The sequence below is a fragment of the Phasianus colchicus genome, chromosome Z (assembly GCF_987193195.1).
Source record: "Phasianus colchicus chromosome Z, bPhaCol1.hap1.1, whole genome shotgun sequence".
In the NCBI taxonomy this organism is placed as follows: domain Eukaryota; kingdom Metazoa; phylum Chordata; class Aves; order Galliformes; family Phasianidae; genus Phasianus; species Phasianus colchicus.
In genome coordinates this window covers 46,829,110-47,117,467 of record NC_143476.1, presented here as the reverse complement: position 1 = coordinate 47,117,467, position 288,358 = coordinate 46,829,110, and the positions used below count along the sequence as shown (strand labels likewise).

General features: G+C 39.6%; 4 protein-coding genes across 13 annotated transcripts; 3 read left to right on the top strand and 1 right to left on the bottom strand.

Moving 5' to 3' along the window:
• The first annotated feature begins 48,993 nt into the window (after positions 1 to 48,993).
• Positions 48,994 to 82,815, top strand: SNX2 (sorting nexin 2). 3 transcript variants are annotated; one of them, XM_031607165.2, is made up of 15 exons: positions 48,994 to 49,150; positions 56,570 to 56,684; positions 67,022 to 67,185; positions 68,338 to 68,404; positions 68,599 to 68,642; positions 68,739 to 68,880; positions 71,137 to 71,215; positions 74,105 to 74,180; positions 75,358 to 75,471; positions 75,698 to 75,791; positions 77,568 to 77,773; positions 78,542 to 78,685; positions 81,304 to 81,384; positions 81,492 to 81,563; positions 82,329 to 82,815. In XM_031607165.2, exons 1-15 carry the CDS (start codon positions 49,043 to 49,045, stop codon positions 82,377 to 82,379), a joined length of 1,557 nt encoding a protein of 518 aa, XP_031463025.1. In that variant the 5' UTR covers positions 48,994 to 49,042; the 3' UTR covers positions 82,380 to 82,815. The 3 variants fall into 3 exon arrangements, with proteins under 3 accessions (XP_031463025.1, XP_089987049.1, XP_031463026.1); XM_031607166.2 differs by lacking the exon at positions 56,570 to 56,684 and having other exon boundaries at positions 49,002 to 49,150; XM_090130923.1 differs by lacking the exons at positions 56,570 to 56,684; positions 67,022 to 67,185 and having other exon boundaries at positions 49,001 to 49,150.
• Positions 82,816 to 87,744: 4,929 nt separating this feature from the next.
• Positions 87,745 to 167,997, top strand: SNX24 (sorting nexin 24). 5 transcript variants are annotated; one of them, XM_031607162.2, is made up of 7 exons: positions 87,745 to 88,214; positions 127,829 to 127,912; positions 133,119 to 133,223; positions 161,021 to 161,115; positions 162,769 to 162,801; positions 163,248 to 163,312; positions 167,051 to 167,997. In XM_031607162.2, the coding sequence occupies exons 1-7, from the start codon at positions 88,155 to 88,157 to the stop codon at positions 167,119 to 167,121; spliced, it is 513 nt and encodes a 170-aa protein (XP_031463022.1). In that variant the 5' UTR covers positions 87,745 to 88,154; the 3' UTR covers positions 167,122 to 167,997. The 5 variants fall into 5 exon arrangements, with proteins under 5 accessions (XP_031463022.1, XP_089988804.1, XP_089988805.1 ...); XM_090132678.1 differs by lacking the exon at positions 87,745 to 88,214 and adding an exon at positions 110,308 to 110,781; XM_090132679.1 differs by lacking the exon at positions 87,745 to 88,214 and adding an exon at positions 111,317 to 112,560.
• An 896-nt stretch (positions 167,998 to 168,893) lies between these two features.
• Positions 168,894 to 174,615, bottom strand: PPIC (peptidylprolyl isomerase C). Of its 2 annotated transcripts, none has more exons than XM_031607160.2 (5): positions 174,439 to 174,615; positions 172,604 to 172,717; positions 172,084 to 172,177; positions 170,388 to 170,572; positions 168,894 to 169,462 (listed from the first exon to the last, which is right to left on the bottom strand). In XM_031607160.2, the coding sequence occupies exons 1-5, from the start codon at positions 174,538 to 174,540 to the stop codon at positions 169,334 to 169,336; spliced, it is 624 nt and encodes a 207-aa protein (XP_031463020.1). In that variant the 5' UTR covers positions 174,541 to 174,615; the 3' UTR covers positions 168,894 to 169,333. The 2 variants fall into 2 exon arrangements, with proteins under 2 accessions (XP_031463020.1, XP_089987695.1); XM_090131569.1 differs by lacking the exon at positions 174,439 to 174,615 and adding an exon at positions 173,603 to 174,362.
• Positions 174,616 to 200,820: 26,205 nt separating this feature from the next.
• Positions 200,821 to 274,568, top strand: PRDM6 (PR/SET domain 6). Of its 3 annotated transcripts, XM_090131685.1 has the most exons (8): positions 200,821 to 201,158; positions 201,592 to 202,122; positions 210,176 to 210,483; positions 248,136 to 248,263; positions 251,878 to 252,002; positions 254,994 to 255,336; positions 264,718 to 264,894; positions 271,710 to 274,568. In XM_090131685.1, exons 2-8 carry the CDS (start codon positions 201,600 to 201,602, stop codon positions 271,822 to 271,824), a joined length of 1,719 nt encoding a protein of 572 aa, XP_089987811.1. In that variant the 5' UTR covers positions 200,821 to 201,158; positions 201,592 to 201,599; the 3' UTR covers positions 271,825 to 274,568. The 3 variants fall into 3 exon arrangements, with proteins under 3 accessions (XP_089987811.1, XP_089987813.1, XP_089987812.1); XM_090131686.1 differs by lacking the exon at positions 200,821 to 201,158 and having other exon boundaries at positions 201,566 to 202,122; XM_090131687.1 differs by lacking the exons at positions 264,718 to 264,894; positions 271,710 to 274,568 and having other exon boundaries at positions 254,994 to 257,359.
• The last annotated feature ends 13,790 nt before the right edge of the window (positions 274,569 to 288,358 follow it).

Here is a 288,358-nt window from a genome sequence, read left to right as displayed (position 1 = left end):
AAAGCCTCTCTCAACTTTAAACAGCATGTTTCATCTTAAACAGTAGCACTGTGTGGATTTGGCATTCTCCATTAAAACTCAAGATTTCAGAGTTAGTAAGAAAACGCAGGATATCACTGTTAGGATTCTGGTAGTGCTCTACTTGTTATATGGTCCAGTGGAAACTTACTAAGCCGTCCTTTAGGATATCAGGACTCTATACAATGCAGGAATGCTCAGAATTATAACTAGGAAGCATCTCAATTCATAAAAACCAAACTGCAAAAGAAAAAGAAGATTTATCTGGATGAAGTCCAAAGGTGATTTTTTTGCTTCTAAAATGTATCAGACTGAATAAACAAGCTACATTTCTGCTACAGAAGGGAAATTTGCCTGCTGATCAGAAAATGTCATTAAAAAGAAAATGACTGCCTGTAAAAGTCTTACCCTGACAAAATGTGTTGACCTAAATGATATTCCTCAAAGGTAAGTCAGAGTGTTATGTGCTGTTCTTTTATCGATTGTTGATTCTGTACTTACTCTTGGGAACAAAACCCACAAAGAAATGTTTTGAAAGAAAAAAGAGTGACCTTTTCGATGGAGGCATTTTAATACTGTGTAATGCTGAAATAACTAATCGAAAGTATAACAGAGGTGGAGGGGGGGGGAATCTTTGTGTAAAAGTAGGCATTTCTATGTGTTTGGGATAAAATCAGAGTTATAATACAACAACTGCTATCTACTCTGAAAGCTATAACTTAAAACCAGCCCTTGAAAATGATATACTCAGTATTGGAGAGATAAGGTAAAGTGGGAATCTTTCTCTTTTTTAGCATGTAAAGCATAAAGTCACTCTCTTGGATGAGTGCCATATTGTTGTCAGTGTTAAGAACAGAAATTTCTACAGTTAAGTCTTTGTAATCCTCTATATAGCATGGAAAGAGTATTTTCCATGGCTTCTCATTTGTTTGATATTTCAGTCAGAGCTAGTGATATTTTTTTATTAGACAAGGTTGTGCATTTTCATGCTCTTGAAAGAAGAGGCATGGCAGATACTGTAACAGTAGAAAGAAATTAAACTGCTTTTATGTTACTGAAATAACTCAAAGATCATGATTATTTTTAGTGCAATATTTGAATCTTGTTACTGAAAAGCTTATTTCTGGCCATCTATCAGGCTAACTTATATACGCCAGGTTATATACAAGCCTTGCAGGGAATGCCATGTGAATTATTCTTCAGCAGTTTCTTTATTGTCTAAAAAGAACTAAACAATCTATCCTAAGCATAATGTATTACAAATACCAAGAGGAGGAAGGAAAGTAAGTATGGATCTATAGAGGGTTATGACCTTTAAGAGAACTCCAATTACAGGTACTGCGGGTAATTTCTCTTGTATCTCCACATCCTTTCAGACTAAGTAGTTATTATTCTTGTGTTCAAGATATAGCTGTTTAAACTAACATATATCATGGAAGTATTCCTAAACATTTTATCTGGAATATATGATGGATGTGGTACTCATGGGTCACTGAACAGTTAATACTGAGAATCAAACAAAACAGAATGAAACAACAAGGCACTTTTAATAGAGAGAGTTTTTGTATAATAACACAAATATAAATATAACTTTTTAGACAGAATATTCCATCTGTTTTTTGCACCTCATTACAGTTAAGTTATAGTAGTCATAAAACTGAGTAAACTGATGAGTAGCTAGAATTAAGAACTAGATCTAGAGCTGGGATACCAGGCATCGGAAACCAGTAGCTTAAATCTTTGCCTTTCCTTCCAAGAAAACCAAAATTCCACTGCCACCACACCTTCCTTTTCTTTTCTTTTCTTTTCCTTTTCTTTTTTTCTTTTTCTTTTTCTTTTTTTCTTTTTCTTTTTCTTTTTTCCTTTTTCTTTTTCTTTTTCTTTTTTCCTTTCCCTTTCCCTTTCCCTTTCCCTTTCCCTTTCCCTTTCCCTTTCCCTTTCCCTTTCCCTTTCCCTTTCCCTTTCCCTTTCCCTTTCCCTTTCCCTTTCCCTTTCCTTTCCTTTCCTTTCCTTTCCTTTCCTTTCCTTTCCTTTCCTTTCCTTTCCTTTCCTTTCCTTTCCTTTCCTTTCCTTTCCTTTCCTTTTCTTTTCCCCCCTGATGTTAGAGTGTTGATTAAATTGTTTCCAGGTAGTTAACTTGCTCTGCTGACAATGGCTCTCTCCTCTCTGTCCTGTAGTCCCCTTTAGGTACTGGATGGCCACTGTAAGGGCTCCCCAGATCCCTCTCTCTCAAGGCTAGACAACTACCAATTATTCAAATTATTGATTGGGCAAATATGCATTTATCAGAGCTTGCTAAAACCATCTCCTGGCCTGAGCTTCTGTGTGGTATATTGTCTGAAGCAGTAAAGTGAACAAAGAAAAGCACAGGAAAATTGTTACTGCTTTATACATGTTTGGGTTTGTTTTTTTTTTGTCTTTTGCTTTTTCCAACATATTATGTGTATTTGTTGCTGTTATTTTTCTTCAATGGTTGCTCTCAGTTTTTACTATCACTGGCTGCATTTTTCCTAACTGATAAAGGAACACTGCTTTCATTCACTGATGCAAAGTGCAAAGGCTTAGCTCAGAAGGAAGCCCTGTGAAAAGCAACACTTTCTCATGACTCTTCTACTATTGTAGTCTGAACAGCAGTCATCACCCACATCTCTCCTTCCTACATGCAGCTCAGCAGTCAAGGTCTGGAGAGGTACTCACAGAATCCAAAGGCGGGGATCAGGAAATTGAAGAACTGCCCATTGTCAGAGATCAAGTTTGAGACCATCTAAGGAGCCTGAATGTACTCAAGTCCACAAGACCTGCTCAGAAGCATCTGAGAGTTCTGAGGAGATGGATGGATGAAGTTCCCAAGTCACTATCCATCATATTTGAGAAGTTGTGGCAATCTGCTGAAGTTTCCACTAACTGGAAAAGGGGAAACTTCATCTCCCATTTTTAAAAAAGGAAAAAATCAAGACCTGAGAAACTACAGGCCAGTCAGTCTAATCTCTGTGACCTGTAAGATTATGGAACAGATCCTCCTTAGTGGTGACTGGTGACAGCCAACATGGGTTCACTAACGGCAAATCATGCCTGTCAAATTTGGTGACCTTTTACAATGAGGTTACAGCAGTGACAGATTAGGGAAGAGCAACTGGCATCATCTATCTGGACCTGGACCCAGCATCTGATACTGTCCCACACAGCATCCTTGTCTCTAAAAGGGTGAGACATGGATTTGATAGGTGGACCACTCAGTGAAAGAGAAATTTGCTAGATGGTCGAATTTAAAGAGTTAAAAGCCCAATGTTCAAGTGGAGATCAGTGGCAAATTGTGTTCTTTGGTGTTCAGTATTGGAACCAGTATTATTTCATATCTTTGTTCTTGACCCCATCTGGAGTACTGCATCCAGATCTGGTTCCCCAGCACACAATGGTCATGGATCTATTAGAGAAGGTCCAGAGTATACCCATGAAAATGATTAGCAAGCTAGAGCCTTCCTGTGAAGACAGAGTGGAAGAGATGGATTTGTTCAGCCTGGAAAAGAGAAGGCTGTGGGAAGGCCTCGTAATGACCTTCCAGCACATAAAGTGGAAAGGGGAGAGAGTTTCTTTACTAGGGATTGTAGTGTTAGAACAAGAGGTAGTAGTTTTAAACTAAAAGGAGGTATATTTAGACCAAATACTAGGAAGAAATTCTTTGCTGTGATGGTAACAAGGCTCTGGCATGGACTGCCCAGAGAAGCTGTGGATGACCCACCCCTGGAGATGCTCAGTGTCAGGTTGGATGGGACCCTGGGCAGCTTGATCTAGTGGAAGGTGTCCCTGCCAGGCAGTTGGATGATTTTTGAGTTCCTTTCCAACACTAACCATTCTATGATTCAGTGGTTTTCTTTTCATATTATTTCCAGAGTGTCAGAAGTCTTCCAGTCTTCCATGCCAGTTGCTGCATGACAGCCATCTATCCCCAAGTAGTTTTCTAAATGAGAAGCATTCACTGATCCAAACACCGTAAGTCATGATGGAAACACACAATCAGAGATGAAAAAACTCTTTTCCCTCTTCATGATAGTTCTTGCTGAGCCAAAAGCTTGTTTTACCCACTCTGTCTAGTGAGCAGTGCAGTATTGAAGTAGTTTCACAGTTGTTTCTATTTATCTGAAAGAATCTCCAGCCCCTACCTGGAAATACTCAGGATAAAACTAAGTCATGCCAACTTCTCCTAACAAAGGAATGGTATGATACATTTTGGGGAAGGCAGAACAAAACTGTAACCTTATTTAGCATTTATATCAGTTGTGTCTACATGGACACAGTGAAATAAGTGTGTGTGACTGGTAAGATTATGGAACAGATCCTCCTTGGTGGTGACTGGTGACAGCCAACATGGCTTCACCAATGGCAAATCATGCCTGTCAAATTTGGTGACGTTTTACAGTGAGGTCACCATTATGTGGAAATAAGGTCTTGAAAATCGTCTTGGCAGTTTTGTAAACAAATAAAATATAAGATCTTATCTATTGTATAATTTTATCTGTTCAGGTGATAGATTTATTGTGCTAATACCAAACACGACTTCAAAAAATTGTGATTGTTTGTAATCTAGCCAGTCTTGATTGTATCAACATTTGTGACTCTGAAAAATATCCTGATCTTGTGCAATCTTCAGCTTACATGGGAGAGATATTATCAAGATGTATCCAAACATTACAACTCAAGGAAAAATAATAGAGAGAGATCTGTATGGCAACAGTAAACTAGATTTGTCTTCTTCAAGGCATTGTCTCTAGTCCATTTACTGCTACGGACTGCTTTGTAGGTTAAAAAAAATAATACCTTTGTAGGTTAAAAAAAATAATACCTGGTATGAGATTGCACTCTTTGCTTTGACTGAAAATGACAAAACACACGCCTGATTTTTTCCTCCTGATCTATTTCTCTGCCTCTTCATGCCAAAACAATGTCATTCATATTAATCTGAAGTTAAACTTCCAGCCATCTGCAGATAGATTCCTCAATACTGAACACTGTTGTAACTCCCTCAGCTTCAGAACAGTGACTCAGTTTAATTTTGTGCAAGGTAACTGCAAAGTTCTTTTACAAATCAGACAAAATCTCAGAAGAGAGTGGTAGTGGAGTACTTATGATTAGAAGGGTTCGTAGCTTCACAGACTGTGAAAAACACTGGTAGATATTTGAAGACAGAATGATAAAATCATAGAATCATAGAATCAGAATTGCTTGGCTTGGAAAGGACCTTAAAGCCCCATCCAGCCTGGCCTTGGGCACCTCCAGAGATGAGGCATCCACGCTTCTCGGTGCAGTCAGTGCCAGGGTCTACCCACCTACTGAGCAAAGAATTTCCTTCTAACACCTGATCTAAATCTCTACTCTTTTAGTTAAAAATCATTCTTCCTTAGCTCATCAGTATCAGACCACATGAAAAGCCAGTCTCTATCTTTTTTATAAACTCCCTTTTTGTTCTGGAAGGCTCCCTGGAGTCTTCTCATCTCCAGGCTGAATAAAAACATTTCCCTCAGCCTTCCTCTGTAGGAGAAGTGCTCAGCCCTCTGATCATCTTCGTGGCCCTCCTCTGGGCCCACTCCAGCAGCTCCACATCCTCCTTGTGCTGGGGGCCCCAGATCTGGATGCAGTGCTCCAGCTGGGGCTCCATGAGGGCAGAGCAGAGGGGGACAGTCCCCTCCCTCAGCCTCCTAGCTATGTTTCTCTTGATGAAGCCCAGGATAAAATTGCCTCTCTCATTACCAGATCTTTTTTAGTTTTTCACCCATAAATAACCCTAAAGTCCTTTTCTGTTTGTCTGATCTCTACCCATTCATCTCCAAGTCTGTATCTGTGCTTGGAATTGCCTTGAATCAAGTGCACAACCTTGTACTTGGCTCTGTTGAATTTAACGAGATTTGCATGGACGCACCTCTCAAGCCTGTCCAGGTCATTCTGGAAAGTGTCTCTTCTTTCTGAATTGTCAACTGCTCCACTCTGCAAATTTGCCAAGGGTATGCTCAATCCTATTGTTGACGGCTCTGACAAAGATAGCAACTGCTGAGGAACACCACACATCACTGGTCTCCATCTGGACATCAAGCTATTGATCCCACATAGCAGTCAGTGCCCAGCCATTCCTTTCCCCTTGGTGGCTCGTCCCGTAGGCAAGCACATTAGCCTAGTGGGCAGAGGGCTAATATTGCTATTCTACTGCCTGTTCTCTCTTGTAAAGTAACTCATCTGAGAACAACAGAAAAAGGTTGCTCGTGGCTCTGGGTGACCATAAAGGGTATGTCCTACATGGAAATGTCCCTTAGATCGCTGCAGGCAAGGCTTCGAGGTTAGAACACAACCATGGCATCTTCAGGAAGAAATCCCACTGCAAGCACTTTGTATACCTGAGCAAATATAGGGGCTGTGACAGTGCAAGTGTTGGTCATCTGGCCAATAAGTATGTGGTGAAGTTCTTGGACACATTTTTTTCTTCGGAAAAGAAATGACAGAGAAGAATTTTTAAAAAGCTTTAAAGATAAGAAGGCCTGTATTGCTTTACTGTATGTTGAACTTTTGATATTTTAAACCAACACAAACATATTTGCCACAAAGGCCTGTGGCTGACACACTGATCATTACCAGGAATAGTCTTCAGTAAATGATCATTACAAGTCAAATGGCTTTTAGGTTTTGCTGTCTTTGTAGATTCTCATGAAATATGTATTTAGGATTTTTAATTGAATATGTTACCGGATGAACCATTTTGCAGTTGTTCAGTACAATAATGGAAAGAAGAGTTTGTGATTAGATTTCTACTCTTCTGCCCTTATTCTTTACACATTTCCTATTGATTCAACTAATGCATCCATCAGGGAAATAAAAATGTTGGGTCTCATTTAATTAAACCAAATTACTTTAGTGGCTTTTACATACTTTTGCTTATTTTTCCCCTTCTGGGAGCCCTGGTAACTTGTGTTGAGCTTTGCATTTTATTTGTAAAAAAAAAAAAAATAAGAGCAGGAGTCTGAGCTGCAGTGGTATGACAAGTATCAGACAGCCTAAATCAAAAAGCATTAAGGGAATGTTCTTTGGAGCAACATTTAGCTTTAGAAAAGAATTGGAAAAGTAGCAAATTTCATTTTATTTGACTTGAATCTTTGTTGCCATGTCCTTTATCTACAAACTCTCTTGTACACTCAGAATGGAAAAGCAAGTTCCAACTACAAATGGCTTTCATCTCGAGGCCACTAACAGGTAAGTATCTACAGGAAAATGCCTACAGAATACAACTGCCAGTAACTGTCATTTCAGTGAACATATCATACACAATCTGCAGAGTTGGAAACTGGATTTCAGATTGTGCATTTCGAAGGGTCCAGCTTGAGCTTTGTTAAAGTAATTCAAAACCATATAGTTATAAAATTACTGTGTACACTTTTCAACTCTAGTTATTGCAAATTTGTTAGCTATTCTGTGAAACGTACTTGCTGCAATGCACAAATCTCTATGCAACCATGTGATTGTAAAATAGGTGAACATAAATGTAAAACCACCATGTTTCCAAAATAACCCCTTTCTGACATGATCTCTGTTATAGAATTTGATCTTGGGTGAGTGTGGGGAAAATCTCAAATAGTCAAATAAGCAAATGTCCTCTCATTTCTGCTCATTTTTTTCCATAGCAGCTCATAATGGGTGTGCACATCTGATGCTCAGAACAGTAATCACATTGCTTGTAGATACCTCTGCTTTTCAGTAAATCAGACAATTAAAGAAAAAACAGTATTAGATACTTTAACAGCTGAAATATATTCTGTCAAAATGTCCCCCATTAGCACTACCAGAACAAGGAGAGTTTTCCCATGGATCTTCAGAAAAAGTGGTAACAGTAGCACCACTGGATGGAAACATATGTGCCTTGCAGAATGATTAATGCTATTAATGCTCCTCATGAGTGAGAGAGCCTATTCTTTCTGCCTGGATACCTGTTAAGACTGTCTTAAGTGTTGGCACATGTATGCAAGATCTGCAGGTGCTTGGGACAGGACAGATTAGCCACAGGATAGGGGTTCCATACACTGTGCTGGGAATGTGCCGGCTCTACAGCTAACCCAAACAGATTGCAGTCCCAATTAGGCAGAGCTCAGTAATGGAAAAGCTCTGACTCATTCAGTATTCAGGGTGGGCAGCTGTATAACAATTTGTTTCACAACAAAAAGTTGACAGAACAAATCCAAAACAACTCTGTGTGCATGTTTACATGGGAAACTATTGGCATTAGCAGTGCATTTGAAGGTGTGCTTTAAGTCCCTTATGCTTTTTGTAACATTTTCAAATTCATTGCTGTCTTCAAGATGACAGGAAATTCAGGTCTGCCTTCCTCCAGGGGGATCTTTATTCACAGACAAGTCAAAAACCCTTGACAAAAGGCAACCAAGGGAACTTGCTGACCTTTTAGCTGCCTGTCTAACATCAGAGCAAGTATTGCTTCCTGATAAAATGAGAAATTCAATTTAAGGGAAAATGTAGCAGGTACTTGAGTAGACTCTCATTTTATTTTACTTCTTGGGCTGTCTTTCAAACTCTCGCAAACAAATGTAAATAAACAGAACTGTATCCTTCATTCCCCAGTTACAAGATCTCACAATGCACACAAAGGTAATATTATTCTTGCATTGCTGTCCATCCCACTGTCTGCTGATTTTTATCTCCTCAAAATAAAATTGTCATTTAAAAATCCTGTACTCTTATAGCATTCTAGTATTTTTTGTCATTAATTTTAGGAGGAGTGGTCTCTTTCGTATTGCGGACCTGTTAGTACTACATCAATTCTTTGGGAATTAGGTGAATCCCTAATCATGATAACTTCACTGTACATTGCATAATGGCAATATTGCTGGGGAAGCAAGATTCCAGATAGGTGTCCCAGTGTATTCAACAGTCTTTCAGCTCGAACACCTTTTTCATCTACATCACTCACCTGTCATAAACTACCTGCTCCTTATCTGAAGAGAGCAAAAACCCAGAGACAGCAACATCAAAAGGCTTGGCCAAGTAATGCATCAGGGACTGCAGCATCCATCCTGTGAGGAGAGGCTGAGAGCTGGGACTGTTCACCTGGAGAAGTGGAGGCTCAGATGGATCTTATCAGTTTGTACAAATACCCAAAGTGAGGCTGCAGGGCGGACAGAGCCAGGCTCCTTTCAGGGATGGGATGAGAGGCAGTGGGCACAAAGGGGAGCACAGAGATTCCCTCTGACCACCAGGCAGCAGTTCTGTGCTGTAGGGGTGACCGAGCCCTGGCACAGGCTGCTCAGAGGCTGCGCGGTCTCCTTCTTGTGCAGGTGTTCAGAAGCTGCCTGGAGTGGTGCTGGGGACCCTGCTTTGCATGTCCCTGCTTCAGCATGGATTGGGCCACATGGACACATTTGATGCATACAAGATATTCAGAGTCTATAGTTAGACTGAGTTCTTCAGAAGAGAATAATTTGGCATTTTATATGTATGAAGAAAATGTGAATTGCACGTATTCCCAGTTTTGAGAAAAAAGACAGAGATGACATTAAAGACTCTTGCATTAATATGTTATCATTTGCAAATGTCACTCTGATGTACTGTCAGGCTTTATTTTTTTTTCACTTTGATTTGTGAACAATTAAAAATATTTCTCATGTAAAGTTACTTGATTTACATTGGAGTTTACATAAGTATGCATTGCAAATAGAAATTCACTAGTGCTTCTACAAACTAATACACCAGCCTAACAGTAGGTCACAGTCTGTTATGAAAAGTGACACCTAAGTGTAGAAATCCGTAAGTACAAATCTGATATTACAGCTTTAATAATCTTGTCTTGACTTGTATGCATTTATTGTATATCTTTGGCCTCATTAGGTGAAATTTGCTAAGCTGGTCATCACAAGTGGATTCAGATCCTGTATCTTAGAAGTTTATACCCATCCTAAACATACAATAGAAAAAACACCTGTTGTGTAGAGGCAGATGCAGAAGGGTAGGTCAGAACAAAACAATACATAGTTTTGTTCCATAATCCTTTGGTTATTTGTTATTTGCCATTAGTATCTGCATTGTAGTTGGTACTTTTGGGAACAGTAGCTCTCCAGTAATGTAGTATAAATGACCCCTGGAGCTTTTTGTGCTTTCAGTTTGTGACAAAAGTAGATAAAATACACTTGGTATCTCACCACCTCCCTTCAAGCAATCTGCAAGATTTGTATCTAACAAGAGAGCAAGGCAGATTCCTGTTTGCTGCATTAAATATAAAAAGGAATAAATAAAAGTCTTGAGAACAATTTGCTTTCTTAACACATTATGGTTACATACCAAAGTATTCAAGCACATGGGAAACATCTTCTGGCATCAGAGCACAATTATCTGTCACAGTAAGCTACTAAAATTGTTTGGCACCATGCAGGTCAGTCAGCCAGCAGGTAGAGCACTGCTGGGACCAATCCCAACAGGCAGATCACATTAAGCCAACTGTTTTGGACATTAAGGAGAGGTTATTTCAACAGCGTGGGCTGTTCTTTGTAACTTGGTCTAAGCTGAGCCTACTTAATATATTAGCAGAGATTCAACCAATTAAGTGTACTCATGCATGACTGCTGGTAAGCTATGGAAAGAGCAGAGTTAGTAGAACCTTTGCCTAGGTTCTACTATTTTTTCATAGAATCATTGAATCCACAGGCTTAGGTCAAAAGGCACCTTAAAGCCCATCCGGTTCCAGCCCCCCCTGCCCTGAGAAAGGTTGCCATTCACCAGATGAGGCTGCCCATCTGCCCATGAGGGCCCATCCAACCTGGCTTGAATGTCTCCAGGAACAGATCATCCACAATTTCTCTGAGCAGCAGAGCCAGTGCCTCACCACTCTCTGGACAAAATATTGGCCTCTAACATCTAATCTAAATCTCCCTTCTTTTAGTTTAAAACTATTATCACTACCACTATTAAAACATGTAGATTAGAACATGGCCTCCCCCTCTTTATAAGCTCCCTTTAAGTAATGGAGGGTTGCTTTTAGGTCCTCCTGGAACCTTCTCTTCTCCACGCTGAACAAGCCTAGCTCCATCAGACCTTCTTCATAGTAGAAGTGCTATGAGCATCTTTGTGGCCCTTCTCTGGGTCTGTTCCAGCAGCTACACATCCTTCTTGTTCTGAGGGCCCCAGGATTGGAAACAGTACTGCAGTTCATAGAATCATAGAATCATAGAATTACAAGGTTGGAAACAACCTGCAAGATCATCTAGTCCAACCACCTTCCCATTCCTATTAGTACCACAAGCTATTACAACATATCTCGCAGCTCCTCATCCAGGTGCCTCTTGAACACTGCCAGGGACGGCGACTCCACCACCTCCCTAGGCAGGCCATTCCAGTGCCTGACCACCCTGTAAGAGAAAAAGTTTCTCCTAATGTCCAACCTAAACCTCCTCTGGTACAACTTCTGGCCATTTCCTCAGGTCCTACTATTTGCCTGGGAGAAGAGGCCAGACCCTTTTTCATCACAACCTCCCTTCAGGAAGTTGTAGAGTGCAATGAGGTCTCCCCTGAGCCTCCTCTTCTCCAAACTAAACAATCCCAGCTCCCTCAGCTGCTCCTCATAGAACTTGTGCTCCAGACCCCTCACCAGTTTCGTTGCCCTTCTCTGGACACGCTCCAGGGCCTCAATGTCTTTCCTGTAGTGAGGGGCCCAAAACTGAACACAGTACTCGAGGTGTGGCCTCACCAGTGCTGAGTACAGGGGGGACGATTACCTCCCTGCTCCTGCTGGCCACACTATTTCTAATGCAGGCCAGGATGCCATTGGCCCTCTTGGCCACCTGGGCACACTGTCGGCTCATGTTCAGTTGGATCTTATGAGGGCAGAGCAGAGAGGAATAGTCCCCTCCCTGCCCTGCTGCCACACCCCTGTCAATGCAGCTCAGGAGACGCTGGCCATCTGTAGGCATCCCTCCCTTCTGTTGTGTCAGCTGCACCACTCAGCTCAGTGTCATCCATGAGCTAGCTGAGGGTACACTCAATCCCACTGTCTGGGTTGTTGAAGAGCACCAGCCCCTAGATGGAACGCTGGGGACCATTGCTTGCAACAGCCTCCTTTACCCTGTGTTCTGCTGCTGTTCTATATTGAAGAATCTCACTACAGTTGAACAAAAAGCACAATCCAGATATATTTTTCTGAGAAATAATATTTACGACTTTTGTAAAGGTACATTCAAAGCAGTAGCAACCATCATTGAGTTATCAAAAATGAGAAAACTGAAGTCTCTAATCTTCTTCACTTGAATTCTCCCCCTCAGCAAAGCTGCGGTACAGTGAATGTGGATGCAGGAGTCTTAGAAATGCTATCTTTGTGACACCACCAGCAAAATTAAAACTATCAGGAGCTATTTTTCCTTCTTTCATGTCCATGGTAACAAACTTAACCATCAGCTCTGCGGTGCTTCTGAGCTGTTAAGATAACTTCTCAATAGTGTTTTTGGTCTATACTTACTGCCTTCTCTGCTTGAGCGGTGGGAAATAAGGTGCTCATTGAAGGTGCTATATACAAAGCATATAAATACAAAAAATACGAGGAATTTTGAAGAAACGGATGGAAATGTAGAGCTGTCTTATTTCCCCTGAGTTTTCCAAAGATCCTCATTAATGCTGCAGGGATACCACAGGAATGGTATTTCAGATTGACACCACAGAGCTCTCTAGTATCCCTCCTAATTTACATATAACTTGGTTATATTTAAACAGACAACATTTTTCTGTATGCCATCATCTTGAATTTGGATTACTCATGACTGATAACTAGAAACTGATGATTGAAAGACTGTCTGCATGCTCCATCAAAGTATCAAAAGGCTTCTAGATGGAAGAGAAAACTCACTTCCTTACGTAATACTGCATGTCCTATGTTGCTTCAGCAATGTATGCATTGAATGTAATGAGTGTCAATATGTGATGAATGTATTCAGTATACTGATGGTATAAAAAAGACATACAATGATCAGATCCTACCAGCTGTTTCATATTCAATACAAACATCCTGCTAGGAGTAGGATGGGGCCCTGGGCAGCCTAATCTAGTATTAAATGTGGAGATTGGTGGCCCTGCCTGAGACAGGGAGGTTGGAAATTCTTGATCCTTGATGTCCCTTCCAACCCTGGCCATTCTGTGATTCTGTGATTCTGTGAGTTGTGGCCACCCTTTCACAATGGCCTTAGCTTCTATGAGGTCAAAGAAGCTAAGACAAATTGTCATCATTGAGTCAGAACTCTTTCCAGGGCAAGCTGCATCCTCAAATTTGCATTTGTTAAAACAATCCACTTTTTGCACTGTAGCAAGGCATCCACATACATGTACGTTCTGGTCAGGACCGTTGGTGTGTGTAAACTTCAACTCAGTTTTGTCTATGCAGAACAAAGATTAGCAGGTGACATTGTGGAATGTTTTATAAAGCTCAATTATCTGCCATACGCCACTTGTTCCTAGAAACCAAGCTTCTGAAACATTCAGAGAAATTAGTTCCTCAAAATATCAAGCTGAAAACAGAAATACAAGTAATTAGGTTTTATGATACCTCATCAAGATTTCTGCACTTCTGCTCTCTGGTCTGAATGAAAGTTTGTTGCTTCAGGAAGCTCTAATAGTTCAAGTTTCATTAAACACAGATGAGCATATGAATTAAAATGTGGAACTCCTGATTGATGTCTGTCTACCTATCACATTCCTTCCACATACTGTCTTCCTTAAGGAGCACAGGCCAAAGCAGCATAGAATCCCACAGCAAGTTTTGAGACACTTAGATAATTGTTTCCTTGATGCTCATTGGTGTTTCAGTTGGGCTAAAAAAGGGGGTCATCTTTAGTAAACATTCTTAAGTAAACATATCTTAATATCTTAAGTAAACATTCCTTCTATTTGAATTCTATTATTTTGCTCTACCGTAACATTACAATACATTAGGACTTCATGCTGACAAAAGTAGTGTCAATCTGAAAAAAAAGAAGTGAAAGAGTCTTGCATATAGCAGGACTGGGTCTTTTTTCTTATTTGGGGGGGAAGGAGAGCGTGTCATATTTTCATAGATTCATATGTGCAGATTGTTCTTTCAAGTGCTGAACACCAAGATTTTAGCTAAGCAGCATACATTCCCACCTAACATTATCTTAAGCTGTTTATGATTACACTGTTTATGGCAGTTCCATGCAAATTCTGGAAGAAATCCTTCCACAAGGGTGAGCTGATGGATCCTCCTCAAAGCTGTAGCAACTGCAGTTCCTGCAGTCTTTCTGAGTCACAGATCACTGACATGGGAACCATTCACTGGCTATTGAAAAGAGATTTTTGTGTTCTGTGTAGGTGCAGCAAGTCACAGAATTGCCATCATTCTGCGAAGAGGAAGTGTTGTTCCACAAAAAGAATAGAAAGGAAAAGGAAAAGGGAAAGAGAAAGGGAAAGGGGAAAGGGGAAAGGGAAAGGGAAAGGGAAAGGGAAAGGGAAAGGGAAAGGGAAAGGGAAAGGGAAAGGGAAAGGGAAAGGGAAAGGGAAAGGGAAAGGGAAAGGGAAAGGGAAAGGGAAAGGAACAGATACCTCTGTGTGGAACAAAGATGCACTGAGTGGTAAAGTCCCCTTGATGTTTTCCAGTTAGACATGAAAAGGAAGGTAGTCATACTTTGTCTTACTCCTGCCATTCTGCAGTTGTTCCAATTTTTAAGATAGGGTAATGGTATCATTGTACATTTTGAATGATGTTTAGCTAACTTGTTTGCTAAGTCTGGTTGCAGCATGCACAGGCTACAAGAAAACAGATGCACTACATAAAATGTGACTTCAAGAAGAGATGTCATAAAGTGTGTCAGTTCACTCTTGGTGAAGTTAAGCAATAAGAATAAAAAACTATGGCGTTCAGGCTGAGATAAGGAGGGAATAGGAAGGACTGAAAAAAGAGGGCAGTTGTAGTGGTCGCACAACACAGTTTGTATTCACTGGCGTAAAAGTAGCAAACATCCAAATATGATAGAATATTTCACAGTATTTCATAAAATAGAAGGAACTTTGGTAAAGTTATCTTCCTTGTCATGCCACAAGAACCAGGTTGTGAATAACAGATAAGGAGAGAGGCATTACTTGTTACTTTAAAACAAAGAACATTGTTCTATGACACAAAAAAAGAATGAAACCCTGTTTCACACAGCTCCCTACCCCATGGTACTCATAGCAAGGGGAAAACCCACCCTAGCACCACCATAGAGCACAGCTTCTTGCTGCAACCAGCAGATGCAATGCAGCTGATGGCTGTTCTGCTGTAAAGGACGTGTTGGACTGAGGAGAAACTGATACAAAAGTCCATCCAGCAAGCAGCTGGTACCCAGTATCCACTCTATCTTCTGGGCCCATGCTGAAGGATACTACATCTTCAGGAAAGGAAAAAGATGTAGATCTCTCAGCACTCAGTTCTTCCGCTAACTCTCCCATCCTCTGCAGTATGCAGAAAGGGTGATGGAATATGCTGGAGATGATTTACAATTCAGTGATCCATGCAACCTACAGGATTCACACTCAATTTAGAGATAAATAGGGGTAATCCAGTGGATTTTTCACTATTTATCCTTGCAAAGCTTATTGTTCCCTCAATATATGTATTGCTCTCGACTCTGTTTCTTGACTAGAGATATTGATAAAGCAGGCAGATTTATTAAGGTTAAATCATGTTTGACAGAATGTACTGGTTCATGTACTGGTTTCATATTCATCCAGAAATGATATTTTGCCCTAATTTTGTCAGACATGACTATAGTCATATGAACTATGCACATGGCATAAAGAAAATGCATTGTCCATGTTCTGCATGAAACTCTGCCATTTTCCCCACAGAACTTCAGGTTCTCAGGAGACCATGGAGGAGACCGAGAGTGCTGCACGGTATTGATCACAGATGAACAGGCTCTAGTAACAAATCCTAGAGATAGCTCACCAGTTTTTTTCTGAAGACCTTTTCAAACCTTTTTCCAATCACTGGGTGGAAAGCAGTGAGTTACAGCAGCAAGTTCAGCCTGTAGAAATGCTTAGCAGGCAGAATGCACCAGAAGAACATACAAGACTTTGAATTATTGTAAGCTGAAACCTTCCATGCTTACATCTAAGTTATAAGTTGTGGAAAGTGATTGTAAAGAAAAATTGCATATTTGTGAAGTCTTTTTTCTTCCATTCCTTGATTACAGCATTACTTTATTTATGATTCCCAAAAGAGAGCCAAACTTCTACTACGTGACATTTCTTCTGTAAATTGTTAAAGAATCACAAAAATGAATGACTTCACAGCAGGTTTTTCCTCTGCTGCTACCTGCCTGTGGCATAGGCTTTATCCCAGTCCAGACCCTCACTTTAGTGGGTGATGTTTTTCTCCAGGAGTGAAACATCTTGTTATGGGTAGTGTACCTTTCCTGTGATTTCTCTAATGCCAGACAGTTTGGGTGCACAAGCCATTTGATGCTTCTGACACATTCTAGGTTGTACTCTTTTCATTGTCAGTAGAAGAGTGGGAGGGAGGAAGAAAGAGAGAGAAGAAGGAACGGAGGGTGGAAGTCATTGTATGAGCAGATGCCAGGTTGTGCACTGAACAAAGTTAGATGTGATAAAGATTTTCATTCAGGTGTTCAAAATCAGCTTTTTTTTTTTTTTTCTTCCAGTTGCATCACTGGGCCATTGATATGAAATATCCCCTCACCAATTGAAATACCTGACTTTCAGTCTTGGTTTAATTATTATCAGGTCATCTTTATTTCCTCTTGTATCAATATTGTCCTTAGATAGTTCTTTTCCCTCACAAGTATTCATCTGTGTACATACATATTTGGTATGTGTACAGCTAAGTATAAATACACCTAGTTGTATTTATTGAATTGCCTTTATTGTCCTCAGCTTTCACTTAGCTAAACTGTCCTAAAGATAAGAGTGCCATGAAGAATATAGATCGGAAAATACCATTTCTAAAACATTATAGTCTTCTGCCTCCTGCAGCCCTTATCTTCAGTGATTTAATTCTGCCCTAAGCAGAATGATATACCTTCTACAATATTGCAGGCAGCCTGTTTCTGTTATTTCTATAGTATTCAGTTTCTTCTCTTGTATTGGTAATGGGTTCTTCCAGAATGCTAGGAGCTTCTAGCACAAATATAAAGATATTTTGGTTATTTCTCTCTGACTGCACTCAAATTCTTCTCTGAATTATATGCAGCCTTTTCAGTGATGTTTTTACCTGCTAGAGTTCTGCTGTATTACTTCTCATGTTTCATATTATCTTCTGCTCCCTTTTGGCCTGCTGTTTTGCCCTTCTGTACTTCAGTTTCCTGTGTGAAAGTTAGTATTGGAAGTTACACAATATTCCCTGATTATTCCCCCTTGATTGGAAGTTCTTATCACTCATGGCAGCTTCTATTCTCAAAGTACAGTGCCTGAGGTCCCAGGGGAATGCCATCTGCCAGGCAGGGCTGCTTCTCCTGTGTAGCTGACCTTTCTCATCCTGCTGTCCTTTCACTGCACCTCTCTTTAAGACAAGATGCTGCTTTTGAGCATACTCCCTTTTCATCTCTTCCCATACTATTTTTTGTCCTGGTGGAAAACCTAGACATGAATCCCATTAGGACTGTTCCCTTCCCTGATGCATGCTGCAATATCCCATCCTTGTTCCTGATGGTCATCAACTCTTTCTTGGTACTGCTCTGGTGTTCGCCCAATCCACCTATCTGCTTGAGGAGACCTAAAAACCCTGCAGAAGTCCACTGTTCCCTGGTAGTGTAAGTGCTCTTTGATGTCACAGCATTAAACCGTGGGCCATTAGTGACCTCCTTTGTCCTGCACTTCTCAGCACTAACAAGAAGTTAATACCTCTCCACAACTCTTTTCCAAGAGTGGGAGTGCAGGCACAGAAGGACTTCTCAAGAAGATGACAAGATTCTGCACATGATTCCCACCACGATGCAGTTTCTGCACACCAGTGCTGGTGGGAAAGGAAGGGAAGGAAAGGGAAGGGAAGGGAAGGGAAGGGAAGAGAAGAAAAAGTTTATGATAGTCAGTAGGCAAAATGCTTTTTGAATATTTAGCTGAATCTGTTCATTCCTCTTTTGTGATAAACCATGTATAGTGCTATGCAGGAAACCAGTACTTAATAATAGATGCGTATTCAGACACACACTCTGTAAAGTATTGCTGTCTTCACCATATGGTATTGACATGAGATGACAGAGATGATAACTTGCCATCTGACACCTTATATCCTCGCTCTCAGTCCATTATCCTTTAATGCTGCAAGAGACTGGACTGAGACCTCCTTGCCATCTGGCTGTCTTTCAGTGTTTGTTCCTGCATCACCTATCTCCACGCTATTTCTAGACTGAAGGGCACACATGGAGAATGCTCGCTGCCCCCCAAGCCATTTGAATATCTGTGTTAGCAGACTGTGTATGCACACCACCACTACTCCTAGCAGCACTTTTAATACGGATTTTCAAAGAAAGGTGAAGTCCAAAGAGATCCCTTCAATTTGTTGCTGTTTCCTGATTCCCATTTGCAGAAAACAATCTTTAGTAGAAAATGACACACCCTAGCTGCTCAAAAGTAAAAGTAGAATAATCCTGGTATATAGAGTTTGAATTAAGCGGCACACAATGGAGTCATTTCTACTTTTTTTCATTAGCAGTATGTTTCCAGTACACTAACAAATGAAAGTATATCACTCTGTCATCAGCCTTTTCTTAATGTACTTTAAAAATATTCGTCATCTAAATCTGTTTCTCTCTCAAGCCCAGTTCTGTAAGAGAATCAAAATGATCAAGCATAGCTCTACTGGCTTGGGCTTTATCATACCAGACTGACAGCAATGTTCCCTCCTATTCCTGCCTTCTGCTGTCAGATGTTTTCATAAATGAATTTATTGTTATTATTTCTCATTAGCCTTGCCAATTTGGAGAAGCACATCACTTTTCTTAACATGCGAGGTATTCACATGTTCCTTTTTGGGACCACTGTAACAGGTTTCCACAAGACATAGAATGTCAGGATTCTTGGCCAAGAAATTTCCCCATCATTTCTAAAGTAGGTAATCAGACAAAAGTTGCCATCTCACAATGGCTATCCTGTGATTTCTGTGCTTAGACCTTAAATCAGCTTCATCTTATATCACACAGTTGCCTTCTGAGCGTCAGCAGTCTGCAAGCACACCCTACATTTTCCTTCTTATTTGTATTGGATTGCTAGGAAATAGCACTTGCCTGTATATTGCCTGCTCAAAATATTCTTCTGTCTGTAAAATACTTTGGGTTCAAATAATTTTTAAGTCATCACTTGCTCTAAACTAGTGTTTGCTAGTATTTCTAGTAATGCTCTTGTGCATTTTCTGTCTTCTCCTAAGAAAAGTCTTTATTCCACAGTGGTTTGTTAGTATTCTTGATGTTTGTACTTTTCAGCATCATGTCACAAAAATCACCCAGTATTACTATATACCACTGTTCTGGCTCAATCGGCATGTGTTCTCTCACTTAAAAATTAATTGATAATAAATAGCTACATCTTTTCCTTATCTCAAAATGCAATTTTTTGCTTTTTTTTTTTTTTTTTTTTTTTTAAATCTTTGAATACTTACATAAAAAATTAATTAATCCAATAACACTCAGAAATTAAACTCTGTTTCTTACAGATAATCATATTGGAGCACTGGTTTATTAATTGAACTTTTCTGTCACTGTTAGACATGCTGGTCATCAAATGCAATGAGGATGAAGAAATTCCAATTTTTAGAAGACTATTATGAAAAAAAGATTTAAGAATACTGAGGGCTATAGAACTTTTTTGGAAGGCACAGAAATTTTCAAAGAAGCAAAAGAAGCAAATATTCTTTATTTCTACAGGCTCATCAGCCTTTAAGCAATCCTCAGCCTAAATGGTAAGGTCAATTACTCTTTATACATGTTTTAAATCCAACACCTGTCTTCTCTCCTGGTCAAGCTGAAATGCCTTGCTCCTGTCCCAGAGGGGCGAATGCACACTTCTCCACTGATCAGTGCTTTGTTGCTTTGTGGCTCCATGGGCTTCTGCATAAGCTCTCCTTCCCTATTCCTTGTTCATGGTAACCCAATTGGACATTTCATCACCAAACCTTTTTCTGCTTTCACATAATCTAAAAGCTGTGCTTGCACAGATTTACTCCATGCTCAAGGAGAAGATTATAGGTTTGTATCTGAAATCTGAAGAAGCACGTTCTCTTTCTAGGTTTTTCTCCCCATTTGGGCACATCAGGAACATTTTCACCCTGCAGCTCTGATGGATGTTATGAAATGGTATCTGAAGAGCAACCTTGTCCATCTTCAGTGCTGCAGTAAAAATCTTCTGCATAGATGTTGCAGTATCAGAGCCTGAAGGCCCTGAGAAGGCCAGCTACATCACAAGCACCTAGCTGCTGGGGAAAATGTGCAGACATCCTGGGAGATTAGATATGCCCATTTGAGCATCACAGAAATGGAAACTAAAACTGACTGAAACACGTTACTAAAGGCTTCAGGCTCCATCCCCTCATGGGGGTCTCATCCCAAATCCAGGTGAGGAGCAGCTCCCTTCTCTTCCCCCAGTGCCCCAGGACAGCTTGCCCAGGCAGAAGGCAGTGCTGGATCCATGGGGAGATAAGGCTGATGGATGGCATGGATAGTTAGCAGGATGTGATAACACCGAGGACAACGGAGCCAGCATGCAGCAGAGGAGCAGCAACCAGAGCCTATCTCCCACCTCTACCTGGGGAAAAGGCCAGGGCCAGACCCTGCTAACTGTAGTGAGAGCCTTCCATCTTCTTTAATGGAAACTCTTACCTGAGAAACTGGAAAATAGCTTCATATCTTCAAAATTTACGTGCCCTTCCATCACATCCTTTGGTCTGTGGTTCCACTCCTTTAAGAACAGGGTCCCAGTAGTCCCCAGGGTGCCTGGTGTGGCACGTCCTGTCTCACTGCTGCTTCTCAGCCCTCTCATTTCACTGCATCTCTGCACTGGGATGCAGGAGAGTCTTCCACATCTTGGAGGTGTTGTCTTCAAGAGCAGATGTTGATTCTCACTATTTACAACATGAGAGACAACTTGAAACTGGCAACATCTTGGTAACACAGAAAAAAAGGTTTTCCTGTTCTCTTTAGGAAATAAAAAAGAGAGATTTCCAGAGTTGTGCTTCTGCCTTTATGAACTCCACAGTTCTACTTGGCAGTTTAAAAAAAAATCTTCCTAAAACTCAAAGGAATCCTTTGAGTCTTAAAAATGCATTGTTAATATCACTGCTGCCACAAAGATATCTGTGAGGATGAGGACTGTTTTTAAATGAGGATTAAACAAACAGGTGTTTTTAAAAACACAAGATGTGGAGGTGAACAAACCAAATTTATTCTGCTTTGAAAAAGACTTTTAACATTATCAAGGAAATTTGGCTGCTGGTCTCTTTTCAGGAGTGAACTCTCTTCAACAAATGAGTGTTTAATAATCCTCATGTTCTCATTTTTGCAGTCACTTCAGTCTGATATTAAATACGACGTGTTCAGATGCCTCTCAGATACAAGGTATGTGTGCCAGTGTTTGGACAGAGACAGAGAATAATTGGATTTATATCTCTGTTATGCTTTCAAATTGCTGGGTCAGATTTGGGTCTCTGGCAGTAAATTCTTCAATTCTATTCTAAGTCAAAGGAATGTGACAGATTTAATACCTAGCATAAGTTATTAACTGCAATGGTGCATAAACCAGTGGCACTCTTATAAATAGTACGTCCATAGTGCTCCTGTTTTCTAAAGGGAAATAAATAAATACATCTTATCTGTTTGTTTTTTGCAGTTCTTGTAAAGTTTTTCTTGATTAAAACGTGAAGAACTTGAAGGTGTGCCCAAAAGAACAACCTCCTTTTACTTTTTTATTGCAGTAATAATTTGTGTTGGAATTAGTTTTACTTTCAACATTAGTACTTAATTTATAAGAGCAAGAGGAATTTGTCCGCATACATGGCACTAAAGCATCACTAGCTATAAACAGAAAGTGCCTGTTCATAGCATGAATTGTTTACAAAAGACTAACACAGAGTTACGTGCTGCGTGGAAAGAAATCAAGGAAGACTGTGCAAGCAGGAAACCTGGCCAACCTGTGCGTGTGCTCAGCTGAAAAATAGATGGAGTGACCCGTTGACTTCATGCAGCTGAAAATAGTTGGCTTTCTTCTGTGCTTCTCCCACAGACTGTGTGCTCTGTGCCTGTCATGCCAGCCTGCTTTATCCCAGAAGTGCTGGCCAGGGCTGCTGAGATGACAGCTGGGATTCCTGCACGCCATTTTGCCAATAGCACAGTTGTCCCTTCCCATCTCTCAGGATTTCCTTTGCCTTGCTCCGCCCCAGTGCTGTTTGTGAGGCTTACACTTCTCCCTTCAGTAAATAGATGACAGCTGTTGAAGATTACTGGGGCTTTGGAGATGGAAACCTACTTGCCAATGATTTAGTTTCCATTTTTTATCTTCAGAAATTTGTCCCTACTTAACAGTCTTAGGGGTCACCGGGCTACTCTGTATTTAGAGAAAGTCCATGAGAAATGTAATAGTTTTTCAATACTTAAGCTGATACAACCAGAAAATAGAAAACAGATCAGATCTCCAGCACTCTATTTTGCTCCAGGGAATTTTGAGACATGAAATGTAGCCGTATCTTGCAATATTTAATATTTGCTTAATATAAGCTAAAAAACAACTGCTATATTTCATTTTGCAGATCCTGATATCCTCCAAAATTGGCTAAAACACAGTGTATACAATTTTTGCCAGATATCTGTGGGTTTTTTTGCAGCTGTTTGGATGGATATTTTCAGAAACATGCCTGTTTCTTTTTCTTTTTTTCTTTCTTTTTTGAACAAATAAGGTCTTTTCTTTGTTTCGTTTGTTTGTTTGCTTTTAACCAGTTCTTTTTAACCAGAATAATATAATCATCTTTCATTGCCCACATGGTGGAACTAACCTCCTCATTTACTATAGGAAAAGTGATATAAAGCAGGGACTTGAACTTAGGGCTTCAATGTCTCAGAAAAACAGCATAATTTCAGAATAATATCTCTCATTTTCACTGCAAGATTTATCCTAGATCTGAGAAAACAATGTTTTTGTAAAAAGTTCACATCTCAATACATTTTCAGAAAACATTTTTGCTGAAATGTTGCCAATTATCCTTAACAAGAATACAGAATATAATGCACAACACAGAGCGACTCTAGAAGAGATAGACTTCAATGAGTCTTACATCCTTTCTACTACAACTGAGGTGTTTTGGGAAAACTGCCTGCTATGCTAGAGCCAAGAGAATTTATGAAGCTGTCATGAAAACCTACGAGAATCAGTCTCCCGTTTACCTAAAAAGGACACTTTTGGTTATTAAGTAGCATAATAATCACAAGACATGATGACAGTGTATTGTCCTTTCAGGAATGCTCTCATGAGGCTCTTCATCCTTTCCACTCAGAAGCCATGTTTAATAAGTATTAAATATTTTCCGTGAGGTAGTCAGCATCAGGTCTAACAGCTCTTGGCTACTAAGGAGCTAAGCACTAGCAATAAGGAAAAATGATTGAGAAATACTGATTTTTATTTTCATGATCTTGATAATGGTCTTACTAAAGCTTTACTACTGCCTTTTGCTTTATACAAATACAGAGTAATTTAATATATATACAACGTCGTCATGGATAAGTGTTTGGGCTTTTGTGATAAATTCTAGGAAATCACAAAGCTGAGACTGCTGTGCTATCCTCAATTCACTGTGTTTTGTCTAGTTATGGATGGGACTCTGAAGAAGCCGGGAAATATCTGTACCTATAGATCAGGATCAGTCATGTGTATGTTTGTGACCTCAGTCCTATTTTGATGTGAGAATCACTTCCCGATGTTTTAAGTACTCTGGGCATCTCTTTTGCTTTATGAATAGTTACTTTTATATCAAATTATGTGTTATGCTTTGACAGCACGATCAGAGACATTTTCTGTTTTACATGTTAGGCATAGGGCACCACTTACTAGTGGCATAAACAGTGCCTGGCCATGGATATCCAGTGTGGTAGCAGGAAGGTGCAACCAACAGCAAACAAGTTTGTCAGAACTGCTTTAGTGTTTTGTGTAACCCAAACTTGTGACTGCCATAGGAGGCCACTGCCACACTGGAGTCCATACAGAATGACAGAAATCTGTGTTGGTTTTGATGTAAAAGTCCACAGAATGCTGGAATTAGGATCATCAGGAAGGAAGAAAGTGTGAAGTGTGTTTCAGAAGATTGCTACTGGGATCCCTCGTATGCTACTCTGTACTGTCTACAGAGCTACTGTGGTGGATCTCCCAATTGAAGATTGTTTGCTTTTTCTTTTTAAGAGTGGTAAAAATCCCAGTAATTTGAGAGATATGGTCAACTAAATTTAAATTAATTCAGAGAGAGTACAGGTTCCAATCTTTATCTTTTAGAAATAAGTAGTAAAGCCCAAATTATATCTTAGAAAATGAAATGGGCTTTCATTTCATAGTCTTTTTGATGCATTGAAGGTAGTTTTTATGATGTCATCCAGGTAGTTTAAATAAACTGTTTGCATATAAGGTTAACAAGCTGCAGTGGTAACAGTCTGTGTGGGATTATATTAGAATTAATTTGATCAATTACTTTTAGTTCTAGAGGTCTCCAGATGAGACAGAAGCCAGCATACGCAGTTTGGCAGATGAAGAATCAGTGCAGTCAACACATGCCATGAAGGTAATGAACATTCTTTTAAACTTCATTTTTCATCCTGAGTAGAGAAGCCAACTAAGCCCAGACATTGCTGCTCAGAGCGGCCAAAATGATAACCATAAATTATCATAATAGAGAGTACATGGCTTAAATGCAGTTGTGAAGGATAAAATAAGTATTCTGCCATTAAGATGATATTGTTAAACCCAGAATTTTCATTACAGATTGCCCTGGAGCACATGAAAATTCCTCTACCTTCAGATGCACGTTCTAAATTAAAAGATTGCAGAGCATTTTCATTTGATAAACTGCTCAAAATAAGAAGCTGGGAAAAACATCATATAGTCAAATCAAGGAAAACCTCTCTGACACTGCATTTCACTTCCACAACTGCACTGAAATTGTGAAGCATCAAGTCTGAAGGCCAGTTCTTGCAAGAGGCAGTGGGAGGCACATCCATGAAGGGCTGCCATGGGCTCAGCACTGCCCAGCCTTTATAGCACTGATTCATACAAAGACCTCCTGCTGATTCAATAGCATCTTCTGACTGTGCTAGAACCTGTAAAGCAGGACCACAGATTTTCAGCATTCAACAGCTGCAGCAATCACTCAAGCAGAAGATGAACATCTCATGATAATGACGAAAAATTCTTATTGGCCAGAACTAAATGGTAGCTTAGCAGAAATTGGAATAAAATTTGACAACGAATGCAAAAATGTTTTGCACCATGCACATACACCCTACTTTCTGCCAAATGTATTTCCTTTTCTTTCCTTCTCTCTTTAAGCAAGCCTCATGATCTCATGGCAAATGTGAAATTTCAGGATTCTTGTTTTATACAACGTAGAATTAAGCTAACAAATCGTCTTCACTGTAAATCTGATTTATCAGTTGACAAAGGGTAACAGTCCTTGTTACTATTTCATGTAATTGCAGGGGTTGTAAGGGACACTGAGAGATCATCAAGTCCAACCCCACTGATAACACAGGTTCCCTACAATAGGTCAGACAGGTAGGCATTCAGACAGGTCATGACAATCTCCATAGAAGGAGACTCCACAACCGCTTCAGGCAGCCTGTTCCAGTGCTCCATTACCCTTACTGTGAAGAAGTTCTTATGCATGTTTGTACAGAAAATCCTGTGTTCAAGTTTTAGGTCTTTATTCCCTGTTCTTTAACTACACAGCACCAGCAAGAGCTTGGCCTCATCCATTTGTCTCCCAGCTCCCTTCACATATTTATAAATGCTTTCTGTGATTCTGTGGTAAACATTTATCAGATCCTCCCCTCAGTCTTATTTCCCCCAGGCTGAACAGTCCCAAGTCACTCAGCTTTTCCTTATATAGGAGACGCTCCAGGCCCTTAATCATCTTTGTAGCTCTCCACTGGACTCCCTGTCTTTTGTGAACTGGGGAGTTCAGAACTGGGCACAGTATTCTAAATGTGGCCTCACCAAGGCAGAGTAGACTGAGAGGATCACCACGCTTGGCCAACTGCCCACATCCTTTCCAGGGATGGAGGTAAGACTGTCCGGCCTGTAATTCCTTGCAACTGTAAAAAATTTTGAAGTAAGATTATGCAGAATTAAAGCACAATTCTCCTCTCCTCTCCTCTCCTCTCCTCTCCTCTCCTCTCCTCTCCTCTCCTCTCCTCTCCTCTCCTCTCCTCTCCTCTCCTCTCCTCTCCTCTCCTCTCCTCTCCTCTCCTCTCCTCTCCTCTCCTCTCCTCTCCTCTCCTCTCCTCTCCTCTCCTCTCCTCTCCTCCCCTCCCCTCCCCTCCCCTCCCCTCCCCTCCCCTCCCCTCCCCTCCCCTCCCCTCCCCTCCCCTCCCCTCCCCTCCCCTCCCCTCCCCTCCCCTCCCCTCCCCTCCCCTCCCCTCCCCTCCCCTCCCCTCCCCTCCCCTCCCCTCCCCTCCCCTCCCCTCCCCTCCCCTCCCCTCCCCTCCCCTCCCCTCCCCTCCCCTCCCCCTCCCCTCCCCCCTCCCCTCCCCCCTCCCCTCCCCTCCCTTCCCGTCTGCTGACCTGCTGGAAAGGAACTCTTCAGGGAAGGACCTAGTGGTCAAGATGGACAGCAAGTTGTCCATATGCCAGCAAAGTGCCCATGTAGCCAAGAAAGTCAGTGATATCCTGGAATGCATTAAAAAGAATGTGGTCAGCAGGGCGATGTGATCCTTTCCCTCTACTCTGCCCTGGTGAGGCCACATCTGAAGCACTGTATTCAGTTCTGGGCTCCCCGGCTCAAGAAAGAGAGACGTTGGAGGGCTACAGAGATGTCTGAAGGCCTGGAAAAACTCTCTGATGAGAAGAGGAAAAGAGAGCAGGGCCTGTGTGACCTGTGTGAGAAGGCAAAGAGAGATCTTCAGTGCATACAAATATCTTAAGGGAGGATATCAAAAGAGTAAAGCCAGGCTTTTTGTGATGCTGCGCAACAGGTCAGGGGCAACAGGAACGACATAGAACAGAGAAGTTCTATCTGAACATGAGAAAAAATTTATTTACTGTGGGGGTGAAAGAGCCCTTGGAACAGGCTGCCCAGAGAGCTTATGGAGTCTCCCTCTCCAAAGATATTCCAGCCCACCTGGATGCTTACTCACATTACAGCCTGTTGTAGGGAATCTGCTTTAGCGTGAGGCTGGACTCAACCATCTCCAGAGTTCCCCTCCAACCTCAGCCATTCAGTGTGTGATTCTCTGTGTGATATAACTAGATTTACTTGCAAGTAAATTAGTACATTCTAAATGAGAGTTGGCTATGCAGACACTTAATGTGGTTTAGCCAATCCATTTTAAAAGTTAATTCAGATTGATTTTTCTGCGTGCTCTGGACAAAACCATCAGTTCTTAAAACAGCTAACTCTGAAATGGAAAGTGAAATACTATTTATTCCAGGGATGTAGTTTAAAATCTTACTTGCTAGCTCCTCTAAAAGTTATCTTGCTTGTCTGTAGTGTATGTACTATACTTAGACTTTTTTTTTTTTAAGAATCAAAAAGTCTTTTTTTTTCCTTCCTTGTTTTCTCATTTGAAGAGCTTCTGTGTTACATTTAGTTGGCAATAGAGGATTCCTACAGGAATGCTACTCAACATCTTGGGACCTTAGACCAGAAGTAACTCTGAGTTTTATAATACATATTTTCATGTCATGCTTTCAGAGCTGTTGCAAATGTTCAGAACAAGAAAAAATTAACAAACTACTGTTACATTGCAAAAGTGCAGAATAAAGGTTACGGCTATTGCTAATTATATGTGCAAGTCAAAATGGACTGCCTCGGAGAAGTTATTCAAGAATTAATACTGCAAAATAAACCATACAGCTTCAGTCTTCCAACAAGTTAAAAAGTAATGACAGTAGACTGGAATGTGGCACAACAATGATTCATATTAGCTGCTGTCAGTCCTTGGTGACTGAACAAAGTGTAACAAGAAAGATGACTGTGAAATGGTGCTTGCTACCAATTTCCCTAGTCACAATGAGGTAGTTAGGATATTTTCTTAGAGTATGGCATTACTTTATATGTTTTAACTATTTATCAAATTCAGAGCAGGAGAGAAACCATTACTTTTAACAAAGCTGAAGCATGCTTTGTTCTGCTGGAAAGCACTGTTAGTATATCATTAGTTTGGCAATAGCACAAGCAGCCCCACTTGTTGACTGATTGATAGATAGACAGATAGAAGGGCAATATTTATTACATGTATGTGCTGTAGAGATAAGTTAGAGGAAGACTTATGAAGTGCCTCCCTGAGTTAGTACAACAAATTTTACTGGCAGTCAATAAAGATTTGTGTTTCTAACCTTCTTAGTGATGAGAAATTAAAGATATGTCTGCCTAAGAAAGTGCAGTTGTATAACATCCTAATATAATGCTCCTAAATTAATTAAGTGTCCCTGGAGAGTTTCTTTTCTGATAGCACACACTAAAATTGCTGCTACAGTGGCTGTTATTACTATCAGTGCTATGAGGTTAGCCTAGATAAACTGGGATGTCATTGTGTTGTGCAGATGAGTCTGAAGAGGACAACATATCTGACAAATAGATACTGAAAAACATTCAGAGAAAAAGGAGGTATTAATTTAGGCTAACATCTAGGAACATTTAGGAATAGGAAGAACCTTAGGATTTTTATATTTTAAGTTAAAAATCATAAGATAGACCTGTTTTCTGGTATGTCACTCCTATGAGTACTTGACTTCACTTAAAACTGTAATAACGAAATGGTTATATTATGTTTACAGGTATTCAGTAGGTCATGCATAAGGTTTTCACAGCTTTCACATTTGGTCTTAACAGTTTATCTTTTTCTTTCAGATTAGTTGGTACTTCAAAGATCTAAGTGTAGTAAATCTTCCAAAATAAAATCTAGAAATTCCCAGCAAACTGTCACATGTTTCAATCTTAAGCAACCTAAATCTTGTTACACAGCATATTGCCTAGGAACCATACAAAAATTTAAACTTTCAATGTGTATGCAAAGCACACTCAGAAATCAAAGCCTTTATCTGTGGTTCCAGCACTGTATTTTGTACTTATAGAAGAGATACTCTATCTTTACTGTACTTTCTACCTTCCCTTTCAAACTAGCAGTTAGGCTCATGGGAATAGTAAAAGTCAAATTTTCTATGAAAAAGATATTCCTCTTACTCGCCTTTGTGTCATACTTCATGTCCTACCCCAAAGCAGGACCCTTACAGCATACACGCCATTGCAAGACTTCATTCTTACGCTGCTAATATAAGGATATTTTGAGAAACAATAAACTACACTGAAGAAAAGGAAAAGCTTTAATTAACTGTGGAGCAAATTGATTCAATTTTCTATTTGGTAAAGGCTATTTAATATTCCTTCTTGAATGTACAAAGATTTCTCTGGGACTGCTGAAGCAAAATAGAAGTAGAGCACACTCACTGAAATGTCTAAGCTACACTACGAGTTCCATGACATAGAAGATTTTTTTAAAGTACTGTTGGCTACTTGATCGCCTAGGGGTATGGCTATATGAGCAAGTAGAATGCTCTGGTACAAATACATTTGCAAGCCTTTTCATGTGTGAAAGCTATACTTAAGCTTGTATAAAGCTGTACCAAAAAAAAAAAAAAAAAAAAAAAAAAAAGGTTAACATTTGAGCTCACATGTGAAGCTGAGCCTGCATTTCTCACAGTGAGTGAGCAAAGCAGTCAGGGCTGGCAGAGCTCTGCAAGTGCAGCTGCTTGCATAGGCAGCTGGTAGCCCTGATGGGACAAAAAGGATTCTTAAATTCTTCCCTAGAAATGTTTTAGATCCTGCCTCAGTACAAGGGTGTCTGTTTAAACCACGGCCAAACACAGCAGTTTGTCAGATTAGTGTGTACCATGGGGCTGAGGTCAAGTTTATGTTGCCCAGAGGGGCAGGACAGAACAGAAACACCTCCACATTGGTAGTGGCTTGTGGTAGCATTACCTTATGTGACATGAGATCTAACTTCAGAACCAGTCATTAGTAGTGGGAAAATTAAGATTGAGGAGTCCATCCCTGTTAAAATAAATGAAGAAAAGATATAGATAGCGATATATAAAAGACAAAAGCTTTGAAGCTTTTCTAGATTTTGCTGCTTGATATATTGCAATAAAAGACATGTATTAGGATGTATTAGTTCCTCATATCTCTCAAATCTATGAATAAAATTTAGGGCTAGTTACTATTTACAGAGAGAATTAACAAGTGGGATGTGGCCTGTTTACATCTCATCACATTGAAAATAATGCTTTGGTTATAGATAACAGGAGTCAAAATTCTTTTGGCAATGGAGAATTACATACAGAACAGAAAGCTACAGAACAGAAAGCTGTCTACTGCACTTAAACATTTATAGTTAAGACAATAATAAGTAATTGAAAAAATAGAAAAGACTAATGAAAAGTACAGTAAAACTGGTGAGTATGAACTGACAGAAACATTAAAAACCTGTTTTTCTTAGGGGTCTTCACAACATCAGTAAGAAACTCAGATGATATCAAGGATTAAGTTCTTTACAGAGAGAGTGGTGAGGTGCTGAAACAGGCTGCCCAGAGAGTTTGTGGATGCCCTGTCCCTGGAGGTGCTCATGGCCAGATTGGATGGGGCCCTGGGCAGCCTGGTCTAATATTAAAAGGGGAGGTTGGTGGTCTTGCCTGTGGCAGGGGGACTAGAGATTCATGATCCTTGAGGTCCCTTCCAACCCTGGTCATTCTGTGATTCTGTGATTTTTTGAGTAGTGTTGCAGTATGCATTAATTCCTGGATAAAGAATTGGTAAAGAGTCAGCTCTGAGGTAGAGCTAACTTCATTAACCCTGGGGCTTCATTTAGGGTATGATAGCTCTCTAGCTTTCCTTCTGTTAGGAAACTGTTCCCTATATACATTCAGTCACACACGCACAAACACTAAGTCTTGTCCAACTAGAATAAAAATTTCCCTATGCTATTTTAGAGATTCAAAACTCAGTGTGTACTTATACGAACTCACACAGAACTGTTGGGAAATCAGAATTTAATAACAGTCCATAACAGCTGTGTTCCAAATACACAATATTTTTTTAAATACAAAGGCTTTACTATTCAAAATAGGATTTTATCTTCCTGGTGAAAGAGTCTGCAGAAGTCTTAAGGGTTATTTATTCCTGATGGCACCATTAAAGAGGTCTCTCTGCCTTCCTGCTTTGGGCCAGCCATTCAACAGTCTTCTCTTCTTGTATTTCTTGAAGCTAAGTCAATCATTCATAAGCTTAGGAATCAAGACAGTTGACAAAGATTGTGTCCACAAACAGCTGCTGTCCTTGTGTGCTATGAGCCAGCCAGAGGCTGACACCAATGTTATCTCCTCTGGCTGTGTGCCTGCAGCTGGTGCTCATGCTGGAGCCATCCCCTCATGGATGGACAAGTCTGCCTTTGGGAATCCATCTGCATTGGCAGTGGAGCAACAAAGACACCTACTGTAAAGGAGAAATGAAATGTTGTTGCCTTAAATGCTGCTTGTGTTCCGGAACACAGTTGTGCAGCAAGTCTCAGAAGGTGTAAATTTGTGTGGGAAGTTAAATTGGCTCAAAAAAAAAAAAACCCTGTCTAACTCAGCAGTGATCAATTAGACTGTAAGACCTTTTTGATTGGGCCAAAACATACAACGCTTGTAAGCACCTAACACAGTGGGCTCCCAGTTGATGACATGGGCTCAAGCGTGCAATTGCATTGCAAAATACTAATAAGTTATTTGATTATATTATTATTATTCAGTGAATGCCGTAAAGTGCAGTACGCTAGTTTAGCTCTGTGGTGTTGAAGCATTACAAGTAAACAGTCTCTAGCTTGCCAGAAGTCTAATTACAACTCACTGCAAGCAGACAAATGAGTGTATCTGTGATCTCAGTTTGCAGGGCAGGCACATCAAAGTGCTTGATGAATGATGATGAATCCATGATCCCCTACTATATATTTTTTTCAAAGCATAGGATTTAATATCTGTTCAAAGTACAAAAGAGGGGATAAACAAGCATCAGTCATTTTTAACAAGAGAGGTTCAGTAGAGGGAAGGAACAAAATCTGTCTTCTATTTATGCTACACATAAAAGAAACAAATTCAAATGCAGTTTCTGTAGGAAAGCAATGAGAAGCAATACAACTCCTACATATAAAAAATAAAATCCACATCATAACAGAGACATTTTGGAAAGCGAAAAAGAGAAAAATAGAGGTGACAATCACTTTGCTGTGTCCTGCACAAACAGACCTAGATAAAATAGTCTGCTAGCTCCAAAAAAAAATCTCTGGTATGGAGAGGAAACTCCCACTGATATCAGGATAGTCCTTGTGGATGTCAGGGGCCATGGCCTCTGCCCAGCGACTTTGCTACTGCAAGACACGGTCCAGACACAGCTGTGTAACACAAGGTTTACTCCACAGTCAGTAGCAGTCAGTGCTTTCAGACTGAAGTATTTTGACAGGTAGGAGGATAGAAGGATACCATGGCAGAAAGCCATGGTACCAGCATTGAGGAAAGAGGGGAGAGGCCCTGCCAAAATACACTCCCTAAAAGCTAGCTGCTTACTATAATCGCACATCATTTATTGAACATGAAAGACAGTCTGAGACAAGCAGAGTGCAGTGACCTTGCAATTTATTTCACTTTTCTTTGTCACAGACGAGATGGAGTCAGATGGAGGTTCTTATCCACCAATACATGCTTTCCCCCCCCCCCTTATATTAGCTTTCTTTACAGAGACCAATTAGGAGAAATTCCTCCTCAGAAGTCAGCAGCTCAAATACAGTGCAGTTGTTTATACTGATCTGTCTCAAATGCTTGCTGTGAAACACAGTCCAGTATCTTGGTGATTTCCAGATAGCACACACAGACCCTATGTTACTGACCTTGGCTGTGCCTGCCAGAGCAGAAAGGGTGACCAGGTGTCCTCCTGTAGCAGCTGGAAATAGCACTTGTCCTTGCCCGGTGCGCCCTGACACCAACAACTTGGACAGCCAGAAAAGTAATTCAGAGGTTTGTTTTTCAGGTATTACTTTGGGAGCACGTTCAGTTATCAGAGATTCTCACTACTGAAATGTTGTGCTCATATTAAACATGTCTGGGCAATTTAAGGCAACAGATGGATTTACTGAGTTTTAACAGGTTATTTTCTTTCACAGCAAACATCAGCAGGTATAGCATAACTGTGCAGAGTAGGGTGCATGAGTATGCATGAACATAATAATATTTGGATGCTCCCGAGTGTCCATTGGATACTCCCTGGAAACTTGGCATGCTTCACTTACCTGTAGACAACCAGGATTAATATATTACTGACACATAAGCAGATAAAAAGTTGTGGGCAACTTTTGGCAGGTGACCATCTATTGACATGACAAATGTGTTGCTTTCATGCCAAGTGCCATAAGCAACCATTTATGTTCTGCCTTTTTTGTAATCCACAGTGTAGCTTACACAGACAGGGGAGTTCAAAGATCTGTTCTTATGAAATATATATTTTGTATGTGTAAACATAATTTATTTACTTAATGAGCTTGCCTGCAGAAAGTCATGCTGCTCAGAATAAGAAAGCACTGCCAGCGTACTAATCAGCAGGTCCAGCAGCAGTCCTGTGGCAAATATCCCCTTGTTTCATACAGAATGTAAAACTTATGCTTTAGTTCCACTAGTTAATATTCAGAGAGTGCTTGCTATTATTCTCCCAGGAAATAACTGAACTATTTCATTTTGCCTGAAGAGTTCTTCCTCATTTGTTAATGAACTCTTCTCTCTTTCTGTTCCACACTGCATTAATATGACTTACATTTGCTTGCCTTTTTCTCTTAGTTTGAGGACAAAGAATTTGACAGTGCAATATGCAGTCCAAGTCTTTTTCCTCAAAAATGAAATAGAAGCAAAGCATTCAGCTCTGTAGTGCTTTTATAATCAATGAAGAAGAATTTAGGTTTTAGCATTCTTTTCGATTACAAAACACTTTACAGAATGCTCTAAGAGTCGAGGTTAATGTCACATAAGACAAAAACAGGCAAGATAAGAAGTAAGATGTGCATGCCCTCAGCCTTAACAACCTTTACACAGCCTTAAGCCTAGACACATAGGATGCCATTAAACAATAATAAGCAGCACCAGATTCTTTTCCCTTGCAGTGGTCTTGCAAAAAACGAAGTTTCAGTACCATTAGGGTCACCAAGAAACTTCTGAATTTCCTAGTGAGCTAGAATGCCACACAGTGGATGTAGCACAGCATCATTGAGAGGTCCCTCCAGAGTCCCTTCTCTGTTTTGTAATACTTAAAGCCATGCAAACAAGTGTCATGCTCAAAGAGTTGGAGAAAAAAACACGGTCTAGTGTGAGAATGTGGCTGGGGAAAATCAGCTCATGAAAGCCAAACATTACATTACTTTTGGACTTCATTAGATTTATTTTTTTGCACAATCATAACCTCAGCTCTGAGGAAAATAATGTAATATTTTACTTCTCAGCCTTTAGGGCATCAGTTAGCAAATTCTTTGAGATAGTCACTATTTGTGTAACATAAAATATATTCACTTTATCTACTTTCCCATGGTGTCCAATGAGAGGACAATGCAGTCATCTTCCTTCCTGAACTTTGATTCAAGGAATTGAGCTAAATCTTAATACATGTGCACTATTAACACCGCAACTACACTTCATTTCAACTCAGTGCATTTTACAGAAAAACTCCTTAAAAACTGTATTTCACCCAAATCACAGAATCACAGAATGGCCAAGGTTGGAAGGGACCTCAAGGATCATGAATCTCCAAACCCCCTGCCACATGCAGAGGGCCACCAACCTCCCCCTTTAATACTAGACCAGGCTGCCCAGGGCCCCATCCAATCTGGCCTTGAACACCTCTAGGGATGGGGAATCCATAACCTCTCTGGCAGCCTGTTTCAGCACCTCACCACTCTTTCTGTAAAGAACTTCCCCCTGACATCCAACCTAAATCTTCCCTCCCTCAACTTAAAACTATTTCCCCTTGTCCTGCTGTTATCAATCCTTTCAAAGTGTTGATATTTCAAGCTGCTTTATGATGGACTAGTTCATTACTCTCTTCAGTGGAGCCTTAGGTCCTGTCTTCTTCATCATCACCTCTGCTTTAGCACATCCTTTGGAGATGGATGCTGTGGAGTATCTCTCCTAGCATCAAAGATGGCTAGTAACTGCAAATCAGATACATCTCCAAGGAGTTATGGAAGCCCCTGCACATTATCAGAATTATAATGATATTTATAGTAAGGATATACTTAGGTTACTTTCAATTCCTCTTTTCCTATTGTTTCCATGCTTTCTTACTTGTAATTCTTGGAGTCCCTGTTACCAAAGCTCACCATTCTGGCCTACATCAAAAAAAGGCTGCCTGGGTAGACCCCAGTACTCCATGGGGTTTCCCAAGGTTCTCTCTGAAATGTGTGGGTATCATCCAGACAACTGGATGTTACCATACATGCTCGAAGCGGAAATAGGGAAGAAGAATCCAAGCAAAACAAATCTTTGCTGTTAGACATTGAGAAATACAGCATGCTTCTTAGTTACTTTATTATTATTATTATTGTTATTGTTGTTGTAAATAGGTTATAAAATTAAATATAAATATCCAAGCTTAATGATTTATAAATGACCCAGAATTTTATATCCCCCCATTGAGCATGGTGATTCCTTTTATTTCATTTTAGATCATGATGTATAAACCTAGATCTTCAAAACCCAGCTGCTAATCTTGAGGTCTCCTTCTGGAACACAGCTGAAAGGAATGTCAGAACATCTGATGCAAAGGTTGCCCCCATGTTGTCATTTCTTCCAGATGACAATAGCATTAGATGTAGAACTATGCAGATGTAATGACAATGACTGAAAGAGAGAGGGAAAAAAATCTTACAGAGAGGATATTGATTTAGACAAGAGGAGGAAATTTGATGCTCAGAGGAAAAAACAAGGTGTTGCCAGAACACAAGAGTAGGAAAGAGCAGCTAGGATGCAATGTGGAATAATCATTGTGTTGTTATGTGTTGTGTCCAGACCACAATATAAATACAATCAAAGTAGGGAAATATCAATTAGATATGTCCTGAGATGATTATCAACATTACCAGCATTTTTTCTGTGCTTATTGCATTTCCATTTGCTCTAGCTGTGTTGCAGATGGCTCTTCTATAGAAAGTTGTTTCATTCAGTTCTCTTTGTAGCAGCATCTGTGAAGGTTACAGAGCAAATAAGGACAAATGAAATGCAGAAGCTAGAAAAGAACAATTCTAGAAAGAAAAAAAAAATAGTTGAAAAATACCACAAGAAAGAAAAGGAAAATAAAAACAAATAGTCAACCTAGCAACATACTGAAAAATGGGCAGGACAGTTCACCATCTTTTACCAGATTTTATTTAGACATGAAATACTATTTTTTCTAACATGAAATTTTCATCTCAATTTTTTCCCAAAATCAGAATGAGAAGAAAAATAGTTCATGTTCTAAAAATGGATCTATGCATTTTGTCAGATAGGAGACAGATGAGCATTAGGCAGTGGGATGAACTAGAGATTTCTTGAGATCCATTCCAACTCCACCTCCTACAATCCCATGATAAAACAAAAAGTTATCACAGGCAGATACACAGCTGACAAAAATAACTGATCAGGTTGAACAAATATGAGACACAAGATCTGTTTTTTTTTTTTTTTTCAAAGAACTCTGAAGAAAATACTATATACAGGATTTATATTGTGACAGAATGATTTCAGTGGTTTTGGTTCATGTTTTAGGATTACTATCTTGCTACACATGAATTGGAACACTTGTTTGTGTTGGATGCTTCCCTTTTAAAAATTCCCCTGTGGCTTCTTTTTCAGATATAAATAAAGTTGGAAAAAATATGTGAAGTGTGGATGAAGATGAAAAACAACACATCCAGACTCCCTGGTACCATTCAGTGGTAGCAGATGCCAAAAATAACAAGTTTTACAAACTTAATGCACTAGTCACCTTTTTCAAGGAAACTGTGAGGCAAGAAAAAATGAGTTGCATTCTGCACCTCTCAGTAGTTTACACATATCCATAAAACACAGCTATCTTTGATGCAGTGAATGAACTCTGTGCTTTTTGTTCATTTATGGCTACAGTCTTAAACTGAGCAAAAGTAGTTAGCTTATAGGAGCTGTGTAGATCCAAACTGAGAGGTCCCATCCTGCAATCTAGAAATAAGGGGCCCATCTATCTCCCTGTTCTATGAAGGCCACTTTACAAAGACACTGTTCAGACTATTGTGTACTAAAGACACAAAGTTATTGATCTGTGGTCTGAGCATTGAGCTATGTAAAAACAAATGAACAAAAAACCACTATTTTTTCATTGATATATAAAATGCTTCTGTTAATAGTCCAGAAAAATAATTGCCTGCTTTTGATATGGCTTTTTGATTCCTCATGATGAGATGTATGTGGCAGCAACTAGTAGCCATGTCCCAGTGGTTTCAGATAGCTTTGTAAATGCAGATTACAATAATTACTCAAAACTATGAAGTCGAATGTTTTTTCCTAAACACAGCAAACTTTGTAGGGCCACCAGGCAGCCAACTTTGATTCAGTTGACTACCATTTTTCAATATTGCAAGTAACTTCTTATTTCTTTGTTCTTTAGTGTTTTCCTTATCCTTTTGGATGAACAACACGTGGAGCATGTTTTATTTGCCTAATGAGATTTTATGATACTTTTTTGGTGCTTTTTTGTGATTGAATTCGACCACTTTATGAAGGAGTGTGAAGGCAGACTCCAGTGAAATTAATTTTATGGTAAGTTTCACATGTACATTTCTTCACTAGTATAGCTACTTTATCAACCTAGAAATGGAACGATCACTAAGTTTGCAGTTAACCACCAGAGGGAGTTTACCTAGCTCCACATCTAGCACAAAATACTCTGCCATCTCAAGAAGGAAGGAGGGAAGGAAGGGAGAGAAAGAGAGAGAAGATATTTCTGACTATAAATTTTAAGACAAAGTCTGATAAAGCATCTATGAAATAGAAAAACATGACTGGAAACCCTACAGTATGTTCTAGGTATAATCTGTGTTTCCAAGTGTGTTTTAAGCACTTAAGTTAGAAAAGAAAGTCTTTTAGTTTATTGATTTAAGCAAGTATCATGCTGCTTTTGCCAGCTTTGACATGTCTGGGAAAAGAAAAACATCTAATGCATTGTTTTTCTTTGAGGAAAAAAAAAATACAAAATCCTTTGACTGAAACTGATGAAATTTTCCAGAAATAACATGCTCATCTAAAATAATAGGTTCCATATCAGCATGCTGACTTAGTGGACAAAAATATGTTTTTGACGATAGCTTAGAACAAAAAGCTCACTGGTACAAAATAGCATTTGCTTTGGTTTTTTTATACTTCTGATTAAATAACAGCATGAGAATTTTCTAAGTTGATGTTTTATGCTTACAATTTTTTAACAGAAATGGCTTCTTAGTAACATTTGTTCTCCAAATCAGAAAACTCACAATGCATTCCTGTCATACTGACGTCATCATTACAAATTCACTAATGTTTTCAATTTGATTTCATTTTGATGTTCTAGTGCTTGGATCTAGAAAACAGTACTTAGGGTCTAGAAAGCAGGACTTAGTTGGTATTTAAGTTTTTGTCAGAGAAGACTTTTATTTCTTCTAAGTTTTAAGTTGCTTAAGTCAAAATATATAAGTCCTGGAAAAAAACAGTATCAAAGAAATGTATCCCATGTAGTATTCAAAGGAGTTATATTAATTGCGGTCTTCTCTTGGTATGCAGAACTGCTTATATCACACAGAAAAATGAAGATATATCATACGCCCATAATTCAACCCTGAACCCCACACTGTCTTAGGGAATGTGGAAAATCAAATAAATGGCCACACGTTTATTTACCTGCCCATGTCATCTCTGTCAGCTTTCCAGACATCTCCTGGAGGCTCCAGCTGTATCCAGAGCACGTCGCTCTGCACCTGTGCACAGAGGTTAGGATGTGCTAACACAGTCTTTCGGTCCTCCCAGAACCATGATGATAGGGAAGTCCATCTGGTACATGGCCTACCCTCAGTCTGCTCCTGTCTGGGCAGAACAAAGTGAGCAGTCACTCCTCCTCCTTAGCTGCCAGCTGTACGCTTCTGTCCAGATGCTGCTGCATCTCCTTGCAAGGAATGGCAGTAGAGGCCAGGATTCATGCAGAGCACCCTTGGGTGCAATTCTGGCCCAGGTCCTTGCAGGCACCATCAGCTTTTCTGTCGGGCAGAATCTGCCCTGTCACTAAATGGCAGTTCTTCATCCCCTCCTGCATGGAGGCAGTGCTTCTCTAACCCAAGGAGATGCTGGGTTTTCTGTGCTCTAGGCAGCTAATGGCTCCAGTAGTGGCTCCTACTGTGCCAAAAGCCCCAAGTGGATTTTTTCCTCGACAGAAGCAGGCATTTTCCCAGCAGGTGCCTGTTGATAGTACAGCAGCTTTTAGACAGTCCTGAATGGTCGGCTGCGAGGTAAGAATTTGTAATCACCCATCTTGCTACACACCTGTGCAAAGCAGAGATTTGTATGCATAGCATTCCTGTCTATAGTGCTGACAAACCTGAGAGAAATGTAGGAATAACAAAGGAGAACAGAGATCCTATTGCAACCACTAAATAAAAATGATCCTCCCACATAATAAAATAAAGAGAGGGTAAGGAGAATCAACTTTTTACAAGGATAGACAGTGATAGGACAAGGAGGAATGGTATAAGCTCAAGGAGGGAAGGTTTAAATTAGATGTCAGTGAGAAGTTCCTCACAGAAGGAGTGGTGAGGTGCTGGAACGGGCTGCTCAGAGAGGCTGTGGAGAGGCTCTGGAGGTGCTCAAGGCCAGGTTGGATGGGGCCCCTGGGCAGCCTGGTCTAGTACCAGATCTGGAGGCTGATGGCTCTGCTTGTGACAGAGGGGCTGGAACTTGATGATCCTTGAGATCCTTTTCAACCCAAGCCATTCTATGATTCTGTGATTCCACATCTCATCAAGCAGAACATTTCAGTTCTAAAACATGAAGGTTAATTACACTTATAAATATTAACTTGGATTTAGTGTGGGTAAAATTAAATGTTATGAATGTCCAAGCCCTTTTCATCATTTCATCATTTTATAGATCAAAATGTAGTACACCTGAATAATAGTTTAATCACTGTATGTAACAAAGTACACATTCTCTAAGCATGGATATTAATTCAGAGCTATTGTTCCAAAACCACCATGCTTTCTTCACCGTATTCTCACGTTCTGCTCATAACTTATTTGTCACACAAAATTCTTTTTTTTTTTTACAATATGCTTCTGTCAGTTGGTATGCAGAGGTGGCTTCCAGATCACCCAGCCACTTCATTTTAGGTGGAACTGACCATGGCTCAGTTCTGCCAAGGCTCCAAAGCCAACACCTGACTGCTCTTCTTGGCTGCTCAGCTGAAGGATGAGTGAAGCAGTAGGAAAGAGGATGAAAGAAACACAGCAATCTCTTCTGCTGCCTCAGATGGAACACAACTGCATGCTTGGCAGAGTGACCTGTTCTGCACAATGTTCTGCTCACTTCGGCTCCCAACCAATCGTGGCCAGCACATCCACCTGGCCTACCAGGTCACTGCCAGCTGCTCCCATAGCTCTGAACTCCTCCTGAATGAGTGCTTCTGCATGACACACTGAATGCATTGATTTATGCAGAGGAACCTGGGCATGTTTGTTGGATTAGATTCTTCAAAATAATTCAGAGAGCTATATCTTGAAATACTTAATTCCACAGAATGGCTGTTGTTCTGGATAGGTCAGTTTGTCAGCTACGAATGGCCTATTTACTTATCACCAGGCAGGAACTGGGAGATTACTTTTCCTTCTTCCATGTTAATCTACAAATCTGCAAACAAGAAGTGGAGATGTCAGTCCATTATCTTTATACTAATGTATCAGTACACTAGCAGACACAGGAAGAATGCTCAGCGATCTCTAGGAAAAACAAAAGCTTTTATTATTTGCTAAGAAATTGTACACAATTGTAAAACATAATACTTGGACATTCTCAGATAGAACTCTATTAATAACACTTTAATTTCTTATTCATTTTTTCCTGAACAGGTTAAGTGATTGTACTATTTAACCTGCTGGCAGAATAGTACTGTATCATCTATTCTATTGAAATGAGGTGCTTGAAACCCTGTTTTTTGACATGCATAGCACTACTTCAATCAAGAAAATAAATTACACTCTAGAATACAGCATATAAGCCACATAAAAGAAGATTAAAAAAACAACATGCACAAAGCTTTTAGCTAAATTTCTAACTTGTGCGGATTAAGTTCTTATAAACATCCTCTGAAGACATCAAGTGAATCTCAAAAACTCGCTTCTGAAGCTCCCGTCTCTGTGTCAGTGGATTCCTCTCTATCTTAGGACTGCTGTGTTCCTCTATAAATTTCTCTGAGCTCATGAAGCAGCTTTCTTACAAAAATAAATAAATAAATAAATAAAAATAAATTAATTTTTTAAATAATTCAACAGTTATAATTTATCTAGACAGTATACTTTTTACTTTCTTGAGAGATGCATTTCTTTTCTCTTTAATTGTGTTTACCATTTGTTATCTTTTCAAGCACAAACTTGAAAGAAAAAGCTTTTCTAAGCCCAAACTTACTCCTTCTCAGGATAAATTTAGTTGGAGCATACTGAAATAAAATTTGTTAAAGAAGGACATTGCTATAAAACCAGATTTTTACTTAATAAGCATGAAAAACAACTTAAAGAAAATATATGTATCAATGCTCATGTGGCTACAGTGCCAGGTTATTCTTTTGTGTTGCTACCCTGTTACTTACAGGTCAAAGCATAATCAACATTAAATTGATAAACTAATTGTTATAACAGTCAGAGACAGTGCTATTTGGTGGAAATCAATTATGTTAGAAGTTTTTCATTTTTCCTACTTATCTTTCACCTGGTCTGGCCATAATGTAGACAGATGCCCCAAGTCAGTTTACAGCAAAATTGTAAACGATGCAAATTACAGCTGCATTTGGGCTGTGGAACTTTGAAATAAAGCAAATACTGTTTCATGCACACTCGATATGTGATGAGAAATTGTTCTCACATGCTCTTATGTTACATACTTCCGAAGACGAAAAAAATTCAGAGGACTAGAGATTGTGCTCCGAAGAAGATGGCTAGAGACATTTGAAACAATCTTTTCTAGCACCTTCCTCTCTTAACCCACACAAAAGCAAATATTTTGATAGATATTGTAAAGTTTGAGTATGCTTTTTATTTTCTTTAATTCTAAGGATCTGGGATTTTGTCTTATTTTGTTTGATTTGTACTGTTTTGAGGGTTTTTTTAAGCAGCAGGAGCACACAAGCTTCTGTATGCCTGAAAAGGAGGAAAGTCCATTTTTGCCAGACTGATTTTGGACAGAGTATTATCAATAATATTCTGAGTCCAGTTAATTTAATCACTTTATAATTTTTATGATGATAGATACCATAATTAGCCATCAAACTCTGTTTAAGATTAAGGCTCCATTCTAAAGAGGGTTTGCAGCTTAGGATATGCATGTATGCTTTGCTGAATGAGATTTTCTCACCTAACTGCAATTGTCCTAAAGTTAAGCATCTATGTATGCATTTGTGTAATCATCCTCTATACAGTGGAAATAGGCAGTCATCACACAATTCATCCTAATACAGCAGTTTAAGACACATAGGATTGCAGAGGAATTACCTTTTATTTTGATTCCCTCTTTCTATTCCCTATAAATTGAGATAAATATGTTACAGTACATTTCTGCCTTTTAGAAAGCTAAAGACAGCTAAAACCTATATATATATCTGGAAATGCTGATGAGGAACTGAAATGCAGGTTTTCGGAGCCATGAATTGGATATGAGCATTCTTAAAATTCAAGCAGTCGTGTCAGAAAACAGAACTGTTTTCTCAGTTTCTGCTTTTAAATCAAACTGAAATTCTTCAGTTCACCCCACACCACACAAGCTGAGAGGGGCAAAGTCTTTTCAAGTACTCAAAAGGGCAGATGCAGCCCCTCCTTCATTCTGCATATGTGTAATCACAACAGAGGAACTGCTGGGATCTACAAACCTAGTCCTCCCCAGAGCTCTCTGAAGACTCTCTTGGCAGCTGCCCTGGCAATGGTTTCAAAGACTTTTCATTCCTGAGAACATACCAAATACTTTCTCTTAAAAATAGCATAATTCCTTATCTGTCCAAAAGTACTGGTTGCAATTTTTGGCCTTGCTTCTTGTGCACATTTGATCAATGGATGAATTAGCAAGTAGCTTAGTTTAATGTTATAATAGCACAGACTATCCTTACAAAAGAAATCCTGTAAAACTTAAAACCTGGGTTGTTTGGTTCTACAGCAGCAACTGAAAATCATCTGGCTCCTTAGGATATAGCAAGGCCACCAGTGCTGTAATGGAACTGGCGGATGTATCTATGTATTGCAGCCAATGTTTTGTGCCAAGTAAGAGGAAAATAAACTTCCTTCCCAAAGGCTCATGCTGCCAGAGTTTATGTCTATGGTTGTGGACTGGGAGGTGACCTATTTTTCTTGCATGTCACTCATTTTCTTCCTCGCTGACATATTCTCTGCCTTCAGCCTTGTGCCATGAAGGCCCATGAGGTTCTCACACAAAAAGCTTCCTCTTAATATGGGTTATTTCCTATCTACCTTTTGCAAAACTTCCAAACTGAGATTGGCCACAAAAGCCTATCATTTTGGAACCTTCTTCAGCTACCAAGTGATAACATATAACCTTTGAGCTTTAATCCAAGTCCTACACTAGATGGGGATAGTACCACCGGCTGAAAAACTTATACTGAGATGCAGCTCTGACTGCATTAATTTTTTAATGAAGTATGCATTTTTCAGCAGATTATTTTTCTCCCAAAAACCTGGCACTTGCAAATGGATTGTTGTTGTTTTTCTGAAATTGTTTTCACTATGGTTCTGACTCTGATGTTCTCACATAATTACTTTTTAATTTTACTGGGCTGTGGGTGAACAAATAATTACTCAGCATTTAGGCTGCACTACTGTGAACTCCTCACTTTCTTTAATTTGATTAAGACTATGCTTGTCCCTACTAAAGGGGCCATAAGCAGAGGGCTGGAGAACTGTAAGCTTCAGGCAAGTGGCTATGACACTTCTCCTAAATACTGATCTACCTTCAACTATTCTAGAGCTTTGAGACATGTTTCTTCTACACTGGCAAGGAATGCCTCAGGTCAACTACTTGCTAACCACATATTTACATTTGAATGATTCAAATACAAACCTTGACTAGCTTTGAGAAGCACTGACCAATGAAGACCAAAGCAAATCAAGTTATCTCAGAAGCTTCTGTGTATTTCTCATCATGCTGATCAGGTTTGGATTTAAGGCTATTAGTGTTAAATAAAAACAAATATTTGCTAGAAGGCTTTCTGTCTCTTGTAAAGCATTAACAGTGGAGGACAGTCATGACAGCAGATAAATGACAAATGTGTTTCCCTTGCCATGAATGTTTTTGAAGATGGGAAATAAAATTGCTGTCCTGCATAATTTTACTGGTTTAGTAAGGAAACCAGTGATAGTGAATTAAACATCTGAGTTGTTATAAAACCTGATCACTTGCATAACAACTGTTTGTTTCTTATACATGAAGAACACAGGCTACTCAGTAGCAAAGAATGAGACCAAGGTGCCAGAACAACTTTTTTTTTTTAAATATGCAATTAAATACTCCGATGGAAAGATGGCATATGCTTCACGGAAGAACAGTCATCATGACCAGAAGTGTAATTAATGCTCATCTGGCTAACTGGATAAGTGGGTACATGTGTCACACACACAGATTCTGTAAATATCTGTGTTTTAATTTTTCTTAGTAAGGGTGACTCATTGCAGTGCTTTATCACTGCGAGCAAGTACAGGATCTGTAATAGCATTATTACTTTTAAAATATTTTCTAAATGGAAAAAAAATCAAAACTCTGAAATTCACGAACTCTAATTCTGAGTACTCTGGTGGTTATTGTTCCCTTACTGCGCTTAGCCATTTCCTTACAATACCATTTAGTGAGGAAATAGTCTTTAAGCATTTCTTGAGCATTTATCTATGGTGACTTTCTCATAAGGATATATAGAACAGTATTTGCAACCTAATACAGCGTTGGTACAAAGCTGGTGAGAAAACAGTTACAGAAGAATGCAGTGAATGAAAAACAACAGTGGTCTATTGCAGGCCTGATAAAATTTAATATTGTCTTCAATGATGGAACAGGCACAGTGCTCATTATATTTGCATTATATTTCCAAACAGGTGAAGCATACAAAAATGATTCAGAATTGTCAAAACAGATTGGAGTAAATGTCAGTAAAAGGAAAGACAAAACTCAGCAAGGAATGTGAGGTTTTACTCCATAGTCTGAGTAAACCATGTTATGGATAAAAAATGAGGCTGAGTATCAGTTCTGAATAAGATCACAACAAAAGACATCTCATCAGTGTCATATGGTTACCAAAAAATACTTCAACACCAGAGTGCATCACTAGCATGAAAGCCATTGAATTTTAGGTTAGCATGAGGAAAATGTTCTCTGGCACTAGGTAGCAAAGCAACAAAACAGCATTCTTGGTGTAGGTTTTGTGTCTTCATCATTGGAGGTGATTAAAAATAGGTCTGACGAACATTTACCAACTGACCGGATGACCATTTGGGACTCACTCCTTCAACTTCCTCCAAAATCTTTGTTGTGAGATTCTTTCAGTTCTTTGATATGTAAGTCATTAAAAAGTCATGATGGCACTGCAGTGGCTGTTCCACTGGCACAGTACTTAGGTGAAACTGATAAAGAGTCTCACATGTGAGAAGTTACATGAATCTAATACATTTCACTGTAAAACCTTGATTCGTATAGCTTAGAACTCTGTTAACTTTATTGTCTCATGTAGTTATTTTGGGACAAATGAATTGCAGTATAAGCAGAGTAGAATAATAAATAGTATTTTACTTATACCTGAACATAGCTATTTGAGTGACTGAGCCCACAGGAGCTGTAGTAGAGGCAGGAAAGGTGCCGTGAAGAGGCTGTGCTGAGGTGTTACTGTCTTGAAAGAACCACTGGCTTGTAGGGCAAAAAGCAGAAATCACTTTTTTTGAAGGGTTCTTAGCTTCCTCAAGGCTAATCCAGAAAACATGGGAGCTGACAAAGACATGCAAAATGATAGGGAGGGACAGAAGAGAGATGAAAAGAGCAAAGGTCCATCCCTAAATAGCAATGTGGTAGGGCTACTACTGGCATAATCAATATGCTCACTGCCCAGGCTAAGAAACCATTGAAATGTCAAGGACTCTAGAAAAACTCAAATCCCAGCTATCTCAAGCTAGGGATCCAAATGAGCAAGCACTTGTGTTTTACATGTATTTTTCATCCTCTGCTCACTGCCTTAAAATGGGCAACAAAATGTCATGGGAATTCTCTACAGAAAACATTCATCAGAATCTGTGAAATTTAGATTCTGCAGCAAGGAGCCTGTCCCATCCTGTTCCCTGATTTTATTTTGCCCAGTGAGAAGACTATGACTATGACACAGTTTACTGAGACAGATCAGGTGCACCAGACAATTCATTAAATGCACTTTTAGCAAGCTGCTGGACATATGATCTATAATCACATGGATTCTAAGTAAACAATATTAGCTTATGACTAACCAGTATTCTGGGGAGGGGAGAGGGAAGTAAACTAAGGCAGAAAAGGTGTTATGACCTGTCTTGCCAACATGTTTGTCATGGGAAGGGGGTCCAAGGGAAGGGGGTCTTCCAAGCTGGAGGTCTCAGGCTGAGGTTAACTCTGAAAGCTCTCCTCCGGCATTCTGATTTCATTCTCTTTCTATGTGTGGTTTGCAAGGGGGGCAAACTGTTACAAGGAATGAAAATCAAGATGTAAGCAGGGGTTTGAAAAACACATGACTTTGCAAAAAAAGCAAAGAAACTTCCATTGGTTCCTTAAGATATGGTTTTAGTTTCCTAACAAGGTGAGGGATTGTTCCTAGGTTAATCATCACACGGTTTTATGGCCTCCATGTTTTTGCCAAAGGTGGCACTTCCTTTTTTCCTTGACAACTTCTAGTCGTAGCTCAGGCCCCTGACATGAGTACTAGGATCCACACTGTGAGGCACAGATAAAATGAGAGGAGTGACAGTGGTATGGCTATGGCCTTATACAGCCTGAATGGCCAGGGGCAGTTCTCATTGGCCAGAGGATGGTTACCAGACTGACATGCTATCGCATTCTCCAGTTTTTGCACAGCCTCTCCCCTTCTTCAGCAGGCTATGGTTGGGCCATGAGCACAGAGCCTTGCAGAAAAAGCTCCAAGGAGGCAAATGATTTTGTCTTTAAAGCAGGCTTGGAACTGCATATAATAGTTGAAGTATGCAGGTAACTGTGGCACTGTAAAGAAAACCAGAGGCAGTGGTAGTGCAGTCAATGCTCCCTGAGAACAAGGCTCCTATGGAGGTGGTCACAAGTAACCACACAATTAAAGCAGGCACAGTACATACACACAGCGGGTTGAATCAAATTCCACAGGTAACCTTTGTCTCGGTGTTTCTACTGATCAGGTTCTTGACTTTCCAGCCTTAATAGCTCTGTCAGTTAGTGTTAGGGAGGTGGATTTACTGGCTGCAAAGGAAAGGGCTGGCTGCAGTTCCCATTAACATACATGGATAGCTTTCTCTCCTTCCCTTTGCATTCTGGTTTTGTAGCATGAGTTTGAGCTGACCACTGTTATGTGTTGGTTGAACAATAAACTGACTAGAACCGGTGTCAAGTAGGATGAGGCCTTCCTTTAAATCCAGCTTAGTTTTTTGTTCAGTGATGCATCACTGTCTCTTTGTCTATCGTATGTTTTGCAACCATCATAAGTTTCCCCGTAGCATTAGTGGTTTTCAAAGGTACTGTTTCTTGCTGGCAAAAATGCACAGCTAATGGCTGTGCCTATGTTGGAAAACATCACTTTATAGCTGACAATTTGGTCTGTTAAATGGTACTATAACGCTCCTTGCATCTGCTGTAGTTCTCATGGAAGTAAACAGCAGGCATTACTTCCATGTAACATCACTTCAAAATGAGAGTGCTAAAACCTTAACGTGTCCTTGTTAACTGGACTGTGTGAAACTGACATCCTGTCTCCTTTTTATTTTATTCTGCTTCCGCACCATACTCCATTGGTGTGATAGATGACCACCACCGAGAGAGAGAGAGCTTTCAGAGAGAGATTTGTAGCCCTGCCACACCAGCATTAAAGCCATGGGTGAGTCCCGATGAAGTTAGAAAAGCAGCCAGTTCCGGCAGAAAGCCACTCAGAATCTAAGCACGACTAACTCTCACAGAGCACACGGGATGGAAGTCTCAAAGATTACAGTCCTGCACTGGGGAGGAATAACTGTGTGCACCAGTACACGCTGGGGGCTGACCTGCAGGAAGGGATTTCTGAGGAAAAAGACCTGGGGAGTCTTGGCGGGCGACGAGCCAGCACCGCTCTGCTAAAGGCAGGGCTGACCGCTGACAGCGCGCATCACGACCGCCGCGCTCCAGCACAGGGCAGCACAGGGCAACCCGCTGCCACAGCACCCGCCGCTCGCTCCCGCCTCGGCGCGCGCCCGTTCCCCCATCACGTGCCGAGGGGCGGGGCGGGAGTCACGTGAGCGCGGACGGCCGGGTCGGAGGGAAGATGGCGGCGGAGCGGGAGCCCCCGCCGATGGGGGAGGCGCGGCCGGCCGAGCTGGAGGAGCTGGAGGACGGCGAGGACCTCTTCACCAGCACCGTGTCCACGCTGGAGGTGAGAGCCCGGCCCTCGCCCGCCCGGCGCCGCCTGTCACTGCGCTGCGCGGCCCTGCCGCGGGAGCGGCTCCTCCTCCCGGCCCTGACCTGTCCTCCCGCGGGCAGCCCGGCTCCCCGATACACCTCTGGTGCCGAGATACCGATCATAAGGAAAACGACAGACGGAGCCGCTTCTGCGGGCGCTGCAGCGCCGGGGGCCGCTTCTTCCGCCCCGCCGCCCGGTTGCTGCGTGCCGCTCTGCCGCGCGCTGCTCGCAGCCCGCCCCGGGCGCTGCCTGCCCCGTTGCCGCACCGACGCTCGTTTCGCTCGCGCGGCTCCGCGCTCCGCCCGGCCCCGGGGCGGCTGGCGGGCGAGGGGCGCGAAACCTGTGAGAGGGTGGGCCCTGCGCGGTGCCAGAGCTGTGTCAGACGATAAACGGGGAAAAAACAGCCTGCCAGAAGGCACTTCCTCATTCTGAAAGCAGCCAGTGTGCCTCTTCGTTGAGGCAGGTGCTTTTCTTGCTGTGTCGTTGTCGTGTTCCCCCTTGCCAGTGTCTTCTTCCAAACCTTATTCTTGTAGATAGTGAGCCTTTCGTAAATAAAAGTGTTGCTGTGCCTCTCTCCCTGAAGTTCCCTGTCCTTGACCTTTGCAGTAATAGGATCAGTGTGTATTTCTTTGTTCTTCTGTGGCTGTTGCCTGTCTTAACAAAAATGGGTCAATACAAAGCGACTCTTCAGTGTGTTTCAAAGATAATGCCTTCCTTCAGGTTGCTTGTCTTTTTGTAGATGCATCATCTGGGCAGTGGCAGAAAAAAGATGTGTGGAATCATGCCATGAAGGAATAATGAGTTGTGTCAACCTGCAGTTGATGTCATTATATCAACAGACTTCTGTGCATCCGTGTGCGACACTGTGTTACTGGAGTCTTTTCTATCCATTTAGAAAGACTACACTAGAACATAAGTATTGTTTTTAGTGATAAATCTACTGCGGCTTAAATTCTACACCATTATAGAATTAATGCCTAAATCACAGTTACGATGAGAAGTCTTCATCTTAATGATTTAAATGTAGTTACTGAAAACTTTTCTACCTTGAACTAGGCAAAAAAATGCAGTTTCCACTGAGTGGCCTGATTGACATTTTTGTTTTGCCACTTGGCTTTCATATGCTGTTTATTAGGAGAAAAATAGCTAAGTAGAAAAGAGGAGGCCTCTTTGCTTTTTTTGATGTCTGATCGGCTACAGAATTTAGGGGGAAGATCATTGTTCTTGTGATTTTATAGCGGATTTGGAAGGATGAAATCATGATTCATGAAGGAACAGAAGTAGCATGACTCTAAGTCATGATGTTTTAGTCCATAATAAATATTCTTGGAGTAGCTATTTGAAAATGGTAGTGGAAGTTTGATAAAATAACAAAATGCCATTGCACTTTTCCTTGCGGATTACATACTTATTTGCAGATACTTCACGTGAGCATCACAAGGGATGATGAGGCCTGGTGCCAATTTATATGAAGATGGCGCTGTGTTGAAAGGGCTCTTAGTAGGTTTGTATTGGAGCTCTGCATTTGGTATTAATAATTTTTGTTCTTGTTCCCATGAGCTTTTTTCTTAGTTTCATTCTCTTTGAAGAGCACAGAAAGCGTCCCGCTCTTTCTTTATCTACAGTTCGACTGTGCGCTGGAAAAGCTGTAAAATTGCTAATAAGTTTTCCAAATAGCTTCCACGTTAAAAAGTCTCTTAGAAAACATTCAGGTTAGTTCAGACAAAATATAAATTTAATGTACGTTATGAACAGTAAATATCAAATACTTAAATGCAATTTATAAGGAAGGCTCTAACTAACGTGGTTGACTAATCAAATGGAGACTGATTTAATCCAAGCTGATTTGTCTGACTGTAAGGAGAAAAAAGCTGAGCTTTAGCCTTCTTTGTGCACATACTGAAAGTTCATGTCTTGCATTAAACCCTCTTAATTCCAGAATGTAAAATGTTAAGACATTACACTGAGCTGTAACATCTGGCAATTCTGGGGCGTAGCAGGAGAATGTTCTAGGGCTTGAAAAGTTGCTGTGTTGAAGTTAATGAGAACACTTCCCTTCCTGTGAAAACAGGACTTAATAACTCTGGGCAGCTGTCTGAGCAGCAGCTTGTGTAAGCTGGTCCAGTTCTCATTTCCTGGTCAGATATCCTCAGTGTCCCTGAGCAGTACAATGATTCTTGAGTTTTCATTGTGTCAACGCTGTTGTAATGCCTCATGGAATATCTGCCATTAAATTTATGGTCACAGGGTGGTCTGTCTTTAGCTGCCACAGTTGCGCTCATCAATGAAAACAGCCACACTAAATTGGGCAAATGATCCATCTGAGCCAAGACTCAGTAGTCAGTGGTGTGTGTTATGTGAAGAATGTTACTGATGATTATTTCTGCTAGTGCTTATCTGCAGTACAGTCCCAGCTACTGTTTTTCGTAGCTGAAGGACCAAGGTGCCCTAGGTAGCATTGTAATATTAATAATCCTCCATGGATTTACTTAGCTTCCAAGTTTTCAGCAACCCTCTCTCTCTTCTGTAAAGCAGGTGCTATATGAACGCGTAACTAACCTGCCACCTATTCATTTCAATTCATGTTTATATTTCACTTTTTTCTATTATTGGACAAACACATCGAGACACTTTAAAACAATGAGTGTGCAGTAGATATGGTAATCTGTCAAGTACTGTTGTTTAGGTCAGGGTGTGTATGTAATCTCATCGACAGTTTAACAGTTTATGTCTAAGACCTGCAGTGTGTGCTTTTTTTTTTTTTTTTTTTTTTTGGACAGGAGGCAAGGTATTAAATACACATGTATCCAGATATCTTTATGGTTGTGGGTTTAACAGAGATGGTTACGGTTTAAATTGTAATGACCTTGGTGAAATATCTGGCAGTGAAATGTTAAGTCCTTGAACACTGCACTGTATCTTCAGAGAAGTAAGTCTGCATTCAGAATTAAGTGGTGTAATTTTACTGAAAGTATGTCTTGCTCCTTGGTGTTAAATCCCGTCTGTGATGGAAGCATCTATTAGTTTATTCTGGTATGACTGTGTGCATCCTCTTTCTTTCTACTAAACGCCTCACTCTCCTACCTCTGTCTTGGTTCTTTTTAACCATGTTGTGATTTGTGAACTTCTGTCCGTGCTGTTCTGGTGAAAATGATCCAGGTTGCCTCAAATAACTGGAACAGTATGGCAGTCTGCTGTTATCAACCTGCTATGTTTGGGCCAAAGGAGGCTTGGCAGAGTTCAGGTAGCTGTTTAATTTGATCTGTGGGAGACCCTATGATTGAGAAAATGGATGATGACCAAACATTTAGGGCTGTAACTTCAGCCAACAGAAAATGTGAGAACTTGTGCTTTCCTACATCAGAGCTATAGAGTTACTCATTTATTGACATGCCAGTATAACTCACAATGAAAGTGAAGAAATTTGACCTTGTTACTGTTTGTAAGTTCAGAACAACCTGCCATTGTAGGTTGGAATGGACCCATAGTCAGAAAACTGCAGTGGCTGGAAGGGACTTCTGGAGATCATCTAGTGTTCAATCCCCCTACTTACTACAGCAGGTTCCCTAGTTAATTTGTAAATCTTCTCATCAGTAATCTGTTTGTTAGAGAACGAGTAAAGTGGGATCTTGAGTGTCCTGCATACCCAGTGTCCTGATGTTTTGGCTGTTAGATGCTGCCCCTGTATTTCTTTCTGCTTAGGAGCCGGACAGCAGCTTTACGGTCATATATATTTCAGGAGAAAAACAGGTGTTTGAATCATTGGCATAAGGCGGGTTTAAAACTTGTGAACAGCTATGCTGTCTGCGTGTGTCTTGTCAGTGAATTGTTGTTAGTCTTCAGTTTCTTTTCTGGTACTTGGTTATGTACATAATGGATTCTCTGTCAGCCTTTTTTAGACATTTTAGCTCTATATAATAGTCATTAAAGGATGAAGTTGAGCTGGAGGATTTGGAATAAGCTCTTAACTTTCAGCTGTAGCTTGATATTGGAATTGGGTGTTGTTGTGTAGTGCTGGAAAGGCTGAACAGAATAGTTAGATGATTAGGCATTACAGATTGTAGTTCTGACAGGTTCAGCGCAGTGGCTTTCTGTGTCTTTGTAGTTCACTGAGAACAGCTGTCCTGTTGAAGATGGCTTTTGAGGATGACAAACAAAATTTTGTTGCAAAACTGAGAAACAAGATGGTGCTGTATCCAACTTAATGTTCAGACAAGGAATCATCTTTAAGAAGCTTGTATACAGTCTGATTCAAGTTCTCTCTGTTCCTAGATCTTTTTTCTTTTTTTAATATTAAGAACGTATTTGAGCCCATCCTTCATTTATCACATCTGAGGATGACAACTGTTGAAAAATTCCAGAGAGCCACTGAAAGATTAATCAACTGGGAAATATCAGCAAACATTGTTTGGAAGGAAAGAAGCTTTACCCAGAAAACATCTTCAAAGTTAAACTTTAATATTTTCTATTCTTAAAAACAGAACTTGAGATTATGCAACACATACAAATTTTATGTTATGTTCATATAGTGAATAATTAATAGAATGTCTTTTTCACTGGAAATCTTTCTGAGAAGAGTCACTTCTAGATATTGTAACCTTTTAACAGTTTTAACAGCTGCATGAATAAGCTTTGTTTCTTGAGCTTTTTGTGGTGCCTCTAGGATTTGTCTGAGGGACCTCATTTAGGTAATATTCTCCACCTGTGCTTCATGGACAGTTCCCCCCTGCCATCTTTCCATCCGTTTATGTCTATTCCTACAAAGACTGTTTCCTTCAAAGTTGGAAGGCCTGGGTTAAGTCCTCTGGTTGTCTTGCTGATTTGGGCACGTAAGCATTTTCATGTTATGCCATGTGTGGATCAGGTTCAAGAGTTCAAGGTGTAATTTTTTTTTTCCGCTGCTAGGGTTCCTTTTTGTAATTAGGAGCCAGATATAATGAAAAATAACAATAAGCAAAATAGCCACCTCAGATAATATGAGGTAGATTAGGGGATGGCTTGAAGATGTAAATAATCTTCAGTGATTTTTTTTTTCTTCCATTCCTTAATCAGCAGCACAATTAAGGGACAAAGCTGGATACAACCTGCTGCATGCACTAAGTGTTCAGGGAGGCTTGGCGTTTTACAGCTGTTTCTCATGGAGATGAGTTGGCAGAAATGAACTACACGTGACTCTGCATCTGTGCTAGGGTGGAGTACCCACTTCAAGCTGCACTTCAGGTCTGCAAATATACAGTGGGGCTTTACTTGAAGCTGAGCATCAGCAAAACTATTTTGAAATGAGTAATCTGTAAGTTTGTTTTTTGTGCAGAGTTGCTTTTGTTGATATAACTTTGAATTGCTTGATTCTCACAGGGAAATCAAGCTTTTCCTTGCTCTGCTGTCGTAGATGAGGTGCACAGTCCTGAACTTGTGGCCATACACAGCCATACACAGAGATCGGCTGTTTCTTCTGGAACACGTTATTTGCAAAGTCAACCCTTAAGTAATTTGAGAACACCCATGCAGTGCAAACTATCTGTACTATCATTTGTAATGTAATGAAATGTGTCAAAAGGTGAAGTTATTTTAAAATTTTGTAGTTCATTTCCTCTAAATTAGTTATATCTTGTAATATAACTTAGGATTATGCTTTAAAGTATGAAGAAATATAACTTTATTATCTCGTAGTACTGTATTTCCTGTGGGATTTATTTGGGCATGGATGTAGTATGAGGTGAGAAATATACGTGTGTCCAGTGAACTGCTTGCTTGTAAGCTCACCCTCATGTGTAGTTCCCCACTGCTTCTGCACTAATTTTCCTTGTAGGCTCAAGGGAGTCCAGCAAGCACTTTGAAAGGCTACTCCTTTTGTTGCATTTAACTTTGGGTTTTTGTGTTTGCTTCCCTGTATTTGGGTTTCTCAGGGAGTGGCAACCAATGACAAAGGAATATAATCTATTGTTTGAATGAAACTATTTTTCATTGCAGCAGTAGTTGGATTTACATTTAAATGAATGCAGTTTTTCTAGTATTCTTGTGTTTTCTTTCACCTTCTTCCTACTTCAGTAGGTAAAAGCTTAACACCTTTCCAAGTCAAGAGAGATTTCATATGCCTTGTGAAGAGCAATTTTGTGCTATTTTTGCATTTTTTTCTGTCAGGACCTCTGCTGCTCCTTCCTTATTTGCTCTGACCAGAATTTCAGGATGTCTGTGATTTGGATTGATTTAGGGGCCAGAGGCTTATTCCGTGCTGCTTGAAGTGTCAGAACATCTACTTTCTGTAGAGAACCAGCTTTGAGGAATACCTCTCCCGTAGTCCTGATGGCTGTGCTACTGTATAATATGTAATCTGGACAGATTATTTCAGTGTTTTTGTATTGTTTTTCGGGGTTGTTGTTGGTTTTAAGATCTTCTGGCATTTATTGAAATGTAACCTGAAACTTTTCATATCTGCTTTGAATTGTGATCCTCAGCAAAAGCTAGTAAGCAAGCAGTGGCACAGTTTACAGACAACCCTTGTGAAATGAGCAGATAAGCTGCTGCTGAAAATTCCTTAAGTAGGTATCTTTGATAAAACTGCAGGAAGTGAATTTTTCAAATTTTCTAGTACTGTTGGAATAATTATGGTTGATACTTACTGAGTAGGATTTGGTAACTGAAGTGCTGATTTTCAGTTGAAAGTAATTTGTTTTCTGAGTAAGCTGTACATTTGGTACCCCTGCTTCAGTATTGATTCTTTTCCTGAGTGTCTTCCTTTTCACAAGGAAAATTCTAGGCTTCAGTGATTAAAAATAAAGCAAATAAAAAAGCACAAACTTACAACTGTGGCAGGCATAGTTTACATGTCAGTACAATGTTATCCTCTGCAGCAATAATCCCCTAATTCAATCTGTTGTAAAGATATAAAAACTGCCTATGCCTACAAGCGAGGTTCAGTTCTTGTAGTGGCACCAAGTTCTTCTAAAAATCTCTGAAAAATTGATATAGAGAACTTGAAGATATGGTTATTAGTTTTTTTTCTGCGTACACATCCAAATCTAAAAAATATAAGCCTTATGTTATAAACCTATAAAGGAGCTCAGTAATCAAATTACATTCTGCAGTACTAGTAATTTTATTCTCGATACTTCTGTAGCAGCTTTTGTTTCATGTTACTTAAGTTTGAGGAAATGAGTAACTTTTTTCTCCCCCAACAAAGAAATGGAGAGCTGTTGACCAGCTCATATCCTTTGTTCATTATTATTACAATAGGAGTAGGAAATGGAAATAGCTGACATGGTTTCCCTTCTGTTACATCTTCCTTTGTTTCTTTGCAATGAAAGAATGTTGCAGTAATTCCTACATGCTGACACATGGGAACTAGTAGTGTGCCAATTATTTCACTTTGTTATTGTTGTTGTTTTTTAACAGTCAAGTCCTTCATCTCCAGAGCCAGCAAGTCTTCCAACAGAAGATCTCAGCACAAACTCCAATGGTCCAAAGCCAGCAGAAATGATAGATGATGATAGAGAAGATCTTTTTGCTGGTAATTGCCTTTTTCTTCTAGTGTGTCAATGTAAACTCTTGCTCTTGGACTTTAAGGAGTGTGCTTTTCTGAGAAGGAGAGTTAATGCTTTCTTGTTCTATTTAAAATCGTTGCCTGGCTGCAAGGAATTTTGTAGCAATTCCCTTTTAATGAAAACTTCAATTTTAACTTAATACAATTTGATATTGTAGCCAATTGTAACCATTGCTTGTTGTTTCAAAGGTACACTTCCTGGAAAGTTCATTGAGTAATGAATTAGTGCATTTTAGTATTAGCCGTGTTGCTAGCTTTCATCAACATTCTTTACTGGATTCACCGGTCGTATTTATTTCGAGTCCTGTGATCTTCTGAAATATGCTGTTGTATTTGTGAATTTGAAATTTCGCATGAGTAACAAGGAAGGAGAGACAAGTTTCTTTTTTCTTCAGATTTGTTTGTTCTGTAATTGCTAACATTGATACTGACAATATACTGATAGTACATTGTGAAACTGTTTTGGAGTGTAGCCTTTGAGTTGAGAAGGTTTTTACCTTGCTTTTTTAGTTAAAACAAAGTGATACATGACTGACTTGGATTAGATGAGTTTTAATTTCATTGATAAATTAGATCTGGGACTTTTTTCAATCAAATTTGTATGTGTTGTCTCAAAAGTAAACACTTCTGTTACTCTGTTAGCAATATATATATTTGTGGGGTAACAGACAAGAATTACTCTCATACTGAATAAGTGGCGTCTTGGAAACCTTATTAAATAGAAAAATTAAATTTTCTTAATTTGACAATGATTTACAGTTTTTTTTTTTTTCATGTAGGACTCCATAGCATTTGTTAAATCTCTTTACTAGGTGTTAGTTTGTTGGTAGTGTGTACTGAGACTGTATAGTTCTCAGTAGTAACACTTTCCCTACTACTACTTGTTGCTGAGTCAGCTCACAGTCTATTTTGAATACAGTCCTAATCTAATATCATAAATTCCTTGATACAACCATTTGAAAATAAGCTCCTGTCTTATTTTTTATAGATAGCTATATACACAAGTCCATTATCTTTATTCTGAACTTATCAAATTTCCATATATTTGAACTTTTATTTACTTAGGGCACTTTAGAATATATTGACCAGTTTGTTGACTCTCTGAAACTATTTTAAGATAAGAGTGTGAAAAAACAGAAGAGCTTTCCTGGTTCTTTTGTATTTATGTTATGTAATTTTATGACTTGAAGAGACAGTGCTAGTAGTTTGTACAGTATATAAAGGCAATCTTTTGTAGACACAGAGCCGTCTGGAATGGATATATTTTAGAACAGCCAATTCTCATCTGGCTATAAGAGAAGGTGGCTGGATTAAATATTGATGAGAACGTGACAGAAGGAACAAGAGTTAGCAGCCAGATTGTTTCAACTAAAGTGAGAGCTGTGAGAAAGTGAATGAAACTGATTTAATGAGTTTGAGTTTCTCCGTGGAAGACGTTCTTTTAAATGCATATGGCAATGAACTGAAAGCTTCTGACGTACTGCATGTTAAACAAAGTAAAACTGGTTTGTGAATGGCGGTTTGTGTACTGACTGAGGCTCTGCAGAGTTTCAAACAGGGAAGGAGAGGAATTTATGGAGTGTAAGATAGATTTGCAGTATCTTGTTCTGATCAGAAATTTTGCATAATACAGTTGTATCCCAGTAAGAACTTCCAGCTTTGTATCATCACTGGCAGCATGGGAGTTCTAAAAAAAAAAAAAAAAAAAAAAAAGCCACTTTATGTTCAGGTGTAACACTCTCACAAATATAATTACTTTTTTCTTTCTTAGGACCATTTTGCTGGACAATGATGTTAATCCAGCTCTTCAGTAGAAACAATATATGATAAGGATACACAGGAGATTTGCTTTAGGCTTGATTGCATAAGCCTTAATTTCTGTCGAAGAAAGGTCTCATTAAAATACGAATGTAACTGTGTGGTGTTTTCTTCTATGTGTTGAAAAACACATCTGCCTAGCCTACAGGAGTAGAGGCTAACTGGAGAGGAAAGTAATGAGATTCTACACTTCATAACTTATGTTGTTCCTTGAATTGAATTATTATTGAATTATTAGATATTATAAAATCCAGGTAAAGGAAATGCTATGAATGGCTTCTGAAAGGAGAGACTGGCTCTTTGGGATTATAAACAATCACAATTTTGCAGCCGAATTTGTAAAAAAAAAAAAATAAAAAAATAAAAAAAAATATGGGGATGTTCTTCCCTAGCTCCCGTAGGCTTGAATGTATTTTTTTCATTATTCATCAAATAATGAAATCTTAAAAAAAAGGTGACAGATTAAATTATGATTTCCTAATCTGTGTTGACGTCAGTCTGGATCTGGGATATTTTTTTCAGACTTCTTTGACTGTACTTAGAGCTGCTTTGCTGTAGTTTTCCTGGGGCAGACGTAGGAAAATATCTAAAAAAAATATTACAGATATTCCTTACCTCATCTCTGCTGACCTATAAGTTCTTTGACAGAACAAAATAAAACTGGACTGTAAAGGTAGAAGAAAATGAGTTTTCCATCTGCTGTTGGAAGCTAATAAACTTTGCTGCTGCATTCATGAGTATTGTAGTTCGTGGCTCTGTAAGTAAACAAACTGCCTTGCTAAACTCATTTAAACATTTTCACTTTTAGTGTAAAAGTCACTTCGTTGTTTATTTGGCCAAAAATGAATTACTTTATGTTGGCCTGTAGACCACATTGTGATCAGTGCTTCATTTTGTATCAGCAGTATTTTTAAGAGCTTTGAGACATGTATTTAAATACTGTCCATCCATCAGTTTCTACTGTATGGTAAGTAATTAGATCATGAATTGATGTTTGAAATATTAGCCTTCAGCTCCATGTGTAGCTGCTGGACATAGTTGCCTGTGCCTTCTGCCTCCAGTGTTCATAGAGGAGCAAGGCTGTTAAGTTACTCCCATACTCTTTCATTACTTACAGGAAAAAAAGAAAATTACAATTTTTCCACTCTTTCACCTGGGAAGAATAACTGCAAGTATCAATAGAGGCTGGGACATGATCTGCTGGAGAGGAGCTCTGTAGAGAAGGACCTGGGGGTCCTGGTGGATGGCAGGTTAGCCACAAGCCAGCAGTGTGCCCTGGTGGCCAAGAAGGCCAGTGGAATCCTGGGGTGCATTAAAAGGACTGTGGCCAGTGGGGCAAGGGAGGTGATCCTCCCCCTCTACTCTGCCCTGGTCAGGCCTCACCTGGTGTACTGCATCCAGTTCTGGGCTGCCTGGTACAAAACAGACCTGGAGAGAGTCCAGCAGAAGGTCACGAAGATGATAAAGGGCCTAGAGCACCTCCCCTGTGAGGAAAGGCTGTGTGACCTTTGTCTGTTCAGCCTTGAGGAAAGAAGACTTAGAGGTGATCTTATTAATGCTTCTAAATATCTTAAGTGTGTGAGTCAAAAGGATGTGGCCAATCTCTGATCAGCGGCCGGTGGGGAAAGGACAAGGGGAAATGGCCATAGATTTGAGCATAGGAAGTGTGCACCAATACGAGAAGGAACTTCTTCACAGTGAGGTGACAGAGCACTAGAACAGGCTGCCCAGGGAAACTGTGGATTCTCTGGTGATAATCTAGACCTGCCTGGATGCCCACCTGTGCAGCCTGCTGTAAGGAGCCCATTTTGCAGGGGGTTGGACTCAGTGATCTCTGGAGGTCCCTTCCAACTCCTGCAATTCTTTGATTCTGTGAAGGCTGGGAATGGATCCTGTTAGTATCTAACTGCTCTGTCCTGGGGAAAAGTTGGTGCATTTTGGTGGGAATTTTTTCTTAGTGAGTGTGTGTTCTTCAGGTTCTTTTAAATTTATTTCCTTGAGGTACTTTTTAATATTTTTTTTTCTACTCACTTGAAAGTTTGTATAGAAAAGCATACGCCAATTCCATGAACCAGAAAAGACAAAGTTCAAGATGCCAGCAAGAACATAAAGAACAGCAAGAATTTCTAGCAGTAGTGTCTATCAGTCAAGAATTAGGTGCAGATGCATGGCTGGTTAGAAACTGGTTGTTGACTTTCGATCTGTTCTGTGAGAACCAAACACAAAAGTGTTTGAACCAACTAGTGGCTGTTCTGTTAGCAGTGTTAGTTTTCTCACTAAAACTAAGTTTTAGTCCTTCTGTCATATTAGTAAGGGTCATGGCCTGTGACTTACGCATTTTAGAACTGTCTGTTCTGTGAGTTTGTCTGTCTTCAAAATATGCTAAATATGCAGCAGCAGTTTTTTCCTCAATGATTTCTCCTTTGTTCCTACTGCAGCAGTTCCTACTGAAGTTTATTTCCAAATTTGTGTGATCAACTGAGTAAACTTTCAAGAATAATAAGCTAATTTGAGCACTCTGGTGATGTCTGGATGTTAGAGATCATGACATTTGGATGTGTGATAGGTAAAAATAACTTAGCTCAGAAGTGAGCTGCTTGTAAGGGTTGCAAAACTTGCACTTCCTCATATGATGCTTGACAAATACTGGTGGTGAAAGGTAAAGAAACAGGAGCTGCCTAATGCTGAGACTGAGCTTGCTGCTTAAGTGCCTCATGTACCAGATCTCTTTCTTTAACAAACTGATATATTTTCTTGTTCTTTGAGAGTTTAACATCTTGAGAATGATTTTGATAAAAGACTTCTTTGTAAAGCAGGTATTCATGTGTATATATCTTGCAGTATTAAATTGGTGAGAGCTCTTAATATGTGCTGATAGCTGCCACAACTGATGTGAGCATTGGATGTCAATGTTTTCCTCCTTGGAGCTGAGCATAAAAAGAACTTATGCCTTTGAAAACTACACAGGAAAGCAAGTCGTCCAGATCTCATTTTTCATGCAAATATTAATACAGAGTAAAAAAATATATATACCCGGCCCCCTTACACAGCCACATATATTAATTTTCTGTGGATCACCTAAAATGAATAAGTAAAGTAGGTGTTTCTGAATGCACTGTAGTTTTTCCTGTGAAACCTACCAAATTCACCCCTCAGTGAAAAAAGAAACATCATTTACATTTTAATCCACACTGTATCATCTAATTTCTCATATCGAAATGATGAATATAAGAAGTGTAACTGGCAGAGGTCATCCAAACTAATCTGTTTCTTAATAAGTAATCCTACGCACTTGTCAAAAAACATGTTTCTAAGCAGGAAAAAAAGGTAGGAAGCACAATAGCCTGCTATTCTTACTGTAGAAATAATAATTCTTTTTCCCTTTGCAGTGTGTCCTGAAAGTCAGTAATCTACTTCTGAAATTTTAAAACTTCTAAACGAAGAAAATGTCATCTTTGTTTGCTGCTGTCTTCCCTCAACACCCTTCCACCAAGTTTTTCATTTATCTCTTCTAGATACATGTTGTATGCTGGATGCATGCAGATTTGGAGTGAGAGATAGCAGGAGGGAGAGTAGCATGAACTATAATTTCTTCTTTAAAATAACTGACTTGATGTCGATTAAACATACCTTTTTTTCCTCTAAGTTCTTCCAGGAAAATGGGAAAGAAGGGCTCATAGGCAACAGCTTAAATTTGTTCACGCTCAGCCAAACTGGACTCTCACAGGATCAGAAATACTGGTATGAGTAAAGTCTGCTCTTATGCCAGTTGTGATCATAAAGCTGCAAGATGGTGGTCTTGCATTTCCAGCCACATCCTCTCTTACAGAAATAGTGCAGCAGCGTCACTTCAGCCATTGCTGAACAGGGGTAGGGGGCTGGTCCAGGTTGAATTTCAGGTGGTTAGCCTAGATTCATTAGTAGTAACGTGTGTGAATAACAGACTGAGAAAGAGAAGTGGTAGGGAAGAAGTGTGCTATTGTTTCATCTTAAAGCAGTGCTGGTTTGGTGAAAATTCACTCTGTCTTCATGAAGTCTCATTTTCATGATAACAGGAATGTTTTCCCAAATGATGAGAGCGTGAAATGAATTACTTCATGTTTTGTATTATAAGCCTATCTAAAATTTGAAGGTACAGAAAAGTGTTTACTGGTGGTTAATGTTTTTTTTCCCAAATGTACGCTGGTATATAGCTGGTAACTGGAAAAGGGAAAATTGGAATTTGGTGGCTTGATTTGTATTTGTGTGTGTGCACAAGTGCATACAACTATGTAATAGAAGTGTATACATTTATATAAATTCTTATGTATGTTGAATGCTGCTAGACAACAAATGGCCTCTCTCTCTTCCACACTGAAATGTTGTTGTTCTTCCACTTTAAAAGGTTCTTATTTTCCAGCTGTGTCAGCATGACTTCTCATCTCATGCATGTTTTGAATCAAACTTCTTTGTTGTACCAAGATGCAATATCTTTCCTGTGGCATTTGAGGGTAGGAACCATAGGTAGGATTCTTCTACAATTCCTGAAGATTTAACTAGAAAAATGAAGCAGTGGTAGGAAAACAGCCTTTTTCAAAGAAATATCTTAGATAATCTTTCTGATATTAAAATATGAGAAGATTCTTGTGCTTAATATTAGTTTGAAAATAACAAATAACCTGAAATTAGAATAGTGGTGCCAGGAGGTCAAGAAAGGTAGTCCTTCACCTCTGCTCAATGCCAGTGAGCCCACACCAGTGGGCCCAGTTCTGAGCATCCTGTTACAAGGGATACACGGAGATACATGGAGAGAGCTCATGAAACAGCCATTAGTGTGATCAGGAGCATTAAGTGTTTAATACAGGAGCAGAAGCTGAGAGAGATGGAACTGTGCTGACCAGAGAGGAGAATAATAGAATCACTTAGGCTGGGAAGATCAAGTCCAGCCATCACCTGACACTACCAGTCCACTGACCTGTGGCCCTAAGCACCACGCCCACACACCTCTTAAATATTTCTGGTATTTAAGATAGTGACTCTACTGCTTCTCTGGGCAGCCTGTTCCAATGTCTGACCACCCTCTAAGTGAGGAAATTCTTCCTGATATACAGTTTAAACCTTCCCTTCTGCAACTTGATGCAGTTTCCTTTCATCCTATCGCTTGTCACCTGAGAAGAGAGACTGGTGCCCACCTTGCTACAACCACCTTTCAGGCCTCTTTTTCTTCCATTTCCCTCAGCTGTTAGTTAAAACTCATTTTGTAGTCCATTTACCAGTTTGTTTTTCTTCCTTGAATGCATTCCAGCACCTCCATATCCCTCTTATAGTGAAAAGCCTTAAACCAAACACAGTACTCAAGGTGCAATTTCATGAGGACAGTACATGGGGACAGTCACATTGTAGCCCTGCTGATGGCACTATTTCTGGTACAAGCCAGGATGCTACTGGCCTTCTTTGCTGCCTGGGCACACTGCTGGTTCATGTTCAGCCAGGTGTCATCTAGCACCCCCGCATCCTTTTCCTCTATCCTCAGCTTTCTAGCCCCAAACCTGTAGCAGTATATGGGGTTGCTGTGACTAAAGTGTAGGACCTGGCAGATTGCCTTATTCAATGTCATGTGACTGGACTCAGACCATCCAACCATTCTATCTAGATCCCTCTGTAGAGTCTTCCCACCCTCAAGCAGGTCAATATTGCCAACCAACTTGGATCTTCTGCAAACTTACTGAGGACGCATTGATCAAGATCACTGATAAAAACATTAAACAAAACTAGCCCTATCACTGAATTGTTGGGAGCACCGCTAGTGACTGGTGTCAACTGGATTTAACTCTGTTTGCAGTGACCCTTTGCTCCCACCCATCCAGCTTCTTACCCAGTGAACACTAAAATCCATCCAAGCCACGAGCAGCCAGTTTCTCCAGGGTAATGCTGTGGGAAAAAGTATCAAATGCTTTACTGAAGTTCAAGTAAACAGCATCTACAACCTTTCCCTCATCACTAAGAGTGTCATCACAAAAAATCAGGTTAGTCAGATGTGACCTACCTTTCATAAAACTGTACTGAAATATGTCTGGTTGTCCTTAACATTCTGTATGGTGGCACTCAAGATGCCCTGCTCCATGAACTTTCCTGGCACTGAAGTCAGATTGAAAGGCTTATAGTACCCCAGATCCTCCTTTCTGCCCTCCTTATAGATGAGTATTGCATTTGCCAGCCTTCAGTTGCCTGTGAACTCCCTAAAACTACTGGTAAATTATTGAAAGAAGCTTGATGATCAAACTCAGAGGAACTCATCCAGGTGTACAAATACCTGATAGGAGGAATTAAAGAAGGAAGAATCAGACTTAGCAGTGGTGCCCTCTGAGAAGACGAGATAGTAGGTATAAATGGAAGTATGGGGGATACTATTTAAACATAAGGGGAAGCATTTTTATTTTTTATTTTTTAATTTAATGGTGAATTTTTTAAAGCACTGGTTTGGGTTGTCCAGAGAGAAAATGGAATCTCCATCAGAACCCAACTGGATGTGGTCCAAAGCAGTCTACTATTGCTGACACTGCTTGAGAAGTTGGGTTAGGCTAGACAATGTCCAGAGATCCTTTCTAACTTCAGCAGTTCTGTGGTATATTCTGAAACAAAGTGATGACAGCAAATTTTGTTTGCCTCAAGCCAGAATGAGCATCTACTTCAAACAGGCTAAGGCACAATGACCTTAAGTTTGTTTTTAATTTGAGTTCTGGTATCAAGCAAAAATTTAGGTATTCAGCTATTTTCATCCCAGAAGTGTGGCTTTGAACTTTCATGAAAAAGTGTTGTAGAAGAATGGGAAAATGGACTGACTAGCAGAAATGGCAGCAAGAATAAAGCTGGGTGGCTTTGATATATTGATTATGAGAGACCATAATATTACTTATTTCGCTAATAACTGTTATGCTTCATTTCATGCTGTTTCCAGTTTTGCCAACATCGCTAGTAGATTAAAGGCTCTTCTGGAGAATCAAGTGATGCTGTGGGGGGACAAAAACGAGACCGTATTTTTAAACATAATATAACAATTTCACAAATTGTAGGGTAGACCTGATCGTTAAACTGTTTTTTGTTTTTTGTTTTTTTTTTCTTAATCCTTGAATAAGAACTTGTAATACAAATAGGAATTGATGATGATCAAGATTTTTCAGTGGCACGTGGTGATTGGACAAGGGGAAATGGCTATAAACTGGAGCACAGGAAGTTCCGCACCAATATGAGAAGGAACTTCTTCACAGTGAGGTGACAGAGCACTGGCACAGGCTGCCCAAGGGAAGTTGTGGTTTCTCCTTCTCTGGAGATATTTCAGACCCTCCTGGACGCCCACCTGTGCAGCCTGCTGTAGGAAGTCTGTTTTGCAGAGGGTTGGACTCGATGATCTCTAGGAGTCCCTTCCAACCCCTGCAGTTCTGTGATTCCATAATGCTCAGGCTTTAAAAAGTGGAAGGAACATGACTTAGTTTCTTTTGAAAATTGAGCTGTTACATAGACAAAAAAAAAAAAAAGTGAGAACAGCTCTTTTCAAATTTGCATAATAATCTGTTTTGGGAGCTTTGCAGGACTTAGAGTAGATCTGCATTAATGCCTGAAGCTATGCTTGGTAAAGTGGTTGGAACTAGCTGTGGGAAGTCTAGTTAGTAATACATTCTGACAACAGTGGTGGAGTCAGTCTCTGTACCAAATGTTGTTTTGTGGTCAGTGTTATCTTCAGAGGAACTGAATTTCTTGCAAATGCACATTTAGCAAGAACCACAGCATTAATCACTTAAACTAGAAGGGGAACTTCTCGGTAGACAGAAAGAGGATAGCTTGCCAGTGGTCAAAACCAACTAATCAAGGAACACATGCAGAATTTGTAGCACAGAGATTCAGATCCTCCTTAAATGTAGATGAACTGTATATGTTCTGAAACAAGTATTCAGCTTCATTTGAGTTATTGTAAGCCCAAAGGAGATTGTTGAAAATAAAAATGATTTTAAAAGTCAGAATGCCTCATATGCTAAAAATATTTGTTTGTTAGGTTATGGGCTTTGGGATGGAAGGCTGCATTATGGTTGTGTAACTTCCCTTAAAGCATACTGCTCTGTTGAATATGCTTGATTATCAGTCTGTATGATTAAATTAGTTGTTCAGGGTACAAAACCGAAAAAGAATAGTCTTAAGGATAGAAAAAACTTAATTCTCTTTCTGTAGTATCTCTTACAGAAATAAATGACTAAAAATTCCATGGATGCTCTAGAAGACTATTTACCTGACTGTATAAAAAAAGAATTACAATATTAATCATACTGTAGCCTAATATAAATGATGCATGTCGTTTTACTGCTTATTTAAAGAAATTACCAGCACAAGCAGGTGCTTCTTACAGATGCTTTTACTAGACTTGTACATTGTCACTTTCTTTTGTGTGTGTTTGTTATCTTTGTAATGGCCAACCGTCTCAGCTACACAAAAACTAAATCAAATTCTTTATCTAGAAGCCACAGAAGAAGTTTCATTGGACAGTCCAGAGCGGGATCCAATACTTTCACCAGAACCAACTCCTGCAATCACTCCTGTAACACCTACTACATTAGTAGCTCCTAGAATGGAATCAAAAAGTGGAACAGCCCCTGCAGGTTTTGATAAATCAAGAGAAGAGGTATACCTCAAGTTCGGAACTATCTTGTTTGGACTTGGAAGTTGTGGGTTATTTTGTTGTTGTTTTGTGTATTTTGTTTTTCATTACAGTTCCTAAGTATAATTTCACAGGATTATCCTTTGGTTAGGAGAAATGTGTATATATATGTTTATATTTTTGGCACTTAAAGTTTGGTATGCATTTGACTCTTTAGAAAATACCATGATAATTCATTATATAACTGTATTGGAATCTGTAAATCAAGTAACATTGCATTCCTGCAGGTTAGACATTGTAAAAGTGGGTGTAGGAGCAAACCTTGAGCTTGACATGGGAGAAATGTTAATGATGTTATATTGCAACTCGATCAAGTTACTGATTTTAACTTGAATTTATGAAGTAGTTGTTAATGGGTAAATGAAAGGGGCAGTTGTTAGAATTATCCTGTGTACTAACAAACAGCTAAGAATGATGATGATTTATATATTGCTGTTTACATTTGATGTTCCATTCAAAGTCAGAACATTGGCAAATGGCAGTCATTCTACACTGTCCTCTGACTAGACAGTGTCAGTGTTAAACGAGTTTGTAAAAGTAAAAGACTTGTTTGTGTCTCAGAAACGACTTCTTCCCCAGAATTTCTAAGACGGCATTTTATTCTTATTTTCTTCCTCTTCTGTCCCAACATACTGTCCTGTCTGCCACAGTTTCCTTAGATCTCTGTTTATCAAACTTTTGTACAATTGCATGTAAATTCTGCATGATTAGAGCCTAAGCAAGTATCAGAAATTATCTGCCTTTGACTTCTTCCTTCCCAAATATCTGTATTTTGATTTAAAGATTATAGAAACCCTGCTAACAAGAGCATTGTTTTGGAACTTATCTGCTGAGAGTGGAGGCAGTAAAATAAGTTACCCACAGGATGAATATTTACTAAAAATTCTGAGGCCTACTTGATGTGAAAAGAAGCTGCCATAGTAAAAGGTTTTGCAGGAAGGCTTAAAATTAAGAGCCCTATGAGAAATGACATTCGCATAATGTTGGATGATGGGTCTGGAAGGGATTTTAATTACACAAGCATACTGACTCATACTCCTACTTCCACTGTTTTCTTATTTTTGTACCTGCAAATAATATGAGTGCATATTAATGTGCTAACTATTCATTTCCTAGATTGAAGAGGAAGCAAATGGAGATTTGTTTGATATAGAAATCAATGTGTCAGACCCAGAGAAAGTTGGTAAGTTTCTACAGACTAGTAAATCAGATGATGGACTGTTTGGCCATTCTGAGATTTTAGCATTATTTCTTACTCAGTAATCTTTTGGGTGCTTTCAGTATCTAAGTGGAAATACATGTAACATATATTTTGAATCAAAAAGTATCTGGAAGGATTAAACTAATTCTAGCATAAGTGTTTTGATTTTCTTTCAGGGGATGGCATGAACGCTTATATGGCATACAGAGTAACAACAAAGGTAACTAGTTCAACAAGTATTTACAGGTACCTTTGTGTCATAACTAAGTAAATGCATCAGCAAGTCATCACTAAAATTGTTGTTGTTCTCTTCAAGACATCCATTTCTATGTTTCACCAAAGTGAGTTCTCTGTTAAAAGAAGATTCAGTGATTTTCTGGGCTTGCACAGCAAGTTAGCAACAAAGTACATGCATATTGGTTACATTGTGCCTCCAGCTCCAGAAAAAAGTATTGTAGGTAAGTCTAGTTCCTGTGCAGTTAATTATACGTTTGCATGTCATTTAATTACTGTAGTACAAATTAAACATTTTAATACCCACTGTGCTTCTATAAAGTAATCACTGTTTTGCACAGATATTTCTTCCTTCTTATCATGTGTTCAAAATTACCATATATTCCTCCTGTCTCAATTTTTAAAGTTAGGGTTAAGCTGAAGAGATGTGTTGTGGCCTCTTCCTAGCTCAGATCAGTGTTGGTAATAAGAAAAACATTAATCGTAATGCATGGTGTTCTGTTTCTTATCTACTAGTCTTTCTTCACTGTTGCCCCTCAAGAGCTGATTAGTCTGTCAAAACAAAATGTTAAAGGAAGGTTTATTTTTAACTTGTGTTGTTATCAGTTGCTCACAATACACAGAGCTTCATACATACTTCACCTCTCTGATACGTCAGTTGGTTTCTTCTAATCATTGTAAACGATGAAATGCTTAGTTAATTCTTCAAAGTTCTAACTTTAAAAATATTTTTGAGTGACATTGGTCTTATTGAATGCCTTGAAAGATAAGATTTTTGTTTCATCTGTAGGGAATGTTGTTTATGTAATGAAGCAAGTTAAGTTTTGTAGCTCAAAGTAGGAGAAGATCTTTGAAGATAATTAAACATTTAAAGTAAGAAACCTGTGGAAGTCTAGTGGCTGGACATTAGAATGCTACTTGGTCTGTAGGGAATGACAGGACTTTTTTTTTTTTCCATTGTTTCATCTGTAAAGCTGATTAGAGCAGCAGCTTTTCATTAAAGTAGGGAGTGATTTTCTTAAGATACAGATAAGTTGGGAAGTCTGTAGGTTGTTTTTAGGAGGGCATGAAAGTCATACTGCAAACCTGAACTGCTTGCCATTCAGTGCAAGTTTGCTGTTTAGTTCTATCAAAAAATATGTGGTTTAATTCTGGAGGAGTGAAAGGATGCCAGTTTAAGGTGCAACTGAGAGCTGGTAAAGCAGCTGAAAGATGGCAAATGAGTTTACATCACATGTTTATTTTAAGATTTAATATGAAACATTCTACATCCAGTTTTATGTGATGTGTGTTGTACAAAATTCTTAGTCTTTTCATTCTGTTACACTAGTTATAGGGCTTGGAGTTCTAAGTTAAAATCAATTATTATTATTTTGTTTTATCATTTATTTATTTGGTGAGAGCTGGGAGGGACCTGTGTTTGGGACAGTTCACAAATGCAAGTGGTGAATTATCAAATATCCTGTGAAACAACAGAATAGAACTGAGTCATTGGTGAACCAGAGTTCACTGTTCACCTAAACTGCCTCATTTTCACATCTATTTCGAAAAGTCATAGATTCTGTTTTTAAGAAAAACAACTGGGAGAGAAATAGTTTTGGATCTGCTGAACTGACTGGCCACAGAGTACTTTTTCAAATTTTCAGAGCTTTCTACTCAGAACGTATAGTTTGAAAAGCACAGAAGTAATTGGAACAGAAATAGTCTACATGTAGAAATGACATGTCTGGATTATAATATAGCTCTCCCATGCTTTAGAAAATGAGTGATTTTGAATTTTCAGTGTATCTTGTTTTTTATAGCACTTGGGTTTCTAAGTCCTCTGAATATAGGTCTTAAGTATGAAAAATACTGACATCAACCACAGTTTGAGTTCTTTCTTGCTGAAGCTGAACATATTTCACATACCACAAGACATCAAGAACTCAATGGTTGTGGTTCTTTGGCCACTCTTAACTTCAGCAGAGGAAGTGGTATAAAATTGTCTGTTTTCTCCATTCAGTTTGTAGCTTTTCAGGATTTTCAAAAATGCTGTGTGGTTTCCATTAGTTAATTAAAAGCTTCTTAGTTTTGAAGCTTAGACTATAGCAGAATAAAAATATTGGCTATTAAAAAATAGTAAGTCTCACTTTACAAGCCTGTTTTCTTAGTCTGCTTTATTGGCATGTTTTCTTCTTTTGAACATGACTGACCAGTAAGACTGATCACCATTTTTTGTTGCTCTCAGAAACCCAAATTCAGTTCTTCATTTGTTAACTTCTTAACCACAATAATACAGTACAGGAAATTCTGTATTTCACAGGACTGTTCGGAAAAGACAATGCAGCCTGCAGTATTTGTTCTTTCTGTTCCTGTGTAGTAATTTTTATTGTAATTTTACTTAACTGAACATAGATGAGCTTTATCTTCTAATCGTGTCAGCTATACTAATGATATCTGTGTAATAAAGTAAAATCCATCTGATGCCGTTTTCTTCAAAGGCATGACCAAGGTTAAAGTAGGAAAGGAAGATTCTTCATCTACTGAATTTGTAGAAAAAAGAAGAGCAGCTCTTGAAAGGTAATGTGTATATACAAAACTTGTTAGCCTCTTTAACAGGCATCTGAACCATCTGTGCTTAGGTGTGTTCTGAAGACTGTATGCAGCTGTCTCTTTTATGTGTAAAAAAAAGTTGCATAATTGCCATTAATAACTGAAAATGTAGATATATTCATATGGCGAATTACAGCTACCACCTCTCTAGCTGGTCAGTGCTTAGTTTTGAGATTGCAGAGAACCAGTAGTCTGAACTTTCTTCATTAGCTTGCATTAGCAAAACTTGTGCAGGTATCTGAGCTGATACCTGATTCACTAAACTCAGTGAATATGATTTTTTAATATGCTATTGCTGTGATATGATTGCATCATTTGAGAAGAATATTCCATACAACGGTTTCAGTTAAACTGGAAAATAAACAGAAGTCAAAGCTTTTAGTTTGTCTCTGGAACTCCAAGGCCTCAAGAACTTCATACATCATCTGCTAGATCCGTCTTTGGTGTAGTCTTAACCAAAAAATATTACTTTAGATTCCTGTTGCTAATATCTTTCTATTTTCTTAATAATATAAAAACACCTGAACAGATACTGAACGTCCAAATACTGATAGGTTGTACTGTCTTACAGTTACCTGTCACTGGAATTTGGTATATGACTTAACATTTGCTACTTGAAATTGCACCCAGAAGTTACCAAAGTAGTTCTGTCACCTGGAGTAGAACTGTGAAACATCATGTATGCTTAAACAAGTCTATTGCTGAAGGAATGCTGCCACGAGATATAAAGACTTGGGGTAACAGTTGGGTTTGGAGGAATTGGATTTAGATAAATGAGTAGACATTTTCTCACAACTTGAAGTCTCTGTCAGTAACAGAGATTACTATTTTTCCCCTTTGTTTTCTCATGTGATCAATAGAACTGTGATTGGGACAAGTTTAACTCATGAACTTGAATACGTGCTTTAAATGCTGTGGGTTTTTTTTTCCATTTATTTGTTAAAGGACTTTTGCTGTTTTACTAGTTCTGGTGGATGTTGAATGTACCTCTTATACTGAGGAATGGACTCATTAGGATATTTGATGTTTTTCAGAAAGATTGTGAAAACATTACCTGTCAGAAAGCAACTTTTTCGTCGTGCCAATTTTAGCTGGCATTTGCTTTCAGAATCTTAAAGTTACATCCCTGTCACAGTGTTCAAATGCCATTTAAAAGCAGTGGTTCTGTTGTTCATTATGTAACCAAAGGGAAACATATTAATATGCTCCAGAAATCTAAACCAAATAAATGTGCTTCAGTTTGTTCTTTCATGATCCCAGAGCTGTAGGGAAAGTGGGAGGAAAGCCTTGTTGAGATCGCTAAAATTTATCTGCTAGAGTATTGAACGTATTGAACGTAAGTACTGCAAGTCTACCAGATGTCCTCAGGCAACACAGTCACTGGTGTCCAGAGAAAAAGCTAGTAATTCCCTTTGGGCTGAACTGTTGTCGTAGCAGATTTCTAAAGAAAAATATCTTTGCTTGACATGGCAACTTTAACGTACTAATTATCAGAACACACAAGGAAAAGTTGAGCAGTCTAATTTATGAAATAGTTTCACTGCGGTGAGTTTCTTTAGGAAGCACTAAGGATCCAATGACCATATCTAATGGCAGATGCAGAAAATACCTCATCAGTGAATTCAGACTTTGAATTGAGTGTTCCATTCCACAGCACTTTGTAGGAGATTCTAAGCAATCTGTGAGTGTCCTGGATCTCATGTGGTATTTCATAGCTGAGACTTAGGCAAAACTAATCTTAAAAATGTACGAAAGGCTGTTGATAGTATTCTGTCAGCAGATTTTAACTGGCAGTATCTATATTCTTATGCTCTTCTGGTCTTTTGAAATACTATATTCCTACAAAGCACTCTATATAAACATTTAACACTTTTTGTTAGTGTATAATATAGCAAACATTTATGATAAACTTACAGTGCTTTTCATTGGAATAATACTGTTGAAATTTCACTCTTCAACCCATACTTGTTCAATCAGTAGTTTTTAGATTAACAAAAAAAAAAAAAAAAAAAAAGGAAGAAAAAGAAAACAGTAAGAGTTGCATTAATTTAACTTCTGTGTGTATGTCAGAAGTAATGTGGATTGAAGATCTAGCCTAGTTACCAAATAAAGAGCTCATGCCTGGAACATAATTAGCTCACTTTTTCAAGACTGTCTTTTATTCTGAAACAAGTGAGTCAGAATAAGCCACAACAAACAAAAAATAAACAAACTATATATGTGTGTACATACACATATATATCCTATGTACTCTATTATGTAAAAATGTTTAAAGCATTTAATCTTTTTTCTTTTTTTTTTTTCTCTTAAATTGTTTTCCTGGCCTAAAATTGACTGTTATTAGAGCAGGAGGATTTCATTTTGTCAATGAAAATATAAAGTATAATATTTTGACACTGTGAAATGAACAATTATAGTTAGTCCCACCTAAGCTAGGTTAGAAACCAGCTACTTTGGTGTGTTATGGTATGATATACAGTGTGTGTGGCTGCATTTTAGTCAGAATTTTCAGGTTTTGTGTCTACCTTACTAGACTTAAGACTTCACTGAATGTTTAAACTGCTTAGTGGTGTTAGCCTGTGTAGCTCTTAACCTACATATATGTTGAAGGAAAGTGACAGAATACAGAAATATGATATGAACATTCAGCAGGGAGGCAAAGGATTGAAGTGGTATGGAGCCTGGACTATTCCCTGACCCTTTAGTCATGACTTTACAAGTGTTGAAGTCCCATTAGGTAATATGGGACATTGGGTTATTCCTGCACTGTAACAGCTTTTTAGATGGAATTTTTCATTGCTGTCAGACACATTAAATCTGTTATATTATCTAATATTTTAATTTTTAAAATCACAGGTATCTACAACGAACAGTAAAACACCCGACCTTGTTACAGGATCCAGATTTAAGGCAGTTCTTGGAAAATTCTGAGGTATTTTAAGTTCTTTTATGTTCTCCAATTTATTTTTGGATACTGTGATATACTATGACATAATATATTCTCTTTCTGCTGAGACCTAATTTCCTAAATTAATCTAATGTAGAATTGGATTGCACCCTTAATCGTAGAGTGGTACATGGTACAGAATAGTAGAAGGATACTTAGGAAATGGTGTGTGTGTTCATCTGAGAGAATTTAGGCTTATAGCGACTGCTGCACAGTTTCTTCTTGAGTTAGTTGGTCTCTTCATTTCTAGTTAATGCTTGTGCACACAGTCACTATCTGTGATTGATGTTGCTAATAGTTAAATAAGGTTAGGAATTTAATTGCCTTGGTAACAGATTTCTTGCCTCTATGAGTCCTTCTTGACATTTGTCGGTGTGATAATGTGAACCTGCTTGCAGTGCTACTGAACAAGCTAGATGTTTTGTGAATAGAGAATTCAGCCACCAGTGCTATCAGTCTGACACCTACAAAATCAAATACATTGCTAAAGACATATGGTATCTCTTTATACATGTGCAAAGTGGATTTGCTGTAACACCGAATTGTTTTTTGGTTAATCTTAGTATTTTAGTTATGCGTACAGTGGATTTGCCAACCGTACTAGCAGATAAAATGTTAGATGTGAAAGCTCTGATGTGGAGTCCACTTTGTACATATTTAGACTAACTTGAGTAATGCTAATATTTGTTAGTTTACCCTCTGAATATCTAAACAAATGCACAGTTCTCCCAATAATCATCAGTTAGGTGCAAAAATATGTCCATCTTTCATGGTTACTGTACAGTGCAATTCTTGCATTATGATGAAGTGTTTGACATAATTTCTTTCTTCTAATTGTAAGCTTTGCTCTTCCTGTAGTGGCAACTTACTCTCTGTTACATATGGGTGGCTAGTTAGGACCTTTAGCTAGTTCATAATAACTTCGGACAAGTTGGCTGATTGTTCCATTTAAATGTAAAGATGTAGAAGAAAAGTAAATAGTCTATATTTTTAACTTTTCCTCTGAGAATGTAAAAGTAGTAAATCCAAGAAATTAGATTCCACTATATTGAAACACATAGGACTAAAGAAAGCACTATATCCTTTTCTTTCCCTCTTGTGCCCCGTTAAACCTCCATCCTTTTAACCAGTCTGTTTGCTCTTATTTGTCATTCAATTCCAGCTGCCGAGAGCGGTTAACACCCAAGCTCTGAGTGGAGCAGGAATATTGAGGATGGTGAACAAGGCTGCCGACGCTGTCAACAAAATGACAATCAAGATGAATGAATCGGATGCAGTAAGAGCTGAATTTTCGACTTGAATAATGAGACGAATTAATGAGGCTCAACAATTGCATTTTAAGGCTGTAGAAGTAGAAAATGGGTTATTAATTTGCTTATTGGCTTGGATTCTTAGCTGTATCAGTTGACCACCCTGGCAGTACATGGATAATTTGCTTCTTTAAACAAGAAATGTTGTTGGTAATCTAATTTGTAATGCTTGGTTCTTTCATCTTTTGTCAGTGGTTTGAAGAAAAACAGCAGCAATTTGAGAATCTGGATCAGCAACTTAGAAAACTTCATGCCAGTGTTGAAGCATTAGTCTGCCACAGAAAAGGTAGCTTCTCTTTCATGTGTCTACATGAATTTAAGTTTAGGAAACGGTGATGAAAGGAGAACTTATTGTGTCAGAACTCTTGACTAATGAGTAGAGTTATACAGCAAATTGTAATGCAAAAATCTTGTAATTGTATCTTTTCCCGTAAACTGCTGTAGCAATTTGATATACCTGCTATTAATTTTAATTTTCTCTAGAGTATCAACCATCCCTTCTGTTGAACTTGAAAGTTACTATATTGATCTGGTATAGTTTTTTTTTTCTTTTCTTGCAAGGATCTAATACCATACTTAGTAAGGATTCTAATGCATTTATAGTAGGCATCTATAAATGTATCTCTAGATCTCATGACAAGAGTAATTTCTTTCTGAGCAAAAAATTACTGCATAAATCCATTCAAACATCTTGCAGTTCTGTACTGCTTTGCTAAATGAGTTTAAGCTCTTAAATAGGCATTTTCTCTTATACATTTGATCCACGTAATGATACATCATCAAGCTGCTGTTAAGGTAAACTGTACTGAAAAGATATTTTAACAATATCAACTTTGGATTTATTTGTATTAGAAGGAGGTAGTGCCTACAAGTTTATGTTTTAATCACCTACATAGATGTTTTGTCAAAGACTGTTTTCCATTACATTGAAACAAAAAAACCACTTCTATTTGCAGTGCAATGCCATAAATATGTCTTTTGGTGTTACTGCGCTATGTTAAAATTTATAGATTATGTTTCAACTCTGTACTTTCTGTACTCTGTACACAAATTTGCTTCTTCATTATACTACTATGAACTATTCTCTGTAGTGTAAAAAACACAGACATGAAGAATCTTTGGGCAGATGTTCTCAAGCTTATGTAGTACTTTAAGAAGTAATTCAGTTGGAAAATGGACATCATTTTTTTCTGTTGATTTGAGAAAGTGTTTATTTAATTTTAAAGAAATTATTTAAATTATGAGTATTACATATCTGAAAGTGTTTTTTATTCTGCAAACATTTCTTCTGTTAAGGATTCTACAAAAGCAGCAGCGTTGCAAACAAGCTCGCACTTTCAATTCTTAATTATTTTGGATAAAAATATGTGTATTCAAAGGTTCTTTGTAGGAGTTAACTTTGTACAAGATGACTTGCATAGGATTTGATGAAACCATTGCCTTAGTACTTAGTAGTAAATAAGCTGAGAACTTCAGTTTCATAGATACCAGCCAGCCATGCAGGTGTATGTTGTGTTATTTTGTTGTATTTTTTTTTCCTCTAAGATGTGTCAAAAGATAGCAGTGTGTTACATTGTGTACAATTGGAGGAACCTTAGTCAATAGGATAGACCAACAAAAATAAATTCCACTTGTGGTGATGATGTCCTTGTGAAATGCATAGGATTTTCCAACTCTTAACTCTTAAGTGGTTTAGACCAGCTGATGTTGGCATGAAGTTGCTCTGCAGGTGACTTGGCTTTGATTCTGTAGGCTTGGACTTTTCCTGAACCAGGCATTTTGTTTACAATGAAGTAATATTTTTTTCCATGTTTCCTGATAGAGATAGTAACAGGATCAGCAAAACATTTACTGATGGAGAATTCTGTGCACTGTGTTCTCCTAAATATGGTTTCATTGTGAATGCCTTGTGTATTCTATCATGACCTTTAGGAAGTACATCTTCTGTTTTTCATTTGGTGAAATTAGGACTACATTAGGGCTGAGTCTCTGCTGTGTTGATCTGTGCTGCAAAGTAATGTAAGTCAACTACATGGTAGTGAATGTTATTTCTGTATTTTAGAACTTTCAGCCAACACAGCTGCCTTTGCTAAAAGTGCTGCCATGTTAGGTAACTCTGAGGACCACACTGCTCTATCTAGGGCTTTGTCTCAGCTTGCAGAAGTTGAGGAGAAGATAGATCAGTTGCATCAAGAACAAGCTTTTGCTGATTTCTACATGTTCTCAGAGCTGCTTGGTGATTATATTCGTCTCATTGCTGCGGTAAAAGTGAGTATTGGCCAAAAAAGAGCTAATTTTGTGTTTAAAGTCACAATCCTCAACTTTTACATTCAAAGTAAATGAATGTTTGTGTGTATATTTTTTACACAGTTGACACAAAGCTTTTGCCTTTCACTCTGAGTAAAATAAATGAATTTGTGATCAATTTTCCAGTGTTAAAAAATAGGGAAGAATTTATAGGATGTAGAAAAAATGTAATTGGTGAATATCTTCTTTAAGCAGTACTAATTGTATATGGTTTTAGGGCATGCTATATTCTGTGAAGTCTAAGCAAGAGTGTAATTTGGCCACGCTTGTTATCTAGCCAAAAGCTTCCTTAAATATGAAACAAGTATAGATTTTGGATCTACATGTCATTAAAGAAATGCTGTATAATACAATTAGGTTTTGACACGAAAAGAGATGCCAGAGAATTTTATCCAGAATTACCTCTGGACTTGTCAAAATAATCTTTTCTCTCCCTTCCCTTTCTCCATTTCCACCCCCTATGGTGTTTGGTAATGTTTTGTTGGAATGAGGAACACAATGTACTATGTACACTGTCCACTCTGAAGAGGCTTGTTGAATGCCTTCTGTTATTTATAGATAGTATTTAGCTGTGCGGGCATGCTGTTAAGTGAAATGCAAGTAGACGTGTTAGACACAGTGAAATTTGAATATAATTGTTCTACTTTTATTCAGAAATACTTTTTCCTGCAAGAAATTTAAATAGCTGTAACAATTCTAGTTGTTTAATAAATTTCTTCATTCTCGCAGGGTGTGTTTGATCACCGAATGAAATGCTGGCAGAAGTGGCAAGATGCTCAGGTTACTTTACAAAAAAAACGTGAAGCTGAAGCAAAGCTCCAGCTTGCCAACAAACCTGACAAATTGCAGCAAGCTAAAGATGAGATAAAAGAGGTAATGTTATCAAACGTTATTTTGGTCATCAGACTTTCTGCTTTGACTCATTCATTCTGCATCAGTGCACTACTTTATACCATTTTTATTTAAGAACTGCTTACTCATTTGCTGTCTGCCATATTTACTGAAATTGTTGAAATTTATTTTAAAAATATGCACAATTTCTCCACGTTGTAAGATCTGGAAGGCAGTTGAAGGCTGTCTTTACAGAGTCTGGGAAATGGGAGGAGGGGAAAAAGGACAAGTTGAATTGCATTTACATTTTAACAAATGACTTGGATAGAAACAGGAGCATCTTCATTAAAGATGCTAAAATTTCACACAAAAAAAACACACAAAAAACTGATGGAGAACTGTTCCCATGTTTTGCTTTACTGTGCAGCGTTTATCTACCCATATATATTTGTATGTATATATGGTGTGATTTCAGTAAAAATAAGTCTTACATGTTGAAGTGTCATAATTTATACACTTTTTCTATCATGCTTCACTAAGGAAATTGAAGAGGTAGGACAACTTAATTATTTAACATTAATGCATTCTGATTATGCACCAGTATTCTCTCATTGAATAATGGGAGAACGTTAGATTTCAAACCCTGTTATGCAGTGATTTTGTTTGGCTTCCTCATTGGTCACTAATCACAAGCTGCTTTGTTCTTTCTATATTTCAGTGTATTTTGCATATGGTGTTGAAGTTTCTCATTAACTTGGCTTTTTATTTAAAAAAGCCCTTGTTTACTGGGAAAACTTAGTGTGAGTCTTATGTGACCACATTCTTTCTGGTTGGTACTCTTGACGTCATTCATCTGTTCACAGTACAAGTGATGTCATCCCTTGGCCAAAATTTTCTTGAATATTGAGAGTAGTAAGAAATAGCCAGTGATCCTTTTAGTCCCAACATGAAAAGAATTGATTGTTGTTCCTGAAGGATGGACTTTTCTTATTTACTTCATGACTAAAGAAGGTCGTTAGTAAACCCTCAGTTGGAATATGTGAATGGAAAGTGGCTACCATTGAAACAGATTCAAAGTTGCTGATTCTTTAGTAATAGTTCTTCTGGAAGAGACATTGCAAAATGGAAAACTACACAGATTGGACTTCATAAACTCAGTTGTTTTTTGCTGGAAAAAAATAATAGAAGAATATTTCAAAAAATACCATTATTGAAAAGGGGAAATTCCTCTTTGATGGAAACTATAACGTGACATATCATCATTCAGTGATAATTTTTGTTAAACATGGTACCTGGACGTAGCAAAACCAGGGTAGGGGTCCGTACAGAGTCAGGCATTGAAGTCCCCCATAGCTCTAGTTGCAGATCAAAACAGACAGTCTGTGTACCCTTTCCTTGTCTGAGCTTTGTATTGTTTCAGTTATTTGATAACTCCTCAGGTTGTGTTTCGCTGAAGCAAATTCAGTTATGGCATAATGTGTGGCTTTATAAATGTGTATCTGAACATAAGGAGTTGCTGAATAAATGTGAACCAAAAATACAAATGTCCAGATGCTTATTGGAACAGGTTCATCTCACAACATGACAGTAACTTGATAATGCAGCACAAGATGCTTTTATGGATATACAGCACCACTGACAGCAGTGTGTTGCCTCCTGGCTGCCTTTTTCTGAAGAAAATAACTGTTAATTGGATATGTTAGCTTCTATGTTTCAGTTTGTAAATTGGCATTTGAAATGCCAGTTAACTGTATCTGCAGTGTCCGGCAGCAGATAACTTTCTTCACAGTGTATCTAAACGGATGCTGTAAATTAACAATACAAATAACTGTGTTAAAGTAGATGCAAAGGAGAGTCTACTAGTTACAAGTAATGTTTGATAATAATCTTACTGTGTGGCTAGATGTATTTATCCTTAGTTTATACCAAAAAACAACTTACTGTGGTGTAGTACTGTTGTGCAAATGCCACACTTTCATTATGACAAAAACCCCAAGCTGTAACACCATTTTCTCTTAATTTTCCTTCAATGTGCTTCTTACCCATAATAGCTCTTTTACTCTTCCTGTCTCGTTAGTCACCTCTGAAACAGACACCATGTGTTTTGATTGTCCCAAGCAACTTGAATTCTCACTGGAAGACCAAAAAATGTAGCATTGTGAGCTTGTAATTTCTAACAGAAAGATAAGCATATGTATGACCATAGGCAGAGAGAAAGATTTAATCATTTATTCTGGGACTAGGAAAGTACAGGAAAGTGACTTCTGAGACTCTTCTACATTCAATTGGGTAAGCAGTCACGGAAAGCTTACAGATTGAGGTTCCTGTTATAGCAGTACCTGCAAATAATATCTAAAAAAGTGGTAGGGATCCTTTTCCTTTGTTAAAGAGTCTCTAAAATAGATTTTATTAAGCTTTTATTAGTAACAATACTGAGATGTTTTTGTCATCTACAAATGTCATTATGTTAGAGATACCATTGTTTAATCTGATGTCATCGTATTCTGCAAACTGTTACTTAGAAGTTGCTATTTGTCCAAATGATGAATAGGTCCTTTTCATTTCCTGAGTTAATGTTGTTAACTTACTAGAAAGTTCACATACTGATTGACTGTGTGGGAAACACAAAGTCTCATCTCTGCATGTCTTTCCTTTGCCAGTGGGAGACAAAAGTTCAGCAAGGGGAAAAAGATTTTGAACAGATCTCCAAAACGATTCGCAAGGAAGTGGGAAGATTTGAGGCATGTATAATTTTTTCTAAGTAAATGATAGTTTTACTTGAGATAATATTGACATTCAAAGTAAAATTGGTGAAGAGGTTAATATGCCATAATTTATTTGTTAACAGAAGGAACGAGTGAAAGACTTTAAAACTGTTATTATCAAGTACTTAGAGTCATTAGTGCAAACACAACAGCAGGTAAGAAAAAATTTAAGTTTCATTCATGTTGATGTTTAAGATGTTACATACCGTTAATTACAAAAGACAATCTTTGAACTACTTCCTGTAGTGCTCTACTGAAGAAAACCGTGACTTCAGTTTTCCAGCTATCACTGTGCTTCCTTGCCCAGCTCTTATTTGAGAGAAGCAGGGGAGAAGATCCTGTTAGGGGAAAAGGTTGTGGGGAGGGTCTTGTTTGTTTTTCTGAAACACAAATGCTTGCTTTTTAACACTGGAGTAAATTCTGCTAAATATGTACTTAGATCTACTGAAGAGACTGGAATACTGAAATGCTTATTGCTCTTTTTAAAAGTTCAATGCATTACTGAATGTTGTAAAGCAGTAAAGTTGTTTTCAGTGACTCAGAAATAGACTTTGTTCCCTGAAGAGTATTTGGAGTCTTTCTGTTTTCACTCCAGCACTATAACATTTCAGCCTTTTTTTAATTGAGAACCACAGCAACAAAAACGTGATGCACGTTAGAGGTAAAAGTAGAAATGAACCTTGCAAACCCATTCTCTGTAAGTGTATTCTGTAGTACTCTGCTCAGTGTGTAATAATCACTGTTAACCAGACTTAAATATTTATTAAACTTTTTTTTTTTTTTTGCATCATGTAATAATGGGAGTGGGTAATATTCAGCATCTGTGTTTTTACTTCATCCAGACGAGACAAGTTTAACACAAGAGGAGGAAGGTATATTTGTTTTCCAGCATTTAATGATTCTTTTTCTTTTTCTTTAAGCTAATAAAATACTGGGAGGCATTCCTACCTGAAGCCAAAGCCATTGCCTAAAAGAAGAATATTCCAAATGAGAAGACATTCTGTATGTTTCTCCTGGATAAAATTAAATTCCACAGTGAAATCACTTTAAATCATCGAAATAAACCACTATATATTTTATGAATTAACATGTGGCTTTTTTTATATACTACAGCATTTTATTAACAAGCTGCACGTCCTGACCCTCGTTGAAGTGGACTGTGGCATGATGTTCTGCAATACATTGCTGAATTGAACACTATTGTGTCTTAATACTTGCACTAGAATGTGCACTGCAAGGCCAGAAAGCTGGTATTTTTGTTCCTTATGATACAGTGTTCTGTAGTTCGTTTATCTGATCTTTGTGAAACAATTTAATTGCTTCAATTAACGTTCACTTAAACATTCCTATAAAAATCATGTTTTTGTGATCACAGTAATAAAGGGGATATTCATTGTGAAACATTAAGCTCTGTCTTTGTGTCTGTTTGCTATTTCTTACAAGTAGCATTTATAATAATTTGAGATTGCGTCAAAGGCTGAACAACACCTTTGCTTTTTGTAGTAAACTCTTTTCTAATTCCGATTTACTTTTTTACAGGCATTCTTTTCAACTGAAGTTGCCATTGCATTAATACTCATAGTCAAAAGACATGTACAATCTCATACAGAGTTTCTGAAGGACTAAAATTACTTACATGATCCTACTGGACTGGTAAAGTTAAGCATTCTAAACCTTGAAAATAGCAAACAAACAAACAAACAACTTGCAAAAATTCTGGTAATCAAAGGAGGAGGAAAAGTTAGTCATTTGGTGGAGAGCATTAGATAGTTGTAAGGACTGGCATTCTTTTTGAGTAGAAAATGCATTTGCAGAAGCTAATAATATTTTCTGTAAAATATTGAGACAGTTAAATATTTTTCTGAAATGCACAACATTAACATAGGAGATGATTGTTTATAGTGTCATTTTAATGATACACTGAGTTCATCAGTGGACTGTATTGATGTTAACAACTTTAAGACAGTACAACACGTAAGAGAAAGTGCTCCTTTCAGCTGATCATAAGACTGCAGGACAAGCCTGTGAATTTGTGTTGATGGTCAAGCATAAATAAACAACCAATACTAATTCTGAACAGAATGGAAAATTAAAAGCGGTTGTAATGTCATACTCTGATGATTTACGAAACAAAGTTAGTGTAAACTTCCAAGAGTACTGTCTTCCAATTTTTTTCTGTCTAGAATTCTGCTGATTCAGTATTTCTGGAAATTTTCCATGAAAGTTGTAAGGAGTCAAAGTTATTTGAAAACACGTCAAGCCTTTATTGAGTATCTTAAAATGCTGCAATGGTAGTACTTTCAGCTTATCACAGTCCATGCATTAGTGGTAGTTATTTGGCTTGTAAGTACTCTTCAAAAGCTCAACTATGCAGTAAGTTTATGGTGAAGAAATTGTACGAGGCATAATGCTACTAAGTGTTTGGCTTGCAAGATGCTCATGAGAGCTGACCAGCAGCTCAACATTAAACTTAATCCAATGAGAGTGAAGGTGGGTACTGCTGGAGTTGGACTTAAATCAGATATGCAAATCTCAGAATGGATAGAACATACATTAATGATCTTTTTTTCATTGATTTTCCCAGCTTTTTTAGAACTTGTTTGTTTTGCTTGTATCAGAATTAGGTTACAACTGAATTCAGGATCCAGTTTCTTTTCTTTCTGATAGGAGAATGAGAAATAGCCTTCACATAAGTATTCTAGTAGGGATTAGTGGGACTTTTTTGTCTGTAGTACTAGACAACTGAAAACAGAAAAGGCTTATGTATGCTTTTCTTCCTAAAACAAGAAGCCTGTGGTAAGTATAATAGTATTTGTGGAGTGCAGTGTCACAATCGTTTACTAATACAAAAACAGCATAGTCTTTTTTTGCATCACTGTGCTCCAGTGAAATGTCACATTTGGCTTGCATAAAACCCTTGTTTCAAGAACCCGTTCATTTATTTTGTTCATATTCTCCCTGTCCCCTTCCTGGAGTACTACATTCAGGTGCCCAGCACAAGGACAGGAGCAGGCCCAGAGGAGGGCCATGGCGAGGATCAGAGGGCTGGAGCACTTCTCCTATAGGGAAGGGCTGAGGGAGCTGGGCTTGTTCAGCCTGGAGAAGAGAAGGCTTGGGGGGAGACCCTGTTATTGTCTTCTGGTACCTAAAGGTGTCAGCTGAAAATACGAGAGACTTTTTCTCAGGACAAGAGGGAATAGTTTTAAACTGAAAGAAAGGAGATTGATATCGGATATTAGGAAGAAATTCTTCTGTCTGAGGGTGGTAAGGCACTGGCACAGACTGCCCAGAGAAGTGGATGCTCTATCCATTGGAAGGGTTGAAAGCCAAGTTATCCAATGGGTAGTGTCCCTGCCCACAGCAAGGGTTGGAACTAGATGATTTCCAAAGTCCTCTCCAGCTCAAAATATTCTGTAACTGTGAAGATTGAAGGTTTTCCATTATTCCTTGTCTGATCGACACCTGTATTGGCAGATGTCATTCAAACCAAATGAATGGGGGTGCTGCAAAAGTATCTTCCAAGAGGAACTCACTGCAGGGTATTGTACAAAAGTAAATGTTATTCCCCTGAAACTCCAAACCCATTTACTACTGAAGAATCACTTGTCTGAACATAATGATTGCTGGCAAAATACTCAGCTACTGTTGTTCAAGCAACTAACCTTTAGAATGCTGTAAAAAAAATCGAAGAACTCTTTTGTCTAATTTACTTCTTAGATTATGACAAATTCAGCAGATATTTACTACCATGAATTCTGGATTATGCCCATTCCTACAGGTTATGCTTTTTGGATTAAAAATGCATGCCTATTGAAAAACAACATGATACAGCTCAAATTGAGAACATCGTTCTAATAATAATATTCAGTCCACAGAATTCTCTGATTCTTTAGTCACTGTCCATTTTTAAATGGAATAGTCAGCCTTCCTACTATTCTCTGTCCTACCTCTCCTAGGTATTCTTCCCTGAAGGCCTCATACAGGCATTTGTGTTTTGGCATCTCTGAAGTTTGTGCCCCAGATATGTCCATTTCATTTGAATGGTGCTGGAGATGAGCTGCTGTGTTTAACTGCAGGGCCAACATCCACTAAAACTACATCTACATGTCTGTTATGCAATTTGTAGAGTAGAAAGACTAGTAATCTGAATCTGATAAAATATGAGTCTATTATAACTGTATAGGAAAATTAACTTCAATATTGAAACATGAAGAATTGGGGTTGCAGGTTATTCAAATTGATGCTTACTTGCAAGGAGGCAATTCTTTGTGTCTTTTGTTGTTGTTTCTTGGTTGGTTTTTTGCTTGTTTGTTTTTTTGTTGTTGTTCGTTTTTGTCATCCATTGTCAAGTAGGAAAACTTACAAATAAGCAAAATAACATTTGACCATGCTACTGAAGTAGTTTGTGGCAGGGTCGTTTTGTTTTCTTCTGCTTGCTTTTCTCCTTCAGAATCAATAAGGGAAGGCAAACAAAATAATCAAAATTTGCCTCCTGTCATTGAGAAACTTAGTAAAACAGGTGTCAGAAAACAGTTTACACAGAAGATATTTATATGAAAACAAAAATAAAAGAAATAAGCAATAGAAATGAAAAGGGGAGAGAAGACTCAAGATAAACCATATAGCTGTGGTTTAGAGATACGCAGATAGGAAGAGCAGAAAGAAGGAAGATAGCACAAATCATGAGAAATAAAATGCCTTTATCTTAGCCTCACATCTGTTGTGGTGCTCGGGGGGGCTCTGTAGGTTAGAGGAGCACTGCACTGTATGAAAGTCTGTGGTTATCTTATGTAGTGGTAACAGACTCATTTCCCCCTTGCCCCACAACCCACCTCATACATGCACTCCCGCTGTTAAGAAAACTACTTACTTGTCAGCTCCAAGCATTCTGACCATTAGGAGAAAGAACAAGCTTTTTCTCAGATACTGTGAGTTACTACAGAAAATTGGCTGATCTTTTCAGACTCAGCCTTTTCCACCTCTTTTTCCTGTTTGCACTCCCTGGCTGCTGAAAGTCCTCTGTGACACTTTGGAAACAGCTACATCTGCACCAACGCAGGAGGGAAGATATGAAGTCTTTAGTAAACAGATTTTGCTTCTCTACACAAAGTTTTCTGATGCTTGACTTCTTACTATTTATTTAGGAGACCAGTTGGTCACCAGTTTACATAATGCCAGCTTTCCGGTAGCACCTGAACACTTAGCAAACTGTTTGCATGGTTTTTGCCTCACACTGATGGCATTTCATCAATTTTTGTTTCTGCATTAAATTTTTGTTTCTGAAAGTATGAGGTGGAAAGATGGTCCTTGGTCTGCCAACCATGTGCAGAAGTCATATTTTTTCTCAGAACTTTACCATGGAACTTTAGAGATGAACAAGCTAATGATGATGTATTGTTCAAATTAAGCATTTAACTTTCCAAAGCATATTGATGTGTTCGAATGCATCTCAACATGTAATCTTCCCTGTTCCTCCTGGCTGATGCACAGTCACAAGTTCTATTATGTGCTATTGGATTTGAAACCAGATTAATGTCTCAAACTTTTCTTTGTCAATAAGTAATATGGTATAGGGGTGAAAAGCAGCTTTTTGAAATTACTGGTGATTAGATTGCCAACAACCACAAATACCCCCCTGTGAAATTCTTCCATTGGCTTCTCATCAGTGCAAATGCATTGCACCCCTCAAATTGTTCATCCATTTTGCACTCGGAGAACAGAAACCAAGCCTGAAACCAGAAACTTACAATAGCATGATTATTCTTCTTTAGCATACTCACATTTAATGGACCAATTAAACTATTAATACATGGCACATCTCTCATTGGGATGATTATAATAAAGTATTACCATGGTTTCCCTTGGGGAAAAATCAGACTCCTTGTTCAAGGCCTTGGTTTGATTGTGCTCCTAGGGCTTGACACTGCAGCAAAAGAAGTATCGAGTGGGACTCGGGATGAAAATCTGCTTTCTTGAGGCATTGTTACCTCAGGGCAGCACAGGGCTGTCCTGACAGTCAGCACAGGAGCAGCATGCAGCAGCACACTGCTCGTGCCCAAGGATATTAGCTTTGATTTCACACCGCTTTTAATAACGATAGGTATTTGCATTGCTTGGGATTAGCTTTTTTTCTTTCTTGTTCTTAGTAAACAGCATTTTATTTTGCACTGAATTATTTGGGCCACAGGTCTTTGCTTAGAGAAAAACACATTTAAATTTACCTGGCAGTAAAGCATAGAGAAACTGAGATAAAAACAGCTTGCAGCTGTCATCCTGCTGTGCTTCCAGGCGCTGTGAGCCCTGCAGGTACTGCACTGATGTCTGCAGATAGGTCAGTTGAGCCCAGCAGGTATGTGGTTCTGAGCCTTGCAGATACGCGAGCGCGAGCCCCGCAGGTACACACTAGTGAGGGAGCAGTGCACGGCCGCAGCCCCTCCTGCCCTTCTCTCGCATCTCCTGCGCTCCTCGGGAAGAACCCGATTTCCTCCGTTATGTTTTGGACTGAACGTTCCAGGCAACCGTTCTCAGCGCTGAGATTCTTCCCCGTTCCAAGCTCCCTCTCAGACTGGGCCTGACTGCCTCGGACCCGGACCGGCCGTCCCATCGCACCCCGTCCCGTCCCGCCCCCCGCCCCGCGCGGTGTCACGTGCACGGAGTCACGTGCCGCCCGGAGATGGCCGCGGCGGCGCTCCTCAGGTGCCCGCGGGCCTGAGCGCGGCGGAGCGGCGTGCGGTCGCCGCGCGGCCATGGAGGTGTACATCCCCTCCTTTCGCTACGAGGAGAGCGAGCTGGAGCGGGGCTACACGGTGAGCCGCGCCGCCCCGGGCCGGGCCCGTCCAGCCCGCGCCCGCGAGTGGCTGCGACCCCGCCGGCTGAGGCTGCGGTGGTCGCGCTGGGATGGGGCGGAGGGGGCTCGTCCGGGCGGGGAGGCGAGGGGGGGAGCCGGGCTTCTCGGAGCCGGGCCCGCGGGCGTGCTGCCGCGGCCGAAGGCACCGCTGTGCCCGGGGAGCGGCCCCGTCCCGGCGGATTCCAGCGGCGGCCGCCGCCTCGGAGCGTTCTGCAGAAAGCAGGCAGCGCCGGCTTCTTTCCTCACGAGCGTTCGTTCGGAATCGCGTCCCCCAGAGCGGCTCCGTGTAGGTGAACGGCGTGGGGCGCTTCCCTCCTGCCGCCCGATGTGCGCCGCTCCGTGTTCTCGGCACGGGCAGAACCGTGCCAGGCTGTGCGGGCTCTTACCGCTCTGCGCTCAGCTCCGTGCCGCTGCCGGCGTGGTGGGAGGCTGTGCCTTCCTCGGGCGCAGCGCTTGTCGATTAAATCAAAGCCGATGCAAGTAAGGGACGTCATTGCACTTCCCCTCGGTTGGGTCATCATCTTCTGCCGCAGAGCCTCCAGCCAGACCCGAGAACTTCGGCGGCATTTTGCCTGTGTTTGGCCAACAGTCTGTGAGTACCACGGCTGGTGCTCCTCCTGCTTGGGCCTCCTTAGGGATCTGTGGTGGCACCGAGCGAGTCCTGTGCCGAGAGCAGAGGTGGATGTGCACTGCTGTGTGTGCACGAGCAGGAGATGTCCGGGCCTGCAGAGCAGCTCAGCCTTGCAGACCATTTCGGATGCATGCCGATAGAAGTGTGACCACAACCGTATTTCTGCCTCTTTCTTAAGCTTGAGTGTAAGAGTTGACCTGCAGCATGATTTAGAAGTATGAGATCATCTTTAAAACATGGTAGAGTATTTAAAACAGGCAGTCAATGGAATCCAGCACGTCCCTCATCCCTTATGAAGAAAGATTGAGGGAACTGGGCCTGTTTAGCTTGGATAAGAGAAGGCTGCGGAGAGACCTCATTGTGACCTTCCAATACTTGAAGGGAGCGTATAAACAGGAGGGGGAATGGCTGTTTACGAGTGTGGATAGTGATAGGACAAGGGGGAATGGGGAGGTTTAGGTTAGATATTAGGAGGGTGGTGACGCACTGGAACAGGTTGCCCAAGGAGGTTATGGATGCCCCATCCCTGGAGACATTTCAAGGCCAGGATGGATGTGGCTCTGGGCAGCCTGATCAGGTGGTTGGTGACCCTGCACATAACAGGGGTTTGAAACTAGATGATCATTGTGGTCCTTTTCAACCCAGGCCATTCTATGATTTGGTGATCCTGACAAATAAATGTCCCTTGGTTGGTTGAAATGACAGAGGGATGTGCAAGTTAGGAATATCACACAAAGCGTTGGTTTTTTTTTCTTATAGCAATATATATTTTTAATATGAGTTAGTATTTTTTGAATGTTTGCAGTCTGAATCCTGCTACCCAGAGGGTCTGTTTTTTTCATTTTACATGCATCAAGCTGTGTAAGTATCAGAGAAAATCAGAAATGAAACTATCCAGAAACCATAGAAATAATTTTGAAAGTGAAGATTTTTACAACACTATTATTTTCTGGTCAGTAGCGATGACTGAAGCTCATGCAACTGAAACCTGCTTTTAGCTCAGTAGAGATGGATGATTATTCCTGCGTGATTACCTTACCTCTTCAATCACATGAGGGGTCAGAATTTCTGTAAAACATCACATTGAAAAAAAATCATTCTGTAAACAATTGGATCAGTTCTAGGGTTTACCTGAATATGAAACCATACTAAAATGCATAGGCAAAGTTCCTCTGTGTCAGGCATACTTGTGGCAGAGAAGATGGAAGTCAGTGCTGATAATGATGGGGTGCTTTACTTTGAGGGCTGCCTCCTATTTTATGATGTTGGCGCATGATGTAAGAGGTGGATGGTGGTGATATTGCAGTAGAAGCTGAACCTTCTCACCAGTATTTCATTACACGTTGTTGCCATGTGACAGATGGCAACAGAGAGGCAGTCTGACAGAACTGGAAGAGCATACGAGGCAAATACGTAGAACTGAATTTCTTCATGCAGAAACAGTGGCACCCACTGACATTCCTTGACATGTGCTGAAGTTTACAGAGACCGAGCAGCGGATGAGAGCATGGCGAGGGGTGGGTGGTGTGTTTCAGCAGTAGTGACAGTGATGTGAAAGACAAGCCAAGTTCTGGATGGCCACTTACAGGTGTCACACCACGAAATGAAGAGTGTCTTGATCAGCTCATCCACTCAGATTGGCAGATTACAACCAGAGAGCTGTGTATGGAGCTGAATATCAGGCTTTGGTGTGTTGGATGGTGAGTACTTTGGAATATTGCACAGTTTGCACCAGGTGGCTTCCACAAATGCTCACAGAGGAACAGAGAGAACACTATATGCAAGTTTGTCAGGACCTATTGAAGCAATATGAGGCTGAAGGTGACAGTTTCCTGGATTCCATCATTACCACTGACAAGACGTGGTCTCACTTCTACAAGCCGGAGTCAAAATGGCAGCCCAGGAGTGGTGACATTGTATTCCCTATTGAAAGGAAAGTTCATGATGCAGCCCTCAGCGGGCAAAGTGATGTGCACTGTCTTTTGGGACAGGAAATGGATGAACCTTGTGGATTTCCTGGAACCTGGAAAAACTATCAACTCAGACCACTACATTGTGATGCTGACTAATCTGAAGGCTTACACTTCCAGAGTCATGCCAGGGGAGACAAACCTTTCTCTTGCAACAGGATAACACCAGGCATCGTACCAGTTTGAAGACTATGAAGTGTAGCGACAACCTTTTGCTGGACTGTCCTGCCACATATGCTTTATAGTCTGGATTTGGTGCTGTCTGACTTCTGTCTGTTCAGCCTATGGGTGATGGATTGTGTGGGCAGCATTTTCACAGCACCAAAGCCATTATAGCTGTGAAACAAGTGCGTCATCTCCACTAGTGCAGATTATTATGAGCTCAGTGTGGAGGCTCTTGTTTATCAATGGCAAAAATGCACTGCTGCTGGTGGTGACTGTGTTGAAAAAGAGTGTTCTGTAGCTGTGAATTTGCTCTATCAAACATCGTTACTGTGCTCTTTGTTGTAGTTTCCCTGGGAAGAAATAAGAGGCATTACTTTTGGAGCCATCTACATAAATAGCTTAAGTGTTATACCAAGCATGGTATAACTTCATGGCCGGTGCAAATGAGGACACCATAAACCCTCCTTCCAGCAAAACTGAAGTTGATGAGAGCTCTGTTCGAGGTAGGAAGATACTTGATAGGAAGAGAGATTTCCTTGAGAGGAAAAAGTAACAGAACAATTTTCTTTTGTTGAACTAAAATTTCACCTGGAGAGTTGGAACATGTAAATATGTCAAAAGTTCAGACCATGTAACCTCTTTTTGGGGCGGCCCACTGTGGGGTGAGTATTCAGAGCTGTGCTCTAAAGTATGCAAAGCATTGAAGTCTTTGTGATTAAGTAGATGTTTCATCACTTCTGAGCTATTAGGTGTGATGAATTGGAAAAGCTGAAATAAGAGAAGAAAGGGATGCTGTTACATACCAAATCTCCTTGAAATATAGGCTTTAAATGAAAGGAGATCGTTGCTATTCTGGAGCTCTGTACTATATCTGAGTGAATGGTGTTTTTTCTATTAAATGTAATAGGTAATTTAATTTCAATTATTTTATGTCATCAAGCTTGCATATGTTACTAACCTTTAAAACAGTATGATGATGTTCACAGAAGGGCTGCTTAACACAGCTGGTCTTAGAGAGGTGATAACTTGCTCCCTGGTGCAACTGAAACAAAGAATTATCAGAGGCAATGTGATTCAGTGGTGCAAAAGCACAACGGAACTGGAGGCATGTAGATGGTTCTGCTGGGTTCCCTGTTAGCAGTGTGCCAGGAAGTCATAGAAGGCATCTTCTCTGCTCTGTGCTTATCAAGGGACCATTGCAGTGAAGGAGGGCTTTAGAGGTATTACTGATCGTGGTGGTGGTGGTGGTGGCCTTCTGCATAGTGTGGATGGCTCTGCAGGCTCACAGTGCTTCGCTGGCAAATCTGGCCTTCTGCTTTCTTATCTGTCAGAGCAGGATCTGTTTTCTCTCGTACTCATCCTGCCACCATTGCACTGCCTGGAAAGGAGAGTGTTCATCCTTTGTTGTGAGGAAGCTTGATACCAACTTGCTGTTTAGCTTCCAGGTTGATTCAGGAAAAGAAAGGAGTACAAATAAAATAAAGGAAAAGTCTGCAATACAACACTTGAGGTGGTGCTTGGTCAACAGAGCAAATGAAGAGCTGGTTGCCTTCTATCTTTGTTTCAGGGGCTCATGCTAGAATGCTCTTCTCTACCATGAAAGCTTTTTTCTTTTTTCCCCAGAAAAATCTAGAGTAACCTTACACTTCTGCTCTTTTTTATTTTATTTTTGTGTATACGTAAAGTGGTGCAACAGAGTAAGGAAAATGTCTGTTTTCCTTGTGGACAATTAGATTTCATTGTCAGTTTAAATTGATGACACTAGCTTCCAAACTATTGAGCCTGTGCTAATAAATGCAACAATTGTTCATAATTTGGCAGTGAATGACCTTTAAATGTAGACGCTTACTAAGGATATCCCTAGGGAACAATTTAACTTCGAAATGACACCCGTGTGTTCTTGTTATCATTTAAATATGCTCCCTTTGTCAATAACAGAATAATAAATACTGGTTAGATTTCTAATGTTGATTCAGATGCTAGGAATCTTACTGAATATATTACTGTACATTTGATTTATATTGACCAAAAAATTTTTACAGTGGTGTACTGCTGGTCAAGGTGACATACGTTTAAACGTGTTCTAGAGCAGAGGTCGTACTTGACTGACACATGTGCTTATTGCGTTTTTAATTAACACTTTATTACTACTCCTAGAATTGCTCCTGGAGTTGTGGAAGCAAGGTACAACCTGTAAGATTGTAAAGTACCTTGGACGTTTTTGAGAGTCTGTAGCCTTTATCTGCACTGAAGCGGTGTTCTGATTACTAGAATCATAGAATCATAGAAACATAGAATGGCCTGGGTTGAAAAGGACCAGAATGATTATGTGGTTTCAACTCCCCTGCTATGTGCAGGGTCGCCAACCACTGGACCAGGCTGCCCATTTAAAGAATTTCTAAATATATAGACCTCAGTGATTCTTAGAGTAATTATCTTTAAATCTTAGCAGTCTTGGAATTCACAAATAGGAAGGAAGCCAATGAAACTTTACTTACGCTGCAGCTTAGTGACCACATTGTGTTTCTTACTCAATAGGCCACTGAGGACAAAGTTTGGTCCATCTTGATCCAATTTTGCTGAGCAGAATCACAGTCATCAGAGTCGGAAGGGGCCCTTAAAGGTCATCGAGTCCAACTCCCCTCCTCTGAACAGGGACATCTACAGCTCAGTCAGGAGCTCAGAGCCCTGTCCAGCTTGACCTTGAGTGTCTTCAAGGAACAGGACATCCACCAACTGTCAGGACCACCTTTTCCAGTTTCTCACCACCCTTAGAGTAAAAAATTTCTTCCTCACATCCAACCTGTACCTCCTCTCTTCAAGTCTGAAATCAGGGTCTTCACCTGACCACTATGACTGTTCAGACATCATCAAGAATGGCTTGGTGACTGCATCAGCCAATTCTTTCAGGACTCTGGGATGAGAAGCAGAAAAATCTCTTGAGGAGAGCTAAGGAAGCTGGCTGACCCAGAGGCCCGGTGTTGGAAGTGCTGTGCTGTCTGTTGGTGGAAGTGCTTCTGTTAAGTGCCCCTGTGGAAATGCATCAATGCAGGATTTCCAGCAACTGCATTTTGGTCATTTTTACTGTCAGCAAACATTGTTCTGTGTTATGGTTTTACAAGAATTGTGTGAGGAAATCTATCAACTTTTCATTTTCACTTCTTGTCAAGCTTTAGATTTCTGTGGTTTGAGGAAGACTAAAACTGCATTTTGTAGAGCCCTGTGAAAGAAGATTTTGATGACAAAGCAGAAGTGTTGTCATTTACTTTGAAGGTGACGTTGTATTTTTTAATGGGAAATGAAAGGATAAGTGTATGAAGTCTTTTAACAAGCTGTTTATTCTTGGATTTTCTGATGACAAATATCCTACCTGCAGGATACTCTTTCCTGGAACAGTCTGTTTTAATCTTATTATTTCTACCTAAATGCAGTACTATAAGCAATTCACATTTTGTAAACTAATACATGTTGTATGTTATTCTGTTTTAAATGAAACATTTTGAGTGCAAAAAAGGTGCTTGCATACTTCCAGGGTTTGAAATAAGCTGGGACAGAAATGGGGGCAGGACACTCTCCGTGCTCAGGTCTCTCCTCTATCCTTGCATAGCTGGCAGAGGGGAGCCTCCATCCCATCCTTAGCAGTCTCACCTCCAAATGGAAACCCATTGAGTTGCTTTAGGGTGCCTCCAGCTCAGGTGAAGGAGCTGTTTTGAAGGACAACCTAAAGGAAGAGTAAAATTTCATCAAAAATCTCTGACTAACACTTTGCTGAATGTTTACGGAGACCAAACTGTGAATGTGAGCACAGTGAGGGGGTTGGTGCTGTTCAGCAGTGGTGACAGCAAAAGTGGTCACTTCTGCTGGTACCGATGTCTACAGGCATGGCATGCAGGCTCTTATTCACTGGTGAAAATGTATAATTCATGATAGTGACTGTATTGAAAAATAATGTTTTGTAGCTGACAGTTTGCTCTATCAGATACTGTTGTTTTGCTCCTGGTTGTCATTTCCATGAGAATAAATAGACAGCAGTACTTCTGCAGTGACCTGCCTGAATGCAGGCAGAGAGAATTCATTCCTCTTTACTGTGTGTGTGCCAGGCAAGCCAAAAGGTTGGGCATCCCTGGTGCATCTCAGTGTTGGTGAATCACAGTTGAGATCGTGGCCTCTAGGTGGCAGTTGTTAGATCGCTTGCATGGTATGAAAATTCCTGCTTGAGAGGGATTAGCCACGCTGGTGGTAGCTGTATGCCAGTGAGGTGTTGTGAAAAATAGTGCCTGTCCTTAACCGTAGCATTAGTGTTTGACTGCTTTGACTTGTGTATTGGAAACAGTGTAGAGTTAGGATGGTCTTTATTCTCACCAGGCCTGAAAACTGTGAGATAAGGATTACTGATCTCTGTTATTTTATTTTATATATTTTTATCTTGCCCTGCAATTGATTTGCTTTTTAAAAATTGATTCTGCTTTTTGAACTGGAGCAGAGGGTGCTCATGTGCTGCAGTATCTCCAAATTGGAAAATAGTGAAATCTAAAGCGTTCCTACCACCTCCTACGTAAGGACAAAGAAAGTCTTGATTGTGTGGTGAAATAATCAATTCATCAAAAGCAAGTTTGTATTGATTACATGGAACTGCTTTTATGAAAAGTGACCATATGCACTTCAGCTAAGTGCCTTTACTTCTGCTCTTCCACAAGCCTCCTCTGTTTCTTTGGGTTTAGATTGCCTTCTTTTCAGGAAGAGGACTACTTGATCTCACATCTGCTTTGCAGTCCAGCTGTGATGATAATTACAATCTAACTTTATTGTCCTTTAGAGATATGGAAACAGAAAAACGTGTCTTCATTTTAGTCATAAATTAAAGCAGTAATATATCTGTAGTAATGTCAGAGAACGTTTTAACAATATTTGCTTTGTTTGAGAGCTGTGAAGAAATGGCTATTCAGGGAAACCAGTATAAAATAGATTTGGAGTTGAATGCTGCATAACTGTAAAACAGATTCAGAGCTTGGTACTGTGACATTATAGAATCACAAAATGTAATAGCCTATTGCCTTTCTGATGTTTTACAAATTTGAAGAAAAAATGTATTCTGCAACAACATAAGCTGTATGAAGTTCCCAAACCTTCCATTTCTAAACCTGTATCAGAGAACATTGAAACGTTAAATTTTAATTGAAGTTCAATTCTGCCTGTAAAATACCAAGACCTAGCTTCTGATTTTAAGTCGTAGTGTGGGAGCCTGGAAGGACAGTGCAGAGTGAAAGCATCTGGTTTTCTACTGAACTGAAAAGATCAGAGGCCGTTCATTGTGCCAAGTGCATAAAAGGTGGTTGGTAGTGGCCATTTCATGTGAGTGTTTTAAGAAGCTCTGTTCTACACAGGTTACAGAGCTCAAGTACACTCTGAAGTAGGGCTGAATATACCGTATTTTTTCTTCTGTATCTCCCCTGTACATCATAATACGGTTTTCTGGCATTTTCAGTTCTGCCTTTCCTTGGCAAATAGTTCTTTCTTCTGTGTTTTGCTAAACTTTTTTCAAATCAGTTGAGAAAAGGAAAAGAACATTTTTTAGATGTTTTAAAAAAGAACTTGGTGAGAACTTGCCAGGAGTGTTAAGAGAAGACAATTACAATCCTCTGTAAGTACACAAGACAATCTTTATGTTGGCCTGAATTAGAGAGAAAGTAGGAGAGGATATTTGAAATTCACCGCTTTCAGTCAAGAGATCTTTTAGTATTTTCTCTTTTAGCACATAATTGCTGCTGTATGGAAAGAAAATGTAAGTAGAATGCATTAATAGGAATCAGAAACAGTTCTAGGAAGCATGTTGTCTCTGCATGCATTTTAGTATTCACATTTGAATTTTTCATTTACTGTTAGATGCTAATTTCAGCTTTAGAAAACCTCTAAACAGTTTTAAGTCTGAAAAAAAGATAAAAAGGAAAACTGTCTGGTTGGTAATTTGAAAATCTGAAATGTCTGATTTTCGCCCAGTCCATGGGAGAAGGAAGGCATTTTTCTCTGAAAATTGAATGTTCTATGAAGTAGGAAAAGATGACTATTATTTAGTTGTTGTAGTCATGAGCACCTCTTATTCTTTTGTTCCTCTTTTTTTTTTTCTTTAATGTGGATATAATCATGAATGTCATTATTCTTTAAATCCAGTGGCTAAGATAATACTGTTCATGCCAAATTTCCTTGGCTACCTAGGTGTCTGAATAACACTTTTTTGGTCTTCCACAGAAAATGCAGTTACTTCAGTCTGGAAATAGATTTGGTGCCTGGGAAGGAACCAGCAACATGCTGCACATTCACAAGTAATGCGTGCTACTTGCCAACTAAATTGTCAAAAATGGCTGATTTGAAAGGGGGTAAAAACTTGCTTAAGGTAATCACAGATATAACTGTTATCTGTTAAGGGCTAAGAGCTTAATGCCCTGTTTCTCAAACGAGATTTTACTATAATGAGATAACTATATCACCCTAAGTGAAAAGCTCATGAACTTGCCTGCATGGTTATTTCCAACCTCTGCTCTGCTAACAGGCTCCCAAAGTTGTTGTTGCTTATAGAAGTGGAAAATGGACCTGATAAAAATGTTTAGTTTGCAGGGCTGTGTTTTATTTATCATATCAGAAAAGAGCAATGTTTTGTTGCATCATGGTCAAAATAGAAGCGACCTTGCTTGTTCATGAGTGCTCAAAGCTTACAGATAAGAGGCAAAATAATAGAGTACAATAGAAAGAGTGTAGTGTAATTATTTGTGGCTTGTCAAGTGAAGCCCTCTCAGGCCCCAAGTGATTCAAATCTGGGAACTCTGCACAATTCTGTACACTAACCATAGCCAACATCAGAGAAATCTCACCCACCTTCTCCGACAGTGCTGAAATTGCATCAGTTTGTCATGCACTGAGCATGCCAGCTTCACGCAATATCATTTGCTTGCAAATGGGCCTGGCCCCAATGCCCTGAGACACATTCTTTGGTATCTGACTCTTGGCCTGTGATTTGTCATGTCTCTAGTGCTATCGGCACAAAGTAATTTTAATAGATTCTGATGGTTTGCTTGTGGAAGGTAAAGAATGCAGTACAGATTGTGTCAGGTAGCTCTCTGTGGCACGTAACATGGTTGAGCTCTCATGATGGTGATAGCCACACAGAGAGTATGGAGAAATGGGAACCCTATTTTCAGTAGTATTTAACACCCCTCTTCTCAATACTGGAGAAGAACCCCTTTGCTAATTCAGTAGAGCCAAGAATTTAGCAGCTTAAGAAAGAAACATTATTTGTGCTTAAGAGCTGTTAGTGGATGGAAAGTGAAGACAAAAAATGTGTGGCTTTGTTCCTTCGTGCCAGGGCAGGGGGAAGGCAGTACTTAGGTGTAAAAATTTTCAGTAATTTCTGCAGAGTAAACTGTATTCATTCCATTTTTATTTCCTCAGTGTTTAACCAAGTATTAATTATTTGGAGTTTTAGTAGTCTCTAAACAACATCACTGCATTTCTTAGGAGTTATGATCTTCAACACTGTTTACAAAAAAAAAAAAAAAGACTTGTACAGTTTGTTCTAAAATGTATCTGATGTGAAATTGGATAAATATGATTTTGAATATAGATTTCAGAAGAATTTATCCATAGATCTTAATTAGCTATTTCTGACTTGCTGGATAATTAAACCTTTGTTTAGAGTAGTTTTGTTTCATTATGAAATAAACGTGTGACTTTTTTTACTCTTCTTTTGACACCACTGAGATGAGATTATTTTGCCATTGACAACTCTGATCTTTGCATCATTTTTTTTTCAGCTGACTTCCTAAATTGATTACTACTTCTGTGTTGGAGCCTGCAGCATAGCTCACCAGAATTCTGCTGACACCAATCGATTAATGTGAAGGTGTTAATGTTAGTGATTTAATCTGAGAAACATTCAAAACCATGTCAGTAATCTGTTCTAAAAAACTGCCAGATCCTTGAATCTTGTTATTTTGAACATGTTAGTTTTGGTTAACAAGAATTTCTCTGAAGAGCAGAAAAAAGAGTGTATTACTGAGACCCGTGGGAAGGGCAAATTTTAATCAGCTGTTGTACATTAGTATGGCATACATGCACATGCTTTAATATTTAACAAACTGTTTTAAAAAATGTTCTTATTAATATTCATGGCATCTCTGAGGAATTTATAAAAATGCTTGAGCACAATCCGTTTTGTTTTTTTTTGTTTTACCTAGGGAATTCCTGACAGCAATGTCACTCTGAGCACCCCGCTAGCAAATTTGTGCAGGTCTGCCATTTTCCTTCCTCCTTCAGCTTCAACAGTTCTTAGCAGTTTTGTTTAGCTAAGCACAATGTTCCAGTGAGCCTGCATTTTTTCCCTTTCTGTTCTAAATATATTCAGAAAAATACTATTGTGTTACACAGTTTCTCAGAGAAGTTCTGGGCTACAGCCAGAGCCTACTGTTCATACTGTACACAGAAAGAAGGAAAAGTTCTTTTCTAGGGTGAGGTATACCAACTTCTGAAAATGTTTTGCGTTTATTTCATGGAGTTTTTTTGTAGTTTTTTGTTTGTTTGTTTGTTTTTTAAAGCAGAGTGCTAGCTGTTTTGTTATATGTTCATCATTAAAACAGCTATTGAGAGTTCATCCAAAGTAGCTCTGTTCTTCTCCGTTTGGAAGTATTAGAGGTTCTCATAGTGGCACAGTTGCTGAAATAGTCTTGAGCTGTTCCATCTCTGTCTCTCAAGGCAGGAAAAGAAATGTCTTTAGTTTGCTGAAGGTCTTCCTGTGGGATAGCCATTTTTTCTGTTCCTAAGTAGCATTATGTTTTGAGTCAGACTTGTTACATCAGATATTTTTCCTTTTTTTTTGAACACCACTAATACTATTCAGAAAAGCATTTTTGTTCTTTAGTACATCCTTAGTACTTCAGACTTAAAAATGGTTAACAGTGAAGAATGGGACCAAGTGTATGTGTATCTAACTGTGTACATACGTAGAGTGAAGCAGATACAGACCACTGGGGAAAAACTTATCAATCTTCAAGCTAATCAAGAAACTACAAGAATTTGTTGCCATTCCTACTTCAGAGCACCTCTTCTTGTATATAATTTTCACCATAAAGTGGAAATTATATCCTCTTTAAGTGCTCAGCTTGCCAAGTGGCCAATGTAGGAGGAGGGAGGGGGGTTAGTGGTTTGCCTGTGAAGCTCAAAGCAGCATCGGGACAGGAGTGGCAGGAGGGCTGATGCAGCTCTGGTTGTCCGATACTTGTACAGCCCTTTGCCCTCACTTGTTAAAAAAGGTACTAGCATGTTTCTATAAAATGGGAAAACCATGCAGGAGCCTTTCCTAGGGTTAATACCTGAAAGAGGAGCCTTTCCTAGAGTTAATACCTGAAAGAACAGGTGTGTTCCACCTCAATCCTGTCTCATCTGAAGAAGCATGGAGGTGAACTATACAAGTTTGGAAGTTAAGAGACTTCAGGTTTCCAAATGACAGAACTTAAAGAACAAAGTTCAAACAGTGTGTACAACTTGCTACCAAGAATTTTCAGGAGTTGATCAGAGAGTTGTATTTTTAAGAGTAAAAGTACTTCAGGGGAAATTGAGACAGTGACTGTTGGTTGCTGCGTTGCATTCGTTTATCTGCAGAAGTTACTGAAGATACGATCTAATCTTTCATTTAGTTAATGCATTTATCAGTTACCTCTTTGTGACTTCATGGATGCGCTGTTCCTTGCCAATGCTAGCTTTGGTGCTTAAAGGTTAGTGCTGTCTGGTTTGAGTGATGTTTCTTTCATGTTCCCTACTAGTGCAAACCTTGTCTCTGACCTAATGCAGGAGGCACTATGTCATGGCTTTTGGTGAAATTCTTGTCTGCTTCACTCTGTATGCCTTTTGTTGAGCACTAGTGTGCTTCATTGAACCTTGGACCATATATTTTGCCATACTTCAGAGGTGTAGAACAAGGCAATAAGACAGCACTTTGGTATCTGCCATTCCAGTTCCCTTTTGCTGTTTGCAGTCAGACACATCCAGGTAGCTTAGCTTCACTGTATTCTCAGTGTCAGTAATTTACTTGTTGCTGATTTTTAGATGTAGCTTTTCCCCCTTAACACCAAGGAAATGGTCAAAGAATCTTCTCCAATTCCTACAGGGCTAGAATTTTAAATTAGAAGACCTGGTGCGAATATTGAATGTACAGCAGTATGATGATGTGCCTGTGGTCTAAACACTAAATAAGCCACTTGTCTTTCACTGCTATCCTTAGCACTGGCAGGGTGTTTGATGTTGACCAAATTGGGAGTGCTCAGAATCACTGTTATTAGCAAGAATGATGACTAAGACAAAAGGTCTTTATTTGTTCTATCTCATGCAATTTCTGTATTTCTTGGGGAAGCAGTGAGATTATTTTGGGCAGAATGATAAGCAGACAAAAAGAGTCAGTGTTTACTCAGCCCTCAGTTCCAGAAGTTGTATGATGGAAGCCCCTTTTTACCTCCTGCATTAAAACAGTTCTTAGTTCCTAGCTTGTAGACATTGAAACACAATTCCATTTACAGATCTCCAACAGATTTACAGAAGAGATTGGAAAGTGATTGATCAATTTATCAGGAAGGACAAGGGAGTAGCTAAGTAGCTTGTGTAGTGGCTGATATCCTCCGACTGTCAGCTGTTTGAAGTTCTGGATCACCTGTGCACTTAACTAGAACAGTATTAAATCTTTATCTTGAGAACAACTTCAGCACAGACTTATTTGGAGAGATCTGACAAGACAGAAGATTTAATTTTGATTACTGTTACATATGCAGGTCATCAAGAGTGGTTTTTAGCCGAGAGTTCAGTATGTGCCAACTGCGTAGCTGTTTCTTTGGACGTTCAAATCTGCAGAACAGACACTTTACCACGAGGATGTGCTTTGAGAAGGAGTTATGTGGAAATCCCCCAGTTTGCCAAATAGGCTCTCACATCCCTGCAGTCACAGTGTGGGTTTGCATTGCCATGCAGAGATCAGGTTTTGGAAGAGGAAACGGGTAAAAGGCAGCTGATCAGAGCAGCTTACTGATGTAGTAGTATGTCTGGTACTGTAGCTGGCTGGGCAGTTGTACATGGACAGCATAATTTCTTGAATTTTCTGACTTTGGAGTGTGTAATTTTTTAAACTCAGTGTTCTTTGGCAATATTTTTATTGCCTAATAATGGCTAAATTTATATTTTTACAGGCTGTGTTGTAATGCTCTGTGCATTTCAGTGAAAATAGTATCAAAGTTCAGTGTATGGTTTTGGAAAAAAAAAAAGTCAAGTTACAGGCTTCTTAAATGTTTTATAGCATGTCAGTGTTTTTTTTTTTTCTTTCTTTTATTCTCTTTTGTGTAGGGATGTAAATATTTAAATATGGGTCCCAAAAATAAAATCTCTATGAAATGTGGAGCTTCTGTTGAAGACTCTAGGGATTTAGCATGCTAAATTAGCACTGGTTGAATGCATTCTAAAAACATCTTTTGGCTGCAATTGTTCACTTCAACAACTTTGATGAGTGGTCAGAAATGAAAAATCATGTTGTAGACCAGACTGTGACCACTGAGAAGTTCAGAGGTCTTGGTTTTGCCTCCAGGTCCCAGCTAGCCCCGAGCTGCTTGGAGTGGTAATGTTCATACTGGGAGCTTACAAAAAACAAGTCTTGGGCAATGCTGGATTGATGTGGAAATTTGCAGTAACTACAGAATATTCCCCTTACTTTGCAGAAATTTTGGAACAGTGAGAGGAGATTGGAGTTTTGTTTGTTACTTCAGCTTTCTTGGCAAAGGTTTCCTTTAGGAGTGGAAATCAGCATTGCTTTTGTTACTTCAAGACCTGCTCCAAAAGTAATGCCTCTTATTTTATTCTCCTGGGCCATGATGTCAGAGGCATGGTATGGTGGTATGGCAGGAGAGGCTGAGCCTTCCCAGTATTCCATTACATGCTGTTGCTGTGTGACAGCTGGCAGCAGAGGGGCACTCTGACAAAAGGGTGTCTGACCTGGAAGAGCCTAGGAAGCAAAAGGCTGGAACTGAATTCCCCCATGTGGAAACTGGCACCCACTGACATGCATAAATGCTTGCTGAACATTTATAGAGACTAAACAGTGGCTGCAGCACATGAGGGGTGGTGCTGCACTGCAGCAGTGGCGACAGCGATCAGCTCCACTGGTGCAGATTTTCATGCGTGTGTGCAGCATACAGGCTCTTGCTCATTGCTGGTGAAAATGCATAGTTAGTGCCAATTACTGTGTTGAAAAATGGTGTTTTGTAACTGAGAATTTGCTCTATTAAACAGTGTTCTTGTGCTCTTTGTAACTTGTAGTTTCCATGGAAATAAATAGGAGACATTATTTCCAGAGCCACATACACAGGTTCTTGGCATTAATCCTAACTGAAATGAAGTCAGAGGCTGAGGTTTGTCTCATCTTTTGTACACTTCATGTTGTAATTTTGTGTGCGTTATTAAAAAACCTGACGTTCAAATAAATGCTCTGAGAATTCACACTTGGTTCAAGCTTTACAGTTTTCAGATTGCTTTTGAGCCAAGCTGAGTGCTGAATTTTCATGTGTATATGTCTGTAATATATAATTTATTAAAAAAAAAAAATGAAGTGAACATTCAATACTTGATATAAACAGCCTATTTTTCTTTATTAATCTGTGAGCATACTCATATTACTGTTAAGATCTTCAACTGTTTCTCCTACAACTGTAATTGTTAAATGAATAAAGAGTGTATTAGGTGACATGTGTATTGCAGAATGCATTATTGGTCATCTGGGTTATTAGTTCTGTGTTAAAGCAGGTAGTGTTTAGAGAAATAGTTAGATACTTCTATGACTTCCTCTATTATGTATAATATAAGTAGTAGTGAACTTAATCTAATTCATGGGGACTTCTTGTAGCAATTGGTATTAATGTTTAATTGGGAAATGTTTAATTGGGAAAGCACAGTAAAAATATATTTTTCATTTAAAGACAGTAGACTAAAGGTTGTTCCTCCTAGGCATTTTTAAGATTTTTTGGAGAGGGAAGTTTAAACTCTTATTAATTACTTCTCAGCCGTACATGCAGGTATGTGCTAAGTGTTGTTTACAAGTCCTTTTCTTGATTATTTTCTCATTTATATTAAGAAGAAGAATTGAATTTTAAAAATTCCATCGAATACACTGGTGGATTTTTGCTTCAAAATTATTAGCCTCAACCATTCTGTGACTTGAACAAGGTAATTATACTCTTAGCTGAGGTTTGTCCGTATAAACTCACGTGGATTTGTTTCTGGAAGGGGTGTTTTTCTGTCGGGTTTATCTTTGCTCAGGTGCCTCGCTGACCGGTAGGGGTCACTCTGCGCATTGAATTTAGGAAGTATGTAAAAGTCACTTTAATTACATTATTTTTAATTGCATATACTAGCATATTTGAAACCATAAATCCTAGAAAAGAATTGTGCTTATTATTTGTTACATTATCCCACTGTGTTTGAGTTGGGAGTGTCTGTGCCAAGCTTAAATAGTACTTAACATTTTAAAGGAAAACGGCAAAGCATTCAGCAGTTTAATACTGGAACTCTAATCTAATGCAGTCTCAGTTGATTTATAAGAGTCAAACTTCACAGCTTGAAGGAAAGATGAGTGGTTAGGAAATGGCTCTGGTTGTATCTGCTATGTTTCTGTGCCCTAAAATGCTGAAAAGACACTGGAAAGTCTGATGAGACAAATCTGTGGACTACATGAATGTATTAGTAATGTTTTCTTCCATTTCCCTCGAAATTAAAACTTTAAGGCCACTTTTAACAACTCCAATGGAAAGATATCAAGCATGTGTTGCTTTTTGCTGAAGTGTGTATTTATTAAGGTAAATAGGTGGTTGAGAGTACCCTGCCCAAGTCTGTTGGTTAATCATGCAACATCAGCGTGGTCAATTCAAGTCACTGTATAAAATCCATTTCCAGTTTTTCTGTATTGGCTGTATTGAGGAAAATCTCTTTTCTTCCTATAAAATTTATAGCTAAGGATTTGAAATATTTTCAGTATAAGAAAGAATGAAAGGACATAAACATCTTGATGTATTCATAAGTATAATTTATCAAATTTTGAATGAAATGGAAAGACTCTGTTGCTTGTACTACTTTAATTACTGGAATTTCTTAATGAGGGATGCATTGCACATAATTAAATGGAACCAACTGCTCTGTTGATTTTCATATCCTTTACCCAACCTCCTCTTCTAAACATAGATGAGAGTTTTCTGTTCCTGCATTGTTCTGTGCTGCAGTCGTGTTTGTTGAAGCTCATATACATATCCTAAGGAGCCTTAACTCAAAATATGTTTTAACAACTAAGAATCTTCCACTGAAATGGCCAGTGGAAAACTCACTGTTTTCCAGCAAAATCACCCTCTTCTGATGCCCTGTATCAGATCTGAGAGTTCAGTTTCAGGTCTGGTCAAGTCACAATGCTCTGATTGCTGCAGAAAAGTCTGAAGAGCCATGTGGAGTTGGTTAAAACTGAGATGAAGAGACAGAGCATATTTTTAAGTTTTCTCTGTAATAACAATACTTACACTCAGAGCTTGCCTGTCAGGAGCAAACTGATTAATTTCTGTAATTCTGGTATAACAGCAGATTGGAGCAGTAAGAGATAGCAAGCTATTAGGTAGTAGTGTTGCATGCTTTTCTGTCCCTGCTGAGACTTGTGAAATTTGATTGAGGAGTACTATCTAAAAACTTGTGCTTATCACTTCTACGCATATTCCACCTCGACAAGAGAATGAAAGATCTGCACACGCATGATCTCTTTCCATTATTTGGTTGAGATTTTTATTCTATTGGTAGTTTGGGCATTATAATGAAGAATATTTTTGCTTTTTTTCCTTACCTGTCTTCTCTTTTCTAGGCATTGTATAGCTTTGAGAAGTAGGATAAACAGTTGGCAGAAGAGAACACCATTGTTTACACCATATTTTTGTTTTGCTAAATTGATATTTGGATTGATTAGGTTGATTCTAAAAAGTGATAACTTACAGGCACAGAAATGTCTTCAAGTGACTGATAAATACCTGATTGGAATTGAATAAAAAATTTAATCTTTCTGACAAGGTGATAACATTTTGTTACAACTGTTGAACAAATAAAATTACTTCTGTGAAAGAATTCCTTAGTGTAGCATGAGATTACTTGCTTTTTCCTTCTTGTGATATTTGTTCTCTGCATATCTAGTGAAATCACTATACCTTATAAGAATAGCAGCTTTCCCTCTGCCTCTAAGTCTACTAGTTGATCTGGTCACTTAAGCCTAACATTTTTATGCTTTTATTTCTTCAGATCTTTGAAACAGGCCTCCTGTGAGATTACCTAAATTTGTCAAAAATTAAGAAAAACTGAATATGTGAGTATTTCTGCCTCTCCAGTAGATGAATACGTGGCAAAATTCTGCTGTGCTTCATCTTAGTGATATGCTGGTGACGTGCTAGGAATTGAAATTATTAGTTAGGTAATTCTAGTAGTTACATTTGTACATACTGATCAACATGACCTACATGTGATTTATTCTGGTGGTTGATGATAATTGAGTAGTGATAATTGGAAGAGTATTGTATGTTCTTTTAAAAGGAAATGTTTGGTTAGAACAAATGGCTGTTTTATTGCTTGGTGATTGATTGTATTATTTCTTGTAACTGCAGTTCTTTCTTCCAAAAAATTACCCATTCCAGAGTAATTCCAAAATAATTCAGAATTTTGATGCAAAATGGGTAACAAAATGTCAGCATCCTGAATGACATTTTCAGACAGCAGTGTGGTGGACCAGATACTTGGCAGTGGGAAATTAATTTTGCGTCTTCATCTATGGAAGAAACCTGTACCCACCTCTCTCTGAAATATATCCAGAGTGTATTTTTTTAACTGTGTTGACAGGAGCACCAAATTTGTGTGTTCAGATAAAGAGAGCAGATTCCAGGATCCTGCAAGTATAAAATATTTTATCACTTTATTGAGCACAACAATGTTCTGGCAGATTTAAATGAGTGTGTTATTCTTTATGTACTGATTTTCTATACACGTAAACTTTGGTTATGTTTAGGTGTTCTTCTTCAGTAATAGATGTAGTGATTGTATCTTTTTTAAACTGATTTGATTTTCAAATGCGTATGTACACACATCTATCTTAACCTTAAAAAAAAAAAGGCAAAAAAAAAAAAAAAAAAAAGAGTTCCATGCCCAGACTGTTGGTAATATAACTGAGCGTTGATGATTTTGAAGCTGCCTAGACAGGGAGGACAGGTTCCTACTTGTGCACGGAATTTTGTGCAAAAAAAACAAGTCAATGATTTTACCAAGGAGCAGGCTAAGAATATTGAAAGTGAAATTGGGAACAAAAGTAAGATCAAACTACATTGCAGAAGTTCTTATAGACTCTCATGAGTTGTGTGCTTTCAGTGCAAAGATGGCACCCTTCTCAAAGCCTTTTCCTAAGTTGCATGTTGTGCAATTATGTGATGCAGGCTGTCATGTCTTAGGCTTTGGGATTCAAGACAACAGAGGGAACTGTAAATTACTGTGTGTAAGTAACGTATAAGTGTTTGAGACCACATGCACATGTTTTTCAGGATTCCTTTTTAAAATGTTAGGTTCTCGGTTTATTATCACCCTTTTTAAGACAACAGCCTATGGCACTAAAATCTATATTTTTTCACTAACAAAGAAAGGTACCCCTGATGCATAATGAATGCAAGTACTTCTTTTTCTTTTGACTTTGACTTTAACTCCATTGAGTTAAACAAGGAAAACAAAAGTTATTGCTTCAGCTCAGTGTGCCTGTCTGGAAAGAAGTGATGATACTGCTACAGGCATGCTTTGAGCAATGGCTTGGGCATTTACCCAGCTCATATATCCCTGTCATAAAGAGTCAGTTTCTCTCCTTTTGAAGCCAGATGTAGTGATGTGGGCTTTCTGTGAATCATTCACAGGGAAGAAAAAAGTATTCTGTCTCCTCTAAAACAGAAACATACCCGTGATGGATGTTTTCCTGTAATGAAATAAAGGAATATTAAAGTAATGCCTTAAATTTGAGCAAATAATTTGGATTATTGCATGATGGAGTTAGGAGCTGGCAATTGCCTTAGAAAAATAAAAGCTGAATCTAAAAGAGATTAAGTTGTAGCTATCACATTTGAAAGTTAACATACGTTATCTAAAGACTGGAACAGCAAAGTGTGTTTATTGTAGTTCTCTTTCAAATTCTGCTTGTCCTCATGGATCCATATGTTAACAGCCTGTCATACAGTCTGTGTTTCCAGGCCTCTTAGCTCCTATTCTATTACAGAAGTACATGGCTTCTTGCTTTTCCTGAGAAAACTTGCTACAAGGTACATCCTGAAAAAAATGGGAATAAATACAAAGTAGTATATCCTTGATTTTCAGGTGGTTCAAAATAAGTTCACTGACTAAGCAGGAATGTTTCTTGTGCTTTGGATGGATACTTTGCACTCAAATTAAAAGTCAATTTGTGTTTATATGTTGTGTTCATTTAAAATTAAGTTCACTTTGGCAAGAGTGTTTGGGTTGGTGTTTTTTTCATAATTGGTTATGAATTGCTGCCATCATCAGTATAAGCAATGAGGCTTTGTGCCCACATATTTATGCGTATCAGACAACTGAGATGAAGAGAATTTCCTGTTTTCTGTATAAGCACAACATACAAGAGCCAGAGTTGGAAAGGACAGTATGTAATTCGTCTGTGACTTCTTGTCTAAAGATATTCTTCCTGATATTCTTAAGAATAAAAGTTTATGCCGTAATGTTTTGGCAGAAATGTAAAAAAACTTCTTCATCTTTATTTTCTTTGTTTATTTTTGCAATGACTTTAAAAAAAAACTTTTTAAATATACATAAAATAATTCTTAAATATACATAAAACATTCATACTGTCAGTCATCTCTAACTTAATAAAGATTACGGAGGATTTGCTGTTCAGAAATTTAGCATCACAAACGTTGAATACATAATCGTTGTTGCCCCAAGATGTTCTTCTCAAAGCAAAATTATTCTAGATTCTTTGCAGTACGTGTGTTACAAGAGCACCAAGGGGAGAACATGCTTACCATTAATCTTTTTTGTCTCAGAGAAGTTTGAGTCATTCAATGAAACGGAAAACAGCTAGACTCTTGCCATCTTTTTCCTTTGTTGTTTATGTGTGGTAAATGGGATTGTCCAAGTTGTCTCTGCTAAGGAAAATCACGAGAAGTACCTTGTTTGTTTAAGTTATTCAGCTCTGTTTCTCTGATACTCTTAAAGCATGTACTTCTTTAGTTACGTGGGGCGTTGATTTAGTCAGCCCTTGGTCTCATTCTGCTTGTTCAAAGTCAAGGGAAAGGAAATGCCTCTGAGAGCTGAGTCTTTCATTTCTTTCCTCTTGAAACAGAAGTAATTTTATGAGTGTGTGAGGTGGCCGATAGCTTTGCTGAAGACTGTTTTCAGTTATAAGTAAGTAGTTAAGTAAGGGTATTGATTAACTTAGGCTGAGCAACAGTTACCAATCGTGAAGAATGACTCTTGGACCATCTTCTTCTCCCTAAGATTTTTCTTGTTTGAAACAAAGACTTAATTGCTTCTGCCCACTCTAAGATATGAAGAGTAAGTTTTTCTGAGTTCTTTTCATTCATCAGCCTCAATGAAGAATGTTGTGATTTAAAGTTCTTCAGTTGTTTTGCTGGCATTTTTTTAATTGTTGCAGTTTACTTTGTCCTGACTGCTATGAGTCTTTCATCTATACAGCTAATATAAACATAGATTTTGTGAGGACTGTCTGTACAGTTACATCCTTACAGATATTAACTCTGTGCAAAATAAGTTTATGGTGATAGGGAGACTCTATTCAAGGTGACAAAAAGAAGGGAATAAAAATAAGGAAGTGGATATTTTATCTGTAGGGTACTGTAGGACAGTGTATATGGAGAGCTGCTGTCCAAGAACTCTTCAGCATTAAAATCAATATAGTTTGAAAGACTCTCATGCAAGTTGATATAATAACCTCTGAAATACTAATGATCAGTTATCCCTTCCATTGGGAAACTGTACCAGTCCCAAGCACAAAAATGGTCATTCAAAATGTCTTTACTAAGCAGCACAGTATTCTGCAGAAGTAAATCTTGAGCAGATCTGGCTCCCTAAATGGTAATTCCATCTTTTTTTAAAAGGTCAGCTCAATTAAATTTTGGCAAGATTGAGTCTTCAGTGTCTCTTAGTATATTCATCGGGACACGTTGGCTGGTAGCTTGCAAGTGTTCATGAGCAAATCGGGTTAATAATACATTGGTACCAGTACAAATAGATTGTCCTCATCACTGCATAGACAAAACACTCATGAGAACTATGCGATTCTTTAAGCACTAGTGGCATGATATAATGAAGTTGTATTCCATTAAGCAGTTGTATACAAGGGAGCAAAATGTCATCACCTGAGTGTGGCTGCATTTCTGTGATACAACCTCATCTGTTCCGTCAACTAGTTTTGCTGTGATCAATAAGCAGTTTTCTGTGGCCTTTCACTACTGTCAGATGTCATTGAATGATGTAAATACACGTCAGAAACTAGGAACTTGACAGCTCACCTAGACTAAGGAGGGTGTGTGCTGCTGGGATAGACAGAAATGACAGCTGGATGTCTGCTGTGTATAAATGATTTGGTATTGCTTCAGACAAGATTTTTCATTTTCCGTAAGCGTGCAGCAAGATGATTGTGGCTTGTACATAAGTCAAATAATTCAAAAATACTGAAGAGAAAAAAGCCTTCTTGTGTTACTGGGCACAGCACAAAGTATTTTAAATGGTCTGCTCACAGGTGACCTCTTCTTTTATTCTTGTGTCTTGATACTAAGTCTTGGGTCCTACCTGCTCTTAAGATACGGGAAGATTAAATAAGTATTGAAAATATTCTTCTCAGAAATAAACAGTGGGGAAAGTCATGTTAACATACTCTTTCATTAAATAATTGACTTTCATCAGTGACTTCGGGTTTCTGTTAGAGAAGCAAGGATCAAGGCATTGGGAGTGTTGTGCTGTGTTGTCTGTTCTTTGTTTTGGTTTAGTTTAATTGTGAAGTTGTTCTGAAACGGCTTTCAGAAGTGACAATGGAGAATTAAAGCAAACGGATATATTCACTGTGATGAATTTTAGATGAAGTGTGCAGTTTTATTCTTATTTGAAATTTTTTATTATACTTCATGATTCCAACAAGGCATCAGCTGTCATAACTGTTAATAAAAAAGAGGTTAGTGATATTCTGTTTTGCATTTATAGTATTTAGGAATGAACTTTTGTTCCAATTTTAACATAAGAAACTTAAAGCTCAAATTCCAAGCAGAATTTTCTGGGAAATGAGTAAGTTTCTGTAATCGGTGTTTGGAGATGAACTGACATTTGAGGTGCTGAAGAAAGAGCATAGTATTTGGCTTTTTGTCTTATGGGTTGATTTACTCCTTAAGAAACATAGACCATAATTGCTATCTCGTAAGAAGAAAAACGTGGAAGCTGTGATTTTGAAGAGAAAGCAAATAGTAAAATGAAATCTGCTTTAAAAAAAAAAAAAAATCTTGGCTTTAGTAATATGAAATAGCATGAGATCTGGGCTTTAATGCTTTAACCTGTTTTTTAACAGCAATCAATGTTACCTGGTAGCCTTCCATTCTTGCTGTCCTGACCGCTGGCAAAACTGCTTAGAAGATGAGGGTTGAGGTTTCACAACCTAAATAAGATTAGCATGTTTTAAATGTTTTTCCCCTCTCAATGGAATGCAGTTTGTATGAAGGAAAGCTTCAGAATTCAGGTTGATGCTTCAGCTGTGAGCAGCCTTAAGAATTTTTCATGCAGCCCCTGCTGCTAAACAGGAGATTTTGTCTTCAGCAAGGTTGCCTGTGGTATTGCCATGTTCATACTATGTCTCCTATGATCTCAGAGTTAGAATTCTGACTTCTGTAGTATTTGTTTTAGACTCTCTGTAGCATATCTCCTCTACCTCTCCACGGGTTTTCTTACAGGAGTTTCCAGCAGCAGCTCTCCTCAGCTGAAAGGCTTAGACCAGGTTTTCTGAGAGAGGCATGAACCTGGATTAAGAGTAACCAAGGAAAAAGATTGTAAATAAACTGCATTCCTGTTTTCTCAGGGGTTGGGTCTTGCCTCTACCTATCATTTATATTGTTAATTGTTTGGAGTGAGTTATCTTTGTTTTATATAGAAGTAATAGGCTAGTTGCTCATCTGCCCATATATATTCGTAACAAGTGCAGGGGTACACAAAGCAGCCGGTGCTGAATCAGTAATTGCTCTGCCAGCATACTTAAATTCCTTTACTGGATATGAACTTGCAACTTTCGCAATAAAAGGAAGGCTCCTTCAAATGTTCTGTGTAGGCTGATTCTTATTTTGAATCAGAAAGTGGTTTTGAATTAATTTCTAATTTGACTCATCAACTCACAGGCAACGTTCTTTTTGCAAGTGAGAAGAGTGGTGTCAAGGTATAGCTGTTAGGTGAGAGTTTTGTCTCTGATCTCATTGTGACTGCTTTTAATGGGGGAGAAATAGTGATGACTGACTTGTGGGGGGGAGGAAGTTATTAGACAGAAGAAAGCTATTTCAGCTGCAGTCTTATATGTCTGGACTCAGAATACCTTGAGAATGGCTGCTGAAGATCTCTGACTTCTAGTCAGCGTGAGAGCTCTTCTACAGCGTAGTGCTTTCCTGTGTTTTAAGATACTTTCAGTTTTAAATGAGTCTATATTAATTTCTTATGTTTATTTTACAAAATCACTTTTACTTTACTATGACTATTTGACTGCAAATACTGGTAAGATTAGATATTTCATAGTCCAGTATAAATCCTCTGAGTGTTGTAAACTTCAGAATTGCCATCAAGAGTGTAAAATTCCATTTTTTCATTGCTTACAGTCTTGCACTTTATATGATACTGTGTTTTTAAAACTCTTTCTAGAGCTATTCCAGCAATAGTTCTGAAATCTCCTGCAATTCTAAATGTACTGCACACTGATAGTAAGATTTGGGATAAGAGAATTGTGTAGTTGACCAAACTTGTTGAGATCATATCAGTTTTCCATATCCTTCTGTTTTTTTTCCTCTGTGTATTGCATACAATAAGATAAATAAATAGTTGGATTTTTGTATTTACAGATTTTGCAATGTTTCTGTCACTTCAAGTTCTTGTTCCTTATTAAGACTTCAGAGATACAAACCAGTAGCTCAGTAATTGCTTTCTTGAATCTGCCTTTAATAATTACATTTAGTAAAGCTGTATCGAAAATTAGAAAGGCAGACTAATGGAAAACTAGATTTTTCACTGAATTAGAAAGCAAGACAATCCATATATTGACAACATTTCAAGTTGAAACAGATCAGGAAAACTGTTTTGGACTGTCTGTGCAAAGAGGCAAACAGAGGCCTGATGTGCACTGTCATCTGCATTTTATACAGCCAGAGAAACTGTAAGAGATTTCATGTAAATAGGTGTCTTGAATGGGGACAGTACAAACCCGATTTGGAAGCAAGTCACTAGAGGTTTTTTTTAGTCAGAGATCTTCTTTTTCCTTAACACTAACAAGAAGTCCAAGAAAGTACAACATTGTGCTGATTAAAATACCTTGAAATAAGAGGCCAGGAGAGAGGAAACATATTTTAAGTTGTTATTGTAGACTGGACCATAATCTGCAGAAGAATGTTATCTTGAGTTTGTTATGACAGCACTGTGAGCCAGTCTGTATGAAGAAAGTAGAAAAGAAAAGGTATTTGGTCATTGTTTAGTCACAACTGAGACTTCTCACCAAAAATTTAAGGCATTTGGATTCCCATTTTAAGAACAAGGAAAAACATTACAACTATTTTCAGACTTCTATTCCTGATATGCTGAATGTTTTAAATGCTTTCAATCAAGCAAGCACTTGATTTACTTACAAGCACAGTGTTTACAGTATCAAACAGGTGCTTGCAGCCATAGTGTTATTTAAGGTTAGAATAAATGGATTTACATCAGGTTGGTTGCCAGTTGCTAGTGGGGTTCCCAGGAGAACCCCATTTTGGAGTCAGTTCTCTGTAAGATTTTCGTTAGTGGTCTGGATGCAGGACACCAGTGCACACTAAGTTGGTGGACAGTGCTGAATTGGAAGAGCTGTTTGACTCCTTCAAGGGCAGAGCGGCCTTGCAGAGAGATCTAGAGAAACTGGAGAGCTGGACAGTCTGAAACCGTATGAATCTGAATGAGAGCATGTGCTGGATTCTGCACCTGGGACAGGGCAGCCCTTGGCTCTGTGAATAGACCCAGGGATGAGAAACTGCAGAGCAGCCCCACCAGAAGGGATGCAGGATTCTAACACAGGTTGTGGGTCTGCGTGCTGCTGTGTGGGGCTGGGGTTGGGACTCAGGGGTCCTTGTGGGTCCCTTCCACCTCAGGATATTCTGTGATTATATGAACAGCGAAGAAAGTATCGCTAGACAGCCACAAATCTGAGAATTGTGTCCATTTATAGAGCCTGTTAAAAGTGGTATGTTAATATTATTCTCACTTGGAATGGAAATAATGAATGTATGAGAAAGCAGCGCCAGTTAACAGAAGTGCTGAGAAGAACAAAAGGGAGACATGCCTTCAGTTTCCTTCTAGTTGTCTTCATTTGCTAATTGAGCAAAACAATATTACCTGTAATCTGGGGAGCATTCTGTAGATTGTGAGTAAACTACTACTCAACAGTAACTTTTTTACCTGATCTTTTCAGAATCTGATGGCAAAGATGAAAGACTCTTAGAAAAAAATATTTTGAAATTAATGGAAATACTTACTGTGTCTGTGGTTTAACACTAAGCACCACCCAGCCTCTTGCTGGGTAAGAAAGTGAGAACTTACGGCTTCAGTTGCAGTTTGCTAGGTAAAGCAAAACCTGCATGTGTGAACAGAGCAGATATGAGCCATCTGGCTAGATTTTATAGAAAGTGTCCAGTGCAAAGGAAAGGTCTGCAAATGAGATAGCAGACTTTACAGTATGTATTTCTATTTCTGATTGGAGAATTTATAAGCTATATATTTTGGGGTATGATGGGTTGACTTGTCTTTTGTGCAAAGCCTTATTTGAAACCCAATGTACTGGGTAGTAGTCTTTGTAAACTGCAGTAATTCATCTTTTCTTCTTTCAAGTCCATTAGAAATGCTGTCAGTTTTTCCTGTCAGAAATGTTAATGTTCAGTTTTAGTAGAACGTTACAATTATACATGAAGTTAATGATCAAGATCTTACAAAGGCAGTGTAAAAGAGTAAGAAAATGTCACCCTTCTACATATTATGGCAGTTTTTTTTACCTACATGTCTTAATGAATTTTCCTCCATTTTCTATGAGCTTAAATAATAAAGGAGTTTTTTTCTACTAAAAAATCCTCATCTGGGTTAATTCCATATTCTTTATGCATTTCAATGGTACAGAAGTTTTGATGTATTTCAAGAATTTTTCAACCCTAATAAAGAGCCTTCAACAGTGATGAAATGGCAAAATCAGGAAGAGGCAAGGAAGTTCAAGAGTCACAGATTCTCATGTCTGAAATAGGGACCAGTAGAGCTGTGTGTGTCATGGCATAGTGTGTCTGTGTAAGCGTATTGGCTGTCTCTGGTCTATGCCAACAGGCTCTCTGAGGGCTTGGGCTTTTAACCTTAGGCCTCTGAATCATGCCCAAGTGAGATGTTAAGTAGGTTTTCCTGGGGAAAACCATAAATTAAATCCTTTAGCACTGCAATAGCAAAATTCCCAGAGTCTGTAGATACATAGTTTGCATTAATCTTGAGGCCATACTTACTGTACACATCATTTTTTGTGCTATTTCTTTCACTCTTTCATTCTTACATGAGAAAAAGCCATAAAGGTGTGTGCTTTGCTCACTGATTCCTACAACACTGGCAGTTGTGCAAGCAAAGCAGACATACAGAGGAGAAAAGTAGTGTGCAACTGACTGCTGCAAATGAGTCTGCAAAGCTGGACTGCTGTGTGTGGAAAGCTTAACAGACACCACTGATGTTTGAGTGTTTATTCTGTAACCATCATTTCTTAAGGGTTTCCCTTTTCTACTGTTTATTTCTGAGAAAACAAATGGAGGTTTAAGGAAGGGAGTGCAGCATTTGGAGAGGTACTGCCCAGCTGTATGGGTGGCGCATGTCCCTTGCGTAGACTCCTAGACTAATAGCCACCTGAATTTTTAAATGTTAAAATGTCTTTTTTATTTTATTTTATTATTATTATTTTCCTGTTATCACAATGGTTTCAGGTTTTGGGTGAACCATGGAAATTCTGTAGTAACTTTCTGGAGATTTCATAAAATTTCAGTAGGTTTTATCACAGAATCACAGAAACACCAAGGTTGGAAAAGACCTACAAGATCATCCAGTCCAACCATCCACCCATCACCAATAGTTCTCACTAAACTGTATTCCTCAACACAACATTCAAAGCACTGACAGTGAAGCACTGACAGTGGTGATGCCATTGGAAAACCTCTGTTACGCAAATACTCTGTGTTCTGTTACAAATTCCTTTTTTTTTCCTTTCAGAAAGGTATAGATTGGCCAAACTTTCCTCCCAGCTGTATTCCTGGCCTTAACCACATCTTGGGGAATTTACTGTAAAATTGTTTGGTTTTTTTTCTTTGTATTAGAGGTGGTGGTTGTTGTTTCTTTTTTTCTTTTTTTCACAAATAAAGTAAAGTACATTTTTCTTTATGGATGTGCTTGGACTGTCTCAGTTGAAACTTTCTAAAAATACTTTCTATCTGAATCACATAACCTGGTACGGAAATGTCTAAGCCCAAAAATTAAAGGTTGGCAAAACTGTAAGAAACTGAGTACAGTCTTGTAATGGAAAATATTAGATTGTTCTGACTACTTGTGTCACTGCCAGTAATTTCTGTAATATATTTTACTAAATCAACTCTGTCTCATATCCTCTTGGTATGTTACTGAGCTGCTCACTAAAAATAGCACCAGTGTGTGTGAACTGCTGCATGAAGCAGAAGAATAAGGAATCCACTGATACAAGGTGAATGCCCCTTTTTATCCCTCCATGTTTCTTACTTGCGAAAAGCACGGGTGCAAGAATAGGTTAGCAAGGAGTGAGAACATACAGAATGATGAGCAGCTGTTACTTAAAGCAGCTGGAGGTAACACCTCATACATATACAAGGCAAGGTAAGTTGCTGTAAACAGGGTTGATGTTTCTTGTAAATATGTAGAAAAATCAACTTTCACTACAACTAAAAATTTAAAATAAACTAAGAAAAGTTTACATTCCTTCTGCAGGGAGGTACTGGAGACTTGCAGTAATGGGGCTTTTGTAACAAAAAATATTTAAAGGAGTTATTAATGGCAGAGTTTTATGTGAATAGAAACTGCAGAAGTTGTTCTGTTTTTTTGGTTTTTTTTTAAAATAAATGGTGGGATCAAGAAAAATGGGTTTTACATAAGGGTGTCAAGTTGTCATTAAGCTCATAATAAGTTAAAAAGAATATTTGAAGCCTCAGAATGAGGGAATAAATGATATCCATATCACCTATTTGTGTAGTGACATCTGACTGTAATCCTTTTTTCTTATTTTTTCCCTTGATAGTACTTCCTGAATTTGTGCAACAGGATTTAGGGGCTGTGCTTATCTGAGTGACCTGGTATCTGCAAGTGGTGTGCAAACATAGCTTGTTTGGAACAGTGAAACAAATGTGTTTCAGACCCAAGAATCAGGAACTTGGAAGGTGTCTAACATTTCATAGACAAGTTAGCATTTGGGTACTTTTTTCTTGCAGTGCTGTGTTTAGAAATCCTCTAGCTTTTATTAGTGGAGTATCCGAGCCAAGCTGACTCTTCTGTAGTCTGTGCATGGCCATGACTTAGAATCATAGAATCGTTTGAGTTGGAAGGGACCTCTAAAGGTCATCTAAACCCAACTCCTGCAACGAACAGGGACATTTTTACTCCATGACTATTTCACAGTTAGAACAGCAGCCAGCCCAGACAACAATGCCTGCAGAATGACTTCTCTTTTTTTCTGTATTTGAGAAAAAGGCAGTTTCAGATTTTTAGATCTCTGAATTAGACATTTTGACTCTGATGCTTCTAGATAGCATTTGAAGAGACTGATGTGTTGAATTACCTTTGGTTCAGATTAAACTTTTAGCACAATTTTCAGTAATCTGTTGCATGTCGCTTTGCTTGCAGTGTGCAGTTCTTGCACATCTCCCGTATCATACTCAAATTATAATGTGTTTCAAACCTTTCTGAAATTTGTTGTATCAGCCAAATAAAGTATTACGTATACATGTACAGGCATGTAATGGCTCACTGTTTACTTTACTATCTTCCAAATGATGGAGAGGCCAGTTATAAATTAACATAATCCTCACTGAATCAATTTTCATTGCCTTTGGAATGATAAATATTTAATTGTACAACCAGTGCTCTCTGATAGGTTATTCAATCTTGTAGCACAGTATTGCTGAGAGGATGCTTCAGTTTTATATGTTGAGCTGAATGTTTGCATTAGTGTATTTGCTGCCTTTGAATCTACTTAATACACTGATGTAATTGTATTGAATGTAGTTCTGTAAGTGTTTCAGATGTTGCATTGTCTCAGGCATGGGTGTTGAATTGAATTCTGTGCTGCCTGAAGTCTTCCACTACTTTCAGTACAGGTCTGTCTGAAATGGCTGTGATTCAGCTGCTTGCTGTATTTAAATTGTACAGCTAGGCATGAAAATTTGGAGATGTTTTTCTCTCATCCTTTTTTTCTCCCAAGAGTGCTCAAGATTTGTGACTACATTGAGTCCAAAGGGATGTACCTGCATCCCTCTGAATCCCTGCACCAGGGGAGATTGAGGTTGCACATTAGGAAATTCTTCTCCCAGAGAGTGACTGGGATGGGCTGCCCAGGGTGGTGGTGGAGTCACTGTCCACGGAGGTATTCAAGGAATATGTAGCTGTACTGAGGGACACGGGTTAATGGGAAATATTGATGACAGGTGGATGGTTGGACTGGATGATTTTAGAGGTCTTTTCCAACGTTGGTGATTCTGTGATTCTCTGATTCTCTGAACTTCACACTCATTCTGCTCCCTTCTGTTGGATGTCTCCATATCACCAGTTGCTGTTCCTGCAGATGTACCCGGATAGAGCTAGATTGATCCTGGCAGCACTAGGTTTTCTTCAGACTTTGCCAGGAGTTTTGCAGCTTGTGCAGCCATAACTACTGCTACTGTTTTGTTGCCAGCAGTGCATGAATTTATTCTGGCTTACAGCTATCTACATTCATTGTGGCCACAGGGCTAACTACACCATAAATGTTGTTAGCCACAGCAGCTGAATTCAGGAGCTTAGTAACTTAAATTTTAATCTGGGCCCAGTATTTTATTGTTTGTTTGGCACTGTTTGTGATGGCTACTCTTGCAGTTTCTCAAGAAGTTGCACAGTGTTTTCATTTCCATTCTGTCTGCCTTCCTTACAGGTAAAAAACTGTCTTGTTTTCTCAAGTGTAGTGCATCGAAAACCAAATCCTTATAACCTCTTTCAAGTCTTTTCTGTGTAGCAGAAGGCTCAGTCCAGTAAGATATAAAGCTGCTTTGCAGCTTGTTGAGTTTGTCTTCATCCCATTTTGGATTGCTGTTCAAAAGAAATGCACTTTGCATAGAATCCTTTGGTGAGCAAGATTGCATTCTTAAATAAATGGCTATAATGACTCTTCAGAAACAAACGCTGGTGTTTGAAATAAAGCTGCCAATTTTGTGTAAGAACAATACAGATAGCACACAACAGCTTAGGTAATTGTGGCTCTGTTTCGAAGGGCAGAAAAAACAGTATTTATTTGCCTTGTACTAAGTTGATTTTTAGTACTCTGTGCTTTGTGCGTGCTGGCTAAATCCTGTTGTGTTTAGTGTTCCTATGTGTTCAGTAACTTGTCAGCACAGGAAAAAGTTAAATTTGTGTATCGTGGTAAACATACATATGAGACAATCCAAAGCCAGCTTCTTCAAACTGTGATGCTCATCACCATGCTGTGTTCTGCTTGAACTGATTTCTGACTGGGGAGTAGAGATCTGGGTTGCATGGCAAATATTTCTCTAAATGCAGTCTTTACATGTTCTGAGTAATCGGTGTTTGTGCCAAGTGTTGAGTTAGCTCCTTCCTTAACATATCAAAGCCTCGAGGAATAGGATGTAATATCTTCACTGTGCCTACAGCTCTGCTTGCAGGTGCCACTCAGCCCTGTCGCATACTGGTGCCTGGGCTTGGTATTAGCTGGGCTATTGAGTTTTCACCAAAACTCTGAGCTTCTGAAAGGGACATCTGACAAGGCTGTTATTCCCCGTTGGCACGGAATGCTGCTGCACATTGGTTTAATCATGCCAGAGAGTTTATGGTAATTAAATGAGCAAGTCAGGAGAGTACTGAATTACTTCAAGTTACATGGGACTGCAGTGTATACTTTTTTAACGTATTCTTGGACACATTTGACATTTTTTTTATCAGACATTCAGTATCAACATTTTGGAAGTCCTGAATAGCCCACAAGTTTTCAGACAGCAATTATAAACATAAAGAAAATAACACAGACTTTAAATTACCATAGAATCATAGCAGGAAGGGACCTTTAAAGGTCATCTGATCCAAATCCCCTGCAATGAACAGAGACACCTACAGCTCAATCAGGTGCTCAGAGCCTATTCAGCCTGACCTTGAGTGTCTGCAGAAAAAAACTTTGGTTTCTAGTTTCTAGTAAAGTGGACTTTCTTGCAGCTAGTTGGTTGTGGCAGGGGACATTTTCATTGTAGCTAGGAGCTGCCTCTTTCCTTGAAAAGTGCAAGGATTCTTCACAGTCTTTATGGATAAAATAGCAAAGTGTTTTCTGACAAAATATGAAACTCCCAACATCTCATCAGACTTTGAGTTCATCTGTTTCATGTATATATTTTTGTCTTTTTTTTTTTTTTTTGTATTCAAGTATTTTATCCCAGTTTATTATTTTCATTAGAAAATTCGTGTATCTTCCATTACAAAGCCTCGTGGTTGTTCTTTTAATAGAATATTTCTGATAAGAGACATTGAGATAATCCAGATGAACAAATGGAGCAGAGCAGGCCATTTATTTTTTTGTTTTGTTTTGTGTGACTGTGAGGACTATAATATGTCAGGAACCTTTTCCTTTTTCAATAAAAGATCAGGACGTTTTTTCTTGAGTTTAATTCAAAGGATGTTAGCCAGATAGGTGACCACACTGACAACTAGGTTTTAAACGGATGTCATCTGTGTAACAGTTGTTCTCTGCAGGACTAATAAAGAAAAATACCAAGAACAGGTCAGATCTTGTAGCTTCTTGGTTTGTTACAAATTAGATTTCCATAGTCAGTGTTTTACTGGCAAGGGAAAGGCGTTTTAGCTTGGAAATTCAAGAAAGTTATTTTTCAAGAAATGACAGTGAAGTTCCTATGGGATTTTTTTTTTTTTTTTTTTTTATGAACGATGTGCTTGGGAAAGATTAGTTTAAAGTGAGTTGAAAAAATCAGAAAACTACTTACTCTTCTGTGTCAGCAGCTCATTCACTCAGCAGTGACACTTGTGCAGAAGCCTCCCTCGAGCCTCCCATCTTGCAGGAGTTAGTCTCACTGGGTTGTGGTATAAATTGTTTTACCAGCTCTTCCTCTAAGCCCCGAGAAATGTGACATACTTAAAGGCCATCTTCAGAAAGAATTCCCTAGAGTTCTGTGCACACTTTTTGTATGTAATTCCTACCAATACTGTGCCATTTTATGAGTGTGGAACACCTGTACTGCAAAAGAAGGTAGAATGTGGAATATCCTTAATTATTTCATAGGTTTAGTGGGAGAGACAAACTACATGCTAAAGGTTGTTGAAGACACCATAGTCTGGTCTTCTTTTCTGAGCTCTAATTGATACCTGATCTTGTAGGTAGGACTGAGTGTAGCAGTTTGGATCTACATAAGAGAGATCACAGTGTTTGGAGTGCAGGGATAATACGGTTTTTGAACTGAGTTTGTGTAAGACAGCATACCTGGAAATGTGATGGGTGTGAATCTCTTGGGAGCCTTTCTTTATCTGTGAAACACTTACAGAATGTAGAGCTATATTGGAGAATGGAGTGTGTGTGCATGGTGCATGGAACTGGTTTGGGCAGCAGGGAGGGGAGCAGGGCTGTGGGCTGCTGCTGGGCTGTGGGCTGCTGCTGCCTGCTGCCTGCTTTCATGCCATCTGGAAAATGGGATCAGCCTGTTTGGGCACCACTGCCAGGCAAGAAGGATGCCCCAGAGCTCTGTGCTTGTTCATCCTAATTCTCAACTCTATGCTTGTTCTCAGTTCCTGGAATTTAACTATTACCTCTTTTTCTTGCCTCCAATAGCTGCTTTCATCTGTAGAGTACTTATAGAGCCCCAGCTAAACCAGCTGCTCCACTTCTTTCCTTACTGTCCATCCCTACAGGGGAGGGCTGACTGGGTACCAGCTGCTCACACTGGGTGGGGCTGCAGCTGCTGCAGGATGGAGATGTAAGCAACTTGCTTAAGCACAGAACAGCATAAGTCTCAGCAAGTGAGCATGGGGTCAATAACCCAAACATAGGTGATGGGGGAAAGAGCTGCCCTGCGCCCGCACAGAACTAATTTCTGCTGCCTCTCCCTCCCTCCCGAGACTGAAGTGGATTTGTTTTCATCTGAGGGACAGTGAGATTCAGTTCTGTCTGGCCAGCTGTGAGGTTTGGGTTGGCCCTGTGTCTAGCCCTCAGCTCTGGGCAGAGGGCATTCAGGCAGCACAGTGCCCAGTGCCCACACATGGCCACTCCAGAGCTCCTGCTGATGCCAAGGATCCTTGCTCTGCTCTTGGTTGGTTGGATAGAGACAGGTTTAGACTCATCTTTTGATCTTCGGTATGTGCTGCGATCTTGTTCTAATTGTAGCATAACAGAGAGAGAAAACGTGCCATTGTCTGAGCAATAATGAAACACTAAGCATGTGGAAATTCTATTAGTGCCTTGTGGACTGTAGCTGTCATTTCATTTGTCCTGGAAATCCTTCCATATGGCTATGACAAAGATTCAAGGCTGAGTGTCTTGGCACTTTGAATGCATTAGCTGTTCCTCAGACAAAAGTCTGTCAGACATGCTGAAGCATCTAAAGGGATGTATTTATTTCTGTAAGTAATGTATTAAATAGAAGTGTGTTGCTAAGTTTGCTGTTAGGAGAGAAAAGCACTGTACAAGAATCCTGTAGGATTTTCTTTCCTGGTGAATGTTAGATGAATGTGTCTGTTTTCTGTAAACTTCTTTTTCTCTGCTTCTGGTTTTTGCATCTCCTCACTTTGAATAAAGTTGCTCCAAACCTTTTTCTTGAGTGTAATTTTACAGAAGATTATATACTTTGTAATTATTTTTCTCTATATATAAATATACACAAAATGATAATGATAGTAATAGCTTACAGTAATAATAACAAATGGAATGAATCTAATTTCTTTGATTGAGCACTCAGAGTATCATCTCTGTGTTTCTCATGTAATAGGAAGGCACACTGAGACATTACTTTGTCAATTTTCCTTTCTATTCTCGATCATATTTATCATTCTTGCCGGATTTTGTTAAACTTGTCCTTCTGGTTTTGGGGTGGGGTTTTGTTTTTTATGTTTTTTGTTGGTTGTTGGATTTTTGAGACATAATTACTAGAATTGTATGTTTCTACATCAAATTAGAAGATAGGAGTCAGCTGTTTTTGTCAAGTGTGAGTGCTTGACATGCATAAAACTGGAGGAGGTTGCAGTCAGTTCAGTTTTGTATGATTCTCTGTGTTCTTAGCATATCTCTGCAATTATAAGCTTGTGTATGTTATATTTGCACCTGTTTTCTTCCATTTAAGCTATTTCAAAAATTCACAATGAATCAACACCAATTATTTGCTCTTGCATTGTACTATGTAGTTATTATGTAATACTGTACAACTGCTTGCTTTCTGGAGCAAGAAATATTATTCCTCTTGAAAACGTGTCTTTTAGCTAGAGGAGGTGTGAGTTCAAAAACTGATAAATACAGGAAAGTGGCAAAATTATGTGTAATTGCCACTAACAAAAAGTGGTTTCCAGTATCTGAATATATTCCATTTCACAAAGTAGAGAAAAAGTAGAGGCAAAGTAGAGAGCCAGAATGGTTCCACCCTCTTTTTATCCTGCAATCATATTTAAATATTTTTGTAGTCAGGCCTGAAAGCTTTGACTGTATTATTAACAAAAACCTTAAAAATTCTTCTCCAGGAGTTTCCTTCATTGTTTTGATAGCTACTCATTGTAGAGCTGGTGCTGCAGCTCTGTAGGCAAAACATCAGCATTATTCATGATGATTTTAAATTTGAAGTTGCTTTCCCCTGATGTCATTATGTGCGTTAAATTCTTCTACAGCATACTCATAGAAGCAAGTTTTTTGATTGGTATGTTCCTATCTGTAGTCCTTTGTGTCCTAGTAAGGATGAACTTCATTTCTTTCAGTGCAGTATAATTTCTGGTAATTCATTGACTATGGAAAAAGCATCATACGTGTCATAATCAGTGATTAATTGTTGCATTTTTCATTTAACTAACTGTCTCCTCCACAAAGCCATATGTTTTTTCAGTTATCTGTTCGTAGAACATGGGCATTTTTACAAGACAAGTAACTCCCTTGCAGTGTTGCATTTCCCCCCTCCCCCCCAGTTCTTCCATCTTTATTTTGGAACTGTACTCTTTGTTGACCTGTTTCCTCGCATTGTTCTTCTGTCAGGGCCTGCAATTCCTCCATTAGATTTGTGAGGCTAGTCTATAGCTACTCTGAATTCATGCAGAGATTTGCTCTGTCGTAAGCCAGTGTCATCCTGCTGCACTTCACACACAGCCTTGTCCTCACGAAACTGCAGCACCAACTTAATTCTGTGCCATTAGGATGCTCCTATGAATTGTGATCTAGTAAATGTGGAGGAGACAAGCTTGGAATATGTGCACTAATGACAGTCTAGTTACAGTTGAATAATAATATAGCAGTCATAAGCACAATATGTGATGAAATTTCATGTACATGCAGTTGTGCTTTAAGGTACTGTATAATTCAATATAGTATTTAAATGTTTTAGATGAAAATATTTACAGATGCCTACTTAATATATTTTCTGCAAATTGCTTTAGATTTATGACATTTAGGTGCCACTGTGAGTAAACAAGCATAATTTATGGTACTGGGTTGGTATTTTTTGTTTGTTTATTTCTAATGTTTTTGTTTTAAACTGTAGTTCATGCACTGTAGATCCACTGTCAGTCTTCATAAATTTCAGCTGGCTGCCAAACCTGAATCCAAGGGCTCTGCACTGTAGGAGGCAAAGTCAAAACATTTGTATTGACGGAGCCAATTGAAGGTATGAAGGTATCAGAACTGTGGTCTTGAAGTTGTCAGTGTTGTGTGCAGAAGGCTGTGGCTCTGTGTTTGCAGGTCCTCTGTGAAGAAGACCCGGTAAACTTGTACATCCTCTACATGGCAAGACTTATGCAAACCATGCTGGTAATATTAAAAGGGAAGCCGAACAAGTGCTGCATACTTCTTGGTTCTGAAAACATTTATACAATTCATTAGCCAGTGGTGAAACAGAGCAAAATAGATACCGGCTTTGAAAAGAAGGTCAAGAGGGATTTTTATTTCCCTTCTGCCCTGTGTTCCAACTATTCTTCTTCATAAATGACAAATCTGGTGTCTCTAGTAGGAGATTTCCTTGAAGTTGCACATGCCTAAGATCAGGGTGGGTGCACACAAGTCTGGGTGTGACACAGGAGGGTTACCTGCCCCAGGAGTGCTCACAGCTGAGGCAGGAGCCTATTTGGCATCTCCAGGTTGCCAGCATGCCCTGCAGCTAGCAGAAGTGCTGTGCTAACATTGGTGCTGAGGCTCTTACCTGACTAAGGTGCAATTGGGTGTCATGAGTTGGTAGCAATTGCTGGAGCTTTAGTTAATTCAAAACCATTGCAACATCTGAACCGGCCACTTGGTCACTACTAATTTAAGTGTTTTTATATTCTGTTAGCCAGTCTTCCCACAAATTGTCCTTGAGTCTCCTTATCCGCAACATGTTTCCTGTGCAATCAGAGGTGTTTTGTGCCTTGTGCCTATTTCTTTTACGCAGTGTGTAGAGTATAAGATGTAAGTAATGTTTTCCTCTAATATAATTAGGATGTTAAGTCTGGACTAAAGAAAAAAGTTTGCATTGATTTTTCTTTGCATCCGATCCTCTTTACAACTCTGAACTTAAAATATATTCCTGAGGGTACCTTGGAGTTTTTGCACATTGAGAGGAGAATTGTTTAATAGCCTATAGCTGTTCTCCCAAAATAGTCTAAATAGACAAGGAAAAAAAAAATCAATGCACCCAAATAAGGTCATTTGCTCACAGTGATTAGGACACAGAAATAGTCCTTTTCAAGGAGGTGGAACGTATCTCAAGATATTTTGATGGATTACAAAGGTCTGAACTAATTTTGGTAATGTAAACATCAGTGTGAAGTGACTCTGGTCCCATCCATCCCGCATTCAAACAAAGGTGGATGTGTTTCAGGCTGGATTGAATAAAGTGCCATCTGGTTCTCATGTGGTTTGACTTGCCAGCAAGAGCCATCGCAGTTAGAGCTGTGTTTGAAAGGCAGGTTGCAGCTGACAGTAGGAAGCATTTATCCTGCATGATTCCTGCCTTTTTGCTCTGATCGGAGCTTCATGCACATAACTGTGTCAGAAAACCCTTTTTTCTGTGTTCAGACGTGAACACTGTTTGCAAATTTATTTCAAAGTACTCTCACTTGCTCCAAGTCTCAGGTCTTAATGTAATCATCTTTCCCGACCATTGTCTTTCATTCTCCTGGAAATAATTATTTCCAGCATTTTCTGAGCAAAACAGAAAACGAAAAAAAAAAAGAAAAGAAAAAAAAAAAAACCTCCTGGAAAGATCAGGCACCTTTTTTGTATTGCTTTTCTGCTGATCTTGTCTTCATTTAATAGACCATGTTTTCTTGAGTACTTCAAAATATTTCTCATCACTTGCCCTTGGTACTGACCTTGCAACCTGAGAATCAAGAAAGTGTCATGTTAGTGACTACTAATTAGTGCATCCGGAGAGCTGCTTCTGCTGGCCTTCAACCTCCCAGAGGCAGCAACAAAAGCTGTCATATGTATCATACAAAGAAAACAAGTGTTTGCCATGGCTTTTCTGTTGTTCCCCCTGCACACCCCAGGTTACAGATAGTAGCATGAGCTCAATTGAAACTGCATCTGAGTTTGTAGGTTAGGAGGTAATTAACCCACAGTGTAGTAGTTGAATTTTTTTTTTTTCCATGCATAGCATAAGGCTTTTATTACTTGGTTCTTACTGCATTTGTGTTATTTTCATGGTAAGAATAGAGAATAAATCTCTATTTCCTTTCAGCCTTTTTGTTGTCGTTCCTGCTGTCTTTTTATTTTTTTAATACTTCCCACTGTATTAAATATATTTTAATATACAGTGTAAAGTCGACATGGAACTTTTTGTTTGTTGAACAATCTTGTTAATAAGAGAGTCAGCCATGATACCCGTTCATCGTTTTTCTGCTGCTTTACCTATTTCAGCTATCATATTTTGGAACCACCCTATTTTGGGTATAATGTGCAATCACAGCCTTGTCACAGAACTGTCTGTGCAAAAACCATTCATGTCTTTTTTATTATTTATAATTTTTCAGGTCTTCAAAATAGAAGTGCTAATGAGTGGAAGGAAGCATTTTGTGGAGAAGAGATATAGTGAATTCCATGCTCTCCATAAAAAGGTAATTATCTCTTTACACGTAGCAGATTTGTTTCACTCTAATTGATTCCCCTCACTTGAAATTGTTAACATTTATGGCTTATCTTAAATACATCTTGTGATTCATGTCTCTGGAAAAGAGACCTTAGCTTAAATAGTTGTCTGCTTTGTGGAAGTGAGGATGGTGGGTTGTGAGCTGATCATTTCTTACTCTACTTTTCTAATGTTTTTTACATGCTGCATTGCTAAAATGCCATCTGTAGTATGTTGGGGTTTTTTTCTTCTTACAAAATGATGAAATACAGCACATTCCTATAGCAAAGCAATACAGCTTTGTTTTTTATGCTGTTATGCAAGTAATTTATGTTAAATCTATAAATTGAATTGCTAACCTGCTGAGCTGAAGCAACAGCTTGTGCACACCAGGAAACTAAACATGAAAAGGACTGGCTTACTCTGCTGCTCTTCATTCAGTGATTGTGGTAGGAAATACTCCTTAAGCCTGTCTACTGAGTCCTCTTACTGGTGTATGAAGTGAACTTAATTCCTTCATGATTGAGTGCCCATTAACTGTTTTGATGACTGTTAAAGGGAAGGTACGACTTCTCCTCCCCAGGCTGAACTAGATGCTTCTATTGCAACCTCCCAAAAGGCAAATTTAAATCTTTTCTGCCTTGTGAAAAGCAAATATTGTGAAGAATAATTCTGGAAAAGCAGCAGCCTACTGGTGTTGGGAGTATGCTGAATAGCTTCAGTCCTTTCCTCGGAGCAGGGTCAACTTTTCTTGCTTTGGCATTGGAGGAGTATGTGTAGACTTGACTGCTTTTGCTTGTGCTGCTTTTCTTCAGTACCAAAAATCTGCCTCAGCAAAAAACAGAGAGGAACATAGGGAAGAGCTTGTGGCATTTACAGCTCCTGCCACTGCAGTGTCACAGAAGCTTGCTTGTACCAGCATGTTTGGTATCCCTGAGTCATTTCAGGAATGGTCTGATTTAGGGAGGAAGCAGAGAATTGGCAGAGAGAATGAATTTTGACAGCCTTATATTGATATAAGCCAACTTGGGACAACAGAAGGAAACTGATGAGGTATATGTGTCTTTGTCCTAAAGAATCTTACAAACAAATATAATTTTGTTTTACTGCACTGTAATCAATATGTGCTATTATTTCTTGGCCTTTTGCTTCTTGCCCCAGTTGTGGTAATTGACTGCCGCTTTATAACGTGCGTGTTCCTGTTTATTGCTTTAATTCAGATCTCTCTCACATCTTTTTTGCCTTGTGTTCTATTTCAATATGATAACATATGAGCAACGGTGTCAGAATCAGCAATACAACTTTACAGTGCTTTTGCCATTTTACACACACTAAAACAATGAATGAAAGTAAAATAGAGTAGGCTGACTAAAAATTATACAACTATTAAAAGGGAAAAATTAACTTTTCTATGCTAAAATTGCATATCCAAGTAGATTGTTTCCTGTAGTTGTTGTCTAATTTCACTGTGATTTCTGGTGTTGCATGGTTTAGTTTCCAGTTATCTCTTGACTTACTTGCACGTTTCCCCTCATTGCTCCACACAAGTGTCATGAATGATTGCAATCTCAGTCTCAGGTTTGTCACCTTGCAGTAACTCCCTTTGTAGAGAATTATCCTTAAACCACCAAAAAAGCCATTAATGACATCCCTTTGTTTTTCTAACCAAAAATAGCAGCAAAATATTCAGCCAAAATTCAAACGGCACTTGGATTACCTTTCTGTCTGTTACATCTTACACCTCATCTGCTTGGTGTCTGTTTTAAGTTATGCTGTGATTTTCTTAATTCTTCTAGCACAGATGCAGAACACCCAACATGTTTAGCACAGCATACTATTTAAGTCTTTTTTTTTCCCACAAACCTACTTAGGTTTGTAGTAAACAAAGAGTTGAAGAGCTCCTGATCTGAGGCTGCTTCAGTGCTTTCAGTTGCAGAAATACTGGAGAAAGAGGTCTCTAACAATACATTACATCATTTCACCCTTTATTCATCTGCTTTATGTTAGAAAAAGCAGAAAATCTCAAAGGTCCTAAGATAGTACGATTCTCTTCTTCCCCTTTAATTCAAAACACGAGTTCCACTCTCCATTGCATGCTTGAGAATTATAAAGGAATCATTAAATGTACTGCATTTTCAAGGTGCCCTCAACACTGGAGATGACTGGTGAGCAGCAGAAATAAAGCCTTTGCTGGGGACAGCTGGGGTAGAGAGTGGGGCAGATTACACCTTTGTCTGAGAAGGCTGAGCTGCACTAGAACCTTATAAAGGCATGGAAGGACAGCATAGCCGTTGAGAGATGATTCATTCATCGGAGTGCCAATAATGCCAATTAATATTTAGATTCTTTTACTTATTTATTTAGTTTTGGTATTTTTTAGGAAAGCCATTTGCAAGAAGGTGGCTGGATTAGTCGTTCTGTGCTCACCTTCTCTTGCATACCAGGTCTGTGAAAGAGCTAAGCCCCATTTTCTGTGCAATCTGGCTGTAATGGAAAGGATTTAAAATCTTCAAGGCTGCTACGACACACAAGTACAAATTACTTCTTTGTCACATTATAGAATGTAATTGAAGTTTGAGTGAAACTTTCGTGATTTTCATTTAATTCATTTATACAATGAATTAAAATCTTCCAGTCTGTATAACGCAGTTAAAAATACAATGATATACCCATATTTATTCACTACTCTTTTATTCCACTTTTTTCTTTGCATTTCAGTAGGTTTTTTTTAGTATGAAAATGTTAGGTGACAGCGAAACAACCAGTGCACTGAAATCTAGAAAACACCTAAGATCTACACATCAAGTTTTGCAAATTATTTATAATTTGAGAGTAGTTGTGACTTTCCATATTTGGACAAATAATTCTATAATTGATTATCTGAGACATCTTTTAGACTTTAGGTAAATAGGGACTACAGTTTGTCAAATCAACATCCTCAGCAGGTTTGCAGATGACACCAAGCCGAGTTGATACACTAGATGGAAGAGATGCCATCCAGAGAGACCTGGACAGGCTTGAGAGGTGGGTTCATGCCAATCTCATGAAGTTCAACAAGGTCGAGTGCAAGGTCCTGCACCAGAGTTGGGGCAGTCACAAGCACAAATGCAGGCTGGGCAGAGAATTACTTGAGAGCAGCCCTAAAGAGAAGGATTTTGGGGTGTCAGCTGATGAAAGTCTCAACATAAGCTAGCAATGTGTGCTTGCAGCTCAGAAGGCCAATTGTCTTCTGGGTTGCGTCAAGAGAAGGGAGGTAATTCTGCCCCTCTGCTCTGCACTCATGAGAACCCACCTGGAGTACTATGTCCAGTTCTGTGGCCTCAATACAAGAAGGACGTGGAGCTGTTGGAGCAGGTCAGAGGAGGGCAGTGAAGATGGTAAGAGGGCTGGAGCACCTCCCCTATGACTACGGGGGTGAGGGAGCTGGGGCTTTTCAGCCTGGAGAAAAGAAGGCTCCAAGAAGACTATATTGCAGCCTGCCGATACTTGAAAGGGACCTACAGGAAAGCTGGGTAGTGCCAGGTAGAGAGGAAATGGCTTTAAACTGGAATAGGGTAGGTTTAGAGTAGATATTAGGAAGAAATTCTTTACTGTGAGGGTGGTGAGACACTGGAACAGTTGCCCGAAGAGGTTGCGGATGCCCCCTCCCTGGAAGCACTCAAGGCCAGGCTGGATGGAGCTGTGAGCAACCTGGTCTAGTGGAAAATCAGGTTTTCTGTTTTGGCTTTAAGGCCATTCAGTAAACGTACATGAGTTTGGTCAGGTTTCATTTTCATTTCTTATTAAATTGTAATCTAGCACTGTTAAGAAACCAGGAAGTTGCAAAATATTTCCAGAGCGATCGAGATTTCTACTCTGAAGCTTCGTTACTTGTGATTGTAGAGACGCTGATATGTTGGCACTGCTTTTTCCTATAGTGACATCTCAGCGATCTCAAAGATGAAATGTAAATTCTCAATCTCCCACGGGTACTCATGTCAAAGTCAATTTTGAGTTTCTTTCTTGCCTCCCTTGCCTCAGATTTACTCAGAGGCAATATACAACAGAAAGAATGTCCAATGTCACCTCCTATTAAAATGCAATGAAGCCTATTCCACTTACTGTTTTTGCTCCATTGTTTTGAGGGAAATATTAATACTGGTTGGTTTTGAAAAAAACACGTTGCTCTAGAAAGAGAATTCTTGCTGCTGTCATAATAGATATTTGTGTCTGTCTGTCTGCTCTCATTTATGCATACACCCACATATTTCTGCGTATATCTGTAAAAGATTTTGTATGGGAATCTTTAGAGAAACAGCTGTGGAGCTCTGTTGGAAGTATATTCAGTGGCAGTCTTGCTGTTTTTCTTTGTAAGCTATTAAACACAACTGTCAATTCACTGGGGCAGTGTGAGGGCATGGATATCTTGCTCTCTTGATTCCAGAAAAATGTCTTGCTCTTCTCCTTCCCCCACGTGTACATAAATGCCTAAATCTGGCGTTAGAAATGATTGTGGTGTTTTGTCACCAGACTTAGCAATGTAATACCTGTGTACAGTGCAGTGATACCCTAATGTGTCATGCAAAGTCAGTTAATGAGGAAATGAAGCACAAGAGGGACTTAACGTTGTGTCTTATATCTTCATTGGGTGCTTAAGGCTGCAGTGGGTGCTGAATCCAGCTGTCAGGTGCTGGTGTTCCTTCCTCATCTGCTATTAGCTGCTTTGAGGTAGGTTGAACCCTTGCTCTGTGGTTTCTGGGCTTCTTGAGTAAACACTTCCCAAGGCTCGGCCTTGCAAGTCACCAGAATCAGAGATTGACACTTTGCTTTAGTTATCCTTCAGCCCCTCCTGCCCACTGCTCAGCTGCAGTCAGGTAACTGTCTGGCTCCAGCGTGTGATCAGTGTGACATGGTTCCTCATTTCACGTATTCTAAAGTAGCTGCTGCTGTTTGATTGTAAAGCTGTTAATGACAACTTGTGCTAGGCTTTCTGTTCACTGAAAAGGGCAGCTGAACACAGGGATTTTCAACTGCAGCCTGTAGGTATGAAGGGGCTTAAGAAGTCAGTTGTTACTTCAGTGAGTTGAACTTGATTGATAAGGATCTTGTTGCTGTGCTGTTTTCCTTTATTTGTGGTTGATTTACTGATACTGTCTCTCATCTCTAATGTAAACATGTTTACATTTCTTTTTTGTCTGGATTTCTTTTTGTTTTAGCTCAAGAAATGCATAAGGACTCCAGAGATCCCTTCAAAGCATGTAAGGAACTGGGTCCCAAAGGTCCTGGAGCAGAGACGACAAGGCTTGGAGTTATACTTGCAGGTGAGTCTCCTCTCACTAGTGTGGAAGTAAAAGCAGCATATCTTTTCAGAGTTATAGTATCCAAAGCATCTGTACGTAGTTCAAGTAGTTCAGGTATGAAGTGGTTGTTCACTTCTAAGCAGTTTAAAATGTGGACTGCAAGTTGCATCTCTACTGGCAGTGTTCTCTTAGCAAGTCTAGCAGCTGGACTGTTTGCATTTTGCTTCTGATTAGGCTGCTTCTCATTAGGCTGCTGACTGACTTGAGCAAACTTATAGGCACTGTATTTTCCTGCACATGAAATAATAATACTATTCTTTCCAAATCTGAATTAACTGTAGTAATGAAAAGTGCTATAGAAGAGAAAAAAGGGCACTTTATTTAACTGACCTCAGCTTAGGCAAATTACAGAAGCAGCAGCTTATCAAATTCATATCCCTCTTCTGTACATGTCTATATCTGAATTGTTCATCTAGTTGAAGTAGGCATTCATCATCACATAGTCATCTCACTGTGGGCGCTGCATTTTTAGTCCTACCTGGACACTCATTATGTTCCAGACTGTAAAGGGCACCTACAGTAATTTTTTGGATATATAAATATATAAATATATGACTGATAAATCCCATCCTTTTTTAATAGATGAAAATTCTACTGTCACTGTGATTGCTTCAAAAATTATTCTCTTGGCAGTTAAAAATGCCCACTGGCATAGTTCTACAGCCATTTCTCTGGTGACAGAGCAAGATTAAGGTGTTCCTCTGCACGTATTTCCAGTTCACTGCACTTTCTGCTGTATTAAAGGAGACCACAGAAATGGTCTGAGCAAAAAGATAACAGTTTTGTGAGGAGGGAAAGTGTGAGAGTGTTTTGTTTTTACTCGGATTATTTCAGGTATCTGATTTATGTCATCATCCACAGTTGCAGTGGCACAACTGGAAAAGTGGTGAACTGCAACATAATGTACCATGAGAAACCATCAGAGAAAATGAATGTTAACCTGCACCACTCTGACTCAGGAACTTGCCTCATTTTCAGGACAAAGAAAATTACTTAAGGAGGAGGAAATAATTGCAACGTGATCCAAGAAAGTATTACTTCTGACATTCTTTAAAAAGCAAGTTGGAAAGAAAGAGGAAAGTCCAGCTCAATTTTTGTTCTGAAATACAAGGAGAGTTTCCAGAAGTAGAGTTGTTTTTTTTTATTTTTTGTTTTAAAACATTTAGTGATTATTTTTCAACTGAAATATAGAATCATGTAATTTTTTGAGTTGGGAGGGACCCTTAAAGGTCCTACTGCCCTGCAATGAACAGTGCCACCTACACTTTGATCAGGTGCTCAGAGCCCCATCCAGCCTGACTTTCAATACCTCCAAGGATGAGGCTTCTGTACCACCTCACTGGGCAACCTCTTTCAGTGCCTCACCACCCTTAAAAAATTCTTCTTCAGATCCAATCTAGAGGTCTGCCCTTGAGTTTGAAACCATTTCCCCTTGTCTTGTCACAGTACTGTCTGCCAGTACTTGAAAGGAACCTACAGGAAAGCTGGGAAGGGACTTCTTATTAGGACAGGTAGTGACAGGAAGAGAGGAAATAGCTTTAAACCGGAATAGGGTGGGTAGATTTAGGGTAGATATTAGGAAGAAATTCTTTACTGTGAGGGTGGTGAGACACTGGAACAGGTTGCTAAAGTGTCTGTCCCCTTCTTATTTATAGCCCCTCATTAGATACTGATAGGCAATTACTGGGTGTCCCCAGAGCCTTATGTTCTGCAGGCTGAACAGCCCCAACTCTCTCAGCCTGTTCTCATAGTGTGATGTTCCATCATCACTGTGGAGGAAGATGATAAAGAACTTTGGTCCCAGTACTGACTCCTGAGGGATTTTACTTGTAACTGATCTCCGTCTGTTCAACACCCCTCTCTGAGTACAATCTTGCAACCAGTTCCCGGTCCATCAAACAGTCCACCTCCAAATCTATGTCTTTCCAATTTGGAGAGAATGATATCATGGGAAACTGAGTAAAAAGCCTTACAGAAATCCAGATAGATGATGTCAGTGGATCCTCCCTTGTCCACTGGTGCAGTTACACCATCATAAAAAGCAGCAAGGTTGGTCAGGCAGAGCCTGTCTTCAGTGAAGGTATACTGGCTGCCCCATATCACCACCCTACTCTTCCATGTGTCTTAGCCTCTTCTTCCAGGAGGATCTGTTCCATGGTCTTCCCTGGCACAGAGGTGATCCTGACAGGTAGTAGTTCCCTGGGCCCTCCTTCGTACCCGTCTTAAAAATGGGTGCAAAATTGCCTTTTTCAGTCACTGGTCTTCACCTGATTGCCATGACTGTTGAAATATCATCAAGAGCGGCTAAATTTGTTATTGTGGGTGAAAAAAAAACATTGCAGTTGCCAAGGCTTTCTGGTTTTGAAAAAAAAAAAATCTTTTTGGTTTTGATGGCTATCAGCACAGTTTGTGCAATCAGTGTGTTTTTATTTTAAGGACATTTTCAGTGACTTTCCTTTTTTTCCTGATTTTCTTGAAATTGCCTTTTGGAGAGTATCAGTACGAAGGCACATACATCTATTTCTTGTATGAGGTTGGTTTTGTTAAGAAGGTACAAGGGTAAATTGCTTAGCATTTTTTAATTACTGATTAAACTTTAAAAGAACATCTCCCCCTACTGGAAGACTTAGTCAACTCTTAAAATTGTACATTCTTCATGTAATTAACTTGTACCCTCTTCTGTCACTGATGGGTATCACATGAACATGCAGTGGTTAAGACTGGAAAGGACAGCTACGAGAGCCTCATTTTAGGAAAATGAATGCCCATATCAAGGCAGTTGACTTATCAGAGTGCCAAGCATTTTCAAGACAGTGTAGGAATGCGCTCCAATTTCAAAATATATTCGGTCTGTTTTTAATTCAGCATTGTGTGTATAAAGTGTGGCTGATATGTTTTCAAGTTATACTGATGGAATTTAATCTTCTAAAGTAGGTTGGCTACTGCCATCACTTGTCAGTTGTGGTACTAGTTAACAACCATCTGTGCCGTGGGCTTATTTTTCTTGCTGTAGTTTTTTTCAAAACCATTTAGAATCTCACGCAAAGATTTTGAGCAGATACACAACTATTACTTTCAAATTATTTGTTTTATGCAGCATATGGTAATTTTTCATTATTTTACTTTGCATCTTGGAAAAACCTATGCCAAAGACAAATAACACGCTGTGCCAACTGCAGTTACACACAGACCTCTTTCTGACATAGCCTACTCATATTGAGTTTTTAATATATTTTTAATGAAGTAACCTCCTGTAGTTGAAATTTGGATAAAAATAATGAGATGAAATTAGAATATTTGATCTGTCTCTGTATCAAATAATAAGGAAAGCAAAGAATTCCGTGGTCTGAGGTTGAAAGTGCTGCAGCTTGAGTACCTCATCTTCTCATGGTGAAACCAGCCTTTCAGATTCTTTCAATGTATGGATTTTGTTTCTTGGGGTACCTGGACAGGAGCTCAGAGACATTTCATTATAATTTTCTAATGAACAGCAAAATGGTGAATAAACCAAACATTATTAGACTGTGCTATAGAAATATGCACTCTAGCTCTATTAGAACTGTTCAGCAAAATCCACTGTCATCCATTGTCAGCTTAAATTCATCAGATGGGTTAATTTTGGTTTTGAAAGCTAGCTGAGGATGTGTTCTTCCTATAGTGGTCTGATTTTTCTGGAAGTGTGCAAGGTTGGTTTGTATGTGTTATTTTTAAGTGTTTTTAAGTGTACTCTACAATCTTGCCTGAAATTTACATCTTTTGTTTTTAATACTGTGAAACAGTTGACTGGCAAGCACTAGTGCGTTTATTGGAACAGTGCGCATAATAATAATACAGCCCTTGTGAATATTAAGAACAAGCAACTAACTGACAACTGAAAGAAATAATTCTATTTAATCTTCTAATGAGGAAACATATGCAAAGATATGTGAACAACAGAATATGGCTCCTAACATTCAAGCAAGTTAATATGAAGCACTAACCAATTGCTCCTCTGCTTATTCATGGTAACTATCTGTGCATGAGCTTAGCCTTCGATACTGTATTTCAAAATGATGCGGATCACTCAGTGCTCTTTTTTGCACACTGTTGCTTGTGTTTGAGTTCATTAAGTCATCTTTTGGATGGGCCAGTTGAACTGGCAGTTGGGTTTTTATTTTGGACATTGAAGATGTTGGAGCAGCACTGAGGGCCTTATTTTTGGTTACTGTGACAACTGTGTTGTCAATCTGATGAGTATTTGTTACAATTAGATTTTGTGTAATCTTGGAAGGAGCAGTTTTTACGGAGCTTATTTTCGATGAACTGCTAATAGGGAAGAATTTGATATAACGACCTGTCCTTTACTGATTCGAATTTAGGTCATATCCTGGTCCCAGAAAGACACTGGATGTTATTGCCATCCAGGCTCTCTGCCTAGGGTCTTGCCCTTTGTCAGGCCTGCCTTTTGACGTTCAATTCAGTAGACATTTTCTAACCCTTTGGGCAGAAGAAATTTCATCATTGTTAATACTATCAGTCCAATGAGAGAAAAGACATGGTTAACAGAATTCATTGTAATGTGACACCCACTCAACATCAGAATATGTCACTGTTAGTCTTCATTGAAATAATTTGATTATAGAGAGATTTTGGAGAAGGCCTGTATTTGTGATGAGCTTCAGGATACTGTCTTCTTTATTGTGGTCCAGGTGATCTGAAGAGATTCTTCCTATGACTGGCAGGGATCTCATATAAAATTGAGGGCTATAAACCTTCTGAACAAGTCTGTGTGGGAGTATGTAGGGTCTATATGTATGTACATCTCTAACCAGAGATAATACATAGAGATAATACTTCTCTCAGCAGAGATCAAGAAAGCATACTTGCCTTTTATTTACTCTTGAACTTTGTGAAAAGGGAACAGTTCTGATTCCTGAAGATAAGATTGGTTGGAACACTGCTCAGCAGTGAGATTTGAAGACTTGGTGAACTTTGACATTCCAATTGTTTCAGGGATCCCAATCTGCAAAATGAGTTATGTAGTTCATGAAACTGAACTAGAGATTTGTTTTCTGTTTAAGGAAATAATCTGGAGATCTGGGAAGCACTTTGACCTGTATTTCAGTATTCTTCAATATGCAGTTCTCTTTAAAAATATTTTAACTCCCAATCCTTCCTGGAAAAAAAAAAAAAAAAAAAAAAAAAGATAAATAAAAATCAATCTTTTTATGATTTTTCTGTTTAAAAGTAGAATCTAACCCTATCCTCCTTAACCATTTTAGTTTCCAGCTGATTGAATATTGACGAGCAGTGCTCAGTTCCTCTAGGAATAAATTCATGAGAAATATAAAGGAGAAAATCACTCATTACTATACTCATTACTATATATAAAGTATATATAGTATATACTTTTTTACTCTGGTTTGGGGAACTATGCAAATAATAAATGCAGAAGAAAAAAGTATTTCTTCTATTGGTGACTGCAGAAGAAGAAGTATCCTATGGAAAATTTGGCCCAAGATGTCATTTCTTCTTGGACTATGATGATTTTCTCTAATAACTTAACAAAATATTAATATTAAATTGCTTGTGATGAAGTTAAAATAAATAAGCAAATACTCTTTTCTGACTAGACAATCTCAGTGAGGGGATGAAATAACTCAATGAGCAAATAGCTCAAAGAGCAAATCAAAAACCCAAGCTTTTGGTCATCTGTATTTATTTATATTCTGAAACATTTGAGCTACTGTCATTTATGTTGACCTGGTTCTGTGCTGTTGCTTCATAAAGTTTTAGATTAAAAGAAATGTTTTTCTTAATTTGAAAGCAGTTGCAGAGCACTGCCAAATTCAGTGTTTCATATTGCAACTAAGGATATGAATCCTCTGTTTTCTTGGAGTGTTAGTCATTTTCACTATCATCCTGAGGAGTCAGATAATTTGATTTCCTGAGGTTTGTTTTATCTAATTGTGAAGAAAATAAGTTTTCCATCAGCTAATGGGAAGATTCATTAGTTCTTCACTGCTTAATTGTTCCAATTTGTGTTGGCCTCTTTCAATTCTAACAAGGAGGAATGTGAATTCGGGCCTTACCCATCCTGAAGAACATTGGAGAGGTCTCTGCTCAAAGAAAAGCCATCTATGCTCCTGATGCCAATCTGCAACTACTCCACGGTGTGCTTGGTCTAGAATTTTGCCTTTTTCATGTCTGAATAATCCTTTTCTGTAACTGTGGCTGAAGTGCTGCTTCAGAATTCTTTATTGGAGGAGAACCAGAAGGTGAAAGTGGGGAAGCACAAATTCTTAGTAATGCACAGGATTTTTCACTGATTTCTCTTTCTTAGTAAAACAGAGGGGAAAGCGGTATTTAAATCATGGTAATACATAAAAATCAGCCTAAGATCATCAAGGAGAGGGGAAAAAAAGGTAGACTGTCACATAAAAAGAGGGATATTTTGGTTAGTGGGTTGTATGGAGTTGGCATAGAAAACTGGAACCAGGAGCGTTCTGTTTGTGCTTAATAACAGAAACAATTTTTGAACTTCAATTATCTTAAAAAAGAAAGAAAAGGAAAAAGTAATGACTTCAGAACATTTTCACCCTGTGCTGAACTTTTTAGAAGTATTGGGATCTCTGTATGTGATAAGTGCACTTCTGGGAGACATTGTTTTGCCTCTGCCCAACAGAAACTGTTGGTTGCTAATTAGTTCTATAAATGTTAATGGCAAAATGATCATAGAACTGCTCGATGATCATTCAGTTATTTGAATTTTATTTCTGTGCACCCATTCTGTCAATTTTAGCATTCATTACAACTGTCCTTCCTTTGTATTCTCAGAAGTGTGCTCTATATCAAGAGTTGAGCTATTCCTGAATAGCTGTGTGTTAATACATAAATGTATTGAGAACGCAAAAAGTTCAAACTGTTTAAAGGGAAGAGTGGAAAAGCTCATGGAAGACTTTACACTTATCATAGGAAGTTTGTGACTTGTGTATGACTTTTGAGGCTGCTGGACTATTGAGGGAAAGTATCTCATGCTATTCATTTACACTCCTCCTTGGTAACCATTTATCACAGCCGCTTTTGGAGATGGGATATGGTACTAAGTGCACCTCTGAGGATAATTTATTTGCACGTGTTGGGCAGCTGGCTTTATATTTAGAAGCTGAATGCATAGGAAGAAATTTTAAACATTGAAACTTTTGTGCAAAATGTGGACCTGTTTTTGTTCTTCTCCACTTTATTCTGTGTGTGTCTCATCTGCGGGCTTTTTCTCACTGTGCTTCTCTTTAACCATATCTGAGAGCAAGAGCTGGATAGGATTCACTTTGACTTCCTTATGTCATTCATTAATCACCACAAAGATTTCTTTGGAAGCCATCCTCCCCTTTGTCCTATGTACACATTCTCTGTTGGAATCTATTTCTAACTAATTTAACACCAAATTGGCTTATTTGCAGAAAAAAAAAAAAAAATCCCATCAGGTCCAGAACAGATGCTTATCTTCCTGATTGCTGTTTCTGGGAAGCAGTTTTCTTTTAAATGCAGATGAATACATCAAGAGGAAAGAGTTTAGTTTTAGAAAGTTGGAAGTAAAAGTTGGAAGCAGTGAAATAAGATCTAACTCATGTCTTGCTGGAAAGGCAGTTGGATCACAGATGTCCATTAATCACAATGAAAATTCTCTCTATTATCTGAAATTAATCAGTGTCATCCTTCTCTAATGCCATTTAGTCTACGGTAATCGAGGTTGAACTCTACCTATAAGGAGCTATAAAAACAATGGTGACAAGAATAAAAAAGCAAAATGTTCTTTGTCCTTATTAAAGATTGTGAGCAGAGTGTTAAATAATATTAATGGCTTGGATTGTCAGTACTTAACAGTACTTTCCTAGTACAAGTGATTTTATTGATCGATACAGTCTCAATGTAACAGGGCAGATTATTCTACTGATTTTATCGAAACCTTAACTAAGTTTGTTAGTATACCACATATCTTTAAATAGATCTAGATGATGATGTAGATTAAGAAAAGCAGACCACCATCCATCTTTTTTTGATTGGTTAATAACTTAAATCCATCATTGCTAAGACCAGCTCTTTTAAGATTCTGTTGTGCATACATGTTTCTTCGGTGGTACAGACACGTAGCTGGATTTCAATGGCTGTGGGTTTTAAGGGAGTGTGTTTGACAGATGCAGACTTATATTGGCTTAGAGGAGCTGTAAAACGAGGGGAAAGCAAAATTAATTTTGCAGATAATTTAAAAGAGAGCTTTTTAATAACAATCTCTGTTTACAAATGTGTATTCTACAGCAGTGTTTAAAGCTTGTGTCAAGTGTGTCAAGTGTGCTTAGGAAAATTACCTGATTTTCTTTTTGCTTTTTGAGCGGTGGTACTTTGCATTTTATGATTTTATGATATATATTTTCCTCCATCTTCAATAATCTGGATTTTTTTTTTGCTACATAGAACTATACTACATGATTTTCTCTCTTATTCTTCTTTTGAGTCAGAACTTATAAAATTAAATTTTACTCAGTTAAAAGCAGAATTTACATTAGAAGTCATTACAAATTTCGAAATCATACATAAGCAGTTTTCTCTTTTCATAATGCTGTAGTATAACTTACTGTTGCCCGAGTTAAGATGAACATCAGAGTGCATGCACTGCATATTGTATATACAGTGAGAAATGGTCTCCATCATGACCTGCATGTGGTCAGAGTAACCAGATTTTGAGAGAAGAGAAAGAGATGAAGTTCTTTGCCCTGTGTCACAGCCTGTATAAGCAAGATATTAAATCTGGAGTCCCCATTTTGTGGCTCACGACTGCAGTGTGCTGACTCAGTCATTCTCCTATCCATGATGCCTTCTAGAACAATAGAAAGTTTGAGTATCTCATCTTATTTAGCCATGATGAAAATATAAATGTGACCATCTGTGATCCTGGAGGCAACTCCTCATTTAACACATAGATTTTATATTTTCAATATTTTTTTTCTCCTTTATGAATATTTAGTAGATTTGTATGAGTTTGTGTAGGGGGAAAAAAAAGTCAAACAACTTCTGTCTATTGCAGTAAAGGAAGGAGGGAGATGCAGCTCTTGTAAGGGCAGTTATTATCCCAGCCCAGTACTATGGTAAAACGATAGTTGCTCCCACTTTTTCATCAATACATAATATTTTAAACACATTTTCATTTTCTACTCTATGTTGTTTTGCATAAGCTGATTCTTATTTTTTGTGTACAACTATTTATTCCTTTTTTAAATTGTGCTTTCAAGGCCAGTTAAGTTTTACTGGCTTTTTCTTCAAAATCAACCTGCAGATTTACTTATTGAATTGCCAATGAAGAGAAAAATACTTTCTAGTGAAAGAGTATTTCATTACTGCATGGGTAGTGCAGTACAGAATGGTCTGTTGTGATTACTAAGCAGCATACAGCATTAAATAAACAAGCAGTTTACACCTGTGTTTCCCATATTGTTGCCTTGATGCAACCTAGTTGTAGTCTGTTGCCTACACTCTGTGTGACTGAAGGCCATTCATTAATTTTCTTTAGGTATTTGTGAAGTGTGTGTGAGTATAGAGGAAAAGTAGGTGAAGAAATGAGTAAATCTGTCCTTATAGCAGGGTTTGAGGTTTTACATGTCAGAACATACTTGAAGGTGGGAGGTTGAAAATAAAATAGTGAATACATTCTGAGTAACTGAATGCCATTCATTCTGTGCTTTGGATGGCTCTTGGGGGATCATGTAAGCAACAGTTAATGCATCTTTAGGAAGGCTGAATGAAAGTTTGAATGATAAAATTATTCTGATAGTTCTTCACTTTGAAGTGTGTGATAACTTCTGTGTTTTTATCTAGCGTTGTTTATATCTGGTAAAGGGTCTGGAGCACCAGTCATAGAAAGAGCTGCTGAGGGAACTGGGATTGTTTAGTCTGGAGAAGAAGAGGATGAGGTCAGACCTCATCGCTCTCTGCAAGTCCCCTGAAAGGAGGCTGCAGCAAGGAGGGTGTCAGTCTCTTTTCTCAAGTGACAAGTGGTTTGGCACAAAGCAATGGCCTCAGGTTGTGCTGGGAAGGTACAGATTGAATAGAGGATTCTTCACAGAAAGAACAGTCAGGCTTTAAGCAGGCTGCTTTGAAACATGGTGAACGTTTCAGTCAGGCTGTTCATGAACGTGGTGGAGTCCTTGCCCCTGGAAGTATTTAAGAGATCTGTGGATATGGCACTTAGGGGAATGGTGTAGCAGTGGATTTGACAGTGTTAGGTGATGGCTGCAACTGGTGATCTTAGGGGTCCTTTCCAACCTAAAATGGATGTTGTGTATAAAGAGCACAGACCAGCGACTGGTCTGGCAAAAGTGTGGGCAACACAACTACTCCCTAGAATACACAACTAAGCCTTAGATAGGCTGTAGATAGGCTGTTATTTTCTGCTAATACAATGTTTGAACACATCAGTACTGCTTGCCTCGAATTTTCTTTTCATTGTCTCATTGTCTCTTCAAAGGAATACAACAAGGGTTTGGCTAAGAGTTTTTTAAAAAAAAGCTCATGTTTTTGAAACTATTGACTGTACAATGTCTTGACTGAGACAGACTGGAATTTAAGTGCACACATGTTTACAATAAATATGTGCTACTATATAATAGCAAACTTGTAATTGCATTATGCATTTTTCCCGTGGACATTAATGCCAGAAACTCATGGAGTTTCACTATGATAAAATACTATGAATTGTATACAAGAAAATCTTGTAAGATTTATACAAAGGAAATATACATAGATAAATGTGTATAACATGATAAAGGCGTATAATATAATAAAGGAAAGTTAGGTTTATGATGCAGTTTCTTTTTTTAAATTACTGGTAACTGCTGTGATTTTATCTAATATACTTTTTCTTCCATAGTTGAAAAAAGTTTGCAGAAACAAATCATGAAGTAGGGGCAGAGCCTTAATTTCATTAGGCACGCTGTAACTGGTGAAGATTAATGCATATATCTCTTGCTAATTCTTTTCAATTACTCAGTTCATATAAATTCCCAAACCTTGTTAATTATGCTGAAGTCAAGTGGTAATTTTTAACAGTATTTCCACAGCAGGGGAATTTTCCTGGTGTAACCTTGCCCTCCTGCAGAAACTCTCAGCAGATTAGGCATTCTGACTCTAGTTCATTCATTTTCAGCACAAGCCTAATTGCTGCCGACTGCCTGCCACAGGTACCCTGGTTATCGTACGTTTAAGGGATGTAGGTTCTTCTGAGAACAAATAAGGAAAGATTAATTGTTTGTTTTGTTTCATCCCAAGAGAAATGTGGGAGCTTAATCAAGAAAAATAATTTCTTCTGTTGATTTGGCTTATTTGTGGAAAGGGATAATTGTATAGAGGCAAAGCATAGAGCTATGCATTTTGAAAGAAATTTTGCCGTTTACCTACAGGGGAAGCAAAGATACAGCAAAATGAATGTAACACAACATTGGAACTGATGGGGATGGTTCACATTTCTCATAGTAAGTAATTTGGCTGCTGGGCTTTTATTTGAACCAATATTGCTAGGTGGTATTGTCATTTGTTTTGTCTGCTTCTTTGGAAATCTAATCAAGGAGACAATAGTAGGTGGAAAAACGCTTTTCCAAATTGTCCTTAATTGCTGGAGCACGAAGTGAGCTAAACACTCTGGTATTTCCAATTAAAGAACTTGTTTTCAGCAAGGACCATTAAATCTATCTTTCCCAATCTGATAAATAAGCTATCAAAGAGTGGAACAGATTAATTGAGAGCAATTAGTTCAAAGCTCAGTATAAAAGTCAGACTAAACCAATGTTATCAATGAATGCAAATTTTACATAAAGAAGCACTGAAAATGGAGTTGACAGTAACCAGAAAATACAAAAAGAATTTAATATGCGATGCAGATGTTTTCCCTCACAGCAAGAGCATTAAAAGCCACTTATTTGAAGACCTTAATTAATGGGATGTCAAAATATATTTGACAACTCCTTTGCTACATACATGTCTCTTACAACACAAGGAATAATAGACGTGTGAGGATCACAGATCCCGCAGCTAAGAGCCAATCACAAGATTTACTCCACTTGTATCTAAAACTCAAGACAGCCCTGGTTGTGGAACCATAGAATGGCTTGGGTTGAATGGCACCTTGAGCCTCCCTGCTGAGGGCAGGGTTTTAGTGTCACAGTTTGTTACTACTGGAAGATGTCATACTCTCTACCATGGTTTGTTTACATTTGTAACCAGTAGCAGTTGTGCTTAATAGCTTAAGCCTGGCATGTTATACTATTATTCCTTTTTAATACAGCTAGATCTCTATAGTGATGCATGCCTAGAGAGTTTTGAAGAGTGTCCCTTTCTCTCAGCTGTGTTTGCATGCCAGTTTGTATTGGTGTATATGCGGCAAGCATCGGTCTGTGCATGGCTTTTCTGAATATTTCCCATAATGATAAACTCTAGGGCTTTGAGCACTGTTAAGTTCAAAGAAAGTATTGCATGTTGTTCAGGTGACGGTGTTAGCTGTGTATATAAATGCTTTTGCATAACATGCTCCTAGATCTATTCTGTCAAGGAGAAAGAGGGAGACTGTATGCACTGTCTGTTCCATACGAAGCAGACTTCATTTCTAGGACAGTTTTTAGGGAGCTGTCTTAGGCAGTTGTATCATCCTCTGTGTTGACATGAATCGTGTCAACTCTTAAGTGCAAGTACACTGACCGACAGGGCTTGTAAAACTGCTCTCCTAAACCAGCAGCTTTTGGGGTGTGATTGGAGCCTGCTTTTGCGGAATTACAGTTTTTTAATGGTTAGGTAAAAATCTTATTTCTTATGCTGTTACAAACCACTGGGCATATCTATTCTAGGAAAATGAAAAGGTCAGTGCTAACTTTCCTGATAAGTGTTCTGAGAAAATGTCATTCCAGTTACATATATCAGGCAGGGGGAGTTCATTTTCAATTTCTGAGTGTCTTTTTAAAAATTATTTCTAGAATATCATCATCAGTGGGGAAATACAGTATTCATAACTGCGATAGAATCACAGAATCACAGAATCACAGAATCGTAGGGGTTGGAAGGGACCTCCAGGGATCATCGAGTCCAACCCCCCTGCCAAAGCAGGTTCCCTACACCAGGTCGCACAGGTAGGCGTCCAGGCGGGTCTTGAATATCTCCAGAGAAGGAGACTCCACAACCTCCCTGGGCAGCCTGTTCCAGTGCTCCATCACCCTCACCGTAAAGAAGTTCTTGTGCACATTGGTGCGGAACTTCCTATGCTCCAGTTTCTGGCCATTTCCCCTTGTCCTGTCTCCGCACACTGCTGAAAAGAGTCTGGCCTCGCCACTTTGCCCCCCACACCTTAGATATTTATAGACCTGGATCAGGTCCCCTCTCAGTCTTCTCTTCTCAAGGCTAAACAGACCCAGCTCACTTAGCCTTTCCTCATAGGGGAGATGCTCCAGGCCCTTCACCATCTTTGTGGCTCTCCGCTGGACTCTTTCCAAGATATCCCTGTCTTTTTTGTACTGGGGAGCCCAGAACTGGACACAGTACTCCAGATGAGGCCTTACCAGGGCAGAGTAGAGGGGGAGGATAACCTCCCTCGACCTGCTGGCCACGCTCCTTTTAATGCACCCCAGAATGCCATTGGCCCCCTTGGCCACAAGGGCACACTGCTGGCTCATGGCCAACCTGTCGTCCACCAGGACACCCAGGTCCCTCTCCACAGAGCTCCTCTCCAGCAGGTCATCCCCCAACCTGTACCGGTGCATGCAATTATTCCTCCCTAGGTGCAAGACTCTACACTTGCTTTTGTTAAACTTCATCTGGTTCCTTACTGCCCAGCTCTCCAGCCTGTCCAGGTCTCGCTGAATGGCAGCACAGCCTTCGGGCGTGTCAGCCAATCCTCCCAACTTCGTATCATCAGCAAACTTGCTGAGGGTGGCCACTACCCCCTCATCAAGGTCATTGATGAAGATGTTGAACAGGACCGGTCCCAGCACCGACCCCTGGGGAACACCGCTGGTTACAGGTCTCCAACCAGACTCTGCACCGCCAATGACAACCCTCTGTGCTCTGCCAGTCAGCCAGTTCTCAACCCACCTCACTGTCCACTCATCTATCCCGCACTTCCTCAGCTTCGTTATAAGGATGTCGTGGAAGACAGTGTCAAATGCCTTGCTGAAATCAAGGTAGACTACATCCACTGCTCTCCCCCCATCCACCCAGCCAGTGACAACATCATAGAAGGCTACCAGGTTGGTCAAGCACGACCTCCCCCTGGTGAACCCGTGCTGACTACTCCTGATAACCTCCTTTTCTTCCAGTTGTCTGGAGATGGCATCCAGCACAATCTGTTCCATCACCTTTCCAGGGACAGAGGTGAGGCTGACTGGCCTGTAATTACCTGGATCTTCCTTCTTGCCCTTTTTGAAGACCGGAGTGACATTGGCTATCCTCCAGTCTTCAGGCACCTCCCCCATTCTCCAAGACCTCTCAAAGATGATAGAGAGCGGTTCAGCAATCACCTCTGCCAGCTCCCTCAGCACCCGTGGATGCACCCCATCGGGTCCCATGGATTTATGAACATTGGTGTTGCCTAGGCGCTCTCGGACCGCCTCTTCCCTGACTAAAGGGAAGTCTTCCCCAGACCTTCTCACTAACCACCAGGGCCTGGGATTCCCGAGGGGGAGCTTTTTCACTGAAGACAGAAGCAAAGAAGGCGTTCAGTATCTCCGCCTTCTCAGCATCCCCCGTTACCAGAACACCCCCCTCACTTAGTAGGGGAACTACATTCTCCCTAGTCTTCCTTTTACTGTTAACATACTTAAAAAAACCTTTTTTATTATCCTTTACCACCTTTGCTAGATTCAATTCCAGGTGGGCTTTAGCCTTCCTCGTCGCATCCCTGCAGGCCCTGACAACATTTCTATATTCTTCCCGAGTGGTCAGATAGCGTGTTGTCACATCACTCATGTACTGATGATAACTAACGTGGTTCAACAGACATAGTACTTTGAGCAGTCAGATTCCAGTATTCTTCTTTAATGTCTTTGCTCTCAAGTTACTTGGTCGTCACAGATGTACCCTGAGTAACTGGTTTTCTGAACCCTGTCACATTGGCTTCTGCAAGTTTTTTTTGAATGTCCTCGAGACAGAAGTTAGACAACTTACACAAGTTAGAAAAGTGGAACCTCTCCCAATTACTCCAGATGTCAGGACATCCAGATTTCCCAGTGTGCTGTTCAGCATGGGATCCAGACCTCACACCAACTTCAGTGGTAAAATCTCTAATTTAATGTTTCATAAGGACTTATAAAGCAACAAAACACTTCAATAAAGTTGCAGTGGAACAGGATCTGTGCACAGAATTCACAGTTTGCAGGCTTGTGGCCATCAGCAGTGTAGCATTTGTCTCTACATTATCCCATCAAATATTTTTTTGTGTATATGGACTCTGAATCCAGGTCATGCACTGACACTTGCTAATGGTTTTGAACAGCAGCAGTTATGTAACTTCCCAGTGAGAAAGCAGTTTGCTATTTTTGGTATAAATACCATTTATAAGTGCTATTGGCTGTACAGGTGGATATCTTTATTGCTAGTTTTCAGTCAGCTCATACAACCCTACTAAGTTATCCGGCTTTAAACACTGAAATGATGAGGATGCATACTGGAAGAATAAGTTACCATAGCACATTGGGAACATTTTTAGTATTGGAAATAAAGGCTGGTGGGGTTTTTTTGTGCTCTAATGATGCAGTAAGCATCATTATGGTGATTATGTTTGAATGCGGATATCCAGGAAGGACAGTGATCATGCAGAAGTAGAGGGAGCATTTCAGTCTGGTCTGGCAGCCATGCTTGGCATCTGAAAATAAATTGACACTGACCTGAAGGAGAAATAAAAATATCCCATTGTTCTAATTTTGGGAATTAATTTGCCCAGATATTTCATTTCTTGGTGATATTCACCAAGAAAATTAGAGGGAAGTCCAGACCAATTGGTTGACGCTGAGACAGTGGACAGGTGGAGAGGTTGTTCTTATTAATGTGTGGATAGAGACATCTAAACTGTTTTCCACGTATTGTATTTACCTGTTTTCTCAATCAGCACGTTGACATTTTTAAATGTATATTGGATTCGTTCAGCTTCTTCCCAGTTTTTCTGGATTGTCAGTTTTGTTTTAAATTTCATTTTGTCCTCTTGACTCGTTCATGCAATTTAAGCAACAGTCATGTTGTTGGCTTGCAGTGATCAAGTGTTTGAGGTCACTTCCATATCCAGCCAACAGCTGTAAACTTAAATTCTACTATAAACCCTCTCTGAACTCTTATGCTATATTCATATCCCACTTTGAGTTTTTGGCACCAGTTGTTGAGACATACTTAGGCTGATGGCATAGTTCAATTTTATTTGCTAATCACGGAGTCCAGAGTCTGATTAAGCTCTCTGCACCATAGTATTACCATGCTTAACTGTCTCTTAAGAGGCAGTAAGAAATGTAACTTAAAAAAAACAATTTAAACTTAATTTCAGGTGCCTACAAGGTTTATTTCTAGGGTAAGCCAAGGCCTTCAGGGACACAATAACTACTAAGAATGGTGCAACAATCTTTTCACAAGTTTTTCTTCCTTGGGAAACCCAGAGACCAAAAATGAATAACAGAAGTAAAGAACATTTCTGTCTAAAAAATCTGGACTATGTGCTTGATAACTAATGATTCCCAATTTCAAACTCACTGGTAAGTTTTATTGTCAACAATAAAGTAGTCCTCCAGTTGCTGGTTAAGGAACATAAAGCAATTCCTAAGTAGGAAGATAGCATCAAAAACATTTTATGTATAGACAGCAGCTCAGCTTTCTTGCACTGTTTTAATGTTGTGTTCATTTTCAACAGAAATCCAGGTAGCTGTGCTACTTCCATTAGGGAGCTCACTTGCAATCTTATTTATCCTTTGGAGAGAACTCATCCCTCCTTTAATAATATAGGATATGGGGAATTTTTGCCAAATCGGAACCTTATTTGCAGAGCTATATGCTGTAATAAATGCAGCCTCCCACTGACGCCACTTGTCTGCCATCAGCACAGAGGAGGTAAATAAGCATTCACTGATCAAGTTGGGACTGTCTCTTTTCACAGGCAATTGCACTGTTCTCACCTTTATCAAGGAATCCCTTGCTGGTGAGTTTTGGGAGGGATAAGTGTCAAAGAACAGAACCATAATGAAGTACCTGTGATTGAACAAAGATTACATTGCTCTGTTAATTCTGTAAAAACTTGTCAGTTTGCCACCCAAATAAATGCCTAGAGTGCGTAAAACATGGAGCAGAGTGACCTCTAGAAGAAAAATCAATGGCAATTCATATTTCATATGTCTATAATTGCTTGTGAGAGCATGGCAGCAGTTTGTTTATAGAGCAGCTTGTTCTACCAGGAATTGTTTCCTGACTTTTTCTTCTTTTCAGTGGTGGTGCCTCTCATGGATCATGAGTTACAGCCAGATGCAGCAATAGAGAACTTTTATTGGTGGCGATTTTTTATTATTACTTTCACATTACTGTCTTCAGAATTGCTGTGTTTGAACCAGAGCACTAACCTGTCATCACAAGTACTCCACGTTCACAACTGTTTCCTCGGAAGACTCCTGATGCTGTTTTCTGTTTTCCTTTTAGTAGGCAAGGCTTTATCTTCTGTGAAGTTATTCATTTGCTAGCATTTTAGCCGTCAAACTGAACACACTGTGAGGCCTTCATTTTTAAGCCATTTCACAGAGAGACAAGGAATTCTCCATCTGCTAATTTAGAGACAGAAATTTCAAGATGCCTCCCCCGCCCTCTGCTTTGCTTTGTTTTTTTTATTTCTTTTTTTTTAAGATGCTGTTGTAAGATTTGTATCCCCACTGAGGACCAAGATGTCATAGGGATAGAGAAAATGCCGCTCACTTTATGGATTACTGTTAGGTCAACAAAACTTTGGCAGCATTGATTAACTTGACAGTGAGTACAGCAGTACATTTATCACTTATGGCTGTGCTGTAGAAAATCTAATAAGAGGCAAACAATTCCCTTTAGAGCAGTAACAGGTTCACTGTGGCTAACGGTGCATGCACTGGAAATTTCTGACTTTAAATTATACCCTTGCTGCTAGTTGGGTCATTGACTCAAAGCTACTGCACTTTTGCTGCCATGTTCTGTATTATTAATTTGATCAAAATTGCTTTGGCTTCTATAAATGTGATCAAACTGTATATTGGAGTTCATATCAGCTCATATGTGTTTTTGAAGAAAGCATGTGGAATGAGCTTGCTTTGAGCTTGCAGGAGGGGAAGCTATCTATTACAGCTAAAGGCTGGGTTCTCACAAGATTATAAGATGAAAAGACTGAAGTGTTGCTCCTGAATTAATCTCCCCTTCAGATTTTGACGAACCCATGCCTTATGTGTATCTTGTTATTAAACAATTATTTCAGTGGTTGATCAGAAGGACTTTTTTCATACATGTGATTCTGTACGTTATTAATTACCAGCAGTTGCCTTAAAAATTCTCTGCATGTGTATTTATAGATAGATTTATAGATTTGTTAGATTTATAGAACATATATTTGTGTTCATACAGTTATCTTGTTTATTCAAAGAGTTGTGAGGAATGAATAATGAATAAGTGATTCTTTTCTCTCCGTTTATAAGGACTGCTGCTTGACCACTAGTTATTGTTTGTTTCAAATACCTTATTTTGGATGGGAAATGGTTTTTTGTGCAGTCTATTTATGCTTATTGTTATAAATATTTCCTAGAAGTCCACAGCCAATGCATTGGGAAGTGTCTGTGTTGCAAATGTACAAAATGTATGTTTTCTTTTGTTGCTGTTGTTGATTGTTCTTTTAAATGAAGGTAAGATATTATTTTCCTGAAGCATCCAAAAGCTTTCCTGTCTTAAGATACAGGCCTTGTGCCTGAATAATTGCATTCCTACGTACAAACAGGAAAGAATGAGAACATACAAATCAGAACATATGGTATGCAGTTTAATTTGTGGCTTTGTTTTTCAAACATACTCAACAAAATTACTGTTCAAATGAGAAAGCAGTTAATTTTTTTAGTGTAGGGGATCGAGCTCACTGGAGAAGAGAGCGTTTGTGATTAATAACTGTTATTTCAAGCACTTTGTGTTATTTTTGGAAACCGTTTAAATTGGTGGGTTTGTTCTACAATATCTGTAAAAATGATGTTGTTTTCTTTGGTGGTAGAGAAGTATTCTACTCGAATCAATTGTCAGGAGGTTTAATGTAATAAGGCATTTTGTGGTCTGCCTAAAAGAAACACTGTGCAAAAGAAATTCCCATAGCAGTTTGTTTTTAACAGAAAAACTGAGTTCACCTGAAACACTGAAAATACATTGAAAAGCAAGACTTAATAAGGCGGAGCATTTTCACTGGGTTTCTGTCCAGTGTGAACCTTGTAATGGCTTTTATTTAACCAAGTATCTGTGCTAATGGTAACATAGCTCAATTAACAGCATAACAGCAGTTTCTGTGCTACAAATCATCAGGCAGGCTGGCGTAAGGAAGGCAAGAAATTGAAATAGTGTTTTCAGCTTCATTCTCCATTTTTTAATTTGAAGGGCAGAAGTTGTGTTTCTCACTCAGATCATACATTAGAGGCAACAAGACACATTTCCACACGTTTTCCAGGGTTCATGCAATAAAGAAGTTACCCTACTGCCTGCCTTACTGAACAGAGACCTGATATTGATTAGCTATCACAGTGGCATCAGAACTACTCTTAGGATTCAATTTTTTTGTTGTTTTGCATATTTTATTGATCAAAAGTGGTAAATGAGCATCAAGCGTGCAAGAAGACGATGAATTGTTTACTTGCATAAAATAACCTTTCAATAAGCGAAGATGCATTGCTCACACTTTTGGTGCTGTTCTGCTGCCGAAGCAGATGGCATTCAGCTGCTATTGATTTGCTCCTATAGTTACAGAGCAGCATGTAACAGGGCACGCTCGTTTCACTGAAAGAGAGGTGAGAGATTTTTTGCCAAGGTGGTGGGCTTGAAAAAGGGAAGGGAAGGAAGGTTTTTTTTCCTGGCCTTTTTTTTTTTTTTTTTTTTTTTTTTTTTTTTGTATGTTAAGTTTTTTCTTGAGGGAGGTGGGAAGCGAATAATAAAAAGTAGAAAACCTTGTAACTCTGTTAGCAGCATTACAAAAAACAAAAAGCAGAGTGTGCATGGTTGCAGAGAAGGGGAGAGTTACTTTGCCTAATCCTAGCACTTTCAGTAACATTAATTCATGATAAGGGCACGCTGACTCTGAGCAAGCAAGTGCCTGAAATTGCAGAAAGCATCAAGAATTTACTATCACAAAATCTACACCTGACTTCTTAGTTTGTGTATTTTTCATTTATTTATTTATTTATTTGTACATAGTTCTTCTTATTTGTGTGAAGACCCTCAGCTCCTTTGCGAGAGAAAATCACACTGTGATGTGCTGGGCTGGATTCTGCACACAGCTGATCTCACTGATGAGTGAAGACTTTGGTAATTTGCTGTTGCATCTTTCTGTGAGGTGGTGGGATGGCACAAAGAGCTTTTTCTGACAGTGTATTTGAAAGGGGTTTTAATCCAGTGTTTCAGCACTCAGGGATGAAAAAGCAATAACTTCAACAGATTTTAATGAAATGCAGATATATCATAAAGCACCATGAATAGAGCAGAGGAATAGTTGTCCTAGGACAAAGCACTGCATTTAACTAACAGGCTCCTTCTGGAAGAGCAGTGCTGCTGCCAGCATGGGGAAGTCCTGGTGTCCTTTAAGGTGGAAAGAAGTCTGAGGAATATTTTTTGAAGAGAGCAAACCTTAGTGTTTCTTCAGAAAACAGATGCTTTAGAATCAATGTGTAGTGCTGTCAGCCAAGCATTTACTGCATTGTTATGAGCTGATTGGATCTTGCCCTCCTATGGGGCTAGGGAAATGTTTTAAACATAAGAACTATTACGAGCAGATGTTAATTTAATGTAATTTGGAAAAGTTGGGTATATTTAAATGGAATTTTTTGTGCACAGTGTTTCTAGAGAAAACCGGTTGCTATCACAAATTAAAATAAATACCCTTATGTTGTTATTATATCCCTATGTTATCTCTTTATGCTATTGGAGCTGACTTCTGTTTCCTCAGCTACCCTGTCTTCCATTTCTGAGTGCATAAGTGATCAAAACTTACTTTGTGCTTCATTAGCTCCAGAATTTGGATATCAAAGTCAGTTGCTTGTATTAATTGTATTAATCATTCGGCTAAAGATGAGATTTTTACCATGCATTTGCTGCTGAAGATGAGTAAGTATCGAGCAAATGCAATGTAGTATTTTCTTTTTAAGATGATTAAAATTTAACACAAGCTTCTGAATTTTAGAACTAAGTATACCAGTTGTTCTTATAACATTGCAGATCCTAACAAAGTATCCTGCAGTCCTTATACAGCACCAGATATTCTGTTGAAAAGACTACCAACTCTCAAAACTTAAAAAAAAAAAATAAAAAGAAAAACAAAACAAACATAAATATGAATGTATTTGGTGGGTTTCCCCTTCTTCACCTCTGCAAAAATGACACAATGAGTTCATTAACCCCCAGAGCAGTGAATTCCCTGTGCTTTCTGCGTGCACTTGTTTGGACTTCAGAGTGGGCACCTGCTGCTTAGTCTAATTAGTTTCAAAGGGAATGTTGAATCGTTACTCAGGAGTTTAGTCTGGCCCAAAATGTCTGACCAGAAAATATCAGGGAGACAAAATAAGTTACCGTAGGGCTGAAAAGCATTTTTGTTACAGTTCCTTCTGCGAACAGTGTGGATGGGGAATCATCCACGGGTGACTTCTAGATTTTTGATAGCATTTGAATTAAATTGTTGGTTTTGTGGAAAGCAAGATTTGTTTTCACAGTTTACTTCCTGAGTCTTTATCAACCACCTGACTCCTTCCTTGTTCCCAGCAAAGCCAACAAATATGAGTTAGTGCTGTTGAATATTTCTTATGAGGCAAAAAGCAAAGAAGAATACTATTTCTAGGCTACTCTTAAGTTCTTATGGGGACTTTTCAGTATTTTATTGTTTCTCTGGGCTTTTTTCAGTTCATTTGAAGCTTTGTTTATCTGATCAGAACCTCATTATTTAACCAGAAAATGCCAACATCCATTCCAACATCTGCATCTGTTGCAGAATAGTCTGTAGCACACTCGGGTAGAGCTCATCCAGAGAGTGCTTTTTGGGAGAGCAAGAAAAAATCATCCTGCAGGGCTGCTCATGTTTCTATGAGTATTGGGGTACCAATCTGTTGCACTTAGCTCTGAAGAATGAAGTAAAGCTGAATTCTTTGTTTGCTGCATTTTTTCCAGGCTTTCTTCCTTAATGTGCATCTAAAGGCATAGTAAATACAGTGTACAGAAAATACACCAATATAGGGAAAAAAATGGAAAATCTGTTTGCTCTTTGAAATGAAACACAAGGGAGAGGGGAAACGTATTTCAGTATGTCTGGAAATTAAGCATGAAAATACTTACAATCTCTGTTGTGTTTTAGCTGTTCTGCAGCTAAAATTATACTGTTTCAAAGTTGGTGTGTGTTTTTGTTTGTTTTTTTTTTAACCACATCTGTTCACTGTCCACTTAGTAGTTAAGCATTAATTGAAACTGTAAAGGTGTAATTAACTATCTCTCTAAATGAAGTACTCACTAAAAACTGCTTGGTAGATTTTTAATCAAAACAACTACAGTGTGTTAAAATTAGAATCATAGAATCACAGAATGGCCTGGGTTGAAAAGGACCACAATGACAATCTAGTTTCAACCCCCCTGCTATGTGCAGGATCACCAACCACCACACCAGGCTGCCCAAAGCCACATCCAGCTTGGGAGATCAGGTAAGGCAAAAGTGAAAATGTTAATAGGCTGTAGGCTGTTGAGAAACTTTCTGCACGTGTATCCTCAGTGATGTTCCAGTTTAACCTGTCGCTGCTATCTAGTTCATTTATCCTGGTTAGTGTGAGGATGCTGTGATAGATGGCTTGATGGTTTTGTGGCTCAAGAGATGTATCTGAGTGTTGATTTAATCAGAAGAATAAAAAAAAAGTGATTGGAAAGCTGGTGTAGGAATTTTTTACTATTCTCTAGTCTAGAGGCTCAGAGAGTTTAACTTCCAGTTTAACTGTCTTTTGGATCTGTGTGTCCTGTAATACCTACAGTCCAGGCTATCTTCCCTTTCAAGCTCTGCTGTACAAATGGCACACCCCTCCTTCTGGATGCCTTTTGTTAGGTAGTCTTTGAGCACTGGCTGGCAGGTACTTTGTATTGAGTGTCACTTCTGTGTTGTTGCACATATGGTATCTGTAGAGACCTTAAACATGGTTGGTACCTTCTCTTATTGAGAAACTGCCCATGAGTGAATGTTTCAGTGGTGATGAAAAGTGGTGATTCCTTAATGTGACAAAGTAGGTGTTGTATTTAGAAACAAATCTTTCTGATAGATGTAGTTCCCCCTTTCCAATGGCATACAATCACATTCTCAGTGCAGAAAGGGGTGAGCTTCTTCACAGTTCTTCATAATGGGTAGCACAAAGCACTGTTCTATCTGCTATTCAGAAAGGGGAGCATTTGCTCTTAGAAGTCTGGTTCCTCTCTCTACTTGTTTTTTAGTTAATAAGTTCTTTTGGTAACCTTTTTATCATTTCATGGGACTGTGCAAAGCAGTTCAGGAAAAGCAGGTTAATAGAAGAATGTAGACTAAAGTGCTGTAAAAGATGTGGGTTTTGGTCCCAGTGGAGACTGACACTCCAGCCTACTTACTGTAGCTGGAATGTATTGATTTTCTTCTCCCCCTTTTTAGCTGCACCACTGAATTAGGTATTGTGAAGCATCTTTCCCTGTGAAGAGAGGAAAAACTGTCATGAACTTTTTCACCCTAACAGCACAGCATTTCAAACTAAACCCGATTGAAGGGAAAAGCCTGTTAGGACTCTTAAAAACCCTAAAACTCTGCCCCCCGCACTCATTTCTCTCTCTCTAATGGCTGTTCCAGCAACCTTGAGAAGGAGTGATGGGTAACTGTAAGAAATTATTTTTAATTCTTTTTCATTTAAAAAGAAAAATAATTACAAAAAAAATCTGTGAAAACAATACATTCTGAGTTATGATCTCCTAAGGTTAGCAAAGTGGTCTTGCTCGGGTTTTCAGCAGGCTGTTCAGTCATTGTTATAATTGGCTGATGAGTAGGTTTGGACCTAACTAGAATGCCAGTGTTCGATTTCACAGTGTCCTCTGTGAAGATATGTCACCACTTACCCTGGCTTTAGTGACAATTTTCTAAAAAGGAAACTCGTGGGAAATCATTATGCTGTTTATATGTCTCCCCTGTTGGAGAGCATTATCCTGTGATATTTTAGCACTGTTTTCCACTGCATGATGGCATCTAGCTAAGGTTAAGGCAGAACAAATCCCTTTGCAATTTTGTGACTATATTTTACTTGCTGAAGGAGAAAAGATGACCGACAATTAAGTATTTTGGATGTCACTGAGAGAACATGTGCAACCGATCAATGGCGTCCTTAGGGAACGTGATTTTATGAAACTGATAAGGTAGAAAAATTGGGATTTTTGTGATTTATGCTACATAATAATAATTACATCCTTTTGATAACCAAAAAAAGAGTCATTTCTGCTCAGGCTTTCCTTTGTGCGTGTGGTGGGGGAGCTTTTGTTTTTTCTTGTTGCTTTGGGTTTTTTTTCTGAAGGATGGAGTAGTTTATTAAGGTATGACAGTAATGGGTAAATACCCTTTATGATTTCCTAAGAAAATACAGCATTTATACTCTTGGTTCAGCTGAGATCAATGAGTTTGAAAAATGTAAGTTTGGAGTCACTTCTCAAATTTGCCAGAGATTGTTTGTGATGGGTGTTTTAGCTCAACAGGGTCATTTTTTTAGTGAAGAATTACGTGTTCTGTTTTTTGTCTTTAATTAGTCCACTTAACATACTGAGACCCATATTTGAAATTCATTACTGTTATGTTTATAGAATTCAGATGTACTAGAAAACCACATTACCGATAAACTAATTGTGAAGTTTTATTATCGTTGTTTCCGGTTGCAGAACAAGCAAGGTGTAGTTGTGTTGAGAATGTCAAATATTCACTTGAATGAAGGTGACTTTTGAGCACCTTACCTCACAAATTACAGACTGTGGTTCAGAGGTTTCGCCTGCTCAGCTCTTCCTTACAGATGACCAAGTCTGTAAAATCGTATTAAAGTTTTCAGTCAGAAGTCAAAAATCTATTGAGGGAATGTTGGAAATGCATTAAACCAATTACAAAAGCACTTATCTCTGATTTAACAGTATGTTTGAAGAACTTAAATGCAAAATTGAGAACATCTAGTCTTTTCTCTGGACGCTTCGGGCTATCACCAGAGAGAGAAAATGAGGCTGGAAAGATGTCCTTAATTCAGTATGGCTGTTTTTCTGTTCTTCCCAAGTTTTGTTCTAAAAGTATATCTGTACAGCAGGTCAGTTCCATTCATGTGTATTAAACAGCTGGATCATGTGCTGGCCCTTTTTTGCACTGAAGCCAGTCAAGCCAGTATATTATTACCTACGTTTTAGTATAATCCACTTGTACTTTATTTTGTAAATTCTTAAAACAATGTCACATTAAATTAATTGGAAAATCCTCTTTGTTTTGTTTTGTTTTGTTTTCAATGTAGTCATACAATTCTGGAAATGGCAAAATTCCCTATCAGCAGAGGTGGCATCCAGAATACAATGTAAAACTGCCTTTGCTTCCCTGCAAGTTCTGCTTCCTGAAGTTTATTGAAGAGCTTATTGGAAAGTAAAGTTACTGATCTGTTTTTAGTAGGACACTAAAAGAAAAGCTTTTGTGTGTGTGTGTGTGAACTACATTTGGTCACGGCATGTTATCAGGGGTTGAGTAGACATGATGCATACCATGAAAAAGAAATGGAAGGAAATAGAATGCAATATTCATCATCCGGAGTGAGCAGGAGCAGCAGCAAATAGGTTCGTAACAGCTGCAAGTGCTTTCCTTTTATACAACAACATATTTTCCTTTTCTTTCCTGGCAATCACTGCTCTGTGCAGCAGCCTCAGCAGGCAACTTTTCTTTGGGACAAAGCTGCCAGGAGGTGCAGGTATGAGGTTGTACACAAGCGTTGGGTGCCCTTAAGCATCTTTAAACAACTTTTTATAGCTGTCCATTTTAATATAATTAATGAGATGGTTTTATTTGAGCATGTCATGAACATTGTTATGCAGTTCACACACCCACTGAATATGCATACATCTCCACTCCTCCTTCTGTGCATAACCCAACTGCAGAACAAGATAAATTTTGCAGCAGCGGAGTGCTGATTTTACAGAATGCAAATGAAGTGGCATTTTTAATGCAGCATCTTCATATAGAGGTGAATTGAAAGGCTTAAAACCTGCCAACTACTCAGATCTTTCTGTTTCTTCTGTAAAAGTTGTTAGATCTGTTACAGTCTAGAACAGAAGATAGCATTTTTCCCTGCTGTTCATTTAACTTGTTAGTGATGGTGTCAGCTGTGGAAGAAGTGTAGATTCTAAATTCATATCTGCAAATGAAACATGAAAAAAGAACCATTTATCAAATAGCTTTGTTTCCAAATGCTTCTCTTTAGATCTCTGCACACTGTGTGTAATGTTTACATGAGCAAGGTTTTCCTTACACAGATAACCAAAATGTCTGTTATGAAACTTCAGCACAAAGTGCTTTGAGCCTGCAGTGGATGACCTCTACAAGTCTTTACCAGCCTCATTTCTTTGTAAGCCTGTTATCCTCTATGTGCTGTTGCACTCTCCTAGTGATAGTACAACATTGGAATACACACGTGGGAAGAAGTTATCTGCCTATAGGCAAAGTAACATCCCCTCCTACCACTGATGGTATTTCTACTTTAGATTTGTTTCTTCTGATAGAGAATGTGAACACGAACATAATGAACAGGAATAGCTTTGCTTGTGCAGCCACTTGTATATAACCATTTATTTATAATTCTAGAAAGGTTTCTTCTGTGTGTATGTTTGTTCTAGACCAAAGAACTTTGGGATGAGCTCATGGTTTTACTTGTATGTTAAGTGCTGTACTCGAACATCTGCTTATGTGTATGGACTGTTTTGTTTGCCTTGTGAAAAGCAGCTGCTGTTTTTCAGCCTGCCTCTACGAAACTGACAGAGCTCTGTTGTTTTCATTGAAAATTATTCTTACATGATGAATGTACATGTAAGCATTTCATTTATTTGCCATGTGTTTTTAAGCGTACTTCTGATTTATTTATTTAAAATTGTAAATCATCTTACCTGCAGAAAACCAAAGGAGGCTGCAGTGCTCCCAGCTATCATGTCGGTGCTGGGGAAGAATGTGTCAGGTCTGGCCAGCAGGCCTCTGGTCAGAGCTCCATCTTCAGGAACCACGGCGTGGATGGAGCAGCACACTGTATGCTGATCTGCTAAGCCAAGCAAAGAGCTGAAATTAGCATTTCCTAAGATGTGCATTAATAAAATTCTAAAAAGCTGAGACTTCTGTTTTTCACCAATGTAGAAATAAAAAGACAAAAACTAATGGTGTTACTAACAGGAATGTTTTGGTAGCTTGAACAGAAGAGCTTAATATTTAACATGTAAAAAAACTCTTGATTTTCTGTTGTCCCCCCCTTTTTTTTTTTTGTTTATTACAGACAGTCATTTTAGAAAATGAAGAGCTTCCTAAAATATTTCTCGATTTCCTGAATGTTCGACATGTACCTTCCCTGCCAAAAGCAGAAAGCTGTGGGTAAGCTCTCATCTACTGAAAAATAAATGGAGGCCAGAAAGCCCATATCCACTCAGTGCTGATGCAATTTCATTGACTTAAAATGGCCTTGCTGCCAAATCTTAAAGCTGTAAAATAAATGGGCATTAGGTTCACTTAAATGTGTTTATATATCCTCAAAATGTGGTAAAAGAAATCCAGCTTCTTTAAAGGCAGAAGCAAAGTTTAAAGTACTATTCTTGGAAAATAAAGAAGAGATAAAATAGGCTTTTCTCATAGTTCTTAAAGTATCAGGTGAATTTTAGAAGATATTCATAAATACTTCCTGCATAGAAAGCACTTGTTCATGTGTGTTTTATGGTTAATATTTGGTCAAAGTAGAAATTCATTCTGTGATCACTTCTGCATTCACCCTCTCTGGGTTTGAAAAGGGGTGTTTCACTTCTCCATTGACCCCAATAGCCCCACTGCCCTCTTCTGGTAAGGGTCTGTTCCTGGGGGTTGAAAAGAGTCTCGTGTTATGATCATGGTGAGTGTAGAGAAATTCCAAAATCAGCATGACCAGAAGTTGTGTTATCATCTGTGGGTTTGTATGGAGAAGCATTTCCAAACCTGGCGCGGTTGAAACTTCCAGCAGCATTGTGGAGTTGTCCCTTTTCCTCTTCAGGGAATATTCTGTGTGCCTGCAGGGGAGAGAGGGCGGGTTGGAAAGCATACAGGTTATGGTGGGGCCCTCTTGATGTAGAGGAGCCTGGGTCTATAGAGCGGTCTATGGAGGTCAGAGGTCTGATGAGCTTGTTGTCTCCATTAAAGCAGACGTGTGATGCAGACATGTGATCCAGCCAGTTACACTGCTGAGTTGTGGAGCCAAACTAAAACCACCGTGACATGTGGAGATCCAGAATGGAACTGGAGAGGAAGGGATGGTCCTCTAGTTACTTTGAATGGGAATAAACCTGCTGCTGGTTTTCAGCAGAAAATCCTTTCAGCAGATTCTTAAACCATTCCCTACCTCCCTATATGGGCATTTTCATTAAGATAAGTTAAGGTCTACATCGTAAGCCATGATTTTTCCCAGAGAATAATTGCTTTGCCATTCTAAAGGTGAGCAGTTATATACTGAAATTACTGTTCAGTTATGGCACAGCTAATGCTAAAGATCTGTAGGGATGATTCTATTATAATGTGTTCATATAGTGCCTTTGAGGGTGATATGTAGTAGTGAATATGCTCCATGTGCAGTCAGTGTGATGTTAACAGCCACACTACCCTCAACAGCTAGAGAAAACTATATATACTAAATCCATATTGTCCATAAATAAATGATCAGGCATTGTCATCATATCAGTAATGCAGGGACAAGTGGCAGGCTTGTAGCATTCACTTGTAGTTCATTATATCAGCCAGTGCCCCAGGTGGGATTGCACCCCTGTCACTTTATAGGTAGATATGGTTATGAACCCATTGGAGGAGAGTGGATGTTGACATTCCCAAGCAGTGGTAAAATAATATGGCCTCCTACATTTGATGCTCTCAATGCATTACGCAACTACAGACCAGAGGAAGATTGCTCCTTTTGATGGTTCCTGAAGGATTTTGATTGGTTTGTTTTTTATTATAGAGTAATTTCATTAATTTTATTGTAATGGAAATTTCTTTTTACTTTAATTGCAGCTCTTTTGATGAAACAGAGTCTGAAGAATCAAGGTGAGCTCTATTTTTACTCCTTCTGCGAAGTCACTTTCATGAACTACTTGAAATGATGGGCACTTGCTGTATTTTCCTTACAGTTGTCAAAATTAAGAGTAGTTTAGGACTATAATAGGATTTATCTGTTACACGCCATGGCTAGTTCTGTCAATTGCATTAGCTCCATCTATCTGTGATGACACTTGCGCACGCCTTAACGCCTGTATTTAGAGATTCCCTGCAAAACCCCATAGAACACCATTCTAACGGAGCAGAACTGAAAGTGGCTGCTGTGAGTGTGCCCACCATGGGAAGGCTGTGAATGGAGCCTGCCTGCAGCAGCAGCAGCACGCAGGATGCAGCGTGGCCCTAGGCAGCCTGGCGACCTGTCTGTCAAAGCTGGTTTGTACAATGCTCTGTTCACTGTTCTCCAGTACCGACATCTCTGTTCTTCGTCTTTGCAGCAAACTGTCCCACCAGCCTGTGCTGCTGTTCCTGAGGGATCCCTATGTCTTGCCTAAAGCCAATGGTAATCAAACTTGTCATCTGTTAACAGTGCTGTATGACCTGCCCTGCACCGCGCCAACCGCATTATTATTAATACAAGCCGAGTCAAACAACACTGGTCTGAAACCTAATAACCTGCCAATAAGGCAATAGCTCTTGAGTGAGAAACCATTACAGCTTAGGATGGGGTGGGTGATTTATAAAAGGATGGATTTTTTCTCCTAGTTGTTTCTCAGACAAATCTACTGAGAATTCAAATCAGAAGACTGAGGACATTACTTCTCTTTTTTTTGTTGTTGACCCTTGGGGCTGCTTTGCCTGAAGGATTTGAACTTAGAGGCCCAGTCCTTCATAAGTGACTTTTCCCTAAACACCAGTCAATCTGCTGTGAGCATGTTTGTATTTCCATTTGGATTATTACTATTTCTTATCATTTATAACCTCTAGAGCTCTTGAGAGGGACAAAAAAAAAAAAAAAAGTATACTTTTAAACATAATGGATGTGTTCACAGAGCATTTATGTTAGCCTCCATCTCTTAATACGTTCTTCAAAAGAGTGTTTGAAATAGCTTGTTGTAAACCTTTTTTCCTTTCATTTTTTAAGAGTTCTTTGCAGCATTAATTTAGAGAGCATATATTCTGTTCTCTTGATAAAATCAAATATGTGTAGGGATTAAGAAAAACAACATTTTTATACTGTGTTCCACTCAGATTTGTCATCTTATTGTGAGAACTGTTACTTTTACTAAACCTTGTATTAAAATATTACATTAGTGAGCCATATTGCTTATCTCAGTCTTACTGTGTAACGCTTGTCTTAATTGCAAACTTGGATTCATCTAGAAGAGAGTGTAAATTATGAATGTCATTCACTTGCACACTATTTCTGAGAGATAAAATGGGCTTTATGTAGTTACCTTGAAACACAGAGACAGTGCTTAAATGTTTCCAGCCCTCTTGCTGCAAGACCTCTGCTCAAGGATTTGCAATTCTGTGATGATGTTTATCTTCCTTCCCTAATGTATATAGAGTCAGGCTGAAATTCTTTCTCTGGAAATCATTTGTAATTTCCTAATGAATTTTATAACTATACAGTTTTGCTTTACTTTGGATCAGGATAAACGCCTCTTCTTATGCATGATGTTTAAGTATTAAATAGACCTTGTTAATGATAGCTGATACAAAGAACTTTCAAGGCCTTTGCTATTTGCTAAGGCATTCTTTTTTTTGGTTTTGACATAGAGTATTTAGGATTTCATATGGCAGGGGTGAGTATTCTTATTTGAAGACCCTAAAAGATAACATTCACTTGCAAATTATTCTCTATTTTAATGTTTAATGAATTAAAACACAAGTAGAATGCCAGTTCTAGCATTAAAAAATGAGGGTACAAAAAACAACCTCCACATCCAGAGGCTCTTCTGTGCTGACTCAGCTTGTCCAGAAACAAAACAATTTACACAAAAAAACCACTGCCTTTAAGATTTCTTTCTTGTTAGTTCAAACCACGGAGAAAGTGCAGAATGAGCTTTCTATAATGTTGTCTCTGATCAGTTTCCACTGTGATGGATTTCTTTGCAAAAAGCAGCCAGAGCTACTCTAACTGACGAAAAGTGAGTTAGCAAATAACTATTCATCGCATTCCCTCTTTGAAGAAGGTCAGTTACGACAGTTGTTTAGATCAGAAGTGGAGTTAATTCTTCCTGGGTACAGGAGTGCTCATGTTAACATCTTTTGAAAAACTAGGAAACTGCATATTTATGGATTTTAATGAAGTAAACAGCTCATTGTTGAGTATAATGCACATTACTTGTCTTTATAAAAATATATATATATATTATTATAGTGTTGTCATGATTGTAATGACTTCAGGCATTGTTTTGTTGCTAGATGACTTCCCAGAAATGAGATTTACTATTACATACTTCATTGGTTTTGAGACTTATTTTTCATGACTTAGCTAACACAGAAGTGCATGAGCGCCTCTGGTTTTGTTTGTATGAGGTCATCACTTTTTTTTTGAGAGTAAAAATAATAATAATAATTTAAAAAAAGACCAATTGCTTTTACTATATTGAAAAAAAACTAAGCAGAAATCTAAAACGCTGCAAGACTAAAATGGTAGTGCAGAGGCTGAAAAACAGAACCTCAGATTTACTGTCACTGGATTGAAAATTCTTCTGATAATTCTCTAAGCTATGCAGGTATCTCACATACTTGCAGGACTGTGCTTCACTGTAGTAATAGATTTAATTTAAATTAATTTGCTTAAAAAAAGCCACAGAGCTTCACAGCAGGCCTGATGGTGCAAAGATGTATTTTTTTTAATAAATGCTCATTTTCCTATATGTCCTCTGTGGTATCCTACATATTATATCAGAACCAGTACAAACAGTTTGCTGGCACCACAGAACTCAATTTAAAAGGAAAACATCAGACTGCTCTTAGCAGTGAGTTTTTAATAATATTAATGATAATAGCAAAGTGTTATCTGGGTAATTTGGGGTAGCTGAGCTCAGCCTGCAGGACTTGGGAGTTTGTTACAGGATTCTAAACATTAACAAATAATTTGTAGTGATGATTTGCCATGAGAAGTTAGAGAACACTGTGTGCATGTCTTTTATGATGGAAGTTGCAGTGTGTGACAGGATCCTAAGATAATTTGTCGAGCCTGTAATACATTCAAATCATCAGTGTTAATATGAGATGAGGTGGAATGTTTAAGCAAATGAGGATGTATTGTTTTCTTACTGAGTCCAAGTCTGATTTTTGCCCACCACTTTAGCTCTAAAATGAGTAAAAGGACCAGGGACAGAATTTAATTTATCAAGTATCTGGGGAGTTTTGTGAATGTGGCATCTGCCTTCTCTGAGTGTGTTTTGGACTTACAGCCAAAGGAAGAAAAACTCGTTAGGGTGGAAAGTTATCCATAAGAAATAGTCTGATCTTTGGGTAGTGTACTATTCCCAGTGTACTAGCAATTCTGAAGTTGTAAAATGTAAAATCAAAAATTCTTACCCCTCATGCCTGGTAATTTAAGTCAAACTCATCGCCAAGAAGGTGGGAGTTGGCTGCAGAACGTGTTTGCTTCTGTAACATAATTCCTGGTGTTCCTCTGCGTGGGTATTTTATTGCCTTTCATCAGGTAATTCCTTCATGTTAAATGTAACATGAGAATTTAAGTGCCAGCATACCACACAGCTATGCTAAGGACACAGACTTTTTTTTTTTCTTTAATATATAATAGGATGACTTCTTGTCATCCTTGATCAGTCACTCTGAAATTTTTCTGCCTCTCATAACCATCTGAATGGTAAAGGCATCACCAGCTCTCCTCAGCCTGAACATCTTTTGCTGTAAACCACAGTGGAAAAACAGCTTTGAAGTATTCCCAGTAGCACTTTTGGAATTTCTTCAAGTATATTGAGATTTTGTTAGAAATTGAATTGCCAGTGTAATCCATCTTCCCTGTGAGAAGAGATTCAGATAAAGAGCGGGAGCCCAGCAGCATTAAGTATGAGAGCATCCCTTTAAATCAATAAGCTACAAATCTGGCAGTGCATTCATGCAATGCTTGGTGCTGCACTGAGGTGGCTTTAGTGCTGAAACAGCACTACTAATAGCACATCCCCAACATGGATAAGCAGTTCAGTGATGCAGTAACACGGATTAGACCAGGCTTTAACCAGTTAAATTTGACAACAATACCTGTCCTGTACTGACACAGATAACAAAGCCAGGTTTTCTGTCTTTTTTTCAGATAACTTTCCAAATGTGGTTATAGAAGGCATTCTACATGGAATATTTTATCCTCATTTACTGCCAAGGTAGAAGAGATACATGGCTAGAAGAAGCTGAAGCAAGTCTCCAAGTAACATTTAATCAAATTAGTAAGAAGGATTATTGTGCTCAAAATCAGGAGGCACAACCTCGGCTTAACTTTAAGTGTTACTTTTTTTTTTTTTTTTTTTTTAATCAGTGTCAGTACTGTTGCTGCTCTAAAAAAGATATGGAAACAACCATACAGAAGGTAGTTATACCTTGTTGATAGACTCTCTGTAACTATTTAACACTACAAGCTGAATGTCATACACTGAGGTACATTACCCTTTGAAAAGAATTAAAAGCTGTACTAATATTTTCTACTGTTTCTATCCTAAATTACACTAAATCTTTTTGCACGAGGCTTTTTCTCAGCACATGGGCCCATTGCTGGCAGTGGATGGATTGAAAGTGCTGGCACTTAAGTGAGTGCACGAAAAACTGAGGAATTCGCTGAGTATTTTTCTTAAGTTATTTTCAATTTGCTTCTTAATTATTGGTTGGAAAAGAGCCAACACGGGTATGTGCAGTTGCCATGAGAAATCATGCTTTTTATGTTCTGAAATACATAATTCTCTTCTAGAAAATTGTCCAGATTTCAGTCACAATTATACTATCTACTGGGGGATCTTGCATGGCATTTATGCACCTCATTCAGTTATGACATATAATGTGTGCATTCTTACTCTTTATTTTGCAGACTGTATTCTGTATCTTAACATTTTATGAGTCACAGAGCATACAACTCTGTGGTAAGCTAAAGTTTGATTAAGTAGTATAATGTGGCAAAACTCATAAATATATATATACTTGTGTGTATATATATTCAGATTTAACTGGAAATTGTGTGCTTCTGGAGATTACAAAATAAATTACTAGAGTGTGGATGTTCTGCTTCAGTGTATTTTGTTGTGCATTTTTGTTCAAATAAGACATTTTTCAGAGGTTATCAAAGAGGTCATCACATCTTCACATGATGCACAAGAACATATTATTTGCCTGTCCATTTAAAACTCACAGTACCACACTTGCTATCTGAATACATTACACTCGAATAGGGAAACTGAACTTGGACAAAGACACAAAATCATTAACTGCAAAGCTAGGCACTACCAGAACTCTGATCCAGGAGGCACATGTATTGCCTCCTGCTGCCTACAAAACCTGCCTTAAAGCTGCTTGAAAATAGTGAAAAGTTTGGATTCGCTTAAAAAATCAACTGTGACTGTAAGACTTGTCCATGTGACAGACCTTGCTTTCCTGCCAGAGGGATCCACCTCCAGGAAAGCTTTCAGGTATGTGTGGAAAGCAGTTCAGATGAGAGAATATGAGAAACTGTTGCTTTTCCTTCCAGACTTCATTTCCCAGACTCTTTGCAGATTTTTACCTGCAAAGGTTAGGAAAAAATAAATAAATAGCACAAACTGAGTGGATGTAAAATAGTAGTCTGATTGCCTAATAGTAGGCAAATTTAGACGCAACCTTCCTAAAATCATAGAATCACCATGGTTGGAAAAGACCTCTAAGACTGTCCAGTTTCTAACTGACGATCGTACTTAGTGAGACAGACCTTCTCCTTCCTGATTAAGGATTGTCATCTGAATGCACTGCTTTTTTTGAAAGACAGTAGAACTTCATCTGACACATCATTAAGGAAATTTGCCACCCTCCTCAAATCTTGAAACCTCATCTGAAAAGCAGCACCTCTGCATGGTTTGCAGACTCAAATGAAGTGGGAAGAAAGCAAAAAGGGAAGGGAAAAAAAAAACATTCTTCATTAATTATTTGAAATCAAAGTTTATTTATTCAAAACATTTTTTTATTTTACTTTTTTTCCCCAGATACATGTATTTAAAAGAAGTAGATACTTCTACAAAAAATAACATTTTCAGTTAAAAGGCAGTAACAAATATTGCGAAAATTTCCAAAGAAAACAAAATGACTATTTCAGGCTTTGAGAAAAGGAAGTACTTCTACAGGTTTTCATGAGAGATTTTCAGTAAGCTCTAGGAATGTGCAGGCTTTGTCCTGAGTTCTAAGGCCTGACAGCCCCGTCCAGCTGTTACACACAGGCCTATCTTTATGTAGCTGGCAACTTAGGAGCATCACCTGCATATAGCTTAATGTGTTTTAAGGAGAAAACTCAATAGATAATTGAGATCAGTCAAAAAAACTTAGACCTCAAAGGATTACATTGTACTTTCCACTCCAAGTACTGGTCTCACCAGTCATCTACTTCCACTACGAATGGTTCCTTTACAGCTATCTTGCCACTGTTCACGATCACGCAGTCATGAAGAGGGCGGTCATGTTCATCTGTCTGCTGAAGTTCTATCAAGTGCACCACAGACTGTAAAAAATAAAGCACAGATCAGTTGGATCAACGAAGCTCCAGTGGCTCAAGTCTGGAATACAGCAAGCAGCCAAGCGCTCCTGGTGACGGCTTCTACCTTTATATGTATTAGGCAACAGATCAAAGTAGTTATTTCTAAAGGACAAAATTCAGTTAGAAATACTGAGTACTCATTTTTTGTATCTGCCAGTTCATCTAATTAGACTAAAACTTAGTTTAAATCTCTCTTCAATTATTTTTTTTTCAACAACTAAGCTCCTAAGAATTGAATTCGATACTCAGGATGGGATGTGAGGGGAAATGTTCTGATGAGGTCTGCAAACTCCTCAAAGACCTGACTGATGCAGCAGGTCATGTTTCCCCACTCATTTCAAAATATAGATTAAATGGAGTAATAAGTTACATGGAGTTAAAAGGAGAAGTATATAATCAGTGGGAAATAACACTTCTGAACTTATATACTATTTGGTCCTTGTAGTGATGCACTTGATTAGTTTTGCTGCTGTGTACATGTGGAGGGTACTGACTATCATTTGTTTCCTTTTTAAACAGTTCTGATATATGTTTGTATACCTCACACTCATGTGCCCTAACAACTAAAGAGTTACCTACAGCTTGCAGAAATGTAATTATTTCATGGCTAACAGGATTACTAGCAGGGGGAACTGAACTTAACTCTGCAGTCTGCAAAGTTGTCAGTATTGACTCCGTTGGCTAGTGATCTGAAGCAAGAGGCCAAAGAGATGTTTTCAGTTTCTACTTCTGCAATCATCCATCATTTGGTATTTCAGTTCTAAATCTCCTAGCTTCAAGTTCTTCACATCCGTTTTCTACCAAATACACATTAGATTAACACTCAGCTGTTCAAGATGGCTCTAAGTTACACTAATATAATGCAGGAGAATATTTACTTTCAGCTTACCATTCCATCAAGGACTTTGCCAAATACTACATGTTTTCCATCTAACCAGGAAGGCTTTGTCACACTGATAAAGAACTGGGATCCGTTGCTGTCTGGTCCAGAATTAGCCATGCTAACCCATCCAATTCCATAGTGTTTGAGCTTGAAGTTCTCGTCTGGAAACCTTTTTCCATAAATGCTTCTTCCTGTGACATAAAAAAAAGTTTGGGCTTTTTTTTTAAAAAAGCAAACAACCCACAATCTTGTTAAAAAATGAAATGAGTACAAAGTCGAGACTTAAAGATTCATCATTTGAGTAAGCCCAACATCACTGTTGTGATTCAGTAACTGAAAAGATTTTGTATGTAGAGAAAAGAATAAGGTGAACTAAAACACCAGATACATGGAAAGAATATTTAAAGCCAGTGATGCTTTAGCCTCTGAATTTAACAAGCAAACTCAGTATCTTCAAAGATCCTACTAAAATACATCACTGAGCAGCAGTGATACTTCATCTCAGCAAATTCAAATCTTTATATCCACTAAAAATAAGGTAGCCATGTTTTGTGGCAATTTTGTTATTTCTGTAACACTTTATGCATAGTATACTTTTGTATTTTGCTTTAGACAAGTTTATGAAAATTAGGGAAGCTAGTGTCACAGACTCCATGTGTATCTGTAGAAACATTACGTAACAATTTTGGTGTTTTAAAAGAGAAAGAAAACATTAGTAATGGTTAAACTACTGTAACTTTGAAAAGAAAATGCTGCTGCACTCTCTGTTTGCACAGTGCCTATGAGGATGCTGGCCCACCACACCACCACTAGCTATCCCAACAAACAGTACTAGCAGGCAAACAAACACTGCCTACCTTTAATGCTAAAATTGTGTCTTTGGTATTTTAGCCTTCCCCACTGTTTGCTGCAAGGAAAAGGAATACGTTTTCCATTCTGTCCCAGCGGGGAAATCACTAACACTGCACGCAGACAGTTCAAATCGTAGCACCTGATGAACACGCGTGTAAAGGAAGAGAAGAAATCAGGCCAGAATGCATGCAATGCAAGAGATGCTGCACTAGGACTGCTCTCCTGAACTGGCTGATGTGATCTTCTGGAGGTTCAGGAGGCAGTTATAAATTTAGTAGAAGAAAAAAGAGAGAGTGCAAGACACTCATTTCAATTTCTCTGTCCCTGCTTTGGATTTCCCTCCTGCAGCACTTTTCAGAATGTTCCACAGAAATGGCTGAACTGAGGACAAGGGAGGTGAGACTACTCGTTCCCTACCTGCCTTCCCTCTAAGTGCTTTGCTGCAGATTAGTTCGCTGCTGGGTGACTTGAATTGGTTCACGTACACATGCAATCAGGGAAGTAGTGCTGTTGCAAAGCAGAACAGGGGAATGGTGGAGATGGCTGTAGGAGCTGCTTAGCTGCTCAAAGGGCTTGCCATGCAGCCCACTGTGCAAAGCCAGGCTCCTGACTGAGGAAAGTCATAGACAGAAAGGACTATCTGCAGAAGCTGAGGATGAAGGAAGGTCTACACATACTTTTATTTGATAACCCACATTTGTGCCTCTTATCTTCCAAGAAACTACCTGTTTCTAAAATAAATGTTTTTTTCTTGTTTATGGGAGTTGAAAGAAAAAAGGAAAATGCTCTTTCATCCATCTTTTCAGTAGACCCACAAAGAAACGAGAGAAGCCAAAAGAAAGCATGTTACCTCCTGATCCATCTCCAGCTGTAAAGTCTCCTCCTTGAATCATGAAGTCTTTGATCACACGATGAAATTTACTTCCTTTGTATCCATATCCTCTCTAAGAAAATGAAATAATGAATGCAACACACAGTTCTGTACGATCATATGGAAATGTGCACATGGTGAGTGGTCAGCTTTCAGAGAACATATCACCACTTGACTCAAAGGCTGGCAAGAAACAAACAGCAGTGAGATGCTGCATCCAGGGTAGAAGTCTGTTTGACCAGTACTGACCACAGTGCCTCTGCATGGCACATCTAGAGGGCAGGGACACACCATGGTGCTGACAGCCAGCCCAAGTGACATCTTGTGAATCAATCTGCAAGGACTTCTGTGTCTCACACAGCAGAGCATGGCCTCAGGAATGGCACTCTTGCACTGACTCTACTGAGTTGAAGTGGACATTTCACAACCAAAATGGCATTTAAATATTCATTCCCCACTCCAAACTTTAGCACACAACGGAAGAAAACTGTAAACCTACTTCTCCAGTTGCCAGCACGATGAAGTTCTCCACCGTTTTTGGGACAACCTTTCCAAACAACCCAATTGTAATTCTGCCAACATCTCTGTCTCCAATCTTCATGTCAAAGAACACCTAGATGCATTTGTGAAGAAAAGAGATGCAAACGTGAACAATGGTAAGAAATAGCTTCTGGGGCGCTCAAAATTAATATTACAATCCTCAGGTGCTAGTTTCCTTCCATTTTCCAAAACCACATTATGCAGTTGGAAAAGGTGGGAAGAAAACCCTGCTGCTCCAGCAAGGTGTCCACTCCCCACATAGCAACCCAGAACTGCCTGGAAGAAGAAGTACTGCAGCAGGTAGTTGCTTGCCTAAAGTCTTCTACGTGTGTGTTGCTAAAAAGCGTATGTGGAAAAAACAAAAGAGTTAGGAGGCATTTAACATAGTTCAGAATATCTGAGTGTGTATCTGAACAGCAAAACTGTTCAAACAATTAAATAGGAGCAGCTGTCAGGAAATGAGGGGTTTCAAGTCTGGAAAAGTTATATAAAAACTATTACAACTTCTAGGAAACAGCAATGTGTGTTCCTGTGATGTGGTATTTGCTGTTCTTCACTGCACTCAACCAAATATTACTAGTCTGCAACTCTAAGAAATTAGTCCAATTATGATAATAAATGACCACAGTCTCTCCAATGTCAATGCCTCTTTCATGCTTTCCCACCAAACATTTCTACTGTTTCTTCTTCTTCCATGTGGTTTTGACTGTTGAACTCCTGGCTAATGTTACAAAAGCTTTGTAAAGAAAATAGCATTCCTTTTGATGCACCTCATTCATTTTCTTGGCACTTGGCACCAAATACTTGTACTTGTTAGATGTGTGGCTTCCAAAGCATTAACAACAAACTTTCCCTGATTTCTTGGCATTTTTATAAATGCAACTCTCTTCATTCTGCAGTCAGCTCTCTTTAGGTATGGGCATAGAGAAAAAAAACTGTGCAGGTTTTCTAAACGCACCTTATTTTCTATGGAAATCTTGTCCAGGCAGGGCAGCTGCTGACACAGCCAAGGCTGCCAGCAATGCCTGCCGGCAGCAGCACTACCAAATGCGTCCACAGGCACGGGAGACAAGGCAAAGCTCCTGTCCCGAACTGCTGTCAGGCATCAGGCTTCACAAGTGGCAGAGCCGCACATGAAAACGCCTGTTCTACCTGAAATGTTTGGAAACGTGTCCTAACACCCAACCCGAGCCTCCCGGCCACAACCTGGGGTCACCACCTTTCTTCAAGTCCTCCAAAAAGGGAACGAAACGTCGCTGAGCCGTCAGACGCTGCAGCTTCATACTTGCAGGGACAGAAGCCGAAGTTAGAAATCGCCGTAACGGGGCAGGCGACGGACACAGGCACGGCACGGCGTGCGCTGCGCTCCGCCGCAGAAGGGCGCGACCCGGCCGGCCAGGCGGAGCGGGCAGCGGGACGGGACGGCTCAGCCCCGCGGCACCGCGATGGGAGCGAGCGCAGCAGCAAAGCCCCGGCGGGCAGCAGGGCAACCCCCCGCTATGGGCAGCTCTACGCGTCATCACACCGTGCGACACGTTCAAGGAAACGGCGACGCCGCTCCGTGCCGCGGCGAGGCGACGGCAGCACCGACGCGGGGCGACAGGGCGGGCGCCGGGTCACACCCCACGCCGCTCCTCGGGCTGTGCCGCGCGGTATCCCGCCGCAGCGAGCGCAGCGCGGCCTCCGGGCACCGCTCCTCGCAGACGAGGCGAGGCGAGACGGGCGCAGCTCGCGGGCCGCCCCAGCGCAGAGCGACCGACCGACCGCTTCCCGCCCGGCCCGGCCCGGAGTCACCTTGGCCGTCACGCTGGGTCCCCTCCTCCTCAGCCCCGCGGCCGCCGCGACCAGCAGGCAGAGCCAGGCGATGGCGCCGAGCGCCGTCCGCCCGCGGGACATGGCGCGACCGAACGCTGCGGCGCCTGCGCCCGACGCCGAGCGGCTCCTCCCGCGCCATGTGGCGGGGGGGCCCTCAGCGCTCCGCCGCGCGGCCGGCGCTGCCCCGCTTCGCTCCAGGGGAGGGGCGGCGGGAGGACGGCGCCCGCCCCGCTCCGGACGGCGCTGCTTCCTCGGGGGAGTCGCCCGCCCGCGCCGGCGTCGGGCCCCGCCGCGGGGAGATGCGGCTGCGCTGCCGGTCCGTGAAAAACGTGCAGGCTGTACCGCGGTGAGAACTGTGCGCCCCCAAGTTCCAGCGCCTGAAGGAAAAATAGTTGCTGCGTGCCGCTGTGCTGGAGGCAGGAGGACGTCCGAGCACGGCCGGGGCCAAAGCTCGCGGCTGCGCGGCGCTCGGTGCAGCCTTGCAGCCCAGGGACCGTCTGCTCGTGGCACAGCTGGAGTTGCAGGGCACGGCGGTTGGTGCTGAGGAGCTGATGTGAGAGCTGCTTGCTTTCCACGTGTTCTGTCCAGCTAGCTAAATGCCAGCTGGTTGAGGCATGCCAGGCACGTTTCTGGATTATGGAATCCTAGAATGGCCTGGGTTGAAAAGGGCCACAATGATCATCTGGTTTCAACCCCCTGCTATGGGCAGGGTCACCAGCCACCAGACCAGGGTGCCCAGAGCCACATCCAGGCTGGCGTAGATCATACCTTCTGTTTAGGGATTCAGCATGTGCGTGCCAAGGCCTCTGCAAAATTCATCAATGCAGTCCACCCATACTACCTATTTAGACTTTATCTGCTCTAAAGCTGTCTGTTTATGCAATGAAAAGATGCTGCAAATCATGGCGTATTCAGAGGAGTGTGATGAGAATGGAAGAAAGCTCCTCTTAGAGCATGTAGAGTGCGTGTTAATAGCTTTCAGTATTCTGAAGGCAGAATGTTTTGATTCTGGGGAAGAGACCTACATGAGACATGATATTTCTGATAGTCCAGATGCAGGTGAGTCATACGGAGGGCACAGTCAGAAAGAGGAGAAGTATTAGCTGATGAGAATTTGTTTTCCTACATCAGTCACAGTAGGCTGGTTCAGATGGTGAGGAGCAAGCAAGGGAAAGACAACCAAGAGGACACAGTCTAGCTAGGAGGCTCATCTAATAGCTCTGAGATGGAGGGGCTTACTCCACATAGGTGTGCTAAATAAAGCCATCCAGAACACTGTGCGGAGTTCCATTTCGCTCAATAAAAATGCTGGTCTTTGCATGGACAATGTTGCTGTTTTTTGGGGTGTAAATATGTTTTCTTTGTATAATGCTGGTGTGTGGGGTGATGAATAAGTATTTCATAGCATGGAAAAGACTTGCAGACAAGATGAGACTTGTTTGACTTGTGGTATCTTACAAAGTTTATGCATGTTGGTGATGCTAAATAACTTTTGGAAAAAGATAAAATAGCATTTAAACAGGAAATATCCGAGAGAGGCAGAAACTTAATATGTTCAATAAAAACTCAATTTCACATGGATAACCTTTTTCTGAGGCAAAATGCCATGCCTCTTTTTAGGAATCTGATGTGATTGTGTAACTGAAGATAGACAAAGTTCTGGACAAACAGTATGGTTTGTAGGAACTGGAAAGAAAAAAAAAATCCTTAGAATAAAACTAAGGAAGCCTCCCCTCAGAACCATAGAATCATAGAATGGCCTGGGTTGAAAAGGACCACAGTGATCATCTGGTTTCAACCCCCTGCTATGTGCAGGGCCGCCAGAGGAGATTTGCACTCTGCTGTAGGATAAATTCTTTTATTGTGAGGGTGGGTGGTCAAACAGTGGAAAATGCTTCCCAGAAAAGTGGTTGGTGCCCCGTGGGTGCTCAGGAGCCCTTTGGGCAGTGCCCTCTTCAGTATGCTCTGTTACTGGCCTTGAAGTGGTTGGGCAGTTGGACTCAGTCTTTGTAGATCCCCTCTGAGTGAACTGTGCTGATAGCACGGCTCAACTAGGGAATAATATGTAACATTTGTTATGATTTCTTTGTTTTCCTGCCTCAGTTATTCACAACCATCGCGAAGATTTGGTGTACTTTTTGCTCAGGCATCTAGTACAGTCTGCTGAGAGCCGTGCTGAACTCCTGGTGGTTTTGCACAGCACAGTTTCTGTGTACAAAAAAAAAGTACAAAACCAAGTACAAAACCAATCAGCATCAGAAGACTTCTCTTCCTTTCCATCCTCCCTAGCTTGGGAGGATTTTGTTCACCTCTCTGGTAGAACTATCTGGAAGGCCACTGCCATTTCTTCCATTGGTTGACTTTTCACTTTTCACACTAAGAACCCCAGTTCACATGGTTCAAATATTAGAGCAGATGTTACCTGGCTGTGTAGCTGTTAATTGCAGTGTTACCTTTATCCTTAAAAAATCTGAGTAGAAGTTACAGATAAGTGCATTGCCTTTTTGTTTGTTTGTTTTTAATAGATAAATAGCACAAGAATATTGTGACCAAAAAAAAATGGATCATCCATTCAAAGAATATTTTAAAACTCTCTCATTTTATAACGTGGTCCTCATGGCATTTTGCAGTGCAGTGCTAGCAGATGTGCGTTGTTTTGGTGCTTGTTGTCTTCTACAGTAATCAAGCCTGTAAGAGAATAAATGACTACTGCCTGACAGCCTCCCATTTCAGTAATAGTATTTGTAATGAGGTGTTTCATTGCTTCTGAGAGAGTTTTTACAGTTTAAAATGGGTACAGAAGAGAGATAAATTAAGCGTTTAGCATCTGACACTTTCTGATTTCTGGTGGTATGAGCATTGGCAGTAATTCCAGCACTTCCTTTCAGCTGTATGGCATTTTAGTGCGCTATGATTTATTGCAGTGATACAGAAATATTTCATATCCAAACTGCTCTAGTATATCATGTTATACAGGTAAAAAGAATTCTGGGCATGACATACATAATAATAATGTTTTATGGGTCTGTAGGCACTTTCATCAACGTTAACTGCTTGACAGTTGCCAGAATGAAACTTGAAGTAAGTATTGTGTTCTGTAAGGCTGCTGCAGCTGAGCTTTTATCTTTATTTCCTCGCTTTGAAATGGGTTCGTGATTCCCAGACCTGAATGACTGGACATGTGTCGTCATTACCAGCCGCAGCCTCGGTCCCTATTGTTTCAGAAACCCACTGCAGTACTTCTCTTGAGTTCTGATGTATCATGGGTAAAGCCATATATTTAAAGCCAAACTTTAATCCCATAAAGACTTAAGAAGTGACACCACTTCATCTTATGCATTGTCTGTGTTACAATAAAGTTAAAAGCTGTAAAGTATCAGGGCAGTGGTGATGGTGTATAGTTCTAAGAGACCACAGTTAAAAAAACCAGCAGTTTAAGGTCCATGAACTGTAAGTCACTATATATGGCCTTCATGAATAATGAGGAAATAAGTTTATAGGGAGTTTTGTTTGTATTTTTTTTTTTTTTTTTTTTTGTCTTTTCCTTGATGTAACTTCAGAAAAATTGAGTGTATCATGTCTGCCGTCTCTTCTATTAAATCACTTGTAAAATGGCTTAGACTTCTCCTGTCATCCGGTGCACTTATGCAAAATAAATGTGTCCTATGCTTTAGATAAGTGTCTTCCTTTCGGTGAATAGTTTTTAAGCTTTTTAAATTTTGTATCCAAGCACAATTTGAAGTGTCATCCTTTCCACTCTAATGGTCAAAGCATTTATTTAGGTGATACTGGCAACGTGTTTTCAAAATATTACAGCTGGAGCCAGAACTGCTTTTGCTTTGAGCCCATTTGTTTACAGGATAGCATAGCTATCTGTAATTGCACATCTCACTGGAGCGAGCATATAACACATAGTCATTCATTTGAGTCTATTCTACATGCAGCTTGCAGTTGCTTAAAATTCCATGGGGAAAAAAAAAAAAAAAGAGAAGCCATGGCAGTAATGTCTAGCTGTAAGGAGGTGTGCAGTCAGTTTTCTTTGTTTTCAAAGCAACAGAGTTAAAACTTCTTAATAGCATATAATCTCAGAATTATGATGATTTTTTTTTTTTTTAATTGCTCTGATTATTACTCAGTGTAAACATTCCAGTGCTCCAAACACTTTTGCGCATCATTTGACTTTGTTGTCTCACCTCCGTAGAAGTACTTACACCTGAATATCAGTACAGGAGTGTTAGAAGGATGGGCCTTTGTCAATGAGCTCTAGTAATCACAGAAGGCACCCATGAGATCATGGAGTCCAACTCCTGGATTCATACAGGACCACTTATAAATCAGTCCCTGTGTCTGTGAACACTGTGATTATTTCTAGTCCAGTAGTGCCCAAAGGTGAAATTCAGGAGATGCGGTTTGCAGCTCTGGGCTCTTAAGAGAAAAGAGGAGAGGATTCCTTCCTTAAAAATCTGAATGAGAAGTTCAGAAAGTTGTGAAACAATGTCCTGCCTCTTGACTGCGATAAAGAATTGATCCAAATTTGCCATTTGCTTCCAACACTTTTAGTTATTGTTAAATAATACTGAATAATCTTTGGTTGGTTGGTTGGTTGGTTTCATCATAGGGGAATGGGTTCATTCACCTAGGAATGAGGCAGGATGTGGGTTCATTAATTGATTAGGAGGTAAATAGCTCAGAGTTAATAGAATAGGACTAACATACTCAGCATTGAGAGAGCACACAAATGGGGTTGGAGACCACCTTCCAAACACCAGAGAGGACTGCAATAGCAAAGACTAAAAATGAGTCTTGCATCTGCTTAGGATGGAAGCAACAACAGCTTGTGTAATAACTTCTCCTGTGTAAGTAACAAAGAAAACAATCAGATGTTCAGAGAAATTTTATATGAAAAAAAATGAAAATGTTTAGAAAAGACTTTCTCAGAACCAGGAGTAAGGCTGCTTCAGAGATGGTTTTACAAGGATGAAAAATGCTTTTTTTTTTGTTTCAAGATGAGTGAAATGTGAGGATAAATGATACTTTTCAACTGACCTGGGAGCCTGCTGTGCTGACAGAAGTATGATGCTAGCTTCATTAGTACAGAACATATGGCTTAGAAGATACAGAGAGAGCAGATATGTGTAATTTCAGGCTCTGGAGTTCAGCATTGTTACTGCAATGCTAGCAGTAGTATCTGACCAAGGAGCCTGTCTACCTAGTTTTTCATCTGGGTCTCTCCTCTGTAACATGCAGTGTTATCCTAAGGATGAATCTATTTGTCCTCTGACATGGTGTGCTAGGAAAGCTGTCTGCACAGATTTGGGGCCACTTCCTCATCCGTGTTTTTCCTTTTAATTTTGAAAGAGATTTCATCTTTATGCATATTAGCTCTGTGTTTGCATGGGCGCTGTAGTGGTGTTGGTTTGCAGGGGTGTTGTGGTTGGACATTGAAGCTCTTCTGCTTTCCCTATCCATTATCCATTTGAAGTTGAATGTCCTATTTTAAACAATGTATTTTATAGAAATCCCACTAGATCATGTTTTCCAAGTTCTGCACTTTAAGACCATTAACTTGTTTGAGCAATTGCCTTTATCATAGGGCTTTATGTAGTGCTGGTAATATGTGGTAATGTGTGTTATTTTGGGGAAGGCAGTTCTTGTTAATTTGGAAATAATTCTGATTTTCAGTTTTAGATAGCTGTGCCAATGGCCATGGGACCCTTCATATTTAGAAGTCAGATGTTGACAGGTGATGGAAGAAGCTCAGCTTTACAGTCCTGTTACCAAAGAGGCCCCAAGAGAGCCAACAGAGGGAAAAGCTGTGGGTTCCTCACTCCCTTTTCACTTTGGGAAGGCAGGTTTCAGGCACTGGGGAACTTTTCCATTGCGTTTTTAGACTTAGCAGCATTAGGCTGCCGGATTAGAGTAGTGCTTTAAAGACCTTTTAAAAGTGTGAACAAACCCCTGTGCGCCCTGAAGACTCTGCAAAGCATTTTAAAAACAGAACTTCCTACAAAGTACATTGAATATACATAATGCATGGAAGTGCAGTTGTCTGGAATGACAGTTTGCTTATACTGCTGTCATTTCTCAGCATTTAATTTATCAAAAACTGATGCTAATGACATGTTCCACTTGCTATTTGTGTTCTCTGTATTTCCTATCTGGCAAGACTGTTAACTTTCAGCAGCCTTAGCTGTATTTGTTCTTAGTACATTCTCAGCAAATGTTACTGTGTTTTGTTTGGTTTTCAGTTTGTTTGCTGTTTGTTTGTTTGGTTGGTTTTGGTTTGTTGTTGGTTTTTTTTTTTTTTTTTAATCATACATTGATATAAAGAACTGTAGCATGAAAAAGAGCTGAATTTGTGACTGTAAGCAAGGGAAATTGGAATAAAGACCTCAAGAATCAGATTAGTTTACATCCTTTTACTAAGAAATGCTTTCAGAACTGTGACTTCACGTTGTGTTTCATGTGCTGTGTTGTCTGGTGTAACTATAATGCCATTGAAACTTCTGTTACTCTCTCAGTCCTTAAACTGCATCAAAGTTTGTTGGATGCCAGATTTTTCTGTCTGGAAGCATATCTTCATTATGTGTTTTGGATGGCACATCTCACACAGCTGTGGCTGACAAAGTAATGGTCTGGATGGTGAAACAAATTGCAGAATCTCATTTATGTTATTTAATCCATTAAATTCTAGATAATTCTCATTAAGGTTTCAAAAGCTCTACTTTGATTATTGTTTTCAAGTTCAAAATAGACTTTAGGGGATTCCACAAATGCTACCTGGAAGCTGATTTACTTGTGTCCAATTTTATGTCTCTTAAAATATGTCCCTAGTTTCTAGCAGAAGCAACAGAGTAGAAATAGAGCAGATGTTTCTTTGATTGTATCTTGACATAGGGATATGTCAACGGTATTCTTAGAAATGGAGAGATTTTGGCTTGGCAAACTACTGGTGGCATTTTTCTTCTCATTAAAACTTCAGATTGATAAAGTCCATGTACTGCTCTGTTCTAAAATGTTCAGGCTTTTTTAAACATTAGCATTCTTATCATTTCATTGGCACTGCAGGCTTCTAGGGAACTTGCTTTCTCCAGATCTCTTCCTTCATGTCTTTCCTTCCACCAGCCTGACAAGTGAGAAAAAATTCACCCCTAAGACTGCCAGTTGTTGCTGCTGCTCAAGGCAGGGGATTACAGTGAATGCTTAAAATTCAGTTCCAGGAAGGCTTTTTCCTTTTTAGGGCTATGCCCTGTCTCCCTCTCAGTTGGCAGAAAACCCAGCACTTTCTTAGATTTAGCAATGTTTTGTGTCAGAATTCTCTAACTTCAGACAGCATTGCCAGGGAAGTGACAGCTTTATATGTATCCCTCTGTAAAAAAGCCTAGTGCTGTTGTAAATCCAAAGTTTATTCACAACTGTTGTGCTAACATATGCTATAAAGGCAGATTGATACGTCACGTGACCTGCAAACTACTGTTTTCACACTTAGGATACCAATCTGAAAATCTGAACCAGTAAATCTTCTTAAACTTGAAGACAGAATTTGGTCCTCATTTCATAAACAAGTTGGCTATGTATATTATGTCTAATGCAGCAAATGTTCCTTGGAGGACAAACAATGTCATGCACAGTGAAAGTGTTATCCTTCAATGACATGGCTCGTAAATTATAATGTCATTAGGAACTCAGATTTAGAAAAGCAAAATGAGTGTTTGAAATGTAAATTAGAACTTGGATATTTTTTCTGCCTCTTTAGCATTGTGTAAACCTTGTTCTTACAGAGCAGTGTTTGCCTCTGTCGAAGCAGGATATTCGAGCCCATGAATGGCACGTCCATGAAGCCTTCCAGCAGGGGTGTCCTTGTTGGCTGACCTTTCCTTCCACTGTTTTCCATCTGTGATGCTTCACCATTAACTGTATTTTCTTTCTGAATAGGATTTTTACATTTGGAGGTGTAGGATTTGTCCATTTTGCAGTCTGTAAGGATTGACTTGGCTAGGGATGTTATTCTACCAAGGCAAAGGGTGTCTACACGTATTCTTTTCTGCCAGAAGGTAACAGCAGTAGAAGAGACATTTCACAGTTCTCATCTGATTAAATGAAGCTTATCCACAGTTGTGTCTGAACCTCTTACCAGCTCAAAGATAGAGGCGATTGGTGCATCTGTGTTCAGACCTAGGACAGGCCACTGTGTGAGTGCAGATATTATCGCAAGTCGTATTTCAGCCATGGCACGAATGAGCAAAATTTTCAAGTGTCCCAACCCTGATTGCTAGAGGAAAATAAGATGGCTGTGGCCTTCAGGTCAATTCATTAGAACGAACTTCTCAGTGAAAGCTGGAACAGGGAGCAGGTCATCTACGGGGGACAGCCAGGAAGGCAGGCACAAGTTCAGCAAGCTGGCATAAATATGAAGAAGAGGCTTCAGGTTTCCTTTCCACTGAATTTCTGAGATCTGTGGAAAGTACCAGCACACTAACTTATCACACTACCTTAGCTACAGCCCTATCTGTATTTTTCAGTAGTTACTGTTGTGAGAGGAAGTGACGAGTCTTATCTGGAGTTTATTCCAGCAATACAATGCCAGCTGTGTCCCTCTCTTCCAGAGGATGCTATAATACATCAGGATGTAGACAAGAAGTCAAGTGCAATTGGGTCATGCTGAATCACGGCAAAGTCAAAGTTGTGCTGTAGAACTACCTGCCTGAAATACTGTTTTCAGCAGTAAAGAGATATATCTGTGTCACCCTGTGAAGCCTGTATGAAACTGGATAATCAGGCAGCATCAGTATGCCATATATAACCTTCAGCTTGCCTGGAACCTGTGTCTTTTCCTGCTGGACAAGAACCTTATAAAGCCAGCTATGAATTTTATTGATATCTTGAACAGGTCCCAGCTGTTTCAGTTGGAGCTGGCTGGCTGAGGCCACTATAAGCCCATCAGACACTGAATTCATATTCACCTTTGCATTCCCTTTTTCAGTAAGATCATCTCTAATGTCATGAGTTTTCTCAGTGAGCTGGATGAGGTAGAGGACAGTTATCCATCCCTAAGCCTGTCCTTCCGTAAGACCTGACAATGTTCTCTGTATTTACCTGGCAGTAATGTCAGGAAAACAAGTAAAAAAGTATTCAAAGCTACGCTATTTTGTGACCTGAGTAATCCCATGAATAATCACAGTTACCATTAGTAATATCATGCATGTAATGACTATAAAATCAAGTACATACACAGGGTTCAATCATAGAGTCCTAGAATGCCTTGGTTTGGGAGGGACCTGAAGGCGAGTTCCAGATTCTGTGCTGCAGGTAGGGTTGCTATCTGCTTGATCAAGCACCAGATCAGATTGCCCAGGGCCCCATCCAACCTGGCCTTAAACACCTCCAGGGATGGGGAATCTAGAACCTCTCTGGTCAACCTGTTCCAGCACCTTACCACTCCCTCAGCAAAGAACTTCCCCCAACATCTAATCTAAATCTTCCCTCCTTTAATTTAAAACCATTCCCCCTTGTCCTATCACTATTTATCCATGTAAAAAGTTGACTTTTCTCTTGTTTTAAACTCCCGTCATATATTATGAGGCTGCTGTGAGGTCTCCCTGCAGCCTTCTTTTCTCCAGGCTGAACAAGCCCAGTTCAGTCAGCCTGTCTCCATAGGAGAGGTACTCCAGCCCTTGGATCATCCTTGCGGACCTCCTTCAGACCTCCTTCAGACCTTCTTCAAAAGTTCCACATCTTCCCTATATTGCCAGCCCCAGACTTAGAGGCAGTACTCCAGATGGGGCCTCATGAGGGCAGAATAGATCACCTCTCTGTCTCTGCTGGCCACCCCTCTTCCATTGGAACTGAGGATACCGTTGGCCTTCCATGCTGCAAGCACACACTGCTGGCTCATGTTCAGTTTTTCATCAGTAAGGACCTCTACGTCCTTCTCATCAGGGCTACTCTCAATGACCTCTCCTTGCAGTTTGTGCACATATCAGGGATTACCTCGACCCAAGTGTAAAACCTTGCACTTTACTTTGTTAAACCTCATTATGTTCATAAGGGCCCATCTTTTGAGTTTATGAAAGTTCCTGTGGATGACTGTAAAGTCATCTCTGATACAGACCCAACTATAAGCTGTGGTGGCAATTCCATTTCTTTCGCCTTTTGTATTTTGAGGATTTGTCCTTTGAAATGAACTAGAAACTTTACATACCACCTTGGAAAGTGTTGCAAGAAATTTTGAAAGAAACGTCTGAAAATGTATCCCAGAACTTGTGTGGGAATGGAGTAAGCAGGCTAACAGAGGCAATGAGTGCCTGACCTGACTTCAGATGTCATCAAAGCTGCCATTGATATAAGGAGGCCTTAAGTTAGGTATGAAAGTCTGGTGTGACGAGCTGCTTGGATGCCTAGCTGAAAGTAATGCCACTATAGTTGTCTTTTGTCAATTATATCAAGTATTGTGTTCTAGACAGTGCACATCATTTTTAGCCCCATCTTATGATGAGTGTCATAATTTCTGTAGGACCCGGTGAACAGATTTTCTTTAGTTATTCTTCAAATCATTGTTTATGATTATGCTAGTTTACTTCTTTACAGCCTTGTTCTCAAAGTTGAAACAAAGTTGAAGAATCCATGAAAAGATAAGCAGAAAATGTTTATTTTGTATGCCATTTTCCACTAAGAGATCCCAAAAGCACACAAAGAAGAAGAATGAAACAGTAATAATTTACACTCAGCAATATATTGTGCTGTCTATTTCCTTTTTCACTTGAAATCGAAATGAAGATGTTAAAGTTTCCTGCTGATAACTCATAGCAGTAATGGCTCTGTTAGATGTAGGGATCCTTAGGTGTAAGGTGACATGAAATTGAGTTTTTAATTCAAATTCTTGTTGAATAAAATACCTTTTTTTTTTTTTTTTTTTTAAGGAAGAAACAGGCTTAAAATATATGAGGGTTGATATGCTTTTTATTTTCAAGAAATATGTGCACGAGTCATGTAGACATAACCTTTTCCATGATTGTAATTTTAGATAGCTTATTTCCATTATTTTCATTTCTGTTTAATTCAGTCAGTGTTCCTGGCCTGGTGAAACCACGTTTTTACTTGTTTGTGTTCAACCACATAGGTAATAGGAGTAGCAGTACAGAATTTTGTGAAAAACAGAAATAGGATATTCTTCAGAGGCCAAGGGACTTTTTTCTTTTTCTTTTGTTCTACAGGACTGAAGTGGATGTTTCAGAAGGTGCCAGCTAAAGTCACCTAAAGCTATTAATAGAGCCGTCTTACCCTTTGCTCTCAACCTGTCGGAACAGAAGCCTGAAAGATCATAGAGTCACAGAATGGCCAGAGATAGAAGGGCCCCTAAGGATCATCATGTCCCAGGAGTTCCATAGATGCAGAGCTGCTTTTGGAGTTCAGCTGATTTTACTGTATCCATTTTCCCTTCTGGAATGTAAAGTCCAGGAGCCAAGAGCCATATTTATTCACCGAGACAAATGTGGCCAAACGTTTTCATGGTTTCATTAGTCCAATGTGCAAACATAATGTATCTCCAGATACAGTGCTGTGATTATAGTATTATATCCAAAGATCATTAAAGCAGTGATTCCTATTGAGTTTCAGAGGAAAAGAAAGAGGCAAAATATCAAGACCTTTTGTGTTTCTCAGAATTACTCACAAAACTTCTCCAGAGAAGATTTCTGTAGTAGATGGAACTGAACAGAAAAGTAATGAGTCGGAGTAGTCAGTCACTTCAGAATCTGCAGCAATAACACTGGGCTCCCTTTTGTGTATATCATCATTACTGCATGTATGCTGCTGAGGGTTAGGAAGTGAATGCTGTTGGTGAGAAGTTTTTCTCTATCTCTGTAACTGAAGCTGTATCTTATTTTTCATTCTTTCATAGCCCACACTCCTTAACATGCTTTTCCTTAAGGTCTTTTCTCTGGTAGCTGAAGAAGGGGACAGGTATGTGTATAAAAAACAGAGGAGATGGTACAGGGCCCAGGGCATGGCCTCTGGTATGCTACTGTCAGCAAGGAAGACTGTGAGGAGCCAGCCTGTGATACAACAAAAACAACAAAAAAATGCAAAACTCCAAAGGGAGTCCTTCAGTCCTTATGGATGCAACAAGACTAGCTGGAGTCAGAAACATTAATTGTTGCATTGTGATGGTGACCTTCTGTGCTGTACCTGCCCTGACTGGTGATGCACCGGAACAGGTGGTCCAAGGAGGCTGTGGATGCCCCATCCCTGGAGGCATTCAAAGCCAGACTGGATGTGGCTCTGGGCAGCCTGGTCTGGTGGTTGGTGACCCTGCACACAGCAGGGAGTTGAAACTAGATGAGCATTGTGGTCCTTTTCAACCCAAGCCATTCTATGATTCTATCATTCTATCATTTAATCGTGGGTTGTTCAGGCTCACACAACTGTAGACTGAGATAAAAAAGCTAAGAGAGAGATACTTGGTAAACTGTCTTACTGTTTTCAGCCAAACATACAGATAGTCAAGCTAAAGCATGCAGCTGTGCTTACATAAGCACAATTCTTGCTAAAAACTTTCTTGCTGTCCAGCGTTTTTCTCCAGAAAATTTTTGCATTTTTCTCTTCTTCTCTATAGCATTATTAATTTATATTAAATCAAAACAGGAAAACAAGTTACTGTTTATCATCATTTTAATTTTCCAGTGTTTACTCTAACCCAGCTTTCATGCTAGAGTGGATGTTCTCACTCCCCACGATGTGGGAGGCATGGATATACTAACAAGAGTTCGATGTAGGACCATAAAAATGACTTAAGGACTAGAGCACCTCTCTTGCAAGGGGAAGCTGAGAGAGCTGGAACAGAATGCTCAAGGGAGGATCTTGCCAGTAAGTACAAATACCCAAAGTGAGGCTGCAGGGCGGACAGAGCCAGGCTCCTTTCAGGGATGGCTTGAGAGGCAGTGGGCACAAAGGGGAGCACAGAGGTTCCCCCTGACCACTAAGCAGCACTTCTGTGCTGTAGGGGTGACCGAGCCCTGGCACAGGCTGCTCAGAGGCTGTGGGGTCTCCTCCTTGTGCAGAAGCTGCCTGGAGTGGTCCTGGGCACCCTGCTCTGCATGTCCCTGCTTCAGCATGGATTGGGCCACACAGCTCCCTGACAGCCTTGACCATTCTTTGCTTCCATTAACCTGTTTTCACCACGAGTATGAACTGCTGTCACGTGCTGCAAATGGCCCTTTCAGTTGATAAAATACATTATAGTGTGATTTCCCAGTATGTCCAAATGTGCTGTATGATTCATTCACCAGAAGAAATATCAGAATTATTGCCATATGCACTCTGTCTTTAATCTTACAAAAATAAACACTGCAGCCATTGAGCAAATTGCTCAGTTGCCTAAAATAGAACAAACAGTAACGTGGTGTCCCCTTCTTCATCATGCAACAGTAACTGAAGAATTCTCTGCTAGTGATTAATACAGGGAAAAAAAAAAAAAAAGTATAAAAGAAGAAAAAATTCTGTGGAGACAATTAAGAAAAGATTTTGCAACATGCAGTTAAACCCCCAACTCTTAAATGTCCCAGTCTTGGAGTTAGCTCCAAGAACAACCCTGTACTTCATGATCTACCTGCTACAAACAGGACTTTAGGTGGGTTTACCAAAGACCCAAAGTCTCTTTTCTTCAAATTCAAGGGAAACAGCAAGGAAAACTGATTAACTTCTCAATCACTTTCCACTGGATGACTTCCACTGTGAAATTCATAAAATAAACAGCCTGAATGCTTCAATTCTGTGACTGCTACCAATTGGGGTTCATAAGACTACTCTATAGTTTTTCTCGTGTTTTAAATGAAGCTGTCAATCCTTTTGCTTTATCCTCTCTGTAAGAATGTCACTCATTCATTGGGAGTTATTACTGCAGTATATGCTGTGTACTTTGTGCAACAGGCTGTGACAGCAAAAAAATATCTAGGACTCTTGGATCTTGGCCCCTAGAGTTGTGTATTTTTATAGAAAGATTCTCTTGCTGCATTGGAAGAAAAATTTGTCTTATGATAGTCTATAGGTTGCTGCTTGACTTTCTTTTCCAGGGTTAGGCATTCTGGTTATTTTAGTGTCATAACAGAAACAAGCCTAGAAGTGAAGCACAATCAAAATCACTGTGAATATCAAAATTACAGGTTGTACAGTATTACAGAATCACAGGGATTGGAAGGGAGCTTGAGAGATCATTGAGTCCAACAGCCCTGATAATGCCAGTTCCCCACAAAAGGCTGCACAGGTTGGTGTCCAGATGGACTGATTTTTTCCCCTGTATTTCATCTCTCTTATACCTTTTCCCCATTTAATGCTGTGCTAACATCAGTTAAATACCTTTGAGCCATCCCACTTGAAGGCAAGCAATACAAAATTGAAGCTGTCCTGACATGAGTTGTCACCTCAGAAGTGCCAGACATGTGGACAGTGCTCTATAAAGTCATCCTTTCTCCAGTTGCTAGGAATGAGTTGTGACTGTGTGATCTCTATTTGCAGTTGACTGTAAAAGGCAGAAGTACTGGAAATGGAAGATTCCAATGTCCTAATTCTGTTCTATAATCATAGAATTGCTCAAGTCACACTTATGTTTGTGTCCTGTAACAAACTAAGAAACACTCCACACAGCACACAGATATTTAGATGTTCACATTTGTTCCACTGATTTTAAAGAATGTTTTTATAACTGAAGTCTATGCCCATACTTACTCCATATGGGATCATGGCCTATTTTTTTAACTGACTTGGTTTCATCATTTGAAGGATGCCCATTGGCTGTGTTAATGATATTCATAAGAGGCTTTGGAGGAAAACATTGTAAAGGAGAAGCTAAGTGCCACTATTTCTTTCTACTTGTTCTTAATGTTTATTCTTGGCCAAATCTCCCAAAAATGTAAATGGAATAAAGTCTGAGTAAAACTTCAATTATGTTTTTGATACCTTACCTTTCTATTCATTTTTAATTGAACATAATTGTTGGCCAGACAAGAGGATTTTCCTGTTATCTTACCAATTACCTAGTGAAATTATTCTGTGTATGTAACAGCTGAATCACCCTCATAATGCCCTGGAGGGCATAGCACTTCTGCAAACCCTTTTTTGAAAGACGTACTCAAAAATGAGTGTTCTGGGCTGCAAGTTAAATGCTGTTTGAGGACTCCTTGACTGTACATTTACAAGTTTGGACCATATAAATGTGTACAGAGATGTTTCAAAATGAGCCAGATCTGCTTACTATTCCAACTTAATTGCTGAGCAGGCAGACTGCCCTACTCTCTTGTAACTTTTTATTGCAAGGAAGCTGTCTAATCTGGCTCTTCCTCCACCAACAAAACTTTTGTGAACTGTTCACATTCTGCTTTGAGAACAAAATTAAGATCACTGGGAGTCAGCTGCCCTCTAGCAAACCTGCCAACACTAACAATTCCATAATTCCAAATACTGAGCCTGTCACAATTCTCAGGCTACAAACACTTTCGGCATTTAATGCTCCAAAGCCTCAGGGCACTATTATGTTTTGCCAGATCTTTGGTCTAAGCAGTTACAGTTTTTCTTAATTCTCTAATCCCTCTGGGTTCTCACGTTGTTAATCTTTCTTTGATGATGGAAAAATTCTTATTAATGACACAAAGTAAAACAACTATCAGTCCAGTTTCAAAGAAAAAAAAAAAAGAATCTGTTAGCAGTAGAAGATCCAGCATGTTTTCCATCTAATATTCAATCACCATTCCTTTTTTCCTTTTTAGTGACTGTAACACATTGCAACTGCGGTGATATCTTTCAAAGAAGGTATCTGGGCTTCCTATATGGCTGGATCCCATGAAAGAATACTCTCAAGTGTTTATTTTGATCTTCATACCCTGAACTGATCATAATTTTTTTTGGCTGCTGCTGCTTGACCTCTCTCTTTGGCATCATTTTGATCTTAATATAATATTAGGTCTCTTGGCAATGCAGATTGAGATATATTACACACACAGTCATTATGCCTTTCTTTCTTTCTCTTTCTCTCACACATCTAGGGTATCTTTTATGTAATGTAACGCAAAAAAGGCAAGTGGAAGTGCATGGATAGTTAATACTCATCTCTAGGTTGGATGTCAGGAGGAAGTTCTTTACAGAGAGAGTGGTGAGGTGTTGGAACAGGCTGCCCAGAGAAGTTGTGGATGCCCTATCCCTAGAGGTATTCAGGGTCAGATTGGATGGGGCCCTGGGCAGCCTGGTCAAGTATTAAATGTGGAGGTTGGTGGCCCTGCCTGTGCCAGGGGGGGGTTGGAGCTTCATGATCCTTGAGGTCCCTTCCAACCCTGGCCATTCTGTGATTCTATGATTCTGTGTAATTCAGTTAATGGATGCAACTTCTACCACCTACACCATTTTTCATCAGAAGAAGTAAGTTCTTACAAAGATGCATAAGAACCAGCATCTGTGTTGCATGCAAGAAAGTCAGCCTGCTATACTGGTAGCTGATCGGGGCACAGAAACCAAGATCTCAGCATTATTGGCCCATGGCAAAAGGAACATCGTTACTGAAGTCCGTTGGCTTTTCAGTCATCCTGTCTCAGTCTATTTATATGGCATAGTTTGGTGGTCACTGTTCAGGACATAAGTAGGATTAGTTCCTGTTTCTTTTAATCTCTGCCTGTCTCAGTGCAGTCTGTTAGTTTGCAAAATGCTCAGTTCCACGCCAATTTATTTGAATAGGACTGTCAATTGGGTGCTCATTTGCCCAGATGAACGTTAATGCTGCACACCCTGTTAGGCCTGGTTGGGTGTTCAGTGTTTGGCCACTCAATTTCTCAGCACAGTGTCTCTTAGCATTGGTTCTTTGCTCAGCTCTACCTGAAAGGTGAATGTAAGACATGTAAAGCTAAATCACTCATCTTCAGTTCTAGAAAAGAACTGCAGCTAGTTTCTGAGTTTGCATTCTTTAATGGTGCTTGAGGGATTCCTGTCTCATCAATCAAATGATGATTTACCAGCTCTTATCTTGTAGGTACCTAGTAGGTATCTACCTCTGTCTGCGTCTTGTTACGTTTGATATTGAAGATGTGTTTCTTGAAAACACTGCCAGAATACCAGCCCATTCTTCTTTGTATATTAGATTATTTTAAATCTTTTATGTATTCATATCCTCCTCATGTCAGCATCTAGTGTCCAGAATAACGTGAAACTGTCTGGGATATTCCAGTAAGTAATGTGACTTTCCTCCAAAAGAAAGTGAAATTTTTCATAAGGTGAGAAAAATGAAGCTTTAATTCCATTCTTCCTGGATCATTGCTTCCCAGAGGCTTTTTGAGAACATATGAAATATTACCGGTGTATTTAATCAAAATATATTTTAGATGCATGCATCCATTAAGAACTTCAGGTATCAAATACCAGTGCTTTTATTTCAATTGGAATTATGTGGGAAATTGTTTAACATATGGCTCTTTAGTGACTGTAACTGTGATGAAATGGAAAGGTCTTTGTTTTGATATCTCTTAGGTTTTCTGTATTCCATCTGTTCCTTTGAGGGCCTTCAGTACGGACAGTTGTGATAACCTAACCTGTGGCTGTTATTTTTTTCTTTGTATCACACCCTATCACAGATAATAAACATTAAAGAATCTCAGGTTAGCTAATCAATCTGCTTATCTTATAAAAATGGAAAACTATCTAGCTCATTCTCCCACAGCTGTGTTTATTCTACACAGCTACCAGGAATTAAAAGTGGTAGGAAAAACGTATTCTAATTGTAGAAAAACAGAAGAGGGGAAAGCAGCTATGACTCAGTGTACACCAGGAGTATGGCATTGTTAGCTGGTGCCATTTTTACAGAGTCACTTTGCTGACCTCAGTCAAATTGAATTTTAACAGTCAGTTGTGCCAATTGTAGTGCAAAGGCCTTAGGAAATGTTTTCAATATAGTGTGAAACTTCCCACTGAATAAGCTTGACAGTATTTTATTATTTTTTAAAATGATAAATTCCACATGCTTATTCAATCTAGTAGGTGACACCATTTAACTAACAAGCATTTTTCTCAGGTATTTACCTTGATCATTTGTCAAGTGAAAATGCATTCCAAAATGCTAGTGAATACTAAATGATGTCCAATAAATCCGTATCATGCTCTGTTTTATGCAGAGTGCATTCCTTCTGACCAAATGCCTATGGATTTGCCACCTTATTCCCCAGGATACAAAGGTAATATATTACAGCCCTCAGAAGAATTTCCAGAATTCCATATCTCAGATTTTAGCAGAAGTGAACAGCAATAACTGATCTGCAAATCAAATTCAAATTGTGTTTGGGAAATGCTGTGTTGCTTACCCTTGCATTAGTATACAATTTCCCTTTCTTGAAAACTCCAAGAAAAATCTCACAAAAAAACAGCTGTTGAGTGCTCTTCCTGGGAGATATACTCTGAAAATTACATGTGCCCTTGAATGTTTTCATTGTTCAAAGCCAAAGTAGGTTTTGTAGAAAATTCTCCCGCTGAATCTGAAAGTGCTTCTCAGGTTATCTAAAATTCATTGTGTGAATGTTATTCCCCTTTGTACGTGACCACTTAAGTTAAAAAGAAGTAATAATGATTCTGTCATTTCTTCAGGTCATGTGTTTTTAATTAAGGAATCATTTTCCCTCCAAATCACTACTCTAGAGTAATACTGTAGTCTTCACCTATGACATTGCTCTACATTAAAATGATTCTTGCTGCTTTTGTCCAATGTATGTGATCAAAGTATGCAAATCCTCAGTATTTTTCTGTGTCTTGGTTCTCTCCGTAGCTCCTCAGCTTTTCTGAGTGACTGCCATGATCTTCTGTGAATTTTTGCAAACCTGAAGAACTCTAAGGGAGCTCTACAAAATCTGCAGAACGGACAACCAAACTAACAGTTGGGAATGGCAGAAGACATTCTGAAAGGCTTGTGCCAGGGTCACTCAGTGAACGTTAACACACTGGGGAAGTAAGACCAAAAGCATACCTGTCTTGCCTCATGTATGGTCTGCTGCTCAGAAACGTAAAGGACAGCAACCTGCCAGCACAGACAGTAAAGTGAACTTACTTTCTTTCTGGAGTCAATCTGAACTTCGCAAGTTCAGTATCAGTGAGGGCATGTTATAGTTTAAATTGTCAGATTTATGTTGAATCAGTTTATTTCATCTCTACAATGAAGCTCACTTGTAACCTAGAAGGCTAAATAGTATAAACTAAGTCAGCCTTTAATTTTTACATTAAGTGATTTTAAGGACTTTTTATCTTAAGTGGTGCCATTACATTGGAGCATGTGGCATGTTTTCATAATCTGAGTAGTTGCAAAATCAACAAGAAAATATTATGAAATTACATTTTGAAAGTCAGAGCACACTAGATAATTTACTGGCATGCATTAAAAGTCTGTTCTAGCAGAGGAATGGGTGGTTTGATATCAAATGTAGAGTCATAGAATCATAGAATGGCTTGGGTTGAAAAGGACCACAATGATCATCTAATTTCAACGCTCCTGCTATGTGCAGGGCCGTCAACCACCAGACCAGGCTGCCCAGAGCCACATCCAGCCTGGCCTTGTAGTGATAACATTCCAGAATATTATGAGTCGATTTCAAATAAAAGGCATAGTAATCCATCCATATTCAAAAAGTAGGATTTGGGTTGATGGAAGCACCAGAAGCAATGCTTAAATCAACTTTTGAAAAACCTCTATTGAACTTCATACATTTCTGTCATTTAATTTCCTAGTCATATATTAATTACCCTGGCAACATAGATGTCTGGAAATAGAATGTAGAAGTTGAAAGTAAGACTTTCTGGAAAATTCAAAATTATAAAGACTCAAATGAAAACATTAGTCCTTATCAAAAGATGTATAACAAAAGAACAAATGCTTTTTGTATTTTAAGCTAGTAGTGTGACTATAAGCGAATCGTGCAAATATTACCTTAAAATAAGGTATCAGTAAACATGTTTCCAAGATTAGCAATAAGCACACTATGGTTAGTAGGCTTTTTTAAGAGAAAGAAATCTTAAAGCTGTCCCAGATATCTTTTGTGAAGAGTGGTAGGGGTCATGTTGTAAATTCCTCTTGGACCAGACTTCTCTAAGTGAAGCAGGAGAGGTATATCATAGTCTTTGGTGACACTTGAAGAGCAGACAGAAAATACATTATCAGAGCAGCTGCATCTGCGAAGAAGTTACCAAATACTGATTATTTTATCATCTCACAGCTAAAAATGATGAGTTCAACCAGCACAACAAGTAGTCTGGGAAGCCCCTTCCATTCAGCAATGTGCTTAAGTTAACCTGGCTCTGAGGATATGCATTAATCTGCTGATACAATCAGAATAAGGATGTGGTTCCTTTCCCTACATCTCTAATGACTGTAGCTTCAGATGCAATAACAAATTGTTTCAAGACAACAGCATCTTAACCTCCAAGGAGAAATTCCAGAACGACTGTGTACTGTTGAAAGTATGATGCTGCAGTTAGGTGTGCAATACATGAAACACCTGTGCTTTACTACTTACATGTCATCCCACAAATCTCCTGTATCAACTGTCAAGCCTGCTTTAAAAGAAAGAGCTTCTTCTACAATATGTTTAATAACCAGTGCAAAAGAGCAACAGAAAGTCAGAATTTCGTAATGTACAAATTCTAAGACCTTCTGTCTACGCTGTCTCTAAGGTCAAAATAGTATGTTTTAAGGTCACTGTAATGGTCATTGTAACAAAAGTGGTAATCCTGTTGGGATTATCTGGAAGGAGATACCCTTTCTGTTTTTGCTGGAAGAACTATTTATTTACCAGTAGCGGAGTATGGGAGAAACAGAATTTACTTTCAGCTTTGGAAAGAAACCAAAGTCTAGTAACTGGTTTAGCCAGATACTTCAGTTCGCGCCAGAGACATAAGATTTGCCTACAACAGTTGTAGGGCAGAAGCTCTTTCAGACAGTGGTTTATCTGGACCAGCAGTGAATGCCATAAAAGTCTTCTCATTCTGGTCAAGTTCCCTTCTTTTGTTCTTCATAACCATTAGCGGTTTTGCAGACAGTTTGAGCAGCAGGGTTGCAGGTAGCCAGTGCCAAAATCTCCACTGCTCTATCCTCCCACATTCCTGACTAATTCATTTTCAGGAAGTTAGATGGAGTTTTATAGCTTCTATTTGATGCTTAACCCTTAATTTTCCCCTTGATTATCCCAAACTGCCAGCACAGACATTACCTGATCTTAATTGTTAAAGGATGGCTCCCACTTCCTTTATCTTTGTACGTGTCATATTGGGGTCATTGGCCTTGTTGTTTTCTTATGTGTGTTTTAGCATCAGCAATTGCTATGGACACAGTGCTTTGCTTAATAGTTTGGAGGATTCTTGACATTGTATAGTCAAGATTTCCTTTCTGAGATCAAACTGACATAATGGAACTTCTCCCTGCAATTATCAGCAGCTGCTGGAAACATTTTGATTTCTTCTATTTTGTGTTTGATATTCACTTGCCAGGGTCATCATGGCATTTTAACTTGACCAATTTCTTTCCCAGTGCAGAGGCTCAACCCGTAACTGACAAAGAGTCAGAAACTGAACTGAATCTTCAGTGAGGCAGAAAGAACTCTACTCTAATCCCTTAATGATTTTAACTGTTGATTTAAATACACTTGCTTGCGTGTTCATCTTCATATGCCATTCAATTTTATTATTTTGCTTAGGAAACACCATTAATACTAATAGCATTCAAGCAGCCAAAATTCCCCACTTGGTGCTGAAGTTGTGAGCAGATTTTTTTTGCAGAACACATCACACATCGTCTCTTCCTAAGGGGGTATTGCCCTCTCCCCAGGTCCCAGCAGTGATTTCAGAACACTCATCTTCCAGAGTTTGGCTAAGTTAGAAACTAGGAAAGAAAGGCTGTCAGTGAGTAGGCCGAGAAAATCGTCCAGAAAGGTGAATGTTGTAAAAAAGCAGTGAAGTGGTGAAAACAAGTGCTAGGTTTTTCTATTAAAAATCGCTGAGTCATGATGATGACTCTCAGCCAGAATCAGAAACAGAACACTGGCACTATTTCCACTTATATCTCCATTTATTTTTGCAAACCCTATGGTGAAGCTATGGCATTCTCATGGCCACCAACACAGTGCTACTATGCCTAAGTTTTCCCCAGACCTTATCACTCTCATGTCATACACAAATGATCATCTTTAATAGATTCTGTATTTATGAGAACAATTTTTATATAAGATTAGGGAAAACTCTCTCTGTGTTTTGCTGTTTGAGGCAGCTGCTCAGCACTGCTCCAGCATTGGGAACATTGAATCCCTTTGCTATAGAAAGCTTCACATAAGGCACTGTATGAAAACCTAAATTTTGGAGTGCTCCCTTACACCATTTCTGTAGCTATGGTCCATAAAATACATAAAAGAACAAGCACATAGCAACACATAGGAAACAAAATTTTTTAAATGATAATAGTAATTAAAAAAAAAAAAAAACCACACACAAAAGCCATGCTTAGAGATCTTAGTGTTCAGTCTTGTAAGTTTATTATTCTGAAAATGGGTTTTAAGTCGCATAATTATCTTTGGAAAAGCTACCGTTTGGTTTGGTTTGGTTTGGTTTGGTTTGGTTTGGTTTGGTTTGGTTTATTTCCTTGGTTTATATAGTTGGATAGAATGGCATCAAATTATATCCTTGGTTAAGAACAATCTAGCAACTGTGTTTGAATGGTCAGCTCTTAGCTAACAAGACCTTTTCAGATGGGCTGTGTATGCAAAGAGGAATGAAGCAAACTCGAAGTCAGCATGTGTTCCAACTCGGTTTATTTTCACTCGCAATGGAGCAATCCCTTCTCTCATGCTATCTGTGTGGGTCTGCTTTGATGATGGACACGAATATCTGAATCCGTCCGTGTGGGGCATTTGCTGGCTCAGGGGATCCGTAACAGACTACACATCTTCTGGCTCAGGGGATCCGTAACAGGCTCCACATCAAAGGTCAGCGGTTCATATCCGTGTCGGGTCAATAGCGGCAGAAAGTCATTACGCGTCCGGCTGCCATCCGCTTGGTGGCCGCAGCCAAACCGTTCCGCATCTCGGAGCGATTCCGCACGGACAGGTGCTTTCTGTTCCCAGCGCCGAGCACCGCAAGCACCGCGACCCACGAGCCCCGACCCCCGGCCCGCAGCCCCACCCGCCCGGCCCGGCCCGGGGCCACGCGCGCCCCCTGGGGCCCCGCCCGGCGGCTGCAGGCCGGGACCCCGCGCTGCCGGCATCAGCCGCTGCGCTGCCCCGGCGGCCCCGCTCACGTGCGCAGAAACGCGACCGCGCGCCGCCTTCCTCCGTTCCTCCTCCTCCTCTTCTCTTCGAGGGAAGCTGCATGCGAGCGGCGGGAGGAAGGGGAGCGCGAATCCCATCTGAATAAACGTCTGTATTAATGAATTATTAACTCGGCCGCTCGTGACCTTAAAGCTGCAATGAGGAGACGCCTAGGGCAAGAAGGAAAGCTGCTGCATCCTTTATCGGACTCCTGTCAGAGGGAACCGACCATTCGTCTTCTCCCGGATCGGGAGAATTAATTAATATGAAAGGCAAACTTTTTAATTCTGTGTCAAACGAAATCAGATAGGGTGTCCCCGACTGCATCCCTCCGCAAAGGGCTTTATCTCCCTTTTCTACGACCACCCTAACGTAAAACCTTCGAGTTCCAAAGGGACGAGCATCCTTCCTAGGGGTTAGTTAAAAAAAAAAAAAAAAAAAAAAAAAAAAAAAAAAATCTCCGGGAAAATGATGAATTTGGGCAGTTAATTTATCGATCTTGGCTCCTCTTCCCGCTTGTTTTATTTTAGAGGTCATTAATCAATGAAGAAAAACACCACCGTGTTCCCCCTCTGCACTTAGTACGCTTACCCTCCTTATTTATTTCTTTTGAACAAATTCCTTGCAAATATTCACCAATCGATCCACAGGCGATGGATTTTTATAAAGGTTTGATCGCTTTCTAAACGGTCTGTGTGATTTGTTTCCGTGCTCGTCCTCTGAATAATGGAAAAGCCAGGGAGAAGGGGAAGGAGAAGTCAAAATCTCCTTTCCGCCTTTCTTCCTTCCTTTCTTTCTTTCTTTCTTTTTTTTTTTTTTTTTTTTTTTTTTTTTTTTTTCCTCCTGCATCTTTACACAGGAAGGCACATTCAGAAAGCGGATTTATAAAACACCCACGACGTAACAAACAGGCCTCAGTCCACTTCTGGGCTGGCACCGGGAGCGTAGGGAGCCGCGGGTCCGAGAAGCGCGCCCAGAGTTCGAGGCTGCGCCGAACCGCCTGGGAGGAGCGGGCTGCGGCCGGGCCGTGCCGCACAGCAGCTGCATCTCAGCGGACGGGCAGGGCGGGCCCAGAGCTACGGGTCACGGTGTCGCAGTCCGGGCCAGGAGGCAGCAGCGCACCGGAGCGGGGAGCAGCTCCGCGCGGGCCCTCGGCTTGTTTAGCACCCGCAGCCGCCCTCCTCTTTTCCCAGCGCGCATCGAGCGGCTCCGACGCCGCGAAAAAAAGCCGAAGGATGGGGCTGGCGGGGCCGCCCGCTGCGCGCAGAGCCGGCGCGCGGGTCTGCTCTCATCGGCCCCGAGGGATGGGAGCGGCGGGATCCTTCGCGCTTCCTTCCCACCTTCCCCCGCCGGACGGGGGATGGAGAGGAGCCGCGTCCGGGCTGCGGGCTCTGCGTTTTGTGCCGCCAGCTCGGTCACACGGCGCGCTGCCCGAGGAAGCACCGCGCGGCAGCGGGGTGAAGTCCTCCCAGTATGAACCCGCGCAGAATATTTCTGTTAACAGCCGAAGGCAAATGCAGATATTGACAATGTACTTAAGCCCATTAGCTAGGAGCTTTTCCCCACTTCATCACGTTCACGTAGCGGGAAACGAATTTGTAGGGGCTGCTGCCCCTACAACTCCTTGTTTTTTAAAAGATGCCTGATAATGAAAAGGGCAATAATGCGGAGCTGCGCGTTGAAAATAAATAAATAAACAAAATAGAAATAAAAATGGTCGGAAAGAACGGAATAAAATTGTTACCAGTCGGGAGCTGGCCAAGGAGGCACTGCGTTAACGCGGTGCCAGTGCAGCAAAGCAGCAGCCGCTGCCCGCAGCCGCGTGCCCCCAGCAGACGAACGCATCTCGCAGCGCACGGCGCGGCTCCCAGCCCGCCCCGCAGCCCACCGCCGACTGTCGCAACTTCACAAAGTGCACTGATGGAGCGAGACGGCTGAAAATTCATCGTATCTTACGCCCTACGGTCGATCAAAGACATTAAAACGTTTTATAGCCAACTTCGTAAGCCGTAAGAATCAGATTTTTTTTCTCGTACTTGTGTTTGCCTTTAACTTAGGTGTTATCAATCTATACAGAAGATGACGGATGACCTTGTCAACATGACGCCAGTCTAAACATTTTTTTGCCCCAGCTCTGTTCAAATTTGTGTTAAAATGTCTTGCCTTAGACACAGACAGAATCTAAACAGCAGAAGCTTTCCCAGGCTCTGCGAGAAGTAAGGCTGGGAAAGAAACAAACTGGAAACAGGGTGGGGAATGGCGAAAGGAGCGTGGGCTCACATGCTCTGCTGGTGAGCGAGCGGCGCAGCACCTGACAGCGGTGGCTGCTCTTCCACCAGAGAGATGTTTTGATGATAAAAGCACTTGGTCTGACTGTTTAGTCTTAAATGTGTCGGATACCATGTGCGTGTGATACACCTCAGACAGATGACATTTCTAGTTTTGTTGTACGGTGCAGCGAAGAACCGGTGATATTCTCCCTGACAGGTGAACTCAACAGCTGAGTAAAGGAGTCGGAAAACACTATTTTTTGAGGAAAGCGGAGTGAAAAAGAAGTTAGCAAAGTATGTCGCCATAGGTTGCATCTCCACCAGCGTGCTCATTGATTGGTGCTAAAACCGACAGAGAGAGCAGGAATTAGATTTGCTGGTGCCCGAAAGGACGGGGTTTCAGGGGAGAGGAATTCCACAGCGATGAATTCCATCTCTGCTGGGAGCCCTAGTACAGGTCCTAGGTGACCGCGGTCTGGCAGAGAGGTCATCCTAGGAGGCGTACGCGGCGCAGCCGGTAGGGCGGCACCGGAGCAGCGGAACGGGCTGGGAAGGGCTGTAACCCCCAGCCCGAGGGCCGAGGACAGGGAGAGCGAGGCCTCCTCTCCCCAGCCCGGCCCGGCGCTGGGCACCGAGCGGCTACGGGACCGCTGCACGCAGATCCTCCTGCGGTGCTGCGCGCCCGGAGCCAGGGAGGACGGCAGAAGGGAGGAGGGACTGGGGGAGGGAAGGCAGAAGGGGACACCTTTAAAAGTTGAGCAAGGAACAAAGTGGGGGATGTTGCCAGAAAAAGGGCTCTGAGCTCAGGCTCGCTGGTAACTTCCCGCTCCCTCCCCTCCCTCTCGTACACACCACACACGCTTGTATTTTGCGCTGTCGTAAAACCCACGTGTCTAGCCCGGAGTCTGCCAGAGAGGAGCGAGAAGCCCGGCCGTGACTACCATGCGCAGCCACGGCAGAGGGAGCCTGGCGGCTCGCATCTAGCCGGCACCCGGAGGGGACATCCCGTTTCCCGTCAACAAAGACGCAGAAAAGCCCTTCCCTCAGCACTCCGCCGGCCCGAGGGCTCCCGGGACTGCGCACCCTCCCGCACGCTGACCACGCAGCTCCTGCGTGACCCGCTCAGGTAAGGGAGCTCCGGGCCGGGGGCGGCTCCGGCCCCGCCGCCTCGCAGGGGTGGGCTCCCCGGTGTGCTGAGAGCTCTATCCCCGTCCCAGTCTGCCGGGGAACAGACTTGTGCATGTGTGTGTGGGGCTAAAGTTTCCTCCGTCTCCCTGCTGCGAACTTTGAGAGCCGTTTGCTGCCGCGGAGAGAGGGGAAGAGATAAGGCAAGACGCCGTGTGCGCGACTGCCGCTGGCACAGGCGCCCCGGGGCGGCTCCGGCTCGCCGGCCGCTGCCCCCCGCCCAGGCTTCGCCGCTCCGCTCCGCGCTTCCCCCCGCCAGCCGCGCAGGGGAGGGTGGCGGAGCTGCTCCCGCAGCCGAGTGCGGGGAGCTCATGCGTGGACCGGGGCGGGGCGGGGGTCTCACGTCTCCTCTCCTCTTCTTCCCCGCTCCTCAGGCAGCGCGATGCTGAAGCCCGGCGACCCCGGCGGCTCCGCGTTCCTGAAGGTGGATCCTGCCTATCTGCAGCACTGGCAGCAGCTCTTCCCGCAGAGCGGCCAGCTCAAGAGCAGCGGGGCCCTCGCCCAGCTCCAGCCGCCCGAGAGAGCCGAGCCCCCGGCTGACAGCCTTCGCCAGCGCCCGGCCTCGCTCTCCTCTGCTTCTTCGTCCTCGTCCTCGTCCACTCCGTCTTCCTCATCCGCCTCGTCCGGCGTCGCCGCGGCGGCCGCGTCCCTGGCCGGCCTGACCGCCCTGCCGGTCACCCAGCTGCCCGTCTTCGCCCCGCTGCAGAGCTCCGAGCCCACGGCCGGGGGAGCGCCCGCTCCCCTACAGGGCAAGGACTTGTGCGGAGCCGGCGGCGGCAGCAAATGCGGCGAGCGCGCTTCCGCCCGCTTCCGCTGTTCGGCCGAGGAGCTGGACTACTACCTGTACGGGCAGCAGCGCATGGAGATCATCCCCCTGAACCAGCACACCAGCGACCCCAACAACCGTACGTACCGGAGCTCCCCTCGCGCTTCTCGGCGCCCCGTGGCCGCCGTTCCCCGCCGCGGGCCGGCACTCCGCCCGCACCGCGCTCCCGAGGGAGCACACCCCGCCCGCCGCCTTTTCCCGGCGCCGGGTGAGCGTCGGTGGCCGCGCTCTCGGAAGGAGGGCTGCAGCGCCGGGGGGACCACCTTCGTGGTGGAGAGCCGGCTCCTTCTTCGGAAGGCAGGCTGCATCGGAAGGACTCTCGCGCGGTCGGTTTCTCTCGGAGGGCTGCTAGGGATGTAGTTCCACAAACGGAGCGTGTGAGGAGTTTGCCATTTACCCGGCGCTTCCTCGCCTTGCCTGTACCACTCGGCTCTTGCCCGGAGAGCCTGGGCCTCGATGCATCCCCAGAAATCAATCCCTGCTCCGAGCTGGGCAGGAGCAAAGTTGCAGCTTCAGCCAAATGGGCAAAGTTTTCCCCCGTCTTATCACGGAGTATCATTTTCCTTTCAGACCTCATTAACACCTCGGTAGTTTTAGTTTTCATGCTCGCTGTAAAGCGGGACGCCGTCACTGAGTATGGAAAGCGGCTTTTGTGGAGGAGAAAACGTCGTTTGCCCGAGTGTTAGAACTCGCTGAGCTCTTGGTGGACAGGAAATCTTGAATCCCTTTGCTAATTACAACTGGTTGTTTAGATTTTGTTTTTGTTTGCCTGCTTTTTGAGGCCGTGTGTTTGTTTGATTTAGTTTTTGGAAGGGTGGGGACGCCCTAGTTATTGAACATCGGCATCTACTGCAGGTTCGTGACTCTTGAAGTTGGTTTTGCTCATCTGTAGTTCCTTTCTCTGCCCGTCCTCTGCGTCCGAGGAAATTCGTGGGCTGAAAATAACCAATGAACTTTATTAATTCACCAAATGTACTGCTAACTTCGCGAGCACGCGTGTTGCCCTGTTAAAGCATCAGACCATGACTTCGCCTTGTAGACTTTTATTAAATTGCATCAACCGCCCTCTCTTATCCAGTGTTTCCTAAAATCCTTTAATTCTGTGATCCCTGTTCCTTGAAATGTCTGTTCAAGGGTGGCTGCTGAGCAGACAAGGATCACTAACATCCCAGCAGAACGCGTATTCGTTTCTTTTCAATTCGGATGCAGAGTTTGTTATGAAAGTTTCCGTGAAACTCAGTTATATGCTAAAACTACACAGCGTGGGCGCTGGCGTGGTCTTAATCACGGTGTGAAGAGCAGGAGGAAAGTTGGTGCAGAGTCTGTTTGGTGGGCACTCCTGTCCTCTCCTAACACTGCAAACCTTCACACTTTGGGCACCAACTTTGTTTTGAGCGATTTTGATGCTGAGCCATAGCGAAATGTATTTGTGTATTTTCTGTGCATAAAACGCGATCTCATAAATTACATGCACTTAATGGAACCTGAAATCCACTTTCTAATCGCCAGCTGAACTGTTCAGACAATTCATGTTTCACCTCCACGGCCAGCTCTGTAAATCTGTAAGATAAAGGTTTTTAAAAAAGAAAGAAAGATAAAAAGAGATTTGGAGAGAGCATTTTTATGGAATGATCGGAATAACAGCGTGCTGCAGAACCGGTGGCGGTGTCTGCGCCATTTCTCCCCAGTCGCGACAGCGAATGTGGCTTCCTGGGGCAACGCGGTTGCGGGAGGGCCGCGGCGAGCCGCGCTGCCGGGACGGGGCGGCGACACCCGGAGTTGCCGGGCGGACCTCTCCTTTCTCTGCCGCGGGATTCAAGCCTCCCTCCGCCGGGCTGGCTCGCTGGGCAGCTTTCACTCTAACACCGTTTCGGTTGTCTTTGCGCAAAGCTTTCGGCTTGAGCGTTACAACCCTCTGGGACCAGGTGCGTTCGCTTCGAGCACACGCGTTCTTAAAAATCAAGAGAAAGAAACTTGTAAATGAGGAAGGAGTGAGGGAATCTCGCGGTGCCACTCGCTCGCATGCACACGAACGTGGGAAAGGCAGAGCTGCTCGGTACCGGTCCGGCGGGAGGTCCCCGGGTGCTAGGGCACGCGGCGCGGACGTGGCTCTGTCGCAGGGCGCACCCCGCTCCTGGGGTGCCGCTCGGAGGGAAGAGCGGTCTGCGCTACAGAGGAGGTTGGGAGCGATCGGCCTCCGCCCGAGCTCTCCCCGCTGTCCGCCCTCGGCGCGCCGCGGCCGGCGGGAGCAGGGTCACCCGCGACCTCGACCCTCTCCCCGGCGGCAGGACGCCCACCTCGGGTTGCCCCTCGGCCGCTCATCCCAGCGGCCGCGGCGAGAAGCTGCCGGCGAACGCCCCGAGGCCCCGTCTCTGCCAGACGTCCCTCTCCGGGCATCCCCTTCCTCCGCGTGTGACCCCCCTCCCCGCTCCTCACAGAAGAACCTCCCCCCTCTCCGGCCCGCAGATCCCCCAGCGGGCGGCGGACATACGGCCCCGTCGCGGTACCGCGGGCACGGCGCGGCGCGGGGGACGAGACCGACCGGAGAGCTGCGGACGAAGCGTCAGAGTGGAAATGCGTTCAATCGAACGCGTGTTTAAGGAACAAATACAGCGCTGGTTAGGGCCCTGCAGCCTCGGCGGGTGGACGGGGACCGCTTTCCTCCCAGCTCCGAGTTCGGAAGGACGTTTCAGGGCGGTGCGGGGGTCCGATCCCGGGGCTGGGGGTGCAGGGCGGCCGGGAGAGGACAGGCAGTCGTTGCGGGACTGCTCCCTGTGCCGGCACCACCAGCGTGCCCCGGCAATGAACGCACCGTGCAGAGCACGGTGTCACCCACGCCAGCGGTCCCATTCGGTGTCGAGGTGTAAGCTGTACGGTGAAGACGTTCGGCGCCAGGGCTGTTCGGATGTTTTCTCCAGGCTGCTGGTAACCTGTATGATTTAGCTGTTTTACATCATTAGTTACCCAGCACCCTTAAATATAGCAGATAGCCATATATTAGATTGAGGTTAGGGAAGGTGGTGACTGTTTATTTAGGGTGATAAAATGGTCCATCAGCAGTAATCTCCATCGATATGTGCCACCAGGAGATGAAGGATGAGGGGACAAGCCACAATTAATTGCCCTATAGTTTTGTAGGAGAGAGTGGAGCCGGTGCGGACTGAACTTCGATCTCCTCTCCCAGAACCTATTCATCATCTCTACATTGTATATGGGGGTCTCTCAGGGGCAGAGGGTGGCAAGGTTTATCTACACACAATATTCTCCTATCCTCCTTATACCTGACACGGAAATTTAATTCATTCAAACGTTCAATCGAAGGCAGAGAAAAACAAGCCCTCCTCCCCAGCCAGCCCCCCACCCGCCTCTCCAAAGGCAGAGCAGCCCCACAGCCGCTCTGCCGGCTCCCCTGTCCCCGAGGCGCGCAGGACACCCCAACCCCGCGGCGGACCTCCGGCTGAGCGGCGGCTCCGCTCCGGAGCGGCGGCGCGGTGGCCGCGCCGTGTGTCCGGGACGCAGCCGCCCTCGGGAGGGAGTACCGTCCCGGGAGGGTGCTTCGCCGGTCGGGCTCGGTGCGGCGGCAGGGACAGGCGCGGGAGCCAGCTCGGGGTCGGCGGCGGAGCCGTTCGAGGCTCGCCGGAGGTTGAACCGCGACTCCGGGGCGGCAGGACCTGCTCGTATGCCGTGCAAAGCAACTCCCGAGAAAGGGATCCGAAAGGCATGGGATGTCTGCGTTGGGAAGGGCGAAGGCTTAGCTCGCGTCAGAAAGGCTCAGAACATGTGCAAAACAGCGATTAATTTCTCTTTGCAGCACCAAAAAGAGATTATTGTCAGCTCATAGTGAGGAAACTGAGGCACAAAGGGGCGTGAACCGCAGGAAAGCGTTGGCCCTCAAGAGATGGGGGGTCTGGCCTCGCCCTGCCACCCTCCTCCCGGCTGGGTACCTGGGCCCAGCCAAGGACGCAGCGCTGGCGGTGGTGATTTATGCTCACGAGGAGCAGCACGGTGTGAAATGATGGCCACTTGCACTGGATACCTGTGTGCTTGCAGTGAGTTATGAAGCAGGGGGTCAGAGGCCGTTCTTCTTTAAATACCAGCAAACTGCAGGTATCCAGTGTAACTGCACCTTTGAAGCGTATTATTGCCAAGACAAAAATGTATTTCTTCCATTTATTGTTACAGCTGGTTTGCTGGTTTTAGTGCTGTGTTGGGCTCTATCTTGTTCTGACAAAAGCTTTCTCCTCTCAGATTTCCTTTAAGATATGCTCTAACAGTGCTATTTAGGTACAAGAATGTTTAGAATTATATTTTGGGGGCAACAGTCTTTCCTTTCCTTTTTGCTCAGCTCTAGCACTTGTAAGTGTACTCATGGAGTTATGGTGCTGGCATTACACTGTGCTCATTTTTATGGAGCCAAATAAACGATAACATACTGCACTCTACCCAGAATAGTCATACCAAACAGCTCCACTAGGAAATCTTTTTTTTTTTTTCTTTTTTTTTTTTTCCCCTTGCTTCTTCCTGTCCTTAATCTTCACATCTATAGACCATGAAGGTATACAGTGAGGAACTGATCTCCTTCCATACAGCCTGGCTGCACTCAGATCTTCAGTAGTGCATTTCCAGTGACCTTTTATCAGGAGACACTCTGCTCTGACTGAGTCCTCCTCACTTTTTCCATTTTCAGCAAATCCCTTAATTTTCTCCCATTTCTTACTTTGTTTCTTGATCTGGGATTTGAATGTGTATCTCTATTAACCAGCAGAGCACAGCCCTCAGATGAGGCCTATGCTCACACTGCACTGTGTGGCACTCTAGTGCAGAGCTCATACATGTCCCACCGAGCCTCACCACGTCCCTCCAGATGAGCTTCCCACACCCGTGGATCTTTCCAAGAGTTTGCAGACTCTTGCAGTGGTCACAGCTCTTTCTGTTTCAAAAAACAGCACAGACCTTTTTTTTTTTTTCACGTGTGCATGTTGTATTACGTGCTATGTTGTGTTCCTCTCATGGGATATTGTTGGTCCTTTTTGCAAGGATGTGGGTAAGACCAAGTCTGGTCCTCTAAAGGGCTTCCTTCTTTTGTCCCAGGAGGCAAGGAAGTCCATGCACTGGGATTCCGCAGGCAGACTGCCTTTAAATGGGTGGTATGGCACCACAGAAAATGCATCTGCATCACAGCCTCCCATGCATGTAACGGAAAAGAGGTGCACTGGCTTTTTTCTGAAGGCAAAGTAAATCGAACATTGTAGGGCTCCCAATCCTCATAATATTTATTTAGTTTTTAGTTATTATTTATAGTAACTAAAAAAATTAAATAAAAACTGGATCTGTATAAACCATGCATTTGAAGAAATTCAGTACTTAAAAGCAGACTCCATCCTTCTCTTCAAAAAGGCACAAGCCAAAGCAGTTTGAGAAGATGCCCCATTTTCCAAACCTTCAGCTTTGGCAGGACAGAGGGAAAGGAGATAAGATATAGCAGCTGCCAAGCATTAAGATGTTACCAGTGTTTTTGGACAGCAGAAAATAAATAGCACTATGTGTGACTTTCTGCAAGGGTAAATGACAGTGACATGGAGTTTGTTTACACTTCTCTTTTATTTCTTAATCTCTTTTCACTTAAGATGTTGAAATAAAATGTTTTATCTGCTCATATTGTCAGAAAGAAGTCAAGAAATCCTCATAGTGGGCAGTTGCTACAAGTCGTGTGCCTGAAAGAATTTGCATGTCTGGAAATAGGATGCAGGGAAATGACACCAAAGTGGTCTGAATGGAGACATGAGGAAGCCTTTGCATGTCCAGTGTCTGTTGCTACAGGGGCACGGTGTCTCTGAAACAGCCCCTGGTAACATGGCATCAGAAAGGAGAATTATCTGTATAAAGATGACCAAGAAGCATGGGCAAACTGGATTGAAGGGCCTGCCCTGGGTATTAATTGACGTCATTGTTAGGCATCCTCCCAGTAAGCCCTCACTTCTTCTGCCCCACATTTTCACTCTAACTTGCATGGTAAGATGCAAGATTTATTCAAAGTGTGCTCAGATGCCAATTTATTTTGTTTAGTTTTGGTTTTTTTTTTTCCTATGTGGGATCTCTTCCTGCATGCTCTGGGTGTGATAAATTGTGGTGCCACCTTTGAGATCTTTGGAAACGCCCAAAACACAGGGCTGCTTGGTCACAGGTTTCTGAGAAGGAAAGGAAGATGTGGTGCTGATACTTCCATTTCCAAGTTAGCTGTGGAAACAATCCCAAGCCCCCAACATATGTGTGCTGCCTTTTATCCACTGAGTCTAGAGATGGCTGTAGGAATATTGGCTGCATAGCAATCTTCTCTAAGTACCTGCCAGAATCTTTTCCCCAGGATCCTGCAACTTCAGCCCCCAGTCACCTCTAGCTGGTAAGGCCAAGCATGCAACCCATGCTGCAGCGGTGGCATAACCCCACAGAGGAGTCTCTCACAGTGGGGTATCTCCTTAACAAACTGCTCCAGCACTGTGCAGAGGTGTTTGATTCAGGTTGGTGTCCTGCAGGGCTACAACCAGTACTGCACTGCTGAGCTGGGTTCCTGTGGGCTGCAGTGTGCAGAGCTTCCACGGAGCACAGATCTGAAGGACACACAGGAAGGCATAGCAGACCCTCAGAAAATGAGCTTCCAATATTGTCACAGTTCTGAACTCAGCTGTTTTTGTATGGTATAATGTAAAAGAGGTGGATGGGAAATAGGGCTTAGAAAGCCTGTCTAAAATTCAAGACAGAGGCAGCATTTTGAATACACAGCTTTCACAGTTCTTCTGCAGCCTTAACTGAGCAGAGGAAGGTTCCCTCTGACAGCTGTGCAGGGAGGAGGCCTGCCCATTACAAGTGTGCCCACTGTGGGGTGAAGCACAGCTGCTGGGAGCTGGAGCTGTGGCCACTGCCATCAGCCAGCACAGGACTGTGGCTAACAGCATCCACTCCTATAGTGAGTACTGTGCTGTACTTGTGTAAAGATGGCTGTAAGCAGTGTAAAATTATTAGAGAAAAGATATAAGAACTTCTCTGGGAGTACTACAGTATAGTTGCTGTTTTCCCTGTCTATTTGCATTTCTAGAATAAATTTGTATAAAAACTTTTCCAATAATACAGAAGTGAGATGTATGGAAGAGGGTAACACATTTCAATAGATTTATTGTTGTGTTAACTCAGCATCCCTCTAGAGAAATGGGATTCCTGAGAGTGAAACATTTTCCTGGAAGTGGTGCATTCATGGCATGTTCAACAGTGTGTAACGGAAACAATTTACCAAAATTTCCTTTGCTCAGAAAAGAAAAACCACAGTTGGATCTTCCCAAAATAGAGCAACATCATCCTTTAGTCACGCGGTTAGGGAAATTAACGTTTTTGTAAAAACGATCTTTCTCCTTCAGAGCTGCTCACCAAGCCAGGCGTGCTGTCCATGGCCTCAGCTTCATAGAACTGCTGAATCCTTAGCGTTGGAAAAGACCTCTGGGATCACCTAGTCCAGCCATTCACATATTGCCAAAACTGCCCACTAAATTGTGTCCTTCTGTATGCAGCAGGCACAGACCCTGTGCTCCAAATACATTCTTCATATACGTGCTAGGGAGAGGTGATATTTGCTACAAAATATTAATTTTGAGACTATATATGGTCATGAAGAAGTAAATGTCTGCACACGCTGAATTTGCCATTCATCGAGGTCATGCTTATTTTCTAAGTGGAAACGCATTCAGATGTTCGCTCTGTAAAATTGGAGTGAATGTTCTTCTACAAAAGGGATGAAATTAAATCCAATTCCAATTAAACCAAGCTGTGGCAAGGCAGTTGGAGGTCATTTGTCAGGCATTATCGCTGGTGAATGTCTGGCTGGAATGCACCACGGTAACTTACATGCACTTTTGGTTACCCAGAAAGTAAAACTTGAATGTTGTGTCACCAGAAAGGAGCCCTGGCAGGTCTGCAAACGCACTGAGCGTGCAGGATGCACACCGGGCCCTCCTTTGGGGTTTCTCATGCAGGGCCTTGGCAAAGCGGGGGACGTCCACTGCAGCATACCAATGGGCACAGCGTGATGTGGGCTGCGGGTGGGCCTCGGCAGCGCCGTGCTAACAGCTTCCCTCTGCCCCTAGGATGCGACATGTGTGCCGACAACCGCAACGGCGAGTGCCCCATGCATGGCCCGCTGCACTCCTTGCGGCGCTTGGTGGGCACAAGCAGCGCGGCCGCAGCCGCCCCGCCACCTGAGATCCCCGAGTGGCTGCGGGACCTTCCGCGTGAGGTCTGCCTCTGCACCAGCACCGTGCCCGGCCTGGCCTACGGCATCTGCGCTGCGCAGCGCATCCAGCAGGGCACCTGGATCGGGCCCTTCCAGGGCGTCCTGCTGCTGCCCGAGAAGGTCCAAGCGGGAGCCGTCAGGAACACTCAGCACCTCTGGGAAGTAAGTCGCTGCCTTTGTTCCTTGTCAGAGCTGGCTGTTTGGAAACAGACATTGAGTGTAATTGTAGTTTTACGGAGTGAAAGCAGAAGAAAACAGACCAACAATGTAAGTCAATTAACCCAGCAGGTTTGGAAATGTAGCCAAAAGCTTTGACCTGCTGAAGGCACCCAGAAAGCCACGGGCACCTCAGAGCTCCATGGCACACACTGCAGAGCCAGTTGGGGCAGGTACTGTGGCACAGAACGCAGAGCTATAGCTGGGATTGCAGCACACAGTGGTTCTGGTATTCTGATCTGAGAGGCAGGAGCTGACGGAGCTGCCAGGCCGCTGTCCCAACCATGTGTGTCACCTGGGTGTGTGAGGAGGACATGTGCAGTGCCCTGATGCAGTCTGCAGGCAGTGCATGGAGTTGCTGCACCTCCAGGCACGGCCTGCTTGCTAACAGCTCAGTCCTCCTGCAGCCCTGCGCTGGCCACAGGTTCCCCTAGAGATGCTTCTGACACTTGCAAGCATTTCTGTTTGTCACCATCTTAGAGAAAGAAACAGTGATAGCTGCTGTGTTCAGGCTGCGGTGGATTGGTTTGTTTCATGATGAACGCTAAATAATCTGCTGTGGTTTGGCAGAAGAGAGCATACACCCTCCTTTGTGTTCCTTGACTGCAAAGGGACACGTGTGGCCTTTACTGGTCATGACACACAGTGTCCCATGGAGTGCTGGATTCCCATGCTGAGCTGTAGTTTGTACATGGATGCTAACGATCTCCAATGATTATCTTAGAAAGAAGAGATGATATTTTATACTCAGGCCTCACAGATAATAGAGAACAAGTGCAGTCCTTGTGTGTATCAATACTTCTGTAATTTCTAAGAGCAGCCTTCTGTCTACCTGGCCTTTTGCCATCAATTCTTTACTGTGTCCTGGCAGGAGTTATTTCTTAGTCAAGTCCTCCATAGCTACAGTAGCTCACTGTCAGATCAACTGCCACAAAGAGGTAGTAGGAGTGTGCCTACAGGTCTAAAGGTGGTGTTTGCCCACCTAGACCAAATCAGAACCTTCAGGAAATCAAAGCACATGCTTCCTGGTGAGGCACTTGACAAGAAATCCCAAAGATACCAGGAGCCCTTTTATTGTCTTCAGTGGATTTAAGTGAAAGGGAATGGATTCTCAAAGATATTTGATGTTGTGAAGCTGATATGCTTTGTATAGTAGTCATTCATGGAAAACGTGCATATTTAGATGGTCAGTTCTTGGGACTAGAAACCGTTTCTTTTCCTTCTTTTGTTCTGTTTTTCATGCTACCTGGCATACATGACCTGTTTCCATTAGCTGGAACTCCTATGAAATTTCTCTGTGCAGATAAATAGTAGTAACACATCAGGGGTTTGCCTCGAAGTATTTGCTCACATGAGTCATTGTGGCTCAAGAGAATTTTTCACATTAATGTGTAAAAGATCTGTCCCGGTGCACACCTAAAAGTACTCCATGAAATACTGTATGGCTTGAAATGATTGGGAGTTTCTTTGCTGCTTTCTGTAGAGATGGTATTCCTCTGTTATATCAGGTATTATTAAATTGGGCTTAAATCTGTTTCTGACAAAGCCCGACTGTTACAACGAGAGCATTATAAGATATGTTGTCAATCTTTTTTTTTTTTTAAATGTAAACCTTTATAATGGCTTTGAAGTTTTATTATGTTAAACTACTTTAGTTATGAGAATGCTAAATAATAAAATAAACTTGCCAGATAATTGGCTTACATAAACTATTGAAATTTAGCAAAATAAATGGAGTTAGGGAATTGCACATTCATTTTTACTATTAACATTATCCATTAAAATTAGATTAATTCCATATGAATCAATTTTATGCAAGTTAAGTTACAAAAACTGGTATTTTTTTACGGGCAAAAATCGTCTGATTTCAGGTTAACTTAAAAATTGTTGAAAGCAATCAAGGAAGGAGTTGGGGTGGGGTATTGGATGTGTCTGTGGGAAATCACCAAAAGCAGAGAAGAAAAAGATCTTGAAAAAAAATAAGATATCCAGATTCAGGCCACCAGAGAGTGTCAGCTGAGTTTTCACATGGGTTTGGTCTTCTGTTCTTAACAGACAACAAAAATTTCCTGCTGGCTAGCAAAAATGAGTGCGTGTGTGTATTTTAAGTGATTTATCTTCAAAATAAGAATTCAATTTAGTTTTTTAGAGGGGAAGTATCATAGGCAGCTCAGATTATTTTTGCTAATGCCAAAAATTGTTAGCAAAGAATAACATACCCCAAGAATTAGCTAAACATAAAGCTTTGGCCATTTCTTATTTATTTTGACTTTCAATTCAGTATGTTTTATCTATCAGAGAACTAATGTTTAATTAAAAAAAACACATAGCCAAATAAAGTCAGCAGAAAGTGTGTGGGGGTTTACAAAGTTGAGCTATGAAAATAAATAAAAGCAATAGAAAGCATGCATTTGAATAGTCTGTATTCTTTTAGCCTATATGGTATAAGAGTGTGGATTAAGTGACTGGAAGTGTTAAAGGAGTTTCTTACTGTTTAAGCTGTGACTGCAGTAAATTCTTCTCCACGCATCTGTTCAAGATGGCTACAAATATGCCTACAGATCTGTTATTCAGCATTAGGTCTTGATGGACCTCATGAAGAAAAATTATCTTTCTTAGTATTGCAAATGGCTTTCTAATATATTTTTCTTTGTCTCTGCATTTCAAAGTAAAGTTGATACGTAGTTGTTTTCATTTACAGCTCTGTTTTCAGTGTATACCAGATAAATAGAATCACGAAGACTTTCAAACGTAGTTACTAATCTGATGACTTTTTATTTTTTTCAGTTCTCTTTGTTGTGGGAAACATCAAGAAAACACTGCATTTGATGTATAGTTCAACACTATGGAAATATGCTTTGGTCTGTCTGCACAAGTGTTCCCACCATGCAGCCAGTGTTTGCTTTGTATGTAATCCATATCGCATAATGTACGGCGACTCAGAGTGAATTACATACCATTCCATTACCTCACAAAAGGCCTTGACACCTATGGGTGTTCATGGGAAATTATAAAGTTCTCTAGCAATCAGCCAAGATGACTTTTTATGACTTACAAAAAGATCTGCCTTCAGTACGCCAAAAATATTAGTCATTTTTAGTTGTAGCTCTTTTTTCCCTTTTGGCCCACTTCTATCATATCCAGAGTTTGCTTGTATTTTATAAAAATACAATAAACTCTGATTTGTTTAAAACAAAAACAGGACTGGGTGTATTAAATAAACACTCTCTCTAGTAATAAAGACATTTATTCCATCACTGCTTGATAATATTTTGGATTTTTTTTTTTTTCATTTTGAAGCAATGAGAACAATCCCTTTGTTATTACAAAGAAAACAGAGACTTTCTCAGCAATTAGGTCCTACTGATGAGAATGAGATAATTTTCCCCTAATGTGTTTTCTAATAAAGAATTGAAAAGGCAAACTTGATTCCAACATATATGAAAACATTATCTCAATTATTAATGTGTCCTTGTTCCCCAGAGATAAATTAATCTAGTTGCGCATGGTTTCCCCTTTCTGTTTAACATCAAAATTTAATAAGAGTAGACTTAAGGAATGTATATGATATACACTTAACATTCTAATAGAATAAAATGCAAGGTTTAAAAGGCATGAGCATTTTAGTACCCGAAGTTTTTTAGGCTCAAATCTTTAAACTGTGATTTCTGGAAATAGTTAAATCATAAATTCCCCCAGTGAATACATCTTAAAGGAAAAAAGTTTTACTGACAGAGATATCAAAGAATGGAACCTTACCATTTCCTTTTCTTAATTTGCCCAATAAACAGTTTGCTGTCTTTCTTGTTTTTCTATTCACTAGAGATGAAACAGTCTTCCCTGGAATAGCCTAACAGCATCAGATACATTATTATTTCACTTTATTTTAACTTGACTTGGTTACAATTTGTGTGTGTGTGTGTGTGTGTGTGTGTGTGTGGTGCGAAATATACATACAGTGTGATGTTCATTGGTGCAAAATATACATACAGTGTGATGTTCATTGGTGCCCATGTCCTGTTAATAAAGCACCAGCTGGGAACTCAGCAGTTCTTGTGCCTCAACTGAAGTCAAAGAAATCATTGCCTTTGGCTGCACCCAGACCTGTAATGTGCATTTTCACAGAATGGCTGGCAGAATTTTCACAGAATTTTGCTGGGACACGTGCTGGCCAGAGTCCATGTGGTACCTTCCACTTCTGTCCTGATTAATCTGCAGAGAGAATCTCTACCTTTTCAGTGGAGAACTCATTCCAGTTATGTTGATAGATTTGTATTTAAATTCTCAAGGCTGCAGTTTTGGGCTAAATTCACTGCTACAGCAAAGCACTAGGGGATAGAATTATGTGCATGCCATAGTTCTATTATAAAGTGAAAATTATGTTTCTCAGTAATCCATCATCTAGTATTCTAGACGGCTTGTCAGCCCTGTTTCAAATATGTCATGTTCATGAAATTCAAATAATTCTGGCTTAAAAAAAACTTGCTGATACTACTATTATATCTTAAATTGTGCAGATTAACAGCTGGTGCCATTCTCTTAATGTTTTGTTTTGCTTTTCTGTGGTGTTCAAAACTTGCATTTATTTTCTGTTACAAGATCACATTAATTTTTACATTTATGTGGATTTTGAATTCATGTACTGCCTACTGGAAACGTCCTCAGTGTTTTATTCAGCACCTTACTGGGCTGAATGTTGTTAGAGCAAATTCAGCATAGCAGCTTCTTTCATTTATGTGCCTTAGGAGAAAATCACACTAAGTTGCTATAAAGCAACTTGCCATCATAATATTTCTGTATCACTTAGTATCATGTATTTCCTTTTTTTTTTTTTTTTTTTTTTTTGTAAGTTATACAGTCAATCTGAAGTTATTTTGATCCCAGATGCAAAAGCTAGTTTGTGTTTGGTAATTCTTGTTTCTTCTTAGGAAAACTAAACCTTTTCCTTTAGAAAACTTGTGTGCTTGATAAGACACCTCATCTTTACATAACTCAGTATCTTCAATATATTTATTCCATGCAAACAAGGTGTTTGTTATATGCCAGAGCAGATATGTATCCCTAGGAGCACGTGCAAGAAAAAAACAAATCTCATTTGGCTTCCTACTTAATGAAGGAGATTGTGGAATAAACTTTTGAGCGCAGTTGCATGCTGTCCCAGAATCTCAACACTGTTACAGAAAATGAAAATTCTGAGGGCAGCATCAAAAAACAACAGCAAATCCTGTGATTCAAATTGTGAGATTGTGCAGTGACTGTTTTTCCACAGCATATACTGTCACCTTGGCAGTTATAGTATGTAGTGCACATTAAGTGCTGACAACAGAACACAGATAAATATAAAAGCTCATTTCTGTCTTTAATTGACTGCTTTCTGTCTTGTTCAGAAGTGATCCAATCACCCAAATTCTGGAAACATTTTCCCTTCCCTTCCCTCTCCTTCTCTTTGTTACAAAACACAATTTCCATTGTTGGATAAAATCTACCTTTATAAAGCAAGAAATTACTCTTAATTTACAATAATATTAGCAGTAAATTGTTTCTATTGACATTTGACTGAATATGGGTGAAAAATGCACTGTTTTAATGAGATATACAGATATCCAAAAATATATTGCAATATATGTAGGAGATAGATTTGATAAGCCAAAACTGCATCTGGGACTTTTCTGCGTGGAGATGATGCTCAGTATTTTTCAGAACTGCCTCAGCCACTTCTTCATATGTTCTGTTTGCCCAGGTTGCACGTCATGGAACATGCGTTGACTTTAAAATGCAGACTTTTACATGTCTGCTTAACATAAAAACTGTAAAATTCAGCCTAGCATGTGCGTTCCTCCTATGTGTTTGGCACCTTTTTCAGATAAGTTACAGAATTCCATTATCCAAATTGTTACACATGTGTGACAGAGGTTGACCTTTAGTCATGTCAATCCTTTTTGTGTAGGCCTCAGGCTCCAGCCTAATGGCTCAAAGCCTGATTTACTCACTGTAATAAGGGCAGGAGGTCGAGCAATTGTCAGCTTGCCTGCTCGTACTCATCTCAGAGCCTGGTTGAAGGCTGTTAACACAAAGCTTTTCAAAGTGAATTTACAACCACCACCACTGACAGAGGCCAATCAGTACACCATAAATGTCAGGTTAGTGAGATTGAGCAGTAAGTAAAGTACTGGCAGCCCACTATTGGCTGAAATCAATTGCTTTAGGTTTACCGAGAATAGCAATCTGTGTATAACTACATTTCTGGAACTCGTTTAAGTATGGAGTGCAAGCTTGAGTGCAGATTAGGGAGAATTACCCCACAATAAGAGCTGTGGCACCGAGCTCTTCATTTTTTATTCTTCTGCGCTAATGGTTTATGTGATTAATGATCAGAAAGTTGCTGGATCTGCCTCTGAATTAAAGAAACAAGATTATTTCATGCACAGGGGAAAAGAAATAAAAGTAAAATGGCTTACTATCTTATCTGGGCAAAGAGGACTAGGAATTTTTTAAATGTATGGATTCACTAGTACTGGACTGTTCCAGGGAGGGCTTTTTCACATGGAAACAGTGGCCTTCTGATGTTATTTTGCTACTGAGAACTATCACAGAATTCACTAATGAGTGATTACGTACTTGATGGTCTGAATATCCGTAAGATGTAGTTACCCACAAGACTGGATGTTTTTATCATTTTGTGCAGTGACAGCTTGGACAACAATTCATTTGGCTTTGAAAGCATCAGCATTAAAATGTAGGAATCCATTAAAACGCTGTATGCCAGGATTTATAAATTAGGCAATTTCCTTGATTATTGCAATCATTTACAAAATTGATTATCCCAGTGTGGTATAGGCAGATTTCAGCAGTGATCATTGACAACAGGCATGTCCTCTAATATCTATACTCATTGTTCTCTAAAAGAAAAGCCACTTCACTGCTACGTTATTCTCCATCTCAAGGTCAATTACGCACTGCAAGAGGTCTACTGATGTAGATCACACATCTTTAAAGGAAAACTACATCAGCTCCTTATAGATGGCAGTGATAGCCTGAAAGTGTTTTTTGTGTTGATTTTTCTTCCCCTATTGTTTGTAATTTGCTTGCTGATAGTCAAGACATTCATTTGAATTTGTAGTGCGTATTCTCTTTGTGATCCATTATTGAAAGGTAAATAATTTTGGCAAATTGCAGCTGTAAATATTTATTTGATTGAAGATTTAAAAGTCAATACTGTGTTTTATTTGTTGCATCTAAAAGTTCTAATTAACCAATAGATATAGTGTATAGTAACTTCATTCGGGTCAATTATTTCTGCAAGACATTATAAAGACATTGTGTCACAAAGCAAATATGCTCTAGAAGTTTTCCTATATTAAAATGAATACAATAAAACCACAAAGTGCTAGCTGCCAACCACAAAATGACAGCTATTTCTACCTGTGTGAAAGTGAGCAATATGTACGCAGTGAAAACCTCCAAATGCTAAAGATCAAAATGCTGGTGAATAAAGAAGATTATTTTTGCCACTGTACATGTGTTTCAGCTGGAACCACAATGAGCTAATTTGTGCCAAGCCTCATGCAGATTGTAAGCTTCCAGGGCTAGTATCCTGCAGTTGTTAATCAGCCCTTGCTTGGACAAGATAGCCATTGATGCTGTCAGGAACTTTGATTTAATGGGGTCTTCAGGCATGAGTGAATAACACAGTATCATTTTGATCACAGTTCTTAAATAATTTTTTTTTAAGATAGGCCTACCATTCTTTCAGAGGCACAGAGCCATCTGCATGTTTGTCTGCTACTGTACATGCAACAACAGTAGTGCGCAGTTAGCTTAAAGGTACCTTTGAATGAATGTTTTAATTTGACTTAAGAATAGTATTTCACTGTGAAGAAAGAAAGGATTGTGTTGCTGATAACTATGAAGTGGTATGTTTTATTTAGTTGAATAAATTTTAGCATTAATTTTTTTTTGTATCTTGTAAGAAATCTGTAACTCATACTCTTATTGCTCATACTGTATTACATACGTGTTTCATGGATTTATCAAGTTGTACATAAACTATTCAATATCTTAACAGCAATTCAACCTGGTGCATTTTGCATAGGCAAATAAATGTAGTAATTTCAGATCATTTCTGAAGATGTTTTGATTTTATCCATGGAACTATTAAGCTGAAAAAAGTGATTTTATTAGAAGTATGAATACTCCTAGTGAAACCTAGTGATGCCTCAGGAAGGCTCTGTTCTTCATGCCACACATCTGAAAGAGAACCCTGTGTTTGGATGTGAAAGAATGTTCAGTATTCATTACAATCCTAATAACAATAATAATATTAACAGTAATAATAAAAATAAGAACAATAATCCTATATTAAGTAAAGTGTCATGTATAAAGCAAATTAAGTATGCAAAGATAGGATTCATGCCTGTTACCTAGGCTAATCTTCCACTTGTGTAAAGATCAGTGCTTTTTAAAAAATTGTTTCTTTCTTCTATTTACTGCCCAATGTCATGTCAGAAATCACTATGGAGAGCAAGGAATTAGCTTTTGTCAAGCTATCAAGAGAAACTTTAATAGCAGGAGGGTTTGGTGGCTGATGTTATATTTAGCACACAATTTTACAAGCAGTTACAATAGAAAGTAAAAAAACCCAAACAAACAAGAAAACCAACAAAACACAAAAAACAACCTTCTCTTTTCAAAATTCTTTTCTATTTCTATTTTAAGTTGTCTTGAACTCTGTCCCCCACTTCTGTTGCTCCAGTAAAAGCAGATGAGCCAGATCCCACTTACTCAGAAAAATGAGTTGGAGTTCCATACTTGTTTTTTGTCATTGTATATTTGTTAGATTTTGGAAGATCAGTAACTATTCGGTCACATCTTAATTTCCAATTGGAAATGTGCAGTTCTACTGGGCTACAGATATTTCCTTGGTTTTGTGTTAGCTCATTTTGTTGTGACCAGCAAGACTGAAGTGAGAGCTGTGGACACAGACATATGTTCACCTTCAATGTGACAAACATCAGAAAATGCCTACTCTGTGCTGTATGTACTGCCCTCCAATTTTAGCACAATATCACAGACAACTCTGAAGCGGCATTAAAAAGGAAAGAAAAAGTCATTCTTTGGTTGTGGATTGATCACAGTCTCTAGCTGAGACTATTGAAGCTTTCTTACTACAGCAGTTTCCAACACCTTCATCCAGTGAATGCTAAACCTGTTGCTGCAGGGAGATACCACTGTAGCATACTGCTTCAGGTGGCCCAACAGAGAGCGCCTACTGCTTGTAAGCCTTGGCTCTGTAATACCTGAGTGAATTCTGTACTGAATTTTTAGAATCATAGAATCGATCACCAAGGTTGGAAAAGACCTCTAAAATCTTGCAGTCCAACCAACCATCCTTCTGTCACCAATATTTAGTTCCTACTAAACCATGTCCCTCAGAAAAGCATCTAAATGTTTCTTGAGCACCTCCAGGATCGGTGACTCCACCACTGCCCTGGGCAGCCCATTCCAGCTGCCTGCTGAATGAAATGGCTCCTTCACACTCAGCACTACTTCCTGGGAGAACAAAAATTGTTCAGCTGTCACAGGGTGGTGAAATATCCTTGCTGGAACAGCATTAAGGAAAGCAAATTATAATACCGATAGGAGTTCAGATATTGCCTGGTTATTCTGAATAGCATGCTGGAGGAGAGGTTCTTCTCATTGGCTATGTTTTAGCCTGAATTGAACTCTCTGCATACTCTGATGAAATCCTTTATGGATATACATTCACATATATACTGATGGAACTAGACATACAGACTAATTTTTTTCACAATGCTAAGAATTGCCACTTACTTCAATTTAAACTACCTTGCCTCTGCCCAGTCAACTCATGTATCTGCTATTACCACTTTTCCATTCCATACAAAGGTAGATGAGGTCTTCTTTAGCTCTACCAGCAACAGCAACAATTTTTGCATCTTGACCACATCTTGTGCTCAACTGCTAAAAAAAACTGTGTGTGCAGAATTAGTAGATGGCAGTGAAGCAGCCTCACAAAACCTTCTGTGTGTTGCTGTCAAGCGATCTAACTTTGGACTGGAATTTAAACTAGTCAAAAATGGAACCTCTGGTTTCTGCATTCCTAGAAGAAAAGTGTTTTTCTTTTATGAGTATGGTTTTATTTCTTTCTTGCAAGTGGTGAAAAGTCCAAAAGATACCTTGTCTTTCAGAGCAAACATTCTGAAAAGGATTTGACGTTTCATGGCAAAGTATTTTTTTTTTTTCAATTATTTGATTCCATGATGTAGGAGCATTCTCCATTTCACAGTAGGAAAATAGCTGCATAGATTGGTTAGGTGCCTCTAGATGGCATACACTGGTAAAATTCAAGAAAAAATACTAACATTTAATGCTTTTTTTTCCTTTTTTTTTTTTTTTTTTTTTTTTTTTTAAAGTAGAGCAAATATATAATGAGAATACTTAATCAAAATGGATAGGTCATAGGAAAAAAGTTGTCTTTTTAGTGAGATTATTATTTTCATGGAAAAAGAAAGCAGAGGTTGCAGGTTAGTAAATTACCTTTTTAAATGCACAGAAAGTTACATGAAAATTATAAATTCCACTTAATGCTGCTGCAGCCATTTGGAGCAGCTGGTACAGTGCACCAGTCCAAGACCTCAGCTACGCTTTCATCAGTGTTCTTGTTCCCAGCTTTCCTTGCTCCCAAACCTGCAGATTGGCTGGCTCTGGCATTTCACCAGAGAGAAGTGCTCACTGAGAAACTAGAGGTCTCATTTTTGTGTTGTGACCAAAGCTTTTTGTTGGACTGGACTTCTGTTTTTCATGGCCTAACACAGAAGAATTTAGTTTGCTATCAACCTTAAAGCATATTTAAAGGTTAGAAAAAGAGTATAGGAAGCTTCATTTTTTATGCAATTACAATGAGAATCAAACTGAAGATGAGGATCAGCATTTCCTTAGAGCACACATTAATAATCACTAATATCTTAAGGAAAAAAACAGGTACAGTACTGTTGCTCAAATCTTTGTGTCCAAGTTTTCTGATTTGAATTTCATTCTCTTTCCTTTTCTGATGGAGCCACAATCCCAGTGGTGCACCTGGGAGGAGAGGTAGCCTTTTAAGAATATTAATTTGCTTCCCTTGTTTGTGCAGGATGGTGTCCATTGTATCCCCTGCCCAGAGGTCTGGTGAATTTCTAGCAGCAAAAGTTCTCCTGTGCTCAGGGCTGTCTACGCCATACACTGTCGCATTAGAGGAGGCCATATATCTGAGCCTGGGTGGGCTCAGACAGTAACTCTGGCTAAACAGCCATTTGACCTTGGGGTCTGCCATTCCCAACAAAAGATGCCAGTGGGTCCGGCTGAGCTCTACAGCCTCCCTTTCCTCCAGTAACCACATTTGTATGTCTTTTTTTTCTTAACCTTTGTGTTTTCTTGTTTATTTAATCAAATGTTAATTTTTATGCCCTAATTACCCAAGGATGATGTATCCCAGAGGCATTAGTATTGCAGGAATTTAACCTCATCATGTGAAGCAGAATTTTCCCTTACTTTTATGTGCATTTTCAATGTTTGTTGCCAAACCAAATCAGATGGTGTCTTTTCAGAGATATAACAACTGTCTTGTTGGATTACTTTAAGGACTTGGGTCTTCATAGCTTAATACTTCCTTTGGAACCTCTATTTCTTCCATATCTGAAATCTCACACATCCTTTGACTGTACATTATGCTGTTTACTCGCACTCTACAGCCTGCATGTCACACTGCCTGTGTTTCTGAGCAGAAATAGCTAGCTATACCTCTCAGGACGCAGTCAATCACAACTTGAAGTCATGATAGGTGATGGAGAGCTACAAGCAATGCCTTTTGCCCTCTCCAGAGCTGAGTAGCACACAGCTTCCATACTACATCCACACCAGCTACTTGTGGGTGAAAAATTCAGGAAAAACACTCCTTTCTCTGTCACATTTGACCTTCACGTTATCTGTTTTGAGGGATGGCAAGCGTCAGGAATTTAAACTTACTGGTGTACCCATGAAGAAAATTGCTGGCTACACTAATAATTAAACCATTAATCCATTTTGTGGCAATAATTTATGAATAGATCCAGCCTAGTGAAGTTACAGACCACAATGGTGTTCTTTTTACTCTTTTTTTTTTTTTCACTTTTTCTCACTTTTTGTTTAATAGCGCTATCATTTTAAAATTATTTTTACTTATGTTACTAAAGTGAAAATCTTCTGTTAAAATATTTTTTTTGTGATTTTTAAAAAAAGTATTTGCATTTGTCTTATTAATTTCTACAAAGAAGATAAACATTCCAGCTTTTCCTTTTTGTGTAGAAGGTGACTTAATTTATGTGAGCATTAGCAGTAAGCTTTCTGTTGAGGTAATTCATCTCCAGTTCTAGATATATTCCTATATAAAGCGTGAAAAAAAAAAAAATTCACAGGGAAAGCTAGTCTGAATATACGTTCTTTTATTTGGCAGGTAATTCAATTCATTTATTTATTTAGATGTGACTACAGACAGCCATTGAAACTTGATATTTATATGGTAGATCTCTAAAAGTATTAGTATTGAGAAATTTCTGTGTAGGAAAGACTTAGTTGTGAAGCACTCAAGGATCAGATTGGCATAGACAGAAAGACTGAATCTCTCCTTCCTTCCTTGTCTTTGATGGTTAAACTATAGAAATAAGAGTGCTAGACTTCTGCTTCTCCTCAAATTCACGTATCTATGGAGCAGAAAAAGCAGAATTTTAGATCATAGGAAAAACTGGGGCTACAGTCAGATACAGGCCGCTAAAACAATGCATTTGAAGAAGATGATGGAGAACAGGATAGCAAGGCAATAAAGTGTCAATTAATTTGGAGATGGAGCCTGGACACTCTCAGACTCTTGCAGAAGATTACTGTCTCTTTTCTCTTTGTACTTCAGAGATTACAGATAATTTCAGTGCTCTCTCATAAACCAGGCTAGATTTGTCTCATGAGCATTGGAGTGCTGACCACTTTCTGAGCTGCTTTTCTGAAGGCAAGCTGTGGATATCCCACAGGAAGTCAAAGCAAACTATTAAGAAATGACAGTATTCAGAATTAGTTGTTTTCCTCCTGTCTTCTCATGGTTTTGTGCTCTGGGTTTTTCTCACTCTCTTGTTGATTCATTTAAATATTTTACCTAGTTTAAGATATCAAACTTGGAAGTACTACAAAAGATATCTTGTGAACATTTTTGAGCATGAAAAGGTATTCTTGGAGATCTTTTGTCTAAGTGTATTTAGCACTGCAGTAGGAAATATGATACCACAGTAAGGATGGACCATAGTCAAGCACAAATGGGCACAATCTTGCTATCTCTCTGGGTTAAGCTGGTCAGATACAAGCCTGAATTGGACTGTCAGCCTTGTGGGAGATGTCTGCTAACACAGCATCATTCTCTAGGTCCTAGGGAGGTTAGCTGGATGGTGTGAGCCACTGTTTGTTGTGATGGAAGAGAGCAGGATCTCAGGGCCCTCTGGCATAGCTTTGTTCTTGCTAGGAAAACTGCACATCTACTTGACCATCAGCTTCCTGAATTTTCTGAAGACTTAAAGATGAGATAGTCTTTCACTTACTTCAGCTGTAGGAAGTTTAGACAGACTGTAATACTGACAGGGCTTCTTACTGGTTCCAGATAAACCCTAAGCAGATGGTGCAATTGCAAGTACTGAGTGAAGTCTCATACTTTTGTAATATGGCAACTTTGCACAGACACCAGCTGAGTCAGTTTCATAATTCCTTATTATTTTGTGACATGAAAAATCCTAGTAACTTCACTATTTAAACAAACAAACAAACAAAGTCTCTCTCTTGTGTTGATGACAGCAATAAATATTATAAGTGGAGACCTGCGTGCTTTAAGTCCACCCAACAATGTAATCCCACGATCCTGAGCTTTCCTCTACTCCATTAATGGAGTATGTTCCAGTATCAGAAGCTGATGTCAGCTTGCAGGCTTGTACCACAGTCCAGAAAGAAGCAGCAGACCAGATTAGGTGAGCAGCAGTTTTTGGAGCTGTCTGATGCTCTGAACCGCACAATGTGATACCAGAATGTGGAACTGTAAAAAATTATATACCTGCATGTATTTTTTACTGACACACATATATTTCATTGTATTTTTCATGGTGATTGTACTTGCAAATGAATAAAAAGACAACAAGGTTACTCCCCATTCTGGCAAAACAAGATGGTAGAAATTTCAAAGACTGCAGATATTTTAAATTCATATGTCAGTGCTTCACATTCTGCATCCTAGTGGAGTCTGTTGGAAAGGCACCAAGGGGAAGGAAAGAGACTTTCTCCTTGTTCATGAGTAGAGGAGCATGTCTTTGAGCTCTCCAATGAACACTGTGGCTTTTTACCTCCCCAGCAGAAGTGTTATGGCAACTGTGAATTGTTAAAAATGAGTAGTATTGTGTCACTGAAATATCTTTGAAAAGTTGCATTGTGTCTAGAGACCACAATCAGAGAACTGTGGGACAACTGAGGACAGTACGAGGTGCTCAGTACCTCAATGGAGAACACCACTGGATGGAGCTTAATGGGGTTTAATATACTCTGTAATGTCTTATTTGTGACTTCTTTGAGTGCATGCTTGTGTACAGAAAAAAAATGGCAGATGATGGGCTTTGCTTTCCAATGGGTTTGGAAGTGTTAGACAAAATTCCACAGCCAGAAGCTGAAATTAAAGAAAATGTGTTTCAAAGAAGAAAATAATAATGTTTTGTAGCAGTCGAACATAAGAATATCTCAGTAGAAGGGGCACGTACCATGCTTTAACTCTAAAATGCTGTTATGTGTGTCTTTCAGAGCTCTGTTGCTCTACGCTGGGCAACCAGAGCCTTTGCCTTCACAGCCTGTGCAGCTCTGAACCTTTGTTTTACCTCTTAGGCCATTGAAGAGAAGAGCAAGACTGCTGCATCTCCCTGTCTAAGCTTTGCATGAGTAGTACAACCAGATCTCACTGCGTTTGTCTTCAGTGGGTGGTTACTGGGAATTTCTTCCCTCAGGTGACCAGGTGTACTCTGCTTTCTCTGTGCTTTTCAGTGAGGCCTTGGACTGCCCACAGAGGTTGGACCAGTGACAGTGCTTTGAGGTGTGGTGGGAAGAGCCATCTTTTATTACACTGTGTGTGTATTTGTGCTCTGTTGCTGGCTGCCATTCACCTCTACAGGTTTGTCATAATCTCTGCAGCTTCAGATGGGGCTGACTCACCAATTCTTGCTCTAGCAAGCCTCCACCATTGAGGGCAGCTGATACCCATGGACACTGGTCCTTTCCCTTTTGTGCATTTTCTTGGATGAAATTTAATGGCTTACAAAGCATAGTGTGGAGTGGACAATAAAGGGATCACTCCTAGCTTTAAAATCCATGAAGCTATGAAGCCAACCAAGAAAAGTAACAGTCTGTGTAAACCTTATCAAAATGGAGCTCTGCTCAGTCTCCTAAGTAAGAGTTTCTGTGCTTATAAATTCCTCTCAGCCTCCTTTTCTGACAGAGTGCAGCACATCAGAGGAATTGTCTGATAAAGATGGGGAGAGAGGAGAGGGATTATTATAAAAGCCAGCCATGTGGCTTCTGCCCGGAAGTCTGCATATTTCTCTTACACATGAATTGGCATATACAGACTGCAGCTTAACCCAGTGCTCCAAGGAAATAATCATGTGGAAGTATGAGCAACAGTAGCTCTCAATTTTCATGCAGTGATGCTATTGCAACAACACTGAATGCAGCCATACACCACAACCCCCACAGCTGTCTCTTTGGCAAACCTTTTGATAAATTGGATCTTGATATTTACAGAATCTATTAAAATACAGCCCATCATGTGTTTGTTTATATGTTGACAAGATGATGTACACCCTGCGGGTCAAGGGTGATGTGAACTGTTTTGGTGTTCTTGTCAAAGCAGCTAAAAAAAGAGCATTTAAATATTTTTTGTAGAATAATTGTCTAAGAATGTAAGAGCAACATACAGAATTCCTACTTTGAAAAAATCTCTACTGATCTGACACAAAAATCTGAGCTTGTTATCAATCAAAAAGACTTTCCTACATCTTCTCTAATATGTTAGAAAATTGGCAGCTCAGATAGAAAAACAAATAGCAAAAATAAACAGAAAGGAATTGATTTAACTACTTGGGTGGCTTACCCAGTATCGTTGCAGACTTTTCAGTTGGTCAATTATTAATTATATATTATTTTACCAAATGAGGTTTTATTGCAGCACATAAATAAGTCAGAATGGGCTTTATGAGGGTATCAAATGTATTTCTTTGAGTATTGTTTACATGTATTTGATTTTTTTTTCTGGTGAAAATATGAAGGAGAAATGCTGTTTGGAATTCAGTCATGCCAATCTAGTTCTTGTAAATCCACATGCAACTATATTGAGTGTGTTACTTATCTAAAACTGGACCCCAGGCTTAAACACAGAAGTATTCCATTGCATTCTCTCAGCTTCATTGTTATTATACTATATTCTCATGAAGTGGAATAAGGACTGAGATGACCTATAGTACAAGAATCTCTTTCCATCTCATATGTTTATTGCTTGCTTTTTTCAAATCTTGGAATCATGTGCCTCAGAAATAAATGAGACCTATTCCTGTCTCAGCATAAAGCTAACACATGATCATTTCAGTGTAAGAAAGGAAATAATAGAAAAGAGTGGTTACAGAAGATGAGTTTCAGATGAGCAGTAAAACCCCAGTACACTTAAATGTGTCATATACATATGAAAGTGTTGGGATATCTGAATACTTCACTCTATTCTTACAGCCACTATGTTTTAGAAAGGAATATGTGCATTTGTAAAGTAGAATGGAGCTAGGATGGAAAGCTGAGAGAGCAGAAGGGTGTGTGAAAATGAAGAATGGGTGAGTAAAGCCAGGAGAAGGAAGAGCTATCTCTAAGCAGGGTGAGTAAGCAACGACATGGGGCATTGCCAGTGAGGAACATGAGGTGTCTGAGCTGTCCTGAGATGTTTTGCTGAAGAGATGGTAGGCTTTGGAGTTCCTCTTCCTGAAGGGGACAAGGTGTGATAGTTTGGTTCTGGTGGGAGCTTATTCCTGTGCCCAGTGGATCCTAGGAAGTCTGAGCTGGATCACACATATGAAAACAAGGACAACAGACTCTCTGTCCGTTAATATTACAGAAAGTAGGTTTGGGGTTTTTCTGAGAGAAAATACTGCTAGATTTTTTTCCTTATTTGTATTTTCTGTTACATATTTCCAAGGCTGATTTGCCAAAAGAAGGGGGAAAAAAAGTGCTTATAACTTTGTTTCTAAACACAAGCCAAGAGCCTCCTTCACAGATCTGGGAACTTCTCCCTTCCCCTTTATTCCTTCTGCTTGCTTTAACCTTGCCCCAGAAGCAATAATTTAAACATTTCCCTTCTTGTTTGTTTTTTTTTTTTTTTTTTTTTTTTTTTTTTTTTGCTAGTAGTGCCATCAGTGAGCTTGTTGCAACTCTGTATTCTGCAGACAGTTGCCAAAAGGAGGTGAGATGATGATGCTACCAAACACAAAGATCATCAGATGCAAGTAGTACCATTTGCTCATGCTGGACACATCTTCTCATGCATTGAGATGTCAGGCTGAATTATTTCTGAATGAGCTATGGTGTATGCACAGCACAATAGGGCTGATTTCTCAATATTGTTAGTGCAGATGCATCATCGCAGTGGGCCCAGGTGTGACACATTAGGCTGCATAATGTAAGATTTGAGATGCTGCTCCTGAAAGCAGTCAGATCAGAGACCAGGGCTGTGAGCAGGGCTCTTTGGTTAGTCTGAATTCAAGGTGTTACTGCTCTAAGAAGGAAAAAGAAAAAAAGTGTCTCCATTTGCCCTTTCTGTTGAAAAAGTGAGCTGTTTCTTTCAATGGTCTCTGATTAGATATCCTAGATCTTTCAGCTGTTTGATGTATGTGAACCTCAAATGAAAAAATCTGCAACTTGAAGAAGTTCATGTTTTCACTAAACTTAATTTAAAGTGTTAATCTCATAGCCAAATCAGAGATTCATTATCAAACCAATGAAAAAAACTTGTTCTGCTTAGTTCTCTGGAAGCTTACATAATGTTTTGATGTGTGAAGTTTAAATTACTTAAGCTGTAAAGTGTAAAGCAAAGAAAGAGGGTAAATACAATTTTGAACTGAGGATAGATGCAACAAAAAACCTCCACCAATCATTAAAGTTCCCTTCCCTTCCCTTCCCTTCCCTTCCCTTCCCTTCCCTTCCCTTCCCTTCCCTTCCCTTCCCTTCCCTTCCCTTCCCTTCCCTTCCCTTCCCTTCCCTTCCCTTCCCTTCCCTTCCCTTCCCTTCCCCCCCTTCTACCTCCATTCCCCTTCCCCTTCCCTTCTTGCAGTACAAGTTATACCCCTGTAAACTCAAACTGGAATTACAGACAAATGTCACCTTTACATTACATTTTCCAGATTTTCCAAGTTTGTCAGACTGAATGCTATTTGGACAACGTTTCTGACAGTTTAATTAATTATAATGGAAATATAACAAAATGCTCATGCCTCTAACTGTATTCTTTGGCAAGTATCGCACTTTATGAAGAACTTCATAACTCTAAAAAGGAAAAAAAAATCCAATATATTAGTTAGGCTTTTTCATTCTTATTAATGGTCTTTGCTATGTGCTTCCTTATGTGGGAAGCAGACTTTCAGACAAGAAAAATGAAAACAAGAACAAAATAAAAGTCTCTTTCAATGTCATGCTAAAGGGCTCAGCTCTCAAGAGCATTCTGAATGGATTAGCTCCCATTCAGTGTTTAAAAATAAGGAGGAATGGTTTGGAGTTTAATCAGTGGGTATAGGTACTGGTTATAAGATGTTTGGGGGGTGCGGGAAGGGGGGGGGGCTGAAACAGAGAAAACAGCCAAGTAACCAACTTGTAAGAGCAGTTGCTTCCACCAGAGGCAATTTGTCCAAGGCTGCCTGGTGGTCTGCAGGACCTTGCAAAATGTTCTACAGATTATGTGGAGCTCCGAGTTCAAAGCAGTCTTCCTAGGTGGTACATTTGTGAGCTGCATTTCAGCATCATCGTGGCAGATGCTTTCCTTATGCAAGACAGAACCTGTACCATGCTTCACGTTGGTATTCTATGACGATTTCCACATATCCAGTGAGGAATGGCTGTGTGCTCATTGGACACTTGCTTGCAAGTGCCACGTTTGTATATGCGGGCATTCAGCCTGCCCATGTAGTCTTATTGTAGCTGAAAGCATCAGTGTTGGATATGGATACAGCTTGCCTCAGCAGCCTGTGGCCTGGCCTTACGTGTAGCTGGTCGCAGCGCCTGGATAATAATATTATGTTAAGAGTCACTAGATGACACTATTACATAGTTTCATGCAATCTTAGTGTTCTGTCTTTGAAGTTATGTGGTAGTCTTCAGTGTTAAAGTTTCTGATAGCTTACACTGTAGTGAGCACCAGGAATATTTTCTCTCTTTCTGGTTAGGTTTTGCTGGAAAAATGGAGTTGATCCTTCACTGCAGACAAAACTGAATTCCACATCATCCCTATTCCTATTTTGCTCATCCAGTCATCATAATCTAATGATAAAGTGTTTATATAAATCTTCCCCTCACCCACCCTCCAAAAGCATGAGATTGCAGCCAGTACTATAAAAATGACTTGAGCTCTAAACAGCAAGCTCTATCCAGGCTGTGGCATCTTGCATCCCATCATCCCACTCTCAGTCGCTAACATGATACTGATAAGTATCTAGTCTAAGTTGGTTAGCTTTGCTTGTGGAGCACTGCTGAAGGAGCTTGTTTCTCTTCGTTTTCTCAGTGGAGACAAATGACACTGGGTTACTTAACCTTAGCTGGTAAATGTTATGGTAAATGAATCTTTAAGTCACTAAAAACTGAATTTACACTTGAAGTGAGCAAAAGAAATTATCAGTTTGCCTTAATGTCAGTTCACCTTTAAGGGTATGTTATGTTGTGGCCAAAGATGCACCTTCAGCTCTGAGAAATAGAAGTTATCTAGTTTCAAACAAGGCAGATTTTTCAGCCCCATACATTATGTAATTCCAGCAACACTGAGCTTGCCTTTGGATGTAAAACTCACATTAAGGGCTGGGTAATTAGCTTTTGGTACACGCACGCTTCGGTTTACCATGTTATTAGTGACTCCGATAACTAATTTACAGCTAGAGAAAAAATCTGTCTGCATCAGTCACTTCAGCTGCAGTGCAGACATGCACTAAGTCAATGAAATTTAAAATTTGTTATTATATTTGATGAATACAAAGACAAAATTGCATTGGTATCCTCTCCCATGCAATGCACCTGATTTGTCTACTAGAGCAAAAACTATTTAATTTAAGCACTATTTTCCAGGCACAGAGCCACCAATATTTTCACTGCAGAACATTTGTTCCCAATTGTAGCCATCAGAAGGTCAGAAAAAGTTCAAAATTGCATGATGGGGTTTAGCTACTTGTTTGGAAAAATGATCTGGTCATTGCCATAACCTGTTATAGTAAATTGTTTTGGTTGTATGATGTAGGATTTTTATATTAGTTCCATATTTTACATGTATTTATAAACCAGTTGAGCTTTTACTATTATATCTCAGATCTGTACAGTTTTATAATTGAGACATTTGCAAATTTACAGTTAAAATTATTTTGTCAGGGACTAAATATAAATGCATTTTAAAAGAAAAACTTCAGATAATTGCATTGTGATGGATTTTTTGAATCTTGTTCATTTCTTCTCTCAAAGATATTAAATCAATACAAATTTCAAGACTGACTGTACGCAATATATGAATGAAGAGTGTGATGAAACTAGACTTTTTTTTCTCATCTGTGTGCACATAATACAAATCTGTGCCATTAATATTGACAGAGCATTTGGGCAGAATTGCAGTGTTATGTCATATTTTACCTCAGGTGTAAAGTAAGGTTGCCTTTAAAGTAGTGTCTCATATTTATTTCCATGGAAACTACAACAGATACACAGAACACAATAACACTATTTGATAGAACAAATACTCGGCAACAAAACACCATTTTTCAGCATAGTCACTGCCATCTGTTGCTTTCGAGCATTTTTAGAGAACTCACATTTCAGACAGAGAAAATATGTCACAAAAACAATATTTTCGTTTTATGGATATAGAATATATCAAGAAATGAAATGTGTAATTGCTGATGATTTAACAATAGTACTTAGCATTGATTTAATCCATTTAATTGCCATTCTTAGAGGACAGTAATCCCTCCCTAATTTTCACTTAGTTTGAAGTAATGGATATATAAGACAAAGTTAAATCTGAAATGTGGAAAAAGTAGCAAAAGTAAGTGGCAAGAGGAAATGTCATTTTCTTCTTTCAGGACTGCCAGACATTCTGTATAATACAGGATATCCTGTATATATAGCGAAGTCAAATACAAAAAGGATAAGGGCACACACTCTTCTGTATTGTCAGGGCAACTGATGCTTTTCCAAATACCTAGCAGCTTGAATTTTCAGAGGTTCAAAAAAAATGGCAGCAGCATCTGAACTTATTGCATGCACAATCAGTCCAGCACATGATATTTGTTGAGCCTCTGCAAACTGTGCAACAAGAGTTTTCTGTCCAGCAGTGTTCCAGAGTGTGCTCTCTTAGGACTTCATGTTCCATCACATGACTTCTGAAAGTAGTTAGGTGGAGTTGGGATGCTGTGGAGGAGGTTGTTGAAGATACCAATGAGTATCAATGGGGATCAGCAAAGGTCACTCTCCCAATCAATATGGGAGCATAGAACAAAAGTTACAGTTTTACTTATTTGCTTTGTTAGTTGTTTTGTTTGTTTTTGTTTTTGTGGGCCTTCATCATTACTGACACACTATTCTCTATTTTCACATCACAAAGTCAGATATCCCAGGACGCCATTCGTCCTCTTTGATAGACTGCCCAGCATTTTGCTTTCATGTGCTGAACTTCCAGTGGTATCAGTTGAAGTGCAATGTGTGAAATAAGTGAAAAATATTTAGATATTTATGTTATACACTGGAATTATTGCAGACATGGAGATTATCACAGCAGCGAAAGCTTTGGTTACAAAGGACACACACCCTTCCTAAAACTAAGCTTCGTTAGTTGTGCTTACAGAACAATCAGCCTTTAAATTATGGAATGCTCCTGAATGTACCTCATTATTAAGCCTCTGGTAAGTGTCTTTTCCTCTCAGTCAGTTTGTTTATTCATCCTTGATTCAAAGGAGTTGCTCAGTTTTCTAGTAAGTATAATATATTTCCTATCCAGATACCACATGGGATTACAAAGACAATTTACTTATCTGGACAAAATAAATGTCTTTCCTTTGAAGCCTGGAGTAACTCACATCCTTCTCTGCTCTCTACTGGAGAAAGAAAAGTCTTTGAGAAAGAGAAGCAAAATCTGCCACAGTGAAATACTGTTGTATTCTGTTGGATGATCCTCAGTATTTCTTGACAGGATGAGTCAGCAGAGGCTAGAATCATGGTGCATTAACCTTTCCTGTCCCACACTTCCCATACTCCCAGGTTCTTGGAGAGTTTTTAGACGTATTTGAGCCAGCAAAGATGATGGTCCTGGGACTGCAGCAGCTGTTTGAACTGTCTCAGTATACTGCCTTATCTAAAGTTGGCCGTGACTCTAAACTATCAGTGACTCCTTACTGCTGAAGTACTTTTTTTGGTCTTCTCATCTCATCTTTTTCTTTGATTTTTGGCTGAAAATTTTGGCCTCTTTAGATTGCTGTTGTTAGGTGGGGTGAGTTCAACATACAAAGCAACCAAGGGGGTTCGGTTTAGGAATGTGTTGCGAATAACTATAAAATAGGAAATTTATGTTATCCACAATATATTGGAGGTCAGTTTGCCCTCAAAACATAATGTCTGACAATTGTGCTTTCTTAGTGTGGGTTAGAAAAAGAATATAGTGGACTAAGAAAAACATCATAATTTAAGAAGTGACACATTTCAACAAAGACATAAAACTGTAGGCAGTACAGAAAAGAAGCAAAGCCTTAGGAAACCATTACTTCATTAGGACAAATATTTTATGTATTTTAAAAGATTACTTATTAAAAAGGGTGAACTGTAGGACATTCATGTCTGCATGAAATCATAAATCTGCCATTGGAGAACAAGAAGTTCTTCTTTCTATGGATAAATTAATTTTTATTACAGCTTCATCAAATTCTTTTAAAGCAGTTAATCTGAGTACATGTATAAGAGTCAATACATAGACAGTTATTTCCTTAGTCTTTCATTTTTAAGTGTAGCAGTCGAGCCAGTTAGGAAAGTCAGCACTGTCCAGTAGTCTGCTGTGAAGCATTAAGAGAACTGAAGAAGGGCTCATTTGCCTACTGTTAGCAGGAACATGTTCATTTTAAGGAACAACTTGCATAGAATATGAGGGTTTACTCTCTCATTGTCCACATTGCTTAGCCTCCATAGCCCCTTCTTCAGGATGCGTTCCAGCAGAAAGGCAGCTGGCAAAGAAGGGGTTTCATCTTTGACCTGTTTGACAGAGATTCAGGACTCATTTTTGCTGTGACTGTAACTGATGGAGATCTGTGCCCTGCAGGGAAACCAAGGCTTCTCTCTTCTGCCAAGGGGATTTCTACTGCCAAGGGACCATTCCTACTTAGCTCTGGAAAACTGCAAAATTGCACTCCCTATTAATCTCTTTGTATTTAAGGAGAGAATTTTTGTGATTATGCATGAGGGAGAAAGAGAGAGACAAGAGGGGAGTGGGGAAAGGTTACGTTTTCATCACATTTTCTGAGTCTCCCAATTCATTTAGTCTTATCTGTGTCTTGTAGATTGCAAGCTCTTAGGTGCCACGACTGTTTTTATGTATGTCTTTAATGGCCTATCACTGCTGTACAGCAGATAACTAGTTACAAATTGTTGAGGTTTTCCAAGGAAACAATTTTTTTTCCCCAGAGAATGCTGAGAAACTAAAACTGTTTGCATAAAAATGTCAGTTTCAGGAAAACTCTCAATGAATAAAACTTTGGGGAAAATGGTTCAAAATCATCTAAACATGCTGTTCTTACATTTTCTAAACAGAAAGTTCATTTTTCCATTCAGAACTACTTTCATTTTTAAAGTTCAGTAAGCTTGCAATGAAACATTTTCTTACAGTTTATAAAATCTTGAAATCATCCAGATGAATTTTTTTTTTTTTCTAAAATAGCTTGCTCCAGAGCATTTTGTTATTAGTTTACAAATATTGTGGAGTTTTGGCTGTACCCAGTAAGATCATTCTGCACGCAGCTCTGCCACATACTGATTAATTTCCTCATTGTGTTAAACTTTGGGGATGGTTGGAAAATAATTTTAAAAAGAACTAGTTTGTTTTACTTTACTTTTTAGAATTTATACTTGGGGAAGAAATACAACTCATTTTGCATGTCCTAAAAATTTCACTGTACATTACAATCGCTGCTTCATTGATCTTTAATTCACACATCTGCTTTGTGTTCCTTTGTGTAGAAGCTGACCTTTACTGCCAGTGCACTTGTGGATCAAACTCCAATTCCTGAAGTTTATGAGCACCCTCTGTGTTAGTCCACATAAGCACTCTCCCCAAATTTTCAGTTAAAACTGTTTGGTACCTAAGATTATTTTGGCCTGTAGAGTGGAGCTGAGAAAGGCTGGAAGGAAGAACGAAGCTGCCTGGTGTTAAAGATGGACATCCAAAAAGGAAAAATGCAGAATGGTTGAAACAGGAGTCTTTGCAGTCATTCCTCTGTTTCATAGCATTTTTCTGCTGTCTTGATAAAATGAGGGACAGAGAAAAGGAACGTGATCGGATGGTAGAGGCAAGTAAAGAGTGTTGTACATGACATCAGGTAGGTGTAGAACTGATAGTAAGAAAAATGTTTCTTAATTTAATTAGAAATAAGGATGGAGAAGAATCGTAATAGCATAAACAGTATTCTTGTAACAGAGTGCTGTATAGTCCTGGAACTGCATCACATGTAAATCCAACAGTAGGTAATTATAGAAAACACTTGTATATTACACACAGGTTGGCAGAATGGCAGGATGTGATTAGTTCTGAGAAGATATATCTTGCCTCCTGCTGAACTGCCAGCACTGTTTCTGTAGCATCTATGTGTCTCTTGGACGTCTGTCATCCCAGTATGGACCTTCTTAGATGTGAGACTGAATCTCTGCAGGTTGTATTTTAGCTCCACTAGCAGAGGGCATCCCATGATACTGTACTTGTACGGGAGGCATTAATACGTATTTATTCCTACATCTATATAATCCCACAGTTGCAAAAACTGAGCTCATTGTTATATGTAGGGTAAATGAAGAGCAGGCTGCAGCATTACTGCTTGTTTCTAGATCAAATCTGTCTGAGCTATATAGATGCATGAATCTAGAATGTGCACAGCTAAAAGGGGAAATGCTTCATTTTTACTACTGTCCAAGTAATTTTCCAAAATGTATGCTTCCACTCTCATCTACTGACTTTTTGGGTTGGATTTTAATTTTCATAGAATAAAGATTCATGAACGCATAAGCAGTTACTCAGATTTGCTGGTCACAGTCTGAGATTAATTGCAAAACACAGGTTTGCAACAATGAGCTTGCCAGAATCTATCAAACATTGATCGCTTTCCATGTCAGCAAATATGGAAGTGAAAAGGATGAAGGAAAGCTTCAGTTGAAGAGTGGTTGGAACCTGTTATGTTTCATTCACTTCAGCAGAGAGGCAAAACATTGCAGTGATGAGTCCGCCCTTTATTTACAGTATACACGATTTGTGACAGTGGTTTTTATAACTCTAAAAATTACACTTAATAAATATGAGAAGATACAGGTTTTCTTGATTGCTTAAACCTAAATGTTTATTCAAGCTTTCATGAAAAGTTTCTCTTAATTTAAACAGAGTGAGGGCTGCTTGAACGGATGCCATTTTTCTTGATGTGGACTCACTACACATGAAACAAGTCTTAATAACATTCACACTCCCTTCACTGGTAAATGTACTCTTCAGAGGCTTCATTGCGTGGTTTGCCTGCTGCAATCAGAATGAAACTCAAGTTGATTTTTTGTAGTTAGATTATATTTGAGGATTATTGTCCTTCATTTCATGTAATAACATGATTTCTGGCTTTAATTAAAAAGAATCAGAAGAAATGTGTGTAAATATTGCTGCTGTAGTTCAGAGCAGTGAGGTATTACTGGTATTTTTCCTTTTGGTGTTGATGTTATGTAAAGCTGGAGACACTAACACATTGTGGATATTGTTGCTGAGCAGGAGAAGGGAAAAAGATAGGCTTGAAACACAGCCTGTGAGATGGCACAGGGCCAACATGCTGAAAAATGGCAAACGTCACATTTAACAGCTGGACGCAGAAATATTTCTCTTTAATTTGGAAGGAGAAAATTTTTTTCACAGCAGGGCACTCTCAGAAGAGTACAACATCAAAGAGGGTGGGTCTCCCCAGTCAAACATCATCTGGCTTCAGTGATGGAGCAAAATGAATGAACTGTCAGGACTTTTTTCCAGTGTATATGTTTTTGCCAAGTGAAAAGTAAAAGGTTCAGTGGCTTGTTCTGATCGCAGACCAAATCCTGATAATGGAAAGCTGATTCCTTAAAGTCTTCCTCTGATCAGCTGACAGGCAACGTCTGAAGAAGACCCCGGATTGATTGCTGGTCCACTTTGTATTGATGGCCCCTGCCACCCGTAGAGATAAGTGAGATATGCCAAATGCTTAACAGCTCTGGAGGGCTCCTGTGATTGTGACTCAAGCAATGTTCTAATCTAATGTTATAATCCTCACAGAAACAAACTATCTTCCAAAGAAAATTAGCATGAGACTTACCAACACCAGGTCTGCACTCCTGCAAGGAAAAAGTTGTTTCTGTTCTCCAATGTCTGCCCGCAAGAAATACCAGCACTGCTCTTCAGTGCACCTTTTCATCTACTTTCTGGCCCTAACTACAGCCCTCCAGTAGCTGCAGTATAAGTATTGCCATACTGCTTTTCTGAGAACCTTACCATCTCACAAATTTGTAGAAATAATATGGCGCAAACATTTTTTTAACATGAAAACACGGCAGCGCAGTTTGTGCAGCCATTACTCATTTGTTTTATGAGGAATCTCAAGCTTAGTTTATCATATACTTTATTACTTGACCTTTTAATCATCATCTGGGGAACTTAGCATTCCAGACATTCCAAAATATTCCAAACTAAAAATATCAGTGCGCCTCATTATTTAGAACTCACAAAGGAGTTAAGTATATTTCCTAAAATATGTCATTTTTACTGAAGTTCCTCATTTATGGGGAGATCTCGAAAACAAGACATTTATAAAAGAACAGAAAGAACTGCCTGTGGAGTCTCTACTGTACCAGAGGGTGGATGTTCTGCTGAGATAGATGTTCTGCATTTCCAGCGTAAAGACAGTCTCTACCCATATTTGCTTACAGTATCAGAGTGGAGGTAAACAACTGGCGCACAACAAACACTATCAACATCCCAGCAAGAAGCAGAGTTTAAGTACTTGCTGTAAGTCATGTGGGAAACATTTTTCAGAGCAGGAGCTGAACACAGACATCATCTGCGGAGTAATTCCAGTGTCAGAACAGAGGTTTTTAATGCCATTCTAGGCCCTTGAAAGCATCTAAGACATCCGCACAGGATTGATAGGTAGGGTACAGAACTAAAGGAGACCTGCCTGCTTTCTGGATCAGTTGCTCAGGACTGTCAGAAACAACAGTGAAAACTGATGTTTAGACACCTGAATTTAACTCTTTCACCCCAGTCCTGTGCCACACATGCCTCAGTAAGTTAATTATGCTAGGCAGTGATGCTCTTGTCACAGCAGAGTAATATTTGGCATGTTCCCTGAAAATGAGGTGACTGGAAGAAAGCTCTAATTTCAGAGGGCAAGGGTGATTTTTTTTTTTTTTTTTTTTTAATTTTTTTCCCTCATATTTTACAAGTAACTTGTTTTTCCTAGTTTGGTTTTACTACAGGACTGAGAGCACCTCTTGGAGCTGTGTCATTGAGAAGCTATTTATATATGTAAACCTGTCCTTAAAGAGCCTGTGAAAGCTTTAAAACATCCTAAAGGTAAAGAAAAGAATGACTATCTCCAAGTGCCTCAGAGTAATTTGTTTGTACATCAGCACAAATAAAATCCTTAATCTAGCATGCTTAATAGTGTTAAATGCCACATGTTCTATGTGTGATACTTTAGTATGTCTAAAAATATCCCTATAAGCACTGAAGCTGGAATTGATAAATTTAAAATCCTGCCTGGAAAAGCTAATTTTCACACAGACATAGCTTCATGTACAAAGCTATGAAAATGCAGCCTGAAAGCATGTTTTCAAAGTGTAGTCAACAGAAGTTGCAAAGGCTCCTGAGTAGTTCTCTCCTTGTGCTATCAGCTTTCTCTTGGTCAGTAGCAAGGTAAACCCTGAGTCAAAATGGAGCAAGTGATCTTCCTCGCTCTCCCTCCATCTTCATAATTTCCAATGTCTTTTGATTCAGAGTGGTTTTTTTAAGGTCACTGAGTTATCAGTCAACTTCAGAGCTGTGTATCTACTCACCTGTTTCAGCCTGAAAACTGAAAATACTGATGAACTTGAAGCTCAGTGATGAGATTTGCCAAAACTTGGTTTTGTGCATGCTGGGCTGAGGTGCTGTCCACTGTCATGGACATTATGTCCCTGGTTGGCTATTTTGACCTTTAATACTTTGCCCATCTGGATGGGTGTATATACTGTATGGAAGGAGGCTGAAAGAACATCTCAACTGATTGACAGAGGACCCTCCTGGAGCTTTGGGTTACCTGCAGAAGAATCAAAAGTTATGAAACAAGCACTTTTTAGTTTTACTTTGTAATGTTCAGAGGCTTTGATAAGCAGCAGGAGAATGGCAAAGGCTCTGTCACTGACTTGCAAAGGAACCAGTTGTGTTTTCAGGGACCCTGGGGTAACAAAGATCATCCACCGTAACTTTTATGATTGTCCAGCTCAGAAAGTGATCTTAGGAATGTCATTATTGAGTAAGTTCAGTAAGATTTCAGGTAAGAGAGTGTTCAGCATCAGGCCCTTTCAATCTCCTTGTAACAACTTCTCTGCATGTTGGAATATGAACCTACAGCTGACTGGTGTGAAATTCTTCTGCTTTTGTTGCTTCTCTGCTTTAAACAACCTATTTTTTTTAGCCGTTCCCTCTTCACCCCCCTTTTTTTTAACCTGATCTCTGCACATTTAGGCTGGATTGGCAATACTTTTTCTTTCCACGTTCTATGCCTGATGGAAAAGGGACTGCAGAGAACAAGTGAAGTCTGTTGCCTCCCCATGTTCTCCTGCTACCATGGCTCTACTACCAAGCAATCTGTCCAGCTCACTGTGATCCGTACCTGGAGTGCCTCTGCTTTTTCAGTCATATATTGGAGCTGTCATGTGGAAAAGCACACTTTGAATGTTATGTCAGTAGGTACACCAGTGGCATTCCCTCTTTCCAAATTATTTTGCATGGGTATATAACTCTAAAACTTATTCATTTCTCTCTGTGCTCTCCTTTCTCCTATCCTGCTAAGTCACTATTGCCTGTTGTTAGACAAAGCTCAAAGTGATCGAGAAACATTCAGATGTTATACTAAGGGACATGGTTTTGTGGGGAAGTATTGATGGTAGATGAATGGTTGGACTAGATGATCGTGGAGGTCTTTTCCAACCTTGTTGATTCTATATCCAGCTTCACATGTACATCTTCTGTTCAACGTCCTCCCCTTTTTGTCCTGTTGATAGATACTGCTGGTGTGCATTGTGTGTTATGCTTCCCTGTTCCAGGGCCAACATGGATTAGTGTTAAAAAAAATTGTTGAGGCTTTACTTAGAAAAACAATTCAATCAAGTTGGCATAATCAGCAGTGCATTGCTCTCATGACACACTCTGGAATAAGGCCCCAGTCCTCCAACTGCTTACACAGATGCTTGATTTTATGCACGAGCAGTCCCATTGAGATCAATGGGGCTACAACATGTGCATAAGTGTTTGCTGGACTGGAGTCTAAGTGTGAGATGAAGCCTTTCACCTAGCACAGACAATTCAAAACAATGTTTATAGTATCATATGCTACAATCCTTTGAGAAACATTACATCTAAATAGCTTTTAATATTTGTTGGCAAGTATTCTCTTTTATAAAATTTGCTAGATGATGCCGACTAGATTAAAGAGAAGAAACATTAAGCAGATATTACAAGATGTACACTGCGTATCAGATATGTGTGACTGTAGAAAATAGCTTCGAATAATGTGAGCAGTTAAAGATCATTGGCTGCCAGGATCCATTTCTGTGCGTTTTCATGGAGAAGTTGCATCTCAGGGAGTCTATTGCTAGCAAATGCTGGAGAACATTTTACTACGGTTGTGACTCCTGATGTTTCCTCCTTATTCTCTTACTTCAGATCTCTATTCTGTTTGCAGTTTATCCCAGTTCAGAATGCTTCACTTTAGTTAAAAGCACTGGGAAATGGACACTGTTTTGTGTGTAAAATAAAATTTTCAAAAGCGAAACCATTGTTTAAATGCAGTTCAACATTTTTCTAAATGGCAACAAAATATTTGCTGGTTATTAGAAAAGCTGAAGCACTTCAAGGTCAATAATCAGTTATGGGCATATTTATTTCACACACATATAATCCATAGTAACTAGCTTTCAATAACTACATAATGATACGCTGTTCTTATTTCATCGTAAGCCAAGAAGCTTAGATGTTATCCATATCACGGATACATATATATATATGTATATATTTATATAAATCTGCCCATAAAGAATCTGAAGGCGTATTTTAAGTGTCAAAACAAATCAGTTAGACTTATCAAGCAAAGGAGAATATGAGAAGCTTTTACAGCTAATGCCTTTCCAAAATAACATCTGTACAGATGAAAAGGGAACCTGTCCAAACGTTTCCACTTCTAGTAAAATGAGATTGCTGACATGTGTACTACCATTTCTTTGTACCAGTTTTATGTGTGTAGTTCACTGCTACAGATTCAATAATATTTATTAGGCACCAAAGTTAGAGTTATGTGATGAGTAGACATTTCTTTATACTGTCCAAGAATAATTTGCTTGTTTATTATACAGGTAATATAAAATACAGTATGTCATTTACAAAGTACTGCAGTCTTTGAGATTCTTCATAAAGAACGTGATTATATAATGTTATTATTATCTATCAACATCAGTGTTTCTTTTCAGTTGGATTGTGCTTGGAGAATTTTCCGTGCATTACTGATTGCTTCTGTTTTTCATTATATTTCTTATTTTCTTTCATACAGAGAGACTAAGAGTTGTTCTTAGAACATTTGCTAAGTGGCCTGACCGGGTCACCAAGCTAATGAATGAAAGGATGTGACTGCGAAAAGCGTAAAGACATAGCTTTCTTATTCAGTGTGTAACAGTGAGAAGATGCTTATTCAGAAGGGCCCACCTCTAAATCAGATGCTCAGCTCCTAGTATTCAAAATATTTAAAGTCTGAAAGCGTTCATTATTTAAACAGCTGTTATAATCAAACGTGAATGCAGTTGCAATTTGATTTCCTGCCTAAACAGTGCTTCTTAAATGTAATCTATTCAGGAAATTTTGTTAGTTGTCTTCTATCTTTCAGTTCTCTCAACTAAAGCTCTCATGAACTTTTCCAGTTTTTTTAGATAATGAGATCCTTTGACAGCGCTGATTCCAAAGGGAACTGGGCACTGATACACAGAATCCAACTTAAACAACTAAGTTATCAAGTCATGCATACAATCCACTTTGTTTCCAGCTTGACATGGTTAGAAATGCTAACAAATAAACAATGTTTATGTGTCATTGTAAAGACTGGAGTCCATTGGCATTTTGCTCAACAGTCACTGCCTTAGTAAACCAAATTACTGTGCGCTTACATGTGTTAATCTCATAGCTTTTCAGAAAAGTGACTGCTGTTTTGTCTCCTTTAGAACAGAATTAATCTTCTTTGTCATTTATAAGTTGGCTGTAGAGCTCTTGTCTACCAACAGTATGACTGACTGCTCTCTCCCAGTCTATTACAGGGTGTATGTACTGAACTTTTCTTACAGCAATACTCTATGCCTGGGATGAATAAAATGCTGGAAAGCAAACTAAAAACAAAAAAGTCCAGCCAAACAAAAAACCCCACACCACCACTAGTAAGAAGAGCAACAAAGATAAATGGATGTAACATTCAATGTAAATAGAAGTGGAACTAGCCCAGAAATGACCATATAGGCAAAGAAATCCCATGCCTTATTGCCTATGGCTTTCCCTTTCCAAAAGTCTAAGTGACTGATGGACAGAGAAACATGGATTGAGTGGCTGATCTGTTACATGCTCTAGGGAGGAAACTGTGCACCAGAGTTGGGGGTGCATTGCAGATATTGTCCTTCAGTTGGTGGTTCTGACAAATGGACATATGGAGGGCTGCTTGTGTCCTATGAAGTGGCAGTTACATACCCACATTTATCAAAGATTGCACTTTTTGATATTTTTAAACTCTTTTTGGTATGCAGTTGCCTGTAGAGGATATTGCAGTATTGTTATTATCAAAAACACAGGCTCATAGTGTTGAGTTTCACATGATGTAGAGATTGTCCAGTTCTGATGTCCAGACCAATAAAGAAATGTGCACTTTTGCTGTGGTTTGTAGGTTCATACATTGTTATAGAAAGAATAAAACTTGGATGGATGCTGCCCTCTCTGACATATCAGACTGTTTAATCACAACCATATTCTCTATGTTTCCAGTAGTTTGGAGTACACCTGTGGTCTTTATCTGTTTGGCTGGTGATTTATGAAAGGGGAATTATGAACTATAGGGGACATGCTTTAGTGTGGTTGGACTTGATGATCAGTGATTCTGTAGTTCTGTATGTACTAACCAGAAGTGCTCCCTTGCTGTCCTCACTCTTCCCACCGAAGTCAAAGGTAAAAGTTATTATGGGAGAAAAAGGCTAATGCTGAGTGATTGGGAAATCCTGTGATCTTATGTATTTGGTGTCAATAAGAATAGTAGTGAAGAGCAAAAAGCAGGATCCTCTAGTAATGGTAAGAATTAATTCTTGCATGTTTTGTGGTTTCTTCACATCTTTTTCAACGTCTTGAACATTAAAAAAATAATTCAAATAGTTAATTTTAGAATACAAAAGTGCATACAAAGAGAAACTCCACTTTCAGGAATACTCTGCCTGCAAGGAAAATGAGAGGTCAATTAAGCTGTACGTTAACACCTTTTTTTATTTGACTAAGTGGAAAAATAAAATGCAGGCAGAATTTCAAAAGACACAATCATTCACCAGGCCATGGAAAGAGAACAAAGGAAAGCAAAAGATAGAGAGGAACGAACTCCAATGAACTGACCACTTTTCCTCTCCCTGTCTCTTCTGTGAAATTGTTTTAAATTGCTTCACAGCTTGGCTTTCTCTGTGGCTGAGCAATTACATCCAGGCTCCATTATCCTAAAATTCTGTGACATCTATGCCGGCAAGTCTTTAGTGCTGGAATCATATTTGTTCCCATCTGTCCAAGTTAGGCAAGATGCAATACTACTACTTCAATATTGATCTGAGATTTCTCAGAGCATTGTGCATTATCCATTATACAACTTAAATCTTACATGGTCCAGCCCTGACTTGGTATGTTGCCAGTGTGACAGATGTTCCAGTGAGTGCTGTTTATTTTACCTAATAATAGCTGTTCAGTTTTTAGAGCATTAATTATGTGAGATGCCGCATGCTTTAGAAATTTTGTTATTATTGTCATTATATACCACTATCATCTTTGGTACTGCAAGTTTCAGTGTCACAGCTTCCAACCTATCAATAATCAATCCGGTAAGTAATAAATCCAAGCTGTTCACACTGAATTTATTTGTGCATGCAAATAGAAGACGAAACTGACCAGTGCCAGTGCATTGGCATCCTAGCTGCTTTTTCCCCACTCTACACAGTTGGCACACTGAAACAGCAGTGGCAACCTGTAAAAGATTTTATAATTAGAGCATGCATCTCTGTATCTATGTCCTGAATGCTGAGTAAACTGTTGGTAGTATGAAGAGTAATATAAAAAGAGAAGAAAAAAAAAGGGAAAAAAAGAGAAAAAAAAGGTCACTTTCTTGGAAAATGAAGGGGATTCTGAAATTTTGGAATAATGGTATACTTTGCATTCTAAGTCTTTTAATCTGTAACATGTTAGAAACCTACAAATAATCAGTGAGCTTACTAAGAAGTAAATTAATTAGATGAGAATTACTAAGAAAGAGCAGCAGACACGTCACACAAGAAGATGAGTGCAGTCTTTTTTTATCAGACTCGTTTCTGCCAGTAGGCTGATGTACTGCTCAGACCTGGGACAGGCCATACACAAAATATCTTACTGTGTTGAAACATTTCAGGCACAAGCAAAATCAACCAACCAACCAAAAATCTCCCTGAATACTCATAAAAAAACAAAGTCTAGTAATTACCTGCGGTCAGAAGGGGGGAGAGACCCAGTAGGCAGCATAGGTAGCATTTGCAGGAGTAATCAAAGAAGAAAAATGCAGTAACTAATTTTCTTTCCCACAGTTTAGAGTAATGACTATTGTGAGATACATGTATTCACCACAGGGATTTGTGCAAGCGATATTTTATTTTGCTCCGAGACTCCTGCAATGCATTAAAAATAATGCCAGAGTAGATCAATGCAGTGATCTGGTGAAGTGGTGAAGAAGTCAAAGATTTTCAGTAAATTTGACTCCTTGCAGGATCCTACAGTGTTTTTTTTGTTGTTGTTGTTGTTTTTCTTATTAGTCACTGTGAATGTTTAAATACATAAACACGTGTAATACAGAAGCAAATGAGTGTGTCCATCGATATGGTTTGCTATAAATTTGTGTTCAAAATTTATGTTCGCAGGCTTACTTTTCCTCTGTTATGGCAAGCCATTGTTTGCTCACTCATGATGGCATCTTCGTGAACATATGTAGCGTTTGCCAGATGTAGATAAATACAAAATTACTAAGAATGATGCATGATGGTAAGATGAATAATAACCATAGCAGTTATGTTTTTCCAGATCTGAATTAGACATTTGTAATTGGACAGATAGACACAATGTAGTGCTGATATTTTCTTTTCAGTGATAAGGTGTCTGCTTTATAGCTGGATTTTCATTCCTGTAACAACAGTACTAAGAGTGCTGCAGATAAGAGTTTATAGTCAGAATTTAACTATCTAGTTTTACTTGCAATGTCAGTAATATCCCTTAGGAAAGGACAAAGCACTGTGTCACTGATGCAAGAATAAAGCATTTAGAAACAGTTTTCCTAGATATTTAGATAAAGAGATACTCAGCAGCATCTGTAGCACCTTCTATCTCTTTCATACAGCCCTTGCAGTTGATTCAAGGTAATGGAAAAGGTGATAGCACCTTCCAGCCATGGAAAGCAGAGCCATGGAATATTTTTCTCTTTGTTATTTCTATTTTCTCCAACAGAAAACACTGGTATGCTATGGTATAATGCTGAGAATGATGGAAAAATGATGATCTAAAACCTGCTCTAGACCCAGCAACACTTCCTGTGTCCTCCAGGTCATGGCCTGAGAGACCTCACTTTCTGTTTTTATGATAGATTTTTGTTTCTCATGTCAGCTCAGGACTGTCCATCCACACAGAGTTCTGTGCAGGATCCCGTGTGTCTGGACATGGCTGCCAGTACTGACTATGACTGTCTTCGTCTTTCTTGCTTCACAGAATTTGGACACTGAGAAGCTATCAACTCTTCATTGGTGGAAACTGCCTTTTGTCTCATGTTAAGCTATGGTAGTAAGCACCATGTAAATGAATAGACAGTAAACACTGTGCAGAAACTGTTTGGGTAGATACTGCCAAAATGGTTGCATCCAAACACTTAATCATTGTTTTTTTTTTTTTTCTTTTTCATCCTCTTTGATGGCTGATTTCCTGTATAATTTTTCAACTTCCATTACAGAATTTTATTGCTTAGCCTACTTTGCTCATATAATCAGAGAACATTAGCATGTTTACATAAGAATAGGTCCCTGCTGGTAATCAGCAAGCTACCATATATTAAAAAAAATGAACTAAGTCACTAGTATTGGAGTGTTTGTTTGCCTATGGGGATTCCTTCTGTTTTCCCTGATTCTGTCCCACTGCTCAGCATCTTTCTTCTCTGTGAGCTTTATTTCCCTCTCTCTCATGCCATAGCAATATATAAGTAACCTCCGAGTAGTTCAGATCCCTCTTAGTCAAGAGAAAAAGCAAGATAGACTCCTGAAATGGAAATTCTCACAAGGGGAAATAAGGCTCTGGATTCTGGTTACAGTGTATGTCTTTGTGTGCACCATAGAAAAATCAAATTTAATATTTCAGAAATATTGAACACCTTCACATGACTTCTGAGATGATGTCTCTTGATGCTGAAATACAAACACAGGATTGTTAATTTGCTTCCTCTACAGGTGATCAATTCAGTACAATAAATATTTTTCATCTTTAATTTGCAGATTAGTACTTTCAAGAAAACAGATCAAGTTAGGCTCATAGAATTTCAAAAGGAAAACTTTGGGGTGATGGAATTATTAAAAAGATCTGAAGATGTGGTTTGCTTTGGATAACCACCTAATTGCTCAGATGCAACTTTGAATGTTAACAGTAACAGGTAAAAAGGTTGTGAGATCCTGTGCTTAGGAGCAGCACTTCCTAGATTTCATTTCTAATGACATCAGGAGGGCAGCTTTGCATGAAACATGTATCTTCACATTTCAGCTCCTTCAGAGCAGCCTTAATCTTTGAGTTCAGAGGGAGCAACCAGTGCAGAATAAAGAGATATTACTCTCTTTTTAAAACATTACCCTAAGTGACTCTCACATCCTTGGCATGAGTGTCGTATTTAGGAAAACTCGTGATTCCCTTTGGACTGTTTTGCATTGACTACTTCAAAACGTTATATGTCTCCAGAGAGTTTCTAAAGGTGTCTTCAACTCTTTTTCCTTCCAGTCTCCTTTGTTTTTGTCTGATTAGTCCTACACCTCCCTTATGTGCCATGTGAGGTTACTGAAGTACGTGTGTTCTTGATGCAACTGAGATGCAAAGGAAGGAATGCTTGTTTGGGGATTACTACTGCCCCTTGCTCAGATGTTCTAACCATTTAAATGCAGGCTTTACATCCAGATTTTCTTGTTTATCTGGCAGTTCATTATTTAAGGCCAGCCTGTCAAAATAGGTTAAATATTCTTTGGGAAACATGGTCACATCTTTGAGACACCACAAACATGTTTAATACAAAAAGATTGGCTTGATAAAAGAAACATGATAAACTTGCGTCTCCTAAAATACTTTTTTGCTGTTCCATGTAGATTTCTAAAAGCATCAGTATGCAATGACAAATCTCAAGGCAATAAATTCCTGGAAAAGACACAGAGAGAAACCAGCAAAGCAGTGAAAATAATTGCTGATGATTTGTTCTAACTACTTGACCTTGTGACCTCTTCTCCAGATATATGACCAAGATGGGACATTGCAGCACTTTATTGATGGTGGAGAACCCAGTAAGTCAAGCTGGATGAGGTACATCCGATGTGCGAGGCACTGCGGGGAACAGAACTTAACAGTGGTTCAGTACAGGTAAAGCATGTTTCAGTTTACTCAGTGCATCAAAGAAGAAAGTTCTTAGTGAAAAATCAGACTGTAAGTGTCATCCGTACTCTTACTTTTGATTGCAAACTGTGTTCAGGTGTGGAGCCCTCAGTACAAAAAAGACATGGAGATTTTGGAAAGGGTCCAGAGGAGGGCCACGAAGATGATCAGGGGGCTGGAGCACCTCCCCTATGAGGACAGGCTGAGGGAGTTGGGTTTGTTCAGCCTGGAGAAGAGAAGGTTGCGGGGCGACCTCATTGCAGCCTTTCAATATCTGAAGGGAACTTACTCCCAGGAGGGGAATAAACTCTTCATAAGGGCTGATAATAGCAGGACACGGGGAAATGGTTTTAAGTTAAAAGAGGGAAGATTTAGGTTGGATGTTAGGGGGAAGTTTTTTACTAGGAGGGTGGTTAGGTCCTGGAACAGGCTGCCCAGGGATGTTGTGGATGCCCCGTCCTTGGAGGTGTTCAAGACCAGGTTGGACGAGGCTCTGGGCAACCTGATCTAGTAAAGGTGTATGTTTGGTGGCCCTGCTAGGCAGGGGGGTTGGAACTACATGATCCTTGAGGTCCCCTCCAACCCAGGTCATTCTGTGATTCTGTGTAATGTGTTCTTCCAGGGCAATAGTAAAGCTGCAGAGTGTGGTGAAGATGGGTTCAACTTTGGTTGCCAGGAGCTGAGGCCATTGCAGTGCATACATCAGACTGTTGCTCCTGGGTGCATTGTGTGTGTCAATAGCACATTGCAGGTGAAAGGGAAGGGGCAAAGGAAAGAGCCCCTGTAGAAATTAGGTTTCTGGGAGTCAGGCACAATGCATGTGTGCACCTAGAGCTGATACTTGATGTGCACCTGCTGGCCAAGGCTGCTAGCAGTGTTTGGGCCTGCTATGTCACTGGCTAGAGAAGGTCACTGTGTGGAGAAAATGTACAGGATTTATTTCACATCTTACTTCATGCTCACAAACAGACCCAGAAAACCTAGACAATGTGTTGCATAAATACATGATCTCAGCTATAAACAAAACTCTTGCCTCAGAATCAGAAGCAACTGCTTGGCCTTGTTAAACATGATAGGAAGCACATCAAAGAGCAGTCTGTGTTTGCCAGCCACAATGAGCAATCCTGATTTTGGCTAGTTATTTTAGAGAGTGGAGTTTCTTTTCCTTAGCAGGAATCTTAAACTTATTTAAAGTATCTTTAAAATTAAAAATAAAACATACAAAAAGCAAGCTAAAATTAAACATATATAAAGGTTGATTTTCCCATAGCGTTCCAATTTAACAGTGGTAAAATTTTTCAATTGCATATTCTGCTTTTTTATTCTCTGGCCAGTTGACTAAATAATGCTGCAATTAAAAAAATAACAACCCTAGTTATACATTACAAGTATTTATATTATATTCCTAAATATCTGATACTTATAGTTAGAATCCTCTCAGATTTTAAATAAACACAGAAGGTAATGAATAAAGATGGCTACGATGAAAGAATGTTTTTGTAGGTATCTTGTGAACTATTTCTCAGTGTGGTGGTGTGTGTGTGCACATATGTATATGTATAAAGATATAAAAATGTGCTTATGTATGTATATATAGATGACAAACCTAAATGAAACATGAACATGAGAAAGTCATTTCACATCTGTCAGTATTAAGTGGATTTTACAACTCTCCTTTCATGATGGAGTTTTTTACTTAGAGTTCCCTCTGTTGATCTGTTTTTGATTACTTCAGATCTTTATAAAATGAACTACAAAAACACAATTTAAAAAACTGGCATCCATCACCAGTGACTGCATCCAAGTGTAAGAAAATAGAAAAGTTGGACACTGAAAAACCAGCCTAATTTTTATTGTACATGGACGTCCTCCTCACAGAAAGTCAGCTGGTTTAAATTCATTCTGTTATGATTTGTAATATCTAAATGGAATTTTCTTCAAAGTGCTCTTGATTGATTGACCCTTAGCTGAACGTTTTGTTTTTATTTTGAGGCTGACAATAATGTTTGTTGGCATGTGTTCTGCTTCAACTGCGTTGGGACGCCATGAAGCTATCTTTATGAGTCATCCAACCACAATACTAAATACATGTCAGCAAAGGAAATATTATCCGAAAAGGGAAAAATCCCTTTGATGTACTTCAGCATGCAGAGATTTCTGCGAGTTTTGGAAGCTCTGCACGCTTGTAAGGAACGGTGTACGCTTACACTTTTTTTTTCCGGCCTACTCCGTGCCTCACAGACCACCCATTGCTCAAAAACAGTTCTGCTCTTTCAGCGGCAAAGTGTGTCATTTGGTTTTTAGCACATTCATTTGCTGGGCTGCTGTGTTTATGTTAAGGGAAGCCAAACTGAGAGATGAAATGTTACAAGGGTGAAGTACAAAGTAGACTCAATTTTTCTCAAGTTAGGAGATGCTGGTAATTTATAGCACGGCTCCAATTTTCATTTTTATGTAACAGTGGAAAGAATTAATGAAATGTGCGGCGCTGAGCAGAAGGAGAGGGAGAAGAGGAGAGGAGGAGGAGGGAAGGAGAGGGAGAGACACAAAAGGGAGAGTTTTTGTCAGATATTCATAGAATGGCAAGAAAACCATTCTGCTTAGCTAGCAGTGCCCTCCTGAGACAGGGTGGCAGTAAGCGAGGAAAATAACAAGATAAATGAAATTTTTGCAGCTGCTAGTAAAATATTGAGAATCTGCACTTTTTTATTGATCTTTATGATCCTGTTGCCAAGAGCCACTTTGCGGTGACAAAACATGTTGACAAGTGCATATCTCACTGCCATGAAAAATGTGGTAAAGGATTCTCCTTATGTCTGCAGTGTTATACAAGGAACAAATTGCATTGCTACAGCCAATTCTTTATAGAAAGTCTGAATTTAAGGCCTACCAACCCTAAACACTTTTATCTTGAACTTCAGGCTAACGTTTGTAGCAATTCTTCACTAAGAAAACTAGTTGAGGCCTAACATTTTTTTCTGTGGTTTATAGATGTTTTTCTGCCTTACATAAGCTGTTATAAAAAATGGTCATTTCTTAGTACTTTGACTGTATCATTTTGGTATGTAATCCTTCAGCCACAGTGGAGTGTTCTTCTTGTATATATCAAATTTCTATCCATCTCACGTGAGGGTGTTTTACTGTTCTATGTGAAGCCTAGGGGAAAAGGCATTACAAACTGATAACATTTTTATTTCATCTTGTGCCTGATTCTAATCTGACACAGCTTTAGTCCCTATGTAAATTTTTTAGCAGTAGAATTGTCACTCTGAAGCTATTTATACCAGCACAAGATTAGGATAATGCTCTAGTTTTTTATGCTACAAACTCCAATTTTTTTCTTTTATTTAGTCTAGGAAAATACACAGTCTTCCCACAGAGTGAGGCCACAATGTTTATGGTAACACTAATTTATACTCACTGAAGGATCATCTGTGTCTTTATAATAGGGTCAGTTTTAAAATAATTGGTAAGAAGTTAATTTAGTTATCTGAAGAAACATTCAGAACAATGGGTTTCTACTGAAATACTACATATCACAAGATTATTCTGTTCTTAATTTAGGCATCTTTTTTTTTTTTTTTCTCTTTTCTGTTGTTTAGATCAAATATATTCTACCGAGCTTGTGTAGATATCCCTCGTGGCACAGAGCTGTTGGTGTGGTATAATGACAGCTACACATCTTTCTTTGGAATCCCTCTCCAGTGCATTGCACAAGATGAAAATTGTAAGTTTGTTCTGTTTTTCTACGTGCACAATCCAGAATTCATGTTTCATATCTGATCAGTTATATTCCTTGAGTATTTTAAGATATATTAAAACAAAATGACTATGTTTTTAGTAATGCTGATGTACACAAAATAAAAAACCTTGAATCTGGTACACTTAAGCTGTTCAGCTCATGGTATGATTATCCAAATTATCCGAGGGGTTTGTGCAGATATTTGTAGATTTCCCACTGTGACAGCCCCCGATAATTTGATAGTGTGTGAAATTGTTCTTCTTGTAAGTGATTCACCACTTTATTCTTCACTGATTTACTTGACCCTCTCCATTTGTCATCGGTTCTATCACAAGAGACTGCCTAGCAAAAATAATAAAGTGTTGCAGGTTCATCAGCCCTCTATTAGTGATCTTCTTCATTCTGCAACACTGAGTATGTTGAGAAAAGCTTTGTTTGAGTGACTGTAAATATGAGTTCCTTCTGCTTAAAAGGTAAAAGCTCAGTACAAGTTGAGTTTATGTAAACTGAAATGACAGTGAACTTCCATTCCATCTTGGCCATCTCTATTTCTGATCATTCTTCTACCCCTTCTGATTACTTAATTTTTGTTTCACTAGGAATCATCACACAGTTAAGCATGTAGTTTGTAACACAGACCAATTACAATCTAGTGCTGGATACCTTTGTCTGTAACGGGATAAGGTGATCCAAGCACACCCTCCAGTTTGACTGTTTGTGTGAACCTGATTAGAAGTTGCATCAAAACCTTTATTCCATTTTCACATCCGTATGCATCTAAATGGTGGGAGAAACTAATAATGGTTGCTTGGTTGGCTTTAGTCTAAAGTGATTCTGTGGCTGCCCATATATAATCAATTGTAGCATAATGTATTTTTTCCATCAAGTACTTGCATACTTAAACAACTATTCTGAAATGAACTCACATCTTCTAGCAACTTAAGTACTGAACCATAGAGCAATAAAACAGTAAGATAGCAGGGATTAAACTGTCAAAAATAAACATCCTGTTTCATATTGAGTTTTCAAATCTGTTGGGCTTGAGAGGAGTTTAAAAGAAATTAAATTACTGGCAGTAATGTTTGCTGATAAAACTCACGCTCTGCAGTGTACAATGTGGAAATATTATCTTTTCTTTCATGAGCTGAAGCTTACAAAACTTTTATTTAAAAAGCAAAGCATTATGGTTAAAATATATAAATATTGTCACTTGCAATTTTGCTGTGAGAGAAGTTTGAGTTTCATCTTCAGACTGACTGACAAGTCCAGACAAAATTAATCTCTGAGCACAGAGTCAGATGTAGCATCTGTATGACTTAAGTGCTGCTTAACCCTCAGAGAAGATTTCTGCAGGTCTACTGCATAGAGGTATTTCCACTTTTAGAGCAAAATCTGCCTATATTCTTTAGATTTTAATATCCTTTCCTTACTGTTTCCATGAACTACTATGAATACAATTAAAACAAAAATAAGAAAGAAAAAAGACCTACTTCTTGTGTGAGAATGCTGGGGGAAAATGAAAGCATACATATCACCCCTTGCACTGAACATTTGTAGAGGTATGAAAGATATTATATCTGGAGACTTGTAACAGACAGCTCCAGAAATCAGGTCCTCAGATACTCCAGGGGAGAATACCATGGGAAGGACTTCAACTTCAGTTAAGTAAAACAGCATGTAATTTTATAATAATAGGATTATTGTTATTGAGAAAAGATAGTAAAACATAACTCTTTGAAGTAACTGATGTTATATGAGGTATTACCATAACGTAAGTTTGCATTACATTTTTATTGTGTATTAAATAATGTTGAATGATTCCAACTCACAAATAAAATTTGAATTTCATATTTGCTCTTAGAAATCTATTGTAATAATGTACTTAAACAAATCTGCAGTTTTAATCACCTGTTTAATTAGGTCATTTGTACCTGTGTATACATGTATAAACACTTTTGAGTTCAACTAAATATGTGAAAACATACATAGATATGTTCTCATAAGTGTACAACATTTTTAATTTTAAGATGTCCATTAAAATGTCTGTCATGAAGTTGAGCCCACAAAGATTAGAAAGCATGAGAATGGGCACAGCTGTCCTGAACAATGCCTCTTTTTGCACTGAGGTACACTCTCCCATTAGCTGACTCCATTTTGTCCGTAAGACTCGTTTCATTCATTGCATGATCTAGATTGTACTCAAGGCAGCTGTTCAGCTTTTTTTATTTGTTAACCCCCACCTTCCTTATCATGTTATATCCAGATTCAGTGTTAAGTCACTTGTTTGGGAGCGTGGTGTACTGCATTCACAGCTCCAGTATCTGAGCACCTCACAAGCCATAGTTAGCTCCTGTTTTGTAGAGCAGAAATCGATGCACAAAGCTATCTCTACACTTACTTTACACTGTCTCATGTTAGCCTAGACGCTGTTAGTATTAATTAGACGTGTCGTCGTGAAGCCACTGGCTTTATGTTGTATGACAATTTGTGAGATGTAATAATAACATCCTTAGTGACTGCACACGGAGACAGTAAGGGATCTACTGGTGTAGTAGGTATGCAAACCCTGTTTTATTTCAAGGAACATCTATGGTTTTTCCCCACACTTTCAAAATTCATGCTTGTCTGTGATATAGCAATTACAGGTCCTGACTGCAACATGTAGAATCAGGGCATCACAAGTACAGAAGCACTTTCTTTCAGATGACAATCCCTTTTGTGTAATAAATGTTTATCACAGTCAGGCTTCTCTGAGTGCTTTTAGTCTCAGACACTTCTTTGCATGAGCTCTCATTCCAGAATCAGCATCATCTGTTCAGCTCACTGTCTCATTCCTCCTGTTTCTCATTGTTATAATAAGTGTTTAATTCTAGTATCAAGAAAATGGATATTGGTATATTTTGGTGTCTCCCAAGACTGTGCAAGTTTTAAAAAGACATAAAAAGGATCTTATTTACTTTTCTTGTTTTCTCCCAGTGAATGTCCCTTCGACTGTAATGGAGGCCATGTCCAGACAAGACACCCTACAGCCATTTAATAAAAGTAGCAAACTATCCCTTGCCACTCCACAGCGATCTGTAGTATTTCCACAGACTCCGTGTAGCAGAAATTTTTCTCTCCTGGATAAGTCTGGGTCCATCGAGTCAGGATTTAACCAGATCAGTGTCAAAAACCAACGAGTTCTTGCAAGCCCAACTTCAACAAGCCAACTAAATTCTGAGTTCAGTGACTGGCATCTTTGGAAATGTGGGCAATGCTTTAAGACTTTCACCCAGCGGATCCTCTTACAGATGCATGTGTGTACGCAGAACCCCGACAGGTAAAACCAGGCTCTCTTTATTTCTGTATCTACTGATAGCCAGATCCTGCTTTATTCTTTCATCACGCTGTTATCGTTTCCAAAACTGAACCATTATTAGGAGGAGCTTGTACAACATAATTCACCTGCAGCCCTGTGAAGTAAGCTGATAAAAACCATTGCCTGACTTCTACTATTTGTAAAAACATTTGGTGCCTAAGTGTACAGATAAAAGGAAATAGCTAAGGATATAATCTTTTTTTTTTTTTTTTTTTTTTTCAGAATGGTTTGGTACATCTATTGGAGGCAGCAAAATAGAATTTATGAATATCATAGAAGGAAAAATGAGGTCAAGATAATTAAAAGTCTCTCTGTCTTCCAAAGATAATCTAGCTTGCTGCTCAGTGGCTGTCACAGTCATTTCAGGGTTCACCTATAGTGTGCAATGTGTATGAACTTAATTAAGTACTAAGAGGTAATGAATTGGAATTTTTTGCTTAGTACTATTTTTCTTCAGAGCATGCAAACCATAAATTGTGCAAAGCTGTCAAAAGGAAATACCTAGTCTACTAGTGATGTGGAGGAAAACAGATGCCACTTATTCAATAAACTAATATCCACACAGAAGAAAAATGTTGACTAGATACCTCAGAGTCAAAGTTGGTTTGAAAGTTTGTCAATACAGAATTTTATGGCCGTGAACTGAGGATGAAATTTAGCTGAACAAGTGAATTAAAATTTCAGGTACTCTGACCGGTGGCACAGTAAATATAATGGAACCATTATTTATGAATCAAAGCTGGTTTATTTGACAATTTTGATAGCTGGTGGGACAAAAGACAAAAATCAAATTAATTCAATAAATAAGGCTGCCCAAGTTTTGTCTCTTCTTCGCTGCAAAAGGGTTTGAACAGAACAGCTAAATCCCTTGGAAGTTATTCTAAAAACAGCATTTAATTGTGAATTACATTTAAACAAAACACTATAGAAATAGTTAGCTATGAGTCTCTGTGTGTATGTGCTTGTGTCTGTCTCTTTGCATACTTGGTTACCTATGTATGTGTACACGCTGGCTTGTCTGAAACTATGATGATGGAGGTTTTGGCACATAAATCCAGTTTTCCAGGATGACATTTCAAGCATGAAAAATTCTATTCCATACAAATCTTCATAGAATTTGAAGAGTTGATTGTGTTGTGTCTGCAAAAACATTTCAACATTTTCTTATTCCAGAGTTTTCTGAATGTCATGCTGGTCTTCACAGAAATAGGTGCCACACTGAGGAAGCTGCAGGACATAATGGTCTATTTAATGCCCCAATGTAGGATATAGGTCCTGAAAGGTCCAAGCTCCCAAGTTTCATAGACTTCTATGTTTCCAGTATTAAAGCACTGTAAGCTCACTACAGAGCACAAAATGCTGCATCAGGTCTAGAAGGGGTTTGTTATGCAGTTCCCACACATACTGTCTCAGCAATTCATCGAGCTACATGTGAAGACTACATTTCATCCTTTCCTTTACTTGAATCTGCGTCTCCCTTTATAAAGTACCAAGCTGCAGGTAATAATAAATGAAGAGTCTCTTCTAATAGAGCTCTTTTGCAATCTAAGGGGCAGTTAAATCTTCATTTTTCCAGTGAAAACACCTGAAGATAAGTCTAACAATTAGCACTGTCATCTTGGAGGTGAGAGGTTTGGCTTTGTTATTCTATTTTCTTTGAATTATTTTGTGACAAATGTATCTCAGAACACAGAAGTATAACTCCTCCCCTTTGAAGTGAACACCATTATTGGTAGGTTACTGTCTTTCCATCTTGCCTCTGCAGTGCATATCTAAATTCTCCATGTAATGCAGAACAGATTCACCCAGCAATTGCAGGGCATTCTTTCCTCAGAATACCGTAAAACATACTAGGCAAATAATCTAGATCAGACAGTAAGGTCTCTCCCATAGCAGCAAAGAGAGGGAAGGATGATAGAGGAAAAGAAGTGGAGATTAGTTGATAAGTGAACACTGCATCAGAAGTGTTGAAAAGTAGAAACTTATAGGAAGATTTTAATCTTAATGCATAAGGCCACGTTTTCAACGTTCATGCTAGCTAATTCTTTGGCTAGTTTGTTTTTTTGAATCCTATTATTAATAGAAATTTATATATGGTGTTATACAGAGAGTTTTGAACCTAGCAGAAGATGTGAGACAAACTTAGGATCAATCTGTTGCACAAGTACAGTCACTATGATGTTCTGTTTTTGTGACAAAGGCATTTCCTCTGTGCTGAAGAATGATTTGCACCTCAATCTTCTCATGGAGCCAATTGTGTAGATTCCTTGTGGAGGCCAGTTTTGTAATGTCTTCTTCATTCTAGTGAAGCACATCTCAACAAAAGTGTTGTAAAACCATTTCGTAGGAGCTCTTCTGTGACTGAAATGACACAGATCTGTTCAAACTTATTGCATTTGCATTACCAGAGTAACAGTTAGTGCAGATCCCAGCTGTCCTAGGATCTGGTTTCTCATATTCCTATTTAGGAATCATAACATGCTGAACTTACATTCTGGCTACCTTTTTGTTGATAAGCAGGTGCTGGCAGATCAGCTACACAGTGGCAGGGAAAGATTTGCCCTTTGTTTCTTAAGAGTACAATATTTCTCTAGATGAAAAATTTCTGAAGTGCAGTACAAGACTTACTAGATTCAAGAAAATAGGGTATGATTTGTGAAGGCATACCTGCCTGCTGGCCTGCTGGATGCAACTCTCCGGCTGATACTTCCTCACCAATATCTGCAGCACTGCTCCTGCTGATAAACAGTTCCCCATTTATTGTCAGCAATTTGTGAGCACACCAGCCATTCTGTCTTTGATATGACTGAAGCAGCAGGGGCTGTCTTCTCTAGGAAATGGCCTTAGACTATCTGTTCTGGCTTTGTGTTTGTTTTTCAACAATGCTGATTACCTACAACATGAGGTGCAGAGAAACCTTCTTTGAATTTCAACAGAAGTCTGATTCATGGGCAGAAATTTGAGGACAGCAGGATATCTGAGGTTTGAGAACTAACTAAGAAAACACCCCAAAACCAACAAAATTCAACACACCTTAAGGCCACTTAGATTCAGAAAACATCTGAATGGGGGCAGAGTAGTAAATAGACATAAAAAGCCACAGATATATTTCTTTCTGCTAGAGAGCGGAGAAAAAAAAAAAAAAAGTGGGGTCCCATTTGAGATATAATTGATGTGATACATAAATATACACTTTTTAAAAGAAATGAACCCAAAATAGGCAGAGTTTTCAAGATCATCAGTGTTTGTTATTTTTAGAATTGAAATTTAGATTAACATTAACTTCATGTAATAGTTTACTTCTGTCTTCCCACTGAGGTACATTTTAGCCCATTAAATGTTTTAGGGTTCTTGGAAGCTAATAGTAAATAGAGGTGGAGGAAATTAGGAAGATGAAAACTTAATCCATCCGAGTTCTGAGGCATTTCATACTTTTTTTAAGTACTGCCTAGGCATAAGTACTCTGAGCAACTGTTTCATGAAGCAGGAGTCACAAACAAATTTTCTCCTCAGGTTTCTGTTTGTTTATTTATTTATTACTGTTGCCGCTGTTGCTGTTGTCTATTGCTTTGTTGTTTTTTTTCCCTGCTGCAGAATTTTCCAATGACATTATCTGGGGAGCTCCAGAAAGGGGTATGGAGAGGCCTCTGAGCAAAGTGAATAATTTTGTGTGTGTGTGTGTGTGTGTGTGTATATATATATATATGTCAATTACAATATATATCACAATTACTTTTCTGACACAGTTTCTTTTAATACCTTACTTCTTTCTCACTTTGACCACTGCATTCTCTGTTGCTGGGTAAGGCAGATGTCTGCAATTCCTGGGAGCTAACATGTGGCACCATTTCTCATACGACTTGTACATTTGTCTGATGTTTGTTTTTGTTGGTTGTCAAAGTATTTAATCTTGACAATTTGAGATAAAACCTTCTCTATATAATTGTGACTGTGACTGATAAATCGAGGATGTCATCGGACCCTCTCCATTCTTGTTTATTCAAAACATCTTTTTATATGTGCATTTTTGGTGTTACACCTCAAAATTAAATTTTGAGGGCTTTGTTTCATTTTGTTTTTAAAACAGGTGCTTGACATTTTAAATTACCAATTTGAAATGTCTTTTTCTCTAAGAACATGGCCCAGACCATTCGGTTTTTATCATTTTCTTTATAGGTTCCATGTCTTTGACCTTGATGCACGCCCCATGTCCACTAATTAATTTAAACATCTCCTGAAACAGACAAACAAAAAGTAAATGTGATCAAGAGTTGTCTATTTCTGTTTATAGTGTGGCTATGGAATATTGCTCAATTAAAGTAAACATCATGCTGAAGTTAATGCTTGTTCTTGCATAATCTTTTCACAAAGGTTCACAAACTCCCTGTACTTGTAGTTAATAATAACAAAGCGTGCACCAAGCAGCACCTCTCCCTGACAGCTTCAAAAGTCTGACAACACTCACTTGCTCTGACTTTCTGGTTGTGTTAGCTCTTCCGCAAACATCTGCAGAGGCAACCGAGGATCCCCGTTGGGCTCGGCTCCCCACATGTGCTGACGCGGTGCACGAAGTGCTTGGGGCTTTGGCCTTGCTGCGTTAGCAGAACAATGCAGCGGCAGAGGATGCAGAGCTGGGCCTGCAGTTACTGTCACTAGCTGCTCGTGGCCCCACTGGAGCTGGGTATGCTGCAGTCTGCAGTGCTCTCAGACTCCGCTTTGTTTGCCTGCCTCTGAGGTCAGCTTGCTAGAAGAAGATCTCCCTCTGAAATGTCTTTTTACTAGGAAAGCTGTGGTCTAGCTCTTCTGACTGCAGCTGTGCTCCCTACCACTGTTACTGCAAGTCGGAGGTACTTGGATTCTGGTTGTGAAAACGGTGTTTGCAGCATTTCAGCACGCCTTGCTTTCACTTCCACTAGAGGTTGTGCTCTGACAGCTTCCCCTCCCACACCTTGCATCCCTGCCTGGGGTTCAGCCGTGTGTGCTGCCAGTGTCTGGGCTTGGTGTGCCAATGCCCAGACAAGCGCTCTGATTCCTTCTCCTTAGCCCTCAAGAAAAAGAAAATCAGTTTCAACTGTATGTCAGTCTCTCAGTTTGTGTTTTCTGGGATTTTAAGATGACAGAAATGTTGTAGTTTGTCTCCCTGATGTGACAGCGTTTCAATGATAGAATTATTGGTATTCAGGAGTTCACTATCACAAGAAATTGATATCTTAAATACTGCACTGGCATTCCAAGTAACCTCTCATAACAGCAAGTCTGGTTATGAAGAGGCCTTGCTGGAAAACAATTCATTGTGAAGGAAAGAATCTGAAAATTTGGTGGAAAGTAATTATAATATTTTTCAGGATCACTGTAATTCAGCAGATCTTTGATTTATGATTTAGAGTGTATATTTATATTGACTGGATGCACTGAGGTCTTGGGGCAGGAAAGTGCATTGTTCCAGTGGAGAAACAATAAAAGGTAATAGTTGGAGGGATATGTTGTTCTTACTAAATCTAATCAGGATCAATTTAAATGTACAGTTGTCTATTAGCAGCTAGTTCAGGTGCAAAAAAGTGTATTTTTCTGTGGTTTCCTTCTAACATGTTACCTACCTTCCACACAAAGCATGATCTTTGATGGCCTTCAATGAAACTCAAAGAGGAACGTCAATTTTGTACTGGTCCTGTACAAGATTTCTCCTAGAAAAATTAAGATCTAAAAGTATATGGCATAAAAAATATAACACCAAATGGCAAAATTATTTGAGGGATTTTCTAAATTGGGAAGCAAGAACTGCTCCTGACTGATTTCATTTTGAAAATGTAAAACTCGAGAGCCTTGGAAAAGAGCAAAATTTAAATCTGTACAAATCCTGAAAAATGCTACATTACAGGTATCCTCTCCTGAATTTCACTTTCGTGTGGCATCATGTAGTCAGGAACTATAAAATTATACTCTTTAGAAAATGCTGATTGATGCTACATGGCAATAAAGCTACATAACTGATTGATGGTCCATGGGGTCAATGACAAGTGTAATTTTTCTAACAAGAGAGGTTGCTTCTAGGTAAGTAGATATCATTCCTTTAAGCTCAGACAGGAAGACAGAAAACTAGGAAAATATGTAGGTATATGATTAATGAAAAACATTAGAACTGCTTTTGATGGCTGTCAGCACATTTCTGTACACCAGCTCAGCTGTCCTTAAATGTCCTTAACATTCTTAAAAATATACTAGATGAAAACATTTTGATCAGGCTTGAGTTACATCCACAAAGTAGAAAAACAGACAGATGAAAAAATCCAAAACTACATTGTTCCTGGTAATGATAGTTGAATAATTTTATAGAAGAAAAAAACCCATTTCTTCAGATAGTCAGCTGTACTGTAAAGCCCTGGTACAACTGTTTCATCAAAATGATGACTTTCATACCTGCAAATCGCTCTATGCAGCTACCTGCAGGTAGGTAGGAGTGCAGGCTTTTGCACATCTATTTTGTTTGAACATTAATTGTCTGGAACATCAGTATACAAGCTATGCTTGTATTCACATGCACACCTTGGAGCTCAGGAAGGTACAATATGTTCTCAGTAGTTCCAGTGGGACTTAGCATTTCTGATCTGCGACGACAATCCCTCTAGAAGCACATCACTGCAAAAACAGCCTATGACAATAACTGTTTTTGCCACACTGCCCCTTCTCTTTCTGTCTGCAGCCCCCTGGTGTACAAAGATCACCATCTCAATTCAGTGTCCCGGTGCAGACCAAAGTGATGGCAGATGACATAACTGTTACATCAAAGACAGCCCTGCTCTGCCCATGTCAGTGTACTCACTGAACCGAGCATTGCTTATGTTCAGTCCTTCTGCACCAGTTTAAAAAACAACAGCAACAAAAATGTATTGATCTTTTTTTTTCTGCCAGGAAAAATTTCTGAGTGAAATGGTTACCAGAGGGGAAAAAAAATAACTTTTCTACTTATTGAATGCCTTTGGAAAAACATCGTTGTATGCAAAATTTATCAAAACTTGGCGTATTTGGATCTGTCTTTAGCATAAATTACATATGGCATTTCAGAATTGTTGCTGTACTGCAATGCCTATATGGTCTTTCCTTTTAAAATGAACTGTTTAATGTGTCATGTATCAAGCTTGAAAAAATTACTTTGCCCACTTGATTCTTAATCAGAATCATATGTGTAAAAACTGGAGAAATATATCCCCTAAAAAGGTAGGATAACTTTTTAAATAGCTGTTCTGCCAAGATATGGATGAATGGAAAATCACAGTCTAAGTGATATAGCAGTAGGTCAACTTTTACACATCTCTATGTCTTGTACATCAACCAGTGAAACTGGTTCAGAGTATATAATATATACTCATATCCCTTATAAAAAAGAAGCTTCTTTTGAGACAGAGTAAAAAGAGTATTCTTGGTACCATAATGTTCTATGATAACTGGTTGGGAATTGTGACAGTTTATGTACAAGTTACGGTGTAACTTTTTACAGTATGAAATTAATGACATTGACTGGTTAAAAAAAAAAAGAAAAGAAGAAAAAAAGATTAATTGGTTTTATATTGTGTTATATCATTTCTTGTGGTAGCTGTTAAAAATAGATAACCAGAGGCTAATAGATGTTAATGGTCCCTTTCACTATTAAAAAATCAATATTTCTTGGATAGTGCAAATTTTAACACGTTCCTTTTGCTTAAAAGTTCCCGATTTGAAGATTTCCTTACAAATAAGTCTGCATTTACATACCATCTTTGTTTTGCTAGCACTTGAAATTTCATGTCAAGTTGGATAAATACATTTTGTGTAAATTAACCATACTCTTGCAGAAAGAAGACTAGAAAACACATAGCTACTTGTCTTCCATTAAAAAAAGTAGGTATTCTATACATGGCATCTTTCTCTTAAAATATGATTTTGCATACATTTGTGTCATTTTCAAGGGCTGCGTCATCCAGGGTAAGTAACCTATCCACAGCTTTTACATATTTATTTCAAATTTGTAGGAAAGCAGCTAGGTTTTCAAATGTAAGTAATTAAAATTGTAAGCTATTGAGTTATTGACCAATACTGAGTTATTAATCAAGCTAGAAAATTCTACAAGCAGGGTTCAGTGCTCTGAAGCACTGTAAGATAATAGTATTTGTGTTCAGCGATGCAAGTATCCACAATTAAGCAGTTCACTTGACAAATGAGATAGTTCACTTTACTTTGCACTGAAGTGAATTGTGTGTGTTTGGTCACCACTGTCCCTTTTCCTCTAGTTTCAGTTTCTTGCCACATAAACATATACATTTATTAAAGAGCAAGCAATTAAGTTGGTGTTGACCACTGGCCCTAGAGATGCATACATCAAGAGCTGTGATTTAAAATGTGGGTAAAAAAACATTTGTATCCTCCTTTCCCTGCAGTTATTAATTTTCTTAACAAAAAGGCTGGTGAACCTTTAGGGACTCTGCCACTGAACAAAATAAAATACGAAAAGGGAAAAGATCTGTAATATGTTATGAAATCGGTTTTGCAAAGCAGAAGTGTATTGATAGTACTTCTTTATATTTCAATTCAGTTAGCAAAGGTGTTTGCATTTCAGCTGTCCTGTCTCAGTTTGCTGTCTTGTTTTCTTTTCTGCCTGTGTTTACAGTGTGTTTGTTACGGTTCTGAATTTGTAACGCCTCAGTCAAGTTTGTTTGTTTCCTGTTTATTTTTAACAGATCTGTTTTAATCAGATAATGTCAAGAACCTAGTCTGTGGGTTTCGTTTCAAGATCACAAAAAAGTCATTTTCAGTCTGGCTGTGAGAAACTTGATAATTAAAGGCAAATATAAAAGAAAACATGAAAATATTTTTAATCCTTCCAACGTCTCTCACAGCAAAGCTGATGTCAAAATAATAGTAATAATAATAATAAATAATCAGATTTTTCCAAAGCATTGTGAAGAGCTTCATTGCAAGTGGTCACAGAGTCCACCTGGAATGTAGTTGCAACAACCTGGCTTGCAATCCTATGGGCACGTGAGGAGTTCACTGTGTGAATTGGGCGTACTGTGCTAAGTGTGGAAAAAATAAGAAAGGCATAGAATGTGTAGTGCCTGCTCACTAGTGTGCTGTATTACGCTTTGCAGGGTCTGATGCCCCTAAGCTCTTAGGTAATTCCTGCAGATGTATTTTGTACTTGCTAAAGACCATGAAGGCTGGGATTTGTGTATACCAAGAAAGTCCCGGAGAAGCAAACCACAGCTCTCTTTGGAAATTATTGGGAAGACCGGGCGCTCCTCCCCACGTGGGTTTTGATTCATAACCACGGGATGCACTGACAGCCTGGTGTTTCTCTTTCCTCTGCAGGCCCTACCAGTGTGGTCACTGCTCCCAGTCCTTCTCCCAGCCCTCGGAGCTGAGGAACCACGTTGTCACACACTCCAGTGACAGACCTTTCAAGTGCGGTTACTGCGGCCGAGCCTTTGCTGGTGCTACAACACTCAACAATCACATCCGGACGCACACTGGGGAAAAGCCCTTCAAGTGAGTACGCGAAGCCAGCAGCATGCCAGCTGCCAGTGGAGAGGGAAATGCGTAGCTGCCGCTCTGTAGCAACACACCAGTGTGAGGGAGAGTTTCCCTGTAAAGCCAAGGCCAGACGAGTCCATCTGTGATGTAACTGAAATCAGAATTAAACCAGGCTTGTTTTCAGGTGCCTTGCATACCCAGAGCAATTTCCTATCCTCTGATGAGAAGTTGATTCTTTTAGTTAAATGACAAGCTGCTGCCACAGAACCTAGCTGAAAATACAGTAGAGGCTGTTACAGGCAGTTCTGTAAGTTACTGACTTTCAGTGATGCCTGTATGAAGAGCTGGGTGGAGCTTCACCTTCAGCTAATTTGGAACCAGTTAAATGGAGAGTGGGTGGTGCTGGTCGTGCAATACGCATCTGTTTGTTTGGTATTTTTCTCAGAACCACTGCATAGAAAATATAACCCTGTATTGCGGCTTAAGTTTGATAAGATCATAGTAATAAGTTGGTAGTGTTCAGCTTCCCAAAATGTTAAGAGAAAGGATCCTATTAGGACATTTTTAAAATTAAGCAGACTTTCCTCACTTATGCAGTTTCTGCTTATTGAAATTGAAAAGCAAAGGACACATCTGCAACTCAGAAATTTTCTCTACTTTTAACTCCAGCAATAGTACTGCTGATCCAGGTCCGTTTTACTTTCTGTTCTGCAGGAACTCTGCCTGCTCACCAGGAGATGTTCTCCAAGACAGATTCCACTTTTTCTGTGTTGATGTGTGTGTCTTTTCTGAATTGACAGGCACAAATGTTATGTTTACAGTATCTGGAACAATCCCACTTTGTTAGAAAAACAGTTTATTGGTATGAATCTGTAATGTGTTGATATCACTTCCTTTGAAAGCTGCCCAGTGTTCCCAGGAGGAGGCTGGGGTAAGACTGGGAGAGGGTGGGTCTTCCGCTGTTCTACAAGGGCCACTTCTACTCAGCCAACTTTCCTCTCTTTGTCTTTCTTTTCCACTTTTGCTGCGCTGTGCTCCAGGTCTGGTTAATGTAAGCCAGCTCAGCCACAGGGCCTGTCAGAACCCCTCATAACAAGCTCAGCAGAGATACCAATGCTTTGCCTCCATATATGGCTGAAAGGAAGCATGTCCTCCATACATGCCTCTGTTGGGGACAAAGGGACGGAGCCAGGAGCCAAATGCTGCATATCCAGGACAAAAAAAGTTTGCATACCAGAAACTGTGTCCTGCAGGTGGCAAAACTTGGAAACTGGGAGTATCTCAGTGATGAGTCCACCAGAACCAGGTTGTTGGATGCTGAGAGCCCGTAGAAAGAGAACCAAAAACAGTGAGAACAATCATATTGATTTTATCTAGTTGCTGTGTAAATAGATTTTAGTAATTAATGGACGAGGTTTCTGGGTCAAAATGGAAAATAGATTTCTTTTAATGTTAAGGTGTTACTTACGTGTAACCTTGTTGACTTCACTTAATTTTTTTCCCTAACATCCTGTTTTTGTCACGTTTCCAATAGATCTGCTCTTTTGCCCCATTTAGGGCCATTATTTGTCCCTGTTACTTTAGTAGTTTTTCCCTGTTTTCCAAAATGGATTTGACTGTAGTACAGTTTCTTTTGTGAAAGAAATGGCTTAATGTACATACTACAATTAACCAGTGGTCTGGGATTTGCTTCCCAGTGCCTGTGCTGAAGTATTTATGCATTCTGGGTTTCACCTTACTTTTCCTAAAGTCACAGCATAGGGCAACAAAAGATATGGATGCTTTGTACAGCTGCTTTATGGTGCATGTCAGTGGTCTTATTTGGTTCCTTCTTTAAACTCCAGAAGCAGCAGTTCCACCTTCTCACTGGAACACTTGTCCCAGCATGTGGAGGAAGCTGACTGGTAATTTCACATGAAGCTAAAACTGGAGCTGCCATTCTTCCTGCCCCTGGCAGTCAGATAAGGGGATGCAGATGCCCTGATCCTGAAGGCTGTTTAGAAGCACAGACTTTACATCCCTGCAGGACTGTTAGGGCCTGTGGGAAGAGGGGCAGACAAGTTACCCAGAAAGCAATCCAGGCTCTCTGCTAGGGGAAAAACAGATAGCTGCAGCTCATCCTGATACCTCCTGACTGTTTAGATCCTCCTTTGAACAGGAGGGGTCCAAGACCTGATAATATGTAAACTAAGGAGAAAAAAAACAAAACAAACAAACAAAAAAAACCCACAACAAATTCTAATAAACAGGGACAGTAAACGGGACAAATAATTCTGTCTTGATCATGCAGTTTAGGTTTCATATGTTTGTCTGCAAAGGTATTTTGAGTGTTCTGTACCTCAAAATGTTCTGTACTCGTTGCAATGCACACAATACTATTAGCAAGAAAAACCAGGAATGGAAAGTACTAAACTACTCACATGGTCAGTAAGATGTATTAAAAATAACAGGCATCATTTAAAACATTGAACTAAGTTCAATTTCATGAGTAAAAATGGCCAACCAGCTGCATAGTTAATGTGCACCTTCTGTAAATGCAACCTCACTATTTCTCATGCAGTAAGCCAACTATGTTTTAAGTGGCATCTGGAGAAATTATCTCGTGCACATATTAAGCAGACAGTGTCAACCATTAAGTGTATGTTGTGTGGGCATTATTTCTAGAAAGCAAATTTGATTTACAGAGGGTGAAAGTATTTTTAAATATTTCAAATTATTTTCTGCTTAAGAGGAAAATCAACCATGGTTGGTTAAAAATCTTTAGATGAGAAGACACTTTCTCAGTAGATCTTAGCTCTGGATGTATGGAGGAAGACTTTGCTTTTCATTATAGATAACAATGCTAAGTGAGGTTATCTGCAGCCAAAGCTTTAGCTACACAGCCTGGATTGCAGGTCCAGTTAGGAGAGATTTTGTTTCATGTCACTACAAGCTATCAAGTCAGCCTAACCATTGTAATGTTTTTGTGTATTCTTATCTTTCTGAAGTCTCCACTATGGCTGCTAGTCTGAGAACAAAGCCCTTTAGCAAATGAAAGGCAGGGGGAAATGGGAAGTTATTGTTGATTCTCATTTTATTAAATTCTTCTCCTCTCAGCCTTTTCTATTTCTGAAAAATTTAAGGTTAACTAAAGAACCTGCTTGCAGAGTCAGGGCTGTGCAAGTGTAGTTTTCAGGAGTCAGTTGAAAATAATGAAAGGAAAGATTCCTTCTGATTGGGATAAACCAGGTGCTTTTCATTTTTCTTGTGGAAATGCAAAACTAGAGAATGTTCATTTCAGCTGAACATAAATGTTATATCTAACAGTGACACCTTAGTTTTCTACTTTTTTTTTTTTTAACTTTTCCAAATTATGCCAAAATTCAGTGTTAAATTTAATTCCTGATCAAAATTTTAAAATATTCATTGTGAAAATATCCAATGAGAGTGTTTTTTCATAAGCTAGGCCTTATCTTTGTTTTCTTCAGCTAAAGCCTTTCACAGAAGTTGATATAAACCTGGGAATCAAAGCAGTCATGATTATAATTCTCAATGCCAATACTTTAAAGGCACTCTAAAGCACACAGACCAGTGAAGGATATCTAACCAAATTCAGAACCTGGCACCACAGAAATCCCCCCAAAACTTGTTCATGTTGTCTGTGAATTTAAGTATCATTTTGTTCAGTTTATCCTCTCAAGCAACCAAATGACACAGAGAGGCCTTGAGGTAGGGTGAAGTTTTGTGTAAGATGAGGCTGATTGTTGTGAGACAGTAGGAAACTTTGTATGTAAAATGAAAGCACGTGCATGTTGTAAGAAATTATAACATGGACCCACTTATCACTGACACCATCTAATTGTGTGAAGAATTTAAATTGTTTCTTTTAATCTACCTTGTGCAGGTGGCTGTTTAAATAATGTACAGATGCCCTCAAGAAGATTAACTGGAATTCGAGTGTCCTCTCAATTAGTAGGCAGTACCATTGCAAACATTTGTGTCTGTGTTTCAGACTTTAACAAAATTTTGGTTACGCCCAATTTATCCAGGATTGGGCTCAGCTCCCATGATTACGGTAGGGGAAGCGGACTCATTTCGTTTTTGACTCTTTTGGCTACTATTAAATCTTTCAGCACAATGTTAGCCGTGTGTGGCTGGTAATATCAGAACACACACACACAAAAACATGCATGCAGGTACTCAGCAAACTGCAGTGGGTAACTGCAGTGGTTATTATGGACTGGAAGGATGACTGTTAGAGGAAGAGTGTATGGCGTAATTCAGAAGAAAGACCTTGTTAGATCTCATCCCATTCCCACTTGCTATGAGGCAGTTACGATTCATACAGTCACATATCTGTCCACACCTTTCCTGCCATATTCTGTCTAGCAACACGTACTTCAGCTCAAACTGAAGAGAGGAATCAGGGGGATAATGCTCATCTCTTCTTTTATTCACATATTCCAGGCTGTAACCTTTAATCATGCTCTTTGCAAGTGCCTAGACAGTACTCAGTACCTAGGGTACAATCTGAAGTTAACTCAGGTGCATGAGGCTTAGCTGCCCAACTTTATTCTGACTTCTACCCAAGGGCTGCTTAGTGCAGACAGCACAGTCTGACCAGAAATACCTGGTCTAGAGAGCAAATAGCGGTAGCAATAAATTTACTCTTTTTTAGTGTCTTCCCAGTGGCATGATACAACCTTCCTGTCTCTCAGTAGTAATGTGTTCCAGAATGACCTGCAGCTTGAAAGCAAGAGCATTGTCACTGGTAAAAGTCAGTGGACAAAGGACAGGAACTTGCATTTTAAAGGATCACAGTGAACCTTGTTCCATGCTTTCAGGAGATCCAACAAGATTAAGAATATGTACATAGACAGTGGTTTTAGTGAGGAGCATTAGGTCTTTTGATAACCTTATTGTCCTTCTCTGATTCACCTGTGGCCCTGGATGTCCTGATATGGCATATTCCACTCCTTCGCCCAGGCTTTTTGAAGTTGGGTGTTGCCACACCTGATTTTGTAGCTTACTATGAAATTGTACTACTTGCATCTCCGTAGGGCAAGGATCCAGACCTCCCATTACTCAGCAAGGAAACCGCTTGTCTTTGTAGACATCAAAATAGCAAAACTATCAAGTTCAAGTAGATGGCAATATCTCACACAGACTAAGTTAACCCCCAGCCTTAAAATTGATTCCAGTGCCTCTGTGATAGATATATATAAATGTATATAAAAATAATATAATAATTTGTAAGTTTGTCAGGCAATGGAAGGTAGTATATTTTGACACACTAATCCAGTAACTAATCAGTTTTCTAATAAACAATCAGCACTACACTAATGTGTCATCAGCACTTCAGGAGCTCTGGAGAGTGGATGATCTGCACATAGACGTTAATGAATACACCAAAAATCATTAAGTAATCAATACTTCTGAGTTATTTTCATTGAGCTGATAGCTCTGATACATTAAAGCTGACATTTTACATTTGTCGAGATCACAGTGCAGTTTTTAACAGTGGAACAGGCTGCTAAAAATATTCCACGAAAGACAATCAAAGAAACACAACTTAAAAGTGCTGACATTTTAGATTGGTACAGTAACTTGGATGAATGTGTCTGTAATGTCTGTGCTAAATGCTCCTTTAGCAGAACTTTATTACTGAATGTTACTAGTGTGAAGAACATTTCACAATTATGCATCTGTGTAAATATCTTTCTTTTCTATTTCTTTTGTAAGCAGCTACATCAAGACAATTCACCTTCTATCACTCATATCAGTGAAGAGAAAAAGACAACTATGAATTAGCTTAGCCCATTGTTTTTCTCATTTCTCCTTTGAAGGTGAAGAATGCATGGCAGTGATGCTTGTATGATAATCTTCTCTGAAGATAAAACATCACACAGCAGCATTAAATCAGAGGGAGGGAATTTGGAGGGAGTGCCATACAAGAGGGATCCACTTCATCTGTATTTGCAATTCATAGAACATCTCTATCTAGCATTTGGAATGCAAATTAAGTGGATAGTTTTGGAGGAACTAGATACAGTAGATTATATTTGAAAGCAGGGGCAGGGAATCCACTGGGAGCAAGTAACATCCCTCACCTTACTCCCTCGAAATTCGATAGCTTTGTTAACGTTTTCACATTTTATTTTTTCAGAGATTATAGTTATCTGAAGAGAGAATAAGGTAGAAAGGCTGAAGACATAACAGGCAGTGAAGAAAATGCTGGTGATAGTTATGAGTTCTCTTTCAACCTAGAAATAGTGTGCGTGTTTTCAGGTAATTAAGTAATCACTAACTCCATATGTGCCTGTTTTAAAATGAACCCCACTGCATAGTCAGATAAACTGCAGATCAGATAAGCAATGAGTTTTCTCTTGTTCTAACGCTAAACAAGTATTGCTTTCTGATTTCTCTTCCTCAAACAGGCAATTGTGGATTTTAAATTAGCAGAAGGTGAAATTCTATTTGTCATCAATTTCTCCTAGGGGTTACAGAGCAGAAAACTGCAGACAAGCTGCTTCTTTGATGGCTCACTCCTAAAAATCTCTTTTTGTTCTTTATCTATTTGAACTGACAGTGATCAGAGCTACAGCAGGACAGGCCTCTCTGGAGAAATCACCTTCCCCTTGTCTATTGACAGATTCCTCTGTTCTGAATCAGACAGGCCTTGTCCCATCATAGGCATCAAGGTCTTGGAAGTAGCCACCAATTAAACCTTTTGAGCCAGTAAAATCTGAAGCCACTTTTGAGTGTCTGTTCTGATTAGGCAGGATGAGACAAAGCCCATCACCCCCCCAGAGCAGCTCCCTGGTCTCAATTTTCTCCCTTGCTTTCACCAGGTGCGAGAGGTGTGAGAGGAGCTTCACACAAGCCACCCAGCTGAGTCGACACCAGAGGATGCCCAATGAGTGCAAGCCAATAACAGAGAGCACAGAATCAATTGAAGTGGATTAACTGATTGACTGGTTGGAATTAAACTGCAAGGAAAGTCATGATTAAATGTCACGGACACTTAAGCAAAACCAAAGATTTCCTCTGAGCAACTTTCAATCAGTCCCAGAAAACCAAAAGCAGTAATAAAATAAATAAGATGTTAAGAGATATTGATCCTGGCATGAAAGTGAGACCAGGAAAGAGATTATTTATTTATGACTAGGGATGAGTCTTATTTCAATTGACAAGTTACTTGGGACTGTAACATTTCAGGTCCCACCATGTATTGCTTTAATTCTAAAAGCCTTTATAATTGTTATTTAATACCAAAGTGAAGAATCTCAAGGGTTCTTCTGACCACAGTTATGATGGAGAATGCACATGGACTTGTTTATCGTTGCACCTTTTTGTAGCATGATTCAAAGAATCCAGATGTAACCCTTAGATTTGGCTAGACTGGGCTAAGTTGATCTTGATGTGGCTGTAACAGAAATTGGTGTGTGGGATGGGGAGAAATCGAGAGCTATATCTGGGTCAGTGTCAGCCTCCTCAGACCAAAGGGCATTTCATTTCCGTAGTCTCATGCCTCACACTGTGTGCACTTTTTCATACAAGTAGTTTCATTCAGTGACATTGCATTGGTACAGATATTCTTGGGGGGAGGGGAGGGGAGTAAGGGAAGGGAGGAGAAAGAGAAATGGAAAAAGAAAAAAAAAAAAAAAAGGAATGTTGTATATCTGCAAATATACGTTAAGTAAAAGAGCCGGTAGTAAAGCTAGCAGAAATATCAAATTCAGCCTCATAGATATGAAAGAAAGTCTTCTTGCAAATGATGCTGTGAGGAGCAAAATAGCAAGGTAATGTTTCTATGTTTCAATGATTGATTTAATGGTTTGCTTATGTTTAGAAAAGCTAAACAGAAATCCAAGCTATAGTTACTGACATTTTTATCCTGTTGACCTGGATCAAACTGAAAATGCTCCTGTTTTAGATGAAACTTTCAGCATTCTTGGACTGAGCTTCAAAACAAAATAAGTATGTACTCAGATACCTTGTAAAAGGTTTGGAGGTTTCATAGTGCTCACTTTGCCTGATACAGTCATGAATGGAAGAAGCCAAAGTCTTCACAGCATCAATGCAAAAAGCTCAGATGTTATTATGTTGGTTTTCACAATTTTCATACTCAGTTACAATGGCTATTTTCAAGCTTGTATCATTAATTTTCTTCAGATTTCATCATTCTGTCAAGTTAAGGAATGATTTTCACTTTTAGAGACCAGCGGTGTTTATATATTGATTGTTTCAGTGCTAGAGCTGTAGTTTGATAAACGTACAAAATTAAAAAAAAAAAAAAAAGGAAAAAAAAAGGAAAAAAAAAAAGGTAAACTTCTCCAAGGTCATGTTATGTCATGACATAATACTGCAAAATAAATTTGCTAGAATCATATGAAACAAACCAAATTTGTTCACTTTTACACCAAAACTGAAATGCTGGCTCACTCCTAAGGGCTCAGTTGGTTGTATCATATACTTTTAAAACGTTGAAGAGCTTAAGCAGAAAAAGAGCATACAATAAAATTCAAATACATTTAAAATGAATTTAAAATCTAAAGGCATTCTTATGTCAGGATGCTGTTTCATTACATTGCAAAAGTACATTGCAGAGTCTGGAGTTTCCAAAGTTCTTTAGGGAATAACTTCAGGAATTACCATTTCTGTGGTTGTCCATTAAAAAAATATAAAACACTGTGAAAAATAGTGATTTTTATTGTTGGTCTATCAAGTACCAGATTATCTTATAAAGAGGCTTTTGTCCTGTGAGCTTTTCAGCTCTGTTTCTCAGTGAGGAGTTATGGGGATTAAATAATTCAGTCATCGCTTGCCTGTTTTTATCCTCCAAGCTATAAGAGATTCTTAGCTACTATATAAATATGTTGCTTTTTGTTTTTGTGTTGTTGTTGTTTTTCTTTTAGGTTGAAAGAAGCTGGATAGGGAGTATTATAACTTAAAGGTGACTATCTGAACATTGTTATGTTCCTAGCAAGGCTAAAATAAAAGGAAAAAGAACACCCAAACTGATGAAAAGCCTTTCGTACGCTTTCTTCTAGTAATTCACATCTTCCCTTATTCTAGAGACTTAAGGTAAAGAAACCTCTAGGTGGGTCAGCAGGTTTTAGCTAACACTTGAGCAGCAGCTATAGATCATTGCTGCGAGCAAAGAGATGCTCCCACAAGAAAAATAGCTGAAATAGAGCAAATGGGAAAAGAGATATGTCATGCTCTGAAAAGCAAATGTGAGCTATGTGTTAGGTCACTGACTTGTGCTGTTGCTGTGCTCTCCTGTTCTGGGAGGCAGTTTGTGGCAGTTCAGACTGCTCAGCCTCTTGCAGAGAGAGATTTTCATTTGAATCTGTAATGCAGACTGCATGTAAGTATGTGCTTACCGGCATGCCAAGTTCCCTGCCGAATACAGATAGGCTTATTCACAGGTTTCTAATTAAGCATTTGTCTAAGTGTTCTCTTGAATGGGCGTGAAATAAAGTTCAGTTATTTCAAGTTTATTGTTTTGTTTTGTTTTTTTTAATGTTGTTGTTGTTCTTCCTTCCTTCCTTCCTTCCTTCCTTCCTTCCTTCCTTCCTTCCTTCCTTCCTTCCTTCCTTCCTTCCTTCCTTCCTTCCTTCCTTCCTTCCTTCCTTCCTTCCTTCCTTCCTCCTCCCTCCCTCCCTATCTTCCTCCTTCCCTCTTTCCTTCCCTCCCTCCTTCTTTCCTTCCATTTTTTCTTCTTCTTTTTTTTTTTTTTTTTCCTTTTTTTTAAGGCACCAGAGTGGGATTTCTGCAGAACTTACTTTTCCTCTTCCCAAAATTCTTTCTTGTGTAAGTTATTGTGATGTGCCAGATTCCTGAGCACAATTTCAGTTACTGTGTTATTTTATGTATGGCACTTTCGTGACAGATTTGGCAGCATACAAAAGTAATTCACTGAATATTCATGGTTTCTTATGGGGTTTTTTCTCAAGTACAACAGTTGGCATTCAGTTACAATATAGCAAATGCAGAATTAGCATCGAGAAGCTAAAATACCCGAGGTTTGAACTAAACAGAATCTAGCTCCTGTCTGCACTTCCTGAATGCTGAGTGACTTTCTGCTCATGTATCGATGGAACAACCATACATTTAGATCTGTTATGAAGATGATATGTGTTTGCACATGGTAAACTAAAGCAGTAAGTATAGTACGATCATCTTGAAATGTTGTGATTATGTGGCTGCCTTTTCAGAATTTCAGAAGCATTTGGCATCTCTGCTTTGCAGATGGGTAAATAAACACAAGTGTTTGGCTATTCTTGTTTGTTTTCACTTGATTGTGTCCCATTCCGGACACATTGGAAGTCTTATTTAAAAACTGTGCCAAGGTATAATTTCATTCAGTGCGTGGAATTGAATTTTTTACATTTTTGGAGTTACTCCTTTCAGGATGACATTAGCTCCTTTGTGAACCTCTGGTTGTATATCCTAAATGTGATCTTTTAAAATACAAATTGATTGTTTTCCCATGTGAGAAAACAGAGTTGAGAATAATGTAATAATTATACCACATTACATATTAGAAACTTGCAAGCAATGACGTTATTTTCTCTTGGCAACGTAATCTCTCCTTATAATTACTATTTATTTTTTGTATGGTGCCATTAGGTTATGCGATGCTGTCTTACAGCTGATGAAAGGATGTAAATTCTGAAGAATAAATAGGTAAAAGTCCAAAAGTAAGTTCTCATTGCTTTTGAGAGGCATCAATTGTTACTTTTTAAAATTATTTTTATTTTTCTTTATTTATCTTTAGTGCACTCTTCTGTTCCTTTTAGATTCTTTCTGTGAATGCGTTTCCAGAGAATAAAATGCTCTGGAACAACATGAGGTATTTCTTCCAACATTTTGTTAAGATTTGGAAGTTTTGACAACACAAGCCAATCTGAAGAAGTGCATAAACCGCCCAGTACAATGCAGAGCACACTGAAAGGGCCCTCTATTGTTATAAAATTATAATGACAATGTGATTAGAAACGTAGGCAGCATTTTGAAAAATTTCATCGGCTAGCATCTTTTTTACTGCAAAGGACCAATGAAGTCATGCATGTAGTTGTATTCTTGTGATATAAACTGTAAAGATTACATCGTGTTTAAATGAGAATAACAGGCACACATTTAAAAAGAAGACACAGAAATGTAAATATATTTGATTAATAAAACATTTCTATTACCATGTCCTAAGTCTTTGTTTTATGTTGTGGAATTTTATGCATTTTGCAAAAAAATGTGTGGTTAAATGAATGTGCCTTGAAGGTATCTTCAGATAATCACAGTACTTTGCTGTAGTGTTTATCCTGAGATTCCAGAAGGGCTGCAGCTTGGATGTTGCAAATTGATTTGCAGGGAGAAGAGAATTGAGAGCAATTTCATTTTTCCTGGAGGCAGGAAGGTATAGTAATACTCCTATTGTTGTAACACTGAGAGCAGTCATATGCTCAAACAACACTTCAACCACACACTGGATTTTTTGGGTGTAGATTTGTGAAACAAATCATGTTCTACTTATCCTGGTTTTCCTATTCTGCATGCTGAAATGCATATTTTTACAGTTAACAGCCTAAGTCTTTTGTAGTTACCCAAAGCTTGATTTACAAGGATCACCATCTAGTGGACTAAGACAGAATTTCAAAACTCCAGCTGATGTTATATCTGAGCTCAGTTAAAAAAAACTCATTCTAAAACCAAAACTATAACCGCTTGCTTTGCTCACTGCAAGGGACCTTCAGTGCTTTTTGTAACATTATTTCACTGCATTGTATATGTCAAAGAGCACTGATTAGTTCACTAAGTCACCCCTTGTTCCACTTGAAAAAATACCACTTGAGTCTGCGAAAAATATGTCAGTTTCTGTCATTTTTCATGCTATATGACCTTTTACATAAGCACCAGAACCACCACGGTAGAATAATTGCACAAAACTACTGTACTTGAGAAAATACTCAGGTAAATTGGCCAGCAGACTGCCTGCTGGTTTGCAAGTAGCAGGGATAGTCAATCATTCAAGGCAAGCTTCTAAACATGCAAGGAAAATCCTTTATAACACAAAATTGTATTGAGTCACGCTGTATGAGATTATATTGCCAAGCCCATGTAATCTGTCATGAGCTAATGAGACACAAATGTCTGAGGGGGTGGCAGTGGGGAAGTCCTTTGGCTGATGGCCCAATCTGCGATATAAAAGTGTCCTGTGGGTCCTGGGGTCCACCTTCTTGGAATTCTTCTGGTGGATGATTTAGAAGGGGTGAGGCTCAGGTCTGCTAATATTTTTCTTCTAAGTCCTTAACTGAATATTTTCATTTGGATTGAGGGCTAGGAATCTGGTACCTTCTTGCTTTTGCCCCTGTGTATGTTTACCGAGATTTAGGGAAGGATCATATGCAGTATTAAAGTACAACATGAAAATAAGAAGAACAAAGCAAAATTGGTTTTGATGTTACATTGTTGGAGCTTTTTTCTAAACAAGGTGGACAATTTCTCCCAAACAAATAGATAGTAATCAGCAGCTTCCAAGACATGGCACACATTAAGTAGCTTCTCTGGCATCAGTAAGAATCTGCAGGTTAAAACAAGCACAGATCTAAGTATCACAAATCCAAATGTATTTGAACAGGTAACACAGAAATGTTGGTACTACGTACCTTAGACTTTCTTCTTTTTCAACTGAAAAGCCAGCATAACATTTGGCAGATAACTTGATCGATTCCATCTTCTGTGACTTCAGACATCAGATAACGTTTTGGAGCAGAGTGACAGCATGAGATGGAGAGGTGGGGGAGTGGTGGGCCTGATGTAACCTGTTGTGTGGTAAAATAGAACACCAATTAACAGCAATGCTGAAGTGCCTAAGAAGATGATCTGTAGAAGTCAGTACACTGAAGAGGGTTTTTGTCTCTCTTCTCGGTACTTCTTGGTGGCCATCCTAAGGTAGTTTCCTGACTAGCTTTCTTGCTCTAACTCTGAGGCATTTTCATAGGCAAAAAAAAAGCTAAGAAGGCTGTTGATAGCTGGACAAACAACACGTACCTAAGGCCAAGAATAAACCAGTGCTCTAGAAAACTTGATCTCCAAACATAACTGGAACCCACCCAAATGCATGCAGTGGAAGAGGAAGGACAATCTATCACAGAGAGATCAAAATCCTCACACTATGTTCAACAGGTCTCACTTTTGAAGACTGCAAATTTTAAAAATTTAAAAATTTTAAATTTATTTTAGTTACATAATTGAACACATAGTAGCATAATAATAACATAACTAACACAACTGCCACAGTTACTTCTTGGAAAGTCTAACTAATGAAGCTCAGGCTATGCTCTGTAGCCATACCTCGATCTCTCCAAGTTTGCCCCAGATGTCCTCATCCAACGAGCAAAACAGATCATCCTACCAGTACTTCCCAATAGATTTAAACTCTTTCCAGTCCTTACTCCCCTCCCATCTTGGCTCTTGTCATTTCCATCTATTATATTTCATTTTTATCTCCATTTTCCTCTTCCCCTCTCTGACATTACCGCATTCAATCATTTTCCCCATCTCTAGAGTTTCTCCAAATAAGATTACAAATGACTAAAGAAAGAACTTGTGTTTGTTTATGTTGGCACAACAAGTCACAAAAATACATTTTCTTTTCTCTATAATCTCAGCCTCAATGGAATGAGTCAAAGTATAATAGTCATGCAGAGACTTTAACCTGGAATTTTTTTTTTAGGAAGCCAAGAACATTTTGGCCTACAGCACACATACTGTTAGCAATCAGATTCTCTTCTGGAAGCTATTTAGAATTTTTTGTCTTTAACTTTTTATCAGGGTAATTTCTTTTATTTTTTTCCCCATGGCTTACAGTGTAATTAGATAGCCAGTAAACTGAAAGTTTCATATAGAAAATACTTTTTAGCAAGTTAAAAAAGCACAATTACATGCACATACTGAGCCTTACTTGAAATGTCCGTCTGTTAGTCTGCCTGTATCTTTCTTCACTTTCTCCTTTTCCCCTTGAAGTACAAAAAGCAATTTATTCTGCTTACACACAAGATCTTCAAGAAAGGGGATAATATATTACTGTAATTCTGCACAATATTTCCACAGGATGAAATGCTGCAGAAGTGTCTGATCGGTCAGTGATAAGAAGGCTGTGTAGCTCCTGTCTCAGTTTTTGAAACCGCTTGTGTGAGGAAGACATATGTTCAATGAAGAGATAGGCAGATACAACTAAAAGCAGTATCTGACTCATTGCTGTGAGGTTGCTTACCTTGCTTTTATTTAATGAGCTAATGAAAGCAAGGAGGCTGCACTGTTCTTTAATGGGAGATAAGTAGATCTGGAAAGTTTTAAGTTCTAAAGGAGGTAGAGGAATGTTTTATCTGCCTGTCATCTTACTAGCAATTCTTTGCTCTGTGCTAATATTTGAGGTCCCCGAGAAAGATCTTCTCCCAAGTGTGCTTTTTTAGTAAAGTTCTTCCTTCATTCTTCCCTCACAGAATTTATTCTCAAGAGAAGCAGAGAGCTTGATTGAAGTACAAAAAAAAAAAAAAAAAAAAACCACAAAACTTCACAGACAACCACACACACAAAAGTAGGCTGGGAAAACAAAATAAATTTGGATTTTTCTTCCATGATTTCTATTTAAAAAAAAAAAGAAAAAATGCCTGTGCATGATTCCTTGCCTTTCAACATTTGAGAGAAGATCTCTGCCTAGGACTAATGACTTGAAAATTAATTCTGACCATTTGCATACTCCTAGTCATGGCTCTCCTTGGGTTTTAGTGATTAACTCTTTTGTGTAATCTTCTCAATAATAACGTTGACTTTTAAATTATTCTTCTACTTTTTATTATGGCTACAAAGATCATATATCTCTTTCAGTCTCACATGGTCATATGGTCTTAATTCACCTCAAGTCCAGTCTTGATGAAGGTACTGCATTGTGCAGTTTCTCATATGTATTATGGAGTCATATTATAGACAGTGGAAGAACTTGAAACCATGTGTAGCTTTTTTCTTCTCTCTCTTTGGCTTGCACTGCCTTTTAGTTTAGAATTTTCCTGTGTTGAGAGCTCCCTTTTCGCTACCAGCCTGAGTACAGTGGTTGTTTGCTTGCGAAATCCCAAGGCAGATTCATGCTTCTAGACTTCCTCGAGTAGTAAAACTTTGCAGATCTGCTTCCATCCCATTCAGAGAGCTGCCCACTTTGTATCAATAGGTCAGCAGTTAAGCAACACTATGGTCATGAACCACATGTTATTTTCTAATTTTTTTTTTAATCTGCCTCACTGTCTTTTTCTCTTGCAATGTTTACCTTCACCTAAGCCATAAATGTCAGGAACCACAGAAGAGAAATCTGCAGTATTGTTTACATGTGGTAAATCTTCACTTCTTCATGCTGTTCATTCATTCACCTTAGAATGTCTCCTTAACAGATCAGCTAAAATCACAAGAACCAATACAAACAACTATGCTGAATTAAGGTAAGGGCTTTAGTAATACATCGCACTATTTATATGTTAAATTAAAAATTATATAATACCATCAATTTATTCATTGTTGATACAGAAAAGTAGAGAAATCACTGTACCGGAAAAATATTTTTAACTCCTACACTTTTATGTATGCAGCAAATTAATTGGCTGTTAAAGTACTGGATAGTCCATACTTCCAAGTGATAGCTTCATTTGTTTTATGTTGGTTTTTTTCCCTCAAGGGGGCAGGGGGCTGTTTTCCACAAAAAGCTCAAGCTATTCAACCTACTTAGTGAGGCTGAGAAGATGCAATCTATCCCCAAATCTGTCACAACCAAAGATGTAGTCATTTAAAATAACCAATCCAATCATCCAGCTCTTGATTGTTCGATGTTCTTTCTGGCTTTACACTTTTGATTAAGAAGCTCAACAAAGAGGTGAAGTTGCAGAACAGCAAAGGGTTCCTTGACCTAAAGAACTTGAAGTCAGCAGGTCACTTATAGTGACTGTGATTTATTGAACAATAAACACAGCCTCTTCAAACCCTTTTCTTTCTTTGCTGGCCTATTTTTGCAGTCATCATATTCTTGTTCAGAGGATGCATGCAGAGAATTTTCTGAAAGATTATTCAATCTTGTATACTAAAAAGAAAGTAACCATGATTCTATCTAACTGTAATAATGTGTTTTAATAAACTGCATTCTCAGAAATGAGATCAACTACTAATAACAATCTGTGAGTTTTACATGTGCTATTGAAGATATTTAGCATACTCTACTAAAGCAAAGAAATACACTGTATTTCATTTTGTTAAAAAATGAAACTTCAGCAATGCTGCTCTTCTGTAGAGAGTGGGACAAAATTTTGGTCAGAGAGTAAAATGGTTTTTTTCTTGCTTAACATTTTGTTGCTGAGGTGCTGTAGGTGGCACAAGAACAACAGCATACAACAGGGAGATGAATGCATACTTTTTTGATTTAAAGGTTTTTGGGTTGTTTTCTTTTTGGAAACAAGAAAGAAATTAACTGAAAGAAAGAAAAAAAAAACAGGAAAAAAAATCACAATTGCATGGAAATGTATGTTTTCATTACTTTCAGTATGAGAAATGTAGAATGATTGATAATAATTTTAAAAGATGGCTTTGAAGCACAAGGAAATAAATCACACTTCAGTAAAGACCAAGGCCAGATTTAAACAATCAAAACCTATGATGATTTTTATGCTACTTTTGTCTGACACATTTTTCTTAATAAGTGTCTCCTGTAGCATACAGTCCTGCTGACCTGCGTAGCTCACAGATGACAAATACAAGCTCTCTCCCTGTGTATGCAGATGTACACACGTGGGCATTCATTCTGATTCTCTCTCTAATCTTTACTAACTCTTTCTTTATTCCAAAGATCTAAACTTTTCATAAATGAAAAGAAAATGAAAATGTAAGGGAGGGAGGTGGTAAAGCTGAATGTTCATGAGAATAAAAAAGAAACTTTCTACCAGAAAATCTAACCGTCTAAATTTAATAAGCTTCAACAGAAGAACATGTATATGTCACACATAATTTTTTCCTTAAAATTACTTTTCAGATAGGTGCTTCATTTTTTCTCAGGGTTCACCACACCACTTTATGCCTTGCAGTAAATCAAGGTAATCTTTCACATGATAGATCATCTGGCTGCTGTTCTTGCGCACAGTAGTACTTGGGACATTTGACAGTTTCTACCCTACAATTAAAATTAAATGCTCTGCAAGGAAATGAAAAATAACCTTCTTCTAACCAAAACCTTTAGAAGAGAGGCAGATCACTCCCCCTCTGTTTTGAGGTGTTCTGCCCAGCCCATGCTGCATTTGGGAAGGTTGCTGCACTTGCACCATACTGCTGATGCCCCTGGTCTGGGCGCAATGCTAAAACCCAGCAAGATCATAGAATCATAGAATCACTAAGGTTGGAGAAGACCCACAGGATCATCCAGTCCAAACATTCACCCATCACCAACGTTTCTCACTAAACCATGTCCCTCAACACAAAATCCAAACGTTCCTTGAACACCTCCAGGGTCGGTAACGACACCACCTCCCTGGGCAGCCCATTCCAACACCCAACCACCCTTTCAGAGAAGTAGTATTTCCTAATATCCAGCCTTAACCTTCCCTGGCACAGCTTGAAGCCATTCCCTGTAGTCCTATCACTAGTCACACGAGAGAAGAGGCTGACCCCCAGCTCACTACAATGATCCTGTCCCTAGTGGGCAACGATTTGACAGGACTCATTCCTACAATTAAAAAGCAGAATTAAAAGTAAAGAAGGAGAAAACTCACCTACTGCTTTCCATCCCAAATCTAACCACATTACAAATGGGCTTATATAGACAGAAAAACAAAGAATGCTTCCAAGTGCCAGTCATCTCACAGAGACAGTGGTGTTCTCGGCAAGGAACGATAACATTTCAAAGCTCAGGCTTTTTGTCTATTTGTTTGCTTGCAACAGCATTTTAAATGAAAACAGCCTGATGCAGAAATCTGGTAAGCTGGGGGCCGGCTCCACAGATCTGACTGGTCAGGGGCTGTTTGCTTTCTGTATCTACCCATGTCACTACAGATCTGCAGTGTTTGACAGGAAATGTGCCCACCACCAGTTTGGGGACTGTGTGTGTGACATAATTTATGTTCTTAATGCTCTTCCATGCTACCCTTGTGTTTCCAAAGGTTTAACTATGCTAGGAGTAAATGATTTCTTTCCACTACTGCTTGGAGTGCCAGAAGGCAGGAGAAATTTAAACACAACTAAGATCAACATTGTGAGTTTACTTGGCCTCCACATCTAGCAACATAGTCATAAATTTCTTAGGCTTCTTATTAAAGAATTTAAAAGGCCCTATAGACTTGGCAAGGTTTCTGTAACAATGCCTCTTCTATACAGATTGTAAACGTTGGAAATCCTCAGAGTTGCGTTTTTGCATTGTGTTTGGTCAGGGGGTGCGAGCTCTATATGATCTAGCCCTTTCCCACTTAGGTGCTATTTCACTGCTCAGCACTGCAGCGGGGACAACATGCTAAAGTCAGAAGTGCCAAGGAATGTCAGCATGTCAGCTTCCAATCCTTTTCTTTCAGATGTTCTTGCTTATGAGGAATGATTTTCCTGCCTCAACTCCCACTCCCTTTGTCTCTGGAGTTATTTTCAGCTGCAATCTCTGCTGGGTGCACATACCTCAGAGCCCAGTGGCTGCACAGTGAGGCTCAGGGGGCTCAGTGTCCCAGGAGGAGGGGACACTGCTGTGGGCAGGTGGCAGCGGGCCTGGATGCTTGGGTGCTTGATGCACCTAGGAGCATACACAGCTCATGTCGTGCTCACACCAGCGAGCACTGACTGCAGTGATCAGGCTCATGTCTGTGTCAGGATGTAGCTCAGCTGCCCAAATGCTGCTGGTTAATGCATAGTCACCATGCGGCAAATCAGTGCGGTCTGCAATGCTGCACATCACATAACTAATGATGTTCTGTGGAGCCTGTGGTAACAGGCAACCTCTGGATGGCCAACTAATAACTAGGTTAATTCTATCAAAGGGCTCTTTATTACAGCAAGTCCAAGCAAGCTCCTTTACTTCCAGTTGGATTATGTTTTCCTCCTTAGAAAACATACTGTGGCTGAATTTAGTGAAGCGTTTTCTACAAATTGCATATTATGCAGCATGGAAAGTATTTCTCAAAGGATCCACCACTGTTTGCTGTGAGTTGGCCTCTGAAGGAAAGATAACGCCAAGCATGGGGGCAGTGTGAGAAGTTCTCCAGCAGTACTATCAGTGAATGGAAAGTTGGGGATGATTCTTTTTTACACCCACAGAAGACAAAGAGGAAACTTGTACTATCTATTTGTCAACCTTATTATTGTTATTACTCAAATTTTATGACTACTTTAGGTACTGTTATCTTAATTTCTCCTTGTGCATTCCCTGTAAGGAGCACCCGCCTGCAAATACTGTGCCAGCAATACATTTTTACCTCTGGAATGCAGAAATTCAAAAAAATAACCAAAATCCTCAGTATCTCCCTTCCTCACCCACCTGTGCATTTAATAAGCTGCAAAAGAATGCCACAGGAACATTCTTTGTGATCACATCCCCAGTCTTTCTGCAGCCCAGGCGCAATGAAAAGATTCAAACAACAGATACAGAAAAGCACTAAGGCTGTCCAACAGCATCCATTAATTTCTTTTGCCCCAATGGCATTGACTTCAGTCTCAGCTTCATGAGTCATCATTTATGATCTCAGTATTTACTGCAGTGGTAAGATATACCACAAAATCAATGAAAGCAAAGGGAAATTCAGAACTAAGATCAGAGCCTGTAAGTCACTAATGTTTGAAAATGTTAGAGTGAGAATTATTACATGGATTCCTGTTGGCCTCAACTGCCTATGGTATAACTTGCCTGATCGTAGCATGCATAGACTTTTCACTGTACCAGAATGAAGCTGCAGTCTGCTGATCCACTGGCCTCCTTAGCACGTAAAGATGAAGTGCAAATCAATTATGAAAATAGAGTTTAGTCCATATTTATGGGCTGAATGTCCCCACTAGCCAGCCTCTAGGGGACATTCAGAACAGAAATACATTTCAGCTGCTCCTTTAAGTAATTCTTTTTCCTATGTGAAATCCACTTGATAACATTTGGTTCCCTGCAGACATTTCAGAATGCAACATCCAGTGATACCATGAACACAACAAATTGCAGGGTAATGTTGATGGCTCCTGAACGTGTTTCATCAATGAAGAACACATTCAGGAAATGCAGAGTTTAACATGCCTCTGTACACAATGCCTCTACTTCTCTGTGGGGCAATTTAGAGTGATGCTTGGTTCTGGTCTTTCGGATAAATTTAATAACACAAAGAAAACTTTCTGCATGAAAATCATACATGAAAAGTATTTGCTGTTCTCCCTGGTAAAACAAACTTATGATCAAAATAAAAAAGTTGAATGCAACATTAGAAACTGAAAATTACTAGCTGTGAGGATGAGGACTTGCAGAACTGCATCCCAATAATGCATCCTGGCCAGGAAGTCTGCTCTCAAATAACCTCATATCTTAATAAGTATATTCTAATTATTAAAGCTCACATTCAGTAGAGAAGACAGAAGCAAAGGAATTAACTGGGAAGGTAGAAATTCCTTTTTTTTTTTTTTTTTTACTTTTTTTTCATCATTTTCCTCTGCTTACTCTCATTCGCTGTCCAAACGTACAAAGCATGTTCAAAGGCTATTTCCAGTGTGGAAGATTGTGCCAATCCTTCTCTTTGTCTTTCAATCTTGTGGTTCGTTTTGGGAACAAAACAGTAGCAAGGAGGTGAAGGGAACTAACAAACATGAGAGTACAGTGTGAGAGAAGTGCTAAGCTCATTTCAGGAAGGGAGGAATAAGAACAGAAAACAGAGCAAGAAATAGACATGGAAAGGTTTTGGAGAATACCAGTGAGAAATATAGGCAGTGGGCTGGGTTCACATATAGAAAAAGTAAGAAAAGTGCACAAGTAGAAAAGGAAAAATTTCTTGAAGAAAATAATCTAAAACCCTGTTTACCTGACTTGCTAGAATTTAAATCATTCCTTCGAACTACATCAAGGGGATCAGCTCCACATGGCACCTATCATAGTTTTGCTGGATCTCCATCTGGACCAGGGTTGTAGCTAGAGTGTGCAGATGTGGAAAACCTAAAGATAAAGGCTGGAGAAGACTTAGAGAGGCCACGTGTGTCTGAGCCACACTGCAATTTGTGGTCAGATGGGCCATTATTGTGATACTCAAGCTGGGACCTGGTTTTCCCAGGTCATTCAGATTGAGCTGATGCTCAGCATTGGAAGGTTTATCTATTTTCAACCCCTGCAATTCCAGAAGACCAAACCAATGCTACTCTGCACTGGTGAGACCTCCTGGTACTGCGTCCAGATGTGGAGTCCTCAGTGCAGGACAGACTCAGACTTGATGGAGCATGTCCAGAGAAGGGCGATAGAAATGATCTGAGGGATGGAACACTTATCATCCTATGAAGACAGGCTGAGACAGCTGGGTCTGTTCAGCCTGGAAAAGAGAAGGCTGCGAGGTGACCTGAAAACATTTTTTCAGTATCTACTGGGGAGCAACAGGAAAGAAGGGGACAGACTCTTTAGCAGGGTCTGTGGTGATAGAACAAGGAAAATGGCTGCAAACTTAAAGAGGGTAGATTTAGGTTGGATATAAGGAAAAAGTCTTTCAAGTGAGAGTAGTGAGGCACTGCAACAGGTTGCCCAGTGATGTGGTTGATGCCCTGTCCCTGGAGACTTTCAAGGCAAAGCTGGATCAGGCCCTGGGCAACACGGTGGAGCTGTGATGTCCCAGTGCAATGCAGGGGAGTTGGACTGAATGGCTTTCGGAGGGCCTTTCCAACTCTAATGGTTCTATGATTCTATGGTATTAGGAGCAACTAAATCCAACTGAAAAGTAAAATAAGAGCAACATTTTAGGAAGCAGTACTTTTTTCTTTTTAACCATCTGGTTGCCATCTCTGTTGCAGGAGTTAAATGCCTCCTTAAATCTGTTGTAGTTTAAATAGAAAGAGAAAATAGGTAAAAACTGCAAAGCAGATCCAGAGGAGGTTTTAGGGAAGAAGAAACTTGTTACCCACTTGTTTTGCCTGGAAGGTCCTCTTTTAGGGAAAAATATAATTCCCAGTGACTTCATCAAGAGTTTAATGCATTCTTGGAGTTGGGCAGTTGCCCTAGTTTGCTGGTAACAGAACATTTCCTGACTCAAGGCCTTTGGTCCACCTCACTGAAAGCTGTGCACGTGCTTCACAAAATCACCTGATAACCCAACAGTAACATTAAATTGGTTCATAGAGCTGCAGAACTCTGAGGGACACTTGTATTTAAATTTATGCCTTAAATGTAAGATCTCTATCCAATATTTTGAGCTTCTTAGAGGATTTTCATTAAGGGAAACATGCTTTTGGCATGCACAACTTATCCTTCTGCCTTCATTCAAGGTTACTTTTAGTACAAATAAGATAGAAAGAGAAGAAAAGAGAAGAAAAGAGAAGAAGAGAGGAGAGGAGAGGAGAGGAGAGGAGAGGAGAGGAGAGGAGAGGAGAGGAGAGGAGAGGAGAGGAGAGGAGAGGAGAGGAGAGGAGAGGAGAGGAGAGGAGAGGAGAGGAGAGGAGGGGAGAGGAGAGGAGGGGAGAGGAGAGGAGGGGAGAGGAGAGGAGGGGAGAGGAGAGGAGGGGAGAGGAGGGGAGAGGAGAGGAGGGGAGAGGAGGGGAGGGGAGAGGAGGGGAGAGGAGGAGGGGAGGGGAGGGGAGGGGAGGGGAGGGGAGGGGAGGGGAGGGGAGGGGAGGGGAGGGGAGGGGAAAGGGAAAGGGAGGGGAAAGGGAAAGGGAAAGGGAAAGGGAAAGGGAAAGGGAAAGGGAAAGGGAAAGGGAAAGGGAAAGGGAAAGGGAAAGGGAAAGGGAAAGGGAAAGGGAGGAAGGAAGGAAGGAAGGAAGGAAGGAAGGAAGGAAGGAAGGAAGGAAGGAAGGAAGGAAGGAAGGAAGGAAGGAAGGAAGGAAGGAAGGAAGGAAGAAAGAAAGAAAGAAAGAAAGAAAGAAAGAAAGAAAGAAAGAAAGAAAGAAAGAAAGAAAGAAGCTATTTGAATATTTTCTTCCAACTTTTGAGTTAAAAAAAAAAAAAAGATAAAAGGGAGTGGAAACAAATTATAATCAATATGCTTCATTTTGTACAGCAGAAAGGAAAATGACTCTGCTAAGAGACTATGCATAACTTTAAGCAATACCAGATGTGATACAGAGCTAAGTATTAACTACTACTTGCAGTTTGGAGTTTCTTTAAAGGCAGCTAAGAACAGGTAAATCTGATGGGTGAAAGTGCTGTGCCAGAAGAAGCCAGTTAACGAAGCAGAGTCAGACCCGTTAAAAAACAAGAATAACACAGAGCTCAAGAACTTTGTACAGAATTATGTTATTCATTGATATAATGATTCTAAAGAAAACA

Bases quoted from the DNA above. Each gene is read 5' to 3' on its own strand.
- SNX24 (XM_031607162.2), top strand. From the start codon at position 88,155: ATGGAGGTGTACATCCCCTCCTTTCGCTACGAGGAGAGCGAGCTGGAG. The intron at 133,224-161,020 runs GTGAGTCTCCTC...TGTTTATTACAG, and splicing joins GCTTGGAGTTATACTTGCAG to ACAGTCATTTTAGAAAATGA. The intron at 163,313-167,050 runs GTAATCAAACTT...TCTTTTTTTCAG, and splicing joins TGTCTTGCCTAAAGCCAATG to ATAACTTTCCAAATGTGGTT.
- PRDM6 (XM_090131685.1), top strand. From the start codon at position 201,600: ATGCTGAAGCCCGGCGACCCCGGCGGCTCCGCGTTCCTGAAGGTGGAT. The intron at 248,264-251,877 runs GTAAAGCATGTT...TCTGTTGTTTAG, and splicing joins TTAACAGTGGTTCAGTACAG to ATCAAATATATTCTACCGAG. The intron at 264,895-271,709 runs GTGAGTACGCGA...TGCTTTCACCAG, and splicing joins ACTGGGGAAAAGCCCTTCAA to GTGCGAGAGGTGTGAGAGGA.
- PPIC (XM_031607160.2), bottom strand. From the start codon at position 174,540: ATGTCCCGCGGGCGGACGGCGCTCGGCGCCATCGCCTGGCTCTGCCTG. The intron at 172,178-172,603 runs GTAGGTTTACAG...TCATTTTCTTAG, and splicing joins TCGTGCTGGCAACTGGAGAA to AGAGGATATGGATACAAAGG. The intron at 169,463-170,387 runs GTAAGCTGAAAG...TATTTTTTACAG, and splicing joins GCAAAGTCCTTGATGGAATG to TCTGTGGTGCACTTGATAGA.
- SNX2 (XM_031607165.2), top strand. From the start codon at position 49,043: ATGGCGGCGGAGCGGGAGCCCCCGCCGATGGGGGAGGCGCGGCCGGCC. The intron at 77,774-78,541 runs GTGAGTATTGGC...TCATTCTCGCAG, and splicing joins GTCTCATTGCTGCGGTAAAA to GGTGTGTTTGATCACCGAAT. The intron at 81,564-82,328 runs GTAAGAAAAAAT...TTTTTCTTTAAG, and splicing joins TAGTGCAAACACAACAGCAG to CTAATAAAATACTGGGAGGC.